This window comes from Patagioenas fasciata, chromosome 16 (genome assembly GCF_037038585.1).
Source record: "Patagioenas fasciata isolate bPatFas1 chromosome 16, bPatFas1.hap1, whole genome shotgun sequence".
Lineage (NCBI taxonomy): Eukaryota > Metazoa > Chordata > Aves > Columbiformes > Columbidae > Patagioenas > Patagioenas fasciata.
The window spans coordinates 4,324,135-4,606,841 of NC_092535.1; the positions used below are offsets into that span (position 1 = coordinate 4,324,135).

The 282,707-nt window shown below is 50.0% G+C and overlaps 5 protein-coding genes across 18 annotated transcripts; 3 read left to right on the forward strand and 2 right to left on the reverse strand.

Annotated features, from left to right (window-relative positions):
• Window positions 1–28,209: 28,209 nt before the first annotated feature.
• TOP1 (DNA topoisomerase I) lies at window positions 28,210–94,605 on the forward strand. Of its 2 annotated transcripts, XM_071815482.1 has the most exons (22): window positions 28,210–28,394; window positions 29,034–29,058; window positions 50,876–50,944; window positions 57,899–58,001; window positions 68,669–68,795; window positions 69,382–69,440; window positions 72,146–72,241; window positions 73,473–73,548; window positions 74,153–74,250; window positions 78,562–78,677; window positions 82,488–82,609; window positions 83,298–83,420; window positions 84,896–85,083; window positions 85,694–85,838; window positions 86,900–87,043; window positions 88,153–88,338; window positions 89,298–89,366; window positions 89,998–90,112; window positions 90,656–90,783; window positions 91,831–91,925; window positions 92,687–92,836; window positions 93,190–94,605. In XM_071815482.1, the coding sequence occupies exons 1-22, from the start codon at window positions 28,362–28,364 to the stop codon at window positions 93,290–93,292; spliced, it is 2,370 nt and encodes a 789-aa protein (XP_071671583.1). In that variant the 5' UTR covers window positions 28,210–28,361; the 3' UTR covers window positions 93,293–94,605. The 2 variants fall into 2 exon arrangements, with proteins under 2 accessions (XP_071671583.1, XP_065705851.1); XM_065849779.2 differs by lacking the exon at window positions 50,876–50,944.
• A 4,232-nt stretch (window positions 94,606–98,837) lies between these two features.
• On the forward strand, window positions 98,838–144,751 carry PLCG1 (phospholipase C gamma 1). Of its 6 annotated transcripts, none has more exons than XM_065849724.2 (32): window positions 98,838–99,111; window positions 118,953–119,105; window positions 120,658–120,751; window positions 121,368–121,415; window positions 125,562–125,646; window positions 126,734–126,817; window positions 127,134–127,156; window positions 127,975–128,047; window positions 129,384–129,485; window positions 130,523–130,641; window positions 131,404–131,489; window positions 131,818–131,938; window positions 132,372–132,540; window positions 132,994–133,116; window positions 134,060–134,161; window positions 134,390–134,577; window positions 134,945–135,145; window positions 135,584–135,703; window positions 136,169–136,349; window positions 136,695–136,772; window positions 137,230–137,333; window positions 137,572–137,668; window positions 137,776–137,848; window positions 138,376–138,533; window positions 138,951–139,047; window positions 139,474–139,698; window positions 140,411–140,559; window positions 142,327–142,441; window positions 142,571–142,732; window positions 142,963–143,051; window positions 143,591–143,778; window positions 144,130–144,751. In XM_065849724.2, exons 1-32 carry the CDS (start codon window positions 98,910–98,912, stop codon window positions 144,170–144,172), a joined length of 3,852 nt encoding a protein of 1,283 aa, XP_065705796.1. In that variant the 5' UTR covers window positions 98,838–98,909; the 3' UTR covers window positions 144,173–144,751. The 6 variants fall into 6 exon arrangements, 5 of the variants coding, with proteins under 5 accessions (XP_065705796.1, XP_065705798.1, XP_065705797.1 ...); XM_065849726.2 differs by having other exon boundaries at window positions 143,594–143,778; XM_065849725.2 differs by having other exon boundaries at window positions 137,779–137,848.
• Window positions 144,752–145,243: 492 nt separating this feature from the next.
• On the reverse strand, window positions 145,244–190,277 carry ZHX3 (zinc fingers and homeoboxes 3). Of its 8 annotated transcripts, none has more exons than XM_065849800.2 (4): window positions 190,147–190,277; window positions 174,421–174,506; window positions 152,145–155,068; window positions 145,244–150,967 (listed from the first exon to the last, which is right to left on the reverse strand). In XM_065849800.2, exons 3-4 carry the CDS (start codon window positions 154,906–154,908, stop codon window positions 150,957–150,959), a joined length of 2,775 nt encoding a protein of 924 aa, XP_065705872.1. In that variant the 5' UTR covers window positions 154,909–155,068; window positions 174,421–174,506; window positions 190,147–190,277; the 3' UTR covers window positions 145,244–150,956. The 8 variants fall into 8 exon arrangements, with proteins under 8 accessions (XP_065705872.1, XP_071671799.1, XP_071671797.1 ...); XM_071815698.1 differs by lacking the exon at window positions 190,147–190,277 and adding an exon at window positions 189,736–190,008; XM_071815696.1 differs by lacking the exon at window positions 190,147–190,277 and adding an exon at window positions 189,499–189,711.
• Window positions 190,278–195,624: 5,347 nt separating this feature from the next.
• LPIN3 (lipin 3) lies at window positions 195,625–207,133 on the forward strand. The gene is made up of 20 exons (XM_071815636.1): window positions 195,625–195,728; window positions 197,622–197,822; window positions 198,147–198,242; window positions 199,005–199,240; window positions 199,452–199,559; window positions 199,999–200,119; window positions 200,290–200,716; window positions 201,546–201,645; window positions 201,766–201,935; window positions 202,018–202,111; window positions 202,319–202,388; window positions 202,967–203,059; window positions 203,522–203,580; window positions 203,846–203,972; window positions 204,207–204,355; window positions 204,514–204,600; window positions 205,609–205,761; window positions 206,051–206,162; window positions 206,256–206,359; window positions 206,488–207,133. The coding sequence occupies exons 2-20, from the start codon at window positions 197,631–197,633 to the stop codon at window positions 206,630–206,632; spliced, it is 2,643 nt and encodes an 880-aa protein (XP_071671737.1). The 5' UTR covers window positions 195,625–195,728; window positions 197,622–197,630; the 3' UTR covers window positions 206,633–207,133.
• A 665-nt stretch (window positions 207,134–207,798) lies between these two features.
• On the reverse strand, window positions 207,799–219,138 carry EMILIN3 (elastin microfibril interfacer 3). The gene is made up of 4 exons (XM_065849803.2): window positions 218,946–219,138; window positions 216,079–216,201; window positions 212,913–213,160; window positions 207,799–212,356 (listed from the first exon to the last, which is right to left on the reverse strand). Exons 1-4 carry the CDS (start codon window positions 219,134–219,136, stop codon window positions 210,435–210,437), a joined length of 2,484 nt encoding a protein of 827 aa, XP_065705875.1. The 5' UTR covers window positions 219,137–219,138; the 3' UTR covers window positions 207,799–210,434.
• Between the last annotated feature and the right edge of the window lie 63,569 nt (window positions 219,139–282,707).

Sequence of the window (282,707 nt, forward strand, 5' to 3'; positions counted from 1 at the left end):
GTAGTTCTAGGGTGGTTTGAAGCAGTTTGGTGCTCAATTAGCACTGTATGAACCATCTTTGGTTCTCCCCACCAGCTCCTGCCTGACCCAAGCTTTGTGGTATCACAGAATGGTAAGGATTGGAAGGGACCTTGAAAGATCATTTAGTCCAATCCCAATTGGGCCCAAAAGGAAAGCGCAGTCTTTCCTACCACAGCACTGGTGTGTCAACATATCCCTGGAAGTTCATTCCCAGCACTGTCGAACAGAAAAGCTGCAGTTTCATTTTTCCCAGGTCAGGACGCAGGATGTGTCCACAGTTTGTCTTCTTATCCCTGTTTCTCCTGCCTTGCCGGCTGCAGTGATGCTCCCTGCAGCACCGGGAGTCAGGAGTCAATGCTGTTTGCACAGTTGCACTCCGATTAGCTCTGCAATGCCTGTAACCTTAGAGTAGTAAACCAGTGGCATACATATAGTTGAACAATTATATGTATTGTGACTAAATTTCCCCCTGAAGATCTCATTCACGATGTTAGAGTGAAAGGATCATAAAATGAATTAATAGCTGATTCACTGTATAATTTCCTAGTTCAATATACTTTAGTGTACCAGCTAAATGAGCCATACACAGCATTCAGCTCGGCCAGTTAACAGCTTTATCATTGAGATCTCAGGCTTAGAAATAAAAGCAATTCTTCTGAAGTAATTGCGTCTAATTAAAAGAAACATTTAAAAAGTGTAACCAAAAGGAATTCATTTCAAATGGAAAATTAATGCTGAAAAATAGCCCTGAGCTCTCTTGTCTTTGCTAATAGCTAAGCATTCTCAGAATAATTAAACTGTTTTGAAATGTTGATACCTTCCCCTGTTATAAATGATAGCCATGGCCCAACACATTAGCAAATCCTCAGTCTGGCCCTGGTTGGTGATGGGTGTGGGGGCTCTGGGTGGGCAGGGGAGATAAGGGGCAGCTGGAGGGTCCCACCCCGGTGCCGGTTCACCCTGCCATGGAGCAGGGTCTTTGCAACTTGTTTTGAAAAAGCAGGACTGCCCAGCCAGAGGAGCTGAACTGGGCATGGCAGGGGTTTGGGAGGCCCTGCCAGATGCTGGAACTCTCCCCATAAAAGCAGAGGAATTAACTGAAAACTCTGTTTAAAAGTGTATGGACTTTGTTATATTTGCTCATCTCTGCAGCACCTCAGTCAGCTGAAGTGTCAGGCTGCATTCGCAGCTAAAGCCTGTTTGCTGGTTTTTTTGTAGTTTGGTTTTGTGTTTTATTTTGGTTTCTTTTCATAAGCAAAAAGTGCAGCACTTTAATCTGCACCCCAAAAAGGTCCCACAGCAAATATCCACTTCTACAGAGTTCCTGGCTGGTGTTTGTGCTGTGGGTGTGGATTCTAATTCGTTCAGCTTTCTCATCTGCTTCTCCATCACTTGCTCCTCTCCCTTTACTCACACTTGCTTTGGCAGGGAGCATCTCAAATGTGGGTGCATAGTAAAACAAAACACAACACTTATATATTGCCCTGCTTCCCTCAAAGCAAGGGTGCCTGCAGGTGCCTCTTTCCCTCCCTCCACCCAAGGATTTGCTTGCAGGTGTTGGAGCAAATTAAATGCATCCTGTGACATGGGGAGGATGAGCACAAATCCCACACATCGAGCAGGAGCTCTGGTTTTAATTCCCTGTGCTGAGCTAGGAGTGCTTCTCTGATTAATAGTCTGTATCTGGCTGCATCGGGAGAGCCGAAGGGGTGGCTGTTGGGGTGGCTGGGATGTCTGGTGCCTAAAATAGCTGTTATAGCGCTTCATTTGCATGAATCGAGTGGCTGGGTGCCACCAGCATAAGGGACCTGCTATAGCTGGCACTGCCAAAATAGAGGTCGTACCCGGTGGGTGAGGAATTGCCAGCAGAGCTATAGGGCACAGGGATCTGGCCGGGTGCTCCAAAGCTGCTGCTGGTTTTGTTAGGAAATGCAGATTGCTTGGATTTGCATCTTTTCCAGGATCTTTTCCTTGAAAAGTGACTGTGAAGGCAGAAAAAGGTTTTGAAAATGTCAGCGTTTGTTTTCAGCATCTTTCTTTGATTCTCATATTGAAGCAACTTCCCACTGATAAGCAAACACTGATGAAGTTGATTCCTTTTAAGTGTTAAAAAGACTGAACCCAAACACTTCTGACCCAAGTGACTTTTGCTGGATGACCAGGACACAAGTGCTTTTGAGAATTCAACTTTATACCAGTTGAGGGGAGAGAATTTGTTCTTGTAAAATCCTTGTGGGATGGGAATGTAGTTTCTCATGCTGCTGCAAGTGGGAAGCTCAGGGAATCTTTGGGGGCTGTTGCTTATTATTGCCAGTGTCTACTGAGTTTGCTTCTATTATGTTATTTGGTAAATACAACAGAACTGAGCGTATTCCATCTAAGAATTTCTGTAAAATGTTCCAGCAAATTCTGTGAACGTACTGTAGTGCGGTATGCAAATATACATTTATAGCATTGACCCTACCAAATAAGCTATGTGTCTGCTGGCTCATTTCCCTTTCCACAGCATTGTGATGTTTCCTGTATTTCCTTTATGCTTTTCTTCAAATCGCAATAAATCAAAGTTTTGTTCCCTTCATTTTGGAGGCAGATCAGGAGGGCAGCATCTTAAGACAGGATCTGTCTTTTATATTGTAGCATGTTTTTCTTTTACAAAGAATGCTGAAAACATCACAAGGTCTAAAGGAAGAGGTGAAGCTGGTTCCTGGTCTTGGCAGCAGGTCAGTGGATACCCTGCCCTGGACAGCTTGCTCAAAATTCTGCCTCTGTTTTCTGGATGATCCAGAACTTTCTTTCTTTCTTTTTTTTTTAATTCCTGAGTGTTTCTAATTGAGCTAACATTATTAGAAGGCTTAAAAAAAACCCTTTCCCAAATTCCCTTTGCGTTTCAGTAGCTCTTTAATATGCAAGGCAGCAAGAGATGAACTGGGTCTAATTACGAGTCCCTGGAGTAGCCAGTCAGAAAATGAATTGATGCCTTTTTCCTTATGAACAATGCATGTACCACAAATTAGAGGTGCCATCACCAGAGATTTAATTACAAAATATCATTACTTTCACACATCATTTCAGATTTGGCCTGATCAAATCAAAGTTGGGGGAGAGAGAGAGAGAAGGGGGGAGGCGGGCGAAGGGAAAAACTGCACCACTAGCAGGGTCATTCGTTCAGGGGTACTTGAATGCAGGAGGGAATTGGTGTTATTGAAGCTTCCCAAAAGGCAATTCTGCAGAGAAGTGGTGGATGGGAGGAAATTCATTTCCTTTTCCAACGGAGGCTCAAGGCAGTTCAGCCGTCTGGGGGAAAATGTGGTGTGAACGCGGTGACCAGGGCTGGGTGGGCTTTGCTGGGAGATGCTGCCTGCAGACCACGGGCACGTCCACCTCTGCGGCAAATCTGACCCTGCTTGGGGAGAGGGGGATTTTTTTGTCAGGTAGGAAAAACGTGATGAAAAGTGCATTTAGTCTGCTATCACTTGGCTTTAGCTGGGCTTCCTCTGACAGCAAGAGCTGCATATGGAAAAATAAGGGACTAATCCCGAGATGTATGTAAGTGCACTTCAGGCATATACAGTGTATGTTTTCCTGTGTCATTCCTGACAAACCACCCCAAAACAGATGCTGAAGCTAGGTATGCATGCCAGAGTGCATGATGAATTTTGTCAAGAGGAATGACTGCCAAGGGAGGTCTGGAAACTCATTTGCTGCAGAGCTCAGCCTCCTATTGTGGTTTAAAGGTCATGGTGGTTACCAGAAAAAGGGTCTGATGTGTGCTGGGAGGAGGATTTGGCTTTTTTTTTTGCTTCCCAGATCTCTGCTAACCCCTGAAGAACACAGGAATGAGCAGCTTAGTCTTATTTCTAGTAAGATGTGTCCATCCCTGTGACTACACATCTTTATAGCTCGTCGGTCTTTTTAAGCAGAGCAATTTGGAACAAGTGCAGTCAAAAGTGATCAGTGGTTCCAGTTCTTTAAGTAAAATTTGAAAGCCTCCTTCAAGCTGAATATCCCCAGAGACAGGGCCTCCCTTTTGGTCCATGCCCACTGAAAACTATAAGCACCATTTGCAGCTTGGAGCGTGTCTCTTGGCTGTAGGAAGGTTTCTGGGCTCAGTGGCCCTGTGCCAAAATGGAAAACCTGGGGAATATTCAGAAGCTGAATGGTGTCAGTGCTGTGCACTTGCTATAGCAGGAGTAGAAATGTCAGAAACATCCCAGCAAAATACAAGGTAACAGCCCTGTAGTGTTTAATGTCTGAGTGATTATTGTCATAGCAGACCAATGCTACAGCACCAGAAATCCTCTTTTTTTTCCCACCCTGAGAATAAAGTGAGGCTATTTTCCTTGCAGAGTGACACCTGTCTGGTGCTGATTTAAAGGGCTGGCTGCTGAAGAGGGTCATTCATGCTGAGCTGATGCCATAAAGCCAGTCAGCAGCAAATGCGGGTGCTGGGGATGGGAGGGCAGGATGGCTGCTCAGCCCTGGGATGATTTACAGCCCTTGCATCCAGCCTAGGCCACGGGCTGTGATTATTTCTCAGCCGGACGCACAAGCCAATCGTTTCAAGAAGCTAAAACGCTCTTCAAAATTTATGAGGAAAATGACGGCTTGTTGAATACATGATGTAGCGAGATGTAGTTTTACATTAACTTAAGAGGCATTTATGGGGCAATATTCATCTTCTCTGTATTATGGCAAGCATAATATGAGAGGATGCTATGTCATGGGGATATGAGACCTGACAGATACGATGTGCACAATAGGGAGACCATGATGAAACAGAAAAAGACAGGAAGAGTCAGAGCCATAAGCTGAATGGGAACGGGGCAGGAGAACAGGCTACTGTGAGAACGGGAGATGCCACCCATGTCCTCCACCTGTGGAAGCTGATGGTGCTGCATTGCTTCCATGGAGCCACATGGATACCCACCAGCTGAGGACATGATCCAGTGATTACAGCGCTGCAGATGTCCTCATGGCTTTTGTAAGAACTGCTCAGCTTTGTTTTGTGTGCTTCAGCGGACAAGTGATCCAGGGCATGTAATACACCTGCTAATTCTAGTAGATCATTGTACAGGGGGCAAAAAGGCCTTGGACCACTGCAAATGAGCTGTGAATGTATGGGCATGCGACTACTTCTGATAATGTTTGACTTAATGGTTGGACTTTGCCTTGCGAGTACAGGCTGAAAAAGGTTGCATGGTCTTACAGAGGAAGGAATGGACTCCCTTGGGAACATGGCAGAAAAACGCATATATCACTGTGAACTAAATATAGCTGTGTACTCGCAGAGCTCACTCCAGCTGGCAAACTGAGCAGCTTCTTTTCTCCCCTGTCTGTCACACATCTGACTCCTCTGAGTGTGCAGCACAGGCCAAGCTCTTGGGCTGCTCTGGAGTAAGTCCCCCTGTTTTAGCCTGGCAAAACTGTGGCTGAAAGTAATTCCTAAGCATTTTTTTTCCCCTGCATTTAGCTGCAGGCAAAATTTTGCACTAGAAACTGCTTGACTCGGTAAGAGATCAAACAGCCAGCTGATTTGAGCTGTGAATTAAAGCAGTGCCCTTGGCACCTGATCCTGGGGTGTCCTATGCCAGGCACCCAGGGTGTCCTTTGGGCTGCCTCCTGGTCCCCACTTTCTGCACAGAAGCACAGGTGGCTGCAAGGCTTGAGGTCACTGTTATGTGCAAATACTACACTAAGTGATGCAGGAAAAGGTGCTTTTCCCTGAGACCAGGGCTGCAAGGCTGTGTGTGCCTGCTCCGGCCCACCCAGGAGTGCTTGGGTCAGAGCTGGGCTCAGGGTCCCTTGCAGAGCAGGACACCCATCTAGTGGACTCACCTGTTGTATAAATCACAATTGCAATGGGGTCTTCATCTCTGTAGAAATTCCTCCTTGGGAATGATGTGCTGTTTCTTTTTCCTTTGGTATTATGAGAACACCAAGCAGAGCTCTGAGCCTTGCCTTAAGGAAATATGATTGACTTTGGGGTAGCAGCTACTCACAAAGAGACCAAAGAGTTTGCTGTGCAAAGCCAAGGGTGCCTCTGCATCTCTGATTCATCTTCTTCTAAGAGTACTGCAGTGCTTTCCCTCCAGTGTCTGGCCCGTCTCTTCCTTGGGAAGAAGGGATGTTGCTCCCTTATGGCCATTTTCTCACCTTATCAGATGAAACAGCTCAAAACTTCTGGACTTTGTGAGTCAACCTGGGGTGAATACCTGGGTGGATGGCAGGACTCGCCTTAATCTGCGAAGATCACTGCTCCTCAGCTTTTGCCTTTTTGAAGGCTCTAACCAACTTTCAGTAAGACTTGTAGCTCTGAGAGTGATGTCATCAGAAAAAATAAACTGAAAAGGTTTTGTGGCTGCTGCATTGTCCTTTCTTGGTATCAGGTGGGACCAGGGCATCAATAAGCAAGAGTAATGCGAAGTTAGTTGGAGAAGGCTGAAAGGTTTGCAGGAGCTGCAGCAGCCAGACACAAGGAGATGCCCAGAGAGGTCTGGGTGTGGAGGAAAACCTACAGAAGCCATGCTGAGGAGGCAGGAGGGCAGGATGACGTATAACACCATTACATGGGAGAGAAATTAAAAGGATTGATTGATATCAATTATCAGGTACAATTTGTTGCCTCGCAATTGACACGTTAATCACCTCCCTGCTGCATTTCAGCATGGTGAGATTTTTGACCAATTTGAAAGGTTTACAGCAACAATGTGATGCTGATTTATCTCTCCTTAATAAAAAAGTGATCAACTGAAACCTGCATCCATCATTCTGTTTATCACTCATGGTGATTTATTAACTAATTATACTTACAGTGGGTCTTTTTCTATAAGTATGGATAACAGAGTGATGCAGTGTCAGTGCAAGCCATAAATAATGGCACAGTACAGTATGCTTAATACTTACTCCTAGGATCAGCCCATAACAAGATGCCTTGATTAAGGTAAGCAGATGTGTTCGTTTGTCAGGAATGGTACTGAAACTGCACATTGAGGACCTGAGTCCATTTCTCATGTTTCCAGCACTGGACACTGCACAAATGTCTCGACCATCTAATTCAGATCAGGTGAAATGCTCCCAGCTTGGCTATTTTCACAGACATTCGCAAACCCTCGCCAGACCCCATTGCACCCTGAGACTGAATAGCAGCATTGTGTTTCAGAATCAAGGGCTACAGAGCAAGAAGCCCCAAAGGCAAGAAAAAGGGGATTCACTGTGGATTTTAAAACATGAGGAGCTGACAAAGATCAGAACTTCTCCAGCCATCAAAGGAAAAATACTTTTTTGGTGGTTGTGGTTTTGAGTGACAAGTTATTGATCCCTTATAATCAGTTTCATCCATCAAAAATACCTTTTACAACACTTGTAGGTTACAGTAATTGGCTACTACAGACTCCTAGGACTTCTGTCTTGACAAAGAGATGTGGTCATTTCCCTTGCCTCACGCAAGAGGATGATGTGACTCTATTAACCAATTATATCTGGTAATCATGTAATCTCAAGGAGAAAGCAGCTTCTCAAATGACACATGGGACAGCTCTGTGCTGTCTCCCTGCAGACAAAAGATGCTATGAAGTGTATCCCTGAGGTGGTGGCATTGCCAGAGCAGCTGTGCAGTGACTGGACTGGCTGTGTATTTTGGGATTTTTTTCACAAGAAATCCTGCAGAGCCCACTTGCGTTTTCACATTTACGTTGCAGAGCACCACAAGACACCGAGTGCCATGGACTGTTTGGCTTTAATGTCATTTTTCTCTTCCTAAAATCATCTTGGAAGCACTCTTCACAAATCCCAGCCTTAAACTCATTGTAGTCCTGCTTGGAAAGTAACTATAAAAAGGACAGTTTTGTGGCTCCAACACTTTCCAAAGCACCGTGGCTGAGCCTGGTGCTCCCTGTGCTCACTGCTAGTGTTGCAGCAGGATTTTGTGGTTTCTCCTTATTCTCTTGCACATGGTTATTCTCCCACTGGGGTGCAGGTGCTGGGGCATCAAATGCGATCCGAAGGACTGCAGCTCTCCCCAGCCTCAAATCATCCTGTCTGCTGAGGGACAGGCAGTCCAAGCCTTTTCCTTTTAGTACCTGTAAGCATTGGATGGAGTGCCTGAGGGCACCAGAGAAGACAACCTGGGCAAAGCTGGGGGTGGCTTTTGGTGCAGGGGAGTCCCTCACCATGCAGTAGACCAAGTCTACTCATAATCCAGTTTCCAGCCTCTTGAGCTTAGACCAGAACCATCCTCTCAACTTTTTTACCTAGATGGCTGCCCACAACGTGCATTGATAGAGTCCGTTCTTTCTCCGGGTCTCTCTTAGTAAGAACAATATTCCATCACCTCAAAGATGTTTTTGGTTTTTTCTTCATCCATCACTGGACTAGGTCCATGGGAAATACTCTGGGTCTGGACACACTTGTATTTCGGTTTTACATAGGCATAGGTCATATATGATTATTTTTGATATTGTTTAATCTCTACAATTAAGACCCTCATGTAAATGCAGCATAAAATAGCTATTTTCCCATCATCATGGTACCCTGCTCCCAGCCCTGCCATCAACTTTATGGGCCTGTCCAAGTCTCTCTTTTTCTTCTACTCTCAAAATATTAGGTATAGGACAAGAGACTGCCACAAAGAACATTTCTGCTATGTTTGGACAACGTCTGTGAGATCTCAAACTCTCTTTTTCCACCCCAATTATATCTATCTGCTTTGTGACTGCAGCTTGCTTGCCCGGTGAAATGCAGCCCATTCTGGCATAGAACAGCGGCCGCTGTTGAGCAACACACAGCAGCCCCACACTGTATCACGGGAGACCAAACAATAACACAATAACACCATCCTGGATTACAAGAGCAGGGGGATGTAGGTGTGATTAGCACATTAGCAACAGGATCCATAACCAAGAGGGAACACTCGAACCAGCAGCATATAATTGTTAAATTATTATACAACTAATAGCTGTTTAAAAGCAAAAAGGAATTATTAAAAAAAAATGACTGTTTGAGACTGCTTTTGCATGGCTGATCAGCACAGGCAGAGCTGTGTGAGTAGGAGTGCAGCTGCAGAGACACCACAAAAATTACCCAGCACCTCCTGAGGGAACAAACAGTGACAGATCCATAATTTATAGGGGGCAGTCGGCACTCAATAATTAGGGCATAATTTACATGGAGTGAGTTTTGTTGGTGGGAGGAGAGAGGCAGTTTTGTTTGTTCTCCTGTTCCTTCCCCAGGCATCTGTCCCAGAGCTGGGGGGGGAGAGGATGCTCCTGCAGGCAGCCCTGGCCTGACCCAGCCTGGCAGGGTTTGGTACATCCCCTCCCATCCCTTCCTCAAGAGCCTGAGCCCATAATGACTATTTTGCAGGTTTTTCAGATGGAGAGGTCAGATTTTTCTGCTCCGATCACTGGCACAGCTCTTCCCCTTTTGATGATTAATCCACATCATCTCTCATATGCCAGAGGCTCCGAGCATCCCCACAAGCCCGCACTGCAACTCATCTTGTGCATTGTAACAGCCTGTCTTGGTGGCTGGAGCACATCTGTGCCCTGCAAGGGCCTTGGTGCCTCGTACCCATAACAATCTTCAAGGTCTGGGGTAATGGTAAAAACAACGCGAACCTTGTTCTGCCTTTTAGCAATGGGGCTGCCTTACAACCAGGCTGCAGCTCTCCAGTCCTCGCCCCCTGCCAAGCTTGCCAGGCTCTGTAGGACACAAGGGAGATCCAAGGAGAGAGAGAGAGTCTTAACATAATACAAGAGGAGCTAAAGAAATCCCGAGGGCAGGTGCCTCCCTGATGTTTATGAGGAGGGGGATCACCCTGTAGACTTCTCAGCATATCTGTGCCCATGCTGTCACAGTGAGGAAGAACAGGAGGCCAGTATTTGTGCAGCACCTCATTTGCAACACCTTATGCCTAAACTTTAAGCTAAACTGTGTCTTTAGAGCTGATGTATAAACTAATGGGGCTGGCAGATCTAAAATTGAGGGAGGAGGATCTTTAGCACCTTAGCCAAAATATAGCTCTGGTAATTACCTCTTCCCTCCTAAATTAGCCCTGTCCTGATGCCACTGGATGAAAGCTTTGCTGCCTGCCCCATTCTGAGGTATAATGGTGCTGTAATGTGTCACCAGCTCTGCCCCATGGACGGTGGGGTGTGAGCTGCCCCAGGCTGAGCACGCTGTGTTGGTCTGGCCAGCACTGCACAGCCGTGTGACAGCCACCATGGGCAGGATTGCTCCCCACCGAAGGCCACCTTGACCCCACTGGGGCTGCAACAGTGGAGTTAAATTTGATTTCCTCATGGGGAAGAGGCTTGCAAGGGAGGCAGGGGAAAAAAAAAAAATTATGACTTAGCTTCATCTTTCTCCCATTTTAGAAAAATTAATTTTTGAGAAACCTCCACAGTTTCACTCTTTCTGGTCCTTAAATCACGCAGCCTGACAGCCTGCCCAGGGCTATTTATTGGCGCCCTCGCAGGGAACCATCTTCAGAGAGCTGGGGCTTGATCTGAAGACCACGAGTGCCATCTTCTGGGAGCCTGTAGCCGTGCTTCCCTCCCCTCCCCTGCAGCATCCCGTGGTTATGCCATAAATCTCGATTCCAGAGGAAAAAGTATCACTACAATAAGCCTCACTCTTGGGTTTCCCAGCACTGTGTACCAAAGTATCGCCAGCAGTTGGGGCAGCATGATGCTCCTTGCCTTCCTGTGGGGAAACTGAGGCAGAACCATCAAATAACACAGCCTCTCTGCTCCCCTCAGAAGCCACATACATCGAGACCTTCCCATGCAGCTAAAATACCCAAGAAGCTCAGGATCAGGAGGTACAGTTGTGCCCTAGGCTTGTTCTCAATTTGAAGTTCTTTTCTAGCATGGAGAAATCAACAGGAACCTTCCTTTTTTTTTTTCTCTGTTATAATATTTATTAAGGAAAGATGACTATCTTTTTGTACAACAATTTAAGTCCTGAATTTTGCATATTAAGACACCCCTGGAGCATCACAAACTCGTAGCCAGATCCCACTGGAGGGCAGCACTGAAGTCAAACTCTTAGCTTAAAACAAAGGAATTGCCTGAGCCGGAGCAAGGAGCTGTGGGGCTGCAGGTCGTCAAAGGCCACCAGGAAAGGAGACAGAGGCAATAACATGGGGACAGTGCTCTTCTTGGAGAGGTTTACAAAGGCTTTAGGGGTTTTTTTTGTATAAAACTCAAGGGCTTTTTGCTGAAGTTTGACTTATGGTAACAGAAGGTCTGTCTGTTTCTGTCCTGCCACAGTTTGTGGTGGCACAGAGGGTGCTGCCAGGCTGGCCCGGAGCAACCATGCTTGTGAGAAGCCGAGGAACTGGCCTTTTTGGTGAATGTAGATTTGTTTGAATATTGTACAATGATTTCCATGGTTGAAGTGTGGCAAACACTTCCTTAGTCCCTGGTGCTACTAAGCCTTTGTGTGAAGAGTGGATGCGTGCGGGTGACGAGATGCCAAAACATACTGTCCGTCAGCATTGCAGCGCCTATAGCAATGCACAGTTCTGTCTGCAGAGCAGCATGCGGACCATCCAGCACCACGCGGCCTCTGTGGCAGCGTGCAGTGCATACAGCACTGCGCAGTGTGCACAGCAGGGTGCAGGAGGTACAGCGAAGTGCAGTTTGTGCGGAGCCGTGCAGTCCTTAGGGCAGGAGGCAGTATGTATGTGCAGTCTGGTTTGTCCAGCAGTGCACGGTGCAGTATGTACGGCAGTATCTGGTATGTACAGAGCGCCCACCCGCACGGTCAGTGCCACAAGATGGTGCTCAGAGCTCTCGTTTCTGCTTTCCCTGCAGGTCAATGCTGCTGGGGCTTTCTGTGCCTGCTCAGCGATGTCTCCTGTGTCTCTGCTGTCCAGCACAGACTTGAACAGTCACACCACTGATATGTCTAGGTTGGGGCTCTCCTATTGCCAGCTGCTTTGCTACAAGCGTGGGAGTATCTCTGCACCATCATGCAGCAGCTGAATTCATTCTGGGAGAGTAACAGGGTCAGAAATCTAGTCACCACCTTGCTACAAGCATGAACCCAGTGGCTCTGAAGGAATCAGAGTGAAAACAAGCCTAGAGAAGTTCTCTGAAGGTTGCATCACTCATCCTCCCCTGCAGCAGGATCAGCTCTCTGGGCTGTAATCCTGACAACTCGGTAGCCAATCTGATGGCAAAGCTCTCCCCAGCAGTGCCATTCCCCATCCTTCGTCAGCATCAGATCTGCCACTTCCCTCAATTTATCAGCAGGATGAATCTTTGGATGACATGGATCTATTAGGTCTCACTGTTGGAGTAAGGGAGCGGGCAGCTGAATAATGAAAGGTGGAGATGGGGAGTGGTGGAGCCCCATATTAAACTTGTCCAGGAGCAGCCACCCACCACCATGGTGTAAAAGAAAACATGGGAAGTTGTAGCCCAGCTTGCTTGCTTGCTGTTTGTTTGTTTTGTTTTGTTCTCAAGTAGAAAGTTAGTGTCTCTTGACAAATAGTTGGTCAGTGTTGGGCTCTGATGCTGAAAGGGACTGGAGCTAGAAAACTAGAGCTCGTCTCATCTTGCTGGTATCCTGAGCAGCTGATTTAAGCTGCGTTTGAAAAAGCCGGTGTGTGTAGTCAATGCTGAGCAGCTCTGCTCTGCAAACAGGGCATTCCAGACCGAACTGTAGGGTGGTTTTGGCAGATATACACATGGTGATGGTCATGGCTACAGGGGCTGGGGGATTCAATTAATGCTGGACCAGAGCAGGGATGGCTTGAGAGGGCACCAATTTTCAAAGGGAATAGCAAGTGTTAGGAGTACCAAGCCCCTCATGGCAGATTTCAATGTCTGCTTTCATTAAACTCTGCAAATATCATCTTATGTGACAAAAATTCCTGATTTTTAAAGCTAAATCTCACCCCCCCAACACTTAACATCAGTGCTTACCTCTTTTGCTAGGGCAGGTGGAAAAGTGTAAAAGAAGAGTCCTGCTAAGTGTGCCTGTGTTCCTGCTGACTTTGAATCCAAACAGCTGAACTTCAGGTGTCCCCATCCAATCTGTGCTGGAGAAAAGGGGAAACAGCATCTCCCAACTTCAGTCTGCTTGTAGCCAAAGCTTAGATTAACCAGATGCTAGCTGGAAGCAGGCAGTGCCTGCTGCAAAATGATGAGCCGAGTGATGTCTGCAAGGGAATTCAGATAAGACTTGGTGAGGTTTTCAGAGGGATGATTGCCACCAATAACACCATAGGCAAGGTTTCAGAACAAAGGGTTTTTCTCATGAGTTAGCAAAAGCAATGCTAGCTATTTGCGATTTATGTCTCCCTCATAAATTACATTTTAAGGCTAGGATTCTGTGTCATCAGAAAAGATACATTTTATTTTTATATAGCATCTTTAACACACACTTAAGGAGAATGATGGTGTTGTCAGGGGCCTGGGGTGATAAGTAGGATTTTTTTTTAACCCAAAAGGATTCCAGCCCGTGAAGCTGGGAGAGGGGAGTTACGGCAGAGTCACCAGCTGACAGATTTAGGGGAGGAGGCAGAGATCAAAGTGAGGGGCACAGAGATCATGCATGTGTGGAAGAGGCTCCCACGGGAAAGCCATCACAGATCTGTCCCCTGGAGACGTCAGGTCCCACATGTAGATCAGAAGAGCCCTTCCATGGTGTCTACACTTTCCTCTGCTCCTGGCCCAGCCCCTCACCCAGCTATAGCTGGAAAGAGCTCCAGGGTTCAAACCGTGTTTGGGTACCTGTGGCTGTGTCTCCATGGGACTGTCACGCTGCACTGACAGGTTCTGCCTCAGTTTGGGAAATGGTCGTTAAATCTGCTGCTGTTAAGTGCTCAAATCTGACTTTTGTGCATCCAAGGTTTTGGTCCATCTTGGTGGTGGCTCCTTGAGCTCTCTGCGTCTTGGGTCACTGGCTTGTGTAAGAACTGCACCTTCTGTGGGTTTAGCAGTTGTTCTTTAATCTTTTATCAGTGACAAGGCACGTACTGGTGGCTCAGAAAGTGGGAATCAATAGGCCAGGCGTGTTTCAAAGTGAGAGTGCTTTCTTACACTGCAAAGCCAGGCTCACGGTGCAATCACTGGGAATCTGTACCAATTGTAGCCCAAGCCTCTTTCTTCCACAAAGTTTACAAGATAACTTGAAAAAGCGAGGAACTCATTAAGATGTATTCTTTCAATAGCTATATTTTCCTCCTGTTCTCTCAGATTTTGTTCTTATGAGCTAGCATGTGGCTTATTCTAGCTGTGGAGGGAGGTGACTGCTGGTTTCCCGTCCCTCAGCAGACAGAGCCATGACTTTTGCATGACATTAACTCCCGAGGCCGGGATAACTAGCTCCCCACAGTAATTGCCTGTCGCTCCAGAGTTGGCAGGGACACAGTGCTGGGTCACCCCACAGCTTCCCTGGGACACCCCAGGCAGCAGGTGGGTGTCCCCCTCTCTCCTTTGGCCTTTTCCTTCCTCCCAGAGGCTGAACATCCCTCCTGAGTGCTGCTTTGCATCTCTACAGCGGAGAACAGGGCAGTCCCACTGCAGCTGGAGTCCCAACAGCTCTACATCTCCCTTCACAAAAGAGCTTTTGCAAGGTGGATTTGCAGACGGGAGGGCAGTGTGTTGGGTCATCTCCATGGGAATGTCATGGGAAGACAGATACATGCCCCAAGAGGCAGGTTCAGTTATTAGCATGTTCCAGATCCTCTCCTGCAGCCTTTTTTTTTCCCTCCACTCTCTGCTGAGGAGGAAGGAACAGTGTTCGCAAGGAGGAAAGAAAGTGAATGTCTGAAATAAAAGTACCCCCACAGATCTTTCCAGCAGTGGGTCTCTGTTACCTGCCAAGAGCAAGAGTTTGTCATGGCAGAGCTGTAAGAGCTCTGACAGCTGTCAAAGCCAGAGGGAGCCAGGTGGCTTTGCCTGGGAGAGGACAGTCCTGCTGATGTGGTGAGACTGTACCAGCCGCTGCCAGCTGGATGCAGAGTTATGGTGCTTGGCAAGGAGAGCAGCTGGAGCAGCTCTTTGTCTGATGGTCACAACCACTTGGTGCAATGAGCGTCTTCTCGTTTGCTTGCTGCCCCACCAGCCCAGCTCTTACCACATCGCAGCATCATCCAAGACAGCGAGGTGGACTCCGGTTTAGTCTGGCGAGCAGAGCGCAGATCTGAGTACTTGAGTCTTTCTGGTTCAGCACTAACCCAGAGGGTCAGAGGAGACCAGCTCATCTGTGTATGCCCCAGTTTCCTCCTAAAGCCCTGCTCTCCTTGGCCAGCACTAGGGACTGCCAAGAGCCCTCACATATGCTAACCATTTTCAAGAGCCATGGTGGGCTGAAGACAAACCCTTCAGTCTTTTTGGAGCCAAGAATGAGAGACCAGATGGTGCATGACCTGACAAAGCCCCCTGTGATCTTCTGTTTGTTATTCTCCTAAAAGCACGTTGCCCTGGGAGAAATCCAAGGGTTCATTTCCAGGACCCAGACTCTTTTCATATGTAATAACAACTGCACCCACCCCGGCCACACGCATTGCTCATGTGAGGCCCTCTTGCTGCTGCAATAAGGTTTTTGGGTGCAGAGGGGCCAGTGAGGTCTCCTAGAAAACCAGGTTTTAGCTCAGTGTTCAGCTCCTCCAGGGCACATCTGCAATTACCCTCCTGTCCCATGTTTGTAGAGCACTTAGCAGGAAAGACTCCCAGCTGTGACAGCCCTCCCACAGGCATTACTCCAAAATTACTAGCAATAAGAATATTTTTAAAATAGAAACCTCTGCTCTGGGCTGTATAGTAATTAATAATAAATCATAACACTCAGGAGGAACTTCCATGTTGCAAATCTGATTTTAAGAGCTTCTCTAAGTGAACGTGAGCACAGCAGTGGATCTGTAACATGCTCTTTAGGTGGAAGGTGTCTGCTTCCCTCCCACCACAATTAATTTGTGTTGGGCAGAGAAATTTGGATGGTCAGTCTCTGCAGGGCAGGAGATCAGTCTCAGTATCTGTGTGCACAGCATGGTCACAATTAGAAAAGATCAAGGCACGCATTTGCAATAATAACAATAATAATAATGTCCCCAGAGTGACATTTCAAATGCAAATTAAAAGAATAAAAATATCAGTTCCTGTTATAACTTTGCTGCTGCTGTAACTGAATCCAAGACCTGAAGCTGTCCCCTCTGCCTGCCTGGCAGCAGAGCTGTGATTCTGTTTATTTTCTTTCCCAGCCCGAGTGGATTAGAACTCGACCACGACCTGAGAAACAAGGCAAGGAGCTGAAGGTTGAAGAGATGGTCTCATGGTGGCACTTGCCTGATACTAGATTAACATCTGGTACGTAAAGAGAAGGGTGACAGCAACTATGTGTGGTGTGACTAACAATTAACCCACCACCCTGGGAGCTCAGGTGAGCTCTGGGGTGATCCCACCAACCCACCCTGGCCAGGGACCAGCTCCAGTCCCAGGGTTTCAGCCCTCAGGGCTCTGCTGGACATGATGTGCTGCCTCCCCTCCTGCCACCACTGCTGGGCTGGGAAACACTCATGGCATAGATCCAGTGGGAAAGATGTCTTGCAGTTTTGATTTCAGTCAGTTTCAATAGCTGTAGTTGTTTGTCTGAAAGACCCAATTTCATACCTTCTCTCCCCCTGCAATAACAGGCACAGCTGCCTCACCTTCCCTTCAAAGATGTGATGGTGTTGGATGTTTGCTGGTGTATTTTGTTTCCTTTGCATATATATAACTACTGGAGGCATCTTCTCACCTGAAATTACACTATCATTTAGTATTAATGTTTTAGTTATAAACTTTGTGCACGGTTTGTGTCCTTGGAAGAGAGAGGGACTTGGGTGCAGTGATTTGGGCCGGTTTGAGCCCAGAGCCCTGGGGCTGCCTTCATCCCGTACACAAGGCAACATCCCCTCATGCACAGCCCCACTCCCTGGTCACACAGGGAGTTTTCTGTAAAAGCAGAAGCACTTATTTTAATCACTTGTTAATTTCAAAAATAAGCCCTTTGATATCTAACACTCAGGTTCGGAGTCTGGCTTGCTGTGGGAGAAACTGGAATCCAGGGAGCGAAGGCAGGATTTATGGTCACAGGGCATGTGGAAGTAGCAATTACTTGGTCCATGTTCCCCATAGCTTTTAAACCAAGACAGAGCACTTAATCTGAAGACACATTTATTTTTTACAGCAGAGAGATTCTCTGAGAATGAAACTGATTATTTAAAAAACAAAGAGAGAAAAAAAAGGAATTGAAACTGCATAGGCTATTTTCAGCCACCAAGATGAATGAAACGTACAAAAAAAAATAAAACAGGTTGCAAGTTCTGAATTCTAAACCAGCATGAAAATCCAAGCAGGTGTTGTCAGCTCCAAGCACTGACAAGGCAGGCTTTTCTGCCAGCAAACAGTGGACTATTTTAGCAGTCAGACATGGGACAACACAAAATTTGTTCCACCACAAGGCTCTTTATTCATTGGAGGAAACCTGTGACATGTACACATTAAGTGCTTTGCTGTTGCTGCTTGTTCCTGACTCCTGGAAGCTGCCAGTGAGGCTGCTATGAGGGCAGAGCAGACCTGCAACCCCGCTGCCAACGGCTGCAGCAGAGACCAGCAGAAACAGAGTTAATGCGTCAAGTGGGAGAAGGCGATCTGCAGCTCAGCCCTGTGTCCCCGTGCACATCCCCATCCTCACCACAGTCTTCTAGCTTCTTGTTAGCCCTTGTGACTTTTGCTATAGTTTATTTCTGTGTGAAGTGAAGCGAGATGATCAGAGCCAGGAGCAGTCGGGGCTATGAGGACAGACAGTCTCATCAGCAAAGTAAAACCTCAACACTTCCATTCTCCAGGACTGCTGCCCTCTCCCATAGCCCCCTACACCAGTGCAAGACAGGAAGCCACGCACAGCAATTTCGAAACAACTATGAGCTGCCCATTTCAAGGTGTTCCCCTGGAAATTAATTTTCCACTGTGAACTGTGACCGCAGAATTGGGGTGTACAGGGGTGACTGGAGGACTGGGAAGGCAGGATCTGCAGGGTGCTGAATGATCTGATCTCGGGGCACATCGCTTGTGGCTGACCTGGCTTCTGCTGGCATCCGTGGCAAGAAGGAGCTGCTCCAGCACTGGCAATGGAAGGGCAGCACTTACTGGATGGAAGCTGAGCAGAGCTGGGCTCAGGAGCCTTTGTTTCCACTTCACATGCCCTTCAACAAGTGAGGAGCTGGTCCCAGGAAGCCAAGGATGGGTTGTGTCCTTTGCTGGAAGACACAAGGCTGCAGCCTGGCAGTGGACCCGCTGTTTTACCCATGCTGCAACACCTGACCATGAGCAAACCCATGGTGCTGCTTGCCTTTCCCCAGGTGGTTCATGCACCAGGAGGTTAACCATCTGCTGGGCATCGAAGGGGAAGTGAAGACAGCTCTGCTGCAGTGATGACCAGCTCAGCTTCAGAGAGAGGACAGGAAAACTTCCGTAAAGATGGAGCTGGTGGGAGCTGAACTGGTTTTGCACTGAGGTCCCTGAATCACCTGCCTGGACCTGAGCAGATGGGTGGTGGCAAGTCAGGTCCCAAAGACTCAGTGCTGAGCTCCTGCTGTTCAGTGCTGTGTGTCCAGGCAGCAGCCTCTGGCTGCAGAACCTGTCTCCATACTGTGGTCCTCAGCACATCTGCTGGGACTTATGGAATCCAGATGTTTGCATGCAGCTGTTCCTATATATAAAACTCTTCACACCCAAAATCCGACTGCAGCCGGATCCCTCCATTGCCACAGCACTAGGACCCAGAAAAGCCCCTTCCAGCACAAAGCCCAGGCTAACAGGAGACCAGAGGCCTCGAAGGTCGCAGCACAGAGAGATGCAGAGGTTTCCAGCTGGCTGCACTTGTATTTGGGGCATCTCCTGGCTTTGTTGGTGACTGTGACCCTCAGTTCCTCCCAGGGCCAGGTCCCAGCCCAGTGCCTGGCCATGGACATCCCCTGTCCCTGCCGAAGGGATAGGGGTGTGATGGGACACTGGTACGGAAAAATGCAGCACCCATCCACTCTAGTCAATGCTCACCGGCTGGGACATGTGTGATTCATTCCAGTGGAGCTATCCTAGCTGAAACAGAAGCAGACAGAAGAAAAAAAGGCAAAAAGCACCTTTTTGCCCACAGATTTGGGTTTGTGCTCAGGAGCCAGCAGAGACCCTTTTCTGACTGAAGCAGAAAACACTTCCCAGAGCCCTGCCCCTCTTGTCTCTTGCTCCTGGTGCTATTCAGTTGCATTATATTTATATTACCTGTCAAACAGTTGCAGTGCATGGCCTTCAGTGATACAACTGCATCTGGCTGCCCCAGGGATGCCTGTATCAGTCTGTATGTGCTGATTGTACAAATGCTTTTTGCCTTGGTGACTGTACAGACACACAGAGTGGATGTGGCTTTACTAAACTTTATTAGCTCTGATAATGGTCATGAAAATAATTGGATCTCAGATATGTGCCTGCAATTTGACACAAAGGAGTAAAAAAAACGAGGCCAGATAAGGTGTAGATCAGGAGTAACTCCAGAGCTGCTGGTGCAGGCTGAGCAGAGCAGTGGAGTGCAATGAGTCCAGGCGATGCGGTGGGGTTTGGGAAGGGTCCTGGAGTCCATCAGTGCAGTTTGATGGTTACCTGGCCCAGCTCAGTGAGGAAGGGGTTGATGCTGAGACGTCTGGGCCAGGTGCTGCTCCCAGGGGTACCCAGGGATAAAAATAATATTGCTGTCTTCCCATACCAGCTCCAGCCTCCAGAGAGAGACATTCGCATGGGCTCCTTGTTATTTTTGTTTTTTAAGACTGCTTCACATCCAGGTGGTTGGGCTGTGAAATGGGCCATGCTTTGCTACCAGTCTGCTATCATATAACCACACCAGCTACGCTAGCTGCATGAAAATGTTTAAATGTGGATCCCATTCCTTCTACTGAGCGTTGGTTAAGACTCTCTTCACAACTGCACCCACACAGCCTTGCTTTATTACTTAGAGTTAACATTAACATCTCCATGACGAAAACAGAGGTACGCAATCCTAACGAAAGCCTTAGGAAGTTGTCTGATCTCGGTGTCACCGCCTGCTGCCATCAATTTAGGTGCGGTAACCCATGGTTTTGAGCTATGTCCATAGCATGTGAGCTCTCTAAAGCCATGATGATTTTTGCCTGTTTATGTCTCAAGATCTGTTGGATAATTGCTTTGCTAGTTATGTTCTGTGCTGTTCTGCCTTGCTCCATCTTGCACAACCAGACACAGACACTGTCAGTGATTAGGGCCCAAAGTTACCATCATAAGAAGTTTCTCCCTTTTCTTGGCCTCTTTGACTCCTCACAGCTTCCCCACCTCATTCTCTAGTTTGGTCCAGAAAAAAAGAGCATGTTAAAGTAAAAACCTTTGTTATTAATATTTTCAAGTCAGCAGTTCGTTCCCCTGACCCCAAGATGTGATTCCTCAGTAGTTTAAGCCTCCCGTAGCATGGAGATGTGCTCACATAAGGTCTAATCACTGATCTAATTAAACTGGTTTGCTGCTGTGTTAAATCAGTGCAGCTATATTGAGCAGATCAGGTCTAAGTTTCTATTCCACTTCATCATAAAAAATGATAATAAAAACACCTTCAAGACATCAGTGCCAAGAATCCAGACAAAAAGATACATTTATTATTTTCAATCCAGTTTCATTATTTCTGGGATGTAGATTTTTGAAAAGGGCTACAAAATCCTTAAAACTGGCAATATCCACCTCATGCTTCTGTTTTATTAAGACCTTTACATAACATGCTAATATTTATTAATGTTCTGGAATGGTCTAAGGAGTTTACAGATCTAAAACTTATTGAAGGTGATAACTCTGTTTTAAAAATTAAAAAAAGGCAAACAATATTGTTTAAAAGTTCCCCATATTTTAAAAATCATTTTCATAATTATTTTTATTCATAATTTGAGATTGACTCTTGTTTCCTTATAAAGTATCTTCATTACTTCCTCCCTGACAAAATTAATTTAAAGTAGTTATTTCCACTTGAGGTTTTGGTGGATTTCCTGATTAGGGGTTCTCACTTAGGCTTTTGTAGCTCTGTTACAATACTAACATTGCAAGTTATTTTAGGAAAGATTTATGTTCCAGCTAAAACCATGATAAATAACTTTAAAACCACTGATACAGACATTTTTATACAGAGCTATCTAATTTGATAAGATGTACAAATTTGGTCGGATTCACTCCAACAGTGGGCCTTTAAAGTATGATTTACAGAGTTGATTATAAAACTGAAATAGCAGCTTAGTGAATTTTTAGAGATCACAGCCTTAGCCCAATAACAAGACAGTACCAGGCTTAGACATATGTGTCTCCTAAAAACGTCTACAGCCTGATGTGACACTGCCTGGGGACATCACTTCCCTCTGCTACATCACATTCGCAAACAACACCCATGGGTACAAGTGCTGCCGGCTCTTGGTTTGCTCCATGAGGTGAACCATGGCAGTCTTGTCCTAAATGAACAACCCCGGCACACTCTGCCCTCGCCTCTGTTTGTTGCATCTTGGCATTAAGCCAAAGATTTGCCCCCAGGCGGCATGGGCTGATGGGCTGTGAGGGGTGTCAGGTGTAAACCCCCTCCAGGGACAGGGTGGCCCAAGGCAGCCCCAGTCTTGAGCTGCTTAGTAATGACCCTGTTAATCGAGCTGATGACTCCTTTGAATCATTCTCACCTGGTTAGCAGAGGATCCCACACCTGCATTTCCCACCCCATCACCCCAGGAAGGAACCAGGAGCTTTATCTGCCAGATAAAGAGCTGAGGCACAGAGAGGATAAAGCCTGACAACCTACCAGAGACTGTCCCCAGTGCAGGGCTGCTAGCGAGGGTTTGTCATCCCAAAAGCATGGCCTGTCTCCATCTCAACTTTACATTAAAGTGTCAACTTGCAAAAGACATCCTTGGCTTATTTTCATTTTGTGCCCACCCAGAGCCTGGAAAGAGCCACAGAAGATGACAGATGATGATCCCACGTGGCAGAAAGCCTCGGAGCCACTGCTAAGCACCAAGGCACCCGGCAAGAGCCGCTGGTGCTGGCACGGTTATCCAAAGAGAGCAGCCTGTGTTGAACGGGGTGCAGGATGGGACCTCCAAACAGCCCGGTGCACCGCGGAAGGTGCAGCGTGTTCATGGCAGTCCCTGCTGGCCCATCCACCGCTGGCACGTGAAAGGAGCAGTTTGGCCAGCGTAGCCATGGCTGTGAGCATCACCCCAGAATCAGTCTGTACCAGAGCAGGAACCGTGCAGCCCCGAAGCCCTGTGGGCACACTGAGGACTTTCCTCCCTGAGAAGCAGCTGGCTGCATGGGGTCACTGTAGCTAATAAAGTCATTAATAGAGCCTCATGTCACCTCCTGACTAAGGCAGGAGCTATTCACACCTCATTCAGGCTTTAAACTCTTAATGCACCCACATTTGGTCAGACTCCCCTCCAGCCTGCAAGGCAAGCTAGCAGAAGAGCAGTTTTGGGGCTCTCTTCCGCTGAGTTTTCCACCCCAAGCTGAACTTAGGTTAGCTCAAACCTCTCAGGATAAAGCGGGTCTTTAGTGTGAGTCTTGGGGTGGGAGGGCGGTGGCACTCCAGCGTGTTGGTAGGTGTGGAGCTGTACCAAGAGCTTCTCCTGAATTTTGACCTCTTGCCGCCAACTTGAGCAAATATTTTAAAGGCTCCGTTTCAAAAGCATTCTTGGGTTTAGCAGGGGCGGGCCCTGGGATACGTCTGGCCTGGCGCTCGGAGTGATGAGTATCAGAGCTCCCATGGATTTTGGATGGGTTTAGGCTGGCTGCTCAGATCTCCTGGAGTTGGGCCCAGCATTCTTCACATGGCGCAACTCCAGAAATGGAAGCTCTCCAAGTGAGCGGTTTCTTTCCCAAAATGGGGATTCTTCTTTCATTTGGATGGAAAACACTGCAGACGGGGGAAATAGTATCTCATTGTACTGTGAAGGGGAACCATTTATTAACTGCGGGTACCAAATTTAACTCTGGGTATTTTTTTAATAGTAGTTCTGATATGGACGGAAGGGTTTGGATCCTTTCCTTGCGATGTCAGGAATCTGCATCACAGAATCATGGTACTATGTGAGAAATAGCAACTCAAATCAGCTATGGGGGAAAAATGAAGTAAAACCAGCTAGCCTAAGTTCATGAAAAATTCATTCCAGGGGCACAGATCATATCAAATTGCTCCTTATCTCAGTTATATTTGCAACACATTAACGCTCAAGAAGAGCCATCCTGTTGCCTCCTGCACTTGCCACATTATCCAAGGGCGGCTTTGCTCTGCTGCTGGGAGTTCAGGCAATGGGGCAGCCTCCAAATATGAATCACTGCTCTGCTTGGTAAAACTAGGAGGACAGGCTGAAGCAAGGTCCTGTTGCTTTCTCAAGCAAGAGTCACTTTTTATTAGCTAGGAGCAGGGAGGCAATGTGGCATAGCAGAATATATATAACTGACTGCATTTGGTGCTGGGCGATAGTCATATAGCAACCACAAAGCTGGTTCCATGAGAAAGTGTAGCTACATACTCTTTACATTATAATCCAAATGTTCCTTCCATTATACGAACCTTTCTCCTGCTTCTGGCTCCCTTAACTGTGGCAAATGAGGGCATAATAAAGTTCAATTAATATCAACTATTATTTTCTAACAAACAATTTCCCAGGACTTCTGCAAGCCCCTCCCATCCCAGGTGGAACTTGATAATTAGGACTGACCTTTGAAAGTTCCCATTTACAGCAGTATCTGCTGGTTCTGCTTAAATTGCTCCCTTACCTGACATATAAAACTGAATAATTGCTGTGGTTTATTAAAGCGGAAAATAAAGAGCTTTCAAAGTACTGAGATCGTTTAGTTTCAGAACATTCAACAGTATGTAACAGGTATGAGTGTTTTGAGCAGGTTATCTTAATGAAAAATGAGAGGGGAGTCATGTATCTGACTGTTCCTATTTTGTACAAGTGTTACCTTGTTCTAGTGACAGCGAGTTTACAGGATTATGCTGATCTGCAATCCTGCACATCAGGCAGGTCTCTCTGGCTGCGAAAAATCATAGACTAACAATAGAAGTTCTCAAACCACAGCTTTTCCAAATAAACTGAGACTCAAAAATCATAACAGGCTTTGAAAAATGAGATTTTTCAGGTTTAAATCTTGTTTTGTGACTGGTATTTTGCTACCTCTTCATTAGCAGAATGCAGTTGATTCATGTTCAGTAGCCTTTTTCAGTTGTCTCTAACAAAATTAGACATTCTTACAAAAGAAAATAAAGGAAAACAAGTGAACTTGGATACTTGGGATTGCTAATAAAATTGGATGAGTTGGCAATGTTGCATTCCTCCCCCTGCACTCTGAAAGGGGGTCAGACACCTGAACTTTTGATATTGTAAAAAAAATATGAAGATGTAGATGTATTTAATTATCAAATCTGTTTCACCTTCAAACTTAAAATGCATCATATAATACAGTTGAATACAAAAGAGAATTATTTGAAGGAATGCAGTGTAGATGGCTTCACGAGGCTAAAAGGCAATGACATGGAAAGGGATGGTAAAGCTTGTCAGGAGAAAAGGACCCACTTCCCTCTCCCAAAACAGGCACCCTGAGCACAGCAAGGAGCCCTGAGTACACCAAATAAATAAAATCTCACAATTCACCAGGATCAAGAATTGGAGAGTTTCCTACAGGTTTTATATCCAGGACGATTTATGATTTAATTTAAGCACGTAGTTTCCAGCCGTTTCTTTTTGCAAGCAATCACCTAGGCTACATTAACCTGGTGGTGATGTACTGCAATCCCAGGGAGCCCTGGAGAGACAACAGCACTCAGAGGTGTGAACATCCCCCATTTATCTTGATGGGGTGTGCACAGCCTTGCCAGGGAAGCAGGTCCAAGCGTGTTAACCACTTCACTGCCAGGCTCTGCACCTGAAAGAGCAGCATGTCCTGGATGGGCCTTTCCTCTCCTTTGGCAGAGCCTCCCCAGCAACAAAAGACACAAGTTTGGCAGGGGCTGAGGCTCTGAGGAGACCTTATTGTGGTCTTTCTGTATTTAAAAGCAGCCAATAAGAGTAACAGGGATGGACTTTTTAGGAGGGGCTGTTGTGATAGGACAAGGGGCGATGGTTTTAAACTAAAGGAGGGAGATTTAGGCTGGACATGAGGAAAGAAACTGTTTACAATGAGGGTGGTGAGAGCCTGGCCCAGGTTGCCCAGAGAGGTGTCCCCGTCCCTGGAGACATCCCAGGCCAGGCTGGATGGGGCTCTGAGCAACCTGAGCTGGTGAAGATGTCCCTGCCCATGGCAGGCGTGGCACTGGGGGAGCTGGGAAGGTCCTTCCAACCCAAACTATTCTATGATTCTATGAGAGAGGTGTGATTGTGCAGGTTTGGAGGGGGCCCTGTGAGATCAGGTGGGTTTTTTAGCATACAGCTTGTTGCAAAGGATGTGGCCACACAGGTGTTATAGTTTAATATGCTTTTGAACAAGTTATGTATCTCCCTGCCTCTTGGGCTCTAACATGAGCAGAGCCTCCTTGCAGGCTCCACTCAGACCCCAATTAACCCCATGGGAGAGCAGAGACAAAATTCAGCAGATGGGAACTGATCACTGGGAAACACTTCTGCCTGGTTTGCGTACGGATGTCTCAGCAAGAGGTTTCCTGCATCATATGAGTGGTATTTCACAGCAGTGGCACAAGGTTTTGCTCATCACTCATGGAACTGGCACTGCTGCTACGAGAGCGGTTTTTATTAGGCCCTGAGCTAACAAACCGGGCAGCCCCCTTGACATTCAGAGGTCTCCTGGCTGGCTGGCAGCAGCCTCCTGCGGGCAGCGTGGCACTGAAGCCTCTCATGTACCAGTTTGGAGTCTCCTTTTTGCAAATGTGTGCTTGCAGGCGCCTGTGAAGATGGCAGCTGCTAGAAGAGGCAGCGATCCTTCCCTCCGAGCAGGGCTGGCTGCAGCTGCAGCGTGGCGGGGGCTGCAGCCGGTCCCTCTCTTGCGGCAGCGCAGCCACCTGAGCGAGGCTGCTGGGGGAGAGAGAGGTATATGTCAGAATTAGAATGAAATTGCTGCTTCAAAAGAGAGGGCTTTTAGGAATTTCTAATGCGGAAAGATGGAAGTGCCGGCCCGCTCACAGGCTGTCCTGCATCGGCGACGCAACCTCTGCACCCCGGATGGCAGCCAGGAGGGGCTCGAACCCAGAGCAAAGCCCCCTTTCCTATCATTCTTGTGAGCTAGGGGCAAACACCTCTTCTGACAGGAGAGGTGTCTGAAACAGCCTTTTCATTATGTTTATATTTAAAAATCTAACAGTGACTAAAGCAGTTTGCATAATAAGCAGCTCCAGAGCCAGAAATATTTGCCTGCTCTGGGTAAAAAAAGAGAAGTCCTCAGATCGTCTTCTGAAGACTGTAAGAAAGTGACAGAGTTTTCCCTTTACAGGATATAAATATGCAGTGCAAATAGGTGGCTGCTGTCGCTGCTTACATTTTGATTTATCTCTTCAGATAGCCTGGCAGCGCCGGATTATTTTAGTGTCAAATCAAAGCGCTGGTTGTGTAAAGAAGCTGAGGAAAGGTACAGTCTGTGTTGCAGCACAGGATGGAAGCTCCAAGAAGACGACTGGAGGCAGTCCTGTGAGACATGTACCAGCCATGCATACTAAACCTGTCATTTAGTACACCGAAAAGAAAACCCCTATAGCAGAGCTGCTGTAGAACAGAAACAAATGTCTTCAGGTTTGTTTTGGGGCAGGGGAGTGTTTTTCTAGGGAGGTATGTGATTCATTCTCACATTAGTTAAGAGAAAATAAAGCTTTTGTTTTCTTTTTACCCTCAGTTTTCTCACAGAATAAAATTAAAGGGTCTGTTTACACTGGAAGAAAAATCCTGCTGGCTGAGCCCTTTATAAAGCAGAAAGCTCCCATTTGCAATGCACCATTGCTGTCCTTGACTTCAACATCAGCCCAAACCTGTTATGGTTGGACTCGATGATTCTGGGGGTCTCCTCCAAGTGAAACGATTCTATGATTCTATAATCTGCAATCTGCATCTCTCCTTAGCATCACTGTTATCTGGATGAAGGGCAGTTGTACAGCACTCAGCACAACGTAACCTCTGCGTGGTTCCTGCAGCCTCTGCATTTCAGCCCGACACAGTCACGTAGACAGACTAATGACAAGAGGTCAGCCACCCGCTTGGGCTCTCCGCAGGACAGACGTGCACACCAAGAGCGGCTCCTTTCCTGGCAGAGGGGACTGACAGCTGCATCATTTTGAAATGCTTTAAATCACACTGCCCATCAGGCCCTTTGTGCTTACACAGGTTCTGTAGGAGTGTGACTCAGTGGAGCTCGCAGAGAGCTGGCAGAACAGGAAAGCCCGTCAGGCCCCGAGCTCACCAGCAGCACCACTGCAGGGAACACACAACCCAGGTGGAGCGGCCCAGCCTGGACACCCTCACTCGTTGCCATGTGCTACCTCCCTGCCTGGCATTGACCATGTGGATGCCATATGCATGGACGTGACCGGTTCCAAGGTGCCCGAGCAGAGCAGCTGCAGGAGGACACGTCCTGGCCCCCGAGTGGGGCCTCGCAAGGTGCTCACGATGTAACTGTGCCGGTCACCACGGGCATCCGAGGGAACCCGTCCCCACAGCCCAGCCCGCCCCGCCTCCCCTCCCGCCCGGCAGGAGCGCCATGCTTCCCTGCCAGGGCGGGGCCTGCGGGCCGAGGGGCGGGGCTTGATATGCAAATACAGCAGGAGGACTGCAGGGTGGGATGGCACGCATGCGCACTACGCGAGCAGCGGAACACGGGTTCTTACACAATGAACCGGGCTCCCCCAGCGGCGGGGAGGGGACTGATGGGGCGGGGCCGAACATGTAAATGAGGGCCGGCTTTGCTGCGCGATTGGATAAAAGGGAGGAAGAGGGGGGACCGGATATGTAAAAACCAGCCGGCGCAGGGGGCGGTTGCGTTCGGGGCGTGGTCCGTATGCAAATCGCGCCGTCTCGCGCGCGGCGGGGGCGTGGCTCGGACGCAGACAAACCAACTGCCGTTTCCCAGCTCCCGCCCTACGTTCTGCCTGACACCGCCTTGGCCCCGCCCCTTGAGTAAAAGGTGTCGCGCCTGCGCAGTGCGCCGAAATAAGGACTTAGTCTGTTACACAACCGCTGTGGAGCCAGGGGCTGCGCTCTCCGTCGCGTTCAGGCTCCGCGCGTTCCCGGCGGCGCGGCTCGGCTCTCCTCAGCGCTCCTCTCCTCCTGCTCCGCTAGGCCTCCCGCGCCCTCCGGCATGAGCGGGGACCAGCTACACAACGATTCCCAGGTGAGCGCCCGTTCACCGCCCGCGGGGGCCCACTCCCGGGGGACCCCGGCCTCTCGCCACCGAGGCCGCGGGGTCCTTACATACCCTCAGGGCCGGCCCTGGGGGCCTGGCTGACATCCCCCGTCTTTAACCTTAGTGCGGGAGGGACGTGTCCGGCTGCTGCCCCCCTGCCTTGCCCCGCTCGGGGTAGCCCACGCGTCTGGAGAGAGCCCTGTCAACCCGGCCTGATCCCCCACGTCGTGCTGGGGCGCCCCCATCCACCGAGCCCTCCCCGCCCCGGGCCCTATGTCTGCCTAGTTGGGGGGCGGTGGGGGAGAGGGGACGCGTGTGTCACCCCCTGCCTGGGAAAAGGGGAGGGGGGTGGCTGCCGCCTTCCCCCGGCTCGCTCCCTTCTGGGGGTGGGGGTCACCCCCGGGTGCCGGGGGACGGTTCACCCTGTTCTCCCTCCCCCACGCCACGGGGGGCACCTTCCGCATCGCGGTGATCCTTTCTCATTTGATCTTTAATTTCCCTAAAAAAAAAATGAGAATGAAGGAAGGGGAGAAAAATCCTGCGCCCCCCTTCAAAAAAAAAAAAAAAAAAAATTCCTCCGTCGGGACGGCGTTTTTCACGGTGTGTCCCTGTCTCCTCTCCCCGCAGATCGAGGCGGATTTCCGAGCGAACGGTGAGTGTGGCCCCGGCGCGCCCCTCGCCTCGCCGCGCACAGACATGGCGTCCCAGAGACTAAGTCCCGGCTCCTCGCTCACCGGCCCCATTGTTCCCATCGAGCTGCCAAAAGCGCCCCTTTCCCGGCGGCCTCGCCCCGCCACGACCCCCACTTCCCCTAGTGGGGGCACCGGAGGCCCCCGATCCGAGCCCATCGGCTCTGCCGGGGTCCCCTTTGGGCCCCGATTCCTCCCTGGAAAGTCGCCTTGTCGACGGTCGGGACTTAGTCTCTGCGCCATTTTCTTTTTCTCTTCTCTTCTGTGTGGCTTTCTCTGCTTCTCCTCCTCCCCGAGCTGCCAGCGAGGAGCCTTTACAGAGGCACCGAGCGGCGATCCCCGGCCCCCAACCCCTTCTTAACGCAGGGGAAAGCAAAGTTTTAACTAAAATAAATCCCCGAGGCTTTTTTCTTTTATTTTTTTTTTAATTGCAGCCTCCCTTCCCCCACTGCTCCTCGTTTCTGTTCCTTTCAGGGAATCCCTCCTTTCCCCTAAAATGAAAGGTGATTGCAACATGTTGCTCTTTAAAAGAATCTGCTGCATCCATTTTAAGATCAGTCTGATTTCTTTCCTCCCTGTGTAATTGATGTAACTTTACCTTGTTGGGTGGGGCTTTTTTAATTAAAATAAAAGCCCACATTAAAAAAAAAAAAAAAGACACAACAGTGCAGACAATTCCAGAAAGGTAGACAGCATCACTTCAGAAAGTTTGCAAGGTAACTGCTAATTTTCTTCAGAAACGTAATAGTAGGCCTGTAATTATATATACATATGTATATAGATATACACTTATATGTGTGTATGTATTTATATTCGTGTATATGCACACATAATATATTTTTTAATCAGCCTGGTGGCTGCTAACTTTTTCTGATTGTTTATTCGTTTTTCTAGGAAGCAAACTAATTGCAATCCCCCCCACGTTGATAGGTGTCAAACTGAAGGGCTTGAGCAGGGTGGAGGGGAGTTGAGGACGTCCAACCTTTGTGTGTCTGTGTTATTGTCACTGTTCAGGATGCGTAAGGAGATCTGAGCTGTCCTCTGGCTGGTGAAGTGATAGAGGACAAAAACAGAAAAAGGTTGAAGATATCTGCTTGGCTTATACTGATTTTTAGCATGCTTTTCTGGATGATGTCCATGTGCCTGGTTGCTTTGTAGGCTACTGCGTGTAAATATTTACACATGTACGTTTGTGTGCACCTTTCTTTCCGTCAGTTCATTGGAATGTGATTGTGTGTGTGCAATAGGAGCAGGCAGTAGTGAATATGCAGTTTTTGAATTTTTATTTCCATTATAAATCTATGGTAGGGCTCTGTGAATAATTCTTAACAGAAAAAAGGGTGCAGTGGATTTCCTAAGCAGTGCAGGAGTGATTCTTGAAGCAACTTATATATGGGCATGTATTTGAATTTTTGTAGCCCTTTTATGCTGGAAAATAAGTGCTTAAGGATCATCTTTATTTAGGGAAAAGTATTCCCTGGTAAGCTTTAGTTACGTACCGATTTACATAGGGGAAATGATACATATTTGACCTTTCCATTCCAGCTTCCAGTGAACTTCTTAGAGGGATTTTTCTCCTCTATTGTGACCATGTGCTATTTTATTCTTTTAAGAGTTTTAGGCATACAACACTTAAAACCCCTCCAGTTTTTATTTCTACCACGTGTTGGAGGAATTCAATGCAGAAATTCAAAGCAGCACACCTTGATGGAAAAACTGAATTCCTGCTAGATCAAGCAAACCCAGCAAATTCATCCCAGTGTAGGTATTGGCACCCTTTTCCTCTTACTGGAGTTATTTTATGGCAGTCGTGTAACATCATTGTGACTGATCAGAGGCCTCTAAAATCCTTTTCAGCACTGAAAGGTGCATGCAACCCTGTTAGTCTTGTTAAAGGAATAGTGCTGAATAGACACCGTCCTTTCTGACCTTGTGACCAGGACTGATATACCTGAAAACCTGTCCCCTCTGCTTGCTCTGAGCCTCATTCCTTCTGCACAGGAGCTCTTTGCACTTCTGGGTCGGGAATTGTCACACGCGGCTCTGAGAACAGCAATTCTCATTTAGCCATCGCAGTGAGGCTGTAGCTCTTATACTCTTGTTTTGATCCTATTCAGTGGCAAAGATTAAGAGTGGGTGTAGGAATCTCAAGTACCTTTTTTTTTTTGGTCCAGATGTCTAGAATCGGTTTGTACTTTGATTATTGTGTGGTGAAAGTCTCCTTTTAGGCCGCCTTTCCTCTTCACATTTGGGAGAAGGCAAGTTTTTCTGGGGGCTGGTACTGACTCATTCTGAATGTTGAATGTACCAGCAGTAAACATTTTTGTTAATAAAGAATGTTTTGCGTGACTTCTGGATAGTGTATCAGTGATAGAGCAGCTTAAGCACTTTGAAGTTTCGTGTTGTTGCTCACGTTCATATCTAGGTCAGTGGACATCCTACCTTGGGTGGCGATCACAGGAGTTGCTGCCGATGAAGTGAGGTGGGTGGAGGTGGATCTACTGGCCCATCGCAGGTCACCAAGGAGCACCCTGGTTGTAGCTGAGCAGTTGGATCTGATTACACACCCGTTTCATTGATAGCAAGGCAGTCTTGGCTACGAGAGAGGATGCCAGCAGCGAATATGAGTTCCTGGCTATTTCTTGTCATTAAGTAGCCAGATCACTCTAAGCAAGAGTGTCCTGGGCAAATTCCAACTTGGGTAATTGCGTTTGTCTCAATATCCAGATTCTCCCTCCTGTTTAGTTTGGCTACGTTGGGTATTTTTTTCACCTTAACTGTATTTTTAGTATCAGTACGCACTGCAAAGAATTTTCCATGTTCAGTCCTAGCAGTGCCTATTTGCAAACTACACTGAGGACAATACTGTGCTGAAACAGCGAGCTTTTTTTGCAAGTAATGTCACCACAGTCCTCAGCGTTGTAGAAGAGAACTGGTAGTTTAAAACTGTAATTTCCAAGTACAGCTTGGTCATTGAAAATGACCCCGTTTTCACCGATGTGAATGTTGAGTCACAACTATGTAGTCAGGGAGGGAATTATTCAAATTTCTTTTTTCTCACATAGAAAAATTGCAGATTGCTTCAGATGCAAAATCTATTTGAATTCTATTGAGTTTTGCCTTTAAGAGCTTTATTATTAAGGTTGAATGTAACAGCCTCTTACTACTGAGGAAAATGTTGAGACTAGAAGCAATTTATCTTAACTTTCAGTTCTCCCTTTGTATTTACAGAGGGCAATAGATAAAAATTCCTTTTGTTTGCAAAATAATCAAATTGTGTTCCAGACCTACTAACTGCTACGAGTGTCTTTGCTATTCATCAGCCTGCGATCAGAAATTATGTAAAATCAGGACTGTTCCGTGTAGAAAGTGAAAGCATTACTCTAAGCAGTGTTTTTTTCCTTTGATTGAGTAGACCAATAATGTTACGATGAAGTTCGAAGCCAGTATCACTGTAGCAATCATTACAGTGTATTAACAGGATTCAAGCATGAATTTGATTGTCCAGTGTCATAGAGATGGCCTCTGGAAGTCAAACACGCTTGAAGGAGGGGTTTGTTTTAACAGTGAACTTTCTTGGGAGGGGAAAAAGGGCGGCTTTGCTGCTGGAGCATCTTATCAGAAACTGGCAGGTTTTTTATGTTGGCGTGAGTGCTTGGGCCCTCTGTATATATCAGGGTGGAGATTTGAAGGGGAGTGAACAACAGGGAAATTTAAATTAGATAGCGAGAGTGCTCAACAAATGCCTTACACCTTACAGAATTTCAGCACGTTTTGCATTAAATTCACATTTCATGTGTGGCAACGCTGTGCACGTGAAAGGTGGGGTGATTTGAATGCTAACCGGCTGAAAAGCAACAGAAGGGAGATCCTTCAGATTTTTCAGTGCTTGTGAAACAGTCTGTTGGAGATTTGTTCGTCCTTGCTGCCGCTTGGTTGGTGCCTTCTGGAGGGGTGAGAGTTTTGTGAAGGAGAGCAGGGCCGCTTCTGACATAGAGCTCTGTGTGCTGCTGCTGTTAGAGCTGCTGTGCTAAACAAACTTGGTGAAGTTAGAGGATTGAAGGTAAACTGTAGTGCACATCAGGGCAACGCTGTCTTTTGAGTTCCGTGGAAGCGTGATGTCACCAGCGTGCTTAAATGTCAAATGTTTGGCAAAGGGATCCAAAATACAAAAGGTAGTTAATGGTATTTAGATGCAGATTGATATCTCCACTGAAAATTTCCTTTCCCTTTTTTGTGATACATGGAGACGGGAATCCTGAAGAATGTACTTTGTTCCTTCCAACACAAGCCTTGAGTCACTCCCTGCCTTTGCTTCCAGCCTGGCGCTGGGTGATGAGCCCGCATTGTGAGCAGTGCTGCCCACAGCCTCCCAACAATACTTGTGGTAGTTCTAAGTCTGAAACCACTTAGCTTCTTTTATTTTAGAAGTATTTAACGTCAGACCCCAATCTCTGCAAAATTTCTTAATTTTGTTTCTTGCAGCTACTTTCAACATGTTCACAACAATCTATCGCAAAGCTTGTAGAAGGTAGCAGTGGAGCTTTACTATCGGAACCTGCAAATTGTTACAAGTGAGGGTGCTCTGAAGTGAATTGATAATTTCTGACACCTCTCCGAAACGTAAATAAATGTATTGTTGATAAGCTGCTCTTAAATATCATGTGCCACATAAGTTGTCTGCATCTGTTTTCCCAGCAGTAGCCTCAGAAGGGCTTTACTAAAGACCTTGAGGTCTGTTGTGTTAATTGTTCTGACACATTCAGTTTTCAGGTTAAAACTTAATGGGTGTCTTGTGGGAGTGGGGAGTTGAATGCATTTCTGTTAGCTGCGGCCAATTTTTGTTTTTGTTAAAACTCAGCAGAATTACCTAAATGTGCTGGAAGATGTGTTTTGGCGGTTAATGACCTGTGTGCTCCCTACATCTAGCAGGTTTTCTTAAGATGTTTTTCCTTTTAGTGCGGTGTTAAGCGATATCTGTTGTTAACATGTTATCAGGGCTCTGTTTAATTTGTGAAACGCGAAACCAGTGTAAAAGTGTGGGGTTTTTTATATGGTTTCACCTAAATTGGGCACACAGCTCATAAACTTGATCAAACACAAATTCAGATTTAATTTCATTTACAACTGTGATTTCAGATATTTGTTTGGTAGTTCATTGAATTCCAACCTCCCGAGCTGTGCTGTCAGCAGAAACTGCAATAATATGTAATTATAGCAAGTACTTAACATCTCATTTACTCAGATTCCTCTGTTAATGATTTTGCTGGATTCCTGTTAAAGTAATACCTGCTGAAATAGCACAAGTGACTGTGCTATTAGAGAGAGGTTCCAGGTCAGATTCGTACCGGTGTCGTAAATTATTGGAGTTCTGCTAAAATCAGTGGAGCTCTGACAGTGTATCTGCTGCTTTGTTATTGGTCTACAGGGATGGGCTTTAATGATACAGTGACTATTTTAAAAAGTACAATTCAACATTAAAAAAAAATCAGTGCAGATTTTCTTCTGTGGCTTTTCATGATGGGATAGTTTCTCTTTCAAGTCTGCTTGAGCTGGTTGTGCTTACATAATTTCTCATATCCTTGTAAGACATGCAGTCATTCAGAGATATTTATTGGCTTATTAAATTGAACTGCCTTTGCAGCTGCTAGTTTTATGGAAACTGCCCCAAGTTTTATGGAAAACCTCACACTCTGAAACATGGCAGCAAAATACTGTTTATGTATTCTGCTCCTGCCTGCGGTATCCAAGGATGGTGTCTTAGGTTTTCACATCCGAGAGAGGATTTTCGTTGTAGAAATCAGTGTTTCTCACATTGCTTTTCTGCGCTGTTGCATTTGACTGAGACAGCAGCCTATTACAAATATGCCCAGCCATACCTTCTCCCTACACTCCCAGCATTCTGAGCTGTTCAGCACTGTCAGCATTTCAATATGTATCATCATTAGATTTCAAAGTGCTTCCCCCTGCTAAGAGAACAGGAGAAGGGGATGGTCTTGTTGGTTCAGCAGCCAGTTTGCTGCTTACCTGCTCTCCTGTAAGAACAGCTAGAAAATCAGTTAAAAACCCAGTTCTGAGCTACAAGGAGGATTATTCCTTTTAAACCATATTCCCAGTTACGCTGTCCTTGCTCTGCCATTGACTCTTCTCCAGGGAGTTCCCACCGCAATGTGCCTCTGGTGGTTCTACTGTCTGTTGCTGGTTGAACACTGGAGTTAAGACAGTGTTGAAAGCTGCTCTGGGCAGGGTCTTTGCTACTGCAAGCTCCTGATATTTGGTAGTTCAGCTGAACAAGTTGTAGTAGCAGTTTCCCGGTGTCTGAGACTGCAGTATTTTTAGCACAGCATTCGTTCAAAATGTCCTGGCTGACATAAATACTAAATAGTTCCAGTGGGTTTAATCACATTTATAGTTAGAAATATTTTCATCCTGAATGCTGGCTTTTTAAACTAATGGTCATAAGGAGAGAAGTGCAGTGATACCTTCTGGTGTCACAGTGAGAGTTTGGACATTTGGAAGGTGATGTGAAAAGAAAAGGTGAAAGTTAATCTTGTATTTTTGCGACCTGCAAGGTATGAAGAGCACTTGAAAGTTACCGTTGGCTTTAGAAACATGAGAATACATGTATATTTTCAGGTTGAAATTTGTGATTTCTAGATTGGGCTTCTGTAGTTACTCAGCTGGTGAACAAGTGAGAGCTCCAGGCCTAAGAATGGAAGTGGAGAGTACGGAGCTGCCGTCAGCCTTCCTGAAACCTTTTCTTTTGTAACACCTACTTAACATCAATGATTCTTGGACTACTTTGAGATAAAAGTAGTATTTTGTTAAACCTCAGTCTGTGTTGTGGTGTCAGCCGGAGCGGTGATATGAAATACAGTTTTGTGCCAGTCCTTGCAATAAACTATATTCTGGGAGATCCTCCAGCCCAACTTGTGGAGATCAGACGTGATGCTTTTGGAGAAATGGGAGACCTTGGCAATTAGTTCCCTAATGATAGAGGTGGAGTTGTGCAATGAGGAAAGATGAGCAGAAGAGGGACAGCGGTTCAAATAAGAGTTACCTCACAAATTTGCTGGACTATTATCACAAAGTTCTAGTGATGTTTTCCATCATCTCAAAGCCTGTTGGTCTGCTAGAGTAACATACCGTGCACAAAAAGAAGAAATGAGCAGCCAGTGATAGTGAATACTACGTTTGATATTGTTGCTTCAGTCTGGAGAAGTTGCGTTTGTTCGTAGTTGTTAAACCTCAGTAGCTTCACTTGAAGATGATGGCAGTAGCAGTCAGCTCAGACAATTAACGTGCACTGACAGCTGCTGTGTGTTTCAAAACTGCCCATTCCCAAGGAGGAGGAACGGCATGGATCGTGCTTTACTCCCGACTTGGAAAACTTTGGGGATGGGGGCTGGCAGATGTCTGAAATGCAGATCTTGATGGGATGGGGGCAGTGCAGGCTCAAATATGGGCCGCAGATCAGGAAAGTCAGCATAGGTGCCTGTTATTTAGCTACAGCAGACAGTACCTCATCATGAAAAACAACCTGTGTCTCCACCTAAAGTACTTAAATCCCTTTTTAAGTATGAAGAGGGTAACTTACGAAATTGGGATGATTGCAGGGTAAAGAGGTAAAGCATCAGGCCATTGGGAAATTGTTTTATTAGAAGACTTCTGTCAGTCTTAAAGCCAAAGCTGTCTACTCACAAAGCTTCTGGTCAGTAGTTCTTTGTGGATTCCTTATCAATATTTTTGACATGAATGTATTTGTTCATGCTTACAATCTCACCATATGCTTTGTGCAGTTGTGAGCTGTGTGGGTGTGCCTGGATGTATTTTTATCTTACACCTTTGTCAGAGAAGGGGTTTTGTAGGAAGTGGTATAAAAGCAATGGCTTCCTTCACTAGCAGTATTGCAGAGTGCTGAGCTTCGTGGTGCCCACCTAAAGAGGAAGATTTGCCCCTAGATAATTCTGCCCAGTATAGATGATTGCCTGTTAAAAACAGATGGACATTCACGGCATTCAGTGCAGCAGCAGAGTGATTCTGCAGTTGCCTGGATCTTTCCATGACTGAGGAGAGATTGATTTCTGCCTCAGGAAGGCTTGGAGTGTACTTGTAGCTTCACTAAAATATTTTTATCAGTCTGTGTAACTCATCTTTGACGAGGTCATATCTGTGTCCATTAAAGATGTGCTCCGTGGTGAGGATGTACTAGCTAAGTGCCTCTTATGTCTCATCAGCTGGGGTACACAGCTGACATAGTCTTACAGACACGCAGTATTTAGCAGATAGTACAACTTTATTTGGGGGAGCAAGACTCTCACATTCTCAGTGAAGGCATAGTTCTGTTTCTTCAACATGTCCCCTTTTCTGCCATAATGCCATTTTTTCAGTGATTTTCTGGAAATAACACCCTGGTGACTTTTACTACTTATTGCTCCTTTTGAAATCCCAATCACTGATTTGCACAGTCTTACTAATTTTTGCAGTAAGCATCTGGGACCTCAGTAGTAGAGCATTTTGCTGTGTTAGGGAATGAACTATAGGAACAAATTAAATACTAGGTCTCGTATTCCTTGTGGATAAGACTCCATACAGCTTGTCCTATCTGAAACCCACTTGGCTAATGTATGAGCACTGCTTGGCTGCTCTGGAATGAGTTTTACCAAATGCTTGGAATTTCTGAAGTGTTGGGCTCATTCCGCTGGTCAGTGTATACTGCATGGGATTGGAAGTTGTCTTGTTTCCATCCAAATGTCTATCAGTTTGGTGCATCTAGAAGATGAGGGGCAGTGTCTAAATGGGGTAATTTTAAGAATTTTTTAAAAATATTTCTTTAGACATTGACCAGAGACGTGGCTTCAAGGTAAAACACCAAGAAATTAGTTAATAGAAATAGAGCAATACCCAAATACAGAGAAGTTTTTAAATTTTTCCTGACATTTGTCACTCTGATCTATTGCTTGGCACTTCTTCTGACGCATGAGAATATGAACTTAGAACGTGTTATCCAGGACCTTTTTTCTTCCTTTACTTGCCGTTTTTCTTCTGTACACCTTTTCGATTTGAACAAAGGAAAAACCATCACGTTGTTGTTGGAATAGATGACCTGTGTTTTAGGACCAGGGCAATGTAGTTTAGTTGAACTTTTAATTGATGGCGATGTATTACTGCTTAAGGTTTATATTCCAGTATTTGAACAAGGGCCAGACTTGTCATAGCAGCTGCTCATCTTCCTCTAAGGCTGCAGTTTCTTGTTGTGGAGAGGGTGCCTAAAAAGACCTTTTAGAGGAGTGGGCTCTCACCATCTGTGGGTTTTTTGGTTTTTTCCCTTTGAAATATGGTAAGTATCTGTTGCAGATTTTTAAGTATCTGGAGAAAGAGTTGAGAAACATGTAGTGGTGTTCGAACTGAAATGCAGAGACTCGTGGAGTGAGGGTAGCACAACTAAGAGGCTTCTGTTCTTGTGGTCTGCAAGCGGAGTTTTAGGAGGAGGAAAGTACAGGTGGTGGCAGGGGACACCCTGTTACATGGCATGTGATATGAGATGGCTTGGACACCTGGTAACCAGGTAGGAGGACTGTCTTCCCTGGTCTGCTCTGCGGTGGATGCAAGTCAGAGGTGAGTTCTTTCCGTCCTTGGGGAAATCAGGAGCTAAGCTGACAGTTCTTATTCCAGCATCTGGTTTGGTGCGATGCTGTCTTGCCAGCTCTCTGCATAGTCTCTTTTGCTTTGTGCTCTAGTCAGGCGATGTGAAGATGAAGGTTTGAATATGAAGAGAGACACTTTTGAAGCTGAAGGCAGGACATTCTGTTACATGGGGATGTTATGCCTGGGATTTAAGGTCCTTTGTGCTATACATTGTTATCCTATCCTAAGGCCATACAGTTTAAATGCGCAACTCAGCAGGACAAGGGGGAGTACTGTACTCTTTTGGAGGTGGAGAAACAAGAACAGAGTGGGAGTGATTTCTTCCAGCACAGAAATAGATGTAAAGCTGTCAGACTAGGACTAAGATTCAATTCCTACTTGGACTTGCATTTTCAATTTTTAATTCTCTCTCCAGCTGAGGACTGAGGTGGTTAGCAAAGAACAGGATAAAAAAAAAGCCACTTCTGCAGTTTTAGCATATGTTGTAATTTTTTCTTAAATAGAGAACCCATCTCAGGAGATATAGCCTGCAGGTTTTTTTCTGTAGTGCTAAATTATTTCACAAATACTAAAATGTTGCATGTTGAGTTTTGCAATTAGTGAAATCACTGGATTTACAGTAGGGAGATGTGGTTTCCTGGTCTGTGGATGGGGTTCCAGTATCAAGTACTTTTCAGGTAAGGCTCTTGCACCATCCATGCCACCTTGGTGTGAATGTCTCCGAACTGTGCCTTGAGCAATAGGAAGAGCATACTGTGTCTTCTGCCAGTTTGCCAATGCAAGTGTGTGAGTAAGTTCAATTACTGGAGAGATGAAACAGCTGGGATGGGCAGGTACCAGTTTGAACTTGCCTAAGAAGGTACACTTACAAGTTAGACCAGCACTCCCCATTTTAATCCAGCCTTTTGGGAAACTGGGAGCAGGAGCTCTTTGGAGATCCATGTGAGGGAATGATTCATTGCAACACAAGCAGCGTGTACAAAATGGAGGGATGGCGTAGTACTAGTGACGTGTGCTCTGAGGTTTGTATTCTAGCGTTAATGACCACCAGATGGGGAATAAAAAGCTGCCTGCTTTGAGCACTGAGAATGTCTTTGAGGCTGTTAAAATGTGTGGTGGTATCTGTTGTAATGCTTCTTGTGCACAGGAAACCCCTTTACATTTGGATCAGAGTAAGCTTTCCTTGCTGGGGTTTCTCCTCGACACTTAGTTTTCAGCACTGGTTTTGCCTGAAAATTAGGTTCCTTTGGTTTGGTAACAGTGCACGTCGGGGGTAAAGTGCAAAAAGTCTTGAGTGCTTTCTGGGTAGAAAAAATAAGATGCAAGTTGTGTTCCAGTACACAAGTGTGAATTGCCAGGTCCAGAGGCAGTAAGTTCGTGTGACTACAAACCCAGTGCAAGAGGTGAGCTCTTAACAACAGTGCCCTTGATTGACTTCTGCAGCGTTGCCTGGTCCTGTTGTAGGTGCCATCTTTATCCCTGTTTTTTAGCCAACAAACACTGGCACAAATTGAAGTCAGGATATCAGTGCTGTTAACTCTGATATTTGCAAGTTGTCACACTGGAGCTGTGTGGATATTTGGGTTACTTTGTCTTGCTCCAGCAAGTTGAAACATCCCTCTGTCCAGGATACCTTTAGACGTGAATGTGGATAACGTGCATTTTTCAAGAGCCTTTTTCACTCTCTTATATCCTCCTGTGTTCTTCCTGCTCCAAAAGTAGGAAGCCTCTCAGAGGAGCTGGCATCTTGTCTGAGTTCTAATATCATTACTGTGTATGTCACCTGTACTTCATTAGGGAAGCATAAGTGAGCTGTCCTTGAAATACCTGTTTTTATGACTAGATACAGTCTTCTCATTTAAAACATGTCTCTCTCTGGAGTTTGGTAGCTGTCATAAACAACGCTTTGCTGTTATCATCAAGCAGGCTTATTCAGCATCACTTGTATCTTAAGGAAAGCATCTCTCTGGGTTTTAGGCTATTCTAATCATCTAGATATAAAGAGGAAAGAACAGCTTGGCACCTGATATTCTACGCTTGGCTCCTTTAGTCGGATTGATGAGTCTGTCAGTTTCTTGTTTCATGAATGAAGCTATCATTCTTCAAGCGTTGCCTTCCACGTGTAACATGTTTGCCCCTTCCCTCCTGCCCAGCCCTGTTGTTGAGACTCTTGTCCAGTGTTGCTTAATCTTTATGGTTTTGCAATCTATCACTATTAAAGTGTGAGCTTGGCTGTGTAGAGGAAAAAGTGAATTTGTGTTTGAACCACAGCCTGAGTTAAAATAGTCTGTCTTTCTCTGTGTTCATGAGGAAGCCTCTTTTCCACCACTCATCCAGTTTTCAGGAATCCGATGTGTTTTTCTTGACAGCTGCTGGTGTTCTCTGCACGCCGAGTGAATCTGTTCTGTGTGCGGTTCAGCAGACAGGTTGCACTTGGTGTCGGCAGCAGGGCCAGGTAGTTCGGAGGGTGGGTTGGATTTCTGAGGAACGAATCTGTGCTTGGGCTTTCCTGCTCATCGGTGTGCTTGATTAGAATGAGAAACAGTACTGATGCCCTGGCCACGTTTTGAAGGACTGGGACATTTACAAGGTGTTGGTGTACTGAAGGAGGCTAAAGTGTGTATTTTTAAATGGATTCCTTTATAGAAAATGAAGCTGCAGAGTGTTTTGTGAAATGAGTCCCCTGTAGCTGTATTTCACAAGAACATGAAACAGTGTTCAAACAAAACAAGATGTGAGCCTGGTTTATTAAATTAAAACCAAACTAATTCTGAAGTTAACTAGTTTTGGTTTTCCTCCCTTTTTGTAAATACCCCACCCGTCCACCCAGGCACGGGAGCCTCGTGCTCAGACTCTAATCCACACTGAGGAACCTTCGGTCCCAAAGGGAGCTCCTTAGTGTGTAGTCCAAGGAGTCCCCTTTGCATAACATCGGGGTGTTTGTGTTTCGGGAGGACCATTGAGCTGGGCAAAGGAACACTTCTCAGTTTCATTTTCATAGAGAAGTCCTAGGGAAGAAATCTACTGACTTGCACAAGGCAAATATTTACTTTTTAAATGGAACTGAAATAAATACCCTATCTGATTTTTTTTTTTCTAAGCTGAGTTTTTATAGTGTCTTTTTGTGTGTATTAACAGTTTAATCTCAGCGGAGCTCTGGAATTAGTCTTTGCCAATTAGCTCTATAAGGAGAACAGAGTCAAACTCAATTCAGTTGTTTTTTCTCAATACTTTAAAAAAAGTATTTAAAAAAATTGTAGCACACGGACTACAAACAAGTATAATGGTGATTTTTATCATAGTTGCTTCAGAGACTGGAAAGGTAAATTCTCCACTAGTTTTCAGCTCAGACAGGATCTGGTATTCAGAAGGGCTTTCTTCTAAGTATTATCGAAGTGTTAGGTGGCTTTAAAATGAATGTGAATTTGTGTCATTTTTAGGTTTCTCATAGGTCTCTTATTTCCATATTCTAAAGTTGGTGTCATTGACACTTCCTCAGTTCTTCTCATAAGCTGTTTCATAAATCTTAACTGTCTCCTCCCCCTCACTGCCAGGTATCCCCATAGTATATTATTAGGCAGTGTGGTTAGCGCTATGCTAATTACTGGTACATGATTTCCCAAATCCTGAGATTTTGAATGGGTTTATTTACATACAGAACTAAATTTGGATCAGATGACTTGAGGAGATGGGTAACTCCTAAAAGGCACCAGTACAGAAATAAGCTGTCAAGTGCCTTTGTATACCAAGAGTCAGACAATGTTTCCTCCCTGTCGGTCACTACAGTTTTGCCTTGCACTTCATCAAACCAGAATTACTCTTGTTTGTCACATGTGCATGTAGTTCATAAAGCAACTTCTCATGTGTTCCTTGATGGAACAAGTACTGGACTTGGCGTTCACTGCACACCTTACACTGTAGCAAAGTTAGACTGAAAACATGATGCTTGGCATTAGGAAATTGTTCCTTGTTTTGCTTGTCTGTGGTTATTGCTTTCACTAAAAAATGCAGTTTCTGTATCAGGGTAGCTGTGTTAGTGTAAAGCACTAGCAGACAAGACTCCGGTACTTGCCACTGATTGTAGTGGCAGAAAGTATCTCGTTTTGTATTTTAATCCCAAGGTAACTGGTACTTTAGTCTCTTGTTGTGTAAACCTATGTTGAACTGTTTTTCTGGTTGTAGATCCTTTCTTGAGTAGAGTCTACTGAACCATTTCACCTCTTAAGAGATGCAAGCAAATGTCCTTAGGAAATCAGGTTACACTGTCTCCAAGAAATTTGAGGTGTTTAGGATACCATCAGTAGAAGATAAATGGTACAAACTGTTATTTAACTTTCAATTTTACTATGCCTCTTTCTGGTGAAGTATCTTGATCTGTCTGTGCAGCTGCTTACTTTTTGGAATGGCATGTGAAGTTAAATGTCTTGTGTCATTTGCTGATTTTCAGAATAGGACCTATTAATTCTTTCTTATGGTATTAGCACTACTCATCATGCAGTTTTCCTGCTTACAGGCTTTATTTAGTATTACCATGATTATTAATACAGCTTAAGGCTCTGGTGTTTCAGTATCTGTGCCTCTTTACTCCTGATAGTATCAAGTAAAAGGTGATCACAGGTGGCAATCATGATCCCAGGAAAAGGAGAGAGTAATTGCTAAGCTGTAAAACAGATCCAAGTTTAAAAATAAATTGGTACACTTTAAAACTTGCAAAATGATGTCGCTGAAGTGCGTGCAAACTCAAACAGGTTAATTGTGTTCAGGGACTGCAGTTTCACGAACCGCTGGGGCCGCTGTGCTCTTTGGGTACAGCAGAACCTATTAAATCTCTGAAGAGTGTGAGCGGCGCTTTGTGCTGCTGGGCACCTGGACGGAGCTTCCACTCCCAAAGCGGTTTTGTCTCACATGGGCTTGAAATACGTGGAAGAGGAGGGAACAGCACAGCTGCTGCTCTGGGCTGTTTGCGTAGGAGCGAACCGCTAAATCAGCTGGAGCGGGCACAGCTTTCAGTGCGGCGTATTAGTCCTTCATGTAAAATTCATAATAAATTTGAACAGATGTATTGATTTAATTTTGACTCTAGTAAGAGTCATAGTAACTTTTTAAGAATGTGTCTCAACATATATATAAGACTGGCAGACGAGAAACTTTCAAAAATAGGGGGTTTTTAGCCTTACAGTTGAATCATTCAGGAATACATTATTCAATTTTAAATAGTCTTAGATGTTCCTCATGTTTCCTTTGCCTGTTTCTGCTGTTAAATAATCAAGTGGAAAGAAACATTTTTTAATTTTTCCTTTTGAATACTGCTGGGGAAAAAAGCCATATAACTTGTTTTTGTCATTTTGAGTTGTATTAAAGAGGAGTAACTAAAGTCTCGAACACCTCTGGTTGCTTTTGTAGCACTTAGAGTTTTTCAAGCACATTTCTAACCCTCCCACCAACCAACCTCTTAAAATATTTAAGTGCTGTAAGGTTTCACGTTCAGAAAATGTGAAAAGTAGAGTGTGATCATCTTGCAGTAGTTGTAAAGCAGAACCTCTGATAGATGGAAGTCATTAGTTGAGCACTTGGAGTTTAAAGTGCAGCGATAAACGAACTATTGATGACTCTGCACCTGCAGCTTATTTCCCTCAGTTTAAACAGCTCACTTAGTGACTGGGATAGTGGAAGCCATTTGAAAGCTGAAGAAAGGAAAACTAACTTGTCACACCTAGTTATTTTGGCATAGGTAAAGGAGTACTCTTAAAATTGAGGAATAAAGTAACCAGAAGCAGTTGGTTCTGTTGAATTTTCAAGGGTTATGCTCGCTTTCTTTATATGCAAAACATTAAGTAAATGTTTTTCTCCCCTCGTAAGTCTCATGCAAACAGATAGTAGTTTTGCGTAAGGTGGAATCTGAAAATGTTGACTGTGCATTTAATAAAGTTCTGGTTTCTGTCCAAAGATGCGAGCCTTTAGTGAAAAAGGAAAACCACCTCGCCAAACTGATAATATATTCCACAGAGCTTTTTTAATTGCAGAAGTTAGGACTTTATTATGCATAACAAAGTAACCACAGCATGTTATCGTGCATTAAGAGGTTACATTTTGTATTCAGGTATCCGTATCAGTGTGATTTAAGAGTTGCCAACCTGTGAGACTTGACCTGGATTTAACAAAATAAACAGGTTACAGGTGCATAACGAGATTAGAATCAGTGACTTAAGGTAACGTTTCCCGTCTTCTGATGTAAATTTAAGACTTCCAGTGGAATTTGGTGCATCATGTCTAGGAGCTGTGCTTACTAGTCATTTCAGTACTGCAATTATAGCCTTATTTTAAAACTCACTTTTAAAGGTACTGTGGTCTAGCCACTCGGGTGATGCTTTTCTACGGCCTCTATCCCTTTCAGAAGACTAAGGAGTACAGTTGGAAGTGCAGAAATCTCAACTGTCATTAAACATTTACCTTTTGTTTACTTGTGTGTTTTAGCTGGAATCAGGTTTCTTCTCCTGTGCTAACTGCATCAGTGTCCCTTAAGGCAGGAGAATTGCATTCCCTCCCTTGTCCGGGAGTGGGACTTGTGACAAAGCAGACTGATGAGTTGCTTGTGGACAACCCTGGGAATTAGCCTGGCCTGGGTGAGTGGTCACTTAACTCACCCACAATGGGAGCAGAGGTGAAATTGGGCTGTATCCACCCAGTGCAGCCCTATACTTGGAAGAAATTATTGTAAATAGGGGAAAAAAAAAAAATTACTCCAGCTGGAATCAATGTGGGAGTTACTCCTGCCGTGAGGAACCAATTTCAGTGTGATAAAAATAACACAAGTGCCTGGTCTTCTAAAACAAACTTTTTATAAGTCTTTGGCCATGCTTTCCCCATCAGTTCAGCTTAGTAGGCAGGATATTAAGTAGTAGGAGAATCATCTGACTCCAGCATGTAAAACAGTGGTACTGCTTGGCAGAGCTGATTTAAAGCTTGTACCAACCACTTGTCTGTCATGCAGACTCAATTTATAGTCTAATCCTCAGGTTATTCCCAAGGGTGCTGCCTCTTCCAGTCTTTCTTCCCTGCGGCAAGCAGGAGACCAGCACTGGCCAGAGCCACATCATCTTGTCCAGGGCTGGCTAATAAAAGGCTTTGAACAAATGCCACGAGAGGCTCTCTGGAGGACGCTGAGCACAGCCTGTCCCTGCGTACAAACTGTGTGTGATCCTGCCTGCGGACGGGAGCCTGGGCATCGACTGCTGGAACAGAAGCATGCAATGCAACTGCCTTCTTTCTTTTTTCTTGGTTTTTTTTTTTTGATCTTCTGTAAAATTTCTGCTTGGGGGGAGCTCCTTGTTCTGGGTCAAACCCAGGACAGTCGAACACGCCTTGTGTGTCGTTGGTGCGAATATGGGCTCTGTGCAAGCGAGTGTTGAGACATCACTTTTGTGCTAAGAAGGTGTGAGGATTTCAGGGAGTCTTTACAAACCGCTTCTTTTTAGTGAATCCAAAAATGCTAGTGATTTACACAGTCAGTAGGGGAAAATATTGTTCTACTTGACATCATTGCAGTGTAATTATTCCTGACAGCACAGCAGTTTTCCTGTTGGCTAGTACAGTTTTTAGAGCTGAAATTTTTCTTATGCCCCAAAATAATATCAATCTATCTTTTTAACATAGCTGAAGTTTCCATTATCCTCTTTAAGGACTAGGAATTATAACTGTTTGCCCCTATTTTCTCCTGATTCACCTGTCTTGAAAGTTTGCATGCAGTAAGCAGCTGTTGACTTTGCATCACAAACTGTTTTGTTTGCACCATTCTAATGATGGTTTAAAGAGCAGCTGGAGGCAGAAAAACCTTCTGCTGGGGCACTGACTCAGTCTGTGGATGGAGTACAGTACATGAAGTTCTCAGTCTGCAGTCTGAATTTGTCACAGATTGTACCAAAAGATTTTCTTTGCTCTTGCCCCAGGCTGCTGCAGTAACTCTCAAAGCTGTTCCCCAAACAATTTGTTAAAAATTTCCAGAAGGTGGTTCAGACCACCTACCTGTGGTGGTGATGCAGGAGGGAGCAGAGTCACTGCATTCCTTCTTAAGTTCTAGGCTTGGTTCTAGTGCTACAGTTGAGCATAAACTGGGGTTCTCCGGGCTATGAAAGAACCGAAGAGCTAAAGTATCTCTGGCGTAACTGCAATCAGTGGCTGAGCAGAAGTGTTTCAATCCACCGTGGTGTGCGCATCCTTCAGGAGAAAGGATTGCTGAAGAGCAGTGTGTTGTCCCAAAAACTCTGCAGCTGATATTTCTAGCCAAGAACTCCTGAACGAAAAGGATTCCTGCATGCCAGGAAAATAAGGGTTAAGTGAAGCATTTGCTTTAGATTGTGTTGAAGTAAGGGATAGGTTATCTTCTGAGGTCCCTGATAGCTCTGAAGTCTAAACCTGATTCTAAATGTTGCAACTACCCCGCTGGAGCAAACACTTTAGAGAACCAGGGCAGAAGGCCAGCAGAGGCCTCTGATTCTGGTTTCCCACCGACTCAGGAGTGACCCTGGACAGTTGTTTTTGTCCGTGTGTCCAGTGCTGTGTGTACGTCCCTCCCCTTGTCCCCTCCCAAGAGGAGACTGTGACGGTGCTGCGGAACGGGATCTGTGCTGAGCCCTGGATCTGTGCTAAAGGTTGGTTGCTTTCTAAGTCTGAAAATGGGATTAGTCCCCCTTGCATTATTTGAATGCCCTTAAATTTTACCTTCTTTTGTAATTTTAAACTAGTTTTATACTCCTGGACTGCTTTGTGAGCAATTGTCCAGGCTTTCTCAATGGGTCTGTCCGGCGTGCTGTGCCAGTTGTGTTAACTGCGTTTCACACAATGGGGAGGAAACGGGTGCGAATTTGGAAAAGCCTGAGATTAGATGCACTAGTAAAAATTGTTCTGTAGTAGTGGACCTAAAAGAAATCCACAGGGAACCTACCTGTAACTGCTTCTTTATGCAAAACAATTTCCCCGAGCCGACTGGTAATAGCTGTTTCCTCTCAGCAACATTCGCTTTATATACCCAGAATTTCTCCAGAGTCTCAGTCCTCTCTCTATGTATGTATGTATTAGCAAATTGGAATACAGGCTTAGTTGCAATGAGTTGTAAGGCTTTTGAAACCTGAGAGGCACCGAAGCTCAAGCTCGTTGTGGCTGTCCTTTGTTTGCTCTTACCTCTGCATTTTGCATCTGGTTGTGATATTCAGATACAGGCACAGTTGGCTCTGGAAAGGGTCATTGGCTGCTACAGTCACCGAACTTTCCACTTTTCTCTCGGTTCAGTCCCTTTCACTGCCTGTGGGAAGTAATTCTGGGCTAGTTTGAGGTGGGTGAAGGAGGAATAGATGCTTCTTGAAAGCAAGGCAGTTGTTGCACATGACAGCATCAAGGAGTGGGCATACACCATATAAACTTGCACATGCTTCCAACTCAGCTTTATTTCTAGAGAGTCCTGGAGCTTTCCTGAGTCCCACAGTGCTCACTGCCTGCATTTTTCCCCAGATCCTGCCCTTGGCCTCATCCTGCCCCCCGATGTGCAGTGATGTGACAGGCCGTGGCTTTTGAAACTTGAGGCAAAAGTGTATCTTGAGTTTTGCTGCTTCTTTAAAGATATATGTGCAGTTCATAACTTTGTTTATTCATTTGGGTGCAGACTCATAAAGCAACAGGAAAAAATTGCTGAAACTATTTCCAGCCCAATAAGAGAAGAGTGTTAGTTTGCAAGGTTCTCAAATTCAGAAGGCAGGAGGCTGTGGAAAGTGCTTGTACTCATAGCAGAGCGGAGCCTTGTGAGAATAAATACCGCTGGGGACAAGAAGGAGGTTGTTCTTATCTTGTCCCTAAGGAACTGCTCTGGACTCTCCTCTCCCATGCCAGCACAGCACCATTTTAAGCTGTACCCTGATGCTGGTCATTTCCCTCAAGTTTTAACTTGATGTTCTGTTTTATTGTGCTTTGTTTGTGGAAACATACTAATGAATTTCAGTCTCCGACTCTTACTTATACAATTACAGGAGAATGTTTTACATCTTGGGAATCCCTGGAAACACATGTTTCTGTTCACATGGAACTTTTTTTTTTGTTTTTGAATGCGAATAATGGATTGAAACTTCATTGTTGCCTCTCAGTTGGGAGCTCTTTTGGCATGTGGAAGAAGCAGCTATTAATTTAGCCTTTCTGTATTGATCAAACATGTATTTTCATGCTTTATAAGGCTTCCTCAGTCTTGTCCTTTCTGTAACATTGTCTACTGCAATTCTACTTGCCGTGAATTTTCACATTTGTTACACAGTCACATGTCAATGTGCCACCTCTTACCATGGAGACCGCGTAAAAGATGCCAGCAGGTCATTAAACTTGCTGCTGCCTACACTGTTAGTTGTTTTGCTGCAAAATGCTTGCAGTGTAGCAATTTCCTAAGGTCAGTATCCCTTATACCGCATAGCTATCTCAATTACTTATGCATTAATTACCCACAGAGTATTAGTTACTTACCCAGCAGGTGAAAAAATGAGGTGCCCGGAAAATAAGCAATTAATCCAGTGTGGCTGAAAAAAAAAATTAAGAAGGGCTCAAAACACATGCACTAAGAGTATCTGTCCTTCTCCCAAATAAGCTTTTGCAGCACGTCTTGCTCACCTCTGCAGGTTGGTTTAGATCGATGAAATGCCAGCGGTGACATTTGTTTCAGCTTAACTTCATGTCCCAGAGGCTTCAGTCACACAAGATAGGACTGATCAGTCTGTCTTTTTTTTTCTGACCTCCTTAACCTATGCATGATAAGCTTTTAAAGTTTGGGACGGATAAATGAGAGGACAGCTTAGCTCGCACACTTGGTCCTGTGCCCGCCGTGCTCTCTCACTGCTGGTTGTCACGTTGTTTACCTCTCTCGGATCGGAGTTGCCCTGGGGTGTCAGTGGAGCAGAAGGTGCGTTGATCTTGTTTTGCAAATTTTGTTTTTAAAAAGCTGTGCAAGATCCTTGCTCGCATAACAAAACTTTGAGAGAGAGTAAGAGGCACTTCTCCAGAATTTGGTAGGAGTTATTCTAAGGGACAGAGAATGGCTGGAGACAATTCCGTCTACCTATCCGTCTACCTATTGCTATTCCCGTGTCAAGATTCATCATCAAGTTATTCCACAGGTTTCTTCCTTTCCCTCTATTTAACAGCAAGGAATCTGGGCCTTCAAATAACAAGATTAATGAAGAATGCAGTAACTAAGGGGTCTGTCTTGTTCTGCAGCCAAGTTTCCCAGTGCAGTCCTTTTAAGGAAAAAGACACAATGTCCATCTGTCCCTGCAGTATCTTTTGCCTCAAGTAACTGCTGAAGTGTGGAGAGGGTTTGTAAGGTCATGGTTTTTACTCTGTTTCTATCAAAAGAACTGAGTTTTCAAGCTTTGGTGGTGTGTTCAGTTCTGGCTCAGTCCAGGAGTTTTGTCTGGAAAACAGGTTGACTCCAAACTATTCAGTGCTGATCTATTTCTTCATTTGAACCCTTAGAAAAAGCAGAATGCACTCTGGTGGAGCCTTAGTAGAAAGTTCTGCCTTAGAAACGATGAACTGTTTGGTTATTCTGCTGTACCTTCCAGGCTCCCTTTTCATGAAGCTTTCTTACTTTTTGGTTTTACTGCTTCTTCTCTGTATGATTAGGAAATGGACGACTGAGGATCTAAGCTTCACAACCAAGAGCTGCTTTGTATGTTTTCCTTGTACTTAGCCAGATTAATTCAGTAGTTTTGCACTGAACTATAACACTCAGATTTTACTCTGGTTTATGGAGTTGAGGTGTCAACCTCCCTGAGCTGCTGCACCTGACCCAGTGGTGTCTCTGAAGCAAAAGAATTTTGTGATAGCACAGTAATTGTATTTCATTTGAATTTGAATTCAAGGAGGATTTTAAGAATTTAGAAATAGCTTTCTGTAGTGATATTGATTATGGAGATGTCTTTCAAGAGCGGTAAAGGTTTGCATGTCGAGTTGCGTTTGACAGGTGTATCTGTGCCATTCAGTGTGGCGCTCTGAATGGGGAAGCAGAAAAGCCCAGCAGTCTTGTTTCAGTATCATTTGTAGTTTCTTTCCTTTCTTGACACCTACTGAAAACCCAATTCTTTTATTGAATTTCACACTTAGGAAACATCGCTTCCCCAAACAGTGTTTCTGTTAGAGCAGATGGTGACGCTGATTCTCACTTCCAGTCCGGTGAGTTACTCTGATCCTGGTAATGGTCCTGGGGACTCAAATTGTGGCCTTGGTGTTTCAGTCACTCTCATTTCAGGATTCCAAATGTTCTGAAGTCAGCTATTGGAGAAATAAAACAACGCAGCAAACAGAGCTGCAATACCTTTCCAGGGTAAATGTTTTATGTGTATTTGGAAGTTGTGTAAATAGGGCCATTAGGCCAGTAAGTGACATATCTAGTTTCACGTGGGAAGTTTATTTTAAATTATGGTTTTCTGCTCCAGTGTGTCATCCACAATACCATCATCTCTCTCTGAACAATGCTTTCTGGGGACGTTTTTCTGCTTTTAACACTTCTAGCTGCATATAGATGTTTTCCAGTTTCTGTGCCTTTCATGCTTACAGTTCTGTTTCAGTCTGGCCGGCTTTATTGGGAAAGGTGTTGTCTCTAATACCTGGATGCAGTTCTGTTTTCTGTCCAGTACATTTTCTTCCTCCTTTATTTTGGGCTACAGCAATGACGATCTATTTAAACAAACTCTAGAAACACTGTGTAATCAATTACGAACACCATGATCGTATTGTGACTTCCTCCAACAGGAATGCAAATATTTTAGAAAAATTCAGTCTTCTTCCTGACTGGTTAAGTGGGATTATTGTACATGTTTTCAAAATCACTAAATCAAGACATGTGAGAGTCAAATGGGTACTCTAAAGTCGTACCTATATCTACCAGTGAGGATCCTGATCCCCAGTGCCTCAGACCATGCTGCGGTCTCCATACGGTTGTTCTTCTAAGCCATATGGGGTCTGCAAATGGGCAAATCCACACAGTCGTTGTTTTCTTAGGTGAACAGTTTATAAATTGAGCAGAACCTCACAGAGCAAACTTTACATGTGGGATTGCTGTTGCCTGTTTAGGTAATCTGCTAACACCATTCACTATTGACCTTAAAGATCTTGCATAATGTCTAAATGTTGCACACTTTCTACTTGCTGGTATAATCTATATATTGTAAAAGTTAGTGCAACACTAAACCATTTTTGGTCAAATGCCTGAGGCAAAAGTTCGTGTTCTTTGCCAGAATTATGAAGAGTATTTTAGACACCTTGAACTACCTACATTAACATGTTTGGACATTCATAGTCCTTGGTGTCACTTCAGCAACTGAACCTTGATAATTTTAGTGGTAGACTTTTAATACCCAACATATAAGAAATTGAAACTGTAAAAGTAATATGATTTGACAAAATAAATGACAAATGTGAGTAACTTGGAAGTAATGGGCCTTTTTCTGATGATCTGTAATTGGCAGATTTTGAGAAGAGCGTGTGAGGGAGAAGGAAAATCAGTAAAATTGTTTCCTTCAGGTCATACAGAGTCGTTTTCTTTGCTGTGCTTATTTCTGCATCATGACTGCAGAGAAGGAAATCAGCCTAAATAGTAAAAAGGCTGCAGTTGTGGATTAAATGGTCTAACACAGAGGTGTTTCAACTGAGAAGGGACCATTCCTCAAGTGACTGGAACGCTCATGAGAAGTTTTTGAGCTTGACCAGTTCATGGACTTAATCCAGTGTCACTGAATTACCTCCATTTCAGATGCAGAAATTACCTGTGGAACTGGAGAAGTCTTTTTTAAGACTTTCTTCTCCTTTACAGTTTGAAAAGAGTGAGTTCTGTCATACGTGTCCTCTGTGCTGATAAGAAAGAGCTTCTGAATGGACCACTAATAGAGCCCTGAACTCATACAGACCAATGGTCCTGGAAAAATCTTGAGAGCCTGGAATGTGTCTCTTGTAACAAATAATTAATATTGAGGCATTTGACTTAAGCTGGGGCAGAAGTTTCAGCCACCATCTGAAGCAAAAGTGTTACGGGAGTAGCAAGAGGTTAAAAAGGTTTTTCTTAGTAATGTGATGAATTTTTTATGCTATGTCTTCAGACTTGGGCACAGATTGCAGCCCCAGGAATCAAGTAAACTTAAACTGCCTTTCTGGAGATCAGTGTAGAGAAGCATTGAGATGAGGCTTCGAATGGATAAAATACCAGCTCACATACCAGTGGAGGTATTTATAGGCTAAGGAGGGGAAAAGCAATTGGGGTGTTGCTGGAACCAGAAGGAAAATACAAAAAGTCCTTATCCCCAGAACCTAGTAAAACATTTCAAAAGAACAAAGGCTGCTGGCAGAAACCTTTCTGTAAGCGGGTTAATGAGCTATTCAAATTGTGCCCACAAAAACTTCCAAGAAGGTGAGCTGAAAGACAGCAAATATGGAAGGCTAATAGATTTATCTGGAAAAGCTACTGTTGACCAGAAATTGGGGTTACCAGGTGTTAATTTGCCAGCTTTCTCACTTAATTTAGAAGAGATGAGAAGGGACAGATAGTTGCTCACGTCTTTTTCTCAGTTCTAATAGATTCTAATGCCAAATGATCAAAATGGGACAAAATGGAAATGGGATAAAAGCGGGTGGTGGGGATAAAATGGCATCTATAGCATCCTGTATCATGTGCCAGCAATAGTTTCCCAAATAATATTGATAGCTGTACTGATTGGGCATACAAGAACTTATGCCCCTCTATGGGATTTAAGTATTTTATTAGAAAAGTTGCTGTCAAAACGGAAATATTAATATAGGAAGTAGGGCTGCTTCCTGTGATTGTGGTATGTAAGGAATCTTTTGGGAGGGGGTGTGTGGAGAAGGGTATTCAGTGTTTTTAAAGCAAATGAATTTGTCTCATGCAGTAAAACAGTGGAGTACAACATAATTGTTTTGTCAGCAGACTAATTATTAATCCAGGGGTCGTTGTCGTTATGAAAACAGATCCATCCAGGTGGGACCTGCCTGCTTGAGGAGGGTTTTCTGCATCTCTGTTCTCATCATGCTGTGGTTAGAGATGCCTGACCTTTTACAGCTCTGTTCCTGGATAAAGAGGAAAACTGCACTGTTCCAGTAATATGTATATACAAGTATTGCAAACAGGGTTATGACTCAGCCTTTCCCCAGCAACTTAGCGGTGAAGTGAAGGCCGAGGGACGGGTGGAACAAAACTGAACCACAGACCAAAAGTGCTTCGAATTTCCCATCCTTAAATCAGGCGTCCTTGTAATTAAACAGAGTTGAAAGATGAATCAACGTACAAAAATGCAGAGCTGCTTGTGATTGTTGGAGGTACAGGGGGAATGGCAGGAATAGTACAGGGACTGCAGTAATCTTTTGGAGACATACCAGGCTCAGCGTTAACAGACAGAGATCCAGTGCCAGAGACATCAAGCTTTCTAGAACAGAAGAGATGCCAAAAGCTCTGTTTGGGTTAGAGGATGCTGGAGGGAGAGCCTCAGGGGTAATGGATCCTTGCCCAGTGAGCGCAACCCCTGTCCCCACTGGAACCTCGATGTTGGAGAGAGACTTCAGTTTCTGAAGTCTTTAAATATCACATGAGCTTTCAGGGCTTTGAACTTTGCTCATAGTAGACAGTGGATTTTGCTAATGCTCTTGAAGAGGGAATAATATTTATCACCCTGTTTAGTGTTAGAGGGAGCAGCTGTACTTAATGGAAGACATAAAAGGCAGGAAACAATGTGTGATAATGTCTGACCTCGTTCTGTAGCTCATGTGAGGCTGGACATAGTCAACTGCTCATCAGCTGCAAGCTGGGGGAGTCACTGGAGGCTGGAAGATTCTTTCAGGAATCAATATGCTAAATATAGCGAAGATGTGATATTACAGACAGGATCGCTTCCTTGATAGCTTCTGTGTTGATGAGGTTTGCTGCAAGGTGCCCCGCTGCATCTTCAGGTTTTGTTCCCAGCTCGGTCATCTGTTGCCTGTGTAATTCAGTTGGCGATGATGCTGCATTGGTTTCTGTGAAGTGGGTACACAAACCGTGTTTCATGTCAGCCACCAAATAACCATCAACTTGGACTCCGAGATAAAGCCAGCCTGGAACAAAGCATTTTTGTGTGGTATGCCAAAAAAAGTATTCTGTCCTTTTTAATGACCCAGTGTCCTGAACTTCATCCAGCTCCACCCTCAAAAGTAAAAACGAAAAAAGACCAAAAGCTTCAATGCCTTCTGAAGATGCACATAGGTCAGCTCGAGACTATTTAATAAACTCTTTTGAAGTTTTCATTTTTAACCCACCTCATGACATTGTGTCAGAAGGCAACACCATTGAGTCTGAATACCAGGCAATATTCAGGAATAGTTTAATTCTGAGCAGCCGTGTCTGGGAAGACACTCTGTGGAAGTACTGCATATAAAGTGTTGCCCGGTGTGAGAGGCCAGGTACCTGCCCAGGCTTGACTGTGGAATCTCTCCTGCCAGTTTTATTCCCTTCTCCTTTCAGGACCGTGCACACAAGCTGCTGTTCCCCGGCCGCTTTGCCCTGCCTTGTAGCCAGAAAACCTCTGTGAAAGGCTGGAAATCCTGTGCTAGTCAGCAAAGGAAGGCTGAGCAGTCACAAAAACGAGCAAGCAGAGCTAGTTTAACTGGTCAGGCGCTTTTTTTTTGCTACTGTACCAGGCTTTAATTTTCTAAAAATACCGGATCATTGTAAGCGGTGCAGGGGATTGAGGAAATAGATGTATAGCCCTGGAACTGATTTTCAAGAGCAAATATTAATTTCAGCTGGAAAGCACGAGTCAGCTGGAAGGGAATCTGGTGATGAAGGTAAAAGACTGTGCTGTTTTCTGCTTTTTTTGAGAGTGTGTGTGGTTCTAAGCTCTGAAGAGAATAACACCGAGCTTAGTTGCACACGTTTTCCATGAGTTGGTTGGTAGAAAAAAATGGACTCTGTGTGCCTCCTTAAAAAGTGAGCGTGTTACAAAATGAGTGTTCATAGTTCTATGTATAGCATCATGATGGTTTTTCTAGCAATTTACCTATTCATCAAGTGTAACTAGATGGCTGTTCACTTCAGCCGGTGCTTTAGGAATCGATGAGTAAACTCTGTGGAATAAAACCCAGGGCAGTTTGCAAACAGCCTGAGCTTCCAGCTACTGGCTGAACTGAAGAATCCAAAGTGTGAAATGCACTGTGAAAACATTTTTGCCAGTGAAATGTGTTGTCCTGGTGGGAAGAAGGGTACTGAGAAATTGCTTCTTGGCAGTTCAGAGAGTGTAGGTGTCCGGTCCCCACACAGTTTGCCAGAGATGCTGCAGAGCTCTGCCTGCTGTGAAATAGATTTTGCTGTTTATGTACTTACGTTTTTTATGCTGTAACACCAAATGTTCCACATAACCTGCCATGTGCCTGTATATCAAAATGCAGAAAATGAAATCTTGTGCTTTAAATGTATATGCTGCATACACCAAAGCACTAGGAGGTGTCTCCAGGTTCAGGAGGATGGAGGGAAGATGCAGAAAGCAAGTTTGGAAGCTTGAATACCAGTGTTCATATGTTGGTTTATGTTGTCTTGCTGTAGGTGTTTGAAAACAATACCTGAAGTTATGGAAAGCAATAGATTAAAATCAGATTCTGTGGGAGCGTGACTGTGGGTATGTTTCCACTAAAACCAGTGGGATGTTTAGAGGTTGTAAGAGCTGGTGTCAGTTAAGGGGAAGAATGGAATTGCGGTGGAAAGACTTGGAGTCAGGAGGATGAGGCTTGTTCCTGGCTCTGCAATGCGTTTCTCATGTGACTGTAAAAGCCACGAAATCCTTGTGTTGCAGTTTCCTATTCTTAGCGTGGGGATGGTAGTAGCCTTTTTAGAGGCACAGTAAAATCCTTACAACTAATTAAGCATTAATACATTGCATGCGAGATCTCTGGTGGAGATTCTGGCACGATGATCTGAAAGCAGTTGCCAAAGTCGGCGCAGCCTTTTAGGTGTCCTGAGGAGCTTACTTAATTTTAGTTGGTTCGAGAAGCATGTTAAATAAAAACAACTGGGGGAAGGGGGAGGTCTCTGGGTGTGCGCACATCCTTCCCAGCATGACAGTGACCTGGACTGTAGGTGACAGTGCCTTTTGAGGTGGGTTTGAGATACTAGTTCAGCCTCAGCTCCTTTTTGATCTGCTTAAAGAACATTTAAGGACCTAAAGATGCTCGTGAATGAGTTCATTTACAATTCAACAATGTTGCTCTTTTGCTGTGCTGGATATATTTCCTTGGTGCTTAAAAGGACTCTATTTTACAGTACAATTGTCACTGAGGATGGGAAATGTCAGAGTAGAAATTGATACCAGTAAAATTACCGTGTTCATGTAGGCTTGAGTGCCATCTCCCATTTCTGACCTGTCACTTAATTTGGACCAGCCCTAACCTGTGTGGGTGGGTTTCCACCAGCACATCCTCATTAGAGCTGTCACACTGGATTTTCTTGGCGAGGCTGTTACCTGAGGGAGGTAAGTGGCTCCTGCAGGAGAGAAGCATGAGAAGAGAATCCCTAGTCCTCTTTTTTCCCCCCTTTCTTTTCGTCTTTTCCCATCGCTCCCCCTTCCCCTTGCTGCGTGCCTGTCATGCCCTGTTGGGGATAAGAATAAGGTTATTTTAATTTGCTTTGTCTGGACTGGATACTTGTGGAAGTAGCAGTCTGAATTCTAGGAATCAGCAGACCTAACATTTCAGCTTTATGCTCTGTTCCTGTGTCCTTTATAATCTATTTGACGTGAAACACTCACAGGCATAGGAAGCTGGGTTTCTCATCTGCCAAGTAAGATTGAACTTGCTATAGCCATACTTACCTATTTAATGAGAAGGCTTGCGTTTCTTCAGGGTCTGTAAAACATTTTAAGGTCATTGAACTAAAGACCATATAAATGCAGCTGTTGCCAAGATGAATTAACTTGTGCTGCAGGAACAATGAATCCATTTAGGACCTCTGAAACTTAAGATTTTTGTTGAAATTTTGAATCACAGAAAATACTGGTACGGGGTGGGGAAAATGCAGAGGTTCATGAGGGAGACGTGGACTTTTCTCCCAACTTCATTTCTTAATTTTATTTTATTTTTTTGCCTCTCTGCTTGCAGATTCTCACAAACACAAAGACAAACACAAAGACCGAGAACACCGGCACAAAGAGCACAAGAAGGACAAGGAAAAAGACCGAGAAAAGTCCAAGCACAGTAATAGGTGAGGAAAAAGTCGATGAAATCCTCATTGGCTAAAACACTCTTGCACATGCAGTCTTACAGGAATTACACTGACTGTATATGAGGACAAAATCGCTACATTTTGAGTGTGATATATATGAGTGCAGGTGCTTTAAGCCTGGCTTCTGTCATTGCATGCATTTCTGGGGGGGAAGCTGAAGTGGTGTATCTTGCAAATGTGAGCCATTAGTACTAATATACAAAAAGATTTATCGTGGCTTAGAGTTGTTAAAGGCGTTGAAAACTAGTTTAACCTCAACTTCATGAAAATTGATCAGTTTTGTTTATAATCTTTTTGTGTGTGTGGTTCCAGTTGTTTGTCAGAAAGGTGGAGCTTTCTTGAGGGTTGGTGTAAATCCCACTGTTTTAGCGTAGGTGATCCTGATGTAACTATTAAGCCTCCTAATAATCAGCAGTGTCTGGAAAGACGGTGATGTCCTCGACCTGCTACCACAATGGCTGAATATCACCACACTCTGAGGCAGCGTTAGGAACTTCTGCTGGGTTCGATGATGGATTTGAAAGGATTGCATGTTCTTTGCTCCTATGTGGTTGATACACTACCTGGGGAAGGTGTTTCGTGCCAGTCACCTGCTCGTATCATCCACACTGAACAGAAGCGACCAGCTGTGGCTATTGAGGTAGTGGTGAATTCCACGGTCCAGTTGGTGCCCTCGCGTAGGCGGTGAAGTGCAGGAACCAGGCTGTGCAGGTCTGTGTGCGGTGATTTGGTGTGATGGGGGCACAGGGCAAGTACCTCGCATAGGATATTACTCAGAAAAGCTTTCCCAGTTGTAACTCCCGACTTGCAAATGCCACAGAGCCTATGTGGACAATGGAACTTGCAAAAAGCAGTCGCTGGAGGGTTTCTGTTGTGACACTTGGTGAATGGCAGATAGTGTTTATGCTGTGGCCAAGCAAGTGTTATTAACAAATCGCTGGGCAACTGTTGTAACACAATCTAAAAATGAATAAGAAAGCTTGTGTTAATGATTTCTATTAGAACGACCTGCAAAAAAGGAGGAGAGAGTCTGTACTGAGCAGTGGGTGTGTTTTATTGGGGTCGCACTTTGAGCTTTCTGTGACCTTTTGAGAACTTACACAACCTTACTGTTCCATAATATGTTTCTTTTTTTTTTTTTTTTTTTTTTTGCAATAAAGTTATTGACAGAGGGAACAATATCTAAGCCAAATACCTTGCAGCATGTACTGACTTCCACAGCAAAGATGAAATGCTTTGGACCCATTGCTTGCATTCTGCTCAGATATCTATATTCCCTTGATTTCTGATTTTTATTTTTCTGATCTTCAAGCATGCACCCAAAACTGTGTCTCTCTCATTTCCAGATGTTCATTGCTGCCCTTGAAAAACCGTTCATGGGCAACCTTAACAAAGTACATCCTTTTGTAAGGAGTAAAGTAAGCACTATCTTTAAATTTCCAGAATTTGTTTAATGATTTCACCTTCTTTGTGTAGGTGTTGGAAGCGGTCAGTGTATTTGTAATTAGAAGAACTAATTATTGCTTCTAACTTGAAGCCACATGCTACAGATTGTATAAACAATAAATACCAAAACAGTGGGAAGGCGATAAGAAGAGCTAATGTGTTTTGTGAGGTGCAGCTCATGAGATGATATGTAATCAGGCTTTGTCTTGAAGCAATTCCTTCCTCCCTACAGTGTTGCCTTGAAATCCTGTGAAAAAGGCATCGTGTTTTCTAGACACTGTGCCTAAAGCTTTCAGTCACTTTCATTTATCTATTAAGTGTTCATTTGTCCTGTGAATACAATATACAGCATCTTTGAGTCCCATAATAATTACACCTATGTGGATGGCGTGAGTGGGTGCATGTGCAGGGGGGTTTGTTCAGGGCATGTTTTGCGGGGAGATTACACAAAATTACTTTGCCCCTTGGACCCCTGCACAAATTGGGACCTGACTTCTCCAGGCTGAGTGCACAGCTTGCCCAAGTTTTCTGTACTGTGTTTTCTGCCTTGCAAAACTGCCACCTTAAAAAGGAACGTAGTAGAGTGCAGAATCGTGAGATTGGTCTTGAAGGTGGGGTTTGGGGAAGATGATGAGACGTGTGCGGCGCTCTGGTTGGATCGCTCCTTTGGGATCACTCTAAATTCAGTCGTGCGCAGGGTACGTGGTGCTGGCTGTGTAACACCGGCTGACTTGTAAGACAAACTTTTTACGAATAACTGACCTCATAATTGGAATTTAAACAGTTGTTTCCTAAATCTTTTGATTCAGCTGTCACTCACGTAATTCCATAAGTCTAAGTTGTGTCTGTGAGGGTTGGGCTCAGGTAACTGTTGTCTTGTGAAGGAGGTGGCCCAGCAGCTCACAACGCGGATTCTCTCTCCATAGCATGAGCTTCTTCCAAAAAACAGTTACTTTCTCACCTGTTGCTCAGATGACACCTTCACCTTGAAGGGGCACCTTAGGTGTGTTTATTTTTTGGCAGGTATCTGCTGGGTGGCATATTACTGACAGCAACTGGTCATCAGCAAGTTTGCAACTCTTTTCTTTTTGTAAAAGCAAACTCCTCATTAAGTTTGACAGCTCTGCTAAGCCCTTCGCAGCGAGATAGACACTGAACCTCTATGTGGTACAAGGGATTTTCACGGTCACTCGCTGTCTCATTATAACTTGCTTTAAAGACCCTACTGGGTCAAATGTCTTGTTTTTATTCAAAAAGTGATGAAATGTCCCTTCCAAAACCCAGCTCCACAGCAGCACCATCGTGTTGCTGTCCCTGCACTATGACCATCCAGCACCTCCCGTCTGCAGCCAGAGCCTGAGCTGAACCCAACTGCTGGGACCACAGCAGAGCCCTGAGCCCTGCCCTGCTGAGCTCGGTGACAGGTGGTTCGATAGGGGGTTGAAGAAAACCCACTTGTTTGTACTGAAGTTTCTTCTTTGACGATGAAAAACTAATGAAAAACGGCCATTACTCTGCTAGAAATTAAACTGAAAAATTTCCAAAGTAATAAGAGTTTGGGATTTTCCAATGGGGAATTTTTAAAGCACTTGATAAAAGCCTGCCACCTGTTGCTGACATTGAAAATGCATCCTTTAGAAAAGCTTACCTTAGATAAATAGAATCGCGTGTAAATCTTCAGAAAATCCATTCGGTATTTCAGAAAAGCTGCTGTGTTGTTGTGAAAGATGTGCTGTATCTTGGATAATTCTCAAAAGAGGTTGAATGGTGCTTGAGCAGAAATCCAAGCCGTTGTTGTCAGCGGACCCTGGTTTGTACCTCTGTGGCGAGTCCCCTGATTGCAGTCTGAGAAGGGCAGTGAGACATGGGACGGTGTGCGCTGTTAAGAGCGTTGTCTGGTTGTGTTGAAGCAGATCATTTCCATGTCTGTCTGTAATAGTTTGACAACTTCATTTCCTGCCTTTTACTTAAAAAAGACCTTTAAAATAAAACCCGCATCAAGAAGGCAGAAGAACACCAGTGCAGGAGAATAAATGTTTCCTGTATCCAGACTCTGAAGGATCTAAACTGCCAAGAGAAGTCTCAGAAATACCTAAAATAGATAATTTTGGTTTCATGTGGCAGAAGTGTGTGGAGTGGTATGTAAAACTTCTTAATTTTGCTTCTTGCTTTCCTCCTCTCCCACTCACAAGATGACACTTTGGTATCTTAACCACTCATTTACAGCTGTAGTAAACGGGGAGAGAACATTGCTCTGCATCATCTCCATCACCCCTCAAGGACAGAAAATGCAAAGCCCGCTTAAGAAAAATCTGTATCAAAGGATAAATCCATGTCACTATCAAGCAATCTCTATCAAGCAAAGCAGGTTTTTTCGCTCACTTTCTCAGCCCTGCACTTCCCAATCCCCAAAAGAAAATCTAATAGATGCCCATTAAATATAAACATTAGTGGTTAAAAAAATAAAATGGAACAAATCCGATGTGGCAAGATGTTTCTGAACTGTGGGAGATGAGCATTTCAAACAAGTAGACCATGTAAAATAGTGAAATAATGGGGCCTTTGAAGCCAAGATGTGTTAGAGGTTGGGGTAGAAGCGTTTTCAGTAACAAGTGTCATTCTGCCCGGTGTCCTGGGCTTTGTGCAGGAGCGGCTGTGACGGGGAAGGGACAAAGAGGCTGATCCTGCTGTCAATGTGACAGCGTCTGAGCTGCGGGAGGAAAAAATCTCGTGTCAGATTGCATATTGCCTCCGTTTACTAAACCTCTTGTGATCACAGCTTGAGATGAACAGAAGCGTGGAGCACAGAAGGGATTTATAGACCTGATCTTCACTGGCATCTTCTAAGTTTTATGGTTTTGCCAGGAGAAACACAGATTCCACACATTTAGCAGCTAGTCGTGAATGAAGATAAATATCAGTTCAGGCTTCCTGCACTTCTCTGCTTTATTATGGGATCCCAAAGTGCTGAGAATTGTGTGCAGTGGGGGCAGGAAGAAGCAGGGATATCAGATGTAGGGGGAAAAAAGCCATTTAAAACCCAATATTTTGGCACCTCCTGTTCCCTGGTGTGGGTGGTTTTCTTTTTATTCCCCATTTGAGTTCACAGTTCACCTTGATCAGCTTTCTAATGTGACACTACCTTCCTGTAGTAGAAATGTTTGCATTTCATTTAGCAGTATTCTCACACATCTATAGTAAGTCCATGCTAAGCCTGCTCCTCATCTCAGTTTGCAAATATTGTTCGACTTTGTAGTATTTTCCCCCAGGGGTCAGTGTTGGGTCCAGTCCTGTTTAACATCTTTATTGATGATTTAGATGAGGGGATTGAGACCACCATCAGCAAATTTGCTGATGACACCAAGTTGGGGGGCAGTGTTGACCTGCTGGAAGGCAGGAGGGCTCTGCAAAGAGATCTGGATAGACTGGAAAAATGGGCTGATTCCAATGGGATGAAGTTCAACAAGGCCAAGTGCCGGGTCCTGCACTTTGGCCACAACAACCCCCTTCAGCACTACAGGCTGGGCACAGAGTGGCTGGAGAGCAGCCAGACAGAAAGGGACCTGGGGGTACTGATTGACAGCAAGCTCAACATGAGCCAACAGTGTGCCCAGGTGGCCAAGAAGGCCAATGGTATCCTGGCCTGTATCAAAAATAGTGTGGTCAGCAGGACAAGGGAAGTGATCCTTCCCCTGTACTCTGCATTGGTGAGGCCACACCTGGAGTATTGTGTTCAGTTCTGGGCCCCTCAGTTCAGGAGGGATATTGAGGTGCTGGAGCGGGTCCAGAGAAGAGCAACAAGACTGGTGAAGGGACTTGAGCACATGACCTATGGTGAGAGGCTGAGGGAGCTGGGGTTGTTCAGCCTGGAGAGGAGGAGGCTTAGAGGTGACCTCATTGCTCTCTATAACTACCTGAAGGGAAGTTATAGTCAGGTGGGAACTGGTCTCTTCTCCCAGGCAGTTAGCAATAGGACAAGGGGACATGGGCTTAAACTCTGCCAGGGGAAGTTTAGGCTGGATATTAGGAAGAAGTTCTTTACGGAAAGAGTGATCAGGCATTGGAATGGCCTGCCTAGGGAGGTGGTGGACTCACCGTCCCTGGAGGTTTTCAAACTGAGATTGGACATGGCTCTTAGTGCCATGATCTAGTAAATGGGCTGAAGTTGGACCAAGGGTTGGACTTGATGATCTCTGAGGTCTTTTCCAACCTAGCCAATTCTGTGATTCTGTGATTCTGTGATTTTTATCAACCCTTGATTAGTCCAGCTGTTTATCTCGTTCCTCTTGCTGCAGGCTTGATCTGTTATCTGTGAAAAGACTCCTTTCAACTCTGGGAAAAGTGATTTCAGGGGGTTTTTAACTGTGCTGCTGAAATCCCAGCAGAACCATTGGGGCTCTCACGTCCATTCCCTGGAATACCATATGATAACCTTCCAACAGCAGAAAATCCTGCAAGCCAGCTTAAAACCCATCCTTGGCTGCTGCGCCTTCTGTTTCTGAAACGCACTGCCAGCCCTTCCTTAGTAGGTGTTAGTCTGAATACGATCGCAGTTTTCCATTAATGTTGTATTACGTCAAACGAGACATGGGCTGCGTAACCTGTGCTCTGTCCCTATTGTGTTTTTCGATTTCCCTAAAATCACAGCTCCCTGTTATTTTACGCTTCAGTTGCGTCGTCGCAGGTCTGGAGTAGGCAAGCGAAGCTCTGCTTGCAGCCGGCTCTGCTGCTCACTAGTGGCACATTCCCAGTCACAAGCTAATTACAGCTGAGAAAATGAGAGAGAGAAAATGAGGCACTTCAGATAAAGCATCCTTCCCAGCTTGTGATTTCTGAAACTGGAATGGAAAGGGCCTGGGAAGGGATTATTAACGTCCGTGACTGGCACCTGAGGAATGCGGTGTTAAATGACTGCAAAGCTGTTGCAGTTGGAAGAAGGAAGCTGTGATCTGCACATCTGCCGTGCTTTGGAAACACTTTCCACTTGTGACTTTCCCATGTGATGGGAACCTGAGCAGCTGCTGCCAGGTGCCTGTTCTTGTCCTCTCCTTCCTCCTGTCCTCCAGCAGCATCTTCACCGGGAAACACAGCCACGCTTTTGGGGGAAAGAGCTGCTTCTGTTGCATTTACTGCTTCCTGAGCCTTCCAAGGCCTCCAGATTGCCTTGTTGATACTAAAACTCTAAATGGAAGACAGTAAGCAAGCCAGCAAAAGGGCTGTAGTGCTTCAGGAGATGTGTTTCTACTTATCTGGCCTTTATCTGAATTAAGCCAGTACCATGATATGTCTCTAGATGATGTAATTGCTGGTTCTGCCTGTATTCGTGTGGTCTCTTGCTGTACTTTATCTTGAAAAACAAGCTGGTGGAGGCTGTCAGCATTAAGCACTGCAGAGGTGTAAAACTCTGCGTGCCATTGCAGTGGTTCACCTGTAACACTGGGCGAAAAGGAAGAGTATTTCTAAAAAACATTATGAGCAGCTGCTTCATGATCCAGTTGTTCTCTTTTCAGACTGACTTGTACTGAGGCTGCCTTCTGTCTTACGGGGTTTTACTGGCCTGCTCCAGTGACTTCAGGCTGGCTTGTTGGCAAAGGGCACGTGCAGCACTGGTAACAAAGGATCCGTAGTGCTCCAAGAAATTAATTCGGGATAAAGTTATCTGGGTGCATGTGGTCTTGAGACCTTTTTCTTTGGTTGTGTTTGGTTTCTTTAAAGAAAAGGGATTTTTTTCACTTTTGGTTTCAGCAGGAAGACAATCGTCTGATCTTTACATTGTTCACGGTTCCTCCTAATAATACCTTTGGGGGTGTCTGGAAGTAGCTTTCTGATAGAAGGCTGAAACGTCTTCTTCAGGGTAAGGAGGGCATCGTGTTGCCTTCTCTTTTCTTTTGAGATTAAATTGTGGTTAAATTGTGTTCCCCTGGAGCCAAATGAAAGCCCAAAGCTGCTCAGCTTGCTGACTGCAGTTAATATCTGTGCCACTTGCTTTGCTTTTGGAGAAAAAAAAAGTTACCATTCTCAGGATTGTTGCTTGAGGCCTTGTTATCAGCATGTTTCCAAATGAGCTGTTCTGAGAGATGCAGATTTCGGACCCTCCTGGGGAAAAGGGACACGCGTTCATCATCGCACGTGGCAGAAAATTGTGGACGGAGTCGTAGTCAGAGCTGTGACACAATGTCTAGAAACACACAGGGCTGACAAGCAGTCTGCTTACAAATGAGGGAAAGAAATGGATGCTCTTTTTGACACTGGAGCAAGTAGCACATGAAAACAGATTTTTATCTGGGGAGTTTTTCCCAGTCACGTAGCAGGAGCAGCAGCAAGCCAGACCTCAGGGCCGAGCCGCCAGTAGTGCTGCTTTGAAAATGAAGCTGCAGAGTGAAACCGGAGACAGTTTCCTTGGGTTATCTGAGCCCACGTTGCTCTGGTGAGAAATCTTACTGCTCGCTGCAGAGCAAAGGGGAAGGATAGTCGTGTGATCTAAAAAACAAAACTGAGTCAGGAATCCAGATTTCTTGAGTCTAACTCTGGTGCTGAAAAATCTCAGCTTTAGCTTAGATTGCATAACAGCTTTTCAATGGTGGCCACTTATTTTCTTTAGAGAGAATGTCATTTAAACTTCTACTGCAGCAAGCCTAAGTTTTTAGCACTTTTTTCTTCCAGGCATAGTCTGTAAGCATTCAGCACACACAAAAACTGTCACTGCTTCTCTAGGCCAGTGGGATTTTCTTACTTTTCCAGTATTAGCTTTGCAGATGTTGATTGTCATCCATTAATTTGTTTTTAATCATGGTTTTTGTACATTCCAGCTCTACCAGTCACGTATTGAAAGCTATAGGTTTCGTCTGCTAGCAAGAATAAGTACGGTGCTTTTGAAAACTTAAACCGGTTTTATTTTTGCTAATCCAAACTCCCAAGGAACAGACGGTGATTTGAACTTTACCTTATTGAGCTAACTCCATCGTTTGCAGTGTGTACCATGCTTTGAAGACACCAGTTGTTATCTGAGGTATTTCAGGTAGGATTTAAATACCAAATAAGAACAAGAAGAAGTCAGAAAACAGACAAAAGCAGGCTTGCAGAGAGCAAAATGAGCCTAAGCCTTGCATGTTTGTTTGTTATGGTTTTTCCTGTAGGGTGATATATCTTTGGTGAGGGAGGTACATGAGGTACAGATAACAGTACAAGATATCAAGTCAGAATTTCCAGACCTTCTCGAGTCTAAAAATTACTAATAACATGTGGGGTTTGCCTAAAGGCAAATGAAATAGGTGTCTTGAGCCTGCGGTACTGATGAATAGACAGGGAATGGAAGCGGACCTGTCAGATCCGAGCAAGAGCGGCAGGCGCGTGGTGGATTCCCAAGATCCAGTGTCAGGATGTTCTGTATGTTCTTGTGCGTCCTGATCACACAGCGTCCATAACACAGTCTGCTGGGTAAGAATAGTCTGCAGTTGTTGAATCCTCACTCACAGGCAACACGTGGTGCTGTGTGTCTTATCTACAAGAATTTCTAGAGTGCCAGTTGCCCTTTAATATTTAGATACTCCCTTAGAGTTTTATAGGTGGTATAAAGAGGTTGGTAGAGAGTGAAAATGAAACTGATTTATCTTCCTACTGATGTCCTATAATGCAGCACAGTATGTGAATATACTGATTTCCTTCAGAGATTTTCATGCTTCAGCTGCTTGGCCTTGTGAAACCGGTGTGTATTTATCGGAGTGCGTGCTACTCCGAGCTTAAATAATTCAGACCTTTTGCAGGTTCAGGTCCACTCGTACTAGTGTTACATGAGGCTCTGAAACTCTCTGCTTTGGACTTTACTCCGCAGCTCTACAGCTGGGTGTGGGTTAGCATACTTGTGACTCTGGTCCAGCCCTTTTGCAGTCTCTTTTTTATGATAGAAAGATTATTCAAAGCATGTATCATTTTCGAAGATCACGCTCTTACCTGGCGTTCCAGGCTTGCTGTGCTTCAGGGCTGTATTCCCCCAGATGAGTTTGGTCTTGCACTTGAGTGTTGAAATAACTGAAATAAGGAAGCTACTTATTTCTAATAAAGCTTTGCATTTTATTGTGTAGTCCTAAGGAGAAACAGAGTGTGTCCTGGAGAGCAGTGTGGTGGGAATCGAGTGCGGAGGAAGGAGGAGCGTAACTGCCAACGTGAGAAGGCAGAAAAAAGCCCCATTCCCACCGTGCCTTTGGCTTCCTTAAGCCCAGGGGTGACTTCTGGGAGCCTGTACAACATACAAACGTGCACTGAAGGCCTATCGAATTGACAGGTTTGCTCCTTGGCTTTCCACAAGAGCACTGCTAGTTCCTGTAGCCAGTTCTTGCGGTTTCTGTCGTGAGTATCCTGAGAGTGTTTTCTCACTCTCTGGCTGGAAGGGTCAAGTCATTCCAAGAGAAAACTCATTTTCATTTGAAAACAGCCATGTGTGTTTCTCTGGTTGATAAGGAAAGCTTGAAGATGTAATCCCAATTTAAGCCAATATGTCAGAAATCAGAAGAGAATAGAAGCAGGTTGATTTTCTTCTCCTTGCGGACATCTTTTCCTCTGTTCTGACTGAAGAATTTTGGGTACTAAACTCTCAGGGTCGGCTGAGCCGGGCAGAGCCAGGCTGGCTGGCAGTGAAGCACGGCCCGTGGCGCAGCTCCGACTGCCGCCTTATTCCTGCCTCTTCTCTTTGACTTTGCATAAACACGAGGACATCGCATATCCTGTTTGCTCTGGTTTTCTCATCTGTTTGGGAATAACAGCGATCAGCGGTTTCCTCTTGAAGTTCCAGAGGTGAAGTGTTGTCTGAGCAAAAGGTGACATGGGCATCGATGGGACTGGCAGCTCCACTCCATAGACTAGGAAAAAGAAAAAAAGCAGAGACAGTGGGAGCTCAGCCTAACATGTTGAGCTTTAAGTGTAGCAGCTGTGGATTTTCTCAGCAATCCAGGCTAATGGGGGTTTTCCTGAAGTGGAGCGCTTGGCGGCTGTGGTTTTGTGGTGCGTTCCCCTCCTGTTCCTCTTCCTCCCGAGGAGAATGGGTGATGTGACAGAAGACTGTGCTGGATCTTCCCATTAAGGTGATTCCTTATTTTGTAGGGTTTGTAATCATCAAAGCCTGTTACTCTTTACTGCTGGAAGTTGCCTGTATCAGTCAAATCTCTCGGTGTTCCCCTTTGCCAACATACTTTTTTATCTTGCAGTGAGCACAAAGATTCCTCGGAAAAGAAACACAAAGACAAGGAGAAAACCAAACACAAAGATGGCAGCTCAGAGAAACACAAAGACAAACACAAAGATAAAGACAAGGAGAAGAGAAAGGAAGAGAAGGTAGGTGTATTATCTGGGAGAGACAAGAGGATGGTTCTGGTTTATACTGTACTGAATGGTACAAACCCGGTGGGTTAGATGTGCCTTATGCTTCCAAGTTTTTAATCAACCTGGAGAGAATTATCCCAAGGCTGACCCAGAGACTTGGTTTGTGGAGCACTAGATATAGACTTGTAAGGTCTTTATGTGCAGGTGTTGTGAATGGAAACAATTCCACAGTGGAGCTGTGTCCACAGACTCCACGTTTTTCCCACCGTTCCTTTTCACTTTGCCAAGCTTAGATTCGGAGACAAGGGAGAAAAATCCGTTCGATCATGTTTGTTCCATACAAGGACAAACTATGCACTTAACTCCAATCTACTGATGAAATTGGAGGGTCAGAAAATACTGAATTGACTAAGACCTACAGAAAATGTTGCCTTTTTGGTATGCCATATAGGTCATGAAGGACTACAGGGGACAGTATAGTCACAGTGCCCTTTGGTTCCTTCCGCAAGTTAAATATCCCACCTGTGTTGCATGTTGGACAAATAAAAGGTGTTCTGGGCACTGCTAATCAGCTCCTACTTTTTTTTCTATTTTTCAGATGAAAGCATCTTCTGGTGATATGAAAATAAAGAAAGAAAAGGAAAATGGTTTCTCCAGGTAAGCAGTCAGGTCAATGATCTGAAAGAAGCAGCAATTTGACTTTTCTTAGGTGCTTGGTGTTTGACTCCTCTCACTTGGTCTTGGGGAAAAAATTGCAACGCTTTTGACCCCTTCAGACAATATATTCTTCTCAATTACGGTTATTGGTAATTGATCTACTTACCTAGTAATTGGAGATGGGAGCTGTTGAGTACCTGGTATCTGCCTGCAAATGCTGGGTTTGTCCGAGTGTTAAATAGTTGGATTGTGCTGAGGACAGATGGAACTGTGGAAACAGTGGTAGCTGAAACTGGAAGAACCTCTGTTGTAAAATGGGTACCTGGACGCCGCCGACACAGCCTTGTAAAGAGAGTCCAGATTAACTCCGAGTGTCTCTTCTGTGGGTGATGCAGCCTAAAGCTTTGCAGAGGAGCGATGAGTGAGGAGAGGGTGCTTGTATAAAATCAGAAGTGCCTTCAGAAAATGCCTAGATGTCCTACTCTACTAAATTCCTGCCAATAATAGAGCCTTCTGGACTTAAGTGTTGTATCAGTCATCACTAAGTGGTTTTATTAAAACCCTGAAGTGAGCAATTGATAGAAGAGTATTTTTCTTAATAGTTGACTAAGATCTCTTGTCACCTGTTTAAATCCAGACGTTGGTTATTTCTAAGGTGGTCAGTCTGGCCAACTGACTTACTGAAGTTCTGTGTTCTGTTCAGATCTGTTAGTCAAGAAAAGCTTTCAGTTGTGTCCAGTTTGAATCCACTTTGGGGGGAACTAAAAAACAAACAACACAAAAAAACCCACCACACACTCTAAAAATCCTTTGGGTCTCACCATGTTCTGTGCATGCAGAGAGACTGGAAGAAGACACCTGTCTAATCCATGCCTGTTAGTTGTTCTTTGCTCCTATTTAAAAATGCAAACGAAGTAGTTGTGCTTGGCACAGGGGAGAGGCGCCCTCTCCAGGCCCTTCTGGGGATGCTCTGGAAATAGAAAGCCATGAGGTTCAGGTGTTTCATGGTGTAGGTGGCAGTTAATGTATTATAACACTTTCTAGCCAGTACTATTCAGCAGAATCACATGCATGTGTTCATCTCGCCAGGGACATTGAGTGTTCTCATCTCCAGGTAACTGGGTCCTCTCTAGGTGCCTGGTCCAAGAGCATTTTTATGTGTGTGTTTGAGGAAAGCCTGGAGGAACCACCACAATTGTGCTTTCTTCAGGGCCAAAAGCTGGCTAAGAGTGAAATAATATTTCTTTTATTTCCTGCTGAAATGTTCTTTTACAAATTCACCAGAGAAAAATGTCCTCACTCAGATGGTTTTGATTTTCTTCCTTAAGACTTGGTAGGATGAGCAGTGTTACAGTCTTGGGAACAATACAAGTCAAGGCTCAGCTTGGTTATACAGCTCCTTTCTTTTCATATAATCACACTTCATTTCCCATGATTACGAAATGTTGCAAAATATTTCAGTGTTAAAACAGACTAGATAAAATTCCTAGCAGCTTAATAAGCAGTAGGTCTACATTTCTGCCTGGAAGGGAGAATAAATTAAACGGGACAAGTACCTCTTTTTCCATAGATGTTTTGCAACTGTCTACATGCTTCAGACTCGTGTCTCAGTTAATCTCAGGCGATGGCACAGGAATGGCCTCTTGCAGCAGCGCGTTTCTGTTTCTCCCCGGTTGCGTCTGCCAATGCTGCAGTGGCTTTACAGCTGTGAGAGAGCAAACTGCCTCCTTCTGCTTCATAGACACATCACCAGCTAAAATAAGACTCCAGGATGTCTCTTGCTGACTGTGATCTACAAAGCAGAATGCTGCTTTTTTTCCTCCCGCTCCAGCCAATTGCAAAATCCACGTGTTGACTTGGAAACGGAGTCAATTCGATATAAAAACTGCTGATTGAATATGAATAGGAAAGCCCAAGATGACACTGTTACTTTTTCTACCTGAACGGAGCAGCGTTTAGTGCTTCAAAATGTAATTTTGGACTCTTTGCGACGTCTTTTTCTTTATTAAGAGAAGTGAAATCCAGAAATGATGAGTTTGTTTAGAGGAATAGTCTCTCTTGCACTCATACTCCAATTTTTTCTCTTATTACTGGTGTCTTGGGACATTATGGCTGAAAAGATTGAGCCTAATTTAGTATTTGTGGTCAATTGAAAGAGACAGGATTATTTGCTTCTTGCAGTTTGGGTAGTGAAGAGAGACTGATCAGTTTAACTTTGCCAAATCTGTGTTTCCTTTTCTGGTTTTACATGCCTCAATATTCACTTGGCAAAGAATTCAGGGGAACAGCTTTCAAATCTTTTAATTGAGAATCCATTTCTTTCTCAAGGATATGGAGTTGAAACTAAACGATATCCTTTATTTGACTGCACACGTGCATTTCTGTTTCAAGTATATTTGAAAGTACTGGAAGATACAGTTGTTTTTACTCAAAACCTCAAAGAAACACAGTGAAATCTGAGCAATTGATGTTGTTTGAGTTGAGAAATGGCAAATACATAGATGCTGAAAGACTCTCTCCTTATGCTGCCTTGTGGATACTCAGAATGACACACCTCAGGTCTTTGGGGTCTTAAGGTGACAACACATTCCAGGACTGGAAGACATGCCCATTTTTCAGACGATTATTTCTTAAAACTGAATTATTGCTTGTTTCCAATAAACTTCTTTGAATTTAGAACCACCTTCCTTTGCTTCTTTTTGTAGTCCACCCCGTATTAAAGATGAACCAGATGATGATGGGTTTTATGTGTCTCCTAAAGAGGACTCCAAGCCCCTGAAGAGACCTCGAGAAGATGATGAGTAAGTGACGTGGCTGTTTGGCTTTAGTTTTAGGAAGGTAACATTGAGAGAGCAGGTGCGATTTGAGGTTGTCAGCACATCCTTGTCCAGATGGGTGACCAGGGTCCGCGACCAGGCCCCTTATGCTGTTTCCAGTTCTCTGAGCCGAGCAAAGGCAAAATACCATTATTTATAATATCATTATGGTGCTGTGCAATGTTGCAGTGCTAGTAATTTTTTTTTTTTTAAAGAAAATAGAAAAAAAAAAGGGAAGGTAGGTAGAGAAAAGACACCGATGAAAACTGTAAAACATAAATCTGGGCAAATGAATGCTAGCGAGGTGGCTGCAGCGGTTTCTGTGGAGTGAGGAAATGACTGCACAGGAGGAAGAAAATGCATCGTCAGCCTGTTTGGGGTGGGGGGAGGTTTGCCTGCACTGTTTGCCGTGATTCGCCTACAGTCTAAATATGTCCTGGCTTGTGCTGAGGATTTTTGTCTCTAAATCATAAGAAAAATACACATGATGTTTGCCTGATATATACCCAGTAAAATAAAAGCCCAGTTAGATCACACTTTGATCTGTCACCATCCCTGTGCATCCATCTCATTAGATAGTGTGGCCCTTCAGCAGCCTGGACTTAAAGGGTTGGAAGGGTTTAACCATCGTGCCATTCTGTCCCTCTGTGGTATTTCACTGTTTCCAAGTGTGATGGGTGTGACATTTTTGTGTAATCATTTGCTGCCTTCTGTTAAGTTTTTGTGACCTCCCCTCTCATGTCTGCAATGGAAAGATTAAGAATTTGCCAGAAGTCAATGTTGCTATTGTTTGAAGCAGTGGGGGGTACAAGAAGTCAGCCTTGTGGGCAGATCCCAAAGTGATGGCTGGAAAAGGAGTTGGGGGTAGAACGTGCCACTAAGCTTTTGCTTTTATCCAATCCCGTGTAGTCACTGGGTGGCTACTAATGTTTTTGAATCAGTTCTTAATCAAGGAAGATTTTTGCTTCAGCAGTGTGAAACTCATGGAGAGGTGTTCACAGTAACAGCTGATGGAGTTTGGGGTTTTGTAGGATGTTTTGCTGAATGGGGATTATTCAGTCTTCTGAGAGAGCAGGACATAAAATGATATTCTTTAGAAATCAAGCATGCCAGAAATATTGTGAATTTGCGCACACAAACTTTGTACAAGTATGACTTCTTTATTTTTTGTACTGGGCAACTGACTTTTCATCAACTGGGCTTTTTGTTCTTACAGTGCTGATTACAAACCCAAGAAAATCAAAACAGAAGACATCAAGAAAGCAAAGAAAAGGAAACAAGAGGAAGAGGAGGTAATGTGAAAGAGGAGTTTATTTCTATGATGAAGAAAAGCAAGACTGACCCCTTGGTGTTGAATTATGTAGAGCAAGAGGAATCTGATTCAAGGGGAAGGAGACAGGGGCCAGTCTGGGGCAAAGCTGCATGTAGTTTGTAGAGGAGCCTTAATAACTTAATAACTAATACAACTGGTAATTGCACAGATGATGTTCAGAAGCAGAGAAGATGAAACCAAGATTAGCTGCGAGAAATACACTTAAAGCTTTTAGATGGAGCCCAGGGTGGAAATTTCTTTGGAGAGGGACTTGGCAAAGAGAGTTTAGCCATAATTTGAGACTAATGAACTACACATCTAGCAAGGATACCCTTGTGAGGAATGTGTTGCAAGCACCTCCTGACAACATGATTATTTCTTCCCTTGAATTAGTGTCTCTGTAGTGAGAATTAACCAGTATGTTCTCAGAAGCCACCTCGCTGTGGTAAAAGTACATTTATGTAATGAGGCCACAAGAATTCAGTTGTTTGTGGTCAAACTTACATACCCCAGTTTTAAACCATCTTGTCAGGGAGGAGGGAAATACAGTAGCTTGTTCTAGCAGGTTCTTATTCATTTGACAGGACAGCAAAGCAAAGAAAGCTAAGAGCAAAGACAAGAAAATCCCTGAAGCGGACAAGAGAAAGAAGCCGAAAAAAGAAGAGGAGCAAAAATGGAAATGGTAACTATCTGGCAATGGTGCAGGCTGCTCTGCACCTGGAATTTCCCTGTTACCTCCCATGCTGAGTGAGCACATCTGCCTTTCTGTTTTGTTGATTCATGAGGATTTGTTCTGAATAATTGGCTTATGTTCTGCTAAGCTCTAAATAAATATCTCGCTCACTGTGTTCATCCTCTGAAGTAGAATAGAAATACCTCTTTCGGTATACCTAAAACAAGAAATAAGATTTTTGTGGTGGTGTTTTTAGAGTTTTTTTTCCTATCTGTAGAATGCAGAACCTACCTATAATGAGTAGATACAAATATTCTTACGCCCGGCACTTGCTTCTTGCTAACACTCTTCAGAGCCGTATGAAAACTTGTAGGCTTGGAGTTATTGTCAGGAATATATAAATATGTGCAGATGTATTAACTGGTGTTCTAGAAGACCGTATGTGTATTATATACACAGTATAACATGAGTGGGTCTCCACCTTTTTATTCTGTCTGGGTGTCAACTCTGAGCCTCTCAGAACTGCTCCTGCCTCTGGCACAAAAATGAAAGTTGGTCAAGGGACCAGTTAAGCTTGGGCTGTTTGGAAAATGAATTTTGAAAAGAACTTTTGAATGGAAAGCACTTTCTGTCTTGCTCAGGATCCTGAAGTAACATCACTGAGCAGCTGATGTTGTGCTTTCACTCATTCTTAAATTTTCTTTAGAACCGTTTTTGAATAAATCTGAGCTTTGTGGTTCGTTTGGAAGACAGACCTGAGCTGTGGCAGCACTGCTCTGTGTGAGAAATCTACTGGATTTTGTTTTAACTAGCCACAGTAATTTAAGCTGATGTTATTGCTGGATTTGAGGAGCTGTTCCTTGTGTGTTTTAAAGTTTGAGCTTTAGTACTTCCCTCAGTTTATTGCATATGTGGTTTTCAAAAGGATGTGTTTTCTACACTCCTGTAATCTGCTATCATGTATTTTTATGGCCTTTTGGGGGTGATGTTTCTATGAGCCTTTTCTTCTCTGAGACCATTTGGCTGTTTGTAATGGATCTGTAGCACTGGGGAATAGCTTTGCGATCTTCTTCAGTCCTTTCAGGCTCAGTCTTTTACCCCTTTATTGTCACTCTTATTGATTCACCTTTAAAAAGAAAAATTCTTCTGTAATATTTATAGTCTTTGCGTATTTCTCTTTGATTGTCACAGCCTCCTCAGAACATCACTGTTGTGTTATATGTTGTGTTGGTTTTTTTCTTCTCTCCAAGCAATCCACTTCTTCCTCGATCCCTTTGACAACACGTTTTTCATGTGCTTTGACATTAACAGACTAGAGGGACATGAAGCAATAGGAAGCTACAGAAGGTCTCTTGAAGTCTTAACTGTTGTCATTTTGGCTTTGTCTCAGCTGCCCTTGCTGGTTCTGCCCAACTTAATATTCCGTTATCACAGCTCCCTTTTCTCGTAGTCCGTACCCTTCACCAGCCAACATTCACTGGAAAGCCGTTCTGTTCCTCCCTCACCTACCTTGGCAGCTCAGTCCCAGGTAGCTGCGTTAACCTCTGTAGTTTGTGCTCACTGCAGCAGAAAACTGCCTTGGAAAGCGTGTTTTGCAGGATTTGGCAGTAGGTATCTGCATCCTCCTGCTGCTGTTCCTGCCGTCCATCTGCAGCTTTGTGTAGCCTGTGCTGGACAGGGTTTCAGCTGCACTTCGCTTGTGTCTCTTAAGGGCATTTTATGTTCCATCTGAGTCAATTTTCTGAGCGTCTGATGTCTTTTTTTGGCTGCTTCCTCGAGTGCTTGCTGCCTTGAGCATTTTCATCCTCACTTATGTGAATACTTGATGTTAGGCTTTCCCAAGGCATTGCCCTCATTCATCACCCTGTGGAGCTCTTTTAGAGGTCATTTTCACACCCTGTCAGGGGCTGAGGAATATGTGATCCAGAGTTGTACCTTGTGAGCGCTTCTCCCACCTGGTGTTATAACAAGTTCATTTCTTGAAAATATCATATCCCTGAGGTATATTCTCATTCTTTCCTAAGGCTCCTTTCTACTTTCATTGCACTTGAAAAAAGAACCAACCACCACATCTCCTTCATGAGCCACCCTGGTGTTCTTAGGCAGGTTTAATATGAGATTTAGTCGAGGAACCTGTATAACTGATTAGCACAATTTCTGCTGAAATCAGTAAGGCAGCTTTCCTAATAGACAACGTTCTCCTTGCTCCCACAAAAACATTTGTAACACGTTGCTTTATGGCCAGGAGGTACCTTGGGCAGCGTTGCTGTAGAGCTTTTTTTGTTTAAAACCAAAGGAGGATGAAAAACCAGCCAACCTCAGGAGGCTCGCTTTCACCTTTTGTCTTAATGCTTATATACGAGGTTTAGAAAGGTGGAGATGGGATTGGCAGTGGTTTGTGATCTTTTTGTGGCAAACTTTCTGGTGGCTTTGGGCTTAGAAACCATCCCATGGATGGGTAGCCCTCCCCAAAGGCACAACGTGCTTCAGCTAGCTATTTAAACTGCTACTTTTCTCCATGCTTCTGTTGTAAAAGAACAGGAATGGGTAGGAAACCAGAATTTATCATCAAGTAAATACCAGAGTGATAAATCTTAAAAACCCACAGATGAGAAACAAGAATGACAAGCCTGTCCTGTAAGTAGTAGCTACTGTGAATGAGCCCCTGATTTTTTCTTAACAGGATAAAAATACTCATTGTCAGAGAGGATGATGTTTTGCTGGCTAGGAGGAGAAGTGAATTATTTGAATTTATTTTGCTGGAAGGAGCAAAACATTTAGATTTCTAGCTTCTGATTAATTTAAAAGACAATCATTAGGAATGTAAATATTTGGGATCTAGACTTCAAATGTCAACATTAGTTTCTTATATCGACATAGTTTACTCAAGCTTCTTCCCAGCCAGGGACTGAAGTCAGACGTGTAGGGTTTGTACGGGTAGCTGGGATTGTGCGCGTTGCTGGTAAAAGATGTCGCTGTGCTGCTCATGAGGAAACGTTAGGTCTGGTGCTGCGGCCAAAGATGGTGCAAAGCCCCGTGTCCCATACAGTTGCTGTTCCTAAATGACTGATGTACAGGCACCAGTGATGCATTTTGAGTGCCTTCAAGCAGAAGGCCTTTTTGTCTCTATACAGTACTTATCTTCTGTACAGTGACCCTGTTATTAGGGGTGAAATTATCTGTGTTGTGCATCACAATTCCTGAGATCCACGCAGTACATAGATGTCTTTTCTTAGCTGCTGTTGCACCCGGAATGGGACGACTCCAGGGGGCTGACACCAGAGGGAAGCTTAAACTTTTGGTTTTTAATTGTCACGGCTGCTCAGCAAAGTTGTCTGGGCAATTCAAAGGCTGAGCGCTGAGACAAGTTAATGGTCTCGCAGTTGATTAATCTCTAAGGTCAAATAGCCTCTCTCAGCAGGGATCGCTGTGCCAGCAGCGTGTAGCAGTGATGTTCCAGTGGTCATGGAAGAAGTGTAGAGGGGAGGAGCGTGGAATTAGGGTTTGGGCAAAGGGTATTGGAAATGGGGGGTGGGGACACTTGGCGGGACCCTTTTCCCTGTAGATGAATTGCTGACCCTGTGAGTTTGTTCGGTTGGAATGTGGCCTTGGTGGCGCCTGCCTTGCTGCGTTGTGACACCTAATGCATCATTTGCGAAACGTTTTTATAGAGGCACTTTAAGGCGAGTTTGCAATTTTCCTGTGCTACTCTTTCTTCAAGTATGCTTTTCGTACCCAAAGAATTGGAATGGATTTAAAACGACAGAGCAGGTTTCAGTCTTTCTCATCCAAGCAGGTTTGTTCTCATTTAGGTCGTAAATGAACATCTGTTTCTTTATCTCTGCCCTTAATGGCATACTTGTCCACATCTGAAAGCAGCTGCATAATATACTACAATTGTTTGGCTTTGCTGAGCAGGCGTGCTGGACCTGGTGTTATTGTAGATCCCAGCTGACTCTAATTTGGCAGGAGCCTAGCTGCTTTACAAGACTGAATTCTTCATTTTCTTAAGTTCTAAGCTTTTTCAGCTGTGTGATTTTGTGAAAAGAGCAGCAAGTGGGAGGTGAGGACTATTCTGTCATCAGATAACCCACGACCCAAGGTGTTCTGTTCATGAACATAGCTCTGCTTTTTTTAAAAAAAAAAAAAGGGAAAAAATAATATAAATGGTGACAGTGCGTTGAATATTTGTACTTGGTCTGTGCCTGGCAAAGCAATCGTTGCTTGCTGATTTTTCTTTAGCATACTCTTATACCCACGTAGTAATAAAACGAAGATTAGCAGCTTAAAATTGTATTGGTTCATATTTCTCTCTTGAAGGTGGGAAGAAGAGCGCTACCCTGAAGGCATTAAATGGAAGTTCCTAGAGCACAAAGGTCCTGTATTTGCTCCACCATATGAACCTCTGCCTGAAAATGTCAAGTTTTTTTATGATGGTGAGTCAATCCGTGTTTCCACTTGCTGGGAAGAGAATTAAACATTATCAGGGGATTGTGATGTTTTTCCGGGGACTGAAGAGATAAGGAGGTGATTTTGTTTTAGTGATTAGCTTGAAAGAAGGGTGGCTGTAGTTGTCCTGGGTGGTTAAGTGAAGAAAGGATCTGTACAAGAACAGCCTGCTGAATTCTGCTCACTGAGTTGACACGGAGATGAACTTGTTCTTCCTCTGTTATGGTGGTAAATTTCTCAGGTTACTTAACAGTATGAGAGTGTCTTAGGTCTGAGAGCAGCAGTATGTAACCAGTAGAATACATAATTGTAGCTACTTCATCACTCATGAGGCTTACTCTGTTCTCTTTAACCGTATGAACTGCAACTTCCATCATCTTTGATGAAATTCATGATCATTTGGTGGCATGAGCAGAGTAAAAGAGGACCGAATTCTGGTACAGATGGTGAGGATCTTGTAGGAATGCATGGGATGACCCTGGCCTCCAGGACACAGCCCTCTGGTATAATGTTGTGGTCCCACTCACTAACCAGTGTGTGTGGTAGAACTAATTGATGTGAGATTCTAATGTACTGAGCTGACTGGTTGTTAGAGGCTCATGTGGAAGGGATTATATGATGTGATGCCTGCTGGAGATGGGGCTTGATGATCCGTGTGTTTCCGTTTAGCTCTGTGATCTTGTTAAATGAAGGATCAAATTAACCCAGGATTGAATTAAGTGAGAGGCATTTGAATGGATGAAAATGTAATTTTTGGTGAAGGGGACATCTGTGCATGGAACTCTTCCAGGAGCAACGTGCAGTTTTCATGTGACATGACACAATGTTTTTAAATACTGGAAAAGAGATGGCATTCGTTTTCAGCAGCAGTGTAGTGAAATAAACATACTGCATTCTATTAAAGGCTTTCTCCAAGCGAGTACCACAGCGATCAGGGATGTCCACAACTTCCTTCTTAGGGTTCAAGAAGATACAAATTTGGATTTCTTTTTCCTCTGTTGAAGAGTTTACAGTATCTCTCCTGCTGTCTGGAGAAGGGGAGGGGTGAATTACACTGTAGCTGTCCCTTCGGTGCAGGCAGCAATAATCTCCTCTTCTGGCTCGCCACCTATTTCATGAAACTTCTAGGAAGTGCAGGGATTTTTGCAACCTCTGTCTGTGTCACAGCACAAATTCATCAATAGACCCAACAGTTAATGGGGTGGTCAGGGATTCTGGCAAATAAAGCAATCACGTAAGTCTTCCTTGAGAAACTAGGCAAAATATCAGTTGTCTGATGTACTCAGCAGCTGCTGAGAGCCACTGTCCGTGCTCACAAGGCGCTGTCTCACTTCAAGATGATCCTGGGATGATTGGTAGACTCCGGTAAGCATGCGATGGCTGGACAGCTGCCGGCGCTCGCTGGAGAAACCCGAACGATCGCGTTGTGATGTTTTCATCCAGCACAGTGACTGCTGGGCCTGTTGTTAGTGCTTACAATACCAGACTTGGCAAAGGGCGTTGAAATGCCAAAACCATCTTTTAGAGCGTGACCACAAATGTGGTGACTGTGGGTTAACAAGCTGCTGCTCGTACCCTAGAGGTGGCTTGAACTTGGGGTGTTTTTCTGTAGATAGGGCAAGGTAGAATCCCAGACTGTCAGGGATCGGAAGGGACCTGGAAAGCTCATCCAGTGCAATCCCCCCATGGAGCAGGAACACCCAGCTGAGGTTCCACAGGACGGTGTCCAGGCGGGTTTGAATGTCTGCAGAGAAGGAGACTCCACAACCTCCCTGGGCAGCCTGGGCCAGGCTCTGCCACCCTCACTGGGAACAAGTTTCTTCTCAAATTTAAGTGGCACCTCCTGTGTTCCAGTTCGCATCTATTGCCCCTTGTCCTTTCATTGGTTGTCCCCGAAAAGAGCCTGGCTCCATCCTCCTGACACTCACCCTTTCTATATCTGTAAACATGAATGAGGTCACCCCTCAGTCTCCTCTTCTCCAGCTCCAGAACCCCAGCTCCCTCAGCCTTTCCTCACACGGGAGATGCTCCACTCCCTTCAGCATCTTGGTGGCTGCGCTGGACTCTCTCCAGCAGCTCCCTGTCCTTCTGGGACCGAGCGACCCAGAACTGGACACAATATTCCAGATGCAGTCTCACCAGGGCAGAACAGGTAGTAGATGGTAGTGTAGATGGTGGCAATTGTGTTTCAGTCTCTCACCCTCATTTTGTCCCCTGGTTGCTCTCTGGTTTTCAGTTTTTAAGTCAGGTAAATACTGTTCACAGCTCTGGAATAAATATGTGCTTTTCTTTTTCAGCCCTGTCACTGAGAGCCTTTTCAAACCCTTGTAAAAAAGAGGAAATTGAGTCCTATGAAACATATTCTAAAGTGATTAGATAAAAGTGACTGAGCCTTCAGCAATTTGGGAAAAATATCAGTCATTTTAGCCCCCCTAAGGTGTTACTAACTTGATAGGCTCTTGCAAGGGAGACTTGCAGCCTGGAAAAACCGTTTCCCTCGCTGTCTCTCCCTTCCCCCATTTCCTGTTATAAGCAAACAAATGCTGTATTTTAGGTTGCAGCTTAAAAATTGGCAGAGTTACTGTTGGTTTAATTTAATTGTGGAATATTCTCAGATCGTTGGGAGGAACTTTTGCTAAGCCCTGTTTTACGAGGGTTTATAGATCCTAAGGCTTTTAAAATGGCTCCCATGGTTTAATTTTGGAGATGATGCAACTTTTTAAAACATGTAGTAAATCAAAAGTGTGGTATTTTTTTTCCAAGAGCATAGAAAACCCAGCAGTGTTTCTTGTATTGACTTTTGTGCGATGAAATGGTCGTTTAAAAATCCACAGGTGTTGACTGTCTGCCACCCCATTGGGACTTGAAATATTTCTTGCAACTGGCTGGAGATGTGAGCTGCATGCAGAACCCTTCACGGGGATCACTGACACCTCACGTGTCATCAAGAATGCAGCCTGGACCAAAAAGACGCTCGATAGGAATGTTAGATGTTGAATCCACAGCTTTGATGTTGCAGCAGCCGCTTTTTTCCCGTGTGTTTTAAAGTCTTCCCTTGCAGCAGTGTCTCTTTGTACCGCAGTTGTGCAGACAAGCTGAAATGTGACCTCTCCGTTCACCGAAAGCTCAATCTTTCTTAAAAATGAGTAGCTTTTGAGCCTGATTTGGAGACACAGGAGTGCGTTCCCACAGCAAAGGGAATGATCAGCGCAATCCTGACACGTTTCCCTGCAATGAAGGGGAGGTAAATATTTGGTGTCGCTTCCAGCCTATTTGTGGTGTGTACATAGGAAGGGCTCTTCCTGGCTGGAAATAGCTGAAGGCTAGAAGGGGTGTTCCAAAGTCCCTCTGTAGGTAGAAGAGGAATAGAGACTGTATATCCCATATGTCTGAGTGCTGGAATATCAAATTTAACAAAATCCCTTGCCTTTTCCACTTCAAACAGCAGCGTCTCCCCAGGAGCGTCCACAGCACAGGGATGTCTCTGCGTAGGGTTTCCTGCAGGAGGCCTTTTCCCCTTCCTGCCCTGCGTCTCTCGGACCCGTCTCATCAGATTGCTGTTGCTTTTTTTAATGTTTGGATTTCGGAGGAAACATTTTTTCAAAATGTTTATGATGAAGGTCAAGCAACTGTGCTGCTCTGTTTCCTTTGCCCATCCAATTTGCTGTACTATGTAAAATCTTTAAGAAAAACTTCTCTGTGATAAATATAGTGTCCTTTAAGGTAGCTACTGTGGCCTCTTTCTGGCTTCAGTTCCTGTTGACCATTTTGTTTAAAAAGAAAACCTTTCTTTGTAGGTAAAGTCATGAAGCTGAGCACCAAAGCAGAAGAAGTTGCCACATTCTTTGCAAAAATGCTTGACCATGAGTACACTACAAAGGAGATCTTCAGGAAAAACTTCTTCAAAGACTGGAGGAAGGTAGGCACATAGTCCTGGGCTGCGCTGCCTGCACGGCTGGTGTCCCCCCAGCACTGGGCAGTGGGAAGAGGCTGCTGTCCCATGCACAGGAAGGTTAGCTTGAGGCAATGAAAAGCTGTCTCAGATTGTAGCTGTGAAGTTCTCAGTTCATCCATCAGCAAGGACTGTGACATAAATACCCTTCTAAACCAACAAAGTCAGATTTCCCCCAACCAAATTTGTCTGTTACGGCATGACAGGGTGTAGCTGATCTGACTGTGACATGCCCTGTTGAAGATCCAGCTTTATATTAGAAGGAAACCTCTTCCAAAGACCTAAAACTCAGGACTTTACCTCAACCAACTTATCAGCCATAAGATCAAAAGTTCAGATGAGTTGGTGCGGTTTTCCTAACTAGGTTACTGGGTTTTACTCCCTGTCTCTCAACCATTCCAGCCACTGTTCAGTGGGAGAGATGTGGGAGATGCCACAGAGCGCTGGAGGGCCAGCCCTCCGTACACTCTGCTGCTTGTCCTTTATGCTTTGAGCTTATCTGGAGTGAACATGTGCAAGAATTTGGGGATTCTTGGGGTTTAGTGAAAGGGCTGTTCTGTTATTCCTTTTGAAACTGCTTGGGCTAGGGTAAGCTCTGCTGCGCATGAAAACTTACTATGTATGAAAACTGAAAGTGCTACTTTCTTTCTGCAAGGAAATGACCTCTGAAGAGAAGAGCACTATCACCAGCCTCAGCAAGTGTGACTTTACCCACATGAGCCAGTATTTCAAAGCTCAGACAGAAGCTAGAAAACAGATGTCCAAGGAGGAAAAACAGGTACCAGAGGGAATTCTGGGAGAAGTCTTGATTCTTAGTTGGCTTGTAAATATCTTGGTGTAATAATTCGTCTGCCTACCTTGTCATTTCTAAATTGGGGTTTACTAGTTTTCAAATAATTATTTTGTTGTTAACTATAGGAGGCTTCACTATGCAGCTCAAGTAGGACAGAGCACTTTGTTTACAGCTGAATCTCCATCCTGACTTGAGGTGATATCGATAGGGCTAAGGCTCCTGACCTGCTTAAGTAATAAAGAGAATCAGAGGTGCTGCCTCCCTGGGAGCCTTGTTCCCTGACCGTTAATAAGTAGTGGATACTCAGTTAAGGATAGCTTCTCATTTTAGAAGCTACTTGGGTTTGGAGGGCAAAATTGGGAATGGTGGAAGGGATGCAGCAATGACACTAGTCAATAAAATGAGAGAACAAATCTCAGATACCTGGTAATGCCGTTTTCTGAATAAAAAATGAACTTTATTTTCCAGTAACATGGCTACAGTGGCTTGTGGGGAGAGAATTAAATAGTTTTTAGATGACTGAGACTTACTGCAGTGGCAGCTGGAAGCTTGCCCTAAGCTCTTGGTTGGTCTTTTGCAACGCTACAGTGAGTAGCCCTTTGAGTGAGGGCCCTGGTAGACTGGAAGTGTGGCCTTTGGGGTCAGAGGGGTCCCACCGAAAGAGAGACACTCGTGTCTTAGTGCTGTTTCCATTTGATGAACATGTGGGTGAGCCCTTCTCAGCTTCTTCCCTGGCAGCTGTTAAAATGGAGCAGAAGTGGCTTTTTCTGTTCGTTTCTTAGCTGGCGCACCAGTGCTGTCTGTGGGTCAGATGTTTTACTTTGAGCTGCGATGTTTTTATTTTTCCTTCCATGTAATTAGAGTTCAAGCACAGAAGTATGCAGTGAAATCTCAGCACATTTTTACTTAGGAGACTGTTCCAGTTACGAGACCATTTGCCGACACAGGCTTGACATGCGGCAGACTGGAGACATTCCTCTGCCTCTTTCTGATGCCGAGTTCAAACACAGAAGCATGGGTTTTGATACATAAACAGCCAAAGTCATAAGACATAAAGTCCAGTGGGTGTCGAATACTGAATATAGGCTATAAAGCAGTGGTACTGTGCTGGGGCTGCCCTTGCAGCTGTGATGTGTGGATAGAGGTAAATGCCTCTACTATGGCAAAATTGTAGCTGTCTTCACCAGCTTTAATCTGTTTCTCTCAAATACGAGTTTTAAGAGAGTTTTCACGCATTCTTTCCCTTTTTCTAGTTTGTGCTGCTTGTGTTTTATGACTGCTTTTCTGGATAGTCTGCTGTTCTGTGTGTTGATACAGCACCTAGCATGACGGGGGACTGGTTTTGAGTTGGGTCTGCAGTATTAGTCTGGTGCAAATACAAAAATTCTCTAAGTCTCGGCATGTAGAGACGTGTGGATTGCTGGGTGCACCATATCATCTTTGGTTTTGTCTTTTTCCAGAAAATCAAAGAGGAGAATGAGCGGCTATTGAAGGAATATGGTTACTGCGTGATGGACAACCACAAGGAGAGGATTGCCAACTTCAAGATTGAACCTCCAGGTCTCTTCCGAGGACGTGGAAACCACCCCAAAATGGGCATGTTGAAGAGACGCATCATGCCAGAAGACATCATCATTAACTGCAGCAAGTGAGCGCTAGATGCTTCACACTTTGCTTTCTAGATCGCATAGCTGCTTTTTAAAGATCCCTGTATAGGTTCATATTCAAGCATGCAGAAATACGCATGCTGCTTATCTTATTTTTTGTATAGATAAAAAACAGAGTCATACAAGCAAAGACCAAACAAGGCTATTATGTGTTTCATGCAGAACCTTGTAATCATATTTTCTTCCTTTATGCCCATGGCCTACACCTGCTTAAACAGCCTTTAGTATTGGTAGAAATTGATTTTCCTCTGTCTTCCTTGATGTTGAGGGCTAAGCTTTGGTGGGCTTCTCTTCAGCCATATTCTGATAAGTGTCCACACGATTGCAGTGTCTGCAAATCAAAGCTGATCCCAGCAATGTGGGTTCCCTCTTATAGTATAATTCTTCCGCAGATGTGTATTGATAGCAGTTTGATCTTTGACTGCTCACTTTGATTCACTAGATTTCCTGTGTTATGGAAATAGGTAGTTAAGTTCCCTCAGTTTCTTTCCCTGTGCTTTTTTTGTGTGAAGTATTAATTGCTTTCTCTAGTTTGATGCTGTGGAAGTCTCTTTGAATAGTTTTTATTTGCTGTTTTCTGATTCTCTGCAGGGATTCCAAGATCCCTTCCCCTCCGCCAGGACACAAATGGAAGGAGGTCAGGCATGATAACAAGGTTACCTGGCTGGTGTCGTGGACTGAGAACATCCAGGGTTCTATCAAATACATCATGTTGAACCCCAGCTCAAGAATCAAGGTAAAGATCTAGTTTAAAAGCAAAAAAAAATCTTACAGGTCATGTCTCTAAGAAGCAAATGTAGCTGTTGGCTGGGAGAGAGATGGGAAGTAAAGCTGTCTTTCTATTTCATGCTACACTGATTGAAAAACATAGGAAGGTTTCTGTGCTTCTGTTCCCCTTGAAATGAAAGAATACAATTGCTGCACAGGAGAGCTATGAAATCTGGAAAATGTCTGTTGAAGAGCATCATTGTATCATTCCTAATAAGAATCCTTTACTCTGTGTAAACCTAAAAGGAAGCAATTTATTTAAGAACAGGCTTGCTCTGGTGGATATTTTACCTGCTTTTGCCCTAACATCCCCTGCCTGATGGTGTGATGAAGTTCTAACCCTGGATTGCTTAGTCAATTGTAAAATTAAAATCATGGGCAGGCTCCTGGCTGAGAAGGCTGGTAAGGAGCTCATGACTGAAGGAAAACAAACCCTGCTGTGGGAGCAAATCACAGATCAATTCCGTGAAAGCAATAACAAACCTGTTGAAAAATAAGTAGCCTTCGTTTTCAGGGTAGGATTTAAGTTCTTCTCATGAAGTCTCCTTTTTAAAGAGATGTTTTCCTGGATTGTAAACAAGGGCTTTGTCTTACAAGTATAGGGAAAAAATCTCTGTTCCTTGTCTATTTGTGCTCTCTCTTTGCCATGGCTTGAATATATAATAATGATGATGAACTGTTGATGTTGCTTTTACGTTTTATGGGTGTTTAATTACACAGCTGAAAGAACATAAGTGTCGTCTGAATAAAGCAGAGGAAACCATTTATATGTTGAGAAGCACAGAAGACATAATGTCTTTTGTGTCTTTAGAGTCGCTTCCGTGGAAGCGTTTAATATCATGGAAATCTGAATTACCTACAGCTGCGTGGCAGCATAGTTTGAAACTGAGCTGTTCAGCAGCAAAATCTCAGTGCTTTTGTACAGCGAGAGCATTTGCCACACACAGACTTGCAAAGCCTTGAGATGCAGATTGGAACCGGTCCTTTTTCGGTGTTCCGATGCTGACTCCATCCCAACTTCCTCTGCAGGGTGAGAAGGACTGGCAGAAGTACGAGACCGCTCGGAGGTTGAAGAAGTGCGTAGATAAAATCCGAAATCAGTATCGAGAAGACTGGAAATCCAAAGAGATGAAAGTACGGCAGAGGGCTGTGGCGCTGTACTTCATTGATAAAGTAAGGCTCGTTCCCCAGCACACTTCCTCTCACTTCTCTTGTCCTGCTGCGAATTCTCAGCAATAAGCTGTATTTCTGTTCCTAAAGCAGAATTGAGCCCAGTTACTAAGGTACCCTGAGACTTCCTGGTCTCCTTTTCCTTCCCATTACCTGGAATCTAGAGCAATAAACTATTGTACAGAGCATGGCTATTTCAGGCAGCATTGTTTGAGTTGGGGCAGAATTCACAGCCTGGTTGCGGAATCGCCCGGTTAGATTGCTGGGAAGTTTGTGTGAGCCTTTTGTCTCCAGCTGTTTCAGTTTTCCTGCTGGGAGTTTCTGCTGGTTTGTCACCTCTTTAGTTTGAGGTCACAGTCATGAGGTTTCATAATTATGCTAATTTATTTTTTTTACTACGGCGTGAAGGAAACTGCAGTAGTATTGATGCCTTTAAAGCTACTTAAAACCAACACTCAAAGCTGTTATCCTGCTAGTGTACGGTGTCTTGACCAACTGAATTAACAGTTTATGTTCAGAATGCTTTGATGTAAACCAAGGAAGTTTGCTTTGAATAATTGTGGTTTCATATGAACCCCGAAGGGTTTTCTTCAAAAATAAGAAATTGGTTTAGTCAGTACGGTTAAAACCCACTTTTTATTCAACCATATGTATGTAGCCTTTTGATTATTTATATAACTCCAAGTGTCCTACATGATTTAAAGTGTATTTCTTTAGCATGCAGTGAAGAGGTAGGATCATAGAAGATGAACAACTAAACTTTATGATTTTATATCAGGTTGAATTCACATGGAAGTCTGACTTAAACAAAAATCAGATGTTTTGAAATGGATTTCTATTACTCATGAAAGCTGGTAAAGCATCTTGCTTTAAAAAAGATGGATAGATTTGTGACATTAGTTTAAGATTATGTAAAACAGATTTAAAGAGAACTTAAGGCTGTTTTTATTAGAACTTTGAAGTGTCAATTTTAGCCACTCAAGTTCATTTTCTCCCTTTCTCTTCTCCTATGGATGCTGTTGCTTCTAGGCCACTGTCTCAAAGTTTCCACCATCTGTACATTACTGGAATGATTTGAAATGTTTACCTCTCTTGTCTTGATATAAATGTAGCTAGCCCTGAGAGCTGGTAATGAAAAAGAAGAAGGAGAGACAGCTGACACCGTGGGCTGCTGCTCCCTGAGAGTAGAACATATCAAGCTGCATCCTGAACTGGACGGCCAGGAATACGTGGTTGAGTTCGACTTCCTCGGAAAAGATTCCATCCGATACTACAACAAAGTCCCTGTTGAGAAGAGGGTGAGGCAGCTCCACAAACACATACACAGACCGAACTGCACAAAAATGTGGTCAGCACAGTTTTGGTGGCAATAACAGGGTGCTTTGTCACTGGTCAGATGCCTAGACAGAAAATAAGTCAGTTGATATTCTTCCCTTTTCTTGGTAGTGCACACACTGTATGTGAAGTACTGTGGTGATGGCAACAGCAACCAGCAGTAAATGTTGGCCTCTTGAGGAACAAAATAACCAAAGAAAGCCAACCAACCAACCAAAAAAAATACAACTGCTATAGAAACAAGCGTGTGCTGGAATTCTTATTCCCTTGTTTGAAGAAAACATTTTTCCTGTTTAAATGTGTTGGTGTTGGTATTTCTTGATGTCTCCAGTGCTTGCAATAGGGAACTGATTATCGTAAAACTAGAAATCTTTGTATATTAGGTGTCTGTAGAAGAAAAATGTGTGTTGTTGAGAAGGTGGTAACTGGGGATTTGGAGCACACAGAGCTGGGATTTGTGGTCTCTGTAAATAATCAAAGATGCTTTCATTATTCTCCCTACCCCAGTGAGACTTGTTGGGGATGGAACTGTAAGAAGCATCCAGTGCGGCAATGAGAAGGGCTGGTTTTCAGTAGGGGGGCTCAGGGGTCTCTTTGGCTGGAGTAGTGATGGAGAGTAAGGTCAAGGTGGTAACTTTGGAGTCTCATTCTCAGCTAAGCCAGAGCAGAATTGGCTCTTCTGCAAGCTTGATCTAAAGGATGAGGATAAAGGGCATTGAATGCTCAGGACCCCTGTTGCTGGGAGGAACCTTCACCACAAGTGTTGTATTGAGAGATGGGTCTTTGCCTGCTGGGAAGTAGCATCCAGCATGGTCACCGTTGCCTGAAAACAGTTGTAGTGGCTTCCTGGCATCATTGCTTTCTTATGTATTACTGCTATCTGGTCTGCGTACTCAGAGTTACCAGTTTTCTTTTCCTGCAGGTGTTCAAGAATCTTCAGCTGTTCATGGAGAACAAGCAGCCTGAGGATGACCTCTTTGACCGCCTCAATGTAAGCACGTAGTCAATGGTGAGGGATGGTGGTAGAGGACCACTAACAGGCTCACTCTGCACCGGGCAATAACAGTTGCTCTGTTCCAGAGATGGTTTCAGTGGCAACTTTATTCCTGAGCAGCCTAAAAGCAGGAAGAGTCTGTCTCAATCTGGTATTGTCCACTGTACCTGCAGGTTCCTGAAGTGATGGGATTTGGTCCTGGTGAGCCTGGCTGGCTCTGACTTGGGAGGTTTTGTCAGAGTTCAGGGAAGATGATTGTGTGAGGTGACAGATTTTTCAGTTGCCATCCGCACCTGCATATTTGGCTCTATGGGAGCACTGTGGTGGTTTGGGCACCTTCCCTGGGACGGGACGGCTATATTTCTACCTGGTGGGAACCAAAACCTCCACATTGAAGACAACTTTTTTTTGGCCACTTGTGGTACTTGATACCAATCTAATACGTGTTGGTTCTTTGTTCACTTTTCCTGTGGTTACAGTAATGTTGTGGCCCTTCTGTTGTGGTCTGGTCTGAGTACACTGATGTTCAGCTGTGAACTGCGTGACTTCAACAGCAGCGTGTCCAAAGATTTCACAAATGCTGTGGTCAATTCCAGTGCTAACTGCTGTCTCCTTTCTGATTCCTTAGACCAGTATCTTAAATAAACATCTTCAAGACCTTATGGAGGGACTGACAGCCAAGGTATTCCGTACTTACAATGCCTCCATCACGCTACAGCAGCAGCTCAAGGAGCTCACTAATCGTAAGTCTTGTCCTTGAAACTCTGAGGGGAACAGATCATATCCTCCAATACAGACCTGGCTTTCTTGGCTTAGCCACAAGTCTTAGATCTGCACACAACTTCCTCATTGTAGTTTTCCCAGTGCAAATGCCAGACAGCTGAGGTCTCACCAAAAATTTGCTGTCAGGCAGTGTTTTGGGGTAGTTGAGCAGCCCAGCACTGACTGGTGAGCACACCAAGGTGTGTCTGCTAGTTTATGCCTGTCCTTCACCAACTATCTTACTTGCTTTCTGTTAATTGTGGAATGGTATGGTCCTGCTTCATCTCCCTTCAGTGTCAGATGGTGTCTTTGTTGCTGTCGAAGAAACTGTCCTGGAAAGAGTTAGGGCCCAGGGTGGAAGTGGTCAGGTTGTTTAACTGTAATTTAGGTGAAGTGCTGGGACTGGCCTGTCAGAGGGGAAGGTCAGCTCTGCAGTGACTCAGCTTGCAGAGTCGGTGGGACAGTGGCTGGGGCTGCACAGCCCTGGAGAACCCTCTTGTTCACCAGTGTCTTGCGCTTTGCAGCGGATGACAACATCCCAGCGAAGATCCTTTCCTATAACCGTGCCAACAGAGCGGTTGCCATTTTGTGTAACCACCAGAGGGCTCCACCGAAGACCTTTGAGAAGTCCATGATGAACTTGCAGACCAAGGTACCCCCACTCCTGCCCAGCTCTTGGGTTGGGGCAGGGCTCTACGCGCTGCATCTCAGGAATCATGTTTCCTTTCACTTGGGGTAAAATGGAAGCAGAACCTGCTTTTCCCTATCAGGAGTGAGTTAGTGCTCCCTCGGGGATGGGCCTGCTTGGAGAGGAGTAGTGAGCTGAAAGGGCCACCTTTCAGTCTGAGTCATCTTTTATTTGTAATGACCAAGACCAGACCCTTTTTATCTGGCTTCATCCCATAGCTATGTGTTCTGCTGCCACTACAGCTTTAGAGCAGCAGTTAAGCTTTGATTTGAGTCCCCTAAAGATTCCAGAGTGGACATCCCCTTTTGTTGGGTGAATCCCAGGCCGCTGTCAGTGCAGGCTGTGTACATGGTACATTACGCCCCTCTGACTTGACCTCTTCCTTTGCAGATTGTTTCTGGTGAAGGCCATGAGGTCCAAAGGGGTTAGGTCTGTTCCTGGTCTGGCTTTAGAATAACCTTCACAATAAAGACTTCTGGTTTGGCACTGCAGTGTCCCCTGCTTCTGTAACACCTAACATGGCTGGCTTCACCCAAGACCTGAGAGCCTGCGGGATGTTGGTTGAACAGGCCCTGCAAAACACTAAATCTCCCTGAATCCTAAACTTACTGGAGAAGAACTGCCTGAAGCCTTAACAGCTTTCAATCTGTAGGATTTGAAGGGAGAACTGATAGAGTGGAGGCAGACAAGCTGCCTGGAGGGGCTGTCAGCCACTCTCAGACCAAGCCAGTTCCTTCACCTGCTTGGTTGTAGCTGTGTGAGAAAGCTCCCAGCACCACCTTGACTTTGGAAATGAGTGGGGTCCTGTTTCCTGAGGGGGATATTTCACCACACGAGGCTTTGCAGCAAACTGAGAGGCCAGTGGCCTAATTGTTCTGCAGAAGTGGGTCTGACCACTGGTAGATTCTGAACATGGTCACAAACTCCCACCCTGGGTCGTGCTGCCCAGGGGTGACTGCCACTTGTCAGCAGCTTGTTCACAGTGCTGCTGTCTGGTTTTGCCTCTCCTAGATCGATGCCAAGAAGGAGCAGTTAGCTGATGCCAGGAGAGAACTGAAAAGCGCCAAAGCTGATGCCAAGGTCCGGAGGGATGAGAAGTCTAAAAAGTAAGGCTGGTGTTACTGGGCTGTGCCATTCTCCAAATGGGTCCTTCACCCTGTATTCTGTTCCCCAGCCTGTGATCTGGGAAGACTTCCTCAGGCTTTCTTCTCCTCTCGTTATTCTGTGCATGAAGAAACGGCCTTCAAGTTGAGGCCCAGAGGGTGGTCTGACACTGCAGTTCCTGATGTGGTCACTAGCATTTGTCCCCACTGTGTCCCTCAGCCCTCTGAGCTGAGCCCCAGCCAGTGCTCAACCACCCAGCTGCCCAGGACCAGGCAGAACAGTGGATCCAGCCTGTCCGTGAATGGGGAACCAGGAGTTACACAAGTGTACATGCACGTTTCTAAGTTGTGCTCCGTTGCAGCCGATGTACCCGGACTCTGTGTGGGCTCTGCAGAGCAGCCGCAGGGGTGCGCTGACAGCAGAGTCACAGCGCGACTGTTGCAGGGGCATAAATGGGCTGCTTTGAAAGTGGCTGTAGCATCAGTAGAGTTCAGGCTGTTACTTCCAACCCTTTAAAACAAAACTGCTGCTGAAGATTTTTGCTCTGCCTCTTTGAAAATGTCGGTTTGTAATTGCATGTGCTGGGTGGTTTGTGTCACCATCTGTGCTGACACAGCTGCCCTTTGTGGCTGGTGGCGTTGCTTACCTTGGGCTGTCCCTTTGGGTTCCCACAGTGCTGCCATCTCAAGCCTCGCAGGGCATTAGGAATGAAACACTTTGTTGTTTTTTTTTTTTTTTTTAATTTTATTTTTCCCCACCCCAGGACAGTGGAGAGCAAGAAGAAAGCAGTGCAAAGGATTGAGGAGCAACTGATGAAGCTGGAGGTTCAGGCTACAGACAGGGAGGAGAACAAGCAGATCGCTTTGGGCACCTCCAAACTCAACTATCTGGATCCCAGGATCTCTGTTGCTTGGTAAGCGTCTGCCTGGGGGGTGCTGGAAGGAACCACCACATCCCTTCTGTCTTGTCCCCCCAATTAGCAACCAAAGGCTGTGGCTGAGAGCAAGTGCCCCTGTGCTGCCAGGGTCTCTGTGGCCTTCCCTTATATCTTAAATGGTTTATAAAAGGAGGCTTTTGGGGCAAGTGTGACATCAGCGCAAGCCAGCACAGTGCTGGGAGGTGACGGGTGGGAGAACCTGCAGGTCTGGCACCGGGAGGCCGGTTGTTGTGGGCTGGGTGACGTGTTGTGTCGCGGAGCAGAGTGATTCTGTGCAGCGAGGGGCCGAGTGCCTGTGCGTGATTCTAACAGCGTCTCCTCTCCTGCAGGTGCAAGAAGTGGGGAATTCCTATAGAGAAGATTTATAACAAAACCCAACGAGAGAAGTTTGCCTGGGCTATCGACATGGCAGAGGAAGACTATGAGTTTTAACCTGTTTTTAATGAGCTGAATTTTATGGGAAAAACATAAGAAAAAAAAGGGGGAGTAGCCTGGTTTTTAGGGAGATTGATAAACTGTGAGCCTTACTTGTCCTTGGATGCTGGGGAAGGGGGAGGAAAGGGGCAAGTGAGCATCAGATAAAACAGCCAACATCTTGCAGAAAGCATAACCTGGAAATATCCTAAAGGAGCTGAGCCAGTTGTCCTATGGACAACTTATTTAAAAATGTTTCAGAGATCCAAATTCTAGCTGTCTGGTTTGTGTGTTTTTTCTCTTGAGGCAGGGCAAGTGGATGGGGGATTTGTCAACCTTCCGCCAGGCAAATTCACCATCACACTGAGAGCGTGGGAATCTTTAGCTACTGTATACAAAATCCAATTATATTGGTGCGTTTTTACAGTTAGGGTTTTGCAATAACTTCTATATTTTAATAGAAAATGGACTCCTTAACCCCTGCCCTTCCCCTCCCCCTCCCGCCCCATTTCAGAATTTAACAAATAAACAAAATGTAAGAAGCCCAACGCACCTGTTACAGCTGTCACTATAGTCATGGAAATACCCAGGTATTTTTTAATTTGTCACTTGGAACAGTCGTGGCATTGGAACATGAATTACAAACGTCCACCGCGTTTGTTCAGAGCAAAGCGCGATGGGAAATCGGCCTCCTGACTTGAGTGTTCCTTTTTTAAATGTGAATTTTTCTTTCTTTTAATTATTTTAAAATATTTAAACAGGCTTTTTGTTTTCCTTCTTGATCTTAAAGATCGCGTAGATTTGGGGCGAGGAGGCCGTGTGATGGGGAGACGTGTGTGGGGTTTGAGGACAAGTGAAATTGGCAACCAATGACATTCCCGTCGCCCTTTGTTCTGAACACGTTCTGTACACTTCAAAAATACCCACTTTTTAGGTTTGTCAGACTGTTTGACCTTCCCCACCCACCTTTTTTTCTAAGCCCCACTCCCCTCTTTTACTTGAAAGATTTTATTGTGTAAAAAGAAGTTTCACAGGTCAATAAATTTCGAGGGAAATGAGCATCGGTCCAAAAAGGAAAATAATCAAGATTTTAGGGCTTTTATTTTTTTCTTTTGTAATTGTGTAAAAAAATTTTAAAAAATTAAAAAGCAGAATTTTAATGTGAAACCTTTTTTTGCTATAATCATTAGTTTTAGAGGCATTGTTAGCGTAGTGTGTGTGCGAAGACCATTTCCTGCAGCCTTTCCTCAACAAGTATCTTCTATTTTTATCATGAATTCCCTTTTAATCAACTGTAGGTTATTTAAAATAAATTCCTACAACTTAACGGAGTGCTGGTGTTCGGTGTGTTCTGTCACCTCAGGCCCCGCGGGGCTGGGGAGCTGGTGGACCTGGTGTTTCTGCAGCCTCCATTGGGAGATGTTCCAGCTTTTCTGGTGGGAACGGAGCTGCACAGAGGACATTGAGGCCGTGGCGAGGACCAGGTGGGTTGGGATTGACCCAGAAGTTGTGTCTTCATCAGGGGTGAGTTGAGAGCAGGTGGGTTCAATACAATGCCGGGGATCTGAAAGGAAGCGCGTGGCCTTGGCTGGCTCTTGGAAGGGATAACTCTTTCCACAGCTGCTTGTGTTGCCTTAATGTTTTGGGTGACTGTCACCGCTGCTTGTCTGTGGTGAGTTGTGGTGGCTCTGTGGTCTGTGGTAGGTCCGTATGGTCACGCAGCCAGACCTCTGGTGAAGCAGCTGGTCCTGCAGCATCGCGGTGTGGGGTGTTCTGGAGCCCTGGTAGGTGCACGGAGAGCTGGCCGGGCTGCCCTGCCGTGCTGCTGCGTGCTCGTGCGCTCACATTGATGCTGGGCTCGGGGTGGCCCGTCCGCTCGCCTGGTTCCCGGATCCCCCATCTGTGCTCCCCGCGTGGCACTGTGCTTCTGCAGGCTGGTTTGTGCACCCCCAGGGGAAACTGCCTGGAATAAAATGTGTTTAAGGATCAGCAGCCCGACCCTCCAAGCCATTTGGCTGCACAGTTGCCGGCTTCCTGTTCCCAACCCCAGCGTGAAGGTATTTTGTTCCCTTTTCCCAAGAAACTGCTTGTTCCCAGCTGGAGCCCTGTCCATGTGCAGCTCACACAGCAAGCCCGGGCGCCTGAGGGGTGGCTGGGGATGCCGGGGCAAGATTCCCTGGATTGTGAGTTAGTGGAGACGTCAGGGAGGTGGCTCTGCATCCGTATGTGGGGTCCCTTGAAAGCGGAGGCCGTTGCTTTGGCGAAATGTGAGGTGAGCTGAGGGAGCGAGGGGCACAGCCAGGCTCCCTGCTCCCCACCGCCCGCTCAGATATTTCCAGGCGCTTTGTTGTGGCTGCAAAAACTTGCAGTTTGGCAGGAGTTACCGTTTACTCTCTGGGGCCTTTCCAAGGTGCAGCAGAAAAAATGCCAGCGGAGAGGGAAAGGGGCTCATTTTGCTCCCGACCTGCCTGTGCCTGGAACAATGCAACCTGTAAAAATATCCTTTCTATTTATACAGCCTTCCCTCCCCACAGTCAGACCTGGCCGAATTACATCCCCGTACTCTTCGCTGCTTAGCGGGGAAATGTGCGTCTCCCCTGTGCCACTGCCCTGGTACGGCCTTCCTGCCCACAACAGGGCTTGTGTTCAGCAGCGAGGGAAACTGAGGCAGCAGTGACATGACCAGCAGAGGGGGCAAAATTAGGTTTAAACTGGACCTTGTGCATCATAGCGAGGGCCCAACAGCCAAGGGGAGGTTGCAAACCCTGCTGGACGCAGCCCCATCCCCCTTGAAGTCTTCCAGGCTTCAGGGCTGGAAATTGAAACCAGGTGAATTTGGAATGTTAAAAAAGCATGTGCTCCCCTGGGAACATCGGGAAGCGGGGACAGGGAACCTGGAGCTGCAGCGGGTTTCCCATCAGGTGGCCGTTTGTAATCCAGAGGGATCTTGCAGCGCTTGGAAGGGGCAGCAGGATGCATGGGGGTTGGCAGCCCTGCCTATGTGCGCGGCTTCTCCCCTGCTCCCCAGCCCGCAGCAGGCACCGTGCCAGCCCCGCAGCCGCTCTGCGGCCCCACGCAGGTCTGCTTTCCATCCCCGGCGAAAAACCGCCTTGCCCTGCTCTGTGTCTGCTAACACCACCCCGGGGCGGGAGGCAGCTCAGCACCGCGTTCCCTGCGGGTTTTGCAGATCCTGCTCTCTGCAGGGATGAGGAAAGCGCTTCCCCGATGGTGATTTTTCTCAGCCCATGGGCTGGGTTCTCATTTACTCACCCCAGGCAGTGCAGAACAGATGGGAATGAATAAATAACCCGGAGTGGTGCATCTCTCCTGGGGATTGCAAGATGCCGAGCACTGCTCGCTCGAATGAGGATCAGGCACCTCCTCTCAGCACACAGTCCCTGGGATGGCAGAGGGACGCATCCGCCCCAGATGCTGGTGTCAGAGGGATGCTGGGTTGTGGGGACCCCCCCAGACTCACCCTTGGGGTGGTCTTGGGGTTTTGTTTCCCTGGGTTTTGCTCCCCAGCCCTTGAGCAAGGCCAGGGCTTGTCCTTAAGCTGGAGGTCACCTGGTTGTTATCCTGCTGCCTGTTCCTGGGCAGAGGATGCAGCTGCTCCGTGAATCCCGCAGGATACAGGAGGTCGGTGCCCCATGTTTCAGGGCTGTGAAGGGGAAAGTGCTGGGGCCACTCAGAGGGGGAAAAGACCCTTTTCCCAGAGGTGTTTGCAAGGGGGGACTTGCAGAGCCCATCCCCTCTGCAGCCGTGCGATGAGCTCAATCTGCGGAATTTCTTCAGAAGTAAAAGTCTGACCCACTGTGGACCAAAGCCTGGGCAGGGAAGCTGGAGTGGGGCAGGATAGCAGGATGACAGGAGTATGACGGAAGTTTCTGCTGCCCTGAGGATGATTGCCCGCAGACTGGCTGATCACGAAACGGGGCAGCAGACAGACTAAAGCGGCTTCTCGTGCTGTCAAATTAAACTGTGAAATCCCTCGGCGTGCAGCATCACGGACACGAAGTTAATGCAAAGCTAAAAAGTGATTAATCAAACTCAGAGAAGAAAAAATATCCGTCACAAACCACCACCTCCATGTGCCAGCCACCCAGGGCTCCAGGGCTGGGGACACCAGTGACATCAGCACAGAAGGACAGTAGAGAGTGAGTTACCTTTTTTGCTTCTTTGATGGCCACACTCCCTTCGCAGGTTTTGCCCTCAGAAACAAGGGTGTGCCCATAATGCTCAGCTATTTTAAGACCACTGGGAGCCGGCTGCTTCCTGCCGGTCCTGAGGCCCTTACACAAGCAAGGAGCGACTTTCCTGGGGGTAGAGGGATAGAGGGTCCTGTGCTGCTGCCTCGGGGCTCCTGCCAGCAGCTCTGCCTTGACCCAGCACGTCCCCAGCATCCTGACACCCTTTACAGAGCTCATGTACACTGGGCACTTATAAGGGCAGGTTTAGGTTCTTATCCCAGTGAGTTTGTCCTTACCTGACTTTTTAATACCTGAGCATTGAGTAGGACCCTGAACAACCATGAACCTTGTAGGGCTGGTTGTGTGTGTGCACTTGTGCACGTGTGTGTTCACGTGCGTCCCTTTGAAGGCTCGGGAAGCAGTGGGACAGAGGGAACTGCTCACATTTGGGGTGCGCTCGGTGATGGGGGCCTCACGTAGCAAATGACGCTCCTTCCAGACCCACCCATGAGCTGGAGGGTGCGATAAGGGCTGCTGGGCCGCATGCTGCCTTGCCATGGGCCTGCAAACACCCATGTGTATGTATGTATCTGTATATATTGTGTACATATGCATGTATACCTTTATCTATGCATTTATATATAGGGGTACATCCCCTCCAATCTCTCCCTGTAGGAAATCCCTGCTGGGGCCAGAGCAGAGCGGGGGAGCCTCCTGTGAGCCCTGGCTCCCAACACATCTGCGGCCGCCCTGCAAACCCTGTCCCGCTTTCCTGTTCAGTGCAGCTCCAACCGTGATTTACGATTTACGGAGAGGAAGCCATGGTTGCCAGAGTGAGGAGCCGTGTGCCAGTGGCTCCCAGACAGGAGGGGGGTGCGTTGCACACCCTGGACCCCTTGCAAGCTGCGCAGTGGGGTGCCATGGCCCTATTGTATCCTGTGCTTCGGGGTGCAGGGTATCCCCGGTACCCGAGGTGTGCTTTGGGGTGCGGGGTACCTGCAGTGCCTCAGGCGTGCTGGGGGGTGCAGGGTACCCCCAGTACCCCAGGTATGCGTTGGGGTGCAGGGTACCCCGGGTGTGCTGGGGGGTGCAGAGTACCCCTGGTACTCCGGTTGTGCTTCGTGGTGCAGGTTACCCCGGGTGTGCTTTGGGATGCAGGGAACCCCTGGTACCCGAGGTGTGCTTTGGGGTGCAGGGTGCCCCCGGTACCTCGAGCGTGCTTAGGGGTGCGGGGTACCCCGCTACCCCCGGCGGGCCCCAGTCGCGCAGCGGCAGCACGTCCCGTACCCGCCCCAAGGCGAAGGGCCGCGCTCCGCCCCTTTCCCTTCCTCTCCTCCTCCTTCCTCGCTCCTCCTCCTCCTCCCGCAGCCGGCGGGCGGGCATGGGGCGCGGCGGGCGGCGCTGAGCGCTCCGGGCGCTCCCGCTCCCCTTTGTTCGCGGCGCTGATGGCGGCCGGGCCGGGCAGCGGCCCCGGGGCGCCCAGCGAGGCGGAGGCGGCTCACCTCTGCCGCAGCTTGGAGGTGGGCACCGTCATGACCCTCTTCTATTCTAAAAAGTCGCAGCGACCCGAACGGAAAACTTTCCAGGTGAAGCTGGAAACGCGGCAGGTCACCTGGAGCCGCGGGTCCGAGAAGATCGAGGGAGCCGGTGAGTGCCGGGGAGGGGGGGGAACGGCCGGAAAAGTGCTCCGGATCCCCCGGGGCGATGGGTGCGGGGCGGCCGGAGCCGTCCCGGGGAGCCGCCGTTCGCCGGCTTGGAAGGCGTTGTGAGGCTCGGTGAGGAGGAGGAAAGGGGGAAAAAACCCAAACCTCAACCTCTCTGTGCCCGGCATCTCCCTGCGCAGCAGCTCGGGATGGCGGAGAAGGTGTCCGGTGCCTGCTGTCCCTGCCCGGGCTCCGGCAGCCGCGGGGGATGCGCGGCCGGTACCACCATGGCCGCCCCCAGCGCCGCCTCCCAACTTTCTGCATCCCTCTTCGGCATCAGACTTCCCCTGGGATTAAATAAATGCCTTTTTTCCTGAGTGCCACCTCTGCCAACAGCACCTAAAAAGCTATAAGGAGCCTCAAAAGGAGACAGGATTAGTTTGAGCCCCTTTGGGGTTGCATCTCGGAGAAACAGACAAGATGAAATAGACAGGGCAAAAAGCAGAAAAAAAACCCAACCTAAAATATTGTAATGAAATCCTCTCCTTTGCCTTCTCCCGTTTGCATTTCTGCCCCAGGATGGTGGCCCAGGGTCAGGTGGAGCAGGGGCAGCGCAGGGCTGGTCCTGCCAACGCTCCGTGCAGCCTGGGGATGGACTGAGCCGCCTGCGGGACCTCCCGCCCGAGGAGGGCAGGGGAAAACATTTGTAAGAAATGTGGGTGTAAAGCCACGCTGAATGGGCGGGAAGGGGAGAGAGTAGGGAGGCCCAGCAACAGGAAACTTTTAACTTCAATGTTGGTTTCCCAGTTTATTGTTATTTCTCTTAAATTACCTTTCTTGCCCCCACGCACACCAGTGTCTCTGTTCAGTGCTGGAGGCGAGGATGAGGGGACGCTCATCAAGGCGATGTGATCTAAGTCCCGGTGCTGGCCGTCCCTGTGCTGAGGGATGTGACCAGGATGCAGCGAGGCCTTAAAGGGGTTGTCATGTCTCCTGGCAAGAGCTGCTGGAAAGGCTGGATGCTGTTAGTATTGCCAGGGGGCTCAGGTGAAGAAAGGAGGTGGAGGATGACGGTCACGCACCTGTGGCAGGACCCAAAGTGCTGGTGATTCCCATTTAGGGCTTTGGTTTACCTTAAGACCCTTGGAGTCCTCAAGCTTCTGACCAGTGGCATCTCCAGGCAGATCTGGAAGGAGCCGTGTGCTCCATGAGCATCACCAGGGCCTGAAGCTCCCCTGTAGCTTTCCCAGAGTGGCCTCTAGGAGCTTTGAGGCAGCAGGAGAGGGAGGAGAGGTGCTCCGTTGGGTTTGGGTTGTTCATAAATGAAGGCAAAGCACCCGTTCATTTTGCTGGCAGGGCGCTGGTTTCTGGCAGAGTCTACAGACCGCGGAGGTCCCTACTGATGTCTACATGGGTGGTTGTTCTTGTGGACAGATCTAAGCATGTGCTGCAGTTCTTGTAAGGCTGGGACCTTAACTTAAGGGACACTAATTTCTATATCAAAATGATGGTGATAACAATGATGATAATGCCGTGGCTGTGTGGGCTTCTTGTGCTGTGATCAGTAAAAGCAGAGACCGTGTCCCAGGGACTGAGATGATCCAATTAAAAAAAATATCCACAGGTTTCTAGCAAAAGAAAAGCAAGAGTTGGGGAGCATGCGACCGCCAGTTCCCTCGTGTTCGTTTAAACGTCACAGTGGAAAATTACTTGGGGTTCCTCTGCTGTGCTGCAGGCGAGTTGGCTAGCGGGTGGCCGTGGGCTGTGGCCCGTCATGTCTCCTGACACGCGTGATGTTCCCGCAGTACATGCAACCCTCCCGAGAGCTGAGATGTTGGAGAGTGAGGGGACATCAGCCTGAAGAGCTGCCCTATCTTCAGCCCCATCTCTCTGACACTGGATGCTTTCCCCATGGCCTCCTCTCTGCACCTGAGCGTCTCACCCTGTCTTCAGTCCCCTCCCCTGCTGTCACCCAGCACCCTGAGCAGCACCTGTCCCCTCGCCCCTTTGCAGGGCTGAGAACCAGAGCTTTGCTTTAACGCTTCCTGGACAGGAGCGTGGGAGCTCCAGGTGGAAATGTCGGCTTGTGTACACAAATAGTGACTGTGTATCTAGGCAGGTGAGGCAAAGCCACGCGATCAATGGCCAGCTATGCCAGGTTGTTGGCCAGCTTCCCTTTTTTTAATCTGGATGTGCTTTCTGGGTGGAAAAAGGATGCCTGGGAAAACCCAGGTGTGTGACAGCTCCATTTCACGTGGCAAATACAGTGATGTATTCCCCTCCTGGCTCATATTCCCCTTGAAGATGAGCCTTTACTGGCCCTGAGCAATGGCTGACACAGTTCTTCCCATGAAGACAAGCGGTGCTGGCGTGGGGAGCAGGAGGCTGGGGCTGGCAGGAAGATTGGGGTTTGCTTTTCGTGGCAGTGCTGGTTTGGCCCTGACTTGCAATATGAGCGAGGCCATGGACAGAGGTGAGCTATCAGGAGGTGAGATGTTCCTTCACATGGAACAGCGTCTCCACCAGACAATGCCTGGGGGTCTACAGGTCAAAGACCGATGTGTTCATGGGTCAGTAATGAATGTTCTTGCATTTCTTGAGAGATGGAGACCAGCAAGGAGCTTCAGAACCCCCTGGACACAAGTTAGTTGTCTAAGTAGGAATCCTGATGTTTTGATCTGTTTCACAACAGGTGAGTATCCAGAGTGTGTCACACATGGAGGTCTTGAAGTCAGGGCACATCCCTGTAGGTGGCCACGTCTTGGAGAGGTATCTGTCTCCATGATCACCCCAGCACGGAGGATCTGTGCTTCTTTCTCTGCCCTTGGTGGGTTTTGCAGAAACGAGGTGTGTATCTGTCCCAGGGAGGGTGGGCTATGCTGGGACACCTGGCTCGGTTCCTGACCCTGCTGCGCAGAGCACAGCCCCCATGGCTGCTCTTTGGGAAGCCTCCTGCTGGCTGGTAGGGAACAGGGGGTCAGTTGGCTCATCTCCAGGTAGCCTGAGGCATGTGGGCTAAAACTGTGTTGTGCCTGGAGGAGGGGGATTCTGAGCACACTCACAGTCACCGTTCTTTGGTGTGGTGCTGCATGGCAGAGCTTTGACATCACTGTGGGTGGTGTCGTGGAGCTGCTGCCTCCCCGGAATCTATGGGCGCTTGTCAGTGCTTCTGGTCTCTTCTGGACTCTGGGTGGCTGCAATAGTCAACCAGTTGTTGCCTTCACCGTCATGAAAAGCTACGTTTTGGTGGTGCTCGGCTTTCTGGTGCGTGCTGACCTGGAGCTTGCAGGGGAGCAGAGCCTGAGCAGGTTTGGGGTCACCCCCCACTGGAGAGGAGCGTGGCTGGTGGGAGGCCCAGGGAAACCCCCATCTTCCTGCTGGTGATGCCTCATTAGTGCTGCAGCAGCTTCTCCCTGGCCAGACGGCTGTGTGGCTGCCGCGCTGCTTGTGCTCAGAGGTGATGGGACATCTTTTATTTCAAATTACTGAAGTGAGTGGGATCTGAGCTGGCCTCTGGAAGGAGCTTTTGGCACGTACCGACAAACCCTTAGTGTTGAACAGCATCTCTTAACAGCGGTGAGATTGGAGCGGGGGGATGCTGACCAGGCAGTAGCTGGTGTCTGATGGGTTGGCTGGCATCACCACACCTGCTGTCCATGTCCGGGACACCCACCAGCCTTGTTGGCCACCATCAAACTGCCCAGTCTTGCTGGGAGACGTTTGGGTCGCGGTGTGTTGGTGGCAAGAGGAGCCCTGGCTGGTGTGACAGCCCTCTTCTGGGTCCCCTTGCTTTGTGACCCTTGTGTAGGGCTTTGTGAGCATCACATAAAGAGGGACCTTGTGTGTTAATTGTCAGCGTGTGTGTTCCCTTCATGAGCGGCGCTGACTCAGCAGCACAGAGCAGGGGCTATGGCCAGCTGGGCTCCCAGATGAAGAAGCTCTTCTGGTGGACAGGACCCGTGTTCTGCTCTTGCTTGAGCTCTTCAGCTCGTTCTAGAGCGTGGTGGCTCTCGATGAGCAGAATCAGCTGAGGAACGGGGAGGAGGGGGCAAAGTCGTCTGTGCAGGGAGCCTTTTGCTGTGAAAAGCAGTTGCCTCCTTCTCCTGTACTTTGTCAAAACTGAAACTGCAAAGATCAATCCCGGTTTGTGCAAAAAAAACTCTATATTTTTTTAATTAATATTTGTTTTTATCCAAAAGGGTTTCAACCAGCTCTAATTACCAATGCATTGCTTTCTTGCTAATCAGCTCTGCAGAGGGCCTGGCTGTTACGATGGGAAGAGCTCTAATAATTTTCTACTCTCTTTGTTAATCACCCAAAGCAAAGCAGAGCTAATCCCTCGAGTCAGTTGTCTTTTGTGCATTTTTTTTTTAAACTTCCTGTGTTACGTAATTCTTTTTCTAATATAAAAGGGTCTTGCATTCATAACTTCGCATGCTGGGGGGTTATAAGCCAGCTTCTAATTGATCTGTTTGCCTTGAAACATGTCGTAAAATTCAGAGAGCGAGCTGAAAATTTGGAGCAGATGTTTGTTTTATAGGAGAGAGAGAGAAGGGGGATAAAAAAACCACCACCTCGAAAAAACCCTGGTTGCATTCCTGCTTTCAGTGAAATGAGCTCAGTCCTGTGGAGGTGGAGAAAAGACGTCGCCTGTGTCAAAGAAAGGGCAGGAACTGTCAAATATTAATACGAAGTGACTGCAAAGGGTGGCTCATACCTCATCCTTTCCAATACCTGTCTCTTCTGTTAGTCCACGGAGGCACAGCTTTCGGTTTGTTTGTTTGGGGTTTTTGTTTGTTTGTTTTATTTATTTTATTTTTTCGAGGCCATCTGGATAAGCGGAGGGACTTGGAGCTTTTGAGCAGCGAGCAAGGCAGAAACGGCTTTGAAGGATAAACAGACTTCAGAGTTGGGTCTTCGTGGGGTGCAGGACGGTCTCTGCACCGGCCGGTCCCCCTCGTCCCCCACCCCATGGCTGTGGGACACGGCTGGAGGACGGGGCTCACTCCTCCCGGGGTGCCTGGAGCAGGGGGTTGTAGGAATTTGTGGTGTGGGCAGGTGGGAGCTTGGCTTGCGACCATCGTGGTGGTTAAAGCTTCTCCTGCTCAAGCTCCGCTGGGGGAGTTTCTAGAGCAAAAGGGTTTTTTTGTGTTGTTACCAGCCCCCTTCCTGCTTACGAGGATATTTGTGTTGAACTGGGGAAGGAGAACGAGCTCTGCTCTGCCTTCACCTCCAAACTGAAACGGCCCTTTTCCATCACTTTCCATCCCTTTGTCATCTGCTTTCTCTTCTCAGTAGCATCTTCCAGGAAGAACAGGTTAGAAGACCCCTGTTTATGCGGTAGTGAAACATGCCACAAATTAAACCTCCTCCGTTGGCATCTCAAAAGCTTCTCCGCAACCTAGAGAGCGTCTGGAGGTCACCGGGCTGGGAGACCTGTGCTCCGCTGTAGCACCCGGATTGTCCATCCATCTGGTTCCTTCATTTGCCAGTCAGCCACGTGGAAGATATTGGCTTATGGGTTTTAAGCTCACTAATTAAAACGTGCTGGAGACGTTCTGCGTCGTGTCAGACTGATTACTTCTCAGCTATGCCAAGGGGCCGAGTGCTCCAGGTTTTTTGGGGCAGAAGCGATGCAGTTTGGCTTTCTCCCTGCCTGCTGGGGAGGCAAGCAGCGTGCTGGCTGGACACCACGTGCGGTGAGAGGAGTATCTGAGTGAGCTGGATGGGAGAGCTTTGCAGAGGAGAACCTTGTGTGCTCGGTGCCACCGCCTCCCATCTTGGGGGCAGGTTTGTGGCAGGATTTTGTGCCCCATCTCTGAGTTGAGCCAGCAGTTGCCCAACGCAATCTGTGACCTTTTTATTGCTCTTTGTTTCAGCTGCCTTGCCTGCACAGCGGGGGTCAGTCGTTCTTATCAGCGAAGCGTTTGCTCAGCTCCGTTATCTAATCACAGCGGTGTGTGCTGTGAACATCCCCAAGACAAGCCGGCTGTTAGCGATGCCCGTTGCGAGCGGGCGTGTGACCTTCTGCATATCTTGCAGATTGCAGATGGAGGAGAAGAGGCTTGTCTGCAGGCTCAGCGGGAGTCTGGGGGGTGGTCCATGCTAAAGTCCCCGTCCCTGAGCAGCGTCAGTGTCCCTGTCCCCAAGCATTGTGTGTGGTGGAACAGCCTTGACCACTGAGTTGCCCCAGGGTTGTCTTTGTTTAATTTTTGTGATCCTGGGATCCACTGCTCTTTGGTTGGGAACTTCCCTTGCAGAGAGTGCTGGGATTGTTGTGTCCCTTGGGAAGTGACGCAGGTGACACCGCTGCACTGTGGTGGGCAGTCTGACCGGGCTGTAAGAGTTGCCAACCCTGGGGATGGAGCAGGAGCTCTGTGAGTACAGGCGCTCAGCTGAGGCTGCTACACAGTTTTGGCTGCACCACACGAGCTTCTGCTGGTGTCCTGCCCAGCTGCAGCAGCTCAGCGTGTGGATGGGGACTTGTGAAGCTGCTGGAAGTGCAGCATCTCTGATTGTGTGTCCATCTCCTCTGTCTCTGCCCAAGGAGGATCCTGCTGGTGTCGGCATTGCAAACAGATTGTGCTGAGCATCTCACCCCAACCATGAAACTGGCCAGCAGGAGCCGTGAGATTTCTTCCAGAGCAGCCCACCATCAAGCGTGGTGATGGCCAGTCCTGCATGGCTGTAGAAGTACAGCAGGACCATATCGTTGCTGGCCTATAGCTCATTAGATGAAGGTGCCAAACAGCGATAGTCTTGGCTTAATGGCAGCTCAGCCAGAAGCTGTGCTGGTGGTTTGGGTTTGGAGGTGTGTGACATTGCTTCTCGGAGCCAAGTGGCCTGGTGGGGGCTGCAGTGAATGAACCCCTGGCGCTGTGTCCCTGTTCCTGGCGCTGTGTCCCTGTTCCTGGCGCTGTGTCCCTGTTCCTGGGGCTGTGTCCCTGTTCCTGGCGCTGTGTCCCTGTTCCTGGACTGTGTCAGGCTGGGTAGGACCTGGTGTAAGGCATGTGGTGAAGAAGGGGTGCGGGGAGTCCAGGAAGAGCTTGTAGCATGTGATGAGGAGGTGTGGGGCTTCCATCACAAACTCCCTGTGCAGCTGAGAGTTTGAACCATCGGCTGAACCTTGTTATACAATAAAAGGAAATGTCTGAAGTCAGGTGAGAAGGCTTTTTTCTTTTCTAGTGTGCTCTGAGGCTTAAGGGCAGTAGAAATCAGAAAACAGCGAGGCTTAAATTTTGAAATCCTTACAATGCTTTTGAAAAGTTACGCCCCACATCCTCCCTTTTTCCCTGTGGCCGAAGTTTGGAGAGCAGGTGGTGCAAGATGATGCTGAAATAGAACAACTGGAAGGGTACCTATCTAGAGAACGATGAAAAAAGCAAGGTTTGTGAGTTCAACAGACACCTGCAGCTGTATGGAGAAAATGATTTGGCATCTGACAGCCAGGGATGCTCACAGAAACCTGCGACCATCCCAGCAAACACCCACCCGTGGGTCTTGTCAGCTCGCTTGGTTGTGTTTGCTACCGCTAGCTCTCTGCTGCCTGTATCACGTATGAGATCGGTTTAATATCGAGCACATCCTCTGCGCAGTGACTGTATCCTGCCGTGCGTGGGGGTGGGTGGATGATCTCACGGCTTTTCCTCCGCTCCGACGTCCCTGCTCATCTGTTCCGCCGAGCGGGGTTTCTCTGCCAGAGCTGTTACATCAGGCAGCAGCGGGACGGAGTCTCCAGACCGGGGAGAGCCCTTGGCGGGGGGGACACGGTCACCAGGGCCACTCCCAAAGGGACCACAGTGCCAGAGAAAGCTTTCCTTCAAAACAGTTTTAATCTTTAAGTTTTGAGGATTTTTATGCTGTACGAAGAGCTGTTTTTTCATGGAAAATGCTACTTTTCTTTTTTTTGAGCTTTTGGACATTGATTCGAGTGAGAAACTTCCCCATTTCTGAGGATTTTCTGCCTTTCTGAAGATCCCCCAGCACGTGGAGCTGCAGGCGGGTCTGGCTGTGTCTGCTCATCCCTCCTGTCCCAGCTTCCCTTATCTCTGGACACCTCGCTGCCTCTTGATATATCCCTGCCAGACATCAAACACCATGATATATCAGATGGTGGGGGGGACACATGATTGTGGAGCACCCAAAAAGCAACAGGCCAAGGGCTGGCATCTCTAGCAGAAGCTGGAAGCTCTAAATCTGCAGAAGTCAGCTGAGTTTTGCGATGCTGACAGCCCATACTCCAAAAGTCTCTGTGATTTTCAGGTTGCATTTCAGCTCCATCTCTGCTGCCTGTGTGGTCTGGTGGCAGTTCAGCTTGATTTGGAGCTGGGGGTCCTGAACTGGGCTGGCTGGAGAGCTGTGGAAAGCCTTCCTGAGTCTGGAACGAACCTGTCCCTTGCTTTCCTATGCAGCTTCTGCCTTCTGTGTGTGAACACTTGCAGTTCTGAGGTTTTGGTCAGTTGTCTCTTCTTGTGCTGTTAATATGATGCCCTGATGATGCACACCTGGCCACCCGCAGGTGGGCGAACCTGTGGTGTTGTTTTGAAGATTGTCCCGGCGACGGTTGTGGTCCAGCACATGAGCATCCATGAACAGGATGCTTTACTGGGCTGACTTTGTCCACAGGCCTTGAGGTTGACATGGCAGATGAGGCAAGACCGTGTCTTCTGGGTTGTTTTTTCTTCCCAGCACATTATAAATGTATTTGAGCATCTCTCTGTGCTACGGCCAGACCAGCCAGGGTTGGAAATCATCGTCCCAGAGAGGGGATGTCACGAAGGCTGTCAGCAGGCTGTGCCCCACAGGGACGCTGGGTAGAGCAGCTGCTCGAGAGCCGTTTTCCTGTTTACTCACTCCCAGAAGTGATGTGGTGATTAAAGGACATCCCTCCCGCATGTGCTGGTGAGTCCTTCATCCCTCCTCCTCCTCCTCCTCGCCCTCTCCAGGGGGTGTCTCTGCACGTGTGGTCCCCAGCTCCTAAGCCAGATCAGATCACGGGATGTCCAAGAGAACTTTAACCCCCTTGGCACCCTGCCCTGTAAATCTGCGCCCCATAAATCTGCTTTCCAGCTGGCGGGGCGGTGCGGCGGGGCCGGCTGGGTTTGTTTGGTGAGCATTCAGGTGCTGCCTGGCATGGTCCCTCTTGGTGTGACCAAAGGGCCGGGCTCTGGTGCTCCTGAGCTGCCTTGAGGCAGAAGCAGAGCGCCTGCTGCCTCGTCCCTCCAAGCCACCGTGTTCAGGTACCTCTGCCAGCACCTGTCACACAAGTGTCACTTATACACCTCTGGTTCCTCTGGCCAGGGTCCTGGGGTACTTTTGGATACCCCCCCTCTCCTTTGACCCTGCAGTCCTTGTCCTACTAATCCTTGCCACCTCACAGCCTTCCTCAACTTCTCTCTTTGGTGTCTCGTATGTTATTTAATGCCTTGTGTCAGCCTGTTCTCAAGGTCTTGCTCATGGTTGGAGTATGGTCCCCATGGTCCCCAGCAGCTCAGACTCTGGGACACATTATAAAAAGGCCTAGAGATAAGGGCATGAAATTTTGGGGTGTTGGCACATCAGGTTTGCTGTGAACCATGGAGCAGGAGGAGGTCTCCAGTTCTGGGTACCAAATAAATTCCAGATGAGGTCATTAGGAAAAAGAACCAAACCCAAGTGATAGAGGAGTCTGGTGTGAAGACCATCACCAAGAGCTCCTGCTTCTCCCACATAAACTGAGGATGGTATCTTCTGCTAGGGCGGTGTGTGGCTTATCTGCTCAGTGCCTGGAGATCTTGCATTGGCTGGTGGGGTGGATGAAAACTGAGTCACGGCATCTGAACATCACTGGTGTTCACTACTGGCGTGACAAATCTTTTCTGTCCTTCAGTTTTCACTCCTCAGCTTTGCGCCCTTTCCTGGGAACAGTGTGTGGTCACTTTTGTCTCCCATTTGCTTTGTGGTGGGGCATGAAAGAGTCAAGAAGGCACCTCTGTGGGGTGCAGAAATCCCCAAAGAGCTCCAAGGAGAGTGTGCTGTTGTTGGACATGCAGGTCTCCAGATCCACCTCCGCCAGGGCTTCCTCACTAGCCCTGCCAAGCTCCTGGCTGTCGTGCTGTGAGCTGTGCCATTGACTGCCTGGGAACTGCTGGATTGCCATGTCTGCCTTTTTTCTGTTTGTTTTTTGGCAGGCTGCTCCATCCATCCATCCATCCATCCATCCATCCATCCATCCATCCCTGCCCTCTGCGGTACCTCTCGGTTCTCTGTATCACTGCACATCCACCCGTGAGGGAGGGTGAGCAGGAGAGATGGGCTGGAGGAGCTGTGCTCGCAGATCTTCAGCTTCCCCCATACTCCCACCGTTTTGTCGTGCTGCTGCAAGGTCATTGCGTTTCTCACCCAGGCAGGCCCGAGGGGGACGGAGCCCTTGATGCCATGCAGGAAAAAGGTCACCTTGGGGGTGGCTTGCAGAGCCGTCCCTAGACAGACCGTCTGTCCAGAAGCACCGGTGCTGAGCTTCCCCTTTCCGTTTGAGTCAGTGGAAGCTTGTGCTTCTCCAGCAGAGCAGGCTCATGACTGGGGGAAGGCTCTGCAGGCTGCCACCAGCCTCATTTCATCTAGGGAAGGGACACAGACTTCTTCAGAGAAGCGTCCGTGCAAACAGAAACTGGGGCTTGCTCTCCCTGGAGTAGCTCTGCTTGTATTTGCGGTGGAAATTTGCTCTCGTGTCCTGCATGGTGAAGGTGCAACAAGTCCGGTCCTCTCATGAGTCCCAGCCTTGTGTGTGGGAGTGGGTTCAGCCCTGGATGCCCAGCACAATCCTGGTGCAAAACCCCATAACTTCACACAGACAAAACTTCCATGGAGGACAAGAGGGAGCCCTGCATCATCCCAGGAGCGGGATTGCTGGTGTTCTCACCCATGGTTGCCGTCTAGCTGCCTGTCCCTGTGAGCTCCCCGGCGCTGCCCTCGCGGGGCTGTGCTGCTGGGACAGGGCTGCTGGTGTCCAGCAAGTTTGTGCTTCCCAGACGCAGCACTGAGCTGGGTGAATTCTGCACCCAGAACTGTGACTCTGCTTTCATACTTTGCAAGACTATTTGTGTTGCTTGGGGTTCACCCCTCCTCATAGTGGCTGTCCTAAAATTGCGTGCCTGCACCCTGCTGCAGACAGGTAAGGTAACCTGTACGAGAGACCCCAAACTGTGAAGTGTTGGATGGTATCTGGAGGGAAATATCAAATGGGGTCACCCTGTTCTTTGTTCTTTCCACAGTGTTCCCTGCTGGCCACCCAGACATGAGGTATGGGCCAGATGTTCTCTCTCCAATAGCTGTGGAAGAGATGTGTCTCCTAAGAAGTTTCTTCCCACCTGCCTTGTACGCTTGTGTAGGGTTGGACTGAAGCATCCATCCCTCCTTGGACTGCGGAGGGGGAGCCCCAGTGACCAGCTCACATGCAATGTTGTTTCCAGTGATATGGGAGAAAGCCTGGGGGAGACGGGGAGAGCCAGTGGGACTGTAGCGTCCCATATGAGGAGTTCATCGGCTCAGCTCAGAGAGCCTGGCTGTGGACCTGGGGCAACGCTTGCTTTTTGCATCCAGCAAGCCCTGCCATGTGCTCAGCAAACAGCCCTGCTCAAGGTGCTGCTGGCAGCAAAACAGCGCAAGGGGAGAGCAGAGAGACTGTCCCTCTGCAGTCCCTTTTCGGGGGTGTCAAGGTGTTCCTGGGAATGAGCCTGCTAATTAACTGCTGGCCATTAGCCAGCACTAGAGCAGGATGCATTGGGGGATGTCTCCAGCCCCCATTTCTCCCAAGCGTCTCCTTGGCAGGGCTGCTTCTGGGATGTGGAAGGATTTTGGGACCTGGTGCTTCCTCAGGGGCTTGAGCTGTTACTGCAGAAGTGACTGTGTCTTGGGCCCAGTGTCCCACCTCTGCTGCTTCACTTTATTTGCTGTTGTGGTTTGCTGTCTGGCTTTGGGAGGGAGGTGCCGGTGTGATGTTTGTCACAGATGCTCTGGGCTGTGTGCTCCCTTGGTGACACACTCTCCTTGTCCCCACAGCTCCAGGGGTACACCTGAGGGGTCTGGGAAGGAGCTGGAGTGCTTTGCCCAAGGCCTCAAGTTGCACCAGGGGAGTTTTAGGTTGGATATTAGGAAACATTTCTTCCCCAAAGGGCTGTGGGGCATTGGAACCGGCTGCCCAGGGCAGTGCTGGAGTCACCATCGCTGGAGGAGTTTAAAAGACACATAGATGAGGTTCTTAGGGACATGGTTTAGTGACAGAGTTATGTTAATGGTTGGACTCGATGACCTTCAGGGCTTCTTCCAACCAAAATGATTCTATGATTCTCAGGCCATGCAGCCCACCAGAGGCAGAGATGTGGGAGCTGCCAGCCTTCACGTCCCTGGTCTGTGTGGGGCTGCGGGCAGAGGCTGTGAGATAGCAGCATCCTGCTTCGCTCACTCACGGGATCAGCTTTGGGTTTTTTTTAACTCATATTTTCTTGCAGCTGAGAGTAAGTGGGAGAGATATGCTGACGATACAGCATAGGCAGCTGCCAGCCCACAACTACCTCTGGTTCTAGCATCGGAAGGATGTTTGTGAGCTCTTGAAGGGGCCACCTGTGTGAGCTAAAGCTGGTGGAGCAGCAAGATCAGCGTCAGCCTGGGGAGATGTCCACGGTGTCCTGCAGGAGCAGGGGGACATCTGGGCAAGATCTTCACCTCCCTGCTCCAGCCTGTAACGCGGGTGTGTGGGATGGAGGAGAGAAGGGCGTTTCCTCGCAGCCTCTCCTCTGACCCACAGAGCGATGCAGTTGCGTAGCATCTCCTAATCTCCCTGCACATCTCCTAATCTCCCTCCTCTAGTTTCCTCTGTAGCTGATAAGGATTTTTTTAGGGGGTACAGGGGAGGAACCAGAGCTCCGAAGCTGCAGGACACGTGGCCCAGGGGCGCAGCGGAGGCAGCGGCAGCCGGAGGTGCGGGCAGGAAGCCCCGGTGCCCGCAGAGCAGCCGGCAGGTCCCTGCGTGCCCCGCGTGGGCTGCCCACGTCTGGGCAGAGCCGCCAGCTCCCAGGGCGGCATTTAAACCCTCTGCCAAATCCTCCTCCTTGCTGATGGATGGAGATCGTTGAGAGGTGAGCGAGGATCTGAGTGGGGATCCAGGCTACTCCCAGTCATTTTGGCTAACTGGGAGCTCCTTGTTGTCGCCTATCCAGCCCATTCAGCTGTTTTGTTTTTTCCAGCGCCTTCCCTCCCCAGCTGATCTCCGCATGGGTGTTGCATTATCTCTGGGGCAGAGATAATGTGACAGTTGCTTCATAGCAAAATGCAGTGTCTTGGAGCAAAAACTGCTGTTTGCTGATGCAGGTAGCAGGTGAGATGAAGCAACTTGCTGGAGCATCCTGAGACACGACTGAGCCGAGTCTGGAGGGGAAAATAGCTTTACCTGCTGCATCTTCTCCTGAGGCAGGAAAGGTACCTGCATGTGGGACCAAATGGCCCCTGAGCCATTTGGGCTGTGTCCCTCCCTGTGACGGTACTATGGGGGCGAGAGGGCTTTTCACAGGGGGTTTGATGCCTCACTAAAAGGGCAGGGCATCCATTTTTAGTTCCTAGAGGGTGAGGGATTCGCTGGGGTACAGGGCACTGCTGGTTCTGTGTTTATGTTGGCCTCCATGGATGCCTCAGCCATGCCTCCTGCCCTCCAAAAAATGAGTAAGGTCAAATTAGAGGCCTCAGCTGGTTTCATCTTGTCCTGTCTGGATAAGCCATCTGTTAATGGCACGGGATCGTCCTTGGGAAACCTGATAGCTGATGCACAGCGATGCTGATGGCAGGCGCGGCAGTGAGGGGGATGCAGTAACCCCATCGCTGCGTCTCTGTGCAGAGACATTTAATTCACCATTACACTGTCTGCCTTAGTCTCCTCTATTAAGGGAAGCTTGTGGGGTTGAGAAGTTGAGTTATCATCCCTCTGAAAACCTATACTAATGAGAGACGCATGGCTCTTCCTTCTGAAATGTGTATCTAATAGGCTGAGGCTACTGCCTTGCTTCTTGCAGAGGGTATGTAAAGGGCAGGACCCCAATTTTTGCCTTCATTATAGGTGCAATGTGCATTTTGTAAGAGCCGCCTTAATTTTTTGCAGTCCAGCCAAATTCAAGCTCAGGTAGTTACTGTCTGTCTGATTCCTCCGGCATCCCCGGTGGACGTGGAGCTGGGTCTGTGTGGGGTCAAAAGCCGGGCTCACCCAGAGCTTTGCCAGCAGAAGGGACTCGATAAATAGCAAAGGGCAGGCGACGGGGCTCCAGACTGCGAGGTGCTGGAGGCTCTGGCCCCCATCCAGCAAAGCACTTAGCGCACACTCGACCGTTCCCCTGAAATCATGGGGGACTTCTGGTTGGGTTATTTTTTTTCTTTTCCTTATTTTGCTGGGTGGTGTTGGGTTGCAGTCAGCAAATCTGAAGCGTTGAGCGGGTGCGGAGCAGCCCCAAGCCGGGCAGGGTTGTTCATGAGTTGATAAACCAGCTGGTGAACCCCAAAACGAGAAGGTGGCTGCAACCTCCTGCAGCTCCTGGCATCTAGTGCTGACCTGAATATCCATTTCAGGGGCCTTCCACTGAAATATTAAGAGGGAGATAGCACTACTTTATTCTCCATGCTGTTGCATAACAGATTTATCTTATTTTTACCCATATGCACATATGACCTGTGTCTTCTTTTCCTCCTTTTCCCTTGGCAGCCTTTCCCTGGGGACCTGACTGCCCAGTGCCCCTTCCAGTGATGGGAATCCTAGGAACGACTACAGGGTTGTGTTCAGTGGCATCCGCAACCTTAAATAGCAGAAAGACTTTTATTTTAACCTCTTTTTCTTTACCAGAATGGGTGGCCTGAAGGCTTTGCTGCTGCCCTGTGGCAGGATCAGTCCATGTCAGCCAGCTGAGGTCAGGCTGGGCTGGGAGTGACCGTGTGGCTGTCACTGCACCGTGTCCCCCAGAGACACACACGGCACCCAGCAGTGCCTGTTGAGGGGGTGAGTGTTTTCTTGGAGGCTGTCCCTGATAAATTCAACCTGGAAGGTAATCTGGCGTAACCCATCTTTTTATCAGCTATTACTATTATTAGATCTGTTTTACATCTTCCCAGGAATCCTCTGGACGTGGAGATTTTGCAACCCTCAGAGCCCATTCCAGGGTGTCCTTATCCTTACATGTCGTAACACCCTGTCCATCGGCAGTTGAATGAGGCTTGGACGAAGTTTCAGTTTTAAATGATTTTAAGGGCGGATCTGGTTTTCATGTAACCAGAGGGTGATTTGGTCTTTTTGTTTTTCTTAAATGGTGTGGTGGTTGGACCTGGGATCAGCTTTTTCTTTCTGATGCAACCCACTCCTGCTGATGGGAAGGCTCTTTGCCCAGAAATGTGACCGATGTGACCATGTCCTTCTTTTTTTCAGTGCTGGATGCAAGTGGAGGGTCAGCCCTTTCTGCTGGTAGTAGGCTGGGGAGAACTTTGTGGGGGCTGTGAAGGGCCCAACCTGTTTGCACGTGGCGTGGCTCCGCGTGAAATGTGGGACCGTGTGGGGAACTTCAAGCATCTCTGGGCTGGATGGGCTTTGTCTCTGCTCTGAGACATCTCAGCCCTGCCAGACTGCAGCGGGATTTATATTCCAGCAGAGAGCTTCCCTTCGCCCCGGCCATTGCCGTGGCACTGAGTTCTTCCTCCTCTTGCCACTGCCCACATGGCATTCAGACCAGTTTTGGCCTCCTGCTGCCTTCCACAGCGTGGGAGAGGGCGGCTTGTGGAGGAGGAGATGTGGCTCACGGTGGCGACTGGTGCTTCTCTGTGACAGTTTCATCCTGGATGAGCTGCTGCTTGTTCTTCTGCCCAGGCACGTGTATTGACCCACGCTGCTGGGGCCCCACCAGATGCTCATCCCCTGGCCTTTGGCCACATCCCTGGTAGGTCTTTCCCAGCAAGGACCCAAGGCGCAGCCCTGTGTTGGGGCACGGGGGCCGCTGTCATGCCACCGCTCACCCGGGGAGCTGCTGGTGCTGAGGGTGATGGAGTGGTGGTCAGATGCCATTTCTACCTCATTGCACTCATGGAGAACGTCTGCTGTGCTTCCAGCTCGTCTCCAACTCCTGCCCTCTCCTTTTGAATTTCCACTCCCTGCCCAAGCCTGGCTGCCAGGTTCCCTCTCTGCCCTGGGGGGTCCAGGCTCCCCCCACAACCCTCCCCACACGTTTGCAAAGCCACAGGGCTCTGCCTGAGTAAACACAGCCGCTGGCAAGCAGATCCAAGTGTGTGGATCAGCAGCCAATGGCTCTTGCTGCAGCAGCCACGATGGGACCAGGCAGGGGGGGTTAAGAGACAAAAATGGCTCAAGCCTGAGAGGACAGGAGGCTGCCACGGGTTCCTGTTTACTGGCTGGAGGGTGGCCAGGGTGTGTGCAGGTGGCTCTGTGTGCCTTGGCACTCTTGCATGCTGTGGTGGAAATAGTTACAGGTTGGAGTTTGGTTTATTGTCTGGAATAATGTGCTTGGCTGTGGCGGTGGTGGGGACGGGCAAGAGGATGGGGAGAGTGGTACCTGGGTGTGGGAGAGGGGAGTTGGGAACCAGGGGAGGGCAAGGGGGATGGGGCTGTAGGCTCTGCCTCCGTTGCCTGCTAGTCACAAGCTTTCCTGCAGCCTTTCTGCCAGGAGCAGAGCTGAGGTTGAGCAACGCTCAGCCCAGGCTGCACAATGCGGCCGGAGCAGGTTTTGCACCGCTTGGCTGCGCGGTCCTGCGGCAGCAGCCATGGCTGGTGCTGGGCAAAGCTGGGCTTATCCCAGGACCTGCAGCAAATCACCGAGCTGGCATGAGCAAATACAGGCCACAGCAAGGTGTCTTAATCTCTCTTTCTCTCATGCACAGCAGCTCCATGGGTGCTGGAGGGAGGACCTGCGGTGGGATGGAGGCAGAAGCTGGTGCAGGGAAGCAGCGTTTTGGTGCTTGCTTGTTTGGGATGGTGGCATTTGTGCTCGCTGTGCTTCCTGCTCAGAGTCATTTCCTTCCATGCTGCGAGGGGGCCGGGAAGGTGTTTGAATCAGTAGAGACAGCAGGGTTTGCGAGGCTGATCTGCTGCTCTGCGGCAAGAGGAGGGCTGCACAAACCAAACCCTAAACTGCCTTCTCCCCAGCACACGCAGGCATGTTTGGGAGGATGAGAGCGATGAGCAAGCAGCTGCAAGCATGCGTGGGCTGGAGGTTTTTGCCCCGCTCCCTCTGGGTGCATGGTGCTCACAGAGGCTGCCCTTTGCCCTAGGAATTCCCTGCGTGCTTCTGTCTTTAAACGCCTCACTGGCTCCAGGGCTCTCACCGTTGCCTGGATTTTAGGTATGCAGTTTGTAACTATAGCTCTTACTACTTACTTACTAACCTGCCGGTGCTCCGTGCAGCGAGAGCTGAGTGCAGGGCTTAGTTAGCACACTGCAGCATCCTGAAGCAGAGACGAGATGCTTGCAGCGTGGTGCAAAGGAAGGCCATTAATATTTTGGCACCTTCCTTCAGTAGTTATTGCCTAGTGAACTACCATGAACCCTCAGTTGCCAGTTCTCTCCCACTGCGTTGGTCAAACCCTACATCTTTCAAAGACAGGAATAATCTTCAGCCCTGCTGTGCATGTCCTGGATGCAAAGACCTTAACCGTGATATGGTTTTTTAAGGGCTAAAATAACATGCTGTGTCGCTAAGGATGTGAGCACATGGGCAGGTTATAGTAGGGCATGGAGATATTTGAACTTCCAGCCAGCTCATTTCGAAAGGGTACACACTCTTGCTTATTTTAAGGAGCTTGTCCGTCCACCCTTTGCAGCCCCAAGGAGCTGAGTCTGTCTGTGCACTCGTCCCGAGTTGCTGAAGTTTGCAGGGTTATTGCAGTGATCGGTCTGGATACATCCCGGATCAGGCTGCCGTCATCTCCAGATGCGCAGCCGCGGTGCTGCACGGTGTGCCTGCTCAAAGAGGGTCCCACATTCCTTGTGTGGGGTTTATGAGTCTCCCCAAAGTCAAGCCTTGTGTCTGGCTTGCCATGGTGCTTGTTTGGAGTGAACATCTCTCGTGATGCGGTTCAGTGGTGTCAGCACTGCTGTGGGTGATGAGCAGGTCGCATTTCTGTCTGGTTTTAAACTGCAGTAAATTGAAATGAATGACGAGTCGATCCACCATGAGTGCAGTAAGTGGAGTTTAATTGGGATGAATTACATGCCAGGTTTTCAGTAATCTCCATCCCACATTGCTTAGAAGCATCATCTGCTTTGGAAACGTGACTCAGAAATGTTGTTATTTGATTCCCACGAGCATTGAAGAAACTATTTTTCCAGGAAGCAAAGATTTCTTGGGTTTGCTGTTGCTTTTTGGGTTTTTTTTTCCTTGTTGTTTCCTCTTTGTTTTGTGACAATGAGAGTCCTTTCCCAGAATTCCCTCCGGGGAGGGAGGCTGTGAGGGGCTCCCTTACCAGGGTCTCTCAGCCCCCTCTCCTCGCTCGGTGTTTAATGCTCCTGCCAGCTCTAAGCACTGTGTGCCCACAGCTGCCCTTGCGCTGTGCTTTCTTCTGTGGCCTTCTGAACACCACCCAGAGGTGACAAACGCTTTGTCCCTCTTTGGCTAGGGAAGGACAGAGTTTTCTTGGTGAAGACAGTGCAAGTGTGAAGGCAGGGACTGCCCTGGGCATCCTGGTGGTGCGTGGAGGAGCTGGGAGGATGCCAAGGGGGCAAGGGGGAGATGCCAGAAACTACAGACATAATTTGGGGTGAAAATAAGGAGGGGCCTCCCTATTGAGTGGATTTCTGGTTTATGCAACTCAAGTGTCAGTATTTAACTGTAATTTGGAGGTGAGTGAATCTTAAATCCCTGGTGTTGGCAAGACACAGGGTTTCATCCAGCTGGGCAGGAGGCTGCGCCCTCAGAGGGTTCATCTCTATAGAAGCATTTTCTTCAAAAAAGCAAAAAGTGTTGCTCTCTTGAAAAGAAAAAAACAAAACAGTACAGTTTGCAGATGTGTGTTGGATGGAGGAAGAGGAAAGCGTGAGGTGTGAAGCTGAAGGGGGAAGGAGCTTCTAGCAGCAGTAGTGCTGCCCTCTGCTCGTCATGCCCGAGGATCACTGTGGGTGAGACATCCGACCAGTCTTGGGGGACACCGAGGTCAATAGGGGGTGGTGGCTGTGGAGGCCTCCTAGGGACCTGGCAGGAAGGGGTTGTGCTTGCAGGCTTGTGTGCAAACACAACCACATGTGCATGGTGAGAGAGAGATGTGCAAGATAAGTGGTGAGATCTGTGCTGCTCTGGAAGGTTGAGGAGCCAGCTGGGGCTTTCGAAGGGCTTGTCTGAGGTGAGCGGTGTGGGCAGCATCTCTGGGAGGACTTGGGCACCTGCGGCCGTGCTGAGGACCGGATGGGAGCTGCTGTGCCAGAGCTCTGGGTGCAGCTCGCCTCTTTGGCCCGTGCCGTGAGCGGTGGCATGGCTGGAGCAGGAGGCTGCTGTGACGGCTCCGATATTGCCCACATGCAGCAAGTCCTTCACAAGTCACCATCCTCAGCACCTGCCCACTGTCCTCAGAGCTCCGGCAGCTCTGCCAGGGCTGAGGCAAGCATCCCACTCTTGATTTCCAGCCCAGCCAGGGAAACATAGTCCCTGGGGCTGAGCTTTTCAGAGCCCAGCTCCGTGATGTTATAGGCACGTCTGGGTCTGCCGTTGTGTGATGGGTGGTAATCCAACTCTTCAGGTGGCTAAAATTGCTTTTTCCATGCTCTTCCTTCTTGTCTATCTCCATGGGAAATTCAAGCTATTCACTGAATTCCCCTTTCCTTTTCCCTTTCTCTCGTAGTGGATATTCGTGAAATCAAAGAGATTCGTCCAGGAAAGAATTCACGTGACTTTGACCGGTACCAGGAGGATCCATGTTTCCGACTGGACCAGTCTCACTGCTTCGTTGTCCTCTACGGCACAGAATTCAGGCTCAAGACCCTCAGCTTGCAAGGTAAAGCACTCGTGGCACCGGTGCTGTGCCAGGGCAGGGTTGGGTGGGCACCTCATCACCACAGGACCCAAACTTCTGTCGCGTCCTTCCACAAGTGAACTGGAACGTCCCCTTGGGCAGATGCTCTTTTCACCCCTCTGAGGAGATGTCTTTGGAAGAAGGTGACACTGGTTCCCTGAAGGGTACACATTCAACCCCTAGATAAGTCCTTTAATTCACCCGGTAAACCCAAAAGTTGGGTGAACTGAAGCCCCTAGTTCAAATGTGTGCTTGAAATTATTTTATCTCAGCTTGGTGTGTTGGTGTTCAACAGCTGCATTGTGGTAACCAGCCACATGCATGAAGTGGTAAAGTCTCACTCACTTCTGCTTTGCAAATCTGAGTCCTGCATCTGGGCAGGAACAATCCCAACTTCCAGTATAGGTTGGGGAATGACCTATTAGAGAGCAGCGTAGGGGAAAGGGACCTGGGGGTCCTGGTGGACAACAGGATGACCATGAGCCAGCACTGTGCCCTTGTGGCCAGGAAGGCCAATGGCATCCTTGGGTGTATTACAAGGGGGGTGGTCAGTAGATCGAGAGAGGTCCTCCTTCCCCTCTACTCCGCCCTGGTGAGACCCCATCTGGAATATTGTGTCCAGTTCTGGGCCCCTCAGTTCAAGAAGGACAGGGAACTGCTGGAGAGGGTCCAGCGTAGGGCAACAAAGATGATTAAGGGAGTGGAGCATCTCCCTTATGAAGAAAGGCTGAGGGAGCTGGGGCTCTTTAGTTTGGAGAAGAGGAGACTGAGGGGTGACCTTATTAATGCTTATAAATATATAAAGGGTGAGTGCCACGAGGATGGAGTCAGGCTCTTCTCAGTGACAAACAATGATAGGACAAGGGGCAATGGGATCAAGCTGGAACACAAGAGGTTCCACTTAAATTTGAGAAAGAACTTCTTCTCAGTGAGGGTAACAGAGCACTGGAACAGGCTACCCAGGGAGGTTGTGGAGTCTCCTTCCCTGGAGACATTCAAAGCCCGCCTGGACACCTTCCTGTGCGACCTCACCTAGGCGTTCCTGCTCCAGCAGGGGGATTGGACTAGATGATCTTTTGAGGTCCCTTCCAATCCCAAACATACTGTGATACTGTGAAAATGCTGCTGACGGCAAACAGTAACTCAGGAAGCCATGGTACCTCTGAGGTGTTGGTCTCAGCTTTCCTCAACACTTTGTCTCTTGACTTAAGCTGGACTTGGAGCACCCAATCTGATGTTTTGATAGTGAAAGAGGGGAGGTTTATGCCATTGAGTCTCCTGTTTGGATGGAGAACAGGCTTGTGATCACCTGCTGCGGTTCAGCTGATGGATGATATCACCCATGCATTGACAGGCAGAGACAAGGGGACCAGCCAGCCATGTACATCCTGAGGGAGTGAGCAGGGACAGGAGACCAGAAGAGAGATGAAGGAAGGAATGGAGATTTAAGATGCTGGGGGCAGCCTCGAGAGGTTTGGGTTGGTGACCATCTTCTGTGTCCCTTCCTCCCATTTCTCCTGTGCACTCTCCACAGCCACGTCCGAGGACGAGGTCAACATGTGGATTAAGGGGCTGAACTGGCTGGTGGCAGACACTCTAAGGGCTGCCACCCCCCTGCAGATTGAAAGGTGAGGAACTACTCCTTGTTCTGCTCTTGTTTTCTTTTTTGTTTTTTTTTCCCCTTTTCTGTCCTTTTTTGACAGAAAAAGGTGACCACAGTGCCAACATCTCTCATTCCCTCTGAGCTGCTCTGACCTGGTGCTCCTTTCTCTGCACTCAATAGGTTCCATCCCGTTACCCCTCTGCACTGCATCGTCTATGGCCAGAGTCTGCTCTCACACATGTGCAGGGAAGAGGAGCTTTACCATGAAACAGATGTTTTTATGTGGGCGCAGCCTGTGTTATAGAATCATAGAATGGTTTGGGTTGGCAGGGGCCTTAAAAATCATCTAGTCCAACTCCCATCTGCAACAGTTTGGTGTAGAGGCACGTAAAAGAGTATAGTTTTGGGTTTTGTCTAATCTATGGGCTCATTTTCAGGCCGAGAGAGTTTTAAAGGGGGGTAAGTTGCCTGCATGAGCCTAGGGCAGGCTGCCTCGGGAAGGGGAGCAGAGCCAGGGGAAGGAGGGCTGTGGGAGTGGATGGTATGTTAGTGAGCATCTTCCAGAGACGGGAGCACACCAGACAGGCTTGTTGTCGAGGAGCTGGGGCTCAGCGTGTGCGTGTTTCTGCCTTTTCGTGCAGGTGGCTCCGGAAACAGTTCTACTCGCTGGATCGCAACCGGGAGGACAGGTAAGAGAGAAGACCCTCACTTGCACAGTGGTGCACATTCATAGAAGGGTTTGAGCTGGGAAGATTTACTTTTGACTTGAAACCCTAGCTTGCTTTTTTTTTTTTTCTTTTTTTGTTGGGTTCTTTAAGTTTTTTATTTTCATTTCCAAGAAACCTGAATTCACCTCCCAATACTGCCCTGGCTGATTTTCACTGAATTAAAAAAGCATTAGAAAATTATCTTGTTTCCCTGAGCTATTTCCCAGCTATTTAAACCCAGTAACGCCTGGAGAGCCCATAGAGCACTGTGCAGATCTCTGGGCTCCAGAGTATCCACCGCTTGGTCCTTGCTGATGCCATTGATCTCACACTGCTACTGATTTCCACATTTCACGCTGAGCCCTGGGGTCCTTCTCACCTTTGGAGCAGCGTCCTGCCAACAATCTTGCCCCACGAACCCGGCTGGGTGACCATGGGCAAACAGGTTGGTCCTGGGGACTGGCAGGTGGGAATCACGGTTCTGTACTCATCAGGAGAAGCGAGCAGCTCCTCTCATCCCACTTCGCTCCCCGCTGCTGTGTCCTTCACTGTGACAGCCAGGACAGACGGACGGCCCTGTTGTTGGGCAGCCGGGCGTTAAATTCAACCTATCGGCATCTTGGAGCGGTGCGGGAGTGTGTTGCTTTGGGGAAATCCTGCCGTGTTGGACATTTTTGCGTTTGCAGTGATTTATATAGTGGCATGGCGAGAGCGCCATTGGGTGTATGGGGATTTTGCGGAGGACGGATAAGTCCTTACAGAGGCAGGGAATGAGAGGCGGCTTTAATCTGTTGCAGCTGCTCTGCGTCTGCCACACACCTTTCAAATCCAGGCTTGGGTTTTCTACACGGTGTACTGGTTTTCAGTGGTGACCAGGCTTAATATTTCCTAATTCAGCAGTGGAGAGCACTGAGGCAGGTGCTGGGGGTGGCTGCATGGGGGTTTTGGAGCATGAATGCAGGGGAAATGGAAAAAAATGGTCTTTTTTCTCATCTGATTATACAGTAAAACTGATGAAATGGCATCCAGACAAGACAAAAGAGATTGAATATATAGATCCGTCTGGCCGAGGCATGCTCAGCAGAGCTGAAAGCCAACCTTTTACATCTCTCCTGTTGCTTTTCTTAATATCATCTTTCTGTTGGAGTTTAGAATTAAGCCAGCAAAATACAGTCAATTCCTTACCTGTCGGTCAAGGGAAGCGAGTTCAATGCAAACAGCTTAGTTGGAACTGCTGCTGCTCCAGCCTGGGCAGCAAAAGGAGCAAAACACCAATGGAGAGCGAATGCAGAAAGATTTTTAGGTCTCCCCATTTTACAAGCATCTGTGTGTTTTCTGCAGAGTAGAGGTAGCTGTTATGAGACACGTACATCTCTTGGATTAAGTCTTTGCCCTTACGAGGTGTTTCAGCATTAAATTTGGTGTCGCTGGGCTCATTGCTTTTGCTTCCAAGCCTGGAAATGGGTTTGAAAAGGGAACAAGGAGTTGCGTGTTTTTTTTTTTAAAAACACACTTCTTTTGCAAACCGTCCTTGGTCCTTTCCAGAACGGGCAGTTTTTTGGCAAGTGAAGAAATCAATCCTGGTATTCGTGTACCCCGTGATCGCCCCATAGCCCAGCCCCCTGCACTGGAGCCCTTTCCTCTCTGCCTGCTCCTGGGTGCCTGTGCAAAGCGTCCAGCATGCCGGCAGATGTTGGGCTGTTTTCACTGGCTGCTGGGCCTTTGGGTATTTGTTTTTCCAAGGGAGGTTAGGTGGGAAGAGGAGGATAACAGGATGCTGTGTTTTTGGGTTTTTTTCTTCCTAACTGCTGCGGAGGAGACTGTTTCACCTCTGGCTGGGAGAGCTGCCTGTGGCTGGGAGCAGAGTTACAGCACTGGAGGCCGGGGGGGGGGAAATGTTTTCATTCCGTTGGAGAGGGCTGGATCTGTCCTTTGGCCTGTTTGTCATAAGACTTTAAAGAACTTCCGTAGAAGAAATTAGTTTATTTGTTTTTTGTTTTACTTTCTGGTCTCCAAAAAGTACCAAGCTGTTTATCCAAGGTCTCCAACACTCTAACGTTACTAATAACACACAGTAAATAAAATCCTTCCATAACCATTCCTGCTCTAGAAGCAGAGAGGGAAACGTTGGTCACAGCTTTTACAGCATTTGCTCTTGCCTCCCCTGGTGCTGTCACATTGCCGAGCTGTGCCACGGTCCAGCGCATCCCTGTGGACCAGCCCAGCATCACCAGATGCCCCAGCCCCATCCCGATCCCTGGTCCTGCTGCTCAGCCCCTCCAGCCCTTCCTCTGGGAGGTCCCCCATGGTCACAGCCTCATGGCAAGGGGGGAATGGCTGCTGGGTGGCCCTGGGGGCTCTGGGCATCCCATCGGGGGTACCACAAGAGCTGCTGCATGCTGTGGTCCTCGACACATGAGAGCAACTCTTGTGAGCCACTGTTGTGTTTCTGGCTCGTTCCCCACCACATCACCCTGTTTCTCTGTCACCCACGACTCTGTAGCTGGGACCCCCCTGCCCTGGGTGCTGTTTGTGTTTGAGGAGGGGAAGGGCAGGTTCCCTTCCCCAAAACACTCACCCTGAGCCCTAGGGGTAAGTTCTGCTGGGGGAGGTGGAGGTGCAGGGGGGAGCCCCCAGAGCTGCTGCTCATGCTGAGAGTGGGTTGCTGGCTCTGTGGCTCATGCCGGGACGGAAGGCGAGGCTGGTGTCATTTGCCAGCTTTTTTTTTTCCTATTTTTTCCTGCCAGCAAGAGGCTGGACGCTGCCTGCATGGTCCGTGGGCACGGAGCGGGAGCCAGGCCAGGTCCTGCTCTTTCCGTGGGTGCATCCCGGCCCTCGGCGGCTCTGAGCCCAGAAACAAGGGCTCTCTGTGTCCTGCCGGCCGCAGCAGCCCCTGTCTCGCAGCGCCTGACACCAGCCTCTTTCTCTCTCTCCTTGGGACTCCCTCCATCCCTCCTCCTTTCCGTGTCATTTGAGATCCCCCTGTTTCCAGGGGAAAGCATAAAAGAGACATGGTTCACTCATCACACGTTGCTGCAGATGCCAGCGTGACCTCTGCACAGACCATCTTCCCCGGCATGTTTATATCTGCACCCCAAAGCTGTGAGCATCCCCAGGGTCAGACCTATCCTACGCTTTGCAGGATGGGGGAGCATTCTGGAGGGTCCTGGGCTCCCACTTGCTCGGCAGGGGGCAAAAGCAGCATGTGATTGCTGAGGCGGGCTCAGAGGACTTGCTTTTAAGGCAGGAGCTGCCAGAAAATGATTGCATGCAGACCTCTGGCTTCTTAAATCCTGCAGATGGGGGACATCCACGTTTTTCCTCGCTGCGGGGCTGTTGCTCCACGGGGAGCAGTGCCGGAGCAGACACGGGTGGCTCAGGACTCTGTACTGCCTGTCCCTGCCTGCCCAGGTGCGGGATCCCACTTGGGGTGGGCACTGGAGCCCTCCCCAGTCTGAGAACCAGCATGTTTGGTGCAAAGGGCCTTGGGGGGGCAGCCATGCTGGCTGTCCATTGCCAGCGGTTTGTGTGGCTATGGCTGGGGAGCACAGCTGGGCTCGGCGTGGCGGCGCTGTGCCTGTGGCTAGACACTGGAAATGGCTTTTTTCCTCTCTTTAGGATAAAATTAACTGGGTCCAAACCACTCGCAAAGCTTGCCATCCTGCAGCTCCCTCAGCAGGCCAGGGAGTGGGCTTTGGAGGGTTTTGGTCAACCAGCATCCATGTTGGGGCACAGATACTTGCAAAATGCTTCTCTTTGACCATTCCCACAAAGCAGGAGCAGCGTATGGCTGTTGCAGCATCGGCTCAGGTGGGCTGAGGGTGCTGGACTGGCCCTGCAGCATTTGGAGCTCGCAGGAATGGTGTGTGCAGGTCCCACTGGGATGCAAGTGCCTCTCTCTGTTCCCCATGTGCAGCATATACAGTGTTCATCAGAGCGGAAAAAACGTTCTTCTCTTGCACCTTTGGTCCCAACTCCGTTGTTCCTCCAGGGATGAGCATCTGTCCTCGTGTGTCACAGCTGATGTCCCTTTGGGCATGGCCACTCAGTGCATGTGGCATCCTGGTCCTAGGGGGATGCCCTTCCATCCCAGAGCTCCTGAACATATTTCTTCTCTTTCTGAGCCAGGATCTCCACCAAGGATCTGAAGAACATGCTGTCTCAGGTCAACTACCGGGTCCCCAACATGAGGTTCCTGCGGGAGAGACTCACGGTGAGTGTGTGACCCGTCCACTTTCCTCTTTAGCGCTGGGGACCCTGTTACCTGTCTTTGAGCAAAACATGGTGCTGTTGAACTCCCACGGTGCGTTTGCATATTGCAGAGGCTCCCAGCCTTTCCTGGGAGGGCCCCCACCCACGGTGGCGACTGAAGAGCTGCCAGCTCCCACTGGCTGCCGCACCCTGGCCCGTTTGTGGCCAGCGCCCTCTCTTCGCCCCACCTTGCCTCCCCCGCTCCCCACATGGCTCCTGGCTTTGATTGAGAGCTTTGCCCTGGTGGGGTAGAGTGCAGGAGGACAGGGAGCAAGGCCACATGCCAGGTCCTGCATCCCAAGTTCTGCATCCTGGGTCCTGCATCTCACTGCCAGCATCCCTGCAGACTCAGGAACAAAGGGGTTGAGGCGTCACCCACAGCTCTTCTGTGGCCACCTGGTCTCTGAGTTGCATGGCAAGGTTACAGCTTTGAAGGATCTTAGTGTTTGGCTGGTGTGGTTGTTAAAGCTTCGCAAAAGCTTCAGTTTTTCCTAAGAAAGGTCCTGCTGGTCCCACCAGCCTTCTGAAGGATCCAGCTCATGCTCCACTTGCAGATGAGTAGTTTTGTGCATGTCTGACAAGCAGAGAATACAGATCTGCAAAATCAGTGATTGTGGCCTTGGTCAGGAGGGTCATCTTGTGATGACCAGCCATTTCCACCAGCACTGAGCTCCGAGGCCAAAGAGTGGCATATCCAAAGGAGAACACAGGCTTCGGGTCTTGCAGTTTCCAGACACTTCAGATATATACTCTGTGCAAATGAAAAACTAAAATGATCCTTTTGTAACTATTCAAGTAGGTGACGTGATGCCTTTATGCAGGTGAGCTTGGAGAATCGTGTAACTCGGTTTAGGATGTGCTGGTGTCCTGGGTAGCACAGGGTCCCGCTGGTCCCAGCACAGATGTGCAGAGGTGAGAGGCAAAGCCTGGCCAGGCTTTGGCCTCTTCCTCCTTTTCCCCTGGGAATCCTGGTGGGAGCAGATACTTCTCAGGCCATGCAGAGTTCCCTGTGGCCCCTATAAAACCTCTGGGTTTTTTTTTTGTCACAGGATGTGGAGCAGAGGAATGGGGATATCACGTACGGGCAGTTTGCACAGCTCTACCGCAGCCTGATGTTCAGTGCCCAGAAAATGGTAAGAGCTGAATTCTCCAGGGCCGGGAAGCAGGGGGAGAGACTGTATTTATTACTGGGCATTCCCTCTTAATTGCCTTTTTAACCCTGCTGTCCTCAGCTAATAGCTCTTGTCTCCTTCCTCGGGGCCAAGGAAGGCAGAGAGTAAAGAAGTTACTGCTACTGGGGATGGGGGAGGCGGGGGTGAGTCGTGGCTGTAAGGAAAGCCGAGCTGCACGGCGCTGGTTTGCCATCCCCGTTACATTCTCGATCAATTTGTGCTTTCACATTCATTGTTGAGATTGAGTGCAAACCTAATGCTTGTGCTTCTTTTGCAGATGGATGTCCCGTTCCTAGAAAGGTGGATGATTCTCTGTATTTTCTGGGGAAAGGGCTGTTTTCTTTTGCTCTGTAGCATGCTTTGGCGCCTGCAGCAGTATGCTGGGGAGGAGGAACGCTGTGCACCTCTTGCCACTGCGCTGCTTGCATTTTTGCACCCTAAATAAGCATCTCTGCTGTAGACACTCCAGCTCGGGTCAGTAAGGGCTCTCGTCCTCCCAGACAGGAGAAAAGAGTGTTGGCAGGGACCTCAGCTGACCATCTGGTTCATCCCTCAGCCCAGGGCAGCCAGCACTACCCAGTCCTTTTTTTTGTTAATGTTAGTCCCCAGCATAGCCCTTGGTTCTCCGTTGCATCCATGGACAAGTCTTTTCTGTTAATAGGCTACAAATGGATCCCTCCTTTATTCCCTGCCCTGCCTCCCGGAATCCATGTCCTCTGGATACCTGTAGCTCTGTCTGTCTACAGTCACCCCTTGACTGCCCTGTACCTATTTAGCTCCTTTCACTTTTGTACAAGCCAGCCTCTCTTATTTTATTTTTTTGTACGAATCAGTCCCTCTGATGATTTTTGCTGCCCTTCACCAGAGTTTCACATTGTCGTGTCCATGTGAGAATCCTGGACTGCTCCTGGAGCAGCCCCTGGCTCTCAGATGTGGACGTATAATCTCAGCTGCTGTTTGCTGTTCTGCTCTCCCCAGCTCTCTCTGCTTGCACGGGGTACATCTCACTTGCATGTGCTGTGGTGCTTGCGGATGGCATCTCACATGATGCCGGTAACAGTTGGTCATGATGTGCTGCGTGAGTGACCAAAGCTTCTCTCTCTCCCTTCGCTTTCCAGGTGTGGAGAAAGGTCTGAGCACTTCAGAGTGTCGCTGCTGGAGTTGCAGAAGTTCTTGCTGGAGTACCAGAGGGTAAGCTCGACACTGGCCCAGGGGTAGGCAGCGGTATTGGTACGGATCTGGTATTCCAAGGTGTCTCCTTGCCGTGGAGCTGGGGTGATTTGGTGGTGTGGTGTTCTGCCTGGCATGGCCACAGCCTGAGCTCCCTCTTCCTGGAGCAGGAGGTGATGCAGTGCTGGTGAGGGTTAACCTGGCCTTGGCCGGCCACCCTGGTCAGAAAAGGGACCAGGAGCAGAAGATCTGAGAGGAGTGGAGGTGCCAGGGGGCAGGAACTGCTCAGTTCCCTGTGACCTTGGCTGGTTCTGGACGTTTGCAGCAGCCCAAGTGTCATAGAGTCATAGCATTATTTTGGTTGGAAAAGACCTTTAAAATCATGGATTCCAACTGTTAACCCAACACTACTACTAAACCATGTCCCTAAGAACCTCATCTACCTGTCTTTTAAACCCCTCCAGAGATGGTGACTCCACAACTTCCCTGGGCAGCCTGTTCCAATGCCTGACAACCCTTTCTGGGGAGAAGTTTTTCCTAATATCCAATCTAAACCTCCCCTGGAGCAACTTGAGGCTGTTTCCTCTTGTCCTATCACTTGTTATGTGGGAGAAGAGACTGATCGCCCCTCGCTACACCCTCCTTTTGGGTAGTCGTGGTCCATCCCATCTGCTTGGGAGGTCTCAGCTCCTGAGGAGCAGCTGATTGATTCGACTGCTGACCTTTCCATTTAAAAGTGATCTTAGGTCGTTCAACAAGCACAGCATGCATGCTCAGACACACACGCAGACGCAAGCAGCGCATTTGCAGGCTGAACAGACCCTTTATTTTGACTCCTGCTGGGCTCCTGTCTCAGTACTGGTCTTCTCCAGGAGGACAGGGGTGGCTGGTGAAAACACGGCCATGAGAGCGTGGGGCCTCTGGCTTTGCACCGTCCCTCCATCTCCCACTGCTGCCTCCCTGCCCGTGGTCTGCAGCAAGCAGAGGGTTAACCAGTGGAGAGATGGAGGAGCCGTTTGATGGCCTAATGTGAGACACCCAGGGAGAGCAGAAGCAAAAGGAAACCGAGTTGGCTTCTGGTGCCAAAGGAGGAGGGATGGCAGATGTGTGCGAAGGAGCTATTGGAGAGAAAAATGCGAGGCACTGAGAAAATGAAGACCACTTAGAAACAGGGCAGATTTCTGCTGTTGCATCCTATCCGGCATTTGTGCTGACAGCTGAATTCCTGGCAGAGATGGTCTTGCATTTAAAAACTGCCTCTTTAATAGTTAAAGCTTCTGCTTGGATGAGCTGCACGTGGTTTTGAATAACGCTTTCTGAGATGCTTTCTTTTTTATGTCTCTCTTGTGGTTTGCAGGAGCTCTGGGCTGCAGATACCCTTCAGGTCCAGGAATTCATGTTCAACTTTCTGAGGGACCCTTTGAGGGAGATTGATGAGCCTTATTTCTCCTTGGACGAAGTAAGACACCTTGAACGCTAGAATATAGGGAGTGTATGGAGTGGGGTGTCACACGTGCTGTGTGTGGCAGCTCTGCTGTCCCTGTCTGCGCTGCGGGGTGGTGGTTTTGAAGGATCACAGATCCCGTGAGCTGCATTGCTGTGTGAGATGGACATGGTGGGTCACTGTGTTGCACAAGAGCTGGTTGGCGAAGGGAGTGACTTCTGGGCCCTCTTCTTGCTCTCAATGTGTGCAGCTGGGAGTGCTCATCAGGCAGGTCATTGGAGGAGGAAAGGGGCTGCGTTTGGGGCATGTAGGGATCTTTGAAAAGCAAGAAGAGCTGAAAACATAAGAATAAAACCAGCTGGAGATGACCCTGTCACTGGCACTCTGGACCAACACAAAGGTCCCTTGACCCACATGGCCTTAAGTGAGCTGTTGCTGGCCGCGTGTACTGCAAAATAAAATGCAGAGCAATTAATTTGTCTCCAGCTGGGCCAAAAGGTTTGTACACAGACATTTCGCACAGCTCAGGGGATAGGTGGCAATGTCTGATCACAGAATCACAGAATGTCAGGGACTGGAAGGGACCTGGAAAGCTCATCCAGTGCAATCCCCCCATGGAGCAGGAACACCCAGCTGAGGTTCCACAGGAAGGTGTCCAGGCGGGTTTGAATGTCTGCAGAGAAGGAGACTCCACAACCTCCCTGGGCAGCCTGGGCCAGGCTCTGCCACGCTCACCGTGAAGAAATTTCATCTCCAATTTAAGTGGCACCTCCTGTGTTCCAGTTTGTACCCATTGCCCCTTGTCCTATCATTGGTTGTCACTGAGAAGAGCCCTGCCCCATCCTTGTGACACTCACCCTTTACTGATTCTATGGTTACTTGAGCACTCTGGGTCAGCAGCATGTGTGCTGTCTTGATTGTCTCCAGTCAGCCTGTGCTGAGCTTAGAAAATCACAACCTGCTTGGTAGCTGTTGGCACGAAGGGTGAGATGTGTATGAAGCTAAACTGACTCCTCCACAACATTAACACACTTCTGTTTCTTCCTGAACAGTTTCTCACCTTCCTGTTTTCCAAAGAGAACAGTATCTGGAACTCGCAGCTGGACACAGTGTGTCTGGAGAACATGAACAACCCCCTCTCCCATTACTGGATCTCCTCCTCACACAACACGTAAGGGCGAGGGAGCGGCTCCTCTCTCCACCCAGCCCAGTGACCTGTTTCCCTGTGCCAGGGTGGGACTCTCCTGATTTTGCCTGATCCCAGTGATGAAGTCAGCACATCAGAGACCATTTCCTTGATGCCCCAGTCCTCCTTCCATCATTTAACCATTGGGGTTTTGCTCAGGCATTGCCAGCAGACAGATCTGCACAGACTGTTTTCGAGTCTCGCACTGTCACTCTTGCCATTTCTTACCATTAGTAACCTCATCTTCCATGCAGGGCAGATGTGATAAAAACCTGGCAGGCTGAAACTGTCCGCTTGCCTTCTCTGCTGCTAGAAGAATATTGCAGGACCTGCATTCTTTGCAGACAGGCCCTGTGCTCCCTGTTCATGGGAGGCAGTAGCATCACATTAGCTCAAATTTAAAAGACCTAGAGCCTGGAGGGTGACAGCGAGCTCTTGTCTACCTGTGAGCGCTGGTCTGCCCATGCTCTTGGTCTACTTCTGGTGGGTGCAGGGGGGACACCAACTCCGAAATGGCTCTTTGAGGCTTATCTCAAGAGCCACCAGCACGGCTGGACCTCAGAGTGGTGCTTGCAGCCCCTTGCAGCAGGGGCAGAGCGGAACCCCTGCCCTGGGAGAGGTGGCACATCTGGAGGAAAGTCATTCTCATTGTTCCTTACATCGCAGAGGCAGATCCGCGATGCCCCAGCAGACGTCCCTGCCTGCAATGAGCATGTTGCTTTGCTGATGTCTTCTCTCCTGTGCCAGATACCTGACGGGGGATCAGTTCTCAAGCGAGTCCTCGCTGGAGGCGTACGCCCGCTGCTTGCGCATGGGATGCCGCTGCATCGAACGTGAGTACCCGGAGCCAGCGCTTCTGTGTCTGTTGTGGTAGCTTGCGGTGGTGAGGGAAGGGTTGGCATGGAAGGCAGGGCTGGAGGTCAGCGTGCCAGTGGCAGCGTCGTCACTGTGATGTGCTGAAAGGGCTGAGGTTGTTTGCTTTGTGGGACTGGGTGGTACGTGCCTGAGCTTTTGGTCCCCCAGAGAGATCTGGACTACCACCTCGCTCCTTTATTACCATCCAACACAGTTCCCAGCAGCACTTAGTTCTGTCCATCTCATGGCCGCATCCTGTCTATATTCCAGCCTTTGGGCTCAGTTTCCCCCATGGGTTTCTTTCAGTGGATTGCTGGGACGGTCCCGATGGCATGCCGGTCATCTACCATGGGCACACCTTAACCACCAAGATCAAGTTCTCTGATGTCTTGGTCACCATCAAGGAGCATGCCTTTGTCACCTCCGAGTGAGTACAGCGGGGACCTGGACCTCAGCTGGCAGAGCTGCCAGGAAGGCAAAGAGAGGGTAGAGCCAAGGCTGTAGCAAAGTGAATCCCACCTTTATCCAGAGCTCCAGCACAAGACCACACACATGGGATTTGGTGGGAAAAAAGCGTGTCCTTGTGTCTCTCAGCCAAAGAGGGGTTTCTCCCAGAAAATGTTGTGGCAGGGAGGGTTTTGAGTAAACCCCAGGAGTTTGCCAGTCCTCCTTCACGCTGTGCACTGCCAGCAGCCATGAGGACACCTCGTTCTAGGGTGGTCACACTGAATACTCAAGACAGCATAGATGTTGTTGATGCAAACTGCTCTTTGAGGGTGCAGGTTTTGAAACAGAGCTCAGAAGGCGTTGGTTCCATCCAGACAAGTTGCTGGTTCTGACGGCTCTTTTCCTCCTCCCAGTTTCCCCGTCATTCTCTCCATTGAGGACCACTGCAGCATTGCTCAGCAGAGGAACATGGCGCAGAATTTCAAGAAGGTCTTTGGGGACATGCTCTTGACCAAACCAGTAGATATTTCTGCTGATGGCCTTCCCTCTCCAAACCAGCTCAGGAGGAAGATTCTCATCAAGGTGAACTTGCTTCCCCAGCAAGACTCCTAACTGGGGAGAATGGGGACAGATGGGATGAGGGTGTGGGACCAAGGGCAGCTGCTCACTTCCGGAAGGGGATGGTTGGCAGAGCACGGTTGGAAGTGGAGACTTGATGCTAAAATCAATTGGAGACAAAGAACTCTCTTGCTTCAAAGGAGCTGCTGGGAAACAAGCTCAGCAGCTGAGTGCTGCCTGTCTTGAGAGCTTAGGGGATGCTGGTATTTCTGCAGCAGGAATCACCTCTAGGAAGAAAGGGTGGAACTTCAGTGCCATTTGATGACCTCTGTGGCATGGTTTTTACCTTGCTTCTTTTAGTCTGGAGGAACCCACTGCAGCAGACCTGAAGTTTGAGGGTTGTTTGCCAAGGAATCCATGCTGCTTTTTGGGTGCCTGCTCCCCTCAAGGTGCCTGACCCGCTCTCTCATCCCACAGCACAAGAAGCTGGCCGAGGGCAGCGCTTATGAGGAGTTACCCACCTCCGTGATGTATTCAGAGAATGACATCAGCAACTCCATCAAGAACGGGATCCTCTACCTGGAAGACCCCATCAATCACGTACGTCTCTCTCTGCTGCTGTCACCCTGTCCCCACTCTGTGGGCTCCATAAATGATGTGGTAACTCCGTAAGGCGCTGTGTGGTGGTGAAGGAAGGAAGGGCTGTGGTGCAAATGATCCAAGGGGCTGTTGGTCTATCCAGTTTCTCAGGAGTCTTTGAAGGCTGGGCGAGTTTTTATGCTGGCTCTCTCCAGTGCTTTTCCCTAGGCATCTCCTCTTGGCCCTTGCTAGAGGCAAAGGCTGAGTGAGAGGGAGCTCTGGGCTGAGGCACTGCAGCTCTTGTGTAATCCGTAGAGCCTGTTATCCGTTGCTGCAGTAAGTTCCAGGGATGACCTGCATTTCTAGACCTGCCTGCCTCCTACTAAGTGCCTACACACTTCACACACCTAAATGAGCATTCTGCTTTTTAAAGCACCAAGCTTTCATTCTAGTGTGTGCGTTTATATATACACAGTCCACTTCTTCAGCTGATTTGCTTCGCTAAGGGTTTGTCAGGCAAAGTCACATGCAAATGAAATAGGTTTTTGGAAAATAAGGAAGTGCAATGGTAAAGCTGCATAACCATCTCTGATATCCTCATCTCTGATAGCCGGCATGTTGAATCCATGCAGAGTGTTTTCTTTAAGCATTGATTTGCTCTTCGTGTGGTCGTCTCTGTTTAATACGTGCCGGGCTGTTTGCAGTGTGATCTGCAGTCACTGTGTATGTATGACCTACCACATGCTGTTTTTTTGCTACTGATAAGTCCACACTTCGGATCTGAAGGATGTCTTGGAAGCTCCGTTGACTCCACTGAAATCAGTGTTGTCGGTGACTGTCCTTTGCAAACCTGATCACCCCTCCCTGCTCGTGCTGATCAGGAAGGGATGAACCCATGGATGAGTGGTGGGGAGTGTGGTTCTTCCCCAGGGGGTCTCTTTGCCCAGAATTTGTTTCCTTGCAGGAGTGGAACCCGCATTACTTTGTCCTGACAAGCAGCAAGATCTATTACTCTGGGGAGACAACCAGTGACCAAGGAAATGAGGATGAAGAAGAGCAAAAGGAGGTGAGGGCTTCCTTGTGTGAGTCGTTCCCCTAGAGAGGAGCCTTGACTGCCCAAGGGGCTGAGCATCTTCACTGCCAGCTGCCTTCAGGGCAAGATCCTGTGGTGGGAAGGGTGGGAGCTGCTTCACAAACTCTTTAGTCCTGGTTGGAAGACCCCTGAGCAGAACAGACTCCAGCACCACGAGCCTGCTCTCAGTAACCCAAGGGTGTTGGGTTTTCCCCCTGCCAGGTGAGCAACAGCACGGAGCTTCACTCCACGGAGAAGTGGTTCCACGGGAAGCTGGGAGCAGGACGCGATGGGCGGCACATTGCAGAGCGGCTGCTGACAGAGTACTGCATCGAGACGGGGGCCCCCGACGGCTCCTTCCTCGTCAGGGAGAGCGAGACCTTTGTTGGGGACTACACCCTCTCCTTCTGGTGAGGGCCACACGCACCAGCTCGCTGGTGCTCCTGGGGTAGCCTTCATCTTGACACCATTTTCAGTGGTGGGGTCCCATTACCTGGTGATCCGCGGGCAGGTTTCTCCCCATTTCTATGCCCCAACATCTTGTCAACTTACTATCATGATGCAGAAGGGTCAAGTCCCTTGGGACCCATGTGTGATGGGTGTCCTGTGGGGCAGGAATACCATGCCCAGGCTGGAGCTGTGCCTGAGGCAGATGCAAAATCACAGAATAGAATCATTTTGGTTGGGAAAGACCTTTAAGATTGTTGAGTCCAACTGTTAACCTAACACTGCTGATCTCCGCGGCTGACCTTGCTTTACCTCGTTCCTCTTCCGCAGGCGCAACGGGAAGGTGCAGCACTGCCGGATCCACTCGCGGCAGGATGCCGGCAGCCCCAAGTTCTTCCTGACGGACAACCTGGTGTTCGACAGCCTCTACGACCTCATCACCCACTACCAGGAGGTACCGCTGAGGTGCAATGAGTTTGAGATGAGGCTGACAGAGCCGGTGCCGCAAACCAATGCCCATGAGAGCAAAGAGTAAGTGCATGTTTGGGGAGGGTGGGTCATGTCCGCTGGGCAGCTGGGACCCCATGGGAACCCCTCCCAGGTCTCTCCACAATCTTTGCTTCTCCTCTCTGGTCCCCCCTTGCTCCCTGTGGGACTCAGTGTTGTTGTTGATGGAGCCGATTGTCTTGGAAGCTCAGTGCAAAGGAAAGAGGTTTGGTTGGAAGCTCAGTGCAAAGCAAGGAGCTTTGGTTGGGATGCCCTCGCCCATGCCGCACATCAGCAAACAGCTCTGTTCTTGCCTGTCACGCAGAAAGGAGAAGACAGCCCTGTTGTAGCATTACATATGTGATGTTGTCTGCTCCCTGCCCTCCTTTTGTGGGCTCGAGGGGAAACCGTGTGGCACGGCAGAGATGTGGGATGAGCTGGATGTGCAGAGACCTGTGCACAGTGACGTGTTTTTCCTGAAAGGTGGTACCACGCCAACCTCACCCGGGCCCAAGCCGAGCACATGCTGATGCGGGTGCCGCGTGACGGAGCCTTCCTGGTGCGCAAGAGGAGCGAGCCCAGCTCCTACGCCATCTCCTTCAGGTGTGTTCCTGGGGATGGGATGGCATGGGATGGGATGGCATGGGATGGGATGGCATGGGATGGGATCCTGTGGTGCATGAGAGCTCAGGAGAGGGGCTGGGAGCTTGATGTGAACCCTCCCAGAGCTCTTCTTGCTCCTGGGTGGCCCTGGATAAACTTCACAGTCCCTTGAGTGCCTGTAGGACCCTGCTTCAAAAATTATCTTAATAATTTGTAATAATTTAAGGATTTGATTTAATCATTTATAAAATTTAATATTTTATAATTTAACAATTTTCTCATTTAATAATTTATAATAATTATTAATTAACACTTGTAAAGTTATCCTATCTCACATCTCCTGATGGGAGATGGCTGTTCTCTGCAGCCAGCCCAGGGGCACCTTTTGCTTGGGTGTCTTAGTTTTGGCAAAGACCTTCTCTTGCCAGGCGCCAAGTGGCTTCTCTCTGTCTTTCCACCTGCCAGGGCGGAAGGGAAGATCAAACACTGCCGGGTGCAGCAGGAGGGCCAGACCGTGCTGCTTGGCAACTCTGAGTTTGAGAGCCTGGTGGACTTGATCAGCTACTATGAGAAGCACCCACTGTACCGCAAGATGAAGCTGAGGTACCCCATCAACGAGGAGACGCTGGAGAAGATCGGGACAGCGGTGAGTGTGGACAGCTGTTGGAAGAGCTAAGCCAAAGGGTGATGGACAGGTCCATTTTGAGCTGGTGCCTTGGAGTGGTGTTGTGTGACCCATCTCTGTGCTTCACAGTCCACATTTCTTGGGGCTTCCTGTCCTGTTTGACACACTTTTTGGCTCGAGGGAGATTTATTGCTGTCCCTCTGACACAGGTCAGCAGGGAGCGTGGGCTTGGGCATCTGTTTGCTGTTTGCAGCATCATCTTTGGTCTTGTGCTTTTCCTGGGGTGTTCTCCCTACCTCCCCCAAGGCAGGGGAGCTGTTCTCCTGCAGAGCCACAGCTGTCACCTCAAGCCCTTTGCTTCCACAGGAGCCGGACTACGGAGCCCTTTACGAGGGACGTCATCCTGGGTTCTACGTGGAAGCCAACCCCATGCCTACCTTCAAGGTACGTTCTTACTGCTTGGCATGAAACGACCTGCAGGGCCTGAGGGTTTAGCGAGTGTCTCTTTATTTTCCAGGAACTGTATTATTTTCCACACTCATTTCTAGGCCATGCAGGAAGGGGGACATGCTCTAGGCTGAGCCTGCAGGTTCCCAGGCTGGGATGCCTGTTGTTCTGAACTCTCCAAACTAAACCCGTCAGTAGCTCAGGCCCAAAGGAAAGTGCCTGTGTGGGGCAAACTTGTGACCTCTGGGTTGGCATAAATAGGGATCTTGATTTGTTCCGCAAAGGTCACTCGTGTCTGGCAGCCTCTGGCAGCAGGTTGGATGCTGCCTGCACGTGATGTGCCATCCAGGCTCCCAGCAAACACATGTGTAGCGGGAGGTGACGTCTCATCCCATGGCTCGTTGTCTGTGTGTCCATCCACTGCCCAGCCTCACGGGACCCCTCCTCATTGCAGTGCGCAGTCAAAGCCTTGTTTGACTACAAGGCACAGCGGGAGGACGAGCTCACCTTCACCAAAAACGCCATCATCCAGAATGTGGAGAAGCAGGAAGGCGGCTGGTGAGTTGGTCCTGAACCTCGTTTTGCCTTTGGGGACACAGTCAAACCTTGGGGTCACCATCCATACAGTGGTGTGTCCCCTCTAGGCTTGGGTCCATTTGGAGATTGCACACAAGCTGCAGAGCCTCATGAACCCTAAAAGCAGATGATGGGGGAGCTGCCTGTCCCCCGTGGCCCCAGTCAGGATGCTCTGGGGTGCCACAGTGGGTGCTGACGCTGCCCCTTCCCTCTCTTCCAGGTGGAGAGGAGATTACGGTGGCAAGAAGCAGCTGTGGTTCCCTTCCAACTATGTAGAGGAGATTACGAGTCCCGGCAGCCTGGAGCCGGAGCAGGAGGTGAGCTTGTGTCTGAGCAGGGCAAGGAGGGCTGGTGGGGAGGAAAGTGTGTGTGCAGCCCTGCGTGCTCACCGCCCAGCGCCATCCTGCCTGTGCTTCATCCCCAGCAGCAGCTGGATGAGAACAGCCCCCTGGGAGACCTTCTTGGTGGTGTCCTGGATGTGCCCTCCTGCCAGATTGGTGAGTGCCAGGGAGGGATGGAGGAGCGGGAGGTGTTACAGCTCTGGTGCATGATGTTTGCATATCTTTTCTGTAAGGATTTGTCCTCCCTTGCATACATGTGGTCCAGCCTCCCTTCCAGGCTGCTGCAGGTTCTGGGGCTCCTGGGCACTAGCCAAGCTGGGTCTGGTCTGCAGCTCTCTGCTGCCCCTCTGCTCTGCAGACCCCACAGGACATTGTGCTCCCGGTGGCTCTTCCCACCTGGGCACTTCAGGGTACACAGCGAGGAAGATGCAGGAATGGGAGGAAGAGGGCATACAAAGGCCCCATAAGTCTTCTTAGCTCCCTCAGGATACACTCAGTGTTCTCACCTGTCACTTCCTGGGCTCCATCTGTTGCCTCCAATGACCAGAAATGGGAGCTGCTTTTCTCAGGGCAGCCATGAGGCTCCCTTAGTGTCTCTTCCCTCCCTTCCTCCCTTTGCGGTGTGAAGGGCTTGGCTCAGCATCCCGGTGTGACCTTACCCTGTGCTCCTTGTCCCCACGCAGCCATCCGCCCCGAGGGAAAGAACAACCGCCTCTTCGTCTTCTCCATTAGCATGGCCTCGGTGTCGCGCTTGTCCCTCGATGTGGCAGCCGATACACACGAGGACTTGCTGGACTGGGTGAAGAAGATCCGGGAGGCAGCCCAGACGGCTGATGCACGGGTGAGTCTGGTGAGCCCTTGGCACAAGAGACATCTCCTCTCCAAGTCCTGGATTTCCCAGGAGCTGAGGAGAGCTGGAGACTGGTGGGGGGGTGGTGAGATGGCAGTCTGCAATGATTGGCAGAGAAGTTAAGAGATTATAAAGCCAAAGTCGTCTTTGACTCTGATGATCCTGAGGGTCTCTTCCAACAGAAGTGATTCTATGATTCTATGCCCTGTGCCAGTGCCATTCCTGCTCCAAGCAGGAGGCAGGACCTGCCAAAGGCCCTTTCCATGGTGCTTCTGTGGTGACCCCCATGCAGACCCAGCAGACCTGCTGGTGGTTCCCACCCTGCTGTTGACTGCAGCTGGTGAGCTGTGTTATCCAACACCACTGCTCCTGGGTGGACCTGACTCCTTTCTCTCTCCCTCTTGGTAGCTCTCCGAAGGGAAGATGATGGAGAGGAGGAAGAAGATTGCCCTAGAACTTTCAGAGCTGGTGGTCTATTGCCGACCTGTGCCCTTCGATGAAGAGAGTGAGCATCTGCTGGTCTGGTACCCACTGCAGGCAGCCACCGTGGCATTACAGGCCCCGTGGTGCACCCAAAGGTGCTGCTGTCCAAAGCAAGTTGGAAGCAGTTACACTGTAGCTCTGGAAATCTCCTTCTCCAGAGGGTGGAAGTTCTCTTCCCCATCCATCTGTTGCTGGGATCTATCAGCATCCAGAGCAGCTGCTGAGGGAGTGGGGCTGGAGACCATTGTGCCTCATCGCCGAGAGTGGCTTCGATGCTTTGAACCATTGGTGTTGGGCACCTGGCAAAGCAAAGCCAGGGCAGGGTCTGCACGATCTGATGGTTGCTGAGCCAGGGGAGGAGAGTGCGATGTTAGGAAGGGCTCCAGGGTGGTTGGAGTGTCTGGAAAGGGAATGTTCTCCTGGCTTATGCTGTGCTATCTTCCTCCAGAGATTGGCACAGAGAGGGCCTGTTACCGAGATATGTCCTCCTTCCCTGAGACCAAGGCAGAAAAGTATGTCAACAAGATCAAAGGCAAGAAGTTCCTGCAGTACAACCGCCTACAGCTCTCCCGCATCTACCCCAAGGGCCAGCGCCTCGACTCCTCCAACTACGACCCGCTGCCCATGTGGATCTGCGGCAGCCAGCTGGTGGCACTCAACTTCCAGACCCCAGGTGAGGGCAGCAGGAAGGTGGGCAGGTTCCTGGGGGACCCTGGGTGTCCTGCACCCCTGCTAACCTGGTCCCGGCAAACAGGGGGTCTGGGAGGGGAGCTGGGCTGAGCCAGGAGATTGTGATGCCAGGAGGACAAGTTGAAAAGGAGACAGAGAAGGGAGTTCCCCCGAAGTCCCTGGTGACAGGCAGGGGATGTACCAAAGGGGACGGCGCAGCCCCAGCCCTGGGACACCGGCTGGTTGCAGGGTCTGGGCCCAGCTCACTGTTCCGCTCACCTTCTCCTGTTTCCATCCTGCTCCAGCCTTCCCCGCTCCCTGGCCAAACCCTGCTGCGAGCCCGCCCAGCTCACCAGAAAACTACCTGCCTCACTTTTTCCTGCTGGCTTTTTCATTCCTTTTGCAAATCGAGGCATCTCACAGGGTGGTTTGGCAAATGCTAGAGCCAGGACAAGAACAGCTGAAAGGAGGGCGAGGAAAAGAAGGGGGTGACCTGTGGAGCACAGGGTAGTTGGGCAGATTGGGTGTGAGAAAGTCACCCCATGGCCCCAGCATGTGCACAGGCTGCAGCGAGGCCATGGCACATGAGGGATGGCCAAGGGACAGGCCAGGTTCCCTTGCAAAGCGCTTCCCGTGAGGCACCAATAACCCCAGTGATCTTGCTTGTGGAAAGGACACGGGGCCTCCTCCCTCCATCTCCTGCCTGTGCTCTCCAGACAAGCCCATGCAGATGAACCAGGCCTTGTTCATGTCCAGCGGCCAGTGTGGGTACGTCTTGCAGCCGACCAACATGCGGGATGACATCTTCGATCCCTTCGACAAGAGCACGCTGCGGGGAGTTGAGCCGCTCTCCATCTCCATTGAGGTCAGTACCTCCTCCTGGCGCGGGAGGAAAACGGGGTGGGATCCAGGCAGTTATACCGAGCTTGGGGCAAGGGGGGTGGTAACATTTTTCTGGGTTCCTGACCTCTTTCTGCTGATCCTCAGCAAACCCCTCAGCCCCTGCTTAAGAGCTGTCCCACAGCACAGGCTTGGAGAGAAGACCCATGGGTGCTGCTGAGGGAAGTGTCACCAACCTCTCCAGGTGCCTGGAGAGGAGTAACAGGAGCATCCCTGGGTGCTCCCCCCACGACCCCTCTCGCCTGGGGTCCAGTGCCAGCAGGTGGCATCCACGAGCCACAGAGGTGACATCCCTGTCCCTGGAGCTCGGCTGTGACTGTCAGAGCACAGGGTGGCTCCCAGTGGGGAAGCACAAGAGCTGTGCCTTGTCCCTTCTTTGTCACTCAGTTGCTCTGGGCTTGATGTTTCCATGTCCCCTTGCTCATGGCCCCTCTCAGGAAGATGCTCGTGTTTGGAGAGGATTTCTCAGCCCATTTCTGTGTTGCACTGCTGCTGATGATAAGAGGAGGGGGTGCTGCTGGTTGGGGGGTACCGGAGGATGGTCTGTGGGTGTCTTTGAATGTTTTTCTTTCTGTGTCAGCTCATGGAGCCACATGACAGCAGCTCTGCAGGGAGATGGGACAGCTCACCAGACAAAGCTCCTGGAGGGATAGGGAAGGCCATGGCTCTGGCAAACCAGATGGCTGATGTTTGGACCAGTGGCTGTCCCCCTGGACATCCCTGGTGGCCTTGGAGCCGAGCTGACCATCTGTGGGTCAGCAATGTCCTCTGCGAGTCCCTCCGTCTCGAGCAGACAGAAGAGATCCTGCCTTTAGGTGCTCCCAGGTTTCTGGCAACACGCCCAAACTGCAGCTCCTCTGAAGCCACCTCTGTTTCAGAGTGATCCCACCGAAAAGCAGCACAGCCTTGCTCAGAGAGGACACTCCATCCTGTCTCATCTGCACCATTAACCCTGTATCTACCATCTCCCTAAAACTCCCAGTCTGTTTTCCAAACTTTTCCTGCATCTCAGGATGCAGCTGCCACCAGCAGGTATCAAGAGGCACTGTGCTGCAGCCTCTCACTGTCTCCTTTAAGAGATGTGCTCAGCCTTTTGTCCTCTGGCAAAACCACCCGATGTCCCCACCAAAGCCAGCTTTCACGGATGGAGAAGCCATCTCGAGCCCAGCATGACTCAAAGCACATGATCCAGTGTTGGCAGCGCGTCCTTCCCCTGCAACAGCAGTGTGCCCACAGCACGCTGGAGCGACATATGGCCACTTGCAAGAGGGAGCCGGGATTTCTTTCTCCTGCAAGGCAGCAGGTTGCCATTGGAGTTGAGCACAGGCTGTGCTGTGAACTGGAGGCAGAGCAGGCGCAGAGGGCAGCTCCTTTTCATCATCAAGCCAAGGCAGGAAGGCTGAGAAGTTTGGGCAAAGAAGGGGGTGCTCGGCGTAGCTCCCCAGGCTTGGCAGGCTGTAGAAGGGATGCTGTGGTCCCAGGCTGTGCAGGGAGCAGACGGGAACCTGTTTTACGGCTTACAAGTCAAACTGGTGGTTGGTAACACCATAGCAGCTTCCAGGGGTGGGAGCTGTTTTTCATGGAGAGGCAGGATGTGCTGGGCTGGCTGTTGGTGTCTCTTCTCTCTCCAATTAGCAGAGCCAGGGTGATTTATTTGGAAAGAACATGTATGCAAACAAGGGTTTTTCCTTTGCTTCTGTCTCTTACCAAGTCTCTCCTGCTCTCTGCCCAGGTCCTGGGGGCTCGGCACCTTCCCAAAAACGGAAGGGGAATCGTTTGTCCTTTTGTGGAGGTAGAGGTGTCCGGTGCTGAGTATGACAACGCCAAGCAGAAAACTGAGATTGTGGGTGAGTTAACGAAGGGAAGGGAGCGGGAGGCACCACCACCCCGACTGTGGCATGAGCAAAACATGGCCCCATGGGGTATGTACGGGGCTCAGTGGGGGCTGCCCAGTGACAAGGGTGTTTTCTGACCAGCGGATAATGGCCTGAATCCTCTCTGGACCCCGAAGCAGTTCCACTTTCAGGTCAGCAACCCTGACTTTGCCTTCCTCCGCTTCGTGGTGTATGAGGAGGACATGTTCAGTGACGAGAACTTCTTGGCTCAGGCCACCTTCCTGGTGAAAGGCTTGAAGACAGGTAAAGCGCTCTGGGAAACGAGGGGTGTCTGGGTGGTCCTCACCGCTTTGGTAATTGCATTGTTAGCTGGGGAGATGCTGAGTTTCATAGGAGGATGCTGTCAGGCTCCGGGCTGGCTCAGTCCATCCTGTGCCAGGTCACATCCATTTGCTGCCATCCCGTGGGGCTGACAGCCACAGGAGGGTGCTAGGGGACTGACACGTCGGGTGACACCAGAACTGTCTCTGTAGGTTTCCGATCTGTACCCCTGAAAAACAACTACAGTGAGAACCTGGAGCTGGCTTCCCTGCTCGTCAAGATAGACATTTTCCCTTGCAAGGTAAGGGCTCTGCACCGCTGGCAGGTCAGTGTAGCAAAGCTCAGCTTTGCTGGGCTGTGGGGATGCATTGAGGGCTGGTGGGATGGGAAGCTCTGGGCTCCCCTCCTGCAGCAAGCTGAGGCATTTCAGGCAGTGTCCTGCTTGGGCTGCATTTGACTTGCCTGGTGATGCCTTCAGTAAAAGCTGAAGGAGGCAGATTTGCTCCATCCCAGTCCCTATCTGCGCTCAGGGGAAGTTACAGCTTGGTATCACAGAGCCTAGCTGGCCCAGCACCATCCGGATTGCTACAAGTTGAGGGTAGAGCTCTGTCAGAGACAGAGGTTTCTTCTCTTTCTTAATTTAAAATGACATTGGAGGGAGACAGCGATGGTTGCTAAAGACAGAGCAGCTGCACCTTGCAAACCCTGCGATCCTGTGAGCCCTGCACGCCCTGCATTGCAGCTCGCAGGACAGCCGAGGCCCTGCACTGGGACTGCCTTTGTTACGAGACATACAATTCAAAATCCCAAGCCCTTTCTAGTTTTTTTTTTTAATCTAAGCAGGAGAATGGTGAAATAAACCTCTTCAGTGCTTCAGCCCTGCGGGAGCGAGCAGGGGATGCTTCCAGTCAGCTGCTGGCGAGCAGAGGCAGAGAGGGCTCCTTCGAGTTGCGGTACCAGCAGCCCTTTGAGGAGTTCCGTGTGTCACAGGAGCAGCTTGCTGACCACTTCGAGAGCCGGGAGCGAAGGTAATGCCAGTGCTCATTGAGGTCTTCCCAGCGTGAGACCCCCAGCATTTCAGCCTCCTTTTGGCAGGCTGATAAATGCAGCCTCCCCGTATCCCAGTGTGGAGCTGCAGCCTTGTTTGCTGCCTGAAAAACTCAATTTCAGCACAAAAGTTGTGCTAAGCTTTGGGGGAGTCACTGCTTTGGGGTCCATGGGGACAGGGTGGGACAAGAAAGTGCCACCCTGCAGCTGGTGGCACCTTCCCCCAGCGTGGGGGATGCGCTGAGTCCTCGCTTTCCTCCCGTGGGGTGGCTTTTGGCACTGGAGCATTGCCCTTGGTCAGCCTGAGCCGTGTCCCCTCTCTCTGTGCCCAGGGTACTGCGGAGGACCCGGATCAACGGGGACAACCGGCTGTAGCCCATCTCGGCGGGCGAAAGCACCTGCAAGTGCTTGTGAATCTCACGGCACGCTGTGAACTGGTTTCTATGGAAACGGCACTGCTATGGCCTACTTTCAGGCAGCTTTTCCAGTTTCTCCGCTGAAGGGTGTTCAAGTGGAGAACTAAAAAAATTGGAAAAAAAAAAACCTAAACACACACAAGACCCCCAACCCACCCCAAACACCCACCAACCTTCACCACCAAGCCCTTAATGAAGCGCATCCGTGCGTACAGCCTGCCAGCCGCCGAGGTGAGAGACGAAACTGTCTACAATGGCAAGGGAAGAGACCCAAAAAAATGAAAGAAAACCCAGCCAGCCCTCTGCCACCGCTGCTCTGCCTGTATTCCCGGACATCCCGTGCAGCCATCCTTCCATCCTTTGCTGGACTGGTCCCAGCACACCGGGCATGGGGGGACTCGAGATAGGTGGCACCTATCTCTATCCTGGCGGCATCGCATCTACCTGTGTAGCCACTGCCGATGGGTCCAGTAGTGAAACTCGACGTTTACAAGGCCGCTCTAGCTTTAAACGACAATAAAAGTGTCAGTATTACATACGTGGTGGCTGGATGTCTGGTGGTTTGTCCCCAAATTGCACCAAGGAGCTGGGGTGCAGCCCTGCTTGGGGGAGGCTGTGCTGCTCTCTCCTTCCTCCTGGCTTTAAGGAATTTGCAGCTACTGGGGGCAGAAATAACCAGGAGCAGCCTCAGGTTTAATGTTGTTGACTCATAAGGGTAAAATAAGGGTGTGTGCTACGGCTGACCAGGCTTTTCTGAACCAGAGTGGGGACAGGCAGGCACTCCAGGTGCAGAAGGGTTCCTAGGATGGAGGTACCTGGGCTCCAGCATGCTGTCAGGTTCTCACACTTGTAGCCTTACCCTGCAGGTCATGTTTTTAAAACACATGTGAGAGTGGTGACTGAGCACTCCTACCTCCTGGACAAGCAAATATCCCCCTGTGCAGGGCTGCTCCCACCATCACTGGACATTTCAGCACCACTCACCCCATGAGCTTCCTCAAAGCCAAGTACAATCACCAGTCGACTCCCATTCGTCTTTTCCACTCTTTATTTAGGAACAACCAAAAAACGTCTGGTTTCATTTCAAACAAACTGTACAAGCAAGCTCTTCCCCTCGCCCACCCTCACATCCACATATACAAAAGGAAGGGAAACTTGCCGTTCACTTCTCAGAAGTGGCATTGTTGCTACAGGGAGTTCTTGCCCTCAGAATAAGAGCAGGTAAAGTCCATAGCAGGTACCGGCTACCCTAGCCCTAGTAATAGCCACAGCCCACAATCACAGGCAGCTTCACTTTTTTTTTCCCTCTTTAAACCTTTACCAAAAGTAAAAACTATTTCCTGTCTCACACGATTGCCAAGGTGACCATCTAAAATCGTGGTCTTCAAAAAACCAAAAGAACAAACCCACAATAATAACCCCACTGGAACCCCCCCACACCTCCCCGGTACAAAGACGGTTTACACAGCAGAGCCCTTGCTCCGCTCCCAAGCTGCACGGCCACCCTTATGAAAGGTCCCGTTGCAGCTACAATTACATTTTCCTTTGGATAAATCCAAGCAAAAATTCCAGGTCATTCAGCACCAGCATGATTTCTAAATAATAATAATTAAAAAAAAAAAAAAAGACCCCATTAGGCTGACTTTGTGGTCTGCTGAGAAACAAAGTGATCAACACGCTGTTCCCAAAGTCTCTCTTGTAGTGCAATGTTAGTATGTGCAAGGGGAATCACAGCCACGTACCCATAACACCACCACGAGCCAGATGGGGCAGAGAGAAAGTGCAATTTTAGCAAGAAGTTTTCTATGCCATGGATTCCTAGCCCACCCTTCGCTAGCACCAGTAAGCAAGAGTCCTCCTAATACCAGCCTCCACCAGTACAGGGAAAAAGTGGCTCTAACTGTGCCATCAAAATATGGCCAACACCAGCCAACAGAGCACTCTTTACTGGAACAGGAAATAATGAGAAAACCGAACAAAAATCACTACTTAGGCCACAGAGCTCCCTTGCTCTGCTTTTAAGTTTTTCAATGCAAATCCAGCATTTCTGGCAGGGACAATTCCTGGCCAGTAAAACATACAGCAGAAACCAAACTTGGGGAGAAAAAATAATAATTAAAAAAAAGGTACAGTTTGCAAGTGTCTCATCCCCCCTCCTTTTGTAGTGTTGCCTAGTCTTACCCTGCTGGTTTTGTGATGAACTGAGACAACAGAGGTTACTGCAGCGAGCTGCTGTATCACATTAGGCCACTGCTTGATTTGGAAAGAGCAAAGCCAAAATTATCTGGGCAACAGGAGAGAGAAGTTTACAAGCGCTTTAAATACAACCAACTTGACAGGAAGGTGCAGCATCATATTAACTTTCTAATTTGTGCCTAAGTGCTGAAAATCATCTTTCTCTTCTGATTCCCAGATTCCAAGCATCACCTTCTGATCAGTTTGTCTCTGTAATGTCTCTAAAAGAGGGGCTGCAGGGAAGACAACACAACACTTCCACCTGTGACCAAAAATTGTCACTTCTCAAAAAAAAAATATATACCCAAAAGCGTAAATGTAAAACCAGCCTTCTACACCCTTCTAAACAGACAAGGGACACTTAGAAAAAATGAAGCAAGCACTTATCTTGCACCTCCAGCTTCTGTGTGAGCAGGGAGCATCACCCGTGCAGGAGAAGGTTCCAAGTGCTCTTGTGGGCTGACTATGGCGTTTCTCACCACGGTTGCCACCAGCTACTGCTTTTGCTGGTGGCTTCTCGTGGTGACAAGACAAGCCCCTGGCAGGGAGGGGACACGAGCTGCGCTCAATACCTGCAGCTGGAGCCCTGCGGGCTGTGCCGGCCGCGTGCCGAGCATCGGGGCAACCGCTTGTGCCCATTCTCTCGCCATGGCTGCGGGTCTGATACAGCAGCGCTCAGCTCTCAGGTGAGTGGAAATGGGAGCCTGGAAATTATGGTTTGTTTAGTGTTCTGCTAAAAAAAAAATACAAAAGAATGATTTCCAGGACGCCATTAAGGAGCTGAAAATTAAGCACAGAGTCAAATGAAACACAGAGTCACGGCAGGGCCTGCTGACATGAATGAAGTAACTGCGTTCTTTGGATCAGGAGAACCAGCAGCCCTTTACGCCAGTGAGCAGGTACAGCACAAATCAGGGTCTGGGGTTATTAAGCAATTGGATTATGCCCTTAATCTAAGCAGCCTCAGAGACATAAGTAACAAGATTCACACGGATTAAAAACGATGGTGATTACTGTGCCTGTCAAGCCCAAACTCACACAGAGCAGATGGAGGTGAAGAACTTGATTTCCATTCCTTACTGATGCTGGCTACGCAACCTCTATCTTACACCCCTCCTTTCAAGTAAGATAATAATCTTTGATTAGATGATGATAAATATTCACACACTGTATAGACTTGTGGTGATGCTTCCTCTTAACACCAGAAGAGCTGCTGGGAATGTCAAAGCCACCTCTCAATTGCTCCTTCCAGTTTCAGACGCAAACACATTTCTAATGTCCTGCACCAAAACCCGAGTCTGTTTGGAGATGACACCTGCTTCTCAGCTTCAGAAACAACGTGCTAAGGAAACAGAGGACCACAGAGCCAAACTCTCAAAAATCTTTAGCTTATACTTTCATGGAGATTTCAAGTCAACTAAAAAAAAATGCAGATAACAAGGAATGTGGGAGTTAGAAAGGGAACTCAATCACTTTTTGCTTGTTTTTGTCTGTAACTCTCATCCTCCCCTTGCAATGGGGCTTTGCCAGCCTGGTTGCCCGGCTGCCACATCCAAGGGGAGTCTGCATGGAACCACTTCTTAAAATTCCTCCAAACCAGAAGAAAGAAAACTCCTGCTGTGCTTGTATGAATGCATGGAGACAAAGCTCAAAACCTCAGCAGCTTCCAACCCTCAAGCCTGGTTTTTCTGTGTACACCGGGAAATTCTCCCTCCAGCTCACAAGATCTCTCTTTTCATTTTGCTGGAAAACTGGCTGAATATGATCCAAGCGCAAAAAAATTCAGCTAGTGCATGGAAAAACGGTTCGAAGGGACCAGTTCATACCAAGTCCTTAAGCATTTCTGTAGATGGAGTGGGGATCACTCTTCCAATTAGCCATAGGCCTTGAAGTGTACACCAAAAATCCCACAGAAAATCACCTTGAACGGGCAAACTACACTTCCAACATATTTATATAGCAAGTAGTTAGTAGAAGTGTACATTTTTAAATGTACATCTTAATGCAATAAAGAATCAATGGCATATCTGAACTGTATATATGTGTACTTAAATAAACCTGCATGTACATAGACACTAGAGAGTAAATGACCTACCTGTATTTGTTCTCTGAAGGTGACACCGTACACACACTCATGCTCGCGGGCCACAAGGCTCCCAGATCTGCTGCCTCCAGCTCCAGGACCACCCAGCTTCCCCCATCACCTCTGAGATTTCGGGGTGCGCAGGATTGCACCCACGAGGGTGAACCCCTGGGGCTCTGGCTGTCCTTGCAGGGATGCTGCCCAGCCAAGGAGACACGAGGCTGAGGTGGGACAGCTGCTGGTTATATCTCCAACCCCGGCGTGACCAGCAATAGGGAGTCTGCTGTCACAGGGGGTGCTCCGGGATGACAGCTCCCCTGCTCGCAGCGTTTTGGGGAGGGTTTGTCTGACTGCTAAGGGATGGTTGCAGTGTGGGTGTCTGCCCCGGATCCCTTCAGGGTACAAGTTTTCCATCCCCTCCTGATGCAGATGCTCACGCTTGGCCGTGGGGTGACACCGGGTGCCGGGGGAGCTACACGAGCTCAGGCACAGGTACCTACCGCATAGGCACGTACCGGGCGAGAGGAGACCCTCTCTTGCAAAGCACCGAGCGGATAAAACTCCCTCCTCGTAGGTGAGCAAGGTGGCCTCTTGAAGAAAGGACGAAGAAATAATTGGAAAAGCAAGGGCAATTAAAGGTAGAAATCAGACACCATCTTTGGAAGAGGTTCTGAAAGAGCCTTTTTGGTTTTCAACCAGATTTTTTTGTAAATCTCTGGATCCGATCCTTTGGGACTTGCTACCCACCCTTCTAATAAATATCGCTTACCACCAACAATAAACTGTCCCACATTAAAAAGCTCTCACTAAATAAAATCCTTCTACTGAAAAAGCTTGGCTGAGTTAGCTTGGCAAAAATAAGGAGCTATGACTACTCTCCATAAATACATCAGCGGATAAACACCAAAAACTATTTAAGTTAAAGGACAATGTTGGCTGCAAAATAAACCAGGAATGAACCAGCCATGAATTAATTCAAACTAGTAATTTAAATAAAGTTGCTAACCATTCAAAGGCAGTGAAATTCTGGAATAGCCTTCCAAGAGCAAAAGTGAAGGCAAGACATGGAACCAATTTTGAGCCGGGATTTGATTAGTTTGTGACACAACAGTCTGACACAGCATTTGGCTGGACTGTTCAGCTCAAGAGTTTCCCTTCTAGACCTTGTTTTCCATTAGAAAAGAATATTAAAAACAAATATATCTGCAAGTAGTTGCATCACACAGCAACCGACCACCCAAGACAACATGGGCACGTTAAAAATGTACAGGTACCGGGAAGCAGGCGGGTTAACTGGGAAATTTATTTTGCTATTTCATCAGAACTATCGCAGATGAACTGGAAAAAAATAAAGGCAAAAATAAAAAAAGCCTGGAACAAACACTTGAAGTCAGCAGCGATGCTGCAGGAGGATCTGCCATGTAGGGCTGCAAGAGGGAAACTTCCTGATTGCAGAAGAGCTGCTGCCTCGCAGATCCCGCGGAGACAACAATGACTTGAACCACTCGCAGCAACACTGAGTATTCTCTGCGTTTGTTCTCTGAAGAACAGCTTGTTCTCTCTGAACAATAAAAAGGATTCCAGGTCAGGATGGAAAAATTATGATGTGCTAGTTCTCAGCGATTAAAGGGAGACTTGGAGATTTAACAGCCTGCTACAGTCTGTCTCCAGGAGCGCAGGGGAAAATACTCCAGCCAACAAGGGACAGGTGACACCAAACTCCATCTCCTCGGTTACCTGGGTTCTGGACCAGCTACTTATTGGAGAGTATGCAATGCTAAATCTAACCTCATCCATTGGGATAAAAATCTCACTCGCTCCCACTGGACTTTAATGCAAGACTTGCAGTTTCCTTCTCAGACACCTCTCCTTTCCTAACAGATACACACACATTTGTTTGCCTGCAAAGCCCTTCACTGCCAGGGCTTAAGGACCAGAAAGGGCGGAGAGGATATATGCAGCCATGCCAGCCTTTAGAGAACAAACACTTTAACGGACAGAAGAAAAATAAAATAGTACTGTGCCATGATAGTCCGTATCTAAGCAATGACCTTGTTTACACAATGTCTGAGATTTGTTATGCTTGTATAGGCAGCTGTAGGCATCGGTATATGAATATGAAATCTGAAAGTCTGTCCTCTGGAAGGCAAACAAGAGCATCCTACTTCGCGGGTGGGAGCAGAGCCCCTGGCTCCGCCAGCTCTCAGCCACCCCCTCGGCTGGGCCACCGAGAACTCTGCACCAAGTGCCCAGTTTTTGCACGCGTGCTCCCTCGTGGGCTGCGCTCAAAGGTCTCATTTACGGCAGTGCTTTATCACCATGTCCTGCTCCTGAGGTTTGCGTCAGGTTGGCCCATGGGTTTCTTAAAGACCAAACATTTCTTCTCAAGGGTAAGAGCGGATCCTCCAGGGCTGGTGGTTGGAGTTCAGTCCGTTTCTGGAAAAGAACAGAGGTGTCAGAGATGCTCCAGCTCACCACAGGGGCCTGAAACCTGGCAGGGGGAAGAAAGGGTGCAGGAACACATCCAGAGTTCTCAGCTGCAAGAAGGGCAGGGCCCCACTCAAACCCACGCTGAATTAGATAAGGGAGAGAAGCAATGAATTTTTGTTGATTTATTTTTTTTCTAGGCCTGCAGCCGTGGCAGAGGCGTGTGGGACACCTGGCAGCAGAGCAGTGGGGCTGGAGAAGATCCCAGCTGCCCAGCACCCCAGCAAGGGGCTTGGCCATCCCCACTTGGTGGGAACCGCAGCCAGGGAGGGAACAGCCCCCGGCTGCACTTTGGAAGAGCCCAGGGAGGGCTTGGAAACCACCTCACCTCTCCTCCGCACACATACATGCCTTTCAAAAGTGAGTCCCGCAGGAGGGGCAGGGCCAGCCGCTGTAAATACCAGCCCTCCATGTCCTTTCCCTCGTCGCAGCCTCCATCTTCAACAGCCAAACCCTGCCCAGTGCCAAACAAGGATGCTCACACATCTGGAGAGCTGGCAGTCGGGGAGGGAAGCGAGGAGGCTTTTGCCTGTGCAGGCAGGGGTTACGGCTGCTGCCCAAGGCCAAGGGGAGGCACGGAGGGAGCCAGTGGTACAAGGGCAGCAGCCAGGCCCCTTCCTTCCCAAATACCCTTCCCCTTCATGAATAAACACTTTTAAGATTCAGTTGGACAGGGTGCTGGGTTGTGTTGTCTAGACCGTGTTTTTGCCAAGAAAGGTTGGACCAGATGACCCTTGTGGTCTCTCCCAACCTGGTATTCTATGATTCTATGAAACCCAAGGGCGACCTTACCCCAGGGCAGGTAAAGGGACCAGACACTCCCACTGGTTTTTCTTAGGTCTAAAATAAAGCCAGGATTTGGCTTCAGAATGGAGCCAGTGTCCAGTGACCAAAGCAGGCATGGGCAGGCAGGCACCTGCACTAATGGCATCCCACCAGACCCTCCTCATCCTCAAATCACAGAGCAGTTTGGGTTGGAAGGGACACTTCTCTTTCCCAGGGGTGTCCTCAGTTAAAATCAAAACAGCAGGACCAGACACCTAAAGCCTCAGTTTCCCAAATGGGAAACACTCAGTGCCCCAAACCCCTCCTGCCGAGCCAGCCCTGCCCGAGGCGGTGCCCTTACCGAGTCGCATGGCGGGCAGTGGGCCAGGGGTATCGGGGGTCCCGGCGCTGCCTTCCTGGCCGCCCGGCTCGCTGCTCTCCAACGCCTCCGAGCCGGCCTCGCACGGCTCTTTCCGAGTCCCCGCCGCCTGTCCAGCGCAGCCCTCCTCGGGGCCGGTGCCCCTGCTCTCCTCCTCCACCTTCACCGCAAACCACACCTTGAGCTGCTGGGCGCTGAGCTGCGAGCGCTCACACAGATCGGGCACGTCCTCCTCCCGCAGCCCCTTCTGCTTCTCGTAGTAATCCTCCAGCACCTCCCGGCTGGCCGGGCTGACCTCCACCAGCCCCGGGGGGAATACCCCCCGCCTGTAGTTCTCATACCACTTCAGCTGTCCGTTCTTGTAGCCGTATCGGCTGTCCCCAAACCAGCGGATGACCTCGGCCCGCGGCAGGCCCGTCTGGGAAACAATGGCGTCGTACTCCTGGTTCGTGGGCCGCTGGGTCTGCACGAACATTTGCTTCAGCAGATGCCGCTGCTGGGCCGTCTTTTTGAAGTTCAGTTTGGTTTTCGGAGGGCTGGGCGGTTGGCTGGAGCTGCCGTCCCCTTTCTCGTTTCCGCCAGCACCTGGTAATTCATTTTTGCCATTGGACTCAGTCACTCGCAAGTTTTTCAGGTTGATTTTGATGGGACTCACTTTCCGCTCCGCCGAGTTCGGGTTGTTGCCGGAGGCGTCAACTGAGCCGTTTTCACTCGCAGCCCTCAGCTCATCAGAAGAGTCCTCTCCTTCCCCGCCATCATTTTCCGCCTCCTCCTCCTGCCGAGCCACCTCCTCCACTTTCTTATTCTCCTCTGCCACCTTCTTCTTCCTCCTCTCCGAGAACCAGCTATCGATCTCTCTCCGCGTCATCTTTGTTTCCCCCCTCAGGCGGTTCACCTCTTCCTCTGCAGGAAGGGGATTTTGGGCAAAGCTGCTCTCCAGAGCCTTCAGCTGCTCTGGCGCCCGCTCTTTGTACTTGGTGGGTGTGAAGTCGGGTGCCTGGTGCCAGGATTGACGCCGCGGCGGGGGGTGAGGAGCTGGTGCGGCCGCCGCCGCCGCCGGGCTCAGCTCAGCTCCTCGGGGCGAGACGTCGAAGGTTATTTCGGGCAGAGAATCCAGAGCGCTGTCTCCAGGGAAGACGGCCCGGCCGCCTCTCACGTTCCTGTAGTGGTACCTCCTGTCGCTGAACCATTTCCGGATCTCCTTGGTGGAAAGGCCGGTGATTTTTGTCAGTCGCTCGACTTCAGCCTGGCCAGGGAACTGGTTTCTGCAGAAGCTGCCTTTCAAAGCCGAGAGCTGCTCGTGGGACTTCTTGTTTTTGTACACGTTGGGATCCAGGAAGGTCTGCGAGGAGATGGCGGGGCAGGCGGTGAGTAGGGGTTGGCCGCTGTTGACCACCTTCACCCCCGCGGTGTTGCTGGAGCTCACCGTGCCGTGCTGCGGTGCCGGCGGGGGCTTGGGGACAGAAGTCACCGCCAAGGTGAAGGAGGAGTTGGTGCCCTTCAACCCGTTGGCCATGATGGGCTGCGTGACCAGCAGCCCCCCTGTCCCCTCCGGCTGCCCCACCACATGGCCCGGTAAAGTTGCCTGAATAAGATGTGGGACGGTCCCGGGATTTGCAACCAGGGGGGTGTTCAAAACTGTAATGGTGGGTTGTGGCACCGACTGAATAACAGTGTTGAACATCTTCTTCCTGGCATCTTCGATCTCCTCTGGTGACCAGCTGATGCCCTGCTTCAACCTCTGGGCAGTGAACCAGATCTTCAGCTGCTCCTCTGGGTACTTCGTCACCACGGTCAAGTAGCAGAGCTCGGCTTTTGTAGGGTAAGGGAACTTGTGGAAAGAGTTTTTGAGGAAGCTGTTGGAGTCCATGGTGGCGTTGTACGTTGGAATGCTGCTCAGGGGAATCATCACCTTGGGAAGGGACTTGGACGTAGGTAGTTGCTGATGCAACGGGGGCTGTTGCTGCAGTGACACAAGTTGTGCAACCCCCGCCTGCAGAACAGGCACGTTTCCTATGATGGAGCCATTCACTATATGAGATGATTTTGCTGAACTTGCAGTGGGCTGGCTGACCGGCACAGACCCATTTGGGAACGGATGCTCTCCGTCTTTCACCTCTGGTTCACCACCCAACTGACTTGACACATTCTCCTTCAGCGTGTGGATTTTTTTGGCCTCTGGTTTACCTTTCATTATCTTCATGATGGGGGTTTTGGTAATGATAATTTCAGACTGGCCATCCACCCCTTCCTCAGGGACCTCTCCCGGCAGGTCATGGCTGCTGGCGGCCTCACAGAGACTTTGCTCCACAGTTGTATGATTGTCCTGCTTAGCCACCCTCCAGATGAAGCTCGTTTCACCAGCGTGCGACTCTGCATTGTGGTGCGAGAGCCCTTCGTGGCTTTTTGTCAGGAAGTTGCACGCAACACACACAAACGCAGGGTCTTTGCTAAAGTCTAAGTGCTCAGAGTCCAGGTGCCCAAAGAAGTGATGAATGTCTTGAGATCCAAAGTCACAAGACTTGCAGATATAAGTGTCGCCATCGGCAATGCCACGGTGCCCGTTAGACAAAGCTCCGCTATTACTGCTACTGGCACCAGCATCACCAGCTGCTGGCCCTTCCACAGGAGCATCTTGTTGTGTTCCTTCACGATCACCTTCTCCAGCATCCAGTTCAGTCTCCTGAAGCACCAGTGTTTTTACTGGTATCATGCAGGGAGTCGTGGATTTTCTTTTGCTAGCCATCACTTCAGTTGATCCAGATTATTATTTTTCTTTCATTTAAATGAAATTCAAACTTAAAAAGCGCTATTGCAAGTGCTCTGTGGTCTAGATTCCGGCAAATTCATGATGTTCCAACGAGTTGTTGTCAAATGTTGACAAACGCCTATATTTGCCACTGAACCTGAGGACAAAGAGAGGGAGGCGAGGTTAGTTCCTCTGGCATTAGACAAAGCACAACTGTCCCGATATTTAACTGTTTCACTCAATAAATCATTTTCAGCCTCTTTCACTGGAAAAATTTAACTTGACCTTGGATTAACCGCATTTTCACACATACAATCTGTGAATTACCTGTTTTAAAAAAGCAAACACACAAACATACCTCTTTTACAGCCCACATCAAACTCTCATTTGAGGAGGTAAAATGCTGAAATTTCCCCTGTCCCTGCCCTACCCAGGACCCATCACCGGTATTTCGGCAGGGAGCGCACGCAGGAGGTGATACCAAGCAGGATATACCCAATAAAAAATCAACCCGCTCCCCACAGAACGTTTCAATTTCTTCAAAATCAGCATTTTCTAACCACCCCGTTGGGAAGTTTCTCAGCAGCTCAAAGCAGAGACGCCCGGAGCTCTGCCGTAGGGAGCAAGAAGTCTGCAGCCAGCTCCATGTATTTTAGCCCCCCTCATTCAGCAAGCCTGCAAAGCATTTGTGAGATCCCCTCCCCACCCTGTGCACACTTCATTACTGTTTTAACAGCATCTGTTGAGTCTTCGGCTGGAGCTGCAAGAGAAGGTAAGGCCCCCAAACTCAAGGGCAGCATCACACACATGTTCCTGGCTCCCAGCCCTCCCCTCCCACCACCTTTGCAGCTTTTGGCATTCACACAACTCAGTGCGCTGGGGCTATTTACTAAGAAAGTGTAATTTCTCTGCAACACAAGCCCATTTGGCTGGGCTTGGCGTGGTCAGACATCTGTCACATTGAAAAAAAAATAAAAGGAAAAAAAAAAAAAAGAAAAAAGTAAAGAAATCATTTTTTTCTCTCTCTTATTTTTTCTCCTCTGAAGCTGAAGCAGTGCCTGAACTGTTCCTGCTAGCACAAGGCCAGGGCATCGGCCACAACCTTATTCCTGGCCTGATGTGGCTTCACCATCTGCACAGCGGATGCTCCGTGCCCGAGATCACGACCCGGGGGCAGGAACGCTGTCCCTGTAGCTGGCACCGCAGTCACTCGCCTGGTGACGGGTCCGGATGACAGGGAAGGGAGCACATCTGTGGAAGCAACATCTCTGCCTTAACCCCTGTCAACCTTTCATGCAACAACTCTGCTTTTTTTCCTTTAAACACATGGATAAAATGGTATTTTTCCAGACTGCAAGGTCACTTGGAAGCATATGGACACACTGATTCATCTTACAAAGACTGCGTGCCAGGTTTTCCTGTGATTTACAGTAACAGCAATGGAGATTTATAAAAAACACTCATAAAAACTTGAACTAAAAGAAAAGACCAACTCACCATCCTACCAGATGACTCAGAGAGGTAACTCCTATCAGTTACAGCAGTTGTGCACCAGTAGCTTTCTCATATCAGATATTCTGAGCTGATATCATGCACTGAGAAATGCAGATCGGGTAAATGACTTTGTGGTGCTTATGCAATACCTCCTCTGCCTATTTTTGCTTTTAGAGCAGAGGAATGAAAGGTCCTAATGCAAAAAAATAAATCGAAGTACAATTTGACCTCTCTAACTTCATTGAAAATTTAAAAAAGAAATTGTTCTGGAAAAAATTATGTCAGCTTCCAAACAGGAGAGCCTGGATGGCCAACTGTGGCCTCAGCAGCTCTCAGGCACTGTCTAAGAGACTGATGGGAAAACGTAACTTCCCGTTAATGTGGGCTGATCGGAGATTACAAAACAGTCCTGTAAATAGCGTTAGTCATCACCGAACTTGGCATCAGAAAAGACTGTTTGCTATGCTAAAGCTTTGTGAAAGGCTAGAAATTATAACTTAAAAAAAAAAAAGTCTATAAATAAGGTATTAAAGCTGTGCTCTGGATTCAGATGGTGCGAACTGCACACTCTCAATACCTGCTTTGTGCCGCTCTCAACCCACCTTTTCGTGGTTTTCCTCTGCAGTGGGCCAGAAAGTTATTCATTAGCATTAGCAAGTCGAATACTTGGATGACTATGAATGGGCTCTGCTATTCAGTGGGGAACAGCATCCATTTGACACCAATTCCAAGATCCTCATTTTTGACGCTAAGTTAAATATTACACAATCTAGCAGGGTACGATGACCTTTCCAAGCCGAGTCAATTAGGAAAAAAACCACTAAGACCAGCCTGAAGGCTACAAAATACAACTTTAAAGGCTGAAAGGAGTTTCATGTCAGGCAAGCAACAGTAAAAGTGAATTCTGATTTAATTTTATCCCGCAGCTCTAACACAGGCCAGGGAGAAATTGCTGGGCCCTCTGCAGGCTTTTTCCTTTCCAGCATAGTCCTGGTAGAGATCCAGTTCCAGAGTCTCCACCACGGGGACAGCTCGAGTCCCAGACGATCTTACCTAGGGTTTATGGAGTCGCCAGATATCAAAAGGATGATTTTTATCTGTCAACAGAGTACATTTGATACTGAGCAACAGAGATACACAAAGACCCCCATTGTGCCACATTAACAGAGTGCCTCTCCCGAGCACGCTGTCACTGTTATTTTGGGTAAATGTGAGTGGCCTGACCCACCTACAGAGAACCTAAAAGCTCTGCATTTCATTTACCAGCACATTTGCATCAAGCTCCACGCTCCCTCCAACAACTTTCGTTAAAAATGCAATCAAAGCAGCTCCAGCCGCCGCAGCTCTCCTGCCGAGGCTCTGATATTAATGCCACCTGAGAACACAGATTGCAAATTTAACTGGAAGTGAATCACAGTGCAAATTTACTGGGAAGAAAAAAAATTAATCAAGTGTATTGTTTGTCCATTTCATTTCCATGGAACAGTTGCATAACCACATGTTCAGAGCATGTTTTATTCACTGTTCACCTTCTGGAATGCACTAATACTTTAATACAGCACTAATATATAATAGAATGGATAATTCACCGATTTCTCTGTCATTGAAGTAAGCGAGGCTGTTTTAATGGATAGGGTAAATTAATGGCAGAAAAATTAATCCATTAAAAATCACCCTTACAACAGAGCTCAGTGTAACACCACTGCAAATGTCTCAGATCAATTTATACAGCCATAACTTTGTTTCCTATGTATTATTTTATGATGAACTGGAGCAAAGAGACATTAGCTGAACGGAATAGCTACTTGGCAGCCAGGAAGACGAAGGGATTGCACTTAAATTCCTTGTTCCTATTTAAGTTCTACTTGCTAATTTAACCGTGAGGTACCAGAGCAGGCAGGTCAAGTGACCCGTGCACCTAAACCTGCCACTGCTGTTGGAAATGGGAGGAAAAACTGACCTAAAGCAGAGTCTAACCAATTCAGTCTCAGAAGAAATCAATGCGGGAAGGACAAGCAGCACAGAGGCTCCTTCGGGCAGGTGGGATCCCAGCCCAGCACACGGCTGGGAGTACATTTGTCTCATATCTAAAGCATCAGGAATCGACCTTGTGGATGATGTGTGTTTAGTGACATGACAGCAGAGCTGCGATTTAAACTACCCCCAGTGATTCAGAAAAGAATAATAGCAGAGGAAGATGGAAACTGTGAAATCTGGGGGTCCCAATCTAAGAAAACAACACAGCATTTCTGCTAGAGACAGCCAAAAAGCTCCAACGGTGCTTTGAGCGTCCCCCTCCCGTCCCCATCTGCAGGTCCAGGTAGACGTCACCAACCCTCTGCAGAACGGCTTTGCCTCTGCTGAGGAAAACAATGCCGAGACCGGTCAAAGTGAGCTTAGCAATTTCAGAAAATTTACTTCTGCAGAGATTAACAAAGGGAGGTTTCGAAATCTGCACTGCTGAGTCTGAACTTTCAGCTTTTTCCAGCTTGGCTGGATGTAACTGGTTTGGTTTTAAATGTTTCAGTGAATTAATGAGTTAGGTTGTTAATGCAAAACATTCACTCCGCGCAGCGCCAAGGTCCCCAGTTAGAAGATTAATTTTTGCGACCTTTTGCAAACCTCGCCTAGAAACGACCACCAGAAAACCCACCAGGCAGCATCACCGGCCAGCAGCACCCAGCCGGGCACAGCAGCTCCGGTCCCACCGCCCGGGGAAGGGGACACGGGACAGTCACCCATCCCTGCACCCATCCCCGGGGTGCCCAACGCTCACATGGGGAACAAGGCTCCACATGGACACGCAGGATGGCTGCGTACTCTGCTGTGGGCTCCGGTGTTTGATGCAGCTCTGCCAAAGAGTAAATACTCAGCTTAAAAAATAAATAATTTTTTTTTAAAAATCAACACCGAAATAGAAGCAAAATAACAGTTTTCTCAACACTTTCAGTGCCTGCTAGGCAGGCAGACACACTCCCCAGGTCAGGGACAAAGTTGATGTTTCTGTCTCATACGAAGTCAAGCACAATACTGGCATTTTAAATAATAGTGGCTTGTTTTTAAACTCTGCAGGCCCTGGCTGATAGCATAATGGGGGGGGGGGGGGCAGGGTGGAGAGAAAATCAAAGGAGGGAAAAAATGTTGATGTTTGAGAGTTTTTGTCTCTCCCCTTTAGGCTCTACCTCCAGCCAGGCCCAGGAGATACACACCTGTCTGGTCCACAGATGACTTCCCGACTCCTCACTGGTAATTAGCAAGTAAACGCCAGTAAAAATCCCCAATGAGCGGGTGCTTTCTGCAGCACCGAGATCCAGGAGCTGATCCACCTGCCCCCTTCCCACAGCCAAGCACCCCAGAAGGAAACCCCACCGCGTTTTGCAGCAGGGTCCCTGCAGCACAGCAGACGTCCAGTTGGGTGTCAGCACACTGGCCTGGACTGGGTGCATCTATCTGGGTGCTGGAGAGAGGAAGGCTGGAGACTCCGCACTCTCCAGAGCCAGGTGGGAAGGGGCAAGGGCTCATTCCACAGGCAGAGGCTGCCCCACAACACCTCCCATCTGGGTTTTATCTCCATAGATTTGGAGTCACAGGGTAACAAAGGGTGGGGAGAGAGCACGCAGCAGCATCGCCACCGGGTTTCGAGAACACAGGGACAGGAACGGGGCAGTTAGCACTATTCCATCTGGGGACACACTACCTGGAAGAGTGCATTCCAGCAACCCGGCAGAGACCTCTTCAGGCTACATCCCTGTGGTTCAACAGGGACAGACACAAAGTGAACAGCTCATGTCTCCACAGCAAATCCCAGCCTCGCAGGTATGGATAGAACCTCTCTTTAGATGCACTAGCACAGTTCTCTAACAGGGAAAGCAAGATTTGGCAGGGTCAAGCTCCTCTGTCCCCGCTCTGTGTCTGTGTGTCCCCGTTAGCTGCAGTCCTGCATCCTCCCTGGGTATCTTTGCAAAGCCTGCAGCTGGAAGGGAAGTCATGGGATGGGATTGTCTCCAGCAGTCTAAAAATACCAGCAGCAGAGCATCACCCAGGCTCCCAGCAAGGAGCGAGCACCTCCACACCGTGCCCTCGCCTAGGACACCTGCACCCCGAGCCTGCTCCGTAACCCAGACTGAGGTTGTGACAATTCTTTTGGGGTTTCACCCCATACTGGACTGCAAGCTCCCACAAATGAACAGTTAATGAGATTTTCCCCCTCCAGAGCAGATCACTACCACACTGTGACTGCAGGTGTTCGAAATCCAGGTGTTCCCAACAAGAGCAGGGAAAGCAACCAGCAACAAAATAACTGAAACCTGAGAGAGGCCACGCAGGCAAAAAAAGCTTCTTTGCATCTTATTATTTTGCACTGCACAAATGTACAAACACACGCACAAATTTCAGCAGTTTTGACCTCCAAGCAGCATCACATAGTCAACATTTGTACTAAGGAACAATTTCTCTTTATGTTGACTGGTCAGGGTGCTTTGGAGCTTAAGCCTGGCTTTGAAAACGCGGGTACACTCTAAAGGCAGTGGAAGCCGGTTGACCGAACAATCGTATTCATTCTCCGTTACTTGGCAGGCCTAGACTAGAAAAGCATCTTTTCCATTTAGGCTAGTTAAACAGAGCTATTCATTAAAATTTCGCCCTTCTACAAACTGCTGTACTTCTCCATTTAAAATCTGCCTTTAAGAGAAGACCTCTCTCCTCTGCGCCACAAAGCTCCTCGTGGCCCCGTTTCAAGTCATCACCCATTTATGAGCTGCGTTTTGGGATTGCTCTCGTGCTTCCATAACAGCGGCAACTGGCCTTTGCTGCCGTTACCTGGGTAGAGCTGGCTTGCTGCCTTCGTGCTCAGGGACTAACAGTCATTATCCCCGCTTTTTGCTTTTGCAGACAAGCACACAACCAAGCAAGATGGAAGGCTAGAAAGGGGTGGTTGAAACCGAACGCGATTAGAGTATAAAAATAGGTCACTAGGATAATATAACCTTTAGACTACTGGCAATGTGCCCCCCTCAGAGACAAGCCCGAGTGCTATATTTCAGGAAAATGTCAGGAATTAAAAAAAAACAAAAGCAACACACATCAAACCAAACCCAGTGACGGTCCCTCGGAGCTTTGCGTGCTTCTGTTTGAACATCACTAACATTAATTCACTCACTCCTTTTCCTCTGCCCTCATTCATTTGATTGAGCACAAAATAAGTGTTATGCAATCGTATCATTAACATCTTCCAAAAAAAAAAATCTTTTGGCATCGAGGTTTCATTACAGATTTGCTCCCAGTTACACTATTTTAGCAGGGTTCACAGTCCCTGCATCCCAGGGACCCACCTCCACAGCTTCAATCCTCACATTTTGTCCATGTTGCAAAACATTCCTGGCGTTCCCACAAAGGAAAAGCTCCAGCAGACAGATAATCACCTCTCGACAGAGCCAGCTCCGAGGTTTACACGACCAGCAGGGGACACCAGGCAGCATTCAGGGAGCTCCAAGAAGTCCCTCAGCTCATCGGTATCTGGGTCTCCCATCACCTCGCACTCACCTGGCGAATACCAGTGGGTCCATCTGTGCCTGAACGGGACAGTATGAGAACACCAGTCACGTTTATAAATGCACAGAGCTCCAATTTCAGCCCCTTGTGCTTTCTCTAGGGTGTCAGGGATCTGTCTGTGATTGCAGCTCAGTCAGAGGCACCTCAAACGGCCCGCACGGGTCAGTAATGTTCTGCCACCCCGAGTCTGGACTCACTGCACACCTTGTGATCCCACACTTAGAGCTTATTATCAGGCATCACCCTCTAGGCAGGGCAAGGGCAGCTTTAGCAGATGCAGCCCTATAGAATGCATATGAAAAGGAGTAGGTTACACCTAAAATTTACTTGCATTTTTATTTCTGAAATTGCTGAACTGGTTCCAAACCAAAAAACTATCGGGGAGCTCAGAGTAAAGACTCCTGGTTCCCAAAGCGAAATGAGAACCAGAGTTAGATTTTGGTCCATGTTACATTTCAGACAAGGGTACTGGAGTCTTTTAAATCAGCAGGAAACACTCGGCCAAGCTGGCGAGGAGCTCACACCCCATGGCAGGAGCCCACGGAGCGCAGAGCCCGCTGTGCTCCCAGCGCCGCTGCAGCTGCACAGGCCCATTTTGGGGGAAGCCTCCGAGCCCGTGTTTCTGAAGCACTTGTGCTCACAACCCCACTTGCAGGTTTGCGCATCCACCTCCATATAGCCTCCTATTCTGGGGCCATCACCCCAAATTCAGGCACCACAACTCCAGATGCTAGCACCAAATGTGTTGTTAAAAGCAAGTCAGTGTTGGCTTTTATAGCATCACCAAAATGATCCCGCTGTAAAAATGCAAAGCCAAAAACCTGCTAGAGGGTCACACCATTTTCTCACTGAGCATCCAAATCCCTTATGCAACGAAGAAACACTTGCTGAAGACAGGCTGATCACCAGTTAACAACCAGCCACGTAAGGACAGACCTGCAGCAATTCCAGGGAAATAAAGAGTGTCCAGAGCTTTAAAACAAGATGTGGGTAGAAAGGACTAAACCAAGCTACTAAACAGCACCAGACAGCAAGCACAGGGTGCCGGAGCCCATCTGCAGCACAGGCTGAAGACGATTAGAGTGCTGCAGCCCTTCCCAGCTGAGCATTTTTGGATTACTTCATCCACCGTGCCCTTTTGCAATATGTTAGCTTTGAATGCTGCGTTACGTTCTGGCTCAGCATCAGCTCCCATTCCCCAACTTACAGCTGCTATAACCAAAAAGACAACTGCAAAGCACTTCGTCTGAAAGCGAGGAAACGGGGTTTGGCAGAGCAGGATCATGGATTTTTTAATTCTTTTTCTCCCCCGTGGATCCTGCTTCAGAGTCGTCCTTTCAGACCTTGAGCGCAGCCGATGGCTTTTGCAGCGTACTGAGTCCGCTGGTTTATGGCAATGTTTTTCTGCTCACTGAACTGGCTCATTCTTTCAGCAGAACAAACTGTTCCACGTTGAGGCAGGAGTTGGCTGTGTTTTAACAAAGGATTTTTCCCTTCTGACAGTGTTTTGCAAAAGACCCAAAAAAAGGAGTTTGGAGCCAAGTTACAAAAGGTCAGGAGAGGCGAGTCAAGCACTGGGTGTAGTTCCTGTATGTCACAGCCAGGCAAGGAAATGGGTGGGGAGAAGAGGAATGGCATTTCAAGCTGCAATAATACATATAAAGTGATATTCACGAGGAACGGGCTTTTGAATGAGGATGGCAAGTATGCAGGCACTATAATTTTTGCTTTACAAGAGCAGGCTTGTTGGGTAGGTTGAGGTCTCCGCAATCATTTATCCACATGAAGTATACATCTGAGAGAGTTTAAGTAGCACTAGTAGCAAGAAAAAGGCAGTTTTATTTGCTTTCCCTCCTCAAGCTGATTTCAAGGAGCTACCGTACTCTCATCTCCCGTCAGCCAAATGAATATTCAAGAGGCTTTTGCCAAGCGAACACCAGTTGCTCACCAGCACAATGCTGGGGGATGGAAATACTGGGCTGAGACCTGCATGGGATGGCCACCTTGTCTCCCCAGCTCTGCTCTAGCATCCCAACAGTTTTTAATGTGGGGCACGGTTGTTCTGCAGAGGTTTGCTGGTGCCATGGCCGCTCTGCCTGCTCCTCTGCTGGCCACGCAGAGGACAACACTTCTCGAGCAGAGCTGCTGCAGGGAGGATGAGCATCCACTAGTGAGCATCCACTTGGAGACATCAACACCAGGCTGTACAGGGCTCTGAGCAACCTGGTCTGGGTGAAGATGTCCCTGCCCATGGCAGGGGCTGGACTAGATGAGCTTTGAAGGTCCCTTCCAACTCAAACCATTCTATGATTCTATGTGTGTGAAGAAGGACCCAGAACACAGCCCTCCCGAAGCAGCTGACAACAGAACTGAACTTTCCCAAAGACTGGGACCACAAATGTTTTTGGTGTTGGATGGACAGGTTTTTGGTGCTGGATGGACAGGTTTCTGGTGAGGCCCCACTCCCCAATCAGCAGCAGCAGCTGGCATGGCCAGGGCCTTTCTGTGCTGTGCAAGAAAGGCAAACCAAGATGACCAACTCAGACCTCGCAGATGTTGGAAACAGGGGAGCCAAGGGGATCTGCAACAGTTGACAGTATGTCATGCCTAATGCTCAAGCTTTTCCAGGCCTCGGAGGATCCCTGAATATAAAGAAACCACCCGTCACTGGAACACAGCCACTTTTGTGGCTGGAAGGGGCAGATGTTCGGCTCCATACAACAATGCAACACAACAGTTGAGACTGTAAGTGAAGAATGCTGCATCCACTTAAAACTGAAGAGGGAAATTAGGGACACCGTTTAATTCTAGAACTACCATTCAGTCCTGATGCTCAGGGTTCACATACCTACCGCGCAAGAGTGGCACAGGGTTTTTCTTCCATCACCTTAAATAGGCAATACCCTGGCCTAAAGTGTTGAACCACCCGAACTTCAGAAGCTTATGGTCAGACTCGCGAGTGTTCAGCTTCTTCCATTGGAACACCATTTTCCAAAAAAGTCCAGCTGCTTTTTAGTACCTACATAAGGCACAGGTTTCCAGAAGTCGCCACTTTTCACTAGTTCCTGCTGGCACAGAGCAAGGCAGATCATTAAGATCACTAAGCAAACCCTTTGCTGAGATATTCATGATGAGAAGCCAACCTTCCGAAGCCCTCCTGACACTAGGTGCTCCACCACTCCGTTGCCCAGAAGAGCAGATATGGAAAACTACATCGTTCCTACCACCAAACCCACATCTACTGATCTCTAAGATCTCACAGAGGACAACCTTCTCCCTTGCTCTAAAATACCATTTATTTTAGGATTGCTAGTAAGAGAAAAATGGATTTTGGATTTCATTTGAGATCCCCGTGGGTAAGATCCAGGCATCCGAATCGCGCACCTGCCAGCCAAACGCAATCCTCGTCATCCGCTCTCTGGTTTGAAAACTGAATTTGTTCAAAACTATAAGTCAAGCCACCCTGGACAGTACACAGAGATACAGAACGAAGTCCAAGGGTTATTTGTGATACGAACTGCGCTTGTCAGGACTCTTCCTCCAGCTGTTCAGCGACACTTGGAATGGATCGTCATTACTGGAGAGTCAATTATTTTTTTAGCTGAAAACTCACCATCCTCTGTAGGTCAGCTGTGAGCTGAAAGCATCCCAGTTATTTACTGCTGGAAGCTAAAGGAATTTCCTTACTCTCAAAAGACAGACATTTAACATTAGTTTCAAGTACAGTTGTGATAAACAAATCATGTTCTCCTCCTCTCCCTCTCCTGTTTTTTTGTTTGCTTTTTAAACAGTGCCTGCTGGCCTAATCAGCCTTTTTCCTCAGCTGCCCTCTGCAACGCCAGGATGCAGGAGAACCATAGACATCTCCTGAGAGAAAACAGCAAAGCCAGACCCTGCTTTCAGAGCTCTCCCTGTGACACTTGATTCCCCAGGGACCTCAATTTTCAAACACCATTAAAGAAAAGGAATCACCATGTATTTGGCTTTTGTGTTCCCTTTCCCGGGAAGAGCAGAATGTCAGGAGATGGGTTATTATGTTCCTACGGGGGACGCAGGCTCAGGATTTCATCTCTGTGCCGATGGGCTGCAGAGCCTCTCGCTGGCTGGAAGAGCAGCTCACCAGCCCTGGAAACAGCTTTTGGCAGAAAACAGGAAGAAAAAAGGTGTTTTTAAATGGTATGGTGGCCCAAGGAAAGAGTTGTGGTTTTCAGACTCGGGTCTCCTGCAAGCCTTTATTCAAAATATTGATGTACTCTTTAATTTGTGGATGGCAAAGGCTTGATACAAGATTAGTTTTAAAAATTTCGGCATGCTGGGAGAATTGTTTCCTTGCCATGCGTGAGTCTGCCCATGATCTGCCAGCAATTACCAGCCCTCCGCTCTGTATTCAAAGCTCTATACAGTGGAGCTGATTATTTTTAAGCCTTTCAAACATCAATGCAGGGAACTTAAGAGAGCTATTTGGAAGATTAAGATGCAAACACCACCATATTATTCAATTTAGCTCCAATGCTGAACACTTATTTCTGTAAAGAGTCACAGCTAATACTACATTTCCAACTGCCAACAGAGACAAATACAGCTTTAAGGCACATTGCAGCGTGGTCTTGTAAACCAAATTTAGGAAATAAGAACATGGAAATTACTATCATTATGCAAATACTGCCCAATTACTGCCAAGACATACCAAACCTATCTTCAGGTCTTGCCCACAGGCTTCAAAAATGCACCTGCAGAAGTTACAGCCCGAGGAAATCCTCACTCGCTGTGCATCTCCAGCAGCGGTATTCAGTGAGTCTTATAAATACTTGTTATGTTTTGTGTTTGTGTGAGTGCAGAGAGGTTTGTGGCCACCTCCTCGGTGTCTTATTTCACGGATTTTGCAGGTGCCATAGAAAAATCGAACAGCTCCAGCTGGGAGGGACCGCTGGGGACATCTGGGGCCACCCCCACTCCCAGCAAAGAGCTTCCACCAATTCTCCACCAGGCAGGCGAAGCTGGATATTGGTACCGACCTCCTGTTTCCCATAAACTTCTGCTGCATGGGGTACAGAAAAGCTTTCTGCTCACTTGGGTAATTTACAGAGACCATTGAGTAATATTTCTTTCAAAAATCCAGATGAATTGCTGAAAAGAAAAAAAAAAAGAAAGAAGCAAAACCACCCAACTCATAAATGTGGACAGGTTCCAGGACTTCTTACCCCTTCCTCTGACAACTGCAAATAGAGTTTACTAATAGCTGCTTATTGCCCAAATCGGACACGCAGAGAGGTGACATAAAGGGAGAAAAAAGGGAAAGGATTTGTGCCTGTTTTCTGTCACTGTGTTGGTTAAAGAAGAACCGAATGTTACGTTTTGCCCTTGTGAAATCATCCCACCCTTTGCAAATAATTGTGCGAGTTAGACTGGACTGGGTGCAGGACTAGCAGGATGGGAACAACATCCTTCCATGGGAATACAGGGATAACCAAAGAATGAAATTAAATAAGAGTAAAACAAAAAATAAATCAGCTTGCCGATTTGAAGGCTCTCATTTCATTAGAGTTAATTTAACTTGAAGCCTTTGGAGAAAAGATGTCTTTCAGGAATCTAAAATTTTGCAGCCCTTTGACTGAAGGTGGAAAAGTTCTCATTGCAAAGTGTACCATGGATAACAGAAATACTCCTGATTTACACCACCAAAAGCATCATAGCCTATGTTATAACCTCAGAGAAACAGAAATCAAGACTTCTCCCTCCTTTTTCAGAAAGAAGTAAAGGGTGGTCTCATTACACCAGTCATAAGCATCCATCATCATTAGGGTGAACGGCACAGTATACAGTATTAACTCTGCTTAACATAACTAAGAAACCAGCAGGATAAACTAAACTGCAGCAGGAGTCAGCGCAGGGGACCGTAATGTAAAAATAACATTCATGCTGTGTCAGCAGGCAGTCTGCAAATACAGGAGCGGGGATGACCGGCTGGCTCGGGGGCTTGGTAACGGCACGATGGAGCCTTTCATTCCTAGGGCAGCTGTCCAAGCCGTAGCCACGTTAGCAGAACACGGTTCTCCAGGCACCTGCTTCCTTCCTTGGGCTGGGAGAGAACAGACTTGGAAGTACCTCAATGATATTGCACCAAAATGACAGCGTGTCACACTGGATAAAGCTCAGGACAGTAGGAACTGCCTCCATCCACAAACCCATAATCACCTGCTGTAAAAGATGAAGGGAATAGATGTCTGCGGTGTCAGGGGAGCACAGCGAAGTGTTCACAGTCTGCGGGACTCGTCTCCAATCTGGTCAGGAGCAGACAAGGCAGCGTCAATGTGAAACCCTGCAAGGGTGATGCGCTTTAAGATCAATCACACGAATCCCTGTGTCAAGCTACCCAAGTCGCCAGGGTCAGGCAGAGCAGCCAGAGGAGAAGGTTCACCAAGGGAACCTTCCCTGGACTAACGCTGTAAAACTGGACGAACCTTCCAGTGAGAGCTGGGGAAGTGCTTCGCTGCACTGCCCACAGCACTGAAGAGCCACACAGCACCCAAAATTCAGGACCAGCTGTTCCTACCCGTATCATTCATCCTCTCCCCCCTTCTAAAATCAGGCACAGGTCTCATCACCACCTGACAAGTGCGGGTGAGTGGTGAAAACCTGCTGCTGAAGAAGATACCCCCTCACCTTTTAGGCTACATGAGTTGCCATCCTGAGCAAGGTCCCATGGGACTGCAGCTCCTTGCTGGCCAAGCCTTCTCATAGGAGGATAATTCAAGTTACAGTGAGCAAAACACCACTTGTCATCCCCCAGAGCATACAGGTGTTTCGAAACCATTCACCAGGGATCATCTATGTTAGGAAATTGCTGCCAGCCTCCTCCCCGTTGCCTGGCATCTTCTCACCCCTCCCTTCCTCTACCAGCAGCTATTTCCATGGTATTTTAGATTCTCCCCAAGGGGACACTTGCTGAGCTTCTTCCCAGAGCATCTCCTTTTAGGATCGTCCAAGAGATGACTCTGAAGCTTCTCAGAGGCCACACATCTGTGTGATCTTCCATACACACACCAGCCTGGAGCTCACCCTCCCCAATGAACAACATGGTTTGAATGATTAAAAGACCCACAATCAAGGGAAAAGCCTTAAGTGTGTTTTGTCTCGGCATGAGGATCACACAAACCACGCAAGGGGAAAAGAAGGTCAGACAGGATAAGTGCCTGAAGATACCACATCCTCTATATTAACAATTTGATTTCTGCCCTTTTACCAGTGTCAAGCTTGCTGTTCAAGACACAGTTTTATCCCGGGAAGGTTCCCAGCTACAAGCAGAGCCCGAGGGAACAGCTGGCACATCCACCTCAAGTCTGAGGTTTACAACCAAGTCTGGAAGCAGCCCCAACGTGTTATCCTGGCCTGGAGAACAGGTGCTGCCAGTTGCCCAGCCTCACAGCATCCCACCCGCCACCTCTTTAAATAACTCAAGATACACTGAAGAGGAAAGGGTTTGGGGTTTTGGTTTTGTTTTTTCCCAACTGATGGGCCATGCCTCTTGCATAGGTGATAAAAATTTCATACAACAGATATTCACACCAAAGATGAAAGAGCTGGCCCCAATTTACACTCCGCTGCTAAGTTGTTTTGACGTGCTCCTCAACAGCCTGCACAAGCCATTGAACCTGACTGCATCACCAGAGGGAAATACAGATATCTGTATTTTCATTATTTCTGGAGACTAAGGTATTGCCCAGGAGCATTTTTACACACCCACAAACACGACGGGGCCTGATTTTCTGCCACATCTCGGAAATGCTCCTTTCCACCTATTCAACCACAGCATCCCACAGCGGCTGGAGCTCGGTTGTTGACACAGTATGGGGATCTCAGGCCAGAAGCTCTCCCAGGTCCAGCCCTGGACCATCATGCTCCTCCAGACACGGCAGAGATGAAACCACCTGCCAAAGGTACGGCCCCGTGGGGAGCAGCGCCACGTGCCAGCACCTTCATTCACAAAGCCACCACCTCCCCCTGTCACCCCCCGGGTTTGAAGCAGAAAGGCAGCACAGGAGCAAACGCAGAGGAGTACATCAAAGGAAAATATCATGCAGAGGCCAAAGGTGCACCAGAAACCTGGTCTACCCAAACTGGCCATTGACAAAGCTACAGGAAGATCTGAAAGCAATGCTAAGGGAGGTTTCACCACTCGAGGAGCCATCACCTTGCTAGTGCATGTCTGTGGTTATGCAGGGAGCCCCAGAATCTCACAGAGCAAGAGCTCTGGCACCTATAAAACCATTTAAAATGGATCATCCTGGTCTGTTTCCCCCAGAACAGAAGAAAGGTCCATAAGGTGGTCACGCTTCCTCCTCCATCTGAGCTTTTCACACTCCGGCTATGGTTGAGGGCAGGGGACTGCCTGCCACTGCCACCGCTCCTGGCTGGAAGGGAAATGCTGTCATCGAAAGGGAAATGAGGCACAGAGCAATTTTAAATAACTTGCCCAAGGTCACAGGAAGCTTATAGCAAAGCAAGTCATTGAACCCAGGACTTGTGAGTCCCCAGTCTAGTTATTTCTCAGAGACCTTTTAATGGGGCACCTTTAGTCCGAAATCCTCCTGAGTTTGCATACAAAACACTGCCAAGAGATTATGCTGAATTGTGTTGGCACAGAGAGTTATTATGAGTTTCCCTTCCAGCCCAACATGCTCAAAGGGTTATTTTGGAAATAAAATGAAATAAAACTTGCAGACAACTCCCCAAACGCCGCAGACAGCTGAACCACCAAAGTGCTTGTAAGGCTGCAGATCAAGCTGGGAGATAAGGAGGTGTTTTTCCTCCACAGTTAATCATGTTGTTTTGAAGGGTGGGCTCCAGTGAGCAAGAGCTCACTGGTTCCTGAGTTCCACCTTGGATTTGCATCTTCATTCATAAATACCTCTGGATGAAGCGGAATATTGCAGCCTTAGCACTCAAATCCTTCCCAGAAACAGATGCAATTCTTAATACAACAGACAATCAAACCACATCCGTGGACATCTACAGTGCTCAGATAATTCCCAGTTGATGACAAATAGTGAAAGTGTTGGGCAACAGGTTTGGAAAGGGCCACGCAGGATGGAATTCGCCTTTCAGGCAACACAATGGAGGCTGCATGGGGGGGAGGCAAAACAGTCACTGCGGGTCTAGCCAAGAAGTTTATGCAGGGCTTAAGCATCCAGTGGCCTCATCTTCCTGCATACAAGCAATTTAATTTGTCAAACTGATATTGTACACATGCCCTGAGGAGATAGGTCAGTAAGAAGTAAGAGTAGGACAGGAGTAATGAGGGAAGGGGATCAAGGGCATCAAGAAAACAGCATCTGAGCTGCAAGCTGTGAAAACTTTACAGCTACACATATCGACTGGGGAGATATGAAAATGAAAAGCGAGGCAAACCACTGTGGTCAGATCCCAGAACAGCTTCACAGTTCCGTGCTCAGGGCTACGGCCACCTGCTTGGGGAACAACGAGCGATATTCGGTGCTGACCCCCAACCACCACCTTCCTGGGGCGCACCAAACCACACCGGCTCAACAGGAACAGAGAAGAAAACGAAATAAGAGAGAGTTTGCCTCTGCTAAGGCTCTGTTACAGGAACAGAAAAGAAAAAAAGCACCACCAAATTAACAGGATAAAGGACAATTCTCTTCTGCAAAGCCTTCAAGTGGGGAATTCTTTACTTTGCGCTCTGACCAGGACAAAGCCCTCAGCCCCTGCTCAGCAGAAGCACCTCCAGTAGGTTATTAGCAACAAGACCAAACTAGCAGCTGTGGGCCTCCAGATCCATGGGCCCTAAACACAGGGCTGAAGAGGCGTGACATCAACTAGGTCAAAAATTCGCTTGCTTTGAAATCCTACTCCTGCTTATTTATGTTCCAGGAGCACCCAGAGGCCTCAGCCAAGCCAACATCTGCCCTACAAAGCTCGGGCTGGAGAAGTACATTTGCAAATGTAATGGCCACCTCCACGTAGAGCACTCACCCTGTGCCCAAGAACAAGCAGCTCAGAGTTTTATAATAGAAATAATAAGTAATAGCGAGGTTTTGAGGAGAGGAGGTGCAGTAGCGGGCGGACAGGCTATAGGAGAGCTCCCGCGCGAGCGCTGGGAGCAAAGCCACCATATAGACATCATGGACACTGGTGTCCCTGGGGCTTTCCCAGTGCTCCCGAGCGGAGCTAAGCTCTGCCTCCCAGCAGCCAAAACACCCTGGTGAAAATGGTGTGTGCGGCGCAGGACCGTGCTCTGCAAATCCCCACAAGGATGCAAGAAAGGTTGTTAACCTAACAGACAGGTTTAAGATTGATTCGTAGGAAGGATGAAGTCAAGACGTAAAAACAACATTTCCAACACACCAGGGACATACTGAGCCCTTAATCCAACAGCCTATCTACAGGCCAAGAGCATTCCTTGCTGCTCTTACTTTCATCTGTAAGGTCCGAGTCAACAGAGGCTTTGGAGGAACCTGTTTGATAGCAACAGGCAGCCCTGGGAGCAGCTGAGCCTGAGAACTGGGATTTGCAGAAGTTAAACAACTAAAGGGAGAACTAAGCACAGCTCAATAGAGTCTGCTCCACAATCCAAGCGCTGAAAGTTGAAAACTCACAGCATTTCCTCCCTGCATGCATTAAATTCCCATTTTCCTATTTCAAAGTCTTCCACCTGCTTCAGCATCCAGATATGCACTTCCCGAATGCACTGCTAGGAGTAGGGTGTCGTAAACAAAGTTTTACAAAAAAGGAAGGTTAACACACAACATATTTTTCCCATTACTTCAATACATCCTGCAAGCTCTGCAAGCCTGGTAAAAAAAGAGTCTATTTAAAAATCTAGGGTGGGGAAGAATTAGCTCACCAAAACCATAAACAGATTTGCTTTGCACTTTCAGTCCAAGAGAAAAACAAGACAGGCTATGTGCATATTGATTCACACAATAGCACAATCATTTTAAAAACAAATGAACTGCAAGGGAGAGACACCAGAGGAGGGTGGGGGGAAAGAAGTGGAGAGAAAGGGGCCAAGTCCTGGAGCAAAGATCCCGAGTTTGGTTCTCAAAGCTCCCTCAGAAGACATTGGAAAGTGTCCGTGTGCCAGCGCAGGACCGCGAGCACACAGGGAGGATGACACATGTTGCTGCAATGCCACGATCCGTCTCTGGGTGCAAGCCCTTGAGTAATAAACTACATTATTTTCTGCCGATGTAACACAAAGGAATCCTTCTCACTTACCCAGTGACCTCCCGCACAAAGCATCCAAACGCATTATTACTATCTTTCAGTGGCAAATACCAATACCAAGGGATATAAAATGTAATTCCCTCCTCGCTTCTCTCCCTCTCTTGACTCCGCTTACCAAGGCAGAGCGAAACTACAAAAGCTTTACCCTCTTCCTTCTGCTGAATTCTCCGTCTATAACGGCAAAACAACCCAGAGAGTAACAATGTCCGCTGCATTTGCAAAATTACTGTCGGAAGGTATCTGAGGGCCCACCTCGCATGCACAGAACGGAGGCAGCTCCCAGGACAGCTCTCGGGAGGCGGAGGTGCCCGCGGATCCCAGCACATGGCGTGCGACAGCAGGATCCATTAGTTTATTCCTACCAGCTTAACAGACTGGATTTAGCCTGCAGAACTGGAAGTGTGTCAGGAAAGCTACAGCAAACAGCACCAGTCCAGTTGTTGTGCTCCCGACACTGATTATTTAATGAAGTCTAGAAACAAGCAGTCTCCAGGCGTGGCACAAGCTGGGTAGAAATCACTCTAGGGTTTCAAAATCCCCATTTCCGTGGGGACGCTGTCATTTATCACACAGCCATGAGCTGGATGAATGAATTCCCTGCCAATCTGCTCTCTGACGGTCAACCATAGAGCTTTGTTTCTTACAAATAAAATGGCTTTGCTCTGGTATGAGACCCAAATTTCTTCTTTAAAAACCTGGGACAGCGTAACAGAAAACCAGAGTGTTATTTCCAAGCATACTTCTTATATCCACAGAAGCCAAAGGGAAAATGCATCACTCTCCTGATCCCTCATCCACACCACGGGACAAATGAACATTTATTAAGTTATATAGATTCTTATAGTGGGGGGGGGGGGGGAATAAATCAGTGGTCTAGCACAAAGGTAGAAGAGCACCAGCCAGGAGAAAAGCACAAACACACAGGACATCTGGACTCTGTCCTGTCCAAGGTGTGACGTTCAGAAGCAAAAATTGTCCTCTTCTCAGAGAATCCTGGGAACAGAACCCATGATCCAAACCAAGCACGTGGGAGAGCCGGGCTCAAAAATTAACACAGCAAACCATTGCATGACCACTTATTTCACCCACTGGTACCCATACAGCCTTCATAGGAGAATCCTGCGACACGCTGAACACGCCACATTTCTCCACCCAGGCTACACGGGACAGAAAGGTGCAGGGTGCACGTCGGAGCGCGGGGTGGTGGCCGTGACCCACCTGCTCCAGGGACCCCGTCCTTGGCCTCTCGCTGTCCAGCTCCTCCTCCCCGCTCGCACGCATCTTCAAAGCGTGGGGATTCAGGGCTGGAAGAGAAGATGTCACACCAAAAATTACTGCTGCACCTCCGAAGGAGAAGGTGACCCTTGAAAACAAAACACTGACCAGTTTAAGGGGTCTCCCAGCTCACCACCCTGAGCTCCCACAGTACCACAGCATCCCAAAATACACAACTTTGACTTTTTATTTGTTTTTTTCTCTCCACTCAATCATCGTTTAGCAGAAGTTAACCAAAAAACACTCAATCCAGCAAAAGCAAAAACCTCTGTGTTCCAGCGTGCAGAAAGGGGGGACCCTGCTCCCCGGCTCCCAGCGGCCACGCACGGGCTGGCGTCATTAACAGGACTGGAAACCTCAATGACCGAGAACATATTTAGGGAAGCAACCACAGCACCCATCCGACACCATCACAGTTATATATAACCTGCAGCTTTGCTTTACGCTTTGGGCTTCCTCTCTCCCCTTCATTTTCCTCTTCTGCCGCCCAGTCCCCGTTCCCTCATTCCGGGAGAAGCAGTAGAGCCAGCCCGATGTATTTCATAATTCCTAAACTTAACCATCTACAGCAATAACCAGCCAAGTGGATTTCTGGGATTAAGTTCAGACGGAGGGGGAGAAAACAGCATGCTGAGAAACAAAGAGTCACTCTGAAAAAAAGGTGAGCCGGAGCTCATAACGAGCATGAAAATTAGGAGAACTACGTTGTGATTCTTGAGTGAAGGAAAATTTACACTCGTTAGCTGGTCCAGCGGCAGGTTCTCCTCCCCAGCAACACGTCCCCAGTGTCCCTGCGCTGCAGCCAACGTGTCTGCGCAGCCCTAACATCCCTGCCAAAGCTGCTCCGCCGCTCAGGTCGGACCCTGCTCATTCACTTGGCACAGAACCACTGCGTTTCTTTGATTGAAATAAATAAGTGAATAAGCCATTCACCAATGAAGTAGCACAGATGCATTAGGACTTGGGAAGGTGCTCCCCGACCCCATCCAAACTCCTGCAGAGAAGCAGCTTCCACAGACCGAGCCCCAGCAGGAGTTAAAAAAGAGAAAAGGCAAAGGAACTGTGCAAATGTTGAAGGACGTATAAAGGTTTTCCCTCTCTAAGCACTCCGGTGTCCCCATGTCCCTGCTGCAAAGCCACGCTTGGACAGAGCTCCCCCCAGACCCACAGAGCTGTTCATTTGCTGTATTTTATTTTCCTGATTTAATTCACAGGAAATGCAAAGCGAGCACAAAACTGGGGGAAAATTCATCCCCGAGTCTGGCAAATCACAAGAGTCTGGACAACAAGAAAAATGCTTTAAATGCCTGCTAGATTCCACAGCTTTTTCTTTTTTCCTTGCTTTTAGGTTTTTTTCCACCCTGAAAATTAAGGGAAGGCTTATTCTGAACCAGCTGGGTTTCAACACACTTGGAAAGCTCCCAGTGTTGAATGCTGGGACCTTGACATAACAGGTGACAACCTTTTCTCCGCCAGAAAAAGTTTAACATACATTAAGAAACAAATATTAGACTGCTGATGGAGTGGGTTTTTATTCCAGCAGTTTGTGTACATGTCCTGTACCGACTTGCACAACCATGCAGTCTCCCAAACAAAGTGATAACAGCACAGCTCCTGCTGCTTATCTGCCATTCCTCCTTCACTATCATTTCTGCTCCTCTCCCTTTATCACACGTGATCTCTCTGCTACAGTAGGTTTAATATCATTCACACGCTCCTTTAGGGATTCAATATATGCCTAAGACTTCAACAAACAAGATTGGGTGATCCTTGGAGTACCTAAATTAAGAACAGTGACCTTGATCACAGCACTCTGAGCAGCTTCATGCTTCCTGAAATTAAAGATGGTTTAAATAGAAACTTAAGCTGGAGGCAGAGAAAAATCTGAGTTTCCCAAAAGCTTGTTCTGAAATACGGAGCAAAACCCCCTGCAAATCTGGCACCATGAGCCACTGTTACCCCGGCAGCTCCTCCTTGAATTGCCTGAAGCTGCTGCTTCAAGTGAAATAATGCAGGAGAGAGCTGGGGGCAAAGGGACGCGGGTTGGGGTTTCGTCTGAGCAGCACGTTCAGTTCAGCTGCTTATCACCGAAATGGGAACAGCAACAACCAAGGTGTGCTTTTTTTCCTAATTTCTTTCAGATATTAAAATCTGATAGCAACAATACACCCAGGTCCTTCTGCCTCAGGGATTTCCACTGTCTGCCAGAGCCATTGATCATCAGCATTAACATCCCACTGCCTCCTTCCCAAGTCTTCTGTTTGCTCACGTTTGAGCAGCTCAAAACCTGCAAACTGTTCAAGAATGGAGAATATATTCCCCAAATATCAGACTCAACACAGAGAATAAGTCATCTTATGTACCTGGGGGTTTAAAACCATTACACCTGAGCCAGCTGGGACAGAGGGCTCGTGACAAGGAACACCAGGCTCCTGGCAGCATCCCTATGCAGGGACTGAACACACACAGCATCTATACATTTAACAGTCAAAAGTGTTAGAAAGCCTCAAGATTAGAGATTGTTCTGTCTTCCTTTTCTCCTGCCTAGAGATTATTCTGCTTTCCTTTCACCTGGCAACCCCATCTCAGATTTATCTCTATTTTTAAACAGCTGTTTGCCCCCTCCTTGCTCTCTTTTGCGTTTGGTTTGTTTTGGACACAGGTGGAACGGGAGCAAGTCTGTCCCAGAACAAAGCCTCCTTGCAGAGCAAAGCCTGGTTCTAACCTGGTACTCGCACAAGCAGACAAGGCAGCCCCAAGCCCGGCTCTTGCCTGACAGCCCCCAAAGAGGATGCTCTGGGGGATGCTTCACCTTTTCTTTGCAAGACCCGGTTTTGGCAGAAACGGGCACCTTCCTGTGGTCCATGGGGCCGTCCGCCCCAAAAGCCAAGAACACAGCGAGGTCTCCTCACCGTGCTGCTCTGTGTCCCAACGCACACAACAAAACGTGCCTTTTGGTTCCCCCCAATGCGCGCCACGGTCCAGTTCAGCACAGTTGTGATTCAGCAGCTCTCAAGGATGGCCTTGATGAAAGATGGTTGTTAGATCTAGCAAGGAGCAAAAAGCTTATTTATACCTGGAGACCAGAGCTGATTTCTGAGGATCTAACAAACAGGGTGATGTGAAACGCTGGATGAAAAACTTTCTTACCCGGCCTGAGATTTTGCACCTTGTTTGTGAATCAATAGATCAACAGCACAGATCTGCTCCCTGCTCGAGTATAAAACAGTGTCCCCTATAGGAAAATAAAAAAGAGGTTCTCATTGCCAACCTACAATTAAAGGACATACAAGTTACCATTTAGGATCTCTAAAGTGGCTGTTTCTATTTTCCCAGCCTGTATTGATATTTTTGTAAAGAGAAACGGTTACACTAAAGGCAACACCACTCACATCCCTTCTCTTTCTCTTCCAAACTCAAGTGAAACGGTGTCCTGGAAAGGCTGTATCGTCAGAAGAGGCAAGTCATCCAGTTTAACATCCATAACATTCAATTTTAGAATCAAAAGAGCATAAAATATTTCTAGCCAACATCTGCTTTCGTAGGGAGGCATGCAAACTTATATTATCTTTAGTCACTTCAATCTTTTTAAGTGCCTGAAAATGTAAGCCCCAGAACACCATTTGTCATCTCTTGCTTATTTTAGCCTGGAAACAACCCTTCCTGGCCCCATGGCAGTGCAGTGGGAGCACAGGGAGCTACCGACACAGCTCCCACTCCAGAAGAATAAACTGCACTTGCATCGCCAAGAATGACCACCAAAAATACTAGAAAAGATATTTCCAAGCCATTTTCATCTTCCAACAACCGATGCTCCAGAAGCTCTTCAGACTACCAAATCTGCTTGTTACAATTTTACGGCCGTAATTCTTTTCCTATCCACCGCGAGCACAGAAAGCAAGCACCTGAAGATACATTTCCTCCCTCCTCTCTTATCCAGAGCCAAACGACTCAGGTTTGTTCAAACCAGTGGTTTCCAGATCTCCAGTAAATCTTGTTACAACCCCCTGGTCTCCTCCAGGAACCTCTTTTCTCCTGCCGGAAGCAGGAGGGGACCCCTTCCCCCAGCCCTGTGCACCCATCTACTCCCAGATTTTATTTTCGGGTGAGGAGAGATGAGTTTTATGCTCGATCTCCAAGAACGTACAAGCAGATAGAGACGTGATCCAGTTCACATCCACCTTAGTCATTTTTTCCATTGCAAAAGGAAGGAATTATGAAATTATTCCCATTAAGCTAAAAATTCCTATTGCAGAGTTCTAAACATTTTAAATCCTGTTCAGGCTGCATTTAAAACAAGGGGTATAAGCAGCAAACTATGGTCAGCGTCACGCTCCAAGAAAAGGAAACGACAGAGCAGACTCCCATTCCTCTTGGTTTTTGTTTCTCTGCTCTGAGAACCACAGGGGACACAAATATCTACATTTTACTATATATTACATGACAGCAGAAATCATCGCTTTGTTAGATGTTCCATACAAAGCCCGATCATCTGTGTGACTGCCCAGCTGGGCTGAAGCAGAAGAGCCCCAGTTTCCTTTTCGGACGGAAATCCCCAGCCCACTGGGACTGGCAGCACTGCCCAGATGTTAAAAAGCCTGGGAGCCAGCAGCGATGATATTATTATAATAGAAATAATTAATACGAGGAACCTCATCACACTCCGCTTCCACACGCAGCTTGGCTAAAGCCAAAGGACCTTGGGGTTTTTTTGGTGCACAGACCTTGCATATTCCACAGTTAGCAAAGGAAAACCACACTGACAGTTTTGACATTGTCCACAATATCTTTTTAAAGTGATTTGTCATTTCAACTGTCAGCTTGAAATCTAATCATTTAAAAAAAATGAATAAAATATTATGTATTACATTCACAGGCTGCAACCACTGCCAAATTCCTCTGTCAGTTTTCACGGGATTATAATCACATTCTTCTTTTAATGTTTTATTCTCCTGCATCTGTGCCAAAGAGATGGGAAAGACAGTAAATGGCTACTTAAGAACAGCATATGACAATCCAAACCCAAGCTGAAAATGGAGCAAAGTGCTGTGCTGCCCCTCCTTGGGGGGGATACTCAGCAAAAGCAACCTTAGATGTTGGCTGTAAAGCAGGTTTTCCCATGGAAAAATCCTTCTTTTTAAAGGAAGAGCATTTTTAATTGTGAGGCAAACGCATAAGAGGACAAACTTCATGCTTCTGCCATTGAGAAACACTTGGTTCTTGCAGAGACCAGACACATCTCAGCCCACCAGTGGACGTGAAGGGAAGGCGAGTGGGACCCAGAGCAGATATCGGGGCTGAGCACCCTGCTCAGAAACCCCAGCGCCTTCTCTGCTCCCTAAACTCTCCTTCAGCTTGAGGGGGAACAGACAATCAGACCCATCTTTGGGCTCCCCAGTTTGCAATTCCCACTACAAACCAGCCCTGCCTGAACAAACTGCCATGCGGGTCCCCATCCCAGCTCCAGCAGGGACCTGGGGACATTTACATAAAACAAGCATTTCAGCATGTCTCAGAATATATACATACATTTTTTCCTTCTCTCCCCCACCTCTCCAAATGCCTGGAGCACAACAGTGCTTGTTTGTACAGCCCAGACGAACAAAATTGACTGGACATGGAAGCAAAACCTTATTCGCCCAAATTAATGGGCAAATTTTACAACATGAACACAAGAAAAATGTTGGGCTTGGGGTTTGTTGTTGTTGTGATTTTTTTTTTGCTTTCCCCCCCCTGCAAGGAGCTTCATTTTTGCAGGACACTGCTCCTTTACAAAAGCATTCTTCTGAAAGCACTTCTCCCAAGCTCCCCCTCCAAGAGCTACTGTTACAAATCTGCGATAAAAGACGCATTCAGCAGGGTTTGGCACACAAAGAGCACCCAAAGTGGCACTGCCAAGCCTCACAATTTTATCACGAGCTTCCAAATATTTGGAGAAAGAAAAGATGCTCTTGCAGGGAGCATCAACTGGACAAAAGCTTCAGCTCTTGGGTCGTGAGCACCTCAGGGGGGCAAAGGAACAAAAAGATAAGCGTCTAAACATAATCCTGGAGAAAAACTCTCAAGCAGGAGCGCAAACGTGATCCAGATTTTCAAGGCCTGAAGACTAAGCAGAAGGAAGCTTTGATGGATCATCGCTTGATTTCATCCAGCTTCAGGATTTTGCAGAGTCTTTGGATTATTTTTGCGGGGAGAAGCACGCTGTGAACTTCAGCTGTGGAAGCACCATCAGAGCAAACGCTCTGCAAACCCTGGGCAGAGCAGCATCGCTCTTCATGCGGCGATCAACTACACGTGGGCAGAGCCACAAATCCTGCACAGCTGGACACGAGGACTTTGGAGCTTGGCTGAACAGGGATGCTTGGCTTGCCTAGATGTGTCCATGATCTACTGACTTCACCCTGTCAAAAACAGGCAGGAGGTCTTGCTCTGCTCTCGCTCACCCCCCTCATCTCCGTGCCCTTACCCCTATGGTCTCTCCCCATCCCCTTGCATGTGCCAGACCTTCCCAAGAGCTCCTGCACCAGCAGAAATCTGTCTGCTGTCATCCCTAACCATCAGATCAGCTGTCTCACTACCTCTCACTGAAGTTTGCAAGGGGAATAATAATTACATAAATTATTATTTATATAAATGGAAATAAGAGCCCAGGCTGGCTCAGCAGCACAGCGAGGTGGGTCCATCAGAGCCCAAGGGACGAGCAGAGGAGGACAAGCCCCCCCCTGTTGCAACAGGACAAGGGGTGATGGTTTCAAACTAAAGGTGGGGAGAGTCAGGCTGGACATGAGAAAAATATTTTTAAAATGAGGGTGGCGAGACCCTGTCCCGGGTTGGCCAGAGAGGTGGTGGATGAACCATCCCTGGAGACATCCCAGGCCAGGCTGGATGGGGCTCTGAGCAACCTGAGCTGGTGAAGATGTCCCTGCTCATGGCAGGGGTGGCACTGGGGGAGCTTAGAAGGTCCTTCCAACCCAAACCATCTGTGATTCTATAAGCCCCGGTGGTATGGATGGAGCTTTGCTGTCCCTGTGGAAGAGGGGCCAAGCCCACAACACAGGTGTGTCACACCGACAGGGTACCTTTGCAGGGACGTACGCACACACGTCCCACGGCAATCACAGCTCTTCTGTCCTGCTGTTCCTCCTGCTCATGCCAGGGACAAACCACAGTCAAACTGGACCTGGCATCCGCGGCACCGGGGAAAAGAAACATCTCAGCAATGAACAGATTTCAGCCGGAATCTCCCAGGAGACAGTATTAAACTGAAGGGAGAAAGAAATAAATACACGAAGGAGAAAAGAATCAACTTGCCAGTATGGGCCATGCCAACTTCTAACACCGTAAGTCAAGCCCCAAATGCCACGACACTGACTCCCAGTCTGGGATACTGGGAAATAACCAGGCTAGCGCAGGGTGATGAGAGAAGGGCATCTCCCTACCCCTCTCTGCCCAAGAATTCCCATTTTCCAGCTTTTCTCCATAACCATGAAGCTCTGGTGGTCTTTTTCTTTAAAAAGCCAAGATTTTCACTGAAGTTCTGAGAGCTGGGCTTTAATCCAAGTGTCAGCCGTCAAGGGCTGATGGTGGGCTGCAGTTGGCCACCAGCCGAAACCTTCTCCAACCAGCTCAGCCAGGGTCTGCATTTGGGAATCCATACCAATGCGTTTGGGAAGCACTTCCCAAAATGCAGAGTTTAACCCCGAAACCATATCACGCAGCAGCAAGCACAACTATAAATACGCTGTTGTGTACGGTGCTTACCAGGTCCAGCTCTAAATCTGGTTCACCCATCAGCTGCAGAAAATAGAAATATTCTCCCTGGTTTTCAGTGCAATATTCCCAAGTTGATCTGGAGAATCTATGGAGTCACTAGGCTATAATTAGAGGTTTATTACAAAAGGTGTTTGGGATGCCTGTCAGCACTGAAGGAGACTCTGTATTTAAGGCACCCTTAGCACACGGAGCAGCAGCAGGCTGGTTTTTCTGCTTTCATTTAAAAAAGTCAACTTGTTTACTCACCTCAAGTGACTTTCCCTGGTCTCTGCTTTGCGAGAGTATTTTCAGCCTCTAACTTGATTAATGGCATTTTAAAAAGGCAAAAAGCCACCCGTTAGGTGGTTTAAAAGATACATTTTCATCCGTAGCTCATAATGTGATCACCAACTAAATCTTGCTTTTCACCAAAATAAAAGAACAAATTAATCGGGTGCAGGACGTGCACATTCACTCATTCGTTATTGTAGGATTGTTGACATTACCTTTTATTTTTAGAAAAACATGAAGCACGGAGGGGAAATGAAACAATGCAATACTTCTTTGAGACCGTCTCTAACACTAGGAAAATATGCAAAGAAAACAGCGTAGTGATCCGCTTGCATACCTTCCCACAGAGCGCGGAGTGAATGTAGAAAGTAATAAATACTGTTTCAAAGCACACGGATCAGCCTGTTGGGTTTTTTTCCCCCTCCAAATTTTAACGAACATCTGGCAATGTCACTGCGTGCTGAGATTTTGGGAGGGAGAGGACACCCAGGGGTGTTCCCTGGTCTCCCTCCTGCCCATCACACCATGGGGTGACCCTGGGCAGCTCTCATTCCCCACGCCAAAAACGGGGAATCTTTTTCCCCGTCCGCACCAGATCCACCTTAATACCTCCACTTGCCCTAATCCTGCAATCACCTTCATAAACAGGTTGCTCCATCAAACACACCGGGATTTCTCGCCTTCACAGCGTGGTACGCTCATACTCAGCGATTGTAGGGCTTTCAGTATTTCTAAATAAAATCTTTTTAGGTCTGCAATCACCAAGCTGTATCACAACTTAGCGAACATTGCTAAAATTAAGCTTAAATTGGAAATTAAAAAGCATCTCTAAAGCGATGCTCCGGTTCAGCACCTGGTGCTTTGCTGTTGGAAAATAAGTCCTGAGGGTGAGGTGGCCACGGCCAGGAGACAACCAGGGCTGCTCTAGGAGAGGAAAAACATCATGAGAAGATAAAATCATCTCTGCTCATACTGAATGTGAATTCAGGTACGTAATGACACAGCTCTGCAGACCTTTCCTGGTGCTGCATGGACGTGACACCCTGGAGGCATCGAGAGGACTTCTCCAACACCCCCTTTGGGGCAGAACTGGCCAAAAAGAGCAGCAGAGGAAGGCAGAACAGAAAAGAGCAGCAGATCCCCGAGGCCAGAGGCTGCCCAGCTCCGGGACGCTCTGAAATCGCCCCTTCCCAAATCCTGATTTCCATCCGTCCCTTCAAAGCACAACAACTAAACATTCGGGAGCTGGATGGATGCACAGTAAACACAGAACCAAATTAACCTATTAATGGCCTCCGGTGGACTTATTTTTGCATCCTGCAGCACAGCACCACTGCAACAGAATGTTTTCTTCTTCCAATACACTATTTACTGCCACATACCTACATAAAATTACAGATATTTGACTTGCAATTTCTATTTCCTTCCAGAAAAGCAACTGAAATTGAGCTTCCCGGTTGCAAAATTAGCAATACAATTCAGTTTTGAGAACCTCCCTCCTCTCTTTTTTGTAATTACATGGAGAACAGCTACACTGCACATACCATTTTTCGCTACGTTGAGCTTGAGGAAAATTTAAGACTTCCTCCCCGCCCCGTCTTCTTTTTAATGGGAGATGTGATTATTGAAATTAATTCGGAAAATAGTCGGCATTCACCAATCAGCTCAGCAGTTTGGGTTTCCTTCATCTGCTGGTTACATGCTAATTATTGTACTGGTGGGATTATTTCCCATTCACATTTGGAATTTACAGCACAGTAGGGAATTGATTAAATTAGAAGAAAAATATATTAAAATAAATCAATTAAATTTTAAATTCAACTTTTTTGTTTATTTTCTTCCCAATCTCAAGCCAACCAGGACCTGACAAACCCCCCCAGCAGAACAGCTGCACAAGGCAGCGTTTCCAAGCGTTAAGGAGCAGAGCGGCAATGACACCCCTGGAGCAGATACTTTGGGAAGGCAAAGCAAACCTTCCGTGTTCATCAACAGCTGCTGTCCACAGCATCCTCCGCTGCCCACGCCAACCATACCCTTTTCCACTTGGCCAATGCTTGTAATTAAGAAGGAAAACCTTCCCATGTGCTGCAAATAAGCCCCTGTTCCCAAGCCCAGGATGATGCTCGATGGCGAGGCAGGAACAGGGTTTTGCCCGAGCAGGGAGCAGATGTGGCAATGGCAGATGGGTCCCATGATGGTCCCTGCAGCTCTGATGGACTTGGGTGGGTTCGTCCTCACCCCAGAAGAGCAAGAGGGACAGAGCAACACCCACCAGCAAGGACTGGGTTCTCCAGCTACCAGGTCTACCAACCAAGTGCAGGTCCCTGACAAAGACCCTGTTTTGAAGGTACCCGGGTGGAGAGATCACTCATTTTGCTACATGAATCTCAAATACTATTCACCACCTCATCCCACCTGGGTATGCATGTATGGCAGTATTTTTAACATCTGGGCTTTGAGCACACAAGGCACTTTGTGTTTGCCTTGCAGTGCTGTTTATTGGGGGATTACGCCCAAAAGCAAGGGCTCCTTCTCACCCCCACCTTCTCAGCTCCAACCATCCTATAGAAAGCTACAATAAATAAAAAAAGAAGCCTATCCTAGATGCCACAGAAAATCAAAGTAAGGCCAAATTTCCAACCTCCAGAAATGGTGCTGACAGGTGACAGAGCAAACACAGCTCAGCACCATCAACCTGGGCTGGGTGAACAGGACAACACCAGCCCACAGAGACACAGACATCAGCTACAGAGGGGAAAAAATCCAAAAGCAAAGGACCTGCACAACCCGCAGTGGTTTCTACATCCCCCTCGGTCTCTGTCTTTCCTGCCTGTAAAGCAACATGGAAACGCCAGACACCGGAGCAGAAAGCGCAGGCTGCTGTTCAAAATATCCGCTGCACTTCACGGTACGCGCAGGACCGGAGGAGCGGAGCCAAACAGGTGGATTATGGTCTTAATGAAATATTCACACGCATCTGCTTGCTGTGAGGCCAGACCACAAGTCCCCTTCCCCTCTGCTAGCACGGCTGAGGGGTTTTGTGCCCGGATTTTTGTTTTTAAATCAGCTCTGCCTCTATAAAACAGAGACAATCCCACTGTCTTGAATACTTTTCTGACATGGAAATGATTCCTAGCAAGGAAAGAAAGACCAGGACACATTTCAGAAGAGGAGTCTGCATTTACTTAGCAAAGCAAAGCGCAACACGACTGGCCCACGTAACCTCCTGCACGCTTTTCAGGATGACTTGTCTCTAATGACCACCCTACAATAAGGGACACACGTAAGAGCCAATTAACTTTAATGCAAAGAGTAAACACACCCGTCTTGCCAGGGCTGGGAAAAAACACACATCAAGAAGCCCCATTGGTGTCACATCCAACCCATGAAGGTCCCCAAAGCCACTGAGCACGATGCTTAAAGATGCTGGTTTAGAGGTGACCACCTCTACAAGGTTGACCAGAGCCAGAAGACATGACCCAGGCTGCAAGAGAAAACTCAGTACATCAGCGGCTGAAATGGTCCTTGTGCTGTTGGTGCCCCAAGGCAGGACCTGGAGCCACCAGGAAGGTCTCCAGCCACTGGGACCTGCCCTCTGCACAGGCACGAGGAGCCAGCAATATGGCTGGATCCTTAATGCAAAGACCCGAGACCTCAGCTCCTTAAATACTACACATCAAAAAGCATCCAAGACAACCTCATCTTGAACGTCCTCTTTCACAAAGTATACTCCAAGTACTCCAGTGCGCCACAGCAAAGACCCTTCCTGCTCCTACACTGAGGAGATCTGGAGAGGAAGAGCTACAGGATCAAGTATCCAAGACCTCATGCCTAATTTCAGTCCTCTTAAACTCTTCATTCTTATCATTTCAATAGCAGATAAGAAGTTTCAATCCCCCTTTGAAGACAAAGGTTTACAGCACTGTAATTGTGGAGCACAAATCCATAGGAGATGAACAGACTTCCAGAAGGAAAGAGAGAGCAACAGGACTGATAAAAAGTGACTTTAGTTAAACAAGTAGAAAAAGGAGAGGGTACCCTCACACTGCATCCCTTTGAGTGGTGGGGAGAGACAGCACCAAGTCTTTGTAACGCATGAGAACGTCCTGCAGGCAGAGCCAAGCCATGGCCACAATGGCTGTGACTGCATCTGGTGACAACCCAACCGCTCCGGCTCTGCTCTTGTGCCTTGCGTCATCACCAGCTCCTCTAACTCCCCCGCAGTCCTCACCCAACCAGGGCTTCTCCAGTGACTTCCCCCAAACTCACTCCATTTGCATTTTAAGCATTATTATTTAGAACATTTGTCCATGAAAAAAAAAATGGGGGGGAGGAACAAAGAAGGGGAGAAGTACAAGACCTTTTTTTCTTTTTAATTAGAAACATCACCCTTCTCCTACTCAACAAAGCAAAAAAGCCATCACAGCTGCAAGAGGGAGAAATGTTGCAGACCTTCATCACAACGACAAAGCAATCAGGTTCTTCTCCAAAATTAATCTCCATAGTAGGACTGGGCTCATTCCACCTACAACAGGTGCCTAAATTACAAACATAATTATCCTGGGCTCCTGTTTGGTTAATGCAAAGAGTGAGGCACCTCGGGGGGTGACTCAGAGTCAGCACAGGGCGAATCATCCTTCAGACGACCAAGGTTTGGGGAGCCCAGACCTGGCTCTGGGCTCCCGCTCTCACAAGCAAATCTCCCTGGTTCAGGGCCACGCAAGAACAAGGGTGACAATAACTCCCATTAACACCATGCAGACCAAGGCCCTCTCCACAGTGCTTTTTTACATGCAAATAAGGTGGAAAAGACAGTAAGGGAAAAAAAAAACCAAACAAACAAAACAGGAGATAGGGAGCAAGGGACCTGCTGCAGCAAAGCCGGCAGCAATGAGCTGGCCCAGGCAGGTTTACTTGCACAAGCTGGGGGGGCTGATCTGACGGTGGCGTGGGGGGAGACGTCTGCTCCCATCTTCTGCCTTTCGTTTGCACAGATTTCCACAGTCCCTCAAGTATTTGTTTCCACTCCCAACAGTTTTCTGGGGGAGCTAACGCCCTGCCTGTGTTCGGCAGGGAGCAGACAGCCCCATCTCTGTAGGGGATGAACATAAGCGGGTCTTCCAGGGCTCATCACTGCCCAGGATATGGTCTCATGTTCACAAATAACAACCAACGCACCCATGCAACAGCCTCGCAGGGAGCAGCCGGTTCCTCGTGCCCGCTGGCCCAGGGATGCTCCCAGGCGATTGAGCCACAGCCATGCCCTGCAAACGGTGCTGCCTCCGGACCCGTCCCAGCGCCCTAACAGGGAAGAGTTTGACAAGGGATGGACACAGACCTGTGGACTAGGGTTACACGACCATAAAGCCAAGTCATAGATAATTTCAGGAGCTATGAGATGAGATGTTTTTACGTAGTAACACCATAGTAACCGAGACGGGTGATAAAGCTTGCACACACATTTTTGGAGGGGAGGAAGAAGAGGTCTAAGAGGAAAACCTTCCCACAGAGCAAGGGGACACACTTGTATAAAGGAGAACGGGAGCCACGCTGCTGTTTAAATCTCCCCCCACTGACAATCCAGCTGGCTCCCACTCCCTGCCCGGCTCACCTGCTCCGGGCTGTCAGCACTGCCAGCATCAGTCTTTGCATCTCCCCAACAAAAGCCAGCAGCCCCCACCAGGCTGGTTTTACTTGGCTTTGCAACAAGGATTTTATTGATAGAGATGTGCTCCCGTGAGCGGCTCCGGGGTTCAAGTTACTACAGCTTTCTTCCAGTAGCAAGAGTTGCTGAGGCTGAGCCCTGTCAGAAAAAACTATGCTAAACCCCAAGCCATCAATACTATAATTAACACAAGCTACAGATTAGGCTGTATATGAAGCAAAATCAAATCTAACAGCCTCCTCTTTCTCATCCTCAAAGGTGGGTCAGGGCTCCAAAACTGTGTGGGCATCTGTGTGCTGTGAGCTACTGGGATGAACTAAGAGGAAACAATAAACAGACTGGAACAGTCTGCTCCCTCTTCTCAGCTATACATCCCAAGTTGTAAAATACACCAAGGTCACTGACCCAACCTAGTTATTAATAATAGAAGTTATCATTAAATTGCTGTTTTCTTCTATTGTAAATAAAGTGATTCTGATCTCCTGGTTTTTTTTTCTTCCTCATCATCTCTTAAAGAGAAATTAGTTTAGAATAAGTTGTTCCAGATAAGAAAGTAAACTTCTGGCTTCCTATCCATAGCAAATCATTCCTCAGGACACCATGACACTTATTTGGGGACTGCAGCCAGGGTAGGTGGTCAGGGAGAGCAGCACCGAAACCCTCCCTGCCCAGCCGGACCCGTGCTGGGCAGAACACAGCTCAAGAAGGGGTTGTGCATGGGTTTTATCCAGGTACATCCGTCAGCCTAATGAGACACATCATCTACACCACCTGCCCCTCTCCCACCATCTACCTCTCCCCCAAAAGTTTCCCATCTTGTAACCAGGTTAGAAGAACCCTTAGAAAAACCTTATGGCTTGAGTTTTGAGGGCACAGACTAAGCACACCCCGAACCGAAGGATGGAGTCGAACCCCAAGCACAAGCTGTACAATCACACAGACACACCAGCCAGCCAAACAAACACGATGCCTGAGGGGCTCATGCCCACTCTCAGCCCAGGACCCGTATCTCCCTTACGAAAACGCCTCCGCTCTCCAAATCCGTCGCTCGGAGCGGAGAGGCCTCAGCCCGCTGGCACCTGGCCACACGCCCGGCTGCCACCGCAGGAGCCCTGATTAGGAGCTGGCATAACCCAGGCAGGACTTTACCCCCACAGCCCGAGGGGATGGGGTTAAACCACTGTCCCCAGCCAAGCCAGGAAAGCACTGAGCGGGGCATTAGCCCAGAGCAATATGGGGTTTAGTCCCAGCTCTGCCACAGATTCCCTACATGGCCTCGGGCACGTCACTTAGCAGCAGCTCCGTTTTCCTACCTGTGTGATGAGGGAGATGCTGTCTGCCCACATCCCGGTCTGTCCCAGGGCCCGACAATGCCAGGTGCCACAAAAAAACCCACTCGTGATCAGCCCCCTTACCCCCAACTGCGACACGAGTGGGGTCTGCCGCCCCTCAGCTCCCGGAGCAAGCAGCCAGTAAGGGCTGGAAAAAAAGACTTCCCTTCCTCTAAAGACCCAGAATAAAGAAAAAAACAAAACCAAAACAAAACTGACCGATGTGACGGAGAGGCAGCCGAGTCCCGGGCAGCCCCACGGAGCCGGGCGCTCACACAGCGGCCGGGCCGGCAGATTTTTAATGCAATTTCTTTGAATGTAAGTTTCAATTTCTGGAGAGCCGATGGCAGCAAAGAGCAGCGCGGCTCGCCGGCTCCCCGGCAGGGCTGGGCGGACCGGGGCGGCGGCGGGGCGGGGAGCACACGACACGCGTGTCCCGACCCTCGGGTGGGTGCCCGGCAGGGCGGGGGTGGCCGCGGGAGCGCCTCCCACCCGGCCCCCTGCACCTGCCCAGGCTCCGCGGTCCCCGGGGAAGGTCCCGCGGGACCGGGGGAGCGGGCGGGACCGCGGCACGGCAGCGAGGCGAGGGGCGCGGGACCCTCCCCGCCGCGCCGGGCGCTCGGCACTCACCCGCGGCAGGTCCCCGGGCCGCCGTGGCGGTTCGGCTCGGCGCGGTCCGGCGGAGGCCCCGGCCCCGGCGGCGAGCGCGGGGCGGGCGGGGCGGACGGCGCAGCGGGGCGGCCGGGCGGGCGCCGCCGAGCGCAGGCATCGGCGGGGGGCGGGGGGAACGTGGGGCGGGCGGGCGCGACACACACCGGCATTAGCCAGGCTCCATCGCCGGGGCGGGAGGGGGAGGTGACGTCACCGGGGCGGGGCGTGCGCTTGCGCGCGGCGCGCGGCGCGCGCGGAACCGGGTCCGCGACCGGGTCCGGGTCCGCGACCGGGTCCGGGTCCCCGACCGGGTCCGGGTCCGCGACCGGGATCAGGACCGGGGAGGGCGGTGCAGCCCCGCTCGGCTGTGTGTTCGCTGTAGCGCCTGCACCGGGGCGGGCGGTGAGCGTTTGGCCCGGGTGTGTGCACCGAGGAGGCGGCGAGCATTGGGCACCTACACTGTAGCGGGTGACGGGTGCCTGCACCGGTCACTAGGGAAGGCGGCGAGTGCCTGCACCGGACGTCTGCAGCGGGCACTGGGAAAGGCGGCGAGTGCCTGCACAGGGAGTGGGCACCGGGTGTATGCGCGGGGCAGGGCGGTGAGCGCCAGCACCGGGCGGCTGTATCGGGGCTGTGCGGTGGGTGCACGCACCGAGGCGAGGGGGACACCGTGAGCACCGGGTCCGTGCCCCGGGCGGGTCAGCAGGTGCGTGCACTGGAAGGTGTCCCGGGCACCCGGGTGCGGGCACCAGGCACCGGGGCTATGAGCAGGGTCTGAGCACCAAACACGGGGAAGATGATGGTGAGTGTGCAGCCGGACACGGGGGAGGATGGCGTGGCCGTGCAGCGGGCACCGAGCACCGTGGGTGTCCTGTGCGTACGAGGGTCCTGCCCCCCTGCCGCTTCTTGTCGCATCACAGCTTTTCGGTGTCCCAGCTCTGCATCTTGGTACAGCCCAGGTGGCTCCTGCCGGCTTAGGGAGCTGAACCGGCTCTGCAGGGTTGGGAGGGGATGGTGGGTCACGCGTGGGCTGCACGGCCACAGCTATGCTCCCCGGGCTGGAGAGATGCGCTTGGGGTGGCCAAACTACTGCACCCCAAGGGCTTGGGCAGCATTTAGTGACAAGTGTGCTATGGCCAGGTCGGGGATCGAACAGAACATAGGCTATTTTTTAAATAAAGTGTGGCTTAGAAACGTTGTCTGTCTCGAAATAAGACACCAGCTTTGGACAAAAGATGAAGGATTTTCCAGCTGCCTAAACGTGCACGTCATCCCGCTTGTCCTGGATTCGGAACTTTGCTCACAGTTACGTTGATACAACTACGATGTCACTTATCTAAAGCTGTTGGCTTTAGAGCGCGGGTCTGGATTTTTGGCAGCTGGGATAAAAAGGCTAAGGGCTCTCAGCAGGTTCAGAGACTTCATTTTTTCAGGATGATTTAGTGCTTGGGGCTATCAGCTCTCCTGGTTTCAGAGCACAGCTGGATTTCTCTGTGAGCCCTGGCTCTTGGAGCCACAGGGCTGTGTGGGAATTGTAGCTTTCTGGTCTTTCTTTTTAAGTAAGCTTGAACCCTTTGTGTTTACGGAAGAAACTTGAACTTTTAACAGGTCAGAGACTAGGAGCCAAATCAGCAGAGCATGTTTACGAACCAGAATGGGTGGGTTTTGACCGGTCCTGTGACTGTAATTCAGCTTTTTCAATGCTTGTGATTGGCCACTGAGGGTGGCATTTCCTCCTCTTCAGGCAAAATGGCTTTCCCACCCATTCCATTGCATGCCAGGCCAGTCTGACCTGATCTTTCTGGGAAGGGGAAAGGAAAAATAAAGGCACCACCACTGCTTTCCTGTCGTATTCTGGCTCCAGGGCCGGCACTGGCAGCCAGGGCTTGGCCCCCTCCCCAAGGGAGCAGGACACCTGAGCCTTGCTCCCCGCGGCTTTCAGGAGATGGGATTTTCACTCCATCCAGCTGTGCTGACTTGGTGTTTCTGCCTCTCTTGTCCTCTTTTGCTGAATCACCCCTTTCACAAGTCTCTGCAGCTCTTTGTTGATCCGGGGAAGGAAACTGGAGCCCCTGCCTGGCCAGCTGAGAGGAGCAGGCAGCTCTGCCAGGCTTCCCCATGTGCTCCCCCGCTCTGGAAAGCTGTCCCTCTGCTGGGAAAAGGGGCCCTGGTAACGGGAAAGCCCTTTCACATCCCAACCTCTGGCAGGAATTCCCTGGAGGGTCGCAGTGGAGGGATGTCAGTCGGGGATGCCAGCCCTGCCAGCAGCAGGAACATGTCCCTGCCTGGCACAGGGACCCTGGACTTGCTGGGCTGATTGACAGCTGTCAGCCCCATGTCTGGAGCACACAGGTCAATAAACTCAGTGGCTCTGGCCATCTCTCACCCAGCATCTGGTGCTTGCAGCATCCTGCTGGGTGGCTGCAAGGGGCGCACTGCGTTCAGGAAAAGGCATCTTTGCATTTTGTGTCACAGCCTTGGGATTTTGCCAGCATCTCAGGAGACCCCAGTGTAAGTGGGACACTACTGAAGTTGAAGTACTGGGCAGGCCTGGGGAGAAATGGGCCAGGCTAGTGGCCATTACAAGATGATGCCCTACAGCTTCCTTCCAGTATGGGAAAGGGAACAGGAGAACGTGACTCCCTGGCTCAGGGGTGGGAAGAGGATTTAGATCCTGCAGTAAGTGCCTCACAAGGTGGGCTTCCAGCCATCAAACAGGACTGGTGTCCCTAACTACTGGGTGGGCACTGTGGCTGGAAGGATAGTCGCCATCCTAGCCTCACTTTGCACCGCAAACCAAGACCCTTTCCATCAGCTCTGTTCCCCTCTGGTCCTGTAGAACTTCTTGCCCCTCTGCAGCATCTCCGAGCCGAGCTGTGTCAGGTCTCAGCCAGCATGGAGGCAGGCGGGTTGGCTGGCTTCCCAGGTTTCTCTTGCAGCTGGATCATCCATCCTCACTCCAGACATTTCACCCCAGGCCCACAAACAAGCAGGCAGCAAGGGGGGGAATCAAGGAGAGGTGTCCTGAGGGACTGCCAGGCTGCTCAAAGACAAGTTTAAGCAGCTGGGAAAATCCCAGCGAAATAACGTGATGACCAAGCGAGGAGACAAAACCCCCACCAGCCCCCAGCTTGGAGGCAGCTGAAGAATTGGCTGTGGCCTGGCTCATTTGCAGCAGCTGTTGAAATACAAAGAAGGGGAAAAACAAGCCCGTCTTTGACACAGCTTGTCCCCTTTCCCACCCTGTGACTGAAGATGCGACTTGTTTTTTCTGGGACAGAGGAAAATTTAGGAGTCTCTTGGGCAGTGCCTGCCTGGGGTGCTCCCGACTGCCAAGTGGATGGATGGAGCTTTCCTGGAGAGGCACTGAAAACACTGGGATCACGGCTTCTAGCGCCCTGCGGCTGCCTGTGCTGCTGCCCCACGCGGGGCAAAGGCTGCAAACTGGGATGGGAGGAGCGGCAGGGATGCAGGATGAAAGCCGCCAAGATGGAGGCGGCTGTGAGCTTTGCTTTTCCATTGGAATGCAGGGAGCTGAAAATATTGTATCTCGGTTGACTAATAAAAAAAGGCGTCTTGTTTTGCAAAGGCTCATTGCAAACATCTGTGGGTTGTAGAGTTCCCAAAAGAGGGAAAAAAACCTCTTGATATTGGAGCAGGCCCTGGGGGGAGGATACAGAGGGTGCACGGAGATATTGGGGTGCTCACAGTTACAAGCCCAGGGAGTGATGGATCTTCAGGGCCCACCTTCCAAAAAAAAAAAGGGTGGGGGAGCAAGAGGAGGTACAAAAAGCAGCTGGCAACAACCAAGAATAATTGTATGGCTTTGTGAAGAATTACCATGGCAATTAAAAAGTGCTTTAAGCTTTTTGGAGGAGGAAGAAGGAGAGAAGAGGTAAGTAAAATGCTGTGGGGCTGGATTGCAGAGTAGCACAGAGGGAGGTACAGACATCACCAAGGGTGGCTGCGGTCCAGCTGGGGATCTGCTGCAGGGGCGCTGGGAGACAAGCAAAGCCCAGGGTGTTGGGAGCTGGACGTGAGGGCCAGTGGAGAAAATCAGCTGAGCAAGGAGCACTGGAGGTGAGTGATGGGGGAGCTACTTCTGCAGGGTACCCGAGTGCCAAGTGCTCACCCCTGTGCCCAGAGGATGGGGGCTTGGAGCCACCACAAGGCTGAGCTTGTGCTGGCTTTGCCTTCTCTGTGCTCAACTGAGGATGCATTCAGCTGGCTAAGGAAGAAATGGTGTTCTCTGCTGAAATGTCCATTTTTGACCAGGCATCTGCAGGCTAGATTTGTCCTTGCTTTTGTGTTCCAGCCTTGGGGTTTGCAGGGTACAAACCACTGCCCTGGGTGAGACCCATTGTGGTGGCATCACTGAGCACTGGTCTAAGATGCCATGACAAGGACAAGACACCTGAGATGTCACATCCCAAGATGTCTATACCGAGGTTAGAGCAGGCTTCTCCCACCCTGGGTGAGTGTCTGGTGACCTGGCTGTGGGATTTGGTGGCAGCCGCCCACCCCGTGCTGCTTGTGAGCCCCCCTGGGGTGCTGGTGCTGCCTGGCACCAGCCCACCTTCCATGGGGACCGCAGCTGTGCCTGGCCACCCACAATAGCTGCTTCCAGTCCAATTTCACCCAGGGTTAGAGCTCTCAGAAATATTAAGCTGCTGGAAAACAGGCATTCTTCCTCAGCTGGTTTGTCACAGCCTTTAGGAGAGTTCCCATATTGGGTCTGGGACCTCATGTCTGGGCTGTGCTTGGCACTGTAGGGGCATGGGGAGGTTTCCATACCTCCCACTGCCATCAACCTTACCAGTGTGGTACAGCTGAGGAAACCGAGGCACAGGAAGGTAATGGGGCTTGCCTGGGAATGAGCTGTGGCATTTCTGCAAATCAGCTCATCAGCTGTGACCGAGCTGGATGGTTTAGACCCTTCTCCTCAGGGACTAAAAACATCCTAAACAACCATCTTCCAGCTTTTACACTTCCCTACTCTCATAAAGCAACATCAACTCTACAAGTGTGGGATGAGAGAGCCCTGCACACATACCAGCAGAACAACTTTTATCCCTAAAGTGCCACCAACTCTTGTGCAGCCACAGTACCCCAAAACTCAGCAGAGGGTGCTGGGGAATCACCTTCCCAGCTGGAGAACTCCAGCCTGGGTGGTCAGGCTGCAGTGGTCTTGTGGGATGCTGGGTTGGATGGAGAAGGAGGGAGGAAGGGTTTGCATCAGTGCAAGGCAGTCGGCAGCTGTGCCCAGAGGTGCTGGAGCAAACCAGCTGGTTGCAATGAGACACAGCTGCTCCATGCAGGTGTAAGCTGCCTCCCCAGATCCACCCTCCAGCCTCCCAGGAGCCCTCATAGGCTCAGCAGAAGGCACGATGTGGGAACTGGGTGCTGTTTGGGAGGCAGGGCCCTCCCCTTGCTCAGGTGAGAGGAAGGAAGTGTTGGGGAGAGGAGGAGCTGAGCGTTCCTTCTGGCAGAGAGCAGCTCCTGGGGCTTCTGGGCTGGTTGCACCAAAGTTGAGGAGTTGCTGAGGTCCTGTAGCTGTCCAGGTAATGGGAAAGGTCTTGGGCAGTCTGTGGTGTGGGTGTGTAGGGTGGGAAGGTTGTGCTGCTTGTGGGGTGGGTCAGGAGCAGAGCAGGCTGCTGTTAGCAAAATATCTGGTGTATTTGGGGAGGCTTTTTAGCTGGAGATGTGGGTGTGAGCTGTGCTGCCTCCATCGGGGAGGGTTGCTCCCTCTGCTAGGGCTGCATGGTGAAGGGCTGTGATCCTGCTTCTCCTGTGGTTGAGGTGTGGGAGTGCCCCCTTTCTCTACAGGGTTTGTTTGTTGAACGTGGCTTGGTGTCCCTGAGGTGACTTTGAAAACCTTTTCTCCTGCCCTGTCCACCTATTAATCTCTCTCCAGAGAGACACGTGAACCAGAGCTGTTCTCTTCCCTCTGTCCTGAGCTCTGGGGCTGAGCAGGCAGATGCCCAGGAAAGGAGCAGCTGTGCATTGAGGCAAGGGGACATGATGTCCCCTGGGGGGGATGCTGGCTCTGCAGAGGGGATGTCGCCCTGGCAGGAGATGCTCAGCAGCCTGTTCTGTGTGGCTGCAGCACTGTGTTGTGTCCTTGCACCATGTGCTTACTGTGAAGGTGCCACTCAGTGTGAGGCTGTGCCTGGGGATTCTTTCTGAACACCGTAGGCCGTGCAGGTTTCTATGCCCAGGATTTCCCCTATGCACTCTTTAGGTCTGCCTGACGTATGTCCCAGCCAGGAGCCTATCAGTGCTACCCTGGGAGCATCAGGAGCAGCCTGATTGTTCCTTCTCTCCAAAAATCCCCTCTTCTGCAGTGAGTTACCCTCTCCTGCTTGCTGCTGGGCTCTGTGGCACAGCAGGGAAGGCAGCTGGAGGGCTGCCCACCCGACAGCCATGCCCAGGAAAGCTGGGCTCAGCAGGTTAGTGGGTGGCCCCGTGACTCTGGTCCCGCTTGCAGCAGAGCTGATGGAGGCACTGAAGCTTCGAGAGCCAGCTAGAGTTTCCCTGCAGCCTCCCCCGGAGGGGGCTTTGGGCTTATTCCTGGCCATCACAGAGAGGTAGGGGGGGACAGGACATAGAGAGGTGTCCCCGTGCAGGCCGGCTTCCTGGAAGGCTGGCTGGGAATGGGACGGTGCTGAGCTTGTGCAAAACAGATCAGGGATGCTGGGTGGCTGCAGGGGCAGAGGGTTCATCGGGTGGCACCTGCTTGTGCTCATTCCTTTGGGTAAGGAACCAACTCTCACCAGTCTCCCCTTGGGCTGGGTGTGTGCTGGGGGCTGTGCTGAGAGCCCCCAGGGACACCATGCCATCAGCTGATCATGCTGCTGGCACAAGAGGTTTCCTTTAGTTCATCTGTGGTCCTTCTCAAGTGATCACTCTGTGTCCTCATCCTCTCTTTGGGGCAAGGCGGGGGTGTGGGGCTAACAGTTCTGGAAGCTGTGCTTGGTCTCTGCTGTGATGTATGGACACCAAGACCACTGTCCTGCTGATGCCAAGTGCTGAGCAAATGGAGCAAGTAGCTCCTCTGGCCCAGGAGCTGGGACCAACACCCCAATGCAGATCTGTGAGAAATACTCTAGGAGTTTCAATGCATTGACCAGGAGACAGCTGGCAGGGGGGGTATTTGTTCTCCCGTGAGGCAAGTGAGATGGTGCATCCCAATGACAAAGATTTCTCTCCTTCAAGCTGGATGCAATAACTGGTGCCCCGTCTTCTGTCCTGTTCTCTGGTGCTCACAGAGGCCCTGGCTGATCTCCATCAAGACGCTTCATGCATTTGCCTCAGTTTCCCTAGAGGTTTACCTGTCCTCCTGATGGGGCTGTGTTTGCAGCTCTGAAATGGCTCTCCTTGATAGAATTCATGTTGCACTTAGTTGCTGTAGCCCTATTTCTGTACCCGAGTATATCTGTGTCTCTCACTTGCAGTCTCAAACAATGAACTACGTGGGGCAGCTTGCTGAGACCGTCTTTGTCACGATGAAGGAGCTATACCAGGGTCTGAACCCCGCCACCCTGACGGGCTGCATCGATGTGGTCGTGGTGAGACAGCCCGATAACTCCTTCCAGTGCTCCCCATTTCACGTGCGCTTCGGGAAGCTGGGTGTGCTGCGCTCCAAGGAGAAGGTGGTAAGTGATGCCTGTCCTGCGACTGTGCTTCCTCTCTGGTGTCTCCAGACCTCGGAGATCGAACCCACAGGTTATGGAAGAACTTTGTTGGAAGAGAATGGGAGCCCTGTTGAAAGAGGTGGTTGCTAATTTTTGGAGGGGATGCCCCTGAATGGAACCCATCCTCTTCCAGGGAGGACTGTTCTTCCTGGGAAAATTGGGAGAAGTCCCTCACCTCAAAGGCTGGGTGACTGTCAGTCCTGCGAGCAACCCCAGCCTGTCCCCTCCCTGTGCACTGATGGGTGGGTGGGCTCAGATGGACAGGCTGCTTCTGCCCCTTGCCAGGTTGACATTGAAATCAATGGGGAGCCTGTGGACCTGCACATGAAGCTGGGTGACAATGGAGAGGCCTTCTTCGTCCAGGAGTCAGAGGAGAATGAGGTTGGTGATGAAGAGGTGCTGCTGGTCTCTGTCCTGCTGTGACCACCTGGAAGTGCAGGCTTGAGGTGAAAGGACCAGGCTTGGACTGCCCTTCTTCCCCAGGGGGACTCAATTATCCCCTCTCATGTTCTGTGTGTCCAGAAAGGTTCCTCCTTGAAGGACCTTGCAACTAGTGTGGAGGATCTGAGCACTGGAGCACCCTGAGGGAGCATTAGACCAAATATGTGCATTCCAGGCTGGCCTCCATCAATGGGCATGGCTCCTGGCCAGCCGGGCAGATATCTCAGAGCTTGGCCTCTTGGGGGATCTTGTGACAGGGATGGGAGGGAGCCAGATGCTGTGGAAGGCTGCCTGCTCCGCTGGGAAGCAGGATGGGACTGGTTGTGGCCTCCAGCAATCTTGGCAGCTTTCTCCCAGGCTGACTTGTCATTGCTGCGAACTTGGGCTGGGTTTGAGAGCAGGGTCTAGAGCTGGATCCCATTTGCTGCCTTTGTAATTATGGTCTTGTGGTGCCATCTCCTGCCTGCCTCTCCTGCCCGCGTTAAAGATGTCTTTAGCTTGTGGCTGGGCAGCTCTGCCTTTTTAAAAATTTTTTATTCACATGTCATATGTACAAAACCTTTCCTTTTGGGTCTAACCATGAAACCACCCCCAAGCTGAGAGCTCAGTGGTGTTGGTCATGAATGTTGCATAGACAAGAGCCATGAGCTGCCAGGAAAGGGTGATGCTGAAGCTGATGGGCTCTTCCCATCCATGTTGCAGGGCAGCATCCCCGCCCGTCTCTGTACATCTCCCATCCCCATGGAGGAGAGCCCGGAGGATGCTGCTCAGCCCTCTCATGCACAGGAGACCAGCAGCGTTGAAGGGACCCTGCGCAAGAAGAGGCGACGCAGGAGGAAGCCCAAGAAGAAGGAGGTTTCAGACTCAGAGTTAGGAGCCTGCAAGGAGTCCAAAAGTGAGATGTTTGTGAAGGAGCCATGCAAGCTGCCAGCCCACAGGTGAGCTGCTTGCTCTGGGCAGAGGGATGCAGTGGGTCAAGCCTCTAGGTGATGCCCAGCAGTACCGAATCACAGGGTGTTTCCAAGTTGGACCCCAACCTCCTGAGGAGTAGAAAGCCAGTGGAAATAGTGAAGTTGGGCATTGCTGGCTTTCCAGGAGAGGAGGCTGGTGCCTGAGAGCAACAGAACTGACCTCTTTTCTCTGCTGCAGTGATTCAGTGTATTTCTCCTTTGCTGATCTCTCCAAAGAAGAAACTGGGTCGTTGCAGTCCCCAGAGATGCACCCTTACTCTGATGGGGAACTGGCCTCCATGGACAGGTAACGGACAGAGCTGAAGTGATCTGCTCAGCTTTGAGAGCAGGGGACTTCCCTTGTGGCTGGGAAGGTGGTAAGGAAAAGCGATTTGGTGGTGTCAGGAGAAGAGGGTTTTCCTGGCTTGATATGATGTGCTTGAAGGAAAGCTTGGAGCCCATGAGGGACACTTGTGGCTGTGGTCACAGACATAAGAAGCCTGTGTCTACAGGGCTCTCCTGCCTCTGCTTCTGAGCTGCTTCTGGACAACTGGTGGCACAGCACTTTGCTGCCTTGGGCCTCAGCTTCTCATAGGTGTTGCTCATTTGTGATAGTCTTACGGAGTAGAACTGGCTCTGTGGGAAAGCAATCTTCCAGAGTTCTTGGCCCTAAATGTCCATGCAGTGATAGGAAAACATGGGGCTGTAGGGTAGATGAGGTGCCATATTACTTTTTCTTCTTGTAGCCCCAGCCTGAGCCATCCGTCTTCTCCCAAGAGTGACTCTGAGCTGGAGATCAGACCACAGGAGAGTTTTGCTTTAGGGGCTGAATCCCACATGCAGTGGACTTGGGGAAGGCTCCCTCAGGTGAGTCCCTGCTCTTGCTCTTCTCTAGCAACTGGTGGGAGGGGGGTGTCTGAAAGACCTGTAGCATGTGGAGGCAGCTCTGGCCAGACAGCTTTAAAAGAGTTGTCCTCTTCTACCTGATGCTTTGGGCACCTTCTCAACCTCAAACCTGTTCTTCTGTTTTCTTTGAGGTGAATAAATTGGAACGAGTTGAATCAGCCAAGTCCACAAAGACCATTGGTACTGCAGCAGCCACTGTCTCCGTGACACTGGTCCCAGTGGATGAGGCAACCCACTTTGTTGCCACCTCTCAAGGTCTGAGAGGAGATCCAAGCCCAGCAGGACCTCAGGGCGTACCTTATCCCTCAGCTGTATCTGTTGTTGAGCCAAAACCTGCAACCCAGGACGGGAATGACCTCCCCAGACTGAAGGACATCCCCACTGTGGGGGCAGAGAACTCATTGGAGGCCTCCTCAGCCCCACAGGAGAAACAGGAGGGAGGTGGGAGTGTTATGCCAGAGGTGCAGCCAGATGTGGAGCCCTTTGAGGGAGCTGCTGCTCTGAGGCAGGTGGACTCAGAGGACCCTGAGCCCCAGCTGGGAATCCAGAGAAGACAAGGTGAGTGGGTGACTGGTGCTGCTGGAAGTGGTGTTGGAGCCCAGAGGCGCCTCCGACTTGGATGAGGGACCAGGTTGTTCATTCAGTGTGACTCCTTCACGATCGCCCTGGGTATTCAAGGTGCAATGTGTTTGGTTTGCCTTCTCCATCTGCTACCAGCTCCTTTGCTTTGAAGAAACATTCCTCAGGTTCCATATCCCCAGGGAGGGCTTTCTTGCCTTTTGTTTCCTGAGCTCCATCCTTGGATGTCTCTGTTTTCACGTGCTTAGAAGATTTCTCAGCAGTGTAGACCGTATCTTAACTTCAGGTGTCTGGCAGCACCTGGCCTAACTTATGTCTTCGTCCTGAGCACGCCAAATCAGGTGGAAAATTGCCCAGAGCGAAGCATGCGTATGTCTCCCTTGACAGTGTATTTAAGGAGTCTTATGTGGTTACCTATCCTAACCAGCCTCACTTTTCCAGCCAGCATAAATTCAGGACAAAACTGTCTCACTGAAAAAGGGACATTATACAACAAAGGGGATCACAATGTGTTAACTTGCATGGTGTTAACTTCAAATGGCACCTTCAGATTGTCATAGAGGCACACAGGCAGGACTTTGGCCTGTCCTCTGTGTCCTCTTGGCATGTGATTTCATGCCAGTGCAAGTGTCTCAAGGTACTTTTGTTGCTGTTGATTGAAGGCTGCTTTTCAAGCAGCAAAAGAGGTGTCCTCTTTATATGAGATATGAATATGACACAGGAAAATGCTATTCACTTTCTCATTAGATGCTGGGGTCGTTGGGAAGGGGGTTCAGCTAAGCTCTCTCCCTTCTGTCTGTGCATTGAGGATCCATCAAAAGAAGTCCTCACCTGGGTCCCAGTGACGTGTATCTGGAAGACCTCTCCAACATGGACAAGGAGCAGGTGGCTCTCTATTTCCCCAGGAGGTATGGATTGCCCCAGCTGGCCAAGCTCAGACCTTCCTGAGCAATTCCCTTGCAGCAAAGCATGGAGATATGTCTTAAGCCATTGCCTGATGTCACCCCTGTTTATTCTCTTGCTGGTAGTGACACGGAGCAGAGCTCAAAGCCTATGGCAGATCCCAGCAACCCTCTGTGTGTCCAGCTGCCACCTGATTTGCCCACTGAGATCCCCATGGATTCCGACTCTGATTTGATGCCCACAATTGCCCTGTCGCTGTGTGGAGGCCTGGGGGGCAGCAGACAGATCTCTCGTGGTAGGTGGAAGGGGATGGAGAATATGCTGTTCTGAAACCCATTATGTATACCAGTGCCATGACACAACTTTTGTCTCATCAGAGAAGTTCATAGAGCACATGATCTCCTATCAGCAGTTTGCTGAGAATCCAGGACTCATCTATGACCCGAACCTGGTGATACTGATCAACAAGAAGTGAGTGGCCTGTTCTTCTTGCTGCTTCATCCCAAGATGACCACTGTGGCCCCTTTGTCCATGCAGAAGCACTTTCTGGGAAGTAGTCACATTCCTACAGGAATGGTTATATGTTGTGGGATGGGACTTTCTGGCCACACTGCAGGATGGCAATCTGGAAACACGCCTTGCTCCAGGGCAGTGATGTTCCCATCCCTCTTCTTCCAGGTATTACAACTGGGCAGTGGCTGCTCCCATGGTCCTGTCCCTGCAGGCTTTCCAGAGGAACATTCCTGAGGTGAGTGGCACAACTCATTTACTGCCCACGCTTCTCAGCAAGGCTTGAAGAGTGCAGTGGGGCTGCAAGAGGCCAAGCTGCCCATCTGGGGCTTTGTGGGCAGTGTGGGGCAGAGCTGAACATCACTCCAGCCCACAAACCCTGCGGGCTGTCCTTTCCCTCGAGGTACCTCAGGGTGGCTTTTAGACCTGGGTGCCACTGATTCCTGGAGAGCAGAGATTTTTTTTTTTTTTTTCTTTCCTGTCAAAAAACCTCCTATTTTGATGTTTGTATCTTTGCAAGGCTTTGCAGAGCCAGGAGCCCTGGTAGTGTGGGACCACATGAACCTGCTCCAGTGCTCTGTAGACCTGGCTGGGATTGTATGGAATAAGGCATCCAGATCTTTTTTTCTCAAGCTGCATGAGGGGAATAAGTCATTGTACCCTTCACACCAAAACCATCTCAGCTCACAATGTGGCAGGAGTCTCACATCTTATCCTGTGAATAATTCTGCAAAGGAAAACCAGCCTGGACAAGGGTCTCCTTAGCCTGTTGGCGGCTCAGCACTGACTTCATCCTGTGTTCTGCCGTGTTCACAGAGCACCATCGACCAGCTGGTGAAGGAGAAGATGCCCAAGAAAGGCAGCAGGTGGTGGTTCTCCTGGAGGAGGAAAGAATTCCAAGCAGAGGAGGTGTTTGCAGTGGTGACTGTGACAACCGTGTCCCCAGGGCACAGGAGTCATTCCGGTGTCTGGCAGGGGTGGGGGTAGGAGAGCAGCAGGGTCCTGGGAATGGCCTGAGTACAAGGGCAGACAGAGGGACCTGTTGGCAAGGTGACTTCTGAAGGTTACTGCTGTCCCCTCAGGTCTGTTAGTGCCTGGGCAGCAGAACAATGCCTGACAGTGCAGTAATGTGGACTTTGTAATGGTGACACTTCTTGTCAAGTGCCCCTCATGCCACCGCCCAGGCAGCACATGTCATTGCTGGTCTCCATGGCACCAGGTTGTGGTTCCTCTTCCATGGGGCAATGTCCTCATGAAGGCAGGGGGTGCATTGCCACCTCTCTTCTGGTATGGCTGCTCTGGGTGGCAGGGAGCCTAAGCAGCTCCTGCCCTTGGCACCAAGGTGCTGATGGCCCCGCTCTCTGCCCACAGCAGCCGAGGCCAGGGAAAACCAATGTGGAAATGCTGCAGCCCAGCTCTGCTCAGCAGGGGTGAGTGCCTCCCTCCCAGGCTGCCTTTAGGAGTCTGTGTGTGTTCTTGATCTCTCCTCCTCCTAAGTGACCAGTTATTCCCAAGTCTACCTAAATATTATGGCAGAAAGTTCAGTTAAGGCCCTGGCTGACCCCAGCCAAGCTCCTCCATGACTGTTTCCTGGTGGGTGGGTTGTCCTGGGTCCCTTCCAGGTATCCCTGGTGCTCATGGGGAAAACCATGGTGTGCAGAATAAAGCTAATCTGCTCTTCCATTCCTTGTGTAGGCAGGAGGGGGCATCATCCAGTGATGATGAGGCCCTGCACCCTGGCGACATGTTAGCAGCGGACACCCCTGCACAGAAATCTCTGCCAACTTACAAGAAATCCTTGCGGCTCTCCTCTGAACAAATCGTATGTCCTTTACTCCTCCTCCTTCACTGCCTGTTCGTTCATGTAGGGGTGAGACAACCCTTAAACAGAGATGTCACTCCTCCTCACCTCATGTGTTTTTTGGGGCATCTGAGTATTTTGCCCTGGGTGGCCACCCTGGGGTGTCTGGCCTGGCCAGGTGGCAGTCTGGGCTCTGGCAAGCCTTGTAGTGGTGTGAAGCTGGTGTGTACCGCTTGTGTTCCCTCTCTGCCCCAGGGAAGGCTGAATTTGCAGGATGGCCCCAACGAGGTGGCATTCAGCGTGACAACTCAGTACCAGGGCACGTGCCGCTGTGAGGCCACTATCTACCTGTGGAACTGGGATGACAAGGTGGTGATCTCAGACATCGATGGCACCATCACCAAGTAAAGGGTCTTTTTCCTACTCCATGCCCCTTAACCCCTAGTTAGGGGAAAGTGCCTTTTAAAGGCTTGTGTAAGCAGCTAGGAGGGACCACAAACCCCATTGTCTTCTTGATTGGCACCAGGTTGGATCATCCTAACCTGGTCTCCTTTCCTTCTAGGTCAGATGCTCTTGGCCACATTTTGCCACATCTGGGAAAAGACTGGACTCATCATGGGATTGCTAAGCTCTTCCACAAAATCCACCTGTAGGTATAGGGGAACTGGGAGGATGATGGAGGAGAGGCTGAGTGGGGGCCACAGCCAGGGTCCTTACAAATGCTGGCCAAAACAACCTCACTTTCTTCTGTCAGTGATGGCTGATGCTTGCTGTGCTGTCTGGCTGATGCTTTGGGGTGAAAGCCGATGTTTGTGTTGCCTTCCCTGGGAGGAGGGTGTGTTGATGGAGGCTTTGCTGGGGAGATGTAGCTAAGAACTGAAGATGAGATGGCATGAGATCACACCTGAGAGGCCAGAGGCACAGCTGAGTGCCCTCGGGTCACTGTGCAGCAGTGCCACGGGGGTCTGCCCAGCATTTGGGTGCCAGCTGCTTCTCTGGGTGCCCCCCTACCCCTAGGTGCCATGTTGCCCTCAACACCCAATGGAAGCTGGCAGCAGGTCCCCGAGGATCCCGACCTTCAGCTCCCGGCACCTGTGGCCACTAAGAGGCACTGTGGGCCCGCGGATGGCTCGTCCTGGAGCCGGGGGGGCCGCGGGGCTCCCGCTGCCCGCGGGACGTGGGGGCTGCGGGGTTGGGACTGTCCCCGCTGACACCCCGGCTGCCTCCTGTCACTTCCCAGCCCTCAAGAGCATCGTCCCCGAGCTGCCCATCCCTCCGTGCTGGCTGCTGGGGCGCTGCGGGGTCAGCGTCCAGCCACATGCAGCCTGAAAGGGGATGAGAAAGGTGCTGGCCTGGGTGTCTTGGTGGGGTGCATAGGGACTAAGCAGCAAAGGGCACTTAGCAGACGAGAGTCCAGCTGCTGGGAAGGACCTGGAGGGTGGTATGGAGTCCCCCCTTCAGTGCTGCTCCCCAGCAGCAAGGTGGGTAGGGATTTGTTTTGGCGTGTACATCTGTCCTGTTATTTATGAAGCCACCCTGCCTGCTGAAGGGGTGCACAGGTTTGGACTTAGGCCAGGTATTAAGCCTCTTCCTCTTTGGAGGAGCAGGAGGATGCTTTGTGCAGGGCACAGCTCAAAGTTCCCTGTGCTCTCTCTAGGAATGGCTACAAGTTCCTCTACTGCTCGGCCAGAGCCATCGGCATGGCACACATCACCAAGGGCTACCTCAAATGGGTCAATGAGCAGGGCTGTGCCCTCCCCAGGGGCCCCATCCTGCTTGCCCCCAGCAGCCTCTTCTCTGCTTTCCACAGGTACCACGTTCGTTCTTCCTCCATAGCCCTGCACCTTCTGTGTCCCTGGGGACACCACCCTCTTCCCAGCTTGATGCTGAGGGATGTTGCAACCTTAATCTGCTTCTGGCCTCCTTGGTGCAGGATGTCTTTCATGGGAGGCAGCAGGGGACCTGCCTGCCCTCCCTGGGGCTTTATGGTGAAGCTCCTGCAATGCACAAAATAACTTTTGTCCTTCAAATCACTTCTGAAGGTAGTGCTGGCCAGCCAGTGCCTCTGACTTCTGCTCTGTGCATGTCTTGTGCTGCAGGGAGGTGATTGAGAAGAAGCCAGAGGTGTTCAAGATCGCCTGCTTGATGGACATCCAAAAGCTGTTTGCTACGAAGCTGCCCTTCTACGCAGCCTTTGGGAACAGAGCCAGCGTGAGTGGGTCTCCCGGGGAGGAGGGACGGTTGGGGCTGGGGGGTGGTGTTGCCTTCCCACAGCTCTCACCCTTGCTGCCCTTCCTTGGGTAGGATGTCTACGCTTACAAGCAAGTGGGCCTGCCAGAGAGCCGCATATTCACGGTCAACCCCAAGGGAGAGCTGATCCAGGAGCTCACAAAGAACCACAAGTCTACGTAAGTGACCTGCTTGTTCCTTGGCACCTCTGGGTTAACCTGGCTTTATCCCAGAGAAGTATTTCATGGGGTAGAAAAGCAAACAAACCCCCAGTGACCCCACAGCAACTTCTTTCTTCCCCCCACAGGTACGAGCGGCTGTCGGAGCTGGTGGAGCTGATCTTCCCTCCCCTGGGGCAGAGCGGGAGTGTTGCTCTGGTGTGTCCAGACTACAGCCACTTTGCCTACTGGAGACCTCCGCTGCCTGCTGTTGACTTGGGTGCCTTCTCCTGATGCCGTTACCTGTGGAGACCTGTCCCAGGGCTCTCCTGTACATCCTCTGCCAGGACTGGATCCTCCAGATGCATCTCCTCTTCGCTGGTTGCTGCTCAGGCATTTTGCACTTCTAATACGGTTCATGTTCTGTACTAGGAACACCCCTTCTCTGAAACCAAAGGGGGATAAGACGGGGCTCTGACTCCACAAAAACTCCATTTACGAAGTGGAAATTCCTATGAGATGGGTCTTTTCTTAGTGCTCTTAGCACCTTTAAAGCCTGGCTCTTCTTTAAAGGTGGGGGTGGATCGCAGTCTTATTTATTGATGAGCCTCTGCTATAGCTATTTCTACCTCCAGTATGATCAGTGTTCCTAGACAGTCCAGTTTGGTGGCCGATGGAGTGAAGCTGTCCCATGGTTTAACAACTCATTAAGGCGGATGGAAGCTGTTTGGGGTTTTGAGTTTTCTTCACTACTATTAATTAACAGCAATAACTAATAAACAGTGCCTTAATCCAGGCTGCCTCTTTTCTGCTGTAGCCCTGTGCATGGAAGTGGGAGCCAAGCTCTGTGTCCTTTTACAAACCTGTCTGGGTTTATCCTGCTCAAGTGTCCTTCCGGGGGATCTGCTCTTGGTGGAGATGGGGGCAGGACCTGCAGCTTCCTTGGCCTGTGGAGCAGCTGCACTAGAAAAGGACCTTTTAATTTGCTTTTTTAATTTTTGTCTGCTGTCTTCAGGTAATGTTGCAAAATTGGTCTAATACAGGAAGCATTCTGTGTGTGCATTGGGGTGAATCTCTCTCGTGCCAGGAACCTCCCACAATCTTGTGCCAGGGCAGGAGGTGATTCCTGTGGCCCTGTATTGGAGCATCACAGTAAAGCTCAGTTGTCCCAAAGCTGGGTTGGGCTGAGACTCAACCAGCCTCTCTCCATGCTGGGGGGGGGGACTTCTCTGAAACCGGGGTGCCAGCACTGCTGTGTGTTCAGCCTGGTGCTCCTGCTCTGAGAGCTCTCAGCTGTAAGTACATAAACTGAAATAAAGCAGGCAGGAGCACTGCTGGCTTCCTTCTTGCAGTCTGGCATCCACCTCTCCTGCCCTGACCACTGGGTGTGAGTGTAAATCATGTCCTAGTCTGCCTGCCTTCAGGCTTTAACTCTGTATTTCTGAAAGTCACACAAATCATTTTGATCCTGGAAACCTCAGCAAGAAATACTTTATTTTTCTTTTTTTTCCTTTCCAGTACAAACACCTTTTCAGCTTTTAAAATCTGAACAAATGTACAAGGTTTTAAAAACAATAAAACACAGCCTTTTACCAGGATCAGTTAGCAACTGCCTGGGAAAGCTGCCCGTGCAAGGACACCCACCCAGGCACCATCTCCTTCCCTCTCCGCAAGCCAAAATTTTTAAAAAATGCCCTCTTTTGTACAAAGTTCATTTCACTTTTTAAACATGAATAGCTGAGAACTGTAATACAAGCTGTCCATAGCTTCAAGTGACTAGTCAGGAACAGTTCAAACATAGCACCATTTTCTGGAAGGTCAGACTTCTTCCTTGTCCTAGCTTAGTTATGGCCAGTCCCAGCTCCCTCTGTACTGGAGGAAACTGGTGCTGTTCAGCTGCTCTCTAACCCAGGCATGGGAAGGGCTGAACCTGGCCCTTGGCTTCGTTTTCTCTTTGGTTGTTGCAGCCCTTTTTCTCCCTGTTGTGAGAGGATGTGGGGAGGTGGGCAGGATGCTCCATTGCAAAGTACCAAGGGCTGACTTGAGACTCCTTCCATGGGCTGGGGGAAACAAAATAGCTTCTTTTTTGTCTAAGAACAGGTTTTGCAGGATGCCTGAAGGCAGCTGGAGGTCGCTCCTCTGCTGGAGAAGTGTCTCAGCAGCTGCAGCATAGCTCCAAAACAGCAAATCCCAGAGCAGCAAGCGGGTCCTGGTGCTGTGAGCATCCAGTGGGGCTCCGTGATCGGTGGGATCTCAGGTCCCTTCTCCCTCCTACAGTGCTCTCTACTCCTACGGTTGATGGCCCATGCTTCTCTTGCAAAGGAAAGAGTTTTTACCACATCAGGGTAACATGATGCAGCCAACTGGACTCAGTGATCCCTGTGGTTCTCCCCAGCCTGGAAGCATCTGCTTCAGGGAGATCATCCAGTTTTTCTGGGAGGAAACGGGAGAAAATGCAGCTGGATGCACCTCTGCTGGGAGCTGGTGCTGCTTTGAGCTGGTTGGAGCAGGGGGAGAACTGGGGTGCAGAAGAGCAGGGATGACCAGGCGAGGGTGATGGGCACAAGGTGGGAGCTGGAGGGTGGCTGGCATGGGAAGGCTCGGTGAGCTGCAATGTCGAGCTGCTAGAAAAACATATTCCTCTGCTATAAAGTGCCGGAGCTGTTAAGATGGAGGCTCTTTAATTTCCTCTTCATCCTTTCTGGTAATGAAGTCCCCGTTGGCTGAGCAGCAGAGGATGCCCATGCTGGGCTCCCCAGGTGAGGTGGGTTTTGTGTGCGGCAGCCACGCAGTCCAGGCGCCGGCTCTGTATGGCAAGGCTGGAGTTGCTGAGGAACATGTACAGCCTTCTCCAGCCTGCGTGTTCATGGAAAACTAGAGCCAAGCTGAGAAAATAATTTTGCCGTTCCCAGGCTGAGGAGAGGTCTGGAGAGCTGCCCTGCTCCCTGTCCCCAGCGCTGCACGTCAGTGCGGGGCCCTGGGGCTGTGGCAGCCCAGTGGGCTCAGAGGAGCGTGAGGAGGATGCAGATAAGGCCTCTTTCTCACACCCTGGAGTGGCTGCAGCTCTCCTGCCCCGGGCTGAGATGAGGGAAACCACGTTCACAGTTTGAGAAATAAAAACAGGAGAGAACTAGAGCTGGAGGGAGGGACTACTCCACGTCCAGCAGAGACACATGTGTCTTTGGGGAAGATGCAAGTTTTCCACACCCCTTCGTGTCAGTCCCAGGTGTCACCACAGAGAGGGTGCAAAGCCCAGTACCCCCTGTGGCAGATGCACTCGACGCCCCCGCAGGGCCTGTCCCCAAATGCTGGTGCAGTGGGTTGTAGCTGCTCAGTGAGATTCTCCAAAATATGGCAAGGGAGATGGGGGCAGCAAGAGGAAACTTGGAAATCAGATGAGCACCATACAGTGGATTGTTCAAAAATACACATATATATATATACCACATATATATATGCATAGCGTGTTTTCCCAATGCATATCCTCATATGCTCCATAAGGCATGTGTGTTTGCATGAAGGAGGGAACAGGATAAATGGATTTACCATACACGAGGAGGGCTGTTGTCTCGTAGAGGGGAAGGCAGTTCCCAGGGGAATGTGGGAATACGTGTGTTCTTTGAAATCCACAATTCCTGGGGTGAGTTTCGTTCCCCATAAGGAGCTCTGGCTCTGCTCAGTCCCTGCATTAAGACACAGGTGGTCTTTAGGTCAGAGAAACTCTATTCCTCAACTGACAACTACAGGGTTGTGTTCTCCGAGAAGCGATAAATCCGCAAAAATAAAATTGAAAAACAAAACAAAACAAAAATGAAAAAAATGTTCCCGCCTCCAGCTTCCTCCTGAATTATCCTTCTGGGGTCGTCAGCCCAGGAGCCAAAGCAACGCCCCCAGCCAGGAGGCAGAGACCCAGCTGCTGGGCGTTGGGAGGTGACTACCCTAGCAGAGTTAGGAGTTATGGAAAAGTGGGGCCAGCAAGAGATTTTTTTTTTTTTAAAAAAAAAAAAGGTTTGTAGCAGCTTTTAATTTACCTTTTCATTAAAAAAAAATATCCCAAGAGCTGTTGTCACATTGGAGCAAGTCTGTGTGATATAAATTAATCCTGTCCTTCGCGGGGAGGAGGAGGAAGCTGCTGCCCCTCCACCTGCTCTTCCAAGTGGCTGACCTGCTCCGACAGCTCGGAGACCTTGGCTTGGCAGTCGAGCAGGTTGTCCTTCAGTCCCGTTATTTCCTGAGAGTGGGTAGCCAGGGTCCCGTTCATGTGGTCCATGTAGTCCCACAAACTGCCCGTGTGTTTCTCCAGTTCGTCCCTGATGCCATCCAGACTCCCCGTGACGGCACCCAGCCGGCCACAGGTGTTCTCCACCCGGGCCACTCGCTCATCGAAGTGGGCGATCTCCTGCTGCAGATCATGGCCCACGCTCTTGCAGGAGCTCAGGTCACTGATGATCCTGGCTTTGAGTCGTTCCAAGTCTCCCTTGAGGTTCAGGACACGCCGGTTGCTGAAGAAGAGCTGGGAGCCTTGGTCATTGACTTTCTCCTGGATGGAGTGGACCTCATCCTCGATCTTCCGCTCGTGCTCATCCAGTGAGGAGTTGATGTGTGACATAGTGTCTGAGTACTGGGAGACAGAGTCCTTGAGCCCCGTCAGAGACTTGCTCACGGTGTTCAGGTTGATCTTTAGCAAGGTGATCTCCCCTTGCAAAGCCCCCGACGCTTCCTCCTCGATTCGCCGCTGGATCTCCAGGATGGTGGCGTTCAGCTTGCGCAGGAGGTCATAATTGCTGTCCATCCGGAGAAGCAGGTCCTGGTTCTTGTTCTGGCAGTCTTCAATCTCTGTCCGGAAGGTTTCCACATCTTTGGAGGCGGAGGAGCAGCCTAGGGAACAAGTGTTCTCCAGCGTGATGAGGCGGTTCTGCAACACCTCCAGTGTCTTATCCGTGCGTTTCCTCATGCTGGCAAGCTCTCCCTCCAGCACGGGCACCACCGCTCCATCCATCCCCGTGGGAGAACTGACATTGTTCAGCTCCCCCACGATGGTCATAAACCTGTCCTCCAGGGTCTGCATTTTGTCTTCAAAGGCAGCCCTCATGCCATCCACCTCTGCCACCACCGTGCCTCTCATGCTGTCCTCTATACCAGAGCAGCAGCTCCCTGTTTCTCTCTCTGTAGCATTGAGTCTGGCTTCCAGGTCCTCAAAGCGCCCTTCAAAAAGGTTCCCTAGAGTGACAGTGGAGATTTCTCCATTCAGCTGTGAGTGCAAGTTCTTCTGGGACTCAGAGATGCTGTGAAGGCCTTTCTCAAGGATGTTCATGCGATCGGTGAGGTAGTCCAGGTTGCTGCAGCAGCTTTCCACCACCGTCAGCCCTTGGATCTGGGTCTCCAGCTGGGAGATCTCTTTCTTGATCTCTAGCTCCTTCCCATCCAGCGTTTGCTGCAGCCGCAGGTTGGCAGCTTTCTCCTCCTCGCACTGCTGCCGCACCTCTTGGATCCGGAAATCACACGTGGTCTGGATCTTGCCCAGCTTCTTCTCGAAGCCGTCAAGCAGCTCTCCGCGCAGGTTGCTCAGCCGCGTGTCCACGTACTCCTCCAGCAGGTCAATGGAGGTGAGGGGCGAGGGCCGGGCTGACTCCAGAAGATGCTTGATCTGCCCGTCGTGGTCCAGGACCATGCCGCGAACCTCGTGCAGCAAATCTGCCTTAGTTTTCAGCACATCGCTCACCTCCGTCACTTTGGTCAGGATCTCGCCCACGGGAGGGTAAGTGGCAATGTCGGCTTTGTCCGCCACGTCCACCAGGCCGTCAGGAATGATGCCGAAACCCACGGTCGAGTCAGGCGCGCCTGGGCTGTTCATCAGGGAGCTGATCATCTTGGTGGTATCCTCCTGGATGGCCAGGCGCAGGCGGTCCCCCAGGCCGCTCACCATGGTGTGCAGGCTGTCGTAGGACTGGGAAAGGCGTCTCACCTCCTCCTCCAGCCGGTCCAGGCGGTCCCCAAAAAGACCGGGCAGCTTCCTGCCTGCACGGGGAAAGAAAGAGAGAGGGGACAGTCAGGGCTGGTGCTCCTTTGACATCTCTCCTAGGCTGTCTTCTAGATTTGAGTCATTTTCCATACTAACATTAGCTCCTGTCCCCCTCTTGTTGTCATTTCAGCCAGATATCAGCCCAACCTTCCTCCTTTTCCCTAACACCTCTTTCTAAGCTGATCAGGAAACCCTCTTTTCTTTCACTGCGCAGGATCAAACCCTCTGCTCTCAAGTTCAATAGCGGGTGATGAGAAGAACCCAGGAGAGTTTCATATTGAGACATAATCTATTGACCCCAAAATTAATGGAAAAAACGCTTCAAAGCAACAAGGAAAGGCAACTTTGAAGCAACACGTTTTGAAATAAACTATGTTAAAAAAGCAAGTGACCCTCAAAGCAACCAAATGTCAGGTGTCTGATCAGGAAGCAGGTCACCCCCCACAGGTTTGCCAAATTCGTGCCCTGTGCTGGAACAGAGAGAACCCAGAGGTTTGAGAGCGTGCCGCTGGTGTGGTAACCCGGGGATGTGAAGCAGGAGCGAGATCTCACCATACTGATTCTTCTTTGGTCCTGGGAACAGGTCAGGGTGGCTTTTTGGATGGGGGGGCAGTCTGGGGATTGGAAACATCTTTTGCCCCGGAGGCATTTTAGGGCTGGGATGCTGGGGCAGGAGGCCGGGCTGGTCGGTCGGGCTGTCGTGACACCCTTCTCCCATGAAGCCCGGGCAGCACCTCCAGGCCAGCTCAGTCACTGTCTTGTAGCCAATCTTGTATTTGGGTCTGAAGAAGGTGCGGTACCTTTCCAGGACAGGGGAGGAAAAGAGAAGACAGTTTAGAGAAGCAACCTCAACATCAAGCGATAGAGAAGAGCAGGACCATGTGTCCTGTTGGGTGTGGGAAAGCCGGGCTGAGGGCCATGTGCTGCACCTGCAGACCACCACCCAGCTCCTCCAAGAGCTCTTGCTGCACCACAGCTCAGTGCACCATCACAGCACCCACCGAGGGACGTGACTCATCAACCAGCACTCCAAAAACACCTCTCCAGGACTGGACCATGAGGTGCAGGTGTGATGGCACATGGTGAGAGTACAGTTCTCCCCAACAAGTTGGTAACACAACTAGATGAGCCTGAGAAGTAGCCTGGGGGTGAGCAGGGTCTATCTGAGAAGAGCCATTACTGATATATCTGTGGTTTCTGGAGAGGTTTTCTTCGTTTATTGGATTTTTTTTAAGCTGGGACTCCTGATGTCAGTTTAGAAAAGCAGCTAGAAGTGTATTGCTGTGGTCTGCGTCCTGACAGATGACCACTGTGACAGACGCCACACAGTTTGGCAACTTTTGGCTTGGAGGAACATGAGATGAAGTGACGGAAGCGATTCCAAAACCCCTGCAAGCTCAGATCACTTCCAAGAGGGGTCTGGGCTGCTTGTGAGTGTGTTTTGCACTTTAAATAGACCTAGACACTTTTCTAGTGGGGTAAAAAAAACCCATCATAACTCTAGTCCTGTCCTGAAGCCTCCAGGAAAGTTGAAATACCTTTGCAAAGGTACTTTCTCCATCTGTGGAGGGATCAGTTTGATGGGAAGCCTATGTGGCTTGGGCCAGCCCTGCAAGCAAGGGCTTTGGCGGTGGAGCAGCAGAGCCCTGGCAAAGTTCACCCTCATGTCACGAGGTGTGCACAGAGGACGGCTCCTTGCATCTCCTGCCCCAGCTGGGATGCCCTGGGAGGTTTCACCATCACCAATTTGGACACCACAACATTGTCCCCCTCCCTTACACAGCAAACAAGGGTGTGAGCCCTTCTCCTTGCCCGGTGGGACACAGACACCTCTCGCTCTACGCGGGGTCCCACCAGCCCCACGGGGAGGACTGCTGTTCCTGGCTCTTCCGTGGCACATTCCTGTGAGGTGGCAGGGATGGGTAGGACCCTGGCAGCCCCCATGGCCCCCACTGCCAGCTGAGCTGCACAGGGCTGATGACAGCCCTCACCACCCCTGAAACGCTGATCCTTTGAACCCGCCTCTTGGAAATTTCCTATTTGAATTTACCAGGGCCTGAAAATCCTGAAGTTTGCCGTTTTGCAGCAACACATACAATCAGGTCCTTGTTCGTCTCCACCACGTTCAGCTGAAGGTCTCTGAGGAGGTGACACAATCATCTGTGAATAGATCCCTTACACAGAGGGGCTGCGTGAGGTGCTCGCACTTACCCCATCGCTCGAGGCAGCACATGGGGCTGAGCCCCTGTCCCCCCCATCCCTGCCCAGGTCCTCGGTGTCCCTAGCCCAAGCTGCACCCCCCAGGCAATGCCACTTCACACGATTCCCAGGGTGATAGAGCCACCTCCATACGAACCGCTGGGCAGGAAGAGAAAGCAAACCTAAATCCTCTGTTCTTTGAATCGCTTCGAAATTTCTCAGCGTCAGCAGCTTCCCAAAAGCATGGGACAGCTTCTACACAAGCTCTTCTTTTTGTTATTCCTCTTCACAGGCTCTGCTGACTTTCTGTGGTCTTTCCTTAGTGTGTAGAAGCCTGCCCAGATCTGCCGCTGCAGGAGATCGTTGTGCCCAGCCACTGGCAGGAGCTGAAGTGAGGATGAGGATGGCATCCAGAAGGCAAAGCACCTTCTCTGTGTCACACTGGCCTCTGCAGAGGAGCCTGGAGCCTTGTCCCTCTGTTCCAAACAGCAGCAAGGGGAAGTATTTATTGCAGCTGCACAAACATTAACTGATGGCCCCAGTGTGTGGAAAACCGATATTTCCTTTTCATGGAAGGATGCAGAATCCAAGGCTGTGCAGAAAGTCCTGTTGCAGGTCCAGCTGCTTTCAAAAAACACCCTGGTTTTGCTCTCATTTTGTTCGAAGGGTTGGAGGAGCCGAGCAGCAGAAACAAAGGAGGATCCTCTGCATGGGTACCAGCGGTTGCAGGATGTCCTGAAGTCTGCGAACGCTGCTAAAGCACTTCTGATGGGAGCAAGGAAAGAGCCAGGAGAGGCTGTGAGCTAAGCCCATGTCACCGCTGGCATGTGGCGAGTCCTGGGCAGCTGCAGCACTGGGTGCCGGTGCCACAGGAGGGATGCCAGGCTCCGACGAAAGCCCCTCTCAGCCTGGTTTTCCTCGGTGTTCAGCTCTGCTGCTCTCAGCAAGCACAGGGAGGATGCAGAGTGCAGCACTTCTGCAAGGAGCATCCTCCCCAGCCGAGGGGCTGCCGGGGGTGGCAAAGCACAAAGCCCCAGCGTCCACCCTGCCCCAACTGTAACTCTAGTTTCGGCATGGCAGGGTGATTTCCTCTGGTATTGATGAGGTGGCAGAAAGTTTTGCAAATGTTTTTGTGGGGCAGGAAGCTCTCAGCCACCCTCAACCCACAGGCTCCGTTCCCTCCTCCTCTTGGTCAAGCTCTCACCTCGCTGCCATCTTGCTGCCAAATCGCAGGTCTGTGACAAAACACTTCCCTGCACACACACACATGCTCCCTCATGCCTTCCTGTGATGCTCTGATTGATTTCTGATGAGGGACAGAGCTCCCTCTCCCTCCTGACAGATCCCATCTTGCTTTGTCCCACCATTGCTCCCCCAGTGCTGCCCACCCCATCCAGGAAAAGCCCTTCAGACCCTTTCCCTGGAAAATGGGAGCTAATGGTGGGAAGGAGCCAAGGAGAGCAGCAACGCAAAACTGGGAAGGGAAGGAAGCTGTGTCCCAGTGTCACCCCATACTCACAGCACTTTCCCCGGGCACTTGGGTCCCCAGCTGCACTTGTGGTACTCAGCCTTGACGTAGCTCTCGGCCCCGTCCTGCAGCATGCACGTCACATTGCGCTGTACCACATAGGCACAGTAGCTCCTAGGGAGAAGTACAGTGAGACATTGTCACCTCCTGTCCGGGACTGTCACTCCCTGCCCCAGCAGGTAGCAGCATCCCAGCTATTCAGCCCATCCCCAGGCATGTTTGCACCCCCTGCTGAACACTGCGGTGAGGTCTTGGAGGGGCCAGCAATGGCAGGGACCCCCCAGCCTGTGCAATTGCTGGGAAGGGACATCACCCACCTCACCCACTGGGGATGGGGACAGCAGGGGGCCTGGGGGAGTGCAGGGAGTGGGAATAGAGCACCAGCAGCTCCAGGCACAGGACCTCTTCTGAGCCGAGTAGTAAACCCAGGTGCTGAGGATGAGGTGACTGGGAGGAAGGCTGTGTGGGAAGGATGTGGAAACATTGGTAGGACAGATGGAGGCCCAGGCTGTTCCAGATGAAGGCAGGGTGGCCGGCAGGAGCAGATGGACTTGGTCTACAGGGGCAGAGACAGCAGGGATGTGCGGCGAGGCAGGGATTAAGGGCAGGTGGATGTGGCAGATGGCAGAGCGGGAAGAGAGGAGGGCACAGGCACACAGAGTAGAGCTGAGGCAGAGATGGAGGGTCAGCAGGATGGAGCAGATGGGCCGGCACAAGCTGCAGATGCTGGGAGGTGTTCAGTGAGGCAGGAGGACGTGGCTCTCCCTGTGCAAGCTGGGGTCACTGCGGCTCGGCTGCCTGGCCACAGGCTGGGAAGCAGCCAGGATCCCCTGGCATCGCTATTGCATGGCTGCAAAGAGCAGCCTCGAGACTGACCACAGAAACGAGCTGCAGGGCCTCAGCCCAGCTCTCACAGGCTTGGCGTGATGATGGTCTGGATGGTGTTGAGACATCTCTGGCAGGTGAAAGCAAGGGAAGGGACAGGGACAGTCACAATGGAGCAGAAAGGTTTTGCAGAGAAGGACTGTGCTATGTCCTGTCTGGACAAGTGAGCATGCACATGTGTGTTTGTGTGCGCAGCCCCCCCAGCTGTCACCCTCTGGAGACAGAGCAGTGGGGCTCTGAGTGAGGAATGATGGGTGAAGAAGGGACAAGTACCAATGGCAAACACATGAAGACAAAGTACATCCCCCACCCATGCCAAGACACATCATGAACCCCCAGTGACCCCATCCAGAGGCTCCAAGCAGGTTCCTCTACCTGCGTGGGGCAGGAGCTCCTTTGGTGAAGCCGCAATGTACAAGCAGGTTCATTCTCTCTCCAACACTCTGGCTCTCCCTGCTCCCTCCCAGCAGGGATCCCTCAACCCCACACCCCCAACACATTCCCCTTGCTCCCCCAGGAGCAGCACCAGCCTCTTTGCTCCCCTGGGATGGGCACCGCAACTCCCAGCAGGGCCTGGTATTGCCAGCCTGCCCTGGCTGCCCAGGCAGGTTCTGCCTGGGTGAGGGGTTTCCAGGCTCAGCGCGTGTGCAGGGATCTGTGCTGCTCCCCACTCCTTCAAAAATGAGTCATTTGTCCACACACAGGGCCATGCGAGAGCAAAGGCCAGCCACTTTTCTCAGCTGGAGGGAAGGGAGATCATGTGTGCATGTGGAAATTTGGAATCACTGTCTATCCATAAATCCAGGATCCATTTACAAACACACTGCTAACTCCCTCTCTAAGCTACTAGCCAACACGGACAGATCTACTAGCCATTAGTAACAGACACTGACTACCTGTGACTACTTGGCTAAGGTTCTGGCTCACTCTCCTTCTCAGAAAGCCCTTTCCTTCTCACCCACCTGTGGCTGGCAGTTTTATAGCTCCAGACTGATGTTTTAAGAGTGAGCAGCTGGAAAATGTTATGGGTTTTGGAAAGCTCTCACTGGCACTGCCAGTATTATTCGTCTCAAATGTTACTTTATTCATTTCAGCTTGTTCATAACACCACATCCTCCTGTTTTCAAAGAAGCCCAAAAGAAACAGTTCTAGCAAACAAGCAGTGAGGGAAGAGAGCCCCCCATCAATGTAACAGCCTTTTTGCGGCTGAATGGAAAAGGTCTGTACTACGTGTAAAGCACACATTCCTCGCCTGCTTGAGATTTCCAGGTTACTTGAAAACATATTTAAACTCTAGCAAGTCTGTGCTTTACAAGCAAATCATCAAATTCCCTCCAAATCAATCTGCATTTTCATGTGTAGGTCTGTACACTGCCATCCCCCCCTCCTGCACATCACACCCCTATGCCATGCAGAACAGATACATGCATCTACCCCACAAACACACACAGGCATCCCTGTCCCACCCGGGACGCCAGCACACACACCCCCTCGAGCCTGCTCCCATCCTGCCGCACTGAGCGGCCCCCCAGCCTTGCTCTGAGCAGAGGGTGTGCACCAAGACACATGGACACCCCTGCTCTGCCCCGGATGCCAGCCCCTGGACAGTGCCCGGCAGCTGGTGTGGGGCAAGGGATGCCCATGGCAGGTACCCAGGGGACAGATGCCCAGCAAAGGATGCCCGTGGCTGAACACTGGCAGACAGTGCCCATGATTGTTAAGGGAGGAGCTGGTACCCACTAAGGGATGTCTGTGGCAGCCGGTCCCCCAAGGACGCTGCCCGCTGAGCCCAGACTTGTGGCTGGTAGCCGGTGCCCGCGGACTGTGCCCGGTAAGGGATGCCCGACGGGAGGTGGTGTCCGGAACGCCCCGCAGCGGTACCCAGGGGCCGATGCCCGGCGGCGGCGGCGCTTCCCAGTGCCCGCGGGATGGGCTGCGCGGCCGCGGCCGGGGACGCGCAGAGAGTCGCTTACTTGTGCTTGCCCACGGGCTTGCCGGGGCCGAGCTGCGGGCTGGAACCGGCCGTGTAGAGGCTGTACCTGCCGCCGTAGGGCAGGGGAGCGGCGGGAGGATAGAAGGTGCCCTTGGCGTCGGCGAGGGCGAGCAGCGTCCCCAGGGAGAGCCAGACGAGCAGAGCTCCGCGGCAGCGCAGCGCCCGCCGCATGGTCCCGGCGGCAGAACGGGACGGGACGGTTGCGGGCCCCGCCGCGACGGCGCTGCGGAGGGGACCGGAGCGCCGCCCGCTGCGCCCTGCCCTGCCGGCCCGGCCCTGCCCGGCCCTGCCCGGCGGCACACGCTGCTCCGCTGCCCGCCCGACCCCTTTTGTACCGCGGCGGCGGGGGCGGGCCCCGCTCCTCCTCCCGCCCTCCCTCTGCCGCCGACCCCCGGCCCCGCAGGCGGGGAGACAAAGCGGAGCCCCCCGGCTGCCACCCCCCACCACATCCACCCCTATTATGCCCCCGCGCCCTCCGAGCAGCCCCCGCGGTGCTGAAGCTCGACCCGCACAGCCTCCAGCGAGCTCGGAAGAGAGCGCTGCCGGCCCCGGAGGGGCTGGAAGGGACCTGCATCCCCTCCCCGGCTTCGGCCCCAAAGCTGCCACTTCTGCCACTGCCCCTTCCCTTGCCACCGGGTGTTTGTTCCCGCGGGGCAGCAGGTGCAGTCGGGTCTGGAGCTGCGGAGTACCCGCCCGGCTCCTCGGCCACCCCCAGCCCACATCTCTGCTCTGCTTCACCCCGGGGCATAGGCAAAGAGAAAGGCTGGAGGGACCTCAAAACTCTGTCCCTTGGGTGCATGCGGCTTGAGGTGAACTTTGCTGCTGGAGATTGGCATCTGTCAATCATGTGGCTGGCGCCAGCCTGATGCACAGAGCACCAGAGAACTCAGCACCTGGGTTTTGCAGGAAGGGCTATTCTGGAGCTGACATCAGCCCTCCGTGGTAGATTTGGGCTTTGCTTCCAGAGAGCGGGGAATCCCTCGCTTTCCCGCAGACCTGTGGATCTCCCACAACCAAGGGCATTTCCTCCTGGCTGGCTTCGGAAGGTAGATTCAGGTCTCCTACCCCTCTTGCGCACCGCAGAGATCCGTGCTGACCTGCACCCCAATGCCCCCACCCGCGGGTGAGCCTCAGCAGCAGGTGCTGGGTGCTGAGTGCCCTACCCTGCCCCAACAGCATTACCCAGGCCCTGCACCATTAACCACAGTGGTGTAAGAACCTTTGTGTGAGCCACGGGGAACTTTTGCTGTTGGACAAGAGGGAGAGGACTCCCACCCAGGGCACTGGGCAATTTGGGAGAGGGGTAACATCCTTAGTGCTACCCAGCGGAGGTCAGCTTGCAGCCCTGCAGAGGTGAGGCCATGCCAGGGAGCAAGAGATTTTGCCATATAAGCTGAGCCTAAGCTGGACATCCTCCTGCCCCTGCATTGCTCACACCCTTGGGCATCCCACTGAGACCACACCACAGGTTTGGTGAGCCTACTGTCTCAGCTGGCAGAGGCAAAGCCCCTTTCAGCCTGGACAGGACAGCAACACAGCGAGGCATGCAATGCTTCTCCAAAACTCTCGGAGGAAAAGAGGTGGCTGAGAAAGGGTGGCTGAGTGGGATCCCAAAAGCAGGAGAGAAGCCTGCTGCTGGGGAAAGGAGACATCAAGGCTTGAGCTGACACTGAGACAGAGATGATAAGATACTGAGACAAACAGCCTTTTTCAGCTAAAAGAAGCCTTTGGTTCCATCTGAGGTGAATACCGAAACATTAGGAGGAGAAGAAAAAGCCACAGGAGAGCCGTGCTGGGGGAGGCAGGCTGGAAAGAGCAGGCGGAAAAGCGAGAGGAGGAAGTCTGTGTAATGAACCAGTGCATCCTCTCCGCTCGGTTCAATCTGCTGCAGGGTGTTGCTGCGACCTGCCGTGCGCTTGTCGGGCTGCGCCCCAGAGGTGGCTGCATTATGGTTTTTACGTGGTATATTTGGCAGCACATGAAGCACTTCTCATCCAGCTTGTTGCACCGAATTGTTCCAGTCCACTGGGATGCTGCAGGAGCAACGGTCTATAAGCAGCTCTATAAAAACAAACAAAAGTTGACCGAGCCTGCATGGTTTCCTGCTGGATGCCAAAGTCAAGAGCTAACCTTGCACACAGCCTTAATTTTTTTTCCCTGTGTGTAGGGAGCATGAGCCAGTTTTAATAACAGCGTGCTGCACGTGTGTCTGAGGCCTCCGGAAAATAACATCTGGTGGTGCATGGTTTCAGGAGAAGCCCTTGGTCTTGGCCTTCAAGCCTGTGCTGTGAAGAACGGGCATGACAGGACAGAGTAAAGAGTGCTTGTTTGTTCCCGCTGGGCTGGCTGTGAAAGGGAAGGAGGTCGGAGCCATGGCACTTGTGTGGACGTGTGTATATATCTGTCTGCTTAGCCCTGCTGTCTGACCCCATTTTTGAAGCTCTGGGTCACTTTCTGCCAGATTTCATAGCGAGGCAGGATCCTCAGAGAGACTGAACATTATTTTGTTGTTCTATTGTCTATTTATGAAAAAAAGGCATCTGGGTAGACAAGAAAGCGCCAAACTGGGGTCCCCACTGAGGAAATGGATTCATCATCAACTCTATTATAAGACATCAAAGAATCCACACTGGAAAGAGCCATTATGAGTGCCCCAAACCATGGGAAAAACTCTCATGTGCCTTATTAGCCACGAACTAATCCAACCATGAGACACAGAATGGCAGGAAACGGGCATTTGTTAAGTTGCACTTCTCAGGGAGCAGCTCGGGTTTGACTCTTTGATGCTCAGCTGTGCTGCTGCTGGTCCCCACCGCACCGCGAGCTCTGGCTCAGCACAGGAGGGTGCCCATGTGGAGCCTGGACCAGCATCCTGGTGTTGAAGAAATGCTCATGTGGAGAAGAAACAGGAGACACCTTCCTATCAAGGCACCTTCCTGACGTGGGCATGTCCCAGGGGTTAATAGAGAAGGTTCTAAGCTCATCTCCCACAGCCATGAAGCATGTGCTGAGCACCGAGCTCCCCAGCAGCGTGAAAGGGCTTTACCAACCTGAACTGCTGCCCAAAGGCTCCACAGATCTGCTCACTGCTAACCTTTGAGCCAGGGAACACCAGCCCTTCGTGCTTCCCATAAGAAAGTTCTGCTTTCCCTCCTGGCTGCAGAATAAAGGGGATCAGACCAGAGCTGCTGCTACTGGTGATCTAATCTGGGTGCTGGGAAAACCTGAGACCCTTCCAAGGGACACCTACAGGGGTGCCTGACCGGGGACACTGTTCATCAGTGTCCCTATGTGAGCAGCTCCTGCAGCAGCTCGGCATGTGACTAGGGACCTTGTTTCTCCACCGGGACTGCCAGGAGTTGATTATTTCAGTTGCACCTCTCACAGCCATGCTCCACACCAACCCAGGGAAGAACAGGTAGAAGTTTTTCCCTACTAAGAATCCAGCAAAGATTTGGCCAAAAAGCAGGGGCATTGTGCAGCACCCAGGAGGTGCCAGAGACAGGAGTTCAGCTGGAGGAGATGAGAGCAGGAACAGAGGTACATGGGCGGCGCTTCCCTGCCCTGTCTCCCGAGGAGGGCTGGATGAACCATCCCAAGGCTAATTTCACGAGCGGATGACACCAAACAGTGACCTGTTCTGCTTCACATACTTTTTAATTAACACCTGCATGGCCTCAGCAGCTGAATAATTGCCTCCCTTCATGGGTCAACAAGCCAGAAGCTTCTGACCTCCCGTTCCCACCTGGGTACGATGTTTGGAGCCTGCACCGGGCACAGTGGGTGTTCGCCCTCGTGCCACCAAACCCTCCCGCAGCAGCAGGGAAAGTGATAGAACAGTCCGGGGGCTCTTCAGCTTGGCTTGCTCTGAGTCAGGACCAGCCTTGTCCACCCTAATCCTGAGCTTTAGGTACTGCTGCCGGAAGGGCACCCACCACACTGGGCAGGGTGGCATACAATGGGTGCAGTGGTAGCAGGACAGTTGTCCTTTGAGTTGCCATGGAATAGGAGCAGATTGCAGCAAGGGAAACTAAAGTTGGATATTAATAATAATAATAAAAAAATCTGGTAGTAAAATGTATATAGCCCTGGAGGAGACTATATTGAGCCATCTGGAGATTTTAAAGGAAAGGTTAGATAAAAAAAAATCTGTCAGGACCAATTTGGGGTAGGGAAATGGATTGGATGGCTTCCCAAGATCTCTCCCAGCCTGAGTTTTTCCGAGTACAGATTTATTTCCCAAAGTGGCAAGGCAAGCAAGCAGCTCAGTTTAGAGGCAGAGTTTATCCCTAACGATTCCCACTGGATCAAAGGCATCCCTTGAATTGGCGCTCGCAGAGGCCTTTTCCCTTGGCAGTGAGTTTGTGTCTGTGCAGGAGACGGAATCTTCTGGAAAGCCCAGCATTCCCAGGTGCACATCCAACGGGATACACCCAGGGCTCGCTCTGCTGTTTCAGAGTCCCTGTGAAGACACTGCAGTTGTCCCACGGCTTCTTCCCCAGCCTCAGGGATGAACAGGGACACAGCATTGCCCAAACTGGCCAGCAAGATGCAAGTCCCAAATGCCACAGCAGTGCAGTGGGACACCAGCCCAAGGAGAGCAGTGACCTCAGTAGGGCCAGAAGTTCTCCAGGTGCTCCAGTTCCCAACTAAAGCTGAGCTCAAGGAAGCCCAGCATGGTCATAGCTCAGCTGCGGGACTGGAAGCTCTTGCTGGCTCCCAGCACACACTTGTACTACATCCCAGCTCCATGGACCATGTCTCCCGTTGGCCTCAATGTGAAGGAGATGTAGGTGTGCAGGCAGGAGCCAGCCAGTACCATCAGAAACCCAGGCAATATTACATCTGCCTCATTTGGAGGTTGCCAGGGTTTTGTTCTGAATCAGGACCTGGCCCTGCTCCCAAGGGGTGTGATTGCAGTGTGTGTCCCGCGCAGGCTTTGGGGTGGCGGGCACCTGGGTTTGCCCAGGCTCTGGAGGAAGCTGCAGCCAGGAGATGAGAACAAACTCCCTTTCTTCGTGGGAAAGTGTAGTGACTTGAAGTGGTCAGACAGCCTTATCTCTGGTTTCGAAAGCCACACGCTGATCATTTGTCAAGATTAGCGCGTGCGGTAGAAGGGATGGAGCTGTTCCAAATCCATGCTCACATCTCTTCCCTGGGCTCAAGGCCATTCATAAAAATGCTAGAGCAGCAGCGGCAGCGGCAGCAGGCAGCACATACTGGGGCTGCGGTTTGGGGAGGACTAAGAGGGGTCAACCGCAGGTTATGAAAGCTCTGAGTGGGGAGAAGAATACACAGGTTGCTTTACTAATACATCCGTTAGCATCCTTCCTCCAGGAAAATGCACAGGGAGGCTGGCAGGGGTGATAAGCAAGGGCGAGGAGGTCCCTGTGTGGCGCAGGGGTGATGTGCTTAAAAAAATCCTTTCCCAGCCATTCTAGGTCCCCGGGGGTGAGAGAACATTAACACAGAACAGTCGTGGAGATGGAGCAGATCGATCTCAATCCCAGATGAATTCAGCAACACATGGGTGCAGGGTGAAGACTGAGCAAGGGAGGAGGTGACACACTCCCAGTAAACCCCAGCATGTTGATGGTGGGGTAACTGGGGACCCAGCTGGTGAGCTGGCCCTGTAAGCCCCAGGGAGGAGCAGCCCTGACCTGCTGGTCCCCATCAGCTCTGGCTCAGCTGAACAGGCTATAAGGGCTGGGTGCTTGTGGCTGAGAGGTAGATAGTGTCTGGGACAATGTATTTCTGCAACTGGGGCATGAGAGAAAAGGCTGCTCTGCAGGTAGGTAAGGATCTGAGGTGAGCAGAGGGATCTCTTCTGCAAGAAAAACATTTGTCAGTGCCTACCTATCTGCAAGTATGTCTCTTAAGCCAAGGAAAGGTGGTAGGGGAGGGAAATGCCTTCAGGATGGCACTGAGGCTGCGTTGGACACAGAGCCGTGCTGGCAGGAGCAGAGCCCAGGCCATGTGCTGTGGGGAAAGGTGTTCAATTTGGGCGAATGGCATGGTTTCAGGGCCACCTGCTGACCTGACCTGCAGCCAGCTGTGCCTGGGAAAAGGTGTCCCGAAGCAGCTCTGTGCTACGCGCTGCTGGGTTGCGGAGAAGTTGTCTTCAGCAGGAGAAGGTGACCTCATGTGCTACCGAAATAATTCAATCATTTCCACACTGTTGCAATAGTTGAGCACTTGCACTTCAGATGGTCCTACCCATCTCTCCTGCATTAACCCTTCTCTCCAGGGACTATCCCTGGTGCAGGAAACTGTGTCACTGGAAGTGGAGAGAACAGCATCCTGGCATTTTGGTTTAAATAAATGCCCCTAGCACTGGTGTGTTTAATCACTTCTCCAGGGCTCAGCCAGGTCCTTTGCAGAGCTGTGCCTCTGGCTTCTGGGAAGATCCATGTTCTTCCTTGGCTGCACATCCAGCTGGGTCAACTTCTGCCCTTCCTGGGAACAGGATGATGGCATCAACCCAGCAATTTAGCCACAAAACCTCTGCTTGGTGACCTCATTGCTGCACAACAGTGGAAGAAAAACACCACAAGAGCGGAAAGAAAATACTTTCCCTTCAGTACCTGGGGAATAGTGATGGACATTAGTCAAACTGACCTCTTTGCTGGCTTTGGTTTGGGGCGGGGGGGGGTGGTGTTTGTGTGGTTTTGCTTTTTAAGTCACCCAGCACCATGGCACAGTCGAGTTCATTGTAACCCTCGAGCTTTGCTTTGCAGCGAGCCATGGGCAGTGTGGCTCCCACATGTCCCCAAGCACCAGGTGACTTCTGGATAGATCAATGTGCCAACAGCTGGGCTGAAACCCTGCCGTTATTCACACTGCTTGAGGCACGGGGATGAGGGGGAGTTATTTTTGAGTCCGAAGAGGGGCCCTTCATGCCCCCTTGCTGCAGCAAGCTCTGCCCCATCATCCGAGGTGACCCCGCAGGCACGCGTGTAGGGTGTGCGGTGGGAACGGCCATAAATAACGGGCAGTTATTTATGCACAAGCAAAGCAGGGGAGAAAGTGTAACTGATACCAGCCTGGGTTGCCTCCAGACCTGCTTGGAGCTGGGACTTCATGGCCGCTATTTGGCTTCGCCGGCTTCCCTGTGCAAGCAGCTGTTCCTGCCGGCCCTGCATCTGCGTTTGGCCTTCTGCAGTGTTTATAATCCTCTTTCTCAGTGTACAGCATCGTGTGCTCGCCAAGGTCCCACTGACCCATCTGAAAAAAAAAGAAGTGGAGGAGAACTTGATATCTTCTGCAAGTGAAATAGCTTGGGTTCAGTCTTGGAGAATTTCCCGAACTCTCAAGGAATTTCCTGATCTTAGGCATCTGCCAAAACTTGGGATCTGCCTCTGTTGGATTGCACATATTTTCAGTGCACACACCGTGGTGGTGCATTTTGGGTTTCTACCTCTGTCTTTGCGAGGGCACGTTCTGTCTGAATGGGTCAATGAGACCAGAAAGGAAAGCTTCTCTTTGCATGTTCCTGCAGGTGATCAGGGATTTATTTAACATCCTCCCTGCCTTTATTTTTGGGTCAATGGGATTTTTTTATCCTAAACCCCTGTCTTCCTTCCCTGTGCCAAACCCCAGGCTGTCACTGCAGCCCACATGTGAACATGGAAACTTGGGTGCAGTTCTAATACGTTAGCGGTTCACTGGCAGACCTGAAATTAAAGGCATAACCTCAGATTGGCTAATATCCCATATTTTTACAAAAAATAACGCCTTTGCACTAGAAAGCAGCCTCTTTTCTTGCAGCTGGGGCTCAGCGCTCATGTGTTTATTGCACATATTTCAAGAGCAAACAAGGTTCCGGGCGGGAAAAGCGCAGCCCCTCCCCTCAGAACAAACCCGAATGAAATTCCTCAAGGTCTTTTTCCAAAAATGAATGCTGGCTGGATTTCGACCAGGTTGTTTTTGACCAGCTTTAATCTATGAAATCAACACCGAGTCAGGAAATGCTTAGATTGACTCTGAAAGAGGATTTGGCCAGAACTTTCCTCCTATTTAAGAAGAATAGTTGGAAACAGCAAAACCTCCTGGAGAGGACCTGTCCCGACCTCCTCACTCATCCAGCCCAGTCTGGATGGGCCTTATCATCCCTTAATGCTTGATTTCATCCCCAGGAGCTCGGCAGTCCCGTTGGGTCATGCACGATGCTGGAATCTGGGACAGTTTTTCCGCTGGCTTCAGTGGACTTTGAACCAGGCTGGTGGGACCAGTTTCCCTGTGTGCCAGCAATGCTGTTTTTGGGAGAAAAAACCCCAGGCAATGGGTCAGGGCTGAACAGTTTGAACCACTGTCCCCCTCCCAGCTCGGACACCAACCAGCCCAAAGAGTTGCTGTCTCTGCCTCCCTGTTTGTTCCTGATGCTTTTGCTTTGCCAGGTCTCCAGCCCTGAGCTGGACAGCACCTGGTCCAGAAGAGCCCACGGGATCCCCTGTGTCCCCCAACACTTCACTGTCCCCCCTTCCCAATGTGTTGCTTTGCAAAGGCACCACAACCATGTCACGCTCGAGAGGGAGAAAAAGAAAGCCCAGCGTGAGCACATGTGGCGGGCAGGGGGAAATGGCTGCTGCAAAGTAAGCAATGCCTTTAAAGAAGTGTTTGTCTGGGGTTTGTTTAGTTATCCTCTAGGTAATTTTACAGCTGAGAAGGCTGGGCCATTCAGGCAATGACCAAAACAATATCCCCACTGTCTGAGCGGCTCTCGCGGTTCGGCGGAGCTGGGGGGGCAGAGGGAGACAGGGAAGAGAAATTTCTTTTACCGGCTGTAGCCAGCAAACGCCATGGAGGACGTCCTGTAATTAAGACGTCGCTTTGAACGATCAAGTCACTCGGCTGTCAGGTTGAATAAACCTCCAGGCTCAGGCTGGGTGTGAGAGGGGGAGGAAGGGACGTTGGGAATAGCCCAGTCCCACCGTTTTGATCTGAATTGTGGCTTCAGGCTCAGGGTGCCTTGGTATGCTTGCTGGGGAGGAGGTTGATGGGATGGCGACTTGGGTCCCTCATTCCTGTGGGCAGTGATTTTTTTTGTTGTTCTTTTTTGGGGCCCTGCATGGAGTTGGAGGCAAGTCTGCCCTCCCTTCTGTACCCAGCCCTGGGATCCAGCAGCTCCAGCCTGGCAGACGCAGGGAACTGGGGCTCCAAAATGCCACCTCACCTTCATAGAGGTATGAGCACCAGGGCAGGTCCTCTCCAACACCCCTCCAAAGCACAGTTTGTCCCATCACCCCAAACAGATCCCGAGCTGGAATCCCCACGCAATCCCCAGCAAAAGCTCCCCTGCCTCTTCTAAAAGCCTCGTGCAGCCCAAGCTGGAAACGTGGGGGCTCGAGTCTCTCAGCACTACGTGCAAATAACTCACATCAGCTCATAGCACTGTTCCCGAGAGCCGCAGCACTCGCTGCTGGCAGCCAGCTTGCAGGAGGATACTGATAGTTCATGCAGACATGGCAAGAAACCAGCCCTGTTTCCCATTCACAAGGGGTGGCTCCAAAACAACAGAGAGATCTGTCACAGCATATATGCGGCATCTGTGCAAATTGGCCTGACTGCCTAAATAATTCCGTATATATTTATAAACTGTGAGATGTAAGGTTTTTTCCTGTTTACTTTTCGGTTGAATTCCTTGCTCATGGAAATGAGAGCTGCAGCGCGGCGGCTAGACATAACCATTGTATAGGGAAGAGACTGTACAAACTGTCCTAGAAAATTCTGCCGAAGTGCCAGGCCATATCAGCCCTGATCTGCAGCCCCCTCGCCCCTTCCCACACACCCTCCCCCCCACCCCTCTGCGCTGAGCTGAACCCAGCTGGATGCTCTCATAACAAGGGGGTGTTTGCCCAAATATTGGGATGGAGACCGCTGTGGGTAGATTTGGTTTGGACCCACAGCGAGGAAGGTGGAAAAGAGGGAGGAGAGGGTGGGGAAGTTTTCCACCCTGCCAGGGTTGCTGTGAATCCAAGCTAGGCAAATCCTCTGTGGATAAAATCAGAAGGTCTATGTCCCACCAGCCGCAGGTGGGATGTTCTCTCCTATGTGCTGCAGAGCACTGCGGTGCTGGCGCCGAGGGAGGCTGGTGATTCCAGCCCCACTGTGGCACGACTCAGACAGCAGCACCATCCCCATCCCCACGGGGATCGCCTGGGGCTGATCTCAGTGCCCAGTGTTTGCTGAGCATCTCTGGGGTGCTGCTAAATCGCTGTGCCTAGAATAGAAAGGCAACCAAGGTGATGCTGCAGCAGCAATTTGGGATGCCAGGAGGGGCAGGTTCTTGGGTTCTTCTCCTCAGTCTGGGTTTTGGGGTCAGGGGTGTGGAATGCTGTCCCAGTTACGTGGGATTTGCTGTGCTTATACCAGACACAGCTCTTTAATGCTTGTTTCGGTTGAGGATTGAAGTCTCTGGAGTACGTGGGTACCTGCAAAGTGAGGGATAGGTGTACATTGGCTTGAGAGGCTTGCATATCTTCTGCATCCACCAGTGAGGGAGTCAACGTGTGACCAGCTTTTGCTGCAAACAGGATCATAAACAGCACCGCAGAGGGCCAAGATCTGCTAGAGACAGGGTTAGCACATCTGCTGGTGAAAGAAGGGAAAGGAAAAGGGAGAAAAGATTTTAAACATTGAAAATGAAATTTGAACCCCATTTTATGGCTGCTTGGAAGCCACATGTGAGGCTGCCAGCTGCACAGGTGGGCTCTGGAGGGTGGTGAGAGGTGCCTGGGCCACCACAGGAGCTCGACCTCCTTCATGTCCCTTGAGGGATGTGCTTGTGCATCCCACCCTATTTGGGTCTGGCAGGGCTGAGGGGAGGTAAGGATGGGAGAGCGCTTGGGAGCTGGGTCCCGTGGGCTCTTCCCCATCCTATTGCATCCAGCTGCCCTTCCATGGGCACTGTCTCCCTTGGGATGACTCACTCCTAAGTCCTGCCTATAGTTCATCTCTCCTTCCACAGCAGGAGTGGGTGAAATAACCATTTCCATGGCTGACAGACAATGGGGATGGCACAGGGCAATTAGAACACATGTGGGGCCTCACTGTGTTTGTACCCACATGACACTGGTCACTCCCCGCCTCAAATCCTTGTCACCTGCTGGTGGCATCTTTGCTTTCGACTCTATTTATACCACCAATTCAATTTAAAACTTATTTAGCAATGACCGCAGTTATTGTGTCATATTTATTTATAGTCTTTCACACTTGCTTCTGTTCACTTGTCAGTTATTTCAGTGACATTTCTCATGCCTTACATAAAGGTCTGGGAACAGCTGTGCTGGAGCAGATCAAAGGTCCGTGGAGCCCCATGTCCCCTCTCAGATATTAATTAGCCGGCAAAAGGGACTGGGGAAGGAGGAATGAAGCAAGTGTGCAGTGATCCTGTTGGCGGTGAAAGGGTGAGCACACCTCCGGGTCACCCTGCACAGCCCCCCGGGACCTCCCTGCATGGTTCTAATCTCTTTTGCAATGCGGTTCCACTTCTGACCTCCCCACCACCCTGACCAGCAAATGTCACATTTCAGGGTGCCCTGGCTGAAAGGGGACTGTGGATCCATTCCCCTGGACCATGGGGGCAGGGATCCCCCGTGAGCAAGGGGGTTTAAAATAGGTGGTAATTACAGACAGTAATCATTGAATCCCTGGAAGTGCTTCAGAATTAGGAACTTCTGTGCTTGTAGGTGGTTCAGGGAGCAGGCAGGGGAATGGTAGCCCGTAGTCATCGTCACTTTAGACAAATCTCAAGCCTTCTGCTTGATTTTTATTAGGTGATGTCAAGGCTGAGATGTCCCTGCATCCTCCCTGGGGTGTCACACGGTCCCCCTCAACTCAGGATCTTGTCCCTGCTCAGGGCGATGTGGCTCATGGGCAATGAACCCTTTGCTGCAGGACTCAAACCCCATTTTCCTGTGCTTTACAAGCCTGGCCATCCATTATCCAGGAGGAGAAGGGCCTGGGGAGTGCAAGTGGGGGCAGCATGGGGAACAAGGTGCTGCCCGGCCCGTGTCTGGACCTGGGGGAAGGCAGGAAGGCGGTGAGGGGAGGTTCTGGTGCTCTTCTAAGGTGCCCAGGATGTTCCCCCTGCCTCTCCATTAAGGTTTTAATCAATGTGGAGAAACGTGCAGCAAAGTCAGTCCCGCTCCCCCCACTCTCTCGTGAAACTGGATCTATTTCCTGGGATTACATACAGCACCTTAAAGAAAATATTTACAGAATTTATATTCACATCCCGTTTGCCCTCTTCTCAGGGGGCTCTCCCATGCCCTCCTTCCCTCCCACTCCCACTTCATCTCCCCCACGCCTCCTCCCGCTCGCCTTTCCCCCCATCCTGCTACAATACCCGCCTTTGTGAGAGGAACAATGTTTACTCTCCATCGAGGATGGGGGGATTGGAAATGAAAAGGGCTGCCCCCCCTTGCCCCAGCCCTGGGCTGGACTTGGCGGCGGGAGAAGGAGGAATTCCTGCAGGAATGCCGATGGCGCGAAGGCAGCCCGGCCGAGGGGATAAATATTCAGCCCAGGCGAGGGGATAAATATTCATGCTGGAGGAGAGAGGGAGGAAAGAAAAAGAGAGAAGTGTCTAGGGACCAGTATAGTTCAGGGTCCACCATTTTTCTCTGCAGCTTAAGGGTGTGTTGGAAATTCCCCACCAGTCCTGCTGGGTTCACAGGTCTGTGATGCAGAACGGGTGCAGTGTTCTCTTGGCCTCAAGAAGGAGATAAAAGGCATGTCTGGGTGCGGGGGGGGGATGTACAGCAGCCTCAGGAGTGGAGAAGGGGATGTGGGGCTCGAGCGAGGCGAAAGCTGTAAGAGCCAGCATGTGGCTGCAATTACAGGGATGCTTGCAAGGCTGGTGTGCTGGAGCATTGGAAATGCATCGCTTTCCCTCCCCGCCCTTCCCCGGTGCTGGCTGCGTTTCCCCACCAGAAGCCAAGATTTCTCCTGCTGCTCCTTGCTGGGAAGCCATCCAGTTGGACAAGGGGAGCGCCGGAGGGAGAGCTGCCCTGCAGCTGGGGACGGGTGGCATGGACGGGGACCCCAGCCCTGGCACCGTGAAGGGCGGTGGCAAGCCTGTAACAATAAATCAGCAACCTTTTCCTTTTTCCCACTGTCAAGGAGAAAACACCAGGAAAGCTGGAGAAGCTGTTATTATGGGATGGCTTTGCCACCTTCAGTGCCCTCCACCATCCAGCACCAGCAGCCCTAGCTCCTGGGGCTCAGTGGCAACCACTGCTCCTTCCCATTGCAGCACTGCCCCTCCGCCAGCCTTTCCCATGTGCGAGGGGGGCTGGCCAGGGCTCACAGAGCCTGCCCTGGGCCCAGGGCATTTTGGGGTCCCTTGATGCCTACGAGAAGGGCTGGTGGGGCAAGGAGGGCATGTGGGGTTGGCACTGATGCAGCGATGGGCTTTGGGGTCAGCCCTGCTTGGGAGGATAGGAGCCATCTCTGGATGTAAACACTGAGTATTGTACAAGCCTCTTTCTGTTTCCTGAAAATCCCCAGTGTCTAAATATAGCAAATACTTGGGCATTTTACTCTGGGAAGGGAAACCAGGTCCGGTGCCAAGAGAGCTTCTTTTCTGTTTGCAGAGCATGAGGGCTGTGTGTCCTCTGCCTGCTCCCATCAAGAGCGATCTGCACTGACAGGGGCTGGCTCACCCTGAGCCCTGTCTGTCCCCTGGGACCCCCACCCAGAAGGCCTAGGCGATGCGAGAAATCCCACAGAGAAAATATTTACTGGTTTAGTTCAGGGCTGAGGCAGGAATCATCATTCCCAGGGCCCCCTCTCCTCACTGATGTGGGACAGCCTGGTCAGGAGCCACATCCTCTTACCCCAGCAAGACAGGAGCCTTAGGAAGAGGCATTAATTGCGATGTTCATTCAGCCAAATTCTCTCACTGGTCTTCTAAGAGGAAATTCAGGCATGGGAACCTGTACCATGGTCCATTTGTGTCGCAGGCAGGAGCCCCAGCAGCTCCCTGGGCACTGTTCATTTTCTGCCTGACAAGGGAAAGGATGCAGCTATCAGTCATCTCCCTGATTTCCCAACCAGGTAGGTGCCATGGGAACCCTCAGTTCACCTAAAAATGTTTTCTTCACCTTGTTTCCAGATGCTAGAGGAAAGATAGGCTTAGTGTAGTGTCTCTCAGCTGGATTTAGCTCTGGGCAGTCCTGCCCCTCACCCATCCTTGGGCTGTGGGGAGCAGCAGCCAGGCACCACCACAGTCACCAGCACTGCCGCTTGTGCTCATCAGCTTTGCATTCCCCTGCCTGGCTGTGTCTCTGGTGTGAAGGGGATGGCAGGTTCCTCTTGGTCCCATCACTCCCTGTCACCACTGAGGGCTGTGGGTGGTCTGGGTGACCCACCTTTGCCCCCGGCCTTTGCTCCCCAAATCAAGGAAAATAAATTAGTGGCAGCCACGTTGCAAGCCACATGAGCTCTGTGCTCCCTGGACTGTCTGCCTCACTGACCTCTTGGCTGCTTTTCTCCTGCGCTCTCCTTCAAAGCAGGATGTTGGCCCGGGAGCTCAGAGCATCTCTGTGCCATCACGCCTGGCACTTGGACTGCATCCCTGGGTGATGGGTGACTGCAGAGCTCCCAGCCAAATCCCATCCTGAGCTCTGGGAGGGACTGTGGTAGTCACAGGCTGTGCAGGGCTCACAGGAGAGCAGCTCCAGCACAGGGGCTGGGAGGCTTTGCATCCCTCTATAAACTGTTTTTTTTGTAATTCCCCCACAGTGTAGAGCTGCAGCTACTGTCGGATCAACAGCACAGCAGGGTTGTGGTGATAACTGCTATTGAGTCCGTCCTGGAGACAACCCAGGGAAATGCAGCATCTGACTGGGAGCAAGCGTCATCCTGTTGGGGTGGGAGGCCAAGATCTGCTCCAGGAGCAGCCCTCGGCTCACAGAGATCACCCGGCACCGGCTCCTGCTTCCCCTGGGCTGGAGGGTGTGTGACGCTCTGCAAACAGCACCTGCCACAGAAGGGCCACCAAGACCATCTCCAAAAGCTGCAGGGGTGGGGTTTTCATTTGATAGCTTTGCACAGGGAAAAGGTGGCCCAGGCTGTTTGCAGAGCGGTTGGCGTCCTCTTGCTGGGTCAGCTGGAGGAGGCTCTACCGGAGAGCAGGAGTGAGTTAAAGGGTGGAAAGAGGCCCTGGATTTCTTTGGGAATGTAAGGAGGATTAAAAACTATTGTCCCTATATTGCTTTTTCTATTTCATTTCTCTTTTTCTTTTTTTTTTTTCTTTTATGGTATTATTTGATGGTTAGAGAAAAAAAGATCTGGAAGCATAACTGCATGAATTGCTGTTATTTCCGGCTATCCCTGCGGAGCCCAGCTCTCTCCTCACCAGATGGACAGGCTTAGAGACCCTCCAGCTCTACAAGGTTCCCAGGGGCCCGAGCCTGCCCTCTTTTCATTTGCCATCATGAATTTTGCTCCCACCACCCGGGCTTGCAGCAGGAAGCAATCTGGCTCCCTGCGCCAGGACCCAGAGGCAGTTGGGCTCTACGAGCCCCTGCTCGGGGAGGCACTGAGCCCTTGTTTGTTTTGGGAAATGAAAACCGTGTACAGCCTGGGGTTGGGAAATGTTGCTGCAGGCAGTCTGGGGGGAGTGCCAGGGCTCAGCAATGGTGCAGGTACAATGTGGCCGTGCTGTAGTGGGACAGCAGCATGTCCCTGATGTCTTTTGCAAATAATAAACCTCCTCCGGGTCTGCTTTTTCCTCACCGTGGGTGCACGAGGTGGGTTGGGCCGATTTGTCCCTCCCCAAGGACAGTATTGCTCCGAGCTCACAGGCTGAGAGAGTGGGGGATGTTCAGCCTGGAGAAGAGAAGGCTCCAGGGAGACCTTGTTGTGGCCTTTCTGTACTTAAAAAGAGCCCATAAGAAAGATGGGAACTGACTTTTTAGCAGGGCTTGTTACAACAGGGCAAGGGGTGATGGTTTTAAACTAAAGGAGGGGAGATTGAGGCCATATATGAGGAAGATGTCGCTGCCCATGGCAGGGAGTTGGACTAGATGAACTTGGAAGGTCCTTCCAACCCAAACCATTCTATGATTCTATGAAATGTCTCCACCATGCCTTGGGGACCAAGAGGGAGGGCAGGCACAAGGACAGGAGGAGCAGCACCGAAGGGGAAGGAGCCTATGGCAGTGACCTGGTGAGTGGTGTCCAGTGGGAAGGAGGACAGGGACATCCTGACAGAGATGTTGAGCAACAGCCAGCAGAGCACGCAAAAATTCCTCGCATGCAGGAGCAATGATGTGTTCGGCTTCACGTGCAAGGAAAAATGTGTATATGTTCCATATGCACAAGAAAGGGACCTTGAGATCTGGGGGGATGCAATGATCAATAAATTATGGCTTGGATAATATTCTTCACCATCGCCAAATAAATCAGGTCTTATTTTTCCCCCATGTCTACAGATTCAATGGCAGCAACGGTGCCCTTGGTGGTCATAAAACTTCATCCTCTTGCCGAAGGGCCTCCCAAACAATTTGTCATTCGGCCTTTACTTGTTTGCTTTAAAATTAGCTGGTCCAGACATTTCATAGCCCAGGAGCTAAGAAATCCATCAACCTACCCCAGCTTCCAGCTATCTCTGTGTGTACCCTGAGGCTGCACCGCATGGCGGGTGGAAGGAAGGATGGGGAGGGAGCAAGCTGTGGAGTCAGGGATCACGGGGGATATTTTTCAACTGAGCTTTAAGATCACCTTTCCTATTTCCATTTCTTTCTTTCTTCCCATTTTTTCTTTCCCCCCCTACGGTCACATCACCTCTCCAGCTGCCATGAGCAATACTGTCCTTCCAGCCGCAGTGAGCAAGCCAGGAGCTGACCCTTCCTCATAGGTGTAAACACTGCCTTGTTAAAAGGGGATAATTACCGGGGTCTAGTTAACCCTGGTGTAAAATCAAAGTGAATAGAGCCCCACTGAGACTTCCAGCCGTGTGGACCATGACGCCTGGGCTCTGGGGTAAACAGCCAAGGCTTCACTGCTTGTCAGCTCAGTGCATTCAGTGGAAAGTTAACTTCTCCCTGAAACAGAAACACTGTCTTTTGGGCTGATTTGTACCCCCCAGACACAGGACCAGCCGAGAGGTGAGTCCTTTTCCCATTGGAGAGCCTTGCTGGGATTTTTCTGGCTGTCCCATTGGGGTTTACCCACAGGGGGTAGACGGTGTGTCGCTGCAGAGACAGCAGCCACTGCTTTGACTTGCTGAGCATTTTCAGCCCTGGAGCCCTTGCACCCTGTGATGGTCCCCGCGGTCCCAGGAGAGCAAACCTGAGGCTGTGCATGGGAGCTGGGAGGGTGCAGCTCTGCTGCCATTATCCCTGTTTGTTGGAGGACCTTGTGTATCACCATCACAAAATGGTTTCTATATGGTTGGAGGCCTCCCATGGCAGCTGCAGGGCTGTTGTTGCATTTCTAGCATCTGCTGTCTTTGTGCTGCCAGGACCCACATCCCCATAGTGCCCTGATTCCCTGGATCACGAGCAGATTTTAGCAATAAGGACGCTTGGAAAGCTTTTCTCAAGGGGCAGGAAGGTGTGCGTGAGAGGTGGGAGAGGATCGAGCCCTTTCCTCCGCATCCTCCCCAGCTCCTGCATCCCTGCCAGAGGAGCTGCCGCCCTGGTGTGCTCAGCCAGGGGAGAATGGGGGTCAGCAGCACCCTGGGCGGGATGTCCTGAACAAACCACAGAGCAGCCAGCCCTGCCTCTGCAAAACCAAAGCATCTGAAGGACGTTCCCAGGCCAGCACCCAGGAGCAGACGCCCTTCAGGCTCCTCCAACCATATTGAGAGCGAAACCAGCTCCCCGGTATGACCAGTGGGACCGCTCATAGACAGCTCCAGTAATTCAACCTGAAATGCCAAGAATCCTATTTCTGCCTCTGCTCATGGCCTCAGAGCGAGATAAACCGTCTGTGTGTGAGTCTGGGCTGTGACCGAAGCCCGCGGGCTCCAGGCTGCTGCAGACATCACGCAGAGAGGGGCTCTGCAGGCACCCAGCTGGAGGCATTTTGATTGCTTCCAGGATTACTGCCCAGCATGTTTATTCCTCCAGCAAGGAGGACTTCATAACTCAGGGACTTCTGACAATGTATATATATTGAAATCTTATAAGAATAATGAGCATATCCAATGATATTTTGTTCTTATCTTGCCAATATAAACAACTCGCTGGAATTACCGAATTGCATTGGGTCATCCTGCATAATTAGGCTTGCATGTTCCATTTATTACCTTGAAAATCCTTTCTCATTGTATTATATATATATATTTAAATGTAATATGTTTAAATGAAAACCAGATACAGCTCCAAAGGAATTTGAAATATGAGGCTGAGAGTACAAGAAGCGGCAAAAAGGTCCTCTGCTAATAGGAAAAGATGAGCCATCCGGGGCTGAGGAAATTGGGGAAGGTCAGGTGCGAGCTGCCGCTTGGGGCTGCATCTCTGCAGACAGTCTCATGTTGAAGGAAATCCAGTAAGTAACTGGTGAGGCCGCTTGTACTGTCAGGATACAGGGAGGAGGTGGGTGGGATCCTCATGGCCAGGTCCACTTTGATGACCCCTTTAGCACTGAGGTCTCTCTTCAGATGGTTCCAAACCATCCGTGGGGTCAGGCAGCATTAGCCCAGGGAGCATCTCCAGACCTTTTCGAGAGCTTTTTCTTTAGTTCAGGGCCCAGGAAGTCTCCCAATGGCATCAGCAGGCAAGAAGCCGCCAGCACCCTGAACAAACCAAAACTGCTGCTGCCACTCGTGTGACGGTCAGGAGTGAGGCTGGTAGGAGCCCAGCAGAAAATAAAAATGCCTTCTCTGGTGCCATGTCTGAGAGGGAAATGCCAGACGTGGGCATGCCCAGGAGCAGCTACTGACACTGACTCAGCTGAAAATCACCATTGTCTTCCCTGTGAAACAAGAGACCACATCATCACCTACTCTTAACCAGGGCTCTCTGTGGAGTCAATGTATTCATCATGGGGTTTTGGAGAGTCTGACACTGGCCCCAGCATTTCACTGATAATATCTCTGTACAGCATGAATGAGGTAGAACAGGATTTGGAGCTGTACATAATCTTCGGCAAAGCTCACTCAGCCCCTCTCCTGGAAAGCCATATGCTCAAGTTGGGTGAGCATCCCCGCAGTGATTCCCAGCCCAGCCTGCTGCAGCCACGCCATGGGACGCAGCGCATCACGGCTTGTCTGTGCACGGAAGGCAAAACGACATGGTCCTTCAGCATAAAGAATGCCTTTTGCAGCTTTGCTCCCATTATTCTTCCTTTCTAAAGAATGTACCTCAGGAAAATTAAGAGCAATTGTAGTTAGCATGGATCTCAGAGACCCAGGTAAGGTGTGTGCCTGGGGTGGTGCATGCCAAGATGTTGCTGTGACTGGGAAAACCTCTCTGGACACTTCACACCTCTCCTTGGCTTACTGATGTCTTCAGGGCTGTTGGCCTTTAACGGCAGGTCCATCACCATTTTGGTTTATTGTCTCAGTAGGGACAAGGAGGACAATTCTGAAGGTGAAGTGGACACACTTCTTGTGTCAGTGCTCATGCCTGCAACATCTTCCCTGAGGATTGCCATAAAAATCCCCAAAATGGGGACCATACAGGAATTCCTGATCCATCCTCTGCTTGACTAAAACATTACTTTCAGGTCACTGGGAACAGCAAGGTGTAAGCCACAGCGTCCATGCCATGGGGTAGGTGCTCTCCAGCAAGATGTCACCCAAAGCCACCTGAAGCCATCAGGAAGGAGGACATGGCCACCCCTGAGGCTCCTGGTGGGGCAGACTGGGCGGCAGGGCGGTGGGAGCGGGCAGGGGGATATTCCAGGTCAGCGGGGAGGTGGGCAGCAGGTCAGTGTGTGGGAATGGGGAGCAGCTCTGCCGGCTCTCCCCATGGTTCTGGCCAGCGCTGTCGAGTGCTTCACTTGCATGAGCACCGAGAGTAAAAACAAAATGACATTCATTAGATGTTTTAAGGAGTGTTCAGGCATGTAATCCTCCTAGAATGAGGCAGCCATAACAAGTTACTGTAGTTATTGATGGCCATGTCAGTTAGCCTTTTCCAAGGATTAATCACCATCCAGCTCATGCCCTACAGGATGTTTTTATCTCCGTTTTCTCCCAGTATTGAAGCGTGCAAAGCCGGCTGGGCTGACTGGTGTGGCTTCCGAATCTGGGGAGGAGGTTGGCTCCTTATACTTAGATCCTAAATATTTAACAAGTTGGAAGCGCACAGTGTTCTGAGGCACTGCCGAAGCAGAGCTGCAGCATTTCGAGGTCTCACCATGGAGAGCCTGAATTCAAATGTCTCCTTCAGCGAGGTTTAATGTACAAAACAATGGCAATTTCCCCATGGCAGTTTGCAGCCCGCAGGAAGGGAACTGCCCCAGGACAGGTCTTGCTTTGACTACCAGTGCCATTGCAGATGCATCTAACGCATCATCCAGAAAGGATGGTGCAGAGCCAAGGCAGAGCTCCTCATACCCCAGAGGATGGCGAAATAGGTTGTACCATTAACTAAAACCCCTGAAGACGAACATCCTTTTGCTTTGTTCTGAATCAATGGGGGAGCTGAAGGGGTGACGGGACCATCACTGAGCTCAGCACAAGGGTGACACGAGCAGCAAGTGTCAACATTTTCCCTAAAACTGGGGCTGCCTTGAAGAACCACTGTGTCTGAGCGTGCTCAAAGGCTCAGGCTCCTTTGTGCAGGGAACAGATGTCCCCGACACTGGACTGCCATCACCATATCACACCCAAACATCCCTCCCAGCCTGAACTCCTCTGCTTTCCCCTACCCCTGAGGACAGACAGTGCTGTCCCAAAACCAGCCCAGGACAGAGAATGAAAGCAAAGCAGAGGGAAACATCCATCTGCTCACTCACAGGAGGGAGATCCTGGCGTGCTTGGCTTGGAGGGCGCAAACAAGTCCAGGACATTGAGCTGCTCTTCGCAGCATCCCCAGGGAGCCTGGCCATGGCCCAGGATCAGCTCCCTGGCTGCGGCCAGAGGCAAGGAGGTGAGCACTGCTCACACAGCCAACCCGCTTGTGTCCCTGGCTGCTTGCTTGCAAAACCTGGCAGGTCTTGGTGTGCAGCTGACTTGTTAATTGGGAACGAGTGACTCCAGGAGGTCCTGACCTCCAGCATTTGCTCAGACCCTATTGCCTGTGAATGCTGCGGAGCAGTGAGGGCTCAGGGAGGAGGGGATGCCTCTTATTTACCCGCTGGCTAGTACAGCCAGATGAGGGCCAGGATTTGTGCTCCTTGGCAGTGCCAGCATCGCTGAACTCCCATCTGGAGCTGGATTTGGCCTCTTGCCCCAAATGTTTGCATTGGCACTGCTCAGCTTGCCCCTTCTGCTACGCGTGATGAGCTCAGGGCTCATTTTCACAGTAACCCTGATGCTGGCAGTGGTCTGGAGTCTGGAAAAGGCTACAGAAGCCACACAGCTGGGCCGGGTTAGGGAAAAACCTGACCCACTGCCGAGGGGTATCGCTGTCTCACTAACACTGCTCTGCTCGGAGGGGAGGGAGAAGTTCAAGATTGCAGTGGGGGTTGGCTGAGTCCCCAGCTCAGCACTTAGCAGCAAGGCTCTCGTACTAGGGAAGAGCCCCCTAGTTTGGGCAGCTCTCTCCAGCAGCCTGTGCTCATGGTCAGGACCAGCACAGTGTGCAGGGCATCACCCCAGAAGGCTCTCCCAGGCTTCTCGCCCTTACAAGACCTGGCATTGCCTTCAGTCACCATGCTTTCAGGAGAGCCTGAGTCTCTGAAATCTCTCAACCACCCAGCCTTGCTTTTCTTAGGAGCAGGGATTTGCCCCTGACCTCTTTTGCATCCATGCACATCCCTTTCTCCGTGCCTGCAGGGACATAGGGATGTTTCTTGCCCTCCTGCTGCTCAGATCCCTGCCTACTTAGAGCAGCAGCAGAGGGACATAGGCCTCTTAGTGTCCCTCTCTGGTCCCCAGTCATGTCCCACTGGTGGCTGGGTGACTTCGGGACCCAAGCACTCCTCAAAGTGGCTGTCCTGATGGCAATGGACAGCATGGGACATTCATCAGCCCTGCCAGGAAAACTGCCCACCCATTACAGCAGGATCTTGCGGCATGTGTTAAAACCAAGTATGCTGGTAAGGATGGAAAAATGCCACAGAGCAGAGGAATTAGCATTAATCAAGCCTAATCCCCCAAGGAAATCATCCTGATGTGTGGTACTTGGATGTGCTGTATCCCAGACAAGCTGGTGGGTCCTGGGCAGCCCCTGGGAACCCTGCTGACTTCCCAGTGTTGCCACGAAGACTGGTGACCTCTGATGTGAGCTCTTTGCTCCCAGAGAGTGGGGAGAGAAGGAAAAAAAATAATGATGCTTTTTCCCTCCCCCTCAGTGCCTTCAACTGACCAGCCCCTCACCTGCTTTCCAGAGGTTTCCCAGGAGCTGATTAACCTCCCTGACGAACGTGGGGCCAAGTCAAACTGGGTTTGATTGGCCGTGCACAGGGGCTGCTTCATTAGCCAGCTCGTTGTGAGCCCATCGGGATAGAGGAGACTCATCTGCTGAACGTGGGCAACCCTTCCACAGCCACATCCCCAGGAGGAGAATCTGGTGGGGAGAGGTGGCTCCAAGCCATGGGAGATGCATTAACTCCAGCATGCTCTGCTCAGCTCACGCCATGTTCTGCTCAAATGGGAAGGTCTCCTGCTCAGCACATGAAGACACGAGATGTTTGACAGCCCTCCTGGTGCTGGGAGCTGCCAGAAGCAGAAGAGCTGTGGACACAGCTTTGCTCTGCCCCTCCCTCAGATCTTCCCAGCTCGGCTTTGCATGTGGCTTAGGAAAGGGATTGGGGAGCCAAGCCCCTATGCTCTCATGCCAAGGTCCACCTCGTCCACTCCAGCTTTTCTGTCCATCTCCAAAAACCGAAGCCTGTTAGTGCTGTGATGGGGTAAATTAAACTTTCTGTCAGCATCATTTCCTCTGGTTCAGCTAGGTGGGAAACTCTGCATTTTACAGCCCTTTGGCTTCTCATCCAAAAGGGAAAAAAAAAAAAAAGGATAGAGGAAAAATGCCCTTTAAATAGAACTTTCCATGCTGGAAGTACCTCTGGAAACATAGTGGAGGGGGAGCTGGCAGCTTGAGCGATAGGTGCAGGCGCAGAGGGGTGCAGGGGTTGGGGGACGTGCCAGGACACGGCTCATGGATGGGCCCCTCTGTTTGCACAGCCACAAGATCCTTCTCCATCTGTCAGCTCGACTCGCCCTGCCAGTGCTCGGCCCTTGCCAGGCAAGACTGAATTCCGAGCTCTCGCCCTGCTCAGGGAGCCTGGGTGCTGTGCTGATTCCTCACCATGTCGAGGGCATGTGTCACCCCAGTGTCCTCTGGGTGCAGGTTGCTCCATCGTCACCTCCGAAGGGATGCTGAACACTTGCCATGCCCCAGCAGAGCCCCTTTCTCAGGGGAGCTGCAGATGCTTCCTCTCTTGCTTCTAATTTTACCCAGGTTAGCCTCTCCATCTACTTCACTTTTTCCCCGAATTTGCTTAACAGGAGAACTCCCAGGCTTATTTTTGCAACTGGAGCAGCTGGTGGGAATGCAGGCTGCCTACAGCAGGGAAAGAGAAACAAGATTCTTGGCTCCTTTTTCCAGCTCCCTGGCCCCCGATAATAGCCATGCTCACCAGAGGAAACCACCAACCAGGCCTTTAAAGTCCAGGCACAACTGGGCATCCACATTCAGCTAATGACGCTGTGGGTGCAGATTGCCCTTGACCTGCTGGAGCTGTGAGCCATGCAGAGCAAGAAGCCCCATATATGTCTGAGCATACCCTGGGCAATGTGAGACCATGTCACCATTGTCCCAGTAGCTAGGAGGCTTTTCTCCAGTGTGCCCTGGTCAGCAGATTTTGGCTACGTGGAGGAAAATTGTGGTTAATCATAGCGGAGGATTGGTTTTCAGAGCTTTTCACAGTGTAATGCCGCAGGTTTGGGCACGGCCTCAACTAAAATGCAGTCATTGGGGGAAAGAGCACAACTGGACCTCCTCTGATGGAGAACATGACCTGTCAGAGATGGGAATGGGGAAGGATCTCTCCGAGACAGGGAGGATGCCTGAGGACAGGGATGCACTATGCACTACAAAGCCCAGAGTTGGGCACGTTGCGCATTGCCCAGGCTGATTTGCAGCAAATACTGCTCCAAAGGCCTTACTGTTCCGTTGTCCAAGTAATTTGCATTTCTTTGATACTCTTTTTTTCCCATTTTTCCCTTTCTGTGTTATCGCCAGGGACCATTATTTCACACTGTAATGATTCATCTGTCTTGCTTCGCTGTGACTTGGCATACACCACCGGTGCTGTTTCTCTGCTGGGATGGGACGTGCATGACCCAGGCTGGCAGGAGGGTTGGGATAAGCCATTGGGATGCTCTGGTGCCTTGGAAAGTGGGAGCAGCCCTGAGCGCCTAGGGACCTAGAGAAAGAGTTACACTATTTCCCCAGTTTTATTCCTAAAAAGCTAAATGTACTGAAGATGTGCTGGCTGGTTCCAGCACCAGTGCTGAGCTTTCCCCCTTCCAGACCAAGAAATTAAATGTGTTATCAAGCACAACGGTGGACACTAGTCAGCCCTGCCCGTGCCAGGGGGTTTGGTGATCCCCTGCTCTCCTGGATCGCCATATGTCAGGTCTGAACATTTGTTTTCCATCATGCTCTGCACAGGTGAGAGTCAAAGGCTCGGACGTTGGCGGAGGACGAGAGCAACGGTGGTCCGAGCTCAGCTGCGCAAATCTTCAGTCCTCCATCTGAGCTCATCTCAATGGAAAACATTTGGGGAAGATGCGTCCAGTTTGGATTCATCATGTGGAGCTGCTTGGCAGGTCCGAAAGCCCCTGAGGCCCTTCGCAAGCATTAACCAGTGGATTAAACCAGCCCAGCCACCTCTCTCGTTGCTGGGATGTGGATTTCTCAGCTGAACACCACCGAGATGAGCGGAAAAAGCGTGGTCTGTCTCTTTAAGTCCAAAATGATGAGTTTATTTCTGGAGGCTCTGGAAAAGAAGTCAAGACTATTGGCTTCTGCGTCACCAGCACCGGCCATTGATTCCCTGGAAATGTTTCATATTTGGCCAAACTGGCTGTTGACGGAATAGTTTCTGATTTAACACTCTCGGCTGCAGTCGGGACGCAGCTGGGTCTCGTTATCTCCGGAGAGACCGTCCTCCCCGCTGGCGGCTGCAGAAGTGCTTCCAGCATAGCCCCCTCCTCCTTATTCCCAACCAGACACTTAAGCCCCTCTAACGAGATTTGCAGAGGAATCCTGGTTGTTTCAGTCTTCAGCCTCTTGACGTTGTTATTATTATTTACCTTTTATCATTATTATTTGTCTTTTGCTTTAATGCAAAAAAATACATACATGACGTCCAGAACCAAGCTGGTGTCTCTCAAACCTCCAGCCCAGCACATATGGGTGTCCTCAGGAGCTCCCAGCCCTTCACTAACACCTTCTCTGCATTTTCCCATCAGACCCCATGGTCTGGAGCGGGTCCTCCGTGTTCCTCCTTCCCTCTCATCCTCCCACCCCATCTCTCCCAGCCACTCGTCCTCTCTCCCTTTCTCGCTCCCTCTCTATTTAGTCTGTGTGTTCAAAACTCAGCACAAAAAAGCTCTTACAGCTCCCTGGGCTGTGACCCAAACAGTAAAGAATGTTTATACGCTGGTCGCCTTCCATTTCTGTGTATTAATATTGCACACACACGCTCGCGCACTCACACACGACGTTTCTGGTGCCTCTGCGGGCTGCTGGCCAAGGGAGCCCAGCCAAAGTAAAGGCATCTGGGCCCTTCTGGAGAAGCAGGAAAAGAAGAAGGAAAGATGAAATACAAAAGCAAAAAGGATTTGGAGACAAGCAGCTCCTCCAGCCTGTGCCCTGCACTCACTGTGGATGGGGCAAGGGAACCTTGCAGAGAGAGGGGTTTGCCAGGCTGTGCCTGCTCCCGGAAAGTGCCCCTGTGTCGCTTGTCACCCACCATGGAGCTCAGGCAGGCAACGAGGGCTCGGTGTGAGCCACAGACTTGCACAGACTGAGGGTAGTTCTGCAGAAATTGGAGGTCTGGCTTTGGACAGGGCTGCCTGCCAGAAAGTGCAGCAAGGTGCTGGAGTCACCTCACCACACGAAGTCCTGCGGTGGGGACGGCAGCCAGGGGCAGGTCTGTGGCTGAGCTCATCCTGCACTTCTCCGAGGTCCCAAAAACAGGGTCACATGCACACGGTGTCACTGGGACCCCCAGACTGTGACTTAGGGGTGAGGCAAGTGAAGCCTTGCTCATCTGCACGATGAAGATGCCGCTGCCCAAGCTGATCGCTGCCGTGCTGCTCCAGGCTCGAGGGCTGCTGGGCTTGCCCAGGCTGGTTCCTCACCGCTCTGCAGGACACACAGCCTGCGCTCGACCTCCGTGAAAGGGAAAAGCTGCCTAGTGCCAGTGAAGCCGCTGAGGCTGCTGCCAGACGCTGTGAAAGCTGCATGCGCTGCACAGTTTTTAACCCCAGCAATCTGATGGGCACTGAATTTCCTTCTCATCTTCCAGAAAAAGGACCTCCTGGAGGTCTCGGCAGGGGTTAATTCTGCACAAAGTAGTCACGCAATGAGGAGGGCTCGTTCCAAGCACCAAATAACTTGCAGAAGTAATGCATTTGTTCCTAATTAGGATAATTGCCCCATCACTTTTCTCTGTGGCATTGGCCAACCTAACGCACAAACGTCTGAAAACACCAGCTAAAGTATGACCAAATTTAGGAGCTGAGTCGAATAATATATCGCGTTGATTTGTCCTAAAACATGAATTGGCTGCAAGTCCTCCCACATATTGCATTTCCAGGGAACATAAGGAACCCATTGTGTAATTAGCAGTAGTATTTTCAACACGCTGCAGTGCGCAGCCTTCGTGGTGCTCTGCTCTCCTCTCCTGCACTTCTGCACCTCTTGAGATCCCAGTTTATGGATATGGGTTATAAAATGTGTCTGTCACAGAAGTGCCGAGCATGTCGTGGCAACTGGGGAGATAAGGGCTTGCCTGCTCCTTCATCCTTCTAGCCCCCAGTGTGGAGGCAGCCAGAATGGAGATGTCCCTCACTGGGTGACCAGGAGCAGATCTGGGGACAGGATGGTCCTGTGCTGGAGGATCCAGCTCACAATCATCGCCACCTGCCTGCAGTTGTCAGCAATCAGTATCTGCCAAGCCATGGGATACCCTTGCTGAGAGCTTGGCATGGCAATGAGACATCCTGCCCCGAAGGCTGCAGGGAGGCTGTGAAGCTGAGCCACAGCAGGACTGCGGGTCCTACCTCGTGCCCTCCTGCCTGCGCCCCAGCCCTCGCCAAGGCCAGCTGGAAGGACTTTCCATGGTCCCTGGGGGAAAAACTGATGGGTCCAGTCAGATCTGGACAGGAGCTGGGCTCTCCCACCCACCTCGCTCTGCCTGCAAGACGTGATGCTGGGACCTCACCCATCATGTAGATGCTTCCTTCTCCCTTCCCAAACTGCTTTGAGCAACTCAGGCCCTGGATACTGGTGGTTGCAGGTGAGTTGGCTCTCAGATGAGCTGGGCATTTAATGTGACCCAGATCATCCTTGAGGACATCAGCTTTCCCCACCTTGGTCTAAGCCGATGTTTGACAACGCTCCCTTCTCTTGCCCTTGTGCATCTCTCTCTTACCATGCAAGCGGTGATGTGTCACCTGGAGCTGCAGTGGCTCCAGGCAAAGCCTTGGGGACAGCTTCTGCTCGCTGCCATGCACCGGTGTGCCCAGCACAGACAACTCGCAGAGGTGATCTGTTTGCAAAGTGCCTGGATATCTCCTTCATGCTCATCTTTCCACATTTACTCCCCACCTCTGAATGCCATATGAGGCTGCTTCCCCCAAGGGTGTTGACATTTAAAGATATTTGGAGAAATCCATTTTCACTGTAAAAATGTCTAATGGTTAAACCTGGAAGTTAATTCAGTCTCATCCGTGTCTCATCCTTGCCAGTCCAGGAGCTAGCCAGAAAACAGTGAGAGCGCTTTCCTCCTCCCTTGGCTGTTTGTTGTCAGCCCCGTGTGTTTACCTCTCACATCTTATCTCAAAATGTTTTCCCTCCTTGCAACTTTCGGAAGCTTTTGGAGGGATCGGGCATCGCTGCCCTGGTTAAGCAGGGTAGGGACTGTCCCCTCTCTCCCACCCGCTGTCCTCCCACAGAGGAAGGGTTAACAGCAGAAACACTGGCCAAAGCAGGAAAAGAAACTGAGAGAGGACTTTGTGTGTGCCAGGACATCCATTCAAAACAGCTAGCTGGCCTGTCTGGAGACCCGCTCTGCTAAAGGCATACATTTCCCCTCTATATGGATTTTCCACCTAATCTCCACATTTTACACGGACGTGCTGGTGGGGGGAGGGCCCAGGCTGAAGAGTTAATTAATTTCCCCATCCTAGCTGTGTTTCCACACCTTCCTCAAGCTGCCTCCTGGGCTGGGACACCTCTGCAGCCACTGTCCCCTCTCCCCCCTTCGCTGGGGCTCTGTCCCATGGCAGGGTGGGGGATACACCTTTGACAAACACCACATTTCTGGCACTGTTACCTGTGTGCACGCATGGCTTCATCATAGAAAGGAGGAAGGGGAAGAAAAAAGTCCCTTTCTTTGACAAAACCATGGAAACCTCCTCAGTGGTGTGTGAGCAGATGGCTTAGCGATCGCCCCGCGGCCGAGGCAGCCGGCATTTGCACAGCAGAGCTCGTCCTGCGCCGCTCTGCAAAGAGGAGAAAGAAAATCAATATGCTGAGAGAAGCACGTGGCTGCAATGCAAAGCAAAACCAGCTCCACAAAAGTCTCGGTCCGCTTAAAATCAACACAAGATGGGATGTGAACCTGAGAGCCCAGAGCAGCTCTTTTCCCCCTTGGACTTCCCAGGCTCCAGCTGAGCAGTGATTTTTGTCCCACTAGTCTTTGTTTATTTTTTGACACTAGGGAAGTTCAAACTGAGGTACAAAACAAACCCAAAGGGACCTTTTCTCACTGTACTTTTGCCTGAGCTGCTTCAGAAATCCCAACCTGCGAGGACACTGATGCTGCTGGGGCAGGACCTGGTCCTGCAGGATGCAGATCAGTCACTGGCCCCTTCACCTTTCCTTGTCCTTGGAGCTGTGGCTCAAGAGGGGAATATTTGTCTCCTGTGGGGTGTTATAGGGCTGATATTACCTCTCCATCTCTTCTGTCATCAGGTAGCAGTTACATTTGCTCCTCGGGAGAATCGTCCCCCAGCCACTCACATTTCTGCACTCTCCGGAAAGCACCTAAGCCTCTTGCTTTCAGTCCAAGTGCATCCCCCTTAAATCTCCCTCCTGGATCTGGGCACTTAATAAGTCTTAGCATTTTATTAGCAGATGCTAATAGCAATGGCACAGAGCCACATACTTTGGATTCAAGTGCTTAGCATACACCACTCATCCCCCTGTCCACCTAGCAGCTAGGATCCAGCCATCTCCTGCATCCCTCCTTAGAGACCTTCCTACCAAAGGGGTGAGCAGCCGATGTTTCCAGCTAATCCAGTGCTGGAGAAGGGGGACACTGACCCTGCGGCACCCAGACTGAGGGAAGGAGAAACCGCCATGCCCCAAAATGCCTTTAAAAACCTTCTCCACAGCCTCCCGCGGGGAAGCAGATCTTTACCAGGCAAGGTGAACCAAGGCAACAGCTCAGCTGGTAACCATCGATGGGAGCATAGGAACTGGTCCCAAAGCGTGTGTAGACTGGTCCCACCAGCGTTTCCTGAGCTGTTCCCACAGACTTGATGGGAAGGTTTCAGTCTCTTTCCTCAGATGTCCCCATTTTGCCTCTCCACTTCCAGAACCAAAATGTTTCTGTTTGAGGAAACCCCTGTTAGGTTCCTTCCTCCTATCAGCCATCCTCCCTGGGTTCTTCTCACAGCTTGGACAGCACAAAATGGGCCCTGGGGAGTCAAGACATGGTCAGTCCCTTAATGTCCTTTAGCTTCCAGGCTTTAAACCCTGGTTATTGTGAATACCCAAACAAGTAATACTGCTCATCTATGTGATAATGATGTGATGCCTACAGACAGTCTCAATCCCAAGAACTGTTCCTTACCCCAGCCTTGCCTACGAGCCCCCTTATTTCTCATGGGGAGCTGAGCAAACCAACCCTCCTCAACCTTTTTCATTAATATCCTCCTAAAATGAGACGCGGGCCCCAAGACAGCTGCTGGGTGACTAATGCTGTACCAGCAAGAAGGACAAGGAGAAGCCATGCTCGGGAAGCACACACGAGCATGGGAAGGTCCTGTCCACGATGGAAGCAGTTTGCCCCTCTGGCACGGCACAGGGAGCTGGCTGATCCCTCCTGCTCCGCCAGGACCAAGCAGACGCCCCGAGTCCAAGCTGCACATCTGGAAGTCAGATCCATTAAAACAAACCCTATTACATAACAACGGACATCTGGAGCCTGTTACCACTACATTTTTAGTAAAAATAGTTTTTTGATATGATCCCTCCTAAGAATGTGGCAGAGGGGCTCAGAGCCAAAATCCTCCAAGAATGGCTGTAACTGCTTCTCATGAAACAACCCCCACCTCCTGCTTGGGGCAGGGTTATTTCCTCATGGTACACGCACCGTGTCTCCACGCTGATGCTCGGAGGTGCAGAGGGGAAGGTTTCAGGATGAAGGCAGGTGCAGTGCCAGCAGCAAAGCTGGAGGATTCACCAGATCCCAAGCTCTGAGGTCCACACAGACTTCTTGTAGCCTCTGAGATCAAGAGAACTGGGCAGCCTGCACACAAAATCTCATTCTGTTCGTGCAGGAGACTACTATCCCGTGAAAGTGGAGAGCAGCTTGTCTATACAGCATCTCTGCACATGATGAGGAGCCCACCAAAAGCTGGAGACCACAGAGGGTTGCTTTTGTCATCAAGGTGTATCATGAGGAAGCAACCTGTGAGCTTTGCTAACCTCTCCAAGCTGGGCGCCAAGGACTTTCCACTTAGCCCCTGGGGCTTCCTGAGTGGGTCTACAGAAAGTAAATGCAGTTTGCTTTGGAAGCACTTAGGTACTACAGGAATGGGTGGGTGGATGAGTGGGTGGATGGAGGGAAGGCAGGAAAGCTGTGGGCTTCAAACACTGTTATCAGATCTGCTTTTCATGACAACTGGAATAAGCAGCTGCTCACTGGACTGAGAATTTGGGGTGACCAAAAGTCAAACCAGCAGTAGCTAAAATGGGTGAAAGAGGGGTAGCAATGACTTTAACCTCTGCGGGCCTGGGAGCTGAGGAAGTTAGCAGCAGATGTTGGCTTGAGTTGGTACCAGGCTCCCAAAGCCTCAGGTGAAAGCCCTCAAGTCTGTTTCCCCTGCCACCTTTGGTGACCAGGATAAATGAACCCATGTTTCATTTTCCTCAGATTTTGGTTAAACAAAGAGTTCTTGTCCAGGTAATTTTGGAAATGCTTCAGCAAGATCCACCTCTGTGCCTGGACCTTGCCCAGGTCTTATCTCTGTCTCTGGTGCTCATCAGCAACCAGCGCCCCTGTCCTTCTCCAAGTCACAACAGTGTTGGGATCAAGGCTTTCCTGCCTGCTGTTGTTTTCCACCTCTTTTCAGATTGCACCTCTAAACACATCTCCTTCCTCTCCATCTGTGGCTATGACAGGGTGATCTCTATCCATGGACCCTCTGGACTTTGGCCTTCTCTAACTTCCCTGGTGGGACATCTCACCTTGGTTCTCCTGAAGTTTCCACTCTGGCCATGAGCTCAGCAGTGCTGAGCAGACTGGGTTGTGGCAAACCCAGCGAGTGCTCATCTGGGACTTGCAGAGGAAATCTTGAGCTGGCGGTGATTCGGTGGCTGCCGCGCTCCTGGAGCCGGCTCAGCAGCAACACTCTGGAAAGGACCTGGAAGGTCGTTTGGGCACATGCATTCGGTGCTAAATATTGAAGTGTGGTTGCTAAGGAGACCTTGGTGCTCCCAGCCAGAGCACGGGTCTAATTCGGGTGCCACGGCCAAGATCCGGCCTGAACAACTACCAGTTTTTCCTTCTGTTGGTTTTTAATGGCGCAATTTTCTCCAGCACCATCGCTGTGATTCTGGCTCCTCCGAATCTCTTCAGCCGGTCCAGGCCAAATGCCGACTGCCTGCAGATCCCAGCCCAGCTGACTCTGCAGCCCCAGAGGTTTTGCCTGATGCCAGCAGATGCTGGGCAGCAACAGCAGCAAGGAGGCGTTTGGCTACTCTGACACGCATAATGTCTCCTCCACAGGTCAGAATGGGACCAGCACATGAATAATGGAAACTCCCTTCCTTGCTGTTGATCTATCTGCAAGAAAGTGAGCGAGTTTCTTAAACAACGAGTGGAGCTGGATCAGGACAGCTGCTGGAGTCGGGACACCCACGTAAAACAGGGTATTTCGTTGCTGCATCGAACGCCGGTCCGGAGGTTCCCCAGCGAACATGCAGGGATGTGCTATGTTCTCCTGTCTCCAGAGCATGTCTGGCTCAGCCCTGGCACGAAGAGAAACGAGATGTCTGACCCACCAGCCAAAGGGTCTCCACCTTCCTGAGACCCCTTCCTGGGCCCTGGCGAGGTTGCACTTCTTGCATACACACCCCTTGCCCCAGCCTCCCTGGGGGCCCTCACGGGGGACGGGGTGCCTGGTGGGGGCAGTGCAGCACCGTCCTCCTGCTCTGGTGCACACCAGCGCAGAAACCATCAGCTGCTTTCCACCCCAGAGACATCAGGAGAGAGCAGCACCATGGGAAAATCCTCAGGTGCACCCGCTGCAGCCTGAACCCGTCCCAGCAAGGTCCGGCTCCTCACAGCCAGCAAGGCCACGTCACTGGTCCCACCAGCAGCTGTGCTGGGGCTTACTGGGCAGGCAGGAGGCAGAGCTGGGCCAGCCCCAACCCCAGCCACTCTTGGCTGTTGGATCCTCTTTGGCTTTTGTGCCCCACTAAGACACCCTCATTGTAAACTCTGTGCCTGCTGCTGCCCTTTGATGCCCATCTCCATCATCATGGGCACAGCATCTTGCTCCAGCCACATCTGCCGCCTGGCAGGCCCTCACCTGCTGGAAGAAAAGCTTTGGGGTTTCCATGCCAGCCCAAAGCACATTGAGAAAAGCCTCCTCCTTCCCCCAGCATGGACAGCAGCTGAGTGGGGAGCCCTGGACCAGGGCTGAGTCCTTCCACCTCCTCCAGACCCGCACCAAGGGTGAGGCAGCCAGGCACAAGAGCGGGGCTTTAAAGGATCACGCCTGAAACACAAATCCACACCAGGCCACGTGATAAAAGCTCTTCTGGCAAGTAATAAAAGAGCAGAGTGACTGAATATTGCAAACACTTTCTTAAAAGCCTTTGGCAGGAGAAGACACCGCTGCCCTCAGGACAGCCCAGGGACTCGGCGCTGGGTCCCCGCTGCTCCCCTTGGTGTCAGCTGGGCTCGTTCCTGGCCTGCTATTCTCCAGAGACGGAGAGCATGGAGAAAGAAGGCAGATCCCCTGTTTGGACTGGAACGGGAAATTTCGGTGTGGATTTTAGGGATTGTGTTGCCACATGGCAGTGGGAGCTCTGTTTTCTGTACAGGGGCTGGGACTCGGTGTTAACACCTTCAGTGCCTCAGAGCAAGGCTGCACCATTTCCTTTCACATCGGGCTATAAAATACATTAATTTAAACCCAGCTTCTCTTTTTTTTTCTGCCATATGCACCAGGCAGACTTCAGTTTTTCAGAGGTTATAACCTGGGTAGCTTTTCATCTCATCGCCAGCAGATACATCTTCGGCTGAGGCACATCTCCCTGCCAGAGCAGAAGGTTGCCAAAGCTCTTGTGCAGAAAAGGCTTTTCTTTTTCCTTAACCCCATCCTTGCAAATCTTGGTGCTATTTTGGCTAATGCGCAACCAGCCCAGAGAAGTTCAGGCCAAGTGGTATGAGTCTGACAAAGTTAAAAGAAAATTAAATCAGAGCTTTGTTACTGGAAGTTCAGGCTACTTTCATTACAGGTGGGGTTACAAGGTTCACCTACAATTAAAACTGCTGGGAATTTGTAAGAAGGCTCTTTTTTTTTCTTGCTTACTTTTGGAGATGTTCTCCCACTCTCAGTCTCTGGCTAAAATCAAAGCAGTCCTGATATCATCCTCATCTCCCATCTGCTATTAAGTCCCTCTTGTACCCTGTGAGCATTCCAAGCTTGTGACAAGCTGAGGGCGGGAGGAAGAAGGGACAGAGGGAGAGGAGACAAGGACATCAACTCCAGAATACTGCTCCAAGCTGACATGAAGCCGGTGCCTTCTTTTGATGTTATCTTTGCAGCCATCACCTTAGGAGAGGTTGTCCAGCTGCTTCAAGCCTTGAAAACGAAAGGTCTTTATTTTGCATCTCTTTCCTTTTCTAATGCACAGACTCAAAGGCTGGACATTAATGAGGAAGTCCTGCAAGGAAGGAGCAGCAAATGGAGAAAGGTGAGAGATGAGCTCTCAAACCGAGTGCAGTTGCTCTGCTCATGCCTCTGAGATGCCCCCTCTGCACTGCACACTTTGCTGGAGCTGCCTTCTCTCTCTGGCTCTATCCCTCCCTTTGCATTTGGAAGGCAGTGTGTGTCACCTCTGATTTTCTACCAATTTTATCAAGGGAAGATTGTGAATAAATAGAGCAATCTGGAGAAAAAACAGAGGCTCAGATTAGCTTCAGTTTGCATTTGCCCTGCTATTTCCCACCGGTGCTCTCCTCACCCGCAGCCTGTGGATGTCATTTTTCTAGCTGGAGAAGTAGGAAAGTTGCTGGATCTGGTGCTTTTCTGTGCTTCTGGCAGACAGGTACTCCCCGGTCACCCACGTCTCTGAGGAGCAGCTCCTTGGACTGGGGTGAGAGACAAAGAGCTTATTTCTGCAAGCACCAGGTGCTTCCTTGGGCAACGGGGTCAGGGGCAGAGGGTGAACCCCAGACATGCACCAGCGGGAACTGGGGATCATTAATTTTTCATCACAGCTGGGATTGTCCCCAGCCCCCTCCGGATACCTTCCACCCTCCAGGTCCATCCCCCAAGAGGCACAGAGGTGGACGGGGGAGTCAGAGAAGCCCCCACATCCCTCGGCCCCATTTCTCTCTCCAAAGGTGTAACTACTGGCTGCCACATTCCTCCTGCTCTGCTTGGTCCTGCAGGGAAATGCTCCTGGATCTATCACAACCCTCTTGGATGTTCCCACATCCCCTGCTGCAACTCCTGGGCTGCAGATCAGCCTGGGCTTTCCACCCCAGAAGGTGCCTCAGACAGGGCTGCCTCACCTATAGCAGGGGGCCACATGCCCTCCTAGAAGGTTACACACCCCACACCTCACCCAAAACCACCTGGCACTGCTCTGCCATCTCATGGGGATGTACTGCTCGGTCCCATTGCAAGGAAGGTGCTGGATGGCTGCCACAGCCCTGGCCAGAAACCCAGGCATTTGGCCCCAAAGAGCTGGAGCATGAGGAATCATCCCAGAAGAGCAAAAAAGTTAAGACACTGATTTGCAGATACTGTTATGAACCAAAGCCCAGAGCTCTGCTCATTGTAATATCTGACATAATTGATGTCATTATTTATACATTATCTGCATGAACATTTGACACTGGGAAAATACTTGCAGTTCCTGAAAGACTGGCAAATTCTAGCACAAGTGTTTATTCATGCCAGATTCTAATCCAGAAACTCGTTTTTCTTTCTCATTGGATATTTTATCTGATGAGAGCACGGGCTGTGGTGAGCAGATCTCAGTCCTCTCTGGGCTGAGCTGCTCTCAGACAGCCTACCTGCTGGAGGAGCCTGTGTGGGTGATGGAAATGGGAAAACACATTCAGAAACTCATTTAGGAATTAATTCCTGATGAACCCACGACTGGCTCTGGACCTTCCCTCCAGACACGTCCAGGTCCTGTCACTGCATGTCCCAGCTGATGCCCACCAGCAGAAACAGGCCACCTGGGAGATGCTCCCTGATGTGCCCTGGGAAGCCTCACCAAGATGCAGGTCCAAGTGCCCCTGGGGACTTTCACCAAGGTCATTTCCCCTCGGTTTTACTGAGGCATGCAGGATAGTTTTGCACCCTGGCACTGCACCACTGGGACCAGGCTATCGGGGCTGGGTTGGGGGGATGAGCTGTAGCTGCACCCCGGGAACCTGCAAACTCCTCAGAAATAGGAGGTTCTCAGGGACTCCTCTACAGGGTTTTGGCAAACTGCTCTTGCAGGGAAGATTTGAATTGAAACTCACTCTTCGAGACCCACGTTGTAAAGCACTGGGGAAGAGTCTGTTTGCATGAAGCATCTTTGTCTCCTCTCCAGCCCAGCAGATTATGACCAGGTTGGAGAGTTGGCTGGTGGGCACGGGGGCTGTGGGTGGGTGGGAGAAGGCGCAAACCTCCCTCTCCCTGAGCACTCTCCCACGTGAGGGACCAGGGAATGCTGTTTCCAGCCACAGAGCCGGCAGCTGGACCCTGAGTTACAAACCCATCCCTTGCTGAAGCCATCAGGAAACAGCCCCTGCCACAACGGAGCAGCAATGGGAAAAGCCCTGCCTGCTTTGATGCTGTAAGGGCTTGGAAATAATACTTTGCTGATTGGAAAGCAAGCCCCAGGTTGAAATACCTTCCTTGGAATTCAGGATAGGGAGCACGAAGGAGCCTTGAAACAGTATCAGGCTGCCCCAACCTGTGCAATTGTACTTTCATGGCAGGCGTTGGATTAAATGCCCAGGTAGTGAGAAGCAGAGGGAAGAGGATGGCTTTCCAGGTTTGTCCAAATTGCGTCAAAGTTCCTGAATCCAGGAAAAGAGCCTCCTGAGACCCTGCTGCTTTTCCTTGTTTGGAGGAACAGCCCTTGTAAGAAGGAGGAGAGGTGGTCCTGCAGATCACAGCCAAAATCCCGGCGGGCAGCTGAATCCTGTCACCCCCAGAGCAACCCCTCCAGCAGTGATTTATTGCAGGGAAGATCCTCGAGGAAATAAATAAAGAGCAGGAGCCTGCCGGAGGGCGAGGAGCGGTGACAGCAGAGCTGCAGAGCCCAGCGCGGGACCCAGCAGCCTCGTGCCGACATCCCCACCGCAGCCCCCCGCTTCAGATAAATATTTGAAGTCGCTGTAAATAAAGATCTCACTTGGGAATGGGGAGAAGCACTTTCGCTTCTCGCCCAGCTGTCTGGGAAAGGCGAATGCTTTGGCCATCAGCCAGGCAGGGAAGATTCCCATGGGATATGCACGAGCAGGGGATGGAGGTGGCGGTGGGTTGGGGTCACCAGGACACCCAGCCCTGACACTCCTGTGGGTCACTCATGGGGCTCAGGGTGGCTTTGGGGTGATGGGACCCTCCGAGGTCTCCTCTTCCAGCCTGGGAGGTGACATGAGCTGCAGACACATCATCGGCCTCAGCCTCAGACAGGACGGACTGAATGAAAAACGTACCCAGTGCAGAGCAGAGTGCAGGGTTTTTAACTCCTTGTCCCTGTGAGCCTCCACACCCCAGTGAGAACAGCCCCATTTTCCTTCCCCTCCTGCACCCCTGGGCCTTTGGCCCCTTCCCACCGCAAGAGAGTTTCCATTGCTCCTCTCAAGCCGCAGCCCCATGCTCGGGAACCTGAAACCTGCATTTGCCGGAGAGAAGGAAATGCAGCACATGAAACAAAAAAGAGGAGGGAGTGGAAGGTGGGGGGGAAAAGCGCCTTTTTTATTGCTCCCAGAATCTCTTGCCATGGCTCGAAACGTGCTCCTGGTGCCAGCACACAGCGGGGCCGCACACCTCCCGGAGCTGCTGTCCCTGCGGCATCGCGGGGGCTGTGGGGTGATGTGTGGGGTGCAGGGGGGGAGGTTTGCTCTGAGATTTCCTCCCCCACCTCCACTCTCTCAATTACTTATTTAAATAGCAGCATATTACCTAATCCCTCCCATTTTCCATGGCTGTCACAACCCCACTTCCACAGCCAAGAGACAACGGAAAATATGTTTGATCTTTTTTTTTTTTTTCTCCTGGCAGCTACCTGATTTCTGGTTTGTTTTTTGTTGGTTTTTTTAAAGCCGCCATCCCTTTTCTCCCAGAAATGCAGCAGCGGTCCTGGTGCTCCTCATGCTCATCCCGAGATGCCTCCCTGCCCTGGCAGCAGAGGGATCCGGGGTGTGTAGGAGCCAAGGTGAGAGGTGGCAGGACATGGTGGGTAGAGACAGATGGGGCTTCCAGTCAGAACCACTGCCTTTCTTTTTCCCCCTGCCCTCCTCTTTAATGAGATAACCTCAGAGAATTAATTTTATCTCATTCTGTCTACACAATGGAAGCAGCCAAGGTGTCTGTGTCCTGACACCCAGTCCCCGCCCAGCTTGGGAGCGGGACACAGCTCTCAGGATGATAAAACTCCACATGGCTTTGGCCAGGTAAAAAGAAAAAGAGAAAGCAAAATGCATGTTCCCACTGAAGAAAAACCTCTCAACCCTGTGGGGGGACACCGAGACCCTCAAAAGTGAGAGCCGTGGGGAGCCAGTCCCACACTCCCCCACCCCTGGACCTATGTGTCCACCTGCAGCCCCAGCATCTTCTCCTCCCCTTTGTGTCTTCATCTTCCTGCTGCCAAACAATTTGATACCCTACTTACAACACTGTATAATCACCAGGCACCCCCACAGTGCCTGGTGGCAGCAGCTGGGGGAAGAGGGGCCGGATCCTGTCCCTGCTGAGGTGCCCTGCGCATGGTGGAGCTGATGCTGGCTCTCGAGCGACCGTCTCTGCTCAGCCCTGTGCCTCACCTGCAAGGAGAAGAAGAGTTTATGTCAAAAAGGTGGGTGGGCAACACAGACACCCCAACAGCCCTATGCTGTGGGGATAGCTGCCATGGCCACTGAGGAAGATGTTGCAGGTAAATATAAACTGACATATTTTAATTTTTGGTTTATCTTCTTGTTTTGCTTTATTCCCTTCGATTTCCATTTTATAAACTTCTGGGAACTGATGAAGCTGGAACCTGCCCCCATCCTTGGCTATAAGCATAGAGGTGATGATGTTTCAGCCTCCAGTTCAGTAAAGGCAAAGACAGAGCTGCTCGTTTCTTTTGGTGCTTGGATGCGTTTTGGAGGAGCACGTGGAATCAGGGAGTGCCTGCAGAGCATCACCGGACAGGCCAGCAAACCGCTCATCTGCTGTGCAGCTGCGGGCAAGCGCTGCGTTCGCACACCTAACACTCGGAAACACTGCTCTGGGAAAACTGGGAGAACTGGGGGAGCTGGGGGAATATTTTCAGGCTACAGCCCACACTGGGCACACTCTGCAGCGGGGCACCCTACACAGGCACAAGAACACTCATGTCTTTGCTCGAATTGCCTCAGCCGAGCTCCATGCTGGCAGTGCTTGTTTGTATAAAACACACTGATTCTTACTCTCAGAGGGATGCAAACCCCGTTGCTTGCACAGCCCCTCGCTGCAGTTGCTGTTCTCTCTCCTGCCCCTCCGCACCAGCCCCTCTCCATCCTGCCCCAGCCTTCAAAGCCACCGGCTGCCTGTTACCCTCCTGGTCCTATATGGAAATTGCTGCGATGCTTATGCAAACGAGGAAGCAAAAGCTTTACTGTGCTTTTCCATCGTGCACAAATGGCTGGGGGTTATGCGGAGCTGATGCGAGGCTTGTGCCAAGACTGAGCTCTGCAGCCCTGCTCCCCATCGTCCGGCCGGCCAGATGAGCCGGTTTAAGTTTCAACCGCAAGCCATGCAAAGGAAGAAATAAAACCAAGGGGCAGTAAGACTGTGACCTGAATTCAACTCTGGGGGCTGGTGTCTCTCCATTTCTGCATCCCCCTTTGCTTTTGAGGGGTGATTCCCTTCCATCCCTGCTGGACAGCCCGTGTTGGGGGTCCAGCCAAGCCCCAGAGGCACTATGGGAGGGTCTGGGGGTCTCTGTGCTTTTGGTGTCTGTGTGAAGTCCCCCACACCCCCCTTCCCCAGGCACACCAGGCTCATGGCCCAGGAAATACTTCCATTTTAAATACAGAGCTTGGCCCCCTCTGAGGCAGCTTCTTTCCCAGCTCCCACACTGCTGAAAGGTTTCAATCTGTCTAATCTTCAAATAACATCTCCTGTAATTCTTGCAGACTTTTTCTCCGTTTCCTTTCCCATTTGAGCTGACAGCGTCAGATCCATATCTCACCAGTGAGACACAGTCTTGTTTCCACCACTGTAGTTTTTCCTTGTGATTCGGAGGATGCCCCAGAGCTCCCCAGCAGCAAAGGGATGCGGGAAGCAGCACCAGTCCCTTCCTCTGCCCTTTCCCACTACCTGGGGCTGCTCTAGTGCTGGGGAGCAGAAGGAAATACCTGACATTCCTGCTCCATGCTCTCATTTCTCAGGCAGATCCCACACTGTTGAGCTCACTGGGGGGATTATTCAGGGAGATTTTCTCTTTCCAGTAATGCCACAGTCTCTGCTGGTTCCCCTCGCCCAGCCGGGTGGTGGCTCTGCCCAGCGTGACCTCGCAGGCATGGGAGACAGAGGATGGACTGAGAAGGATGGACAGGACACGGGAATGTCCCACTGCTGTGCTGGGGTCAGGCATTGTCACAGAGAGCTGGGAGAGAGCGATGGTGCTGGCAAGGGTAGCTGGGACTCTTGGGCTGCTTTTCCTTTCTATCCAAGGGAAGGAAAGGGTGTCAATCCTTTATTTCTTTATTTCCCACTCTGCCGCTGCTGGCCAGCAGCTGTGCACAGCTCCTCCAACATCTGGAGTCTCTTGGCCACCGGCTGGGGCTCTGGGAGGACGTGTGTGCTCGTGCACACCCTCGCTGCACGGCGGCAGTGGGTTAAGGCAGGAATGTGGCTCTGGCCAGGGGTGCGGGGGGGCTATGCCCCCTGCCCAGACAGCGCCCGCTCGGCAGCAGTTCAGCTCTGTCTCTCCCTCTCCCACCATCGCCCATAAGATGGTTGATCCTGTTCAGATATGTGTGGCCTGGGGTGCCCCCGACACGGAGAGCGGTGCTGGGTGGGGTTTGTGCAGCCCCTGCACCAGGTGTGGGGCTGAGACCAGTAAGCCAGCGGGGCTGAGCCCAAATTTCCATCTCCGGCCCCGTTGCTCCACTCGTGGTTCCCAGATGTGGGAGGCAGCGGCCGACGTGAGGAGCATTCCCGCAACAAGGCTTGGGAGAAGCCCAAAGCCTGGGGAAACACACAGTGGGGAGAGGGGCTGTTGTGGGGACAGCTCTGTCCCTCTGCCATCCCCTGCACCCCAGCACCCTTCCTCTCCGTACAGCTGCCACTCTTGGGGGTGTCTGGAGGTGGAAAATGTCTGATCGCCTGTACCAAGCACAGCATGGAGGCTTCTGCAAAAATGGGGAAAATCCTCTGGGTCCGTGTAGCAGCCGTCTGAAGGGCTGGAAGGCAGCTGGTGCTGATATTTGGTGCATGCACACTCATGAGACCCTTTGTACCATCTCAGCTACATCACCAACCATGCCACCTTTGCTAAACGTGTCAGGGCGAGGTGTTTTGTGGTCAGTGGGTTGCTTGGCTGTGAGCAACAAAATACAATTTCACCCTGAGTTTTGGAGGGATTTCACACTGTCATTTGCTGCACCACGGGGCTGTCGGCTGCTGTACCCCTGTGAGAGGAACATGGCCCATCAGTCCATGGGCTCTGGACCAGGGCAGGAGTGGCTGGGAAACCGCTGGTCCCCTCCGGTGCTGGCGCTGAGCGAGCAAACCCTTGGCTGTGCACGCTTTGGCCGGGGCTGCAGACTATTTTTGGAAGCTCTTGAGACTTCCAGGGAGGGACCCGCCTTTTCTTTCCCTTCATTCACAGACGGGGTCATTTTGATTTGTTATGTGTTTGCGCGGGGATTTTTTTGTTATTATTATTTATTTATATCCTGCCTTTTATTTATGGCATTAGACAACCAGAGCCAAAATGCAGCAGAGGCAGAGGGGAAGCTTTGGGCTCACCTGCCTGGGGGATGACAAGCGGCCAGGCTGCAAACACGGTGGGAACACGAGTGTCTCTCTGCCACAAAATGTCTGTGCTGGGTATCTCGCCAGTGGCACTTGCCAGATCCAGGGATGTGGTGGGAAGGAGAGGAGCCAGCAACGTTTCCACCTGGGCCACAGCCTGGAACGCTGCAAAAACTGGTTTTCCAAGAAACTGGGGTCCAAGGCTGAGGTCCAAGAGAGGACCAGCCTGCCTCTGATTTGGGACATCGAACTACTTCTTCCCTTTGCCACCTGCTCTGTGATTTCCCAGCCCAGCATGTTCCTGGCTGGGGGGCTGCCTTCTCCCTGAAACCGGTGATACCCTGGTCTGATTTCTGGGGAGCCCCTAATTCTGCAGCAATTGCCCCAAAATACAAGTGCATCTGTTCTTCCTGGGATGCAGCAAAGGACCTGGAAAGAGCCAGGTCACTATAGACCTGACTTTTAGGAGAGTTTGACCCTCTCTGCTCTTGTGCAGGTTAGACCTTGACATCCCTGGTGACAGCAGTGAAGGGCAGAGAGGGCTGCCTGATTTGTCATCTGCTGCAGATGGTGACACTAATTTGGATGTCCCAGGAGAGCACATTTCCTCTGTACTGCCCACATCCTGTGATGCCCGGGAGGCTCAGGGCTCCCCTGGGGATTGGTACCACCCAATACAGCCACCTCGGCAGGGGTCCCGGCCGGCACAGCGGCTCGGTGCTGGGCTGTTTCGGGGCTGCCTGAGAGCGGAGGCAGGAAATATAAAAGCAGCCGGGCTGTGCTTGCCAGAGCTGGAGCCGCAGTGTGCGCCGGGACTGCCACGTATGTGAGCAGAAACAATGGGGTCTAAATATGCTCCCTGTCCCTTGCCTCCCTACACTCCTTCCCCATATGGTGCCTGGACTCGCAGGAAATGGGAGAGGGGTCTTGGGGAAAGGTCTGGATGAAACCCACGGGCACAAAGCCTCAAGCTTGGCTGAGGAGCTGGAGTGGACAGCTGGGGTCCCACAGTGAGAGGAGAGGGGAATCCCGGGGGTGTCTCTTGCAGGGACAGCCCTACTGTGCTCCAGCTCCTTGTCCCTCCCAACTGCCTCAGCTGGCATCAGGCTCACCTCCACTCCCAGCCATGGCAGGGATGGTCCTGCATGATGTCCCACAGCCACCAGCTTTTGTTCCTCCAGGGAAATTGTTTCCTCAGGTAGAAGTGTCACCAGAGTCCCCAGGAGGAGAGCCACTCATCTAAAGGCACCGGAGATGGCACTTGCATGAGTTGGGCTGCTGGTGAGGCCAGCGGGAGCAGCTGGTTCACAAAGATGCAGGAAGCAAAAGCAAAGCTCCCAAGCTCCATCCGCAAGGCTTTGTGACATGTGAAAGTGTTTATTTCATTGGATGGAGATGGAAAAACAAAGCCCCAGCAGAGGCGGTGGAACAAAGTCCCCCGCAACAGCCCCTGGCCGGCAGCTGCCAGCTCCCGTTCCTGGTGCTCTCTTCTGCTTGCGACCCGGTGCACACAGGGTCTGTGGCTCCCAGGCCCTCCAAGGAAACAACAAAGACCGGACAAGGGCAATAATGAGTCTGCAAACAATTAACATGCATGGGGCCAGGGTCTGCCCAGTTAACCTTGGCGTAAAGCTGGGACTGGCTGTGCTGCTCCAGCTCGATGCTAAGGAGGCTCTGGATAGGCTTTGGTCTGGAGAAGGAAAGACAAAAAATAGTTGAAATCTCTCTAAAATTGTGCGGTGGAGTGGACCTCAGGGCAGAGGGAAGCTGCGGATAAATCACACAAAATGGCATTACATGAAAGCATCTGTCAAAGTCTTAAAGGCTGATGTGAAACTACATGGAGCATCTCTGCACCTTCCTCTTCTGGAGATGGGCTGGCAGAGGCCCACTGGTGTAGGACAGCAAAAGCAAAACTCCTACCATGGGACATCAAACCATGGGACATTTAGGAGGCTCTTTCCATTGAAAGAGTTTGAGGTGTTGGGCTTGTGCGCAGAGGGGAAGCCTTGGAGAAAGGCGGCCAGATGGGGCTGGCTGGGGGAACACATGCGCCTAGCAGTGAGCTGCCCTGGCTGGGAACAGTGGCGTGACTTTCCCAAGCTCCCCAGGTGACTCTCAGACAAGGCTGGACCAGATGTCGGAGTCCTGACTCTGGGACTGACTCGTCTTGGGACCTCCCAACTCTTTGAAAGAGCAGATGTGCTGAGAACCAGACTTGGCGTAAGTGTCCAGGCTTTGGAGCAAAGAGAGGAAGGAGGTAAAACAGAGATAATGTCAAGTGCTCTGAGGTGGTGAAAGGGCCTGGCCAAGGTTCAGAGGTCAGGTGTATTTCTGTTTTGCCTTTTACACATGAAAGCAGCCAGACGGAGGGGCTCCGACACCAGGGGAGATGTGCAGCGATGCTCGTTCCAGCCCTCCTCACATGATCTCACCGCTCCGACCCAGTAAAACACTCCTGGAGAGGTGGGAGAGCACTTGGAGAAGACATCAAACACCTTCACTGCCTATTGAATTCCTGGCTTCTCCTCTGATACACAGTAAGCACAGGTCCAGTGAATGCCAGTAAGAGGTGGTGTCGGTTATGATCAGAAAGGGAATAAGGCTGAGAACAGTCTTCATTTCCCACTGGTTGCAAAACAGTGTATGTATATATAGATACAGATAAAATGTGTCTGAAAACTCGGGGAGATCTGGCCAACATGGCTCTGCATCGCTGCACCAGGCACTTTACGAAGGAGCTCTGCACTGTAACACCATGTGGGACGGTGGCTCCCAGGCTCAAATCACCTTTTATTCCTTGCTGGGCTCCCAGTCACTCCTACCAAGGACCTGCCTGTGCTAACACAGGCAGCTGATCTCCCACGGGACCTGCCTGCTGTGCAGCAGGGACCCTGCACTGTGTCACCCCAATGATGTCCCCAGCAGAGCTGTGCTGGGAGAGTCGAGCCTGGACTTGGTGGTTCCTGGGCTGGCAATCCCTTGGGTGGAGATACTGGAAAACCACGAGAAAAGGTGGAGAGAGGACAGGGGGTGATTTTCAAGGAAGAAATTTTTTCCACTGAGGGTGATGAGAGCCTGGTCCAGGTTGGCCAGAGAGGTGGTGGCTGAACCATCCCTGGAGACATCCCAGGCCAGGCTGGACGGGGCTCTGAGCAACCTGAGCTGGTGAAGATGTCCTTGTTCACTGCAGGGGTGTTGGACTAGATGAGCTTTAAATGGCACTTTCAACCCAAACTATTCTATGATTCTGTGATTCTAATGGAGCTGGTGAAATGAACATACACAGCCAGTTTTGCTTTCCAACGTCTGTTTGAGGCAAACCCATTAAGACTGCTAGATCTACCAGGGTGCAGCACCTCAGCTGCAGCCCACGAGGCCTGGCACTGACATGAAAACAGTTTGTCCTTCTCTGTATTGCACCCACAGAGCAGAACACGCTCTTTATTTCATGAGTTCATGCAGTCCCCCTCCCGTGCCTGGAGCTTCGCTCAGCTCGAGACATTTCTGATAGATGGGAAAGTTTGGTAACTCAGTTTCCCTCTTGATGCTTTGGCCATAAATCCTCTTGGTTCCCCCGAGGCCAAGGGGCAGGGCAGGGGAAGGTGGAGTCCGGAAAGTACCCTGGAGATGGACAGAAAGCCAAGAAAGTTTCCAAGATGGAAACCATCCAGCATAAATACAAGGGCTGGGCATGTGTGTGGTCTCCATAAATTAAAGCTACTAATTGGCTTTAAATTGCCATTAAAAATAGTATGGTAAGGCCTCATAACTGAAGCTAGCACACGCGAGCTGGGTCCAAGGGATGCTGGTTCCTCGGTGCCCATTGCTCACTGTAGGGTGAGCAGCCGAGAAAAATCCTTCTTGACGTGTTCTCTGGAGATTTCCCTCCTGCTCCCTCCTCAACACCCTCCAGTGATATCTGCCCCTGTCAACACACACACGCTCGTTTGAAAGCTTGCTAGCAAAAGAGAAAAATCTCCGAAAGTAGCAGGTGTCCTTAAGTCCTGTCAAAATACATCAGGGCTGTCTTTGGAGCACGGCTGGCTCTCGGAGCCTGGCCTGACCCCGGGATCCAGCCGCGCCAGGCTGGTCCCTACAGCACCACCGTAATTAGGGCTTGGGAACGAGCGGCGCCGGCACAGAGGAATTTGCAACACCGCATGGTTGAGCTGCCTGCCCTGCCCTCAACGGCTGCACCGGCTCCTGCGCCCGGCTGTGCCTCACCGGGCAGGCAGGGGAGCACGGCAGCAGGGCACCTTCTCCTAAAAGAGCATCCCAGGGATGTGCTGGCTGCTGGCACGGCTCATGGGGACCAGCAGGTATCTGAGCACCGGCCGTTCAGCAGACAGACATCCCCGACACTGCGGCGTGGCCCCGAGGTGTCAGCAAGGCTGCGGAGGCAGTGGGGACTGGCGGCGAGGAAGGGGCTGCATGTCCCACGGGGAGGGGAATGGGACGGTCAGATGAGTGTCTGCAGGGCAGCTGTCAGTTTTCTCACCCATAATTAAAGGAGCAGGACACGCCGAGGAAGATTCCTCATTCAAACAGGGCCTGCTGTAAATCTTCGAGGGCTGGACTGCCGAAGAGATTGAAAAGGGGTTAAGTACTCATTTCGCTGAGGCTGATACAGTTTGGTGCATGTAGCCTGGAGGTTCTCCAAGGGGCCTGATGTTTTATGTCTTTGGGATGTTTTTGTCTTCCTTCAGTTGTAGTCAGTGCTGGTATTGTGTTTATATCAGCAAAATTCTGGATTATTGCCTCTTTTTTTCTAACAAACATCTGCTGCTTCTGCTTATAGATTGTTGTACCATTGCATCCTGCCAGCAGGGAGAATCTCCAAGCAGGACGTGGGTGGCAAATGTGATGCTACATGGCAGGCAGTGAAGTTCGGCGGAGCTCAGCCTGCCACTGTTCTGGGTGACACACAGCAAAACGGCTCCATCCCAGCTGCTCCATAAGGAAAGACACCAATGGCTTAATTTAGGGAATTAGGTAGCTCCCTGCTGTGATGGATATCAAACCAAACAGTTAGAGAGCTTGCGCAGAAATAACTTGTGAAGCATGATCTGGGGGGAGGGGGGGTCCCAGGGCACCCCACAGCTGGAAACTTGGTGGGACCACAGCCCAGAGCAGAAGGGCTGGGCACAGCTGGACTGGTGGGCCACCACGTGCCGGGTTGTCTCTCCTTGATGCTCATCTGCTTGGGACCAGGAACAGGGAATGGAGAACCCACAGCATTAGTGTGCCCACAGGACACCAGCCAGGGCACTGTTTCCTCATGCACCCTGGTGACCCAGTGCCTTGCCAGGGGATGGTGCAGCCTCATCTGCTGCTAGACACATGGAAGAAATCTTTTACACTGAAGGTATTGAGATGTTAGCCCAGGTTTCCCAGAGAGGTGGTGGATGAACCATCCCTGGAGACACCCCAGGCCAGGCTGGACGGGGCTCTGAACAACCTGAGCTGGTGAAGATGTCCCTGCTCATGGCAGGGTGTTGGATTGGATGAGCTTTGAAGGCCCCTTCCAACCCAAACTATTCTATGATTCTACGATCCACTGGGGCTCCCATACATGCCAGCGGGTGTCCCAGCCCCCCAGTGCTCCCAGCTCACTCACCTGGTCCTCTGCACTACAAAACCCCGTCCCTGTGCTCCATTCCCCATCACCCATATGGCATCACCTGCCCCTCCCGGACCAGCTACCTGGGTAGGAAGCCACCAGAGCCAAGGGAGCCTGTCACCCCTTCCAGCCACACACACTGGCCTGCTGCTGTCCCCTGATTTTCACCAGCATCCTGAAACCAGCTCAAGAAGAGGAATGTGAGCAAACACAGACCCCACCTGGCCCCCTCCTTCCCCAAATTCCACTGAGCACCAAAGAGGGACTGCTGGCAAGCAGGAGCAGTTTCAGTCAGCTCCATGTTTACTTATGAATTCCAGCCAAATAGGTGACAACAGTGCCCAAGATCACGCCCTGCCAGGTTTTTTTACCCCTTGCACCCCAGCATCTCCCCACTCTCCCCACTCTGTGTCCCAGGCAGAGCTTCCCTCTGCTCAGTCGTTCTTCCTTCCCTCCTGACCACCAGTGCCTCTACTCGCCTGTCTGCATATCTCTCTCTTTTCCTTTCTCTCTGCACTTACTGGAAAAAAAATGTTTCTACACAAGAAATTGCAATAAAATCAAAAGAGAAATGGAAAGAAGCACCTCTGAACTTGCTAGACAGGCGTTTTCAGTGCAAGATCAGGGGCCAAATTCTGCTTTCATCGCACTGGAGAAAAATCTGGACTATCTTCCCTTGAATTAATGGCATTCCTTTGTAAGGGGAACAGAATTTCATTCATTCACGCCTTGTACAGCAGCAGAGGGGCCATTAATCCTTGCGGCTTCCAGTCACGTCTGCCCGGTGCGCAGCTCCAGCAAGTCCTGCATGGGATGTCCCAGATCATTTTATCGCATCCTTCCTTGACTTGTCAGCTCATGATAAACAGCATCTCATCCCGATCCCAAACTTACAAGCACACTGAGTGATTACATCACTTCCAAGCCCACTCCAATAAGATAAAATGTAGTTTGCATCCAATTTGAATAACTCTGTATTCCCCAGTGGCCTGTCTCCCCTCTTGTGTAGCACTCAGGGGCCAAATCCTGGTGTCTGCTGCAATGCATTCAACCCACAGTCCCTCCCTTGAGTTTGGGATTGCTGGTCCAGGTTTCTGCCAGAATGGCTGCTATGGGAACACTGACATGCTGCAGAGGATGCTCGGCATTGCTGCTGGGGAGAGAGGCCAGTCCTGATCCCTGCTGACAGCAGAGCCATGAAATTACCTTCCCGACACTCACTCACAGCCCTGAGAAGAAAGAGATTGAATGCTGGAAATTCTGACTGTCTTCTGTGCTGTGTGACAGGGGGGAAGGAGGAAACTTCAGATACCTGGCAGCTCTAAACATCTAGGCAAGCCTCCCCCAGTACCTCAGTATTGCACCCACATCTGCCAGGTGTCCTGATGCACCTTCAGGTGCACCTCAATGCACACCCATTGCCCTGACCAGCCCCACCTGGGACCACACCCACACTTTCACTATTGACTCTATTTAAGCTCAGCCCTGGGCTAGCTTAGGGTTGTGTATCTTGTTCTGGCTTCTGGGTGGGTATTGGCCATGTGTCAAAGGTTATCTCTGGTCCTTTTTCTGGCTGATTTTGCTCCTGACTTGTCTCCCTGGATAGACATTGGACATGGCTTATCCCTCCCTGAGGCTCTTGATGGGTTCTGTGAGCAGCACCCAGCTCTACCTGCTGTGTTTGGTGCCTGCAGGGCTCCATTCCATCAGTGCAGGTACCCCTGTGCTACCATGGCCCTTGGCTCCTGACTCATCCACTCTAATTCTGCTCTTGCTTCTCCTTGATAATGGCATGACTGATCACTCATCTTGTTCCTGGACTTCACTCCTGGTAGGATAAGAGCTAATAATTTCTTTACTGTTGTGTTTTTTTTTTTTTTCTGGAAACTTTATTTTAAGTACAAATGGTTAACAGTATTAACAATAAATAAGGCAGTACTCTGTAGCATGAGTTTCTATCTGCTTAAAGATGGGTTCAAATGTAGGACCAAGCTTTTTCAAAGCTTAAGCTGGCATCCGAGACTTGGAGTGTTATCTCTGTCAGCACAGCAGGTACCTGCTGAAGCTGTGGTCCAGCTGCCTCATAGGAACTTCCCTCCCCAAGCATAGAAGGGAGCATGCATCAAAGCACCTTAGACTTTGAGAGTGGGTGTGGTATTAAAACAAAGGCAGGCTGAGCTTAGTCTAGGAAAGCCAGTGGCTTTCTGGGTACTAAAATGAGCTGTGAAAGGAGAGCTGCCTGCCAGCCTTTGGGAGGGCTGGGGTACAGATGGGGAGCAGGAGAGCAAGAGTGCTTCTTTACATTATACCTCTGGGTAAATAAACAGCTCCAGCTTCCTGCCAGGTCTTAAACCATTGCAATAAGAAATTTTTTAAACTAAGCAAATACAGGGGAATTCCTGCTGTTTGCTGTCTTACTGCAGGAAACACTTGGCATAGGAAGGAGCTGTAATTGGTGCCAAATGCTGCTGCAGTGGAGCAGGTCTGCTGGAAGGGCTGATGTTGTCGCAGGGCACTGGGGCTCAGCACCCGGCTGCTGTGCTCTGTTCTGTTTGTGCACAAGGCTTCACACCCCAGGATTTCTCTGTTGTGCAGGCAGGAAGCCAGGGAGCAGAAGTACCTTACCCCAGCAGCCATTCAGCTGGACCTGTGGAGATGGGTTCCCGTGCTGGGATAGAAAGGAGCTAAATGGGCTTTGTCCCAGCACCTCGCATCAGTTATCCCACTTGGAGCAATCTGATGTTGCCCCATGGCTGCAGATATGATATAAAATCAGAGTGAGAGTGGAGGACAGCGTCTCTTGAGCCCCACAGCATCTTCCTTTCAGAGCACAAACTCAGTTTATCGTACTAAATTTGTGACTCTGTGAAAAATCAGTGGGAGTGAGCCTGATAGATCTGCTGAGAGCCCAGCACCACAGGAGCCCTCTCGGGGTTGCAGGAGCCTCTGTCCTGTGGTCAGTTTGATGGGGCATGGTGGTTTTTCTGCCCTTCAGAAACAGTCACCGCTTAGGACAACAGCCCAGTAAATGTCTCCCCTCCCAGAAACCCCTCAGGCACTAGCAGGTTTGGATGGGCAAGGGGTTTCTTTGGGTTCTCGTTGGTTCTTATTGAGCTTGATCAAGTCACACATGAGCAAAGCAACCTCACGCAGCTGGAGTAACCCTGTTGATTTACACAAATTCCTCCAGACACATGCTGGGGTTTATGCTCTACTGGCATTTGTGTTTCTACAGTCTGGACTCAGGCTGAGAACTTTTATTGGGTGGATTCTAGCAAAACAGAAGGCAAGGAATAAAAATAACTCTTTTTCTGGGCTGGGTTGATTGCTCTTACATCGGCATAAATCCAGGTCTGCTCTATTGATTTTTAAGGAGTAACTGGGTTTATGCTGGTGTAACTATGTCCCCAGAGATACATGAAATGCTCACAACAAAACCTGAAATTACACGGAGCTAGCAGAGCTTCATTGTTTTGAGGTTTCATTACAAATTTGAATCTCAGACCGAGCTTGTCAAAAGATTCCTTAAGGTTCATGAACCTTTCAGTCAAGCCTTGGCCTAGAGTCAAGCCAAGCCTGAGCTGATTTATAGCTTTGCATGGAAATAATGTGAAATCAGTGGGGTTTTTTTGGTCTCAAAGCTGGAGCTCAATGCTTTCAGCCGAGCTTGGATTTTGAGAGGTCAATTCTCTTTGAAAGCCGAGCTCAAACCTGAATCTGCAGTGGGAGCTGTAGAAGATGCTGTCTAGATTAAAAACACAGGCTTGATTTGAAGGGCTAATGAGGGTGGTGGGGTTTTGTTTTGTTTTTTTGCACAATTCTCTGCATATGAAAGCAGTAAGATCCGAACTGTGCTGCTGCTCCGTGCTCAGAGCTGGGCAGAAAAATCAAATGCAACTCATTGGGATATAAGGGTAGGTAAGGATCATTCAATTTGGCTGGCTGCTGAAGCGAGCTAAGTGCTATTAGTCCTAATCTCCAACTGCCTCTTGGAGAAGCAGGAGATAGCAATGTTCCTCTGATATTCCGATTTGCACTTCAGAGATGGTGTAGCTCCCGCTGGTTATATATTGCCTGCGGGATTGAGATTCACAGGCAGCGGTGAAGCAGTTGACAATGTGGTTTGGCAGCAGATGCCTCCTCCCAGGCCAGGGCCTGATGCAAAGCGCTCTCGGCAGCCCCAGGAGCAGAGGGATATAAAGCTCCCTTAGCTGTGTGAGGCTGTGCTTGGAGCTTGCCCAGCCTGCCTGGCTTGATCCTTTTAGTGGGCAGTTTGGGGTGAAGAAGGCCAGGAATGGTACCTTCCCCATCATCTGGAGCATTGGTGTAGGAATGGCCATGGCTTGGTGGTATCTGGCTCCATGAAGGGCAGTGTGACCCATGACATGGGTCAGATCCTGCTGTGGTGCAGCTCCACAGGAGCAATGGTTTTGCATGTTAGACCATCATGAGAAGACCTGTGGTCTCTTGGCAGCAGGTGAAAGAGTGTGACACAAGTGAAGGAGGAATTTATGTCCCAGGAGGAGGACAACAGCCCTGGTCTCCATGCTACCATGCAGCCCTTTCCTCAACCTGGTGGGATGGGAGACACAGCCTAGAGAAGCTCCCGATCAGGTGGTTGGTTCTGGCGGTACCTGGGGCATCCAGATGCTGTTGGAGCCTTGTTATGTCCTCAGCCCTTGCCAGAAAGAGCTGGCCTGGCTGTGTCCCCTGCCTTGCCACCATGGAGGCACTTCTCAAACTAACATTAAATTAGAAGCATAGGTCTGACAGGACGCCCTGCAGAAGACCCTGCGACACCCCAGGTGGGGCCTGAGGACACCCTAGACAAAGGGCTGTAGTTGCAGAGCTGGGCTACCCTTGCCTGCTGTGGAACTGTGTCCTCAGCAACTGTCCTGCAGGGATGGAAAAGATGTCCAGAAATGGGACCAAACCTTAGGGTACTAAACCCAAACCCTCCAATTTCCCAGCCTTGTTTGAGTACCATAACCAGCCTTCTTCCTGTGGGACTATGTAGCTGAACATCTTGGATGGTTGGATAAGTGCTCAATAACAAACTGTTGAGCTCTTTCTTTGAATAATGTGATGACTGTGTCCTGGCTGCTTAAGGGCAGTCTTGTTTGAGCATTTTGGGGACTGAGATTCACTTGCAAAACTGCACTTATCTAATCTGAGACTAGAGAGCAGCATGTAATCTTCCTGGGCAATCAAAGCTAATGAGTGCAGTTCAAATGTTAACTTTTGGCCAGCCATGCACTGAGTAAACAAGCCAAAATGAGATTAATTGAAAATCAATTGAAGGGACTTGACATGTGCTCACAGAGATGGCCCAAGCAAAACTAGAGGCTAAATTCAGTGGATAAATAACTCATTGTGAGTTATTTGCTCGGCTCTACTGAAGTGGTTGATTATGTGGGTCTTCGGTTAATTGACTTATTGAGTGGCTGGCGTGGGTTTTTGGCTGCTTGCTCACTCCCCGCACGTTTTTGCTATTAACTCAGCTGTTTGATGCAACAAGTAGTCTATTGTCTATATTTTGCTGGCTAGGTTGGTGTTTGGTTGGATGTTGGCTCTGGGGCTAATTGAACACATCTGCTGCTGACTGCATGGTGGCTTGCTGGGTTCATCACTGGCTCTTTGTTATGTTGCCCACATGATGTGTTGGTGGCCCAGTTTGTCACAGATTAGATGCTTGCTTACCTAATTTCCTGCTCCTTTGCACTTGCAAATCAGGTTCTTGCTTTTCCCAGTTGCCATTTGGGATGGCCATTGCCTCTTCCATTGTGCTTGGGTTCCCAAACTGCAGTGAGGCCTCCTCCTCCTTGGCAAGTTGTGTTCGCTGTATCATCTCTAGGACATCTGAGGATTGTCATCGGGAAGGGTGGACATTTTCTGGAAGTCCATTCCCAGCTGTAGCTGTGTTCTATAGTGCTGGCACGGCTCCATCCTGACCTTCTACTTTTTTCCATTGGCTGCCTCATCACTTCTACTGGGAAATGTGGTACAGGAGCTATTGGTTTAGAAACAGGTGGGATGCTGGCTCAGAGGGAGACTTCAGCCTGAAACAAAGGGAGCAGGGGAGAAGAGACCTGGGCAGGAAATGATCTCTGGAAGCCTATTAAAAAGCTCCGTTGATTTTGACAGGCTCTTTATGCTCTTTTATTTGCTTTTGGCCCCAACTTAACTTTAATTTTGGGGTGAAAAAATGTTTTTCCACTGCAGTAAGAACTGTTCCTTAGAAATGTATGCCAGGTAGCCTAGAAATCAGCATCATGAAATGAAATATCTGTTTGAGAGCAGAACCTGGAGCCAGCTGAGGGGACTTTATGAGGGACAAGGGTGGGAAGGATTGAAAGCCTTCCGTGTGCTCCTCTCCAAGCCTTGCTGCAGCACCTGAAAGCCATTAGCACCCCAATCCCTCGGGGCAGCCTGGCTGGGCTCTGACTGATATGAGAGGTGTTGACTGGAGTCGAAGCTGACTCAAAAAGGCCCCAGGGAGATGCTGGGATTAGCTTGTTTACAGCTCTCCTGCTCTTTCATCTGCCGTGCTTGAAAATTGCTCTCACGGAGATGGTGGTGAGCAGGTCCTGCTGCTCTTCTGGGGGAGCCCAGTGGGATGCTTGGCAGTCCTGGGCAGCCATGGCATGTGGAGGTGATGCAGGTAGCTCTGAGTGACCCTGTCCTTCAGGCTGAGCACAGGGAATTAATAGGCTCCTGCTGTATGAGCCTTCCAGGTCAAGGCTAAAGTCATGGCCAGGGTGGGAATGCAACGAAGTCTGCTCTGAGAGCATCTGTCCTTCAGATGACCCTGTCCTGGGCTTTTCATCCCTCAGAGACCTCATCCCCAGGCAGACCAGCTGTGGCACAGGGGACCATCCTGGGGGATGCTTGTCTGTCCTCCCAGACACATCATGAAACCCGTGGTGTCCAGACAAAACCTGGCTGCTTCCCTGGCTAGAGAGCTGGAGGAAGAACACCCTCTGTGTCTGGGCAGTTTGTTGCCCCAACCTCTTTCTGCAATGCCATGCAGAAGAGATCCCTTTACTCTTTTTATCCCCTGCTCCAACTATGGGATTTTCCTGGTGAGCTGAGCAGTGGGTTTGGGCGCCAGTCCTGGTGCTGCAGAAGGTGCAGTCCCCTCTGTGCAGCACTGTTCTCCAGCATAGTGACAGGAGACAAAATCTTTGTCCTGTGATGTCCAGGCCTGGTTTCCCAGAGAGGAGAAGAAAGTCTGTGTCCTTAGGCAATTCCTTGGCAATGGGATGGAGGAAAGGGGTAGGATAACGAGGTACCACTGAGGTCAGGCCTTCTATTTCAGACCTTATCTTGGATTTCTCCAGCTATGTTGTGGCCAAAACCTCCTAGGTGAATATAATGAATGCAACTCTAAAACTTGTGTGAGTCCCTTTGAGCAGCCAGACCACATCAGCAGCTGTGTGTGTCCAAGGAGCAAGAACTCGAGACCCTAGAAGAGCTTGAGGCTCCTTGCTCCCACCACAAACTGGCCAGTAATGACCACCTTGGTGCCTGGGCAGGGTGGAAGCAGGGATGAGGAGCACATCTTGCACTGAAAGCTCTTGCTCTAATCATTTGGTTGCACAACGAATGTGCATGGAAATAATGCTTACATTAGCAGACAACTCATCTTTTTCTCCCCACCTGTCTCGTTCCTTCTATCTTTTTCCATTTCTGTGGCTTGTTCCTTAGCAGGAACCTGGGCTGGCAGGAGCTGTCCTGGGGCACAGCAGGGAGCAAGGGAAGACATTGCCTGTCTAAAGCTCCCTGGAGGTCACTGAAAGGTAAAGGAACAGAATAGGCCAAATTCTACACGTTTTTGTTGCTGTCTGAAGTTTCTCCTGTCTTGGAAAATGCCTGCAGGGCCATCTTGCTGGAATCCTGCAGAAAAACACAGGGCTTTGGGAGAGCAAATGAAATGAGGATCGTTTGGGGGGGTTGGGTTAGTTTGTTAAGCTTCTTGGAGAGGCAGTGAGGAAGAAAAAGGTGAGTGATGGGGTGATTTCTATTTAATGTCAGGTAAAACAAGGAAGAGAAAGACAAGAGTAAATACAAAAAGGCCAGACCAGCAAGGGATTATGTGCCCTCAGTTTTGGACTTCAGTGGGTCAGAGATGCCTCCTGCAGACCTGGTCCCTGGCTCCCAGTTGAGACTGTGAGATGCACCAGTACAGTGTCCCTATAGGCTGCCCCATTACTGGGATGTGAGAATCAGTCCTGGGACTGGTGCTCTTAGAAAAGAGCCCAGCCTGGCACTGGGGACAATGTGCACCCATACCCATGGGTGTCCCATGGGTATGGGTGCCCCGGTACTGCTGGGCTTGATTCCAGTGCAATCACTGGTATGTTTTGTCCCTTGCTGAGCTCACAGCTTGTTTTAGCCCCTCTGTGGTAGCACTGGAAGAGGGGAGGGAATCTCTACCCACCTATTTCTCCAAGCCAGGGGAGAAATACTTCATCTACCAGCAAGGCTGCTGGTGGATTTGTCTCAGCAGCATGGGCTGGCTGTGAAGACACTGAAAGGTGAGAAGGTTCATGCACCAACACCATGAATAGTTTAGATACTGAGGCAGTCAACCAGTGATACTTGTCAGGGATATTGCGTCTGCACTGGCTGCGTGTCTGTATTTATCAGCCAGTTTCCTGGGGAGTGTGTGGGTAACACGGAGCCTTCTGAAATGCTGCTGCAAGGGCTGGATTAGCTCCTCCCAGGTATGTTTACTGCCATAGTTTGTGTGGATCAAGTGACCAGTGATTAAAATCAGACAGAAGCTGCCCAATAAAAGGGTTTGAATTCACATCTCCAAGCCAGCACCTCAGCTTCTGGGCCAGATGAGATGCAGCAGCTGGATCAGCTCCACCAAGCCGGTGGCACCCAAGTTCCTCTGACACTGGCACCTCTGGCTCTTGTCAGCCCCTGCTGGGATGTTTTCTCCAGCTGTTTCCCCCACACATCCAGCAGCATGTGGCTCTGCTCTACTGCAACCCGGCCCAACCGGTCTGAATTAAGCAGTGAGCTTCTTTACAAAGAAAGATACCATAAGGATGGGGATTCAGGGGGAGAACAAAGGAGCTCCAAGGCAACCTAGAGCTGCCAGGGCTTGTAATTGCTCAGCCTGGCACAAATACCAATTACCCTGAGCCTCCGAGCTGAGATTTTTCAGCCCCAGCAAAGTGAGGACAAGTTTTCATGTATGGATTCTTGTTCTATAGCAAGGAAGAATTTTCTGGATGAAAGCTTTAATTAGATTTGTTTGGATCATGTTCACATGCCTCCTGGGTTCACTTTCTGTGAATATTTTAAATAACAGCTTTATTGGCAGGAACATTTGTGCAAACTGCAAATTTGGGGTCAGCATCTCAGCTGATATAAATCAGTGCAGGCCTCTCCAAGGCGGTACACCAATTTACACCCACAGAAAGGCAGCCTCCCTAAATGAATATTGAGAAATTAGTCTTGGAACATAAACTTGGAGTGAAAACCTCTAAGTGTTTGTACTGGAAACCTTATCCTGAGGCTGCAGCAGCTTTCAAATTGCAGCAGGGAGCATCAACCACTGGTCAGCAGGGATCCTGGCATGTTCTAGCATCTCCTCACCTCCTGCCTCCCCAGATTGCAGTGCTCTGCTCATAGCCAGCATTTCCTATACCACTTACCCTCCTGTTACTATCATCTGGGTGAGCTCCATGGTCTGGACCAGCTGCCCCAGGTTCATGTAGAGCCCTCACCCATCTGGGGCTTGATCTGGTTGGGGTTTTGGAGGCTTTGAGGAATGGAAACTGAGGGGATGGGGCTGAGTGTGGGGATAACAGGAGAAAAAGGAGGAGAGGGGCCCTCTGACTGCTGTCTCCTGGAGGAACTGGAGCATGCCCAGAAACAATAAATGTCCAGCAATTATTTGATATGAGTTAGGATGGAAAAGCATCACAGAGGGTGCGTCTGAGACAAGCTCTCACTTTAAACTTTGGCGAACTCTTGAACAAATTCTTGTACGTTTGCAAAGCTCTGCTCTAGATGGGGCAGGGCTCCCTGAAAGGGGAGCTGTTCCCTCCCTAGGGGTGCAGAACCTGCTCAGAACACCTTGGCCAGTGCTGCAGACAGGGAGAGATGAGGTCAGGGATGGCTGGGCTGATGCAGGAGCACCAAAGCAAGCAGAGATGTCGTGCAGAGGCACCAACTGTGTTCTAGGTCTTCGTGGACCTACCATCCATCACCTCTCTGGTCCCTGGCAGAGGTGCTGACAGAGCTCCCTGTGCTGGTATGCAGAGCACCATCTGTGAGCAGCACTGGAAGGGGACTCGTGTGGAATTTGAGGAGCCTCCTGGAGCATCAGCACTTGCTGCTCTTCAAAGTACACCCTTTGGTTTCAGAGCCCTTGGCACAGAAGCAGGGCCAGCTGGGGCTGCAGCCCCTCGGGCTGTGATACCCCTGCGATGGCAGCACAGCACCTTACCAGGCAAATTCTGTACTTCTGGCTGGAACCCCCAGCTCCAAAACCCTATCTGTGGGACTGCAGGTGGACAGTTTAAAAGACCAAGAATGAGTTTTAACCCTTCACTGGCCTAAGTAGATTATTCTTGTTTCCCCAGCCGAGCATCTTGGAAAGGCAGGACGACATGGGGTGTGCAGAGCAGGCCGTGCCTGGCTGTGGGGCACACAGTGTATGGATGGGTGGTGGCTCCTCGGCAGTGAGAGGAGCAGGAGGTGAGGAGTGAAAGAACAACAGCAAAGCGGGAAAATGGATTTCCTGATGTCTGCCTGGGTCAGACCTGGACATTCCCCACCTTGCCTGGCCTACTGAAGGCAGTGGTAGGGAAGGAGTTGGGAAGGTGCTCTGACTACCCGTTCCCTAATCCATGGGACATCCCAGCGAGTGTTACTCAGCCCAGTCATTTTTTGGGGAGTTTAAAGGCTGCTGGTCCTGAGGTAGTGGTGGGATAGAGCAAGGCGGGCAGGTGATAGCTGCAGAACAAAGGGCTTTGTGGAGGTGTTTGCACTGCTGAGCAGCTTCTGCCCCATCCCACCCTGACCCCTGCTGTGTTTGAGCCGCAGCATCACCCAGGGGTTTCCATCTTGGCACAAAGGTGCAGGTCTAAGCTGGGAGCGCTGATCCCACCTGGTCTCAGCAAGTGGCCCTGGTGGCAGCCAGCCCTGGGGACAATGCAGTGCTAAAATCTACTAAACATCAGTGAAATTACCCCCATGTCCATAAATACCACCCAAACGAATTGATTATCTTGCTGATTTGCATGTGGGGGAAACGGGAGCTGCTCCCTGCCTTCTCTGGGCATCCAAAAGCATAGGGAGTTATTTGGAGAATGGAAATCCCTGTTTTGCAGTGGGGCTGGAGTGTGGGGGGTGAGGGGCACTGACAGGGGCAGTGGGAATCCAGGCCAGGACTTGTCCATCGCTATCTATGCCCAGAGCTGAGCCCTGGGGTCAGGCAGGTAAAGGGCTCGGGGTCTGTGCGGTCACCTGGAATAAGAAGGGGAGGAATGCGCAGGGACTGCAGCCTCACTGGGGGTGACAGGGGCTGAGAGAGGAGGGTGCAAGTACATCCCAGGGGCTTTATGGAGGAGCGGTGCTCTGGGAATGGGGTGCCAGTCATCAAAATAATGATACAGCGGAGGGAAGAAGCAGCACCCCTGATTTCAAGGCTTGCTCCGTCCCTGCCCAGCCCCAAAGTCACCCTGTAGATCAACTTTGCCCTTTCTCCTGTGGTTTCCATGCAAGACTGCCACAGCTTAGGGGGAAGTCTGCACACGAGTACCTGTGCACAGATGGTCCATGCACGCACAGCGAAAAGTATCCTAAAGAAACAGCCCGAGCCCTGCAAATCCACTCGGCATCATTCTGGGGAGGGAGCAGAGGAAAGTGGATGTGGGTAGCCCTGCCCTCACACCCAATAAACCATGGCTGTGTCTGGTTTGTATCTAAACGGGAAAAGAGGGGGAGAATGAAAAAGCCTCTCTGAAATGAGATTCCTTACATGACAGTGTGCTGACATGCTCTGGAGTGATTTTGGCAAGGAATGGGAAAGTTAAGCAGGAGCTGGGGTTTGCAGGATTGTGCAGGCAGCTGAGGGGGCTGTGGGGCTGCTGCGCCCCCGGCCCTGCACCCTCCCTGGAACATGAGCCCCAAAGATGCCTCCTGACCTCACCAGGAACAGCCCTGCTGAAAAGTGAACTCTCCGTAATACAAGTTTTTGGGTGTACTTTTTTTTGTGTGTGTTTTTTGCTCCATCCTTGGCGAAGCCATCAGCGAGGAGATGGCCAGCAGCTTGATGCTTTGTGGATTTGGCATGTGCAGGTGTGTGTCCCTGGCCAGCAATGGGCCGAGCGGGCACATGCAATTAGTAACTCTGTCTCTGGGGAGAAAGGGAGTGAGGAAACACCAGGCTCCTCTGTGAAAAGCCTCCCTCTAACCCCATCACCCCTGGGCTTCAGGGAACCCTTCGGGTTTCACCCTCAGCAGATGGGCTGGGAGCAGGCAGTGCATCAGATCCCAGTGCGCTCGGGGGAGCAAGTGCATATGAAACCCAAATTCCCAGGGAGCGGCTGTATCCCCATCGCACGCCGAGGCTGCTCCCGCACCCAGAGCCGCTGCTGTGGTGTAGGCCACCGGGTCCTGATCCGCAACCTCGTGAGCTGTTTTCCATCACGTGCCCGGTATCCACATGCTGGGGAGCACATTTCGGCACGGGGCTTGTTTACGAGCTGTTGGCTTTGGCCATGGGGTAGATCCCAGCGGGATGGGGACGGGGGCCACGGGCACTGCTTCCAACACGCAGGGGGCTGGGGGGATACGCAGACGCTTTTTCAAGCATCTGGCTGTTGAATATTTATGAAGTAGGAGAACAAACCAAATGGTAGGAATCAAAGGAAGGTGAACCTGATACTTGCAGTTGCTAGAAGAGTCTGGAACCTGTTTCTTGCTGCGGCACAGTGCGTCACCCGGGGGGTAGCAGACAAACCCATCGGCCAGCTTCATCTGAGCAGGGCTGGTGTAACCTGGAGCCACACTGATTTACACCACTGTTGCTGCTCCAGCCCCAAAATGTTCATCTCCTTCAGCAGTATCCTGCTTCTAAGGTCTTTTTGCAAAATTCAATACTGTCACTGCATGGGTCTGGTGCGAAGGAATAGTTGTTGCTCCCCTGCCTGCATGTGGCTGGGGTTTGGATGCGGCTGCAGCTGCTCTTCCCAGGGGCACAGGTGAATCCCTGCTGTCCCGGTCCAGATGGATGAGAAGGAGACCTCTTGGCAACTGTTCCCAAATAGGCTCAGTGTTTCAGAAAAGCTGGGAGCTCCATGCTGCAATCCTGGCTATTTCGCCAGCAGCATCAGCGCAGGAGGCTGGGCTTGTGCAGCCGGGGTTTATTTCTTCAGTCTCGCTGCATCTATTTATTTTATTTTAATTATTTTTTTAATAGCTTCTCTGAGTGCTCCCTGAGGCATTTTTTCTTAATCTGGGACTCGAGAAAAGCTGGAGCAGAAGGAAAATCTTATCAGCCAAGCTGGGATGTCTACTACATGCAGGAGTTTCATGTCAGATCCTCCCCCATGCCCGTCACCACCCTCCATCCACACTCACACGCTGCCAAAGCCAAGAAAAGGCTTTTCTCTGGTCACTCACCCTGGGGAGCACGGCAGCCCATCCTTTCCTTGGCCTGTCTGCTACCTCTGTGTGACCTCCAAAGCTTTGCCAGCGACTTGCCCATGTCTGTGCTCTGGGGCCACCAAGAGAACACCGGTAAGGACCTGACCCCCAATTGCAGGAGACAGTGCAACAGGTAATGCTGACTTTATTATTTTCTATAACAGACAGAGGACCTCAAGCTCACATATCCCATATTTACTGGTTCTGCAGTGTCTTCCAGGCTTCCCCATGCTGATGATTTCAGCACAGCCCAAAGCCCAGGTGATGTTAAGAGGGTAAAACACCCCAGCCTGAATGGTCATGGGGGCTGAGCAAATGTAGGGGAAACCTGGTGGGGGGCATTCCCCAGGCAGGCAGGGTTCCTCACCACCCTGTCCCAGCCTCCCACCTCTGGAGGGGCAGCACACATTTGCCCTTTGATAACTCCAGACCGCCAGTTAGGTGGGTTTTTATGAGCCCCCTGCACTGGGGGGCAAAGCTGCCCGGAAAACTGCTGGTCTTGGCATGCTGGAGCAAATGGGAGTAGGGAAAAGCAGCAAGTTGTGCAGCAGCACTTCACCTGTCTGCCTCATCCCATCTCTCATGTGATGGAGAGGGAGGCGTATGACCCATGGGATATCCTGGTTGGGTCCCTCTCTTTCCCCATGGCCACTGCTCACACTCCCACCTCCTCAGCTCCGTCTCCCTCCCCACAGCAGAGGGAATCTGGTCGAGGAGCCCAGATGTGACATCATCCCATGAAAACAGGAGAGTTTCAACCTGTACAATGGGAATGGTGCAAACACAATCCATCTGTTGGAGCCCTCCAATGAGTTTCCATCCTGCTCCCAGCTCCCCATCCATCCTCCTGCCCAGGGCTGAGCAGTGCTGGGATGTGGGTCACATTGCTGGGAGGTCAGTAAATCATTTTGCTAATGGGAAACGATGCTGCGGGGGCTTGTGTGGGGGCTGTGCCCTAAGGATGCTGTCAGGAGGATGTGGGATGCTGGAGGCACTGCCAGCCCCAGCCCTGCCAGTGTAGGGACTGGGTTAACTGGGAGAGGCCTGCAGTGGACAGTGCTCCTGGGGACAGGGTGCCTGCAGGTGTAGCACCCAGGGAGAAGGGCCAGGTTTGGGTCCAAGCAGCCTGGCAGCCCTTCATCCCCTCCTGCCAGGGAGTGGACAGTGAGGCACAGATTGGGATAGGGAGGAAGAACAGCACTGCAGAAAAATACATACCTACAATTTAATAAGAACCCCCCCAAAAATCTCTCCCAGCTGGGATTCATCAGGGAGAGCTCTCCAGGAGTAACAATAAGGAAAGCAGACCCCATCCTGTGCAGAGAGACCTTCGTGCTGGCCAGGGTGAGGTGTGCTCCTGGGAAAGCAGGCTGAACAGCCGAGCTCCTGCTGAGCGGGGACCAGCCGCGTGTCTCCAGCCAGGCAGGAGCTGTCGGGACAGCCTGGAAAAGGGCTGGCTTGGAAAGCTGTTTGCAGGCAGCCAGAGCACGGGCTGTATCCCTGCGGGCAGCCCCTCTGAGCCACCCCGGTGGGGCTGGGGAACAGGCTCCGGTTCCTTCCCAGGACTTGTGGTATTAAGCCTAAAAAGGGAATTGTTGGAGTCTTTACCATAGAAGGAAGGCCAGCTGCATGCAGGCAGAGCAGGGGGAGGGATGCTGTGGCACAACCCACAGGTTTGGGGCTCACTTCCCTGCTTGTCCAGGGCTCCCCTGGAATGCAGGGAGCCAGATTCAGCCCCAAGGGGCTGTGAGGGCTGGTGCTGTGCACTGCCCTCCTTGGGGCTGCTGCAAGGCTGAGTTGCCCAGACCTTGTGCATCCGATGCTGCAGGTGTGGGGGGACAACGTGGGGGTGAGACCTGCAGTCCCCTCTGTAAATTCACCCGATTCCTTCCATGCCTGCACCTGCACATGCAAGGGACCTGCAAGGGTCCCACAGGGGAGGAGAAGGAGCCGTACCCTACCCTCCTGCTCCTCCCAGAACCTCCCTCCATCCTCCATCTTCTATCAGCTTGCCCAGAGAGGTGGTGGATGCCCCATCCCTGGCGACATCCCAGGCCAGGCTGGATGGGGCTCTGAGCAGCCTGAGTTGGGTGAAGATGCTCATGGCAGGGGTTGGGCTGGATGAGCTTTGAAGGTCCTTTCCAGCCCAAACCATTCTATGATCTTCCACCCTCCCTGCTCCAAGCCCCTTTGCAGTAGGTGGGGCAGCAGAGGAGAGCTCTGCCCTGGGGTGTGCACAGACCTCCCGCTGTCCTGCCCGCCCCCCATGGAGGGGTCCTGGCCCCTCTCCCGCAGCTGGCAGATTATTTCGCACCTCCCTATCCCCCTGTCCTTGTCAGCATCACTAACCGAAGCTCAAATAGAGATGCGCAAAGCATCCTGCAGTGGGAGAACTGCACCATGAGGCCAAGCCCTGCCCTGGGCAGTGAGTGCCACTGCCA

Bases quoted from the DNA above. Each gene is read 5' to 3' on its own strand.
- TOP1 (XM_071815482.1), top strand. From the start codon at position 28,362: ATGAGCGGGGACCAGCTACACAACGATTCCCAG. The intron at 73,549-74,152 runs GTAATGTGAAAG...TTCATTTGACAG, and splicing joins GGAAACAAGAGGAAGAGGAG to GACAGCAAAGCAAAGAAAGC. The intron at 91,926-92,686 runs GTAAGGCTGGTG...TCCCCACCCCAG, and splicing joins AGGGATGAGAAGTCTAAAAA to GACAGTGGAGAGCAAGAAGA.
- PLCG1 (XM_065849724.2), top strand. From the start codon at position 98,910: ATGGCGGCCGGGCCGGGCAGCGGCCCCGGGGCGCCCAGCGAGGCGGAG. The intron at 135,704-136,168 runs GTGTGTTCCTGG...TCCACCTGCCAG, and splicing joins TCCTACGCCATCTCCTTCAG to GGCGGAAGGGAAGATCAAAC. The intron at 137,669-137,775 runs GTGAGCTTGTGT...CTTCATCCCCAG, and splicing joins GCCTGGAGCCGGAGCAGGAG to CAGCAGCTGGATGAGAACAG.
- ZHX3 (XM_065849800.2), bottom strand. From the start codon at position 154,908: ATGGCTAGCAAAAGAAAATCCACGACTCCCTGCATGATACCAGTAAAA.
- LPIN3 (XM_071815636.1), top strand. From the start codon at position 197,631: ATGAACTACGTGGGGCAGCTTGCTGAGACCGTCTTTGTCACGATGAAG. The intron at 200,717-201,545 runs GTGAGTGGGTGA...CTGTGCATTGAG, and splicing joins GGGAATCCAGAGAAGACAAG to GATCCATCAAAAGAAGTCCT. The intron at 203,060-203,521 runs GTGTTTGCAGTG...CTCTGCCCACAG, and splicing joins AAGAATTCCAAGCAGAGGAG to CAGCCGAGGCCAGGGAAAAC.
- EMILIN3 (XM_065849803.2), bottom strand. From the start codon at position 219,136: ATGCGGCGGGCGCTGCGCTGCCGCGGAGCTCTGCTCGTCTGGCTCTCC. The intron at 213,161-216,078 runs GTGAGTATGGGG...TGTCCTGGAAAG, and splicing joins AAGTGCCCGGGGAAAGTGCT to GTACCGCACCTTCTTCAGAC. The intron at 212,357-212,912 runs GTGAGATCTCGC...TTCCCCGTGCAG, and splicing joins ACCAAAGAAGAATCAGTATG to GCAGGAAGCTGCCCGGTCTT.